We start from the raw sequence: 279625 nt of genomic DNA, 5'->3' as shown, positions 1-279625 counted from the left end.
TCAGTGAATAATGAATGGCATCAACTAAGAAATTGCCAAATATTCAGGAAAATGTAACACATTACAACATAAAAAACTACAGATTAACTGAACACTAAGACAGTTATTGTAAATTAATTCCTTACATTCAGAAGGTTCCATAAGACCCCTAAAAGAAAAAAATAAAAAATTAGGCATGGTAGCACAAGTTTATAATCCCAACTACTCAGGACGCTGAAGCAGGATTGCAAGTTCAATTGTAGCCTGGGAAACTTAGCATGACCCTGTGTCAAAATAAAATACAAAGATCTAGGTTACAGTGCTTTCTTTTTTCTTTTTTTTTTTTAAAGAGAGAGATTTTTTTTAATATTTATTTTTTAGTTTTCGGCAGACACAACATCTTTGTATGTGGTGCTGAGGATGGAACCTGGGTCGCAGGCATGCCAGGTGAGAGCGCTACCGCTTGAGCCACATCCCCAGCCCGGTTACAGTGCTTTCTTATCATGCATGAGGCCCTGGCTTTGATCCCTAGTATCAAAAAAATAAACAAATAAATAAATAAGAGAGGGTTCATAAAAGTTCACAATCAAACTTCCAAAGATGAAAGTATCAGAGATGTGATGTGGGAATTAAGGTAGAGAGGAGGAGCCCTACATAGCCTAGAAGCTACACTGGAGAATAAAAGATATATGAGTTTAAAGACAAAAAAGAAATAGAACTTTTCAAAATGACACAAATCAATTCTTACAATATATTTTTGGGTTTTTAACATATTCAGATATGTGTTTTAACAGCACAAAAAGAAAAGGAAATACAGTTATACAGAATAGAATTTTCATATCTCACTGAAATTATGTTAGTACAAATCCGAAATACTTTCTGGGACAATAAGTCCTAGAGCAACCACTAAAAAACTACAGTGAAAAACTTTTAAGGGAATTTCCATTACAATAGAAAATTTGGAATGCTTTATTCACCACAGGCCACAACTTCCTCAGAGTAAAAGGGCAAGACTACCTCCAGCTAAAACTCAAAGCGGGAGACCCCACTGTCATTTCAACAGGCCAGACTTGTTGCTATCTGGAGCCTGGGTGTAGGGCTACCCAGCTGAGCCTTGGGGACAAGCTGCTTCCCCAATGGTTTCAGAAGGTGGGACCACCTCCCCAGTGCCCCTGGAGGACAGAGCATCAAACTGAAGAGAATTATTCTTTTTTTTTTTTTTTTTTTTTTTAGTTGTGGATGGATTTTTTTTTAATTTTAATATTTTTATTTTTTAGTTCTCGGCGGACACAACATCTTCGTTTGTATGTGGTGCTGAGGATCGAACCTGGGCTGCACGCATGCCAGGCAAGCGCGCTACCTCTTGAGCCACATCCCCAGCCCTCGATGGATCTTTATTTTATTTATTTTATTTATTTGTATGTGGTGCTAAGAATCAAACCCAGTGCCTCACGCATGCTAGGCAAGCGCTCTACCACTGAGCCACAACCCCAGCCTGAGAATTATTGAGAATTAAAACTAGTAGAATTTGCCCGGCTAGGTTTTGAACGTGCTTGGACCCATCACCCCTCTCTTCTTTGCAGCTTCTTCCCTTTGAGTAGGAATGTCTATCCTGTACCATTTCACCACTGTATGTGGGAAACATATATAACTTATCTGGTTTCACAGGATCACAGCTGGAGAGGAATTTGCTTCAGGATGAATTGTACCATATCTGACCTATATCTAATTTAAATAACGTTTAGAAGAGACTATGAACATAAAACATAGAAATGATGCTGGAATGGATTAAGATTTGGGGGGTATTGGATAGATGAATGTATTCTGCATGCAACAAGGGCCTGGGGGAGGACAGAATGCTTGCACAACCCCTGCCTCCCACCAATGAAAATTTATTTGTTAACGTTCTTACCCCCAATATAACTGTGTTTGGAGATTGGATCTTTAATAGATGATTGAGGCTAAATAAGAGAGGAAAGGAGGAAAGATAGAAAGGGAGAAAACAACAACAACAACAAAAATGATGGAGTCAAAAACCAGTAAAACTGGTGCCCTATAAGATTAGTAAAAAAGATCTTCCTCTTCCTTCTTTTCCTTCTGCTTCTCCTTCTCCTCTCTCTCTGCATAACCCTATACAAAAAAGGCCAGATTGAGAATTGAACAACAGCAGATGAGGTAGAGAGGGAAGACGGGAGGGGAGGGGAGGGGAGGGGGGATAGTAGGGGATAGGAAAGGTAGCAGAATACAACAGTCACTAATATGGCATTATGTAAAAATGTGAATGTGTAACCGATGTGATCCTGCAATTTGTATTTGGGGTAAAAATGGGAGTCCATAACCCACTTGAATCAAATGTATGAAAGATGATATGTCATGAGCTTTGTAATGTTTTGAACAACCAATAAAAAAAAAAAAAAAAGCCAGATTGATACCAGGCAGCACAATATCCTGCCCTGGGAAGAAGAGATTATCAGGCAGTTCTGATACCACCTGGGAGGAAAGAAACCAGACCATAATGCTCTCTGCTCCAGAAAATGCTGAAGTGTTGCCCCCCAAACTTCATCTAATTCAAAATCGGAAGGTGTTTTAGTCAGCTTTGAGTCACTGTAAACAAAAAAAGAACAACATAAAGGAGAAAAAGTTTATTTGTGTTTTGAGGTTTCAGAGGTCTCAGTCCACAGACGGCCAACTCCATTGCTCTGGGCTTGAGGTGAGACAGAATATCAGAGCAAAAGGGTGTAGAGGAGAAAAGCAGCTCAGGACATAGCAATCAGGAAGAGAGAGAGACAGAGAGAGAAACAGAGACAGAGACAGGACAAAAGCACTCCACTCACCTAGGACAAAATACACATCCTAAAGGCACATGCCTCCAGTTACCTACCTCCTCCACCCATACCCTAATTGACTACACTTACCACCTAGTTAATTCCTATCAGTGAATTAATCCACTGATTAAGGTCACAACTCTCATAATCTAACCATTTTACCTCTGAACATTCTTGCATTGCCACATCATGAGCTTTTAGGGAATACCTCATATCTAAATCATAACAGTAGAAAAATAGGATTTATTCAAATCCAGCTTTGAAGGAAGAGGGATGAAATATAATTGTTTCAAAAGTTCCATGTCAGAAAAGTCCTGGGACAAGGAAAGCTTCTAAAAGTGGGAGAGTTCATTAGGAAGAAAGACAGAAACTTCACAGGTTTTATCTCCTTAGGAGTCACTGCGGCCCAAAGAAATTTTACAGGTTTTGCCTATTTCAAGTCCCTGAAGCCTTCTCCTCATACCAAAAAGAGTCAGAACTTCCTGGGACCAGCATCTGTGCCTCACCATTGTAAATTAGGATTGTCAGGGTGCAGCTAGCTCTTCTCTTTAGTTCACAGGGTGAGCTTTCATGGACTGCATGTGGAAAGCTACATTGACATCAGTTCATTCAAGGAGCTTCACTGTAGCTGGACCTGATTCAGATGATGAGACTCTGGAGTTGACACTGGTTAGGTCATAAAATGAGTCTTTTGGAGGCCTTGGATGGAAAGCAGTTTATTGTACATGTGGAAGAAATAATAATTTGTGTCAGAAAGATGACCATGGTAGTTTTCTAATGACTACAAATTCCTTGATATTTAAGAATAGAAACTAGTTCCCCTCCCCGTGAATGTGGCTGGACTTAGTGAAGAGATAAAACAAAATTTATGGTGTGCAGCCACAGATAAAAAGACTGGTATGGGATGTGGAACACATGCCTGTAATCCCAGTGGGTCAGGAGACTGAGGCAGAGGATCACAAGTTCAAAGCTAGCCTCAGCAATTTAGTAAGGCCCTAAGCAACTTAGTGAGACCCTCTCTCAAAAATAAACATTAAAAATAAAAATTGTGTAGGGCTGGGGATGTGGCTCAAGCGGTATTTCGCTCGCCTGAATGCATGCAGCCTGGGTTCGATCCTCAGCACCACATACAAACAAAGATGTTGTGTCCGCCAAAAACTAAAAAATAAATATTAAAAAATTCTCTCTCTCTCTCTCTCTCTCTCTCTCTCTCTCTTTAAAAAAAATTAAAAAATAAAAAATAAATTGTAGCTCAGCGATAGAGCGATCGCTTCGCATGTGTAAGGCGCTGGTTTTGATCCTCAGCACCACATAAAAATAAATAAAATAAAGGTATAAAAATAATTTAAATAAATAAATAAATGATCTGGGGATATAGCCCCTAGTTTCAATCTCTGGTGATGGGGGGGGGGGGGGTGGGATATGACAATTATGATGACAGTAGGATTTCCTGCTTGCCCTGCTCTCTCTTGGAACATTCATTCCTGGCTCAGCCATCTCGACCAGACAGTCACCTAAAGGCAGTCCCCCTTGGCCCAGAACTGAGGGCTGTAGCCAAGAGCTACAGGAATGAGCTGTGAATAAGGTCCTTCCCTGTTCATCAGCCTTCCAGTTCTGACCTTGAACATTGCCTAGAGGAAAGGGGCAAATTAATAAACATTGGTAATTTTAAGTTGCTGTGTTTTGGAGTGATTGTTCTGAACCAGTAAGTAACAAATGCACAGAGAACAACTAGGCAATCAAGGGCTTTTTTCCTCTTTAGAAACAAACAAAGGAGTCCAGAAGAGATTGGAGTGGTGCATGGAAATAATTGGTAGAAAAAGACTGCCAAATGACTGTTTTTACTTAGCGCCTTACTTTTGCTGAGGGTTGCTTTGAACTCGCAATCCTCTTGCCTCAGCCTCCCGAGCTGCTGGGATTACAGGCATGCACCACTGCGCTTGGCCCAAATGACTTTATATCCACTGAAACTGTGCTTCAAAACTGACCTCTTAGTCAGGCACAGTGGTGCATGCCTGTAATTCCAGCAGCTGGGGAGGTTGAGGCAGGAGGATAGTAAGTTCAAAGCCAGCCCCAGCATCTTAGCAAGGCCCTAAGCAACTCAGTGAGACCCTGTCTCTAAATAAAACACAAGAAAGGCCTGGGAATGTGGCTCAGTGGTTGAGGGCCTCTGGATTCAATCCCCCTTAAGTCAAGAAAATGCTTGAATTACTTCATTTGTTTTTAGAATACCATTTTTATTTTCTTTCTAGCTTTATTTTTTTTTTGTACCACTTTCATGGGGGTTTTCCTTAGGATTACAGTGCTCACCTTAACTCTTTACACTACATCCAGTTAACAGTGTCTTAGTTCATATAAATATAGAAATCTTGCAACCATTCAGACTTCTAAACTGTAACCATTGTTATGTTATAGTTATCATGTTTAATATATGATAATTCAGGAAACAGAGCACTTAAGAAAAAGCTATATTTGTATTTATTAAGTAAGTGAAAAAGGTCAAACAGAAAGCAAGAGAGAGAGGGAGAGAGATCAAAGATAGTATTGAGCCAAACCATTTCTGATACTCTCACCTTTTCTAGGAGTCTGAGTTTTCCATAGTATCATTTGCCCCCAAACTGAAGAAATCCTTTACCATTTCATATAGTGTGGATCTATTGGTGATGAAATAAAATTTAACTTTCATCAGAAAATCTGTTTATTTTCTCTTCATTCTTGAAGGACACTTTTGCTAGATATTATGGATTGACTTTATTTTGCTCAGAACCTTAAAGATTTTGCCTTACTTTCTTCTTGTTATAAAGTCATTAGGCAGGGCTGAGGATGTGGCTCAAGCGGTAGCGCACTCGCCTGGCATGCGTGCAGCCCAGGTTCGATCCTCAGCACCACATACAAACAAAGATGTTGTGTCCACCGAAAACTGAAAAATAAATATTAAAAAACAACTCTCTCTCTCTCTCTCTCTCTCTCTCTCTCTCTCTCTCTCTCTCTCTCTCTTTTTAAAAAAAAATTTAAAAAAAATAAAGTCATTAGGCAGACAATGAGGTTATGGAGAACAAAAAACAAGAAAAGTAACTGAGTAGGCCCCAAACCTTTGATGTTAACAACTAAAACTAACCTTAGGAGTCACTCCTCCAATTAAAATGCTGATAGTTTGACTGGCAGTGGTGTGCTGTTTACAAGATATGCACTCATAGCATAAAGATGAAAGTGAAAGTAAATTATGGGAAAAGATATCCCATGCTAACAGGAAAGTGACCATGATACTATTAGAAAAACACATTTCAAAATAAAATGTGTTACTAGAGATAAAGAAGCATGCTTCCTGAGGATAAAAGGATCAACAGGAAAACATAGCACTCAGAAATGTACATGGTCCCTACAACACTGCTTTAAAATTCATGTGGAAAAAGAAACAGAATTACACAGAGAAATATACAACTCCAGAAATTACACAGAGAAATGTACAACACCAGAGACTTTTATACTCTTCCCGGCAATTTATACAACAATGAGAGAAAAAGAAAGCAAAGAGAGAGATGTGGAAAATACGAAAAGCAACCTAGACTTCATTAACATTAATAAACTGTATACAAATATCAACAACAGCATACATGTAAAGGGGGTCTGGCGAAACGTCGGAGGGAGAGACCACTCAAGAGACTGACTCCATGCAATTGGCAAAAGGGGATTTATTGAGGATCCATTCCAGCGCGCTGGGACTCTGTGCTCACTCAAGAAGGGAGAGCAGCCCAGAGCCCCGAGCAGAGTTCAACAGAGCTTAAGTACACTTTTTGGAGAGGGTGGGGGGCTTTGCATACATCAGAACAAATCATCATGAGGCACGGGAAAATTGAACAACAATCCTGAGTTAGGATTAGTGCATACATTGGCGGGAACAATCAGGGCAGGGGTGATTGGCTGTTTCTAAGCGGGGTACACATTTAAACTGATTGGTTTAGGTCCTGCAATGCCTACGTGCCAGGCAACTCAGAACCCTTAGCTATTAAACAACCAGAAAGTCAGTGGAAATATTTACTGGGCAGTTCCAGCATTGTCCTAACAACTTTACAGAGATTACAGGTTCCGGGGATAGCAGAAGAATTTTAACGATACCTAGTCTTTACTTTTTAGCCCAGGCCTTGCCATTTAGAAGCTTTACAATGCCCGGTCTTTTACACTTTAACTCAGACTTTTGCAGTTTAGAATCAGCTTAGAAATTTTACCTTTACATACATATTATTTCAAGTGCAAATGTACATCTGCCAGGCTAGACCTTTTGTGAACCATAAAACAATTCTCAACAAATCTGAAAATACTGTACCGATAACAGAGTATATTTTGTGACCATAATAAAGTTGAATTAGAAGCAAGTCTCAATGAGATAACCAGCACACCTTAAGTATTTGGAAGTTAAATAATAAGATTCTAAATAATCACTGGATCAAAGAAGAAATTGAGTAACATTTTAAACTGATTAAGGAAATGTAGCACATTAAAACATGTGGAATGGGCTGGAGATGTGGCTCAAGTGGTAGCGTGCTCGCCTGGCATGCGTGTGGCCCAGGTTCGATCCTCAGCACCACATACAAACAAAGATGTTGTGTCCACCGAAAAAACTAAAAAATAAATAAAATTCTCTCTCTCTCTCTCTTTAAAAAGTAAAATCCCTACTACATATTTCCTCTTCCAATCTTTAAAACAACAACAAAAAAAAATGTGTGGAATATCTCCAGTTAATAACTTCAACCTTATTAAAACACTATATACCCAAGGCAAGCAGAAAAAAGGAAATGAAAACAAATATGAAATTTAAAAAAAAATTTTAAAAATTGATAAACTAAAAAACTGGAATTTATTTTCTATCAAAGATATTATCTTATGAGCCTAGATTGATTTTATAGGAAAAAAGAAATTACCAGTGCTGAGAATGAAAGAAAGTATATCAGTGTGGATACTCCAGATGTAAGAATGATGATGTAGGAATATTAGTAAATTAATGATAACACATTTTGACAACCTAGAATAAATTAACAATTTCTTGTGAGACATTAAGAAAAAATGGAAAATAATAATAGGTAATATTCCAATCATACATTTTATTTTGTGATTGGAAACCTCTCCATAATTTAATATCCAGAAATTTTCATTGGTGATTTAAGTTAAACATATAGTTAAAATAGTATTAATTATACATATTTTCTTATAAATAAGAACATAAGGGCTGGGGATGTGGCTCAAGCGGTAGCGCGCTCGCCTGGCATGCGTGCGGCCTGGCTTTGATCCTCAGCACCACATACAAACAAAGATGTTGTGTCCACCAAAAACTAAAAACTAAAAATTAAAAATTAAAAAAAAGAACATAAAACACTTTCCTAATCACTTTATAAGAAAAATATTATCCTGATTCCAAAACCAGGCAAAGACATCACAAGAGAACAATACCTAAAATCCTTCATGAACCTAGACTCAAAAATCTGCAAAAAAAAAAAAAAAAGGTAGAAAATCAAATACAAAAAAATGTTTTAAAAAATCGGCATACATCTGTCCACACTTGTTTTATCATCTCATAGGAAATCAAGATTGGTGTAATATTCTAAAATAAAAACCCTTGTCATCACGTTAAGAGAATGAACTGAAGGGCTGGGGATATACATAGCTCCATTGGTAGAGTGCTTGCCTTGCATACCCAAGGCCCTGGGCTCAATCCCCAGCACCCAGGAGAGAGAATGAAGTTGAAAAGTCATAGGATGTAACATTAAAGTATTACGTGTGTGCACAGCTGCTGAATCTGGCAGGTTGGATCCAATTAACAATAAAGACACTCTCTTTATATAAAATAGTGTTTATTTTAGTAATAATTTAAGAGTAAAAACAAAACTGAAAAGGCAAAGGAGAAGAAAATATATCACCAGATGGGAGAGACACCAACACCTGAAGTCATGTAGCCAGGGAATCCCAGGGCAGCTTTTCAGGGTCCCAACTAAGAAGTTCTGGGTAGAGCATCCTCTCCATGGGTGAGACTCCAAAGCCTTATTCCTGGCGATGCTCCCTGAATACAAGTTAGGACAAAGAAGTCTCCCTTCTAACAATATGCATGATCTAGTGATCCCTCAAGGATTTTATCTTCCCAGGGACGGGAGGTTCAAATTTCAGAAAGAAGGGAGTGTTTACCTTGAAATAAGTGAACAACTCTAAGATTTCATGAGTGAACCAAACCCAATAAGTCAACATTTCTTCAGATGTTCAATCAAGGATATGCAAAGGTCATGGCAGGCATATAGACAGGAAAGATCTTTAATATTTTCCTTAGCCCTTTAAAGGAATGCAGGAAAGGCATTTGTCCAAATTGAACATCATTTCATTGTAAAATTTTTAGCAAACTAGGGATTGAAAGGAACTTTCTCAACAAGATTAGGGAGAGTAATAAAATTGTTTAGTTAGCATCTGTCTCAGTGATCAAAGGCTCAACACTTTTTTAATTTTTTTGGAATTCACAACAAAATAAGGTGTCAGATCTCACCATTTTTATTTACATTATTGAGGATGACATAGCCAGTACAACAGAAAAAAATGAAATAATTTCTTATAAATAGAAAGGAAAGAAGTAAACCTGTCCTTATTTGCAGGAAACACAAGCATTTGTATAGAAAAGTCTAAAGAACTCTCTAAAATTTCCTCAGCTAATCAATTAATTTAGCTAGGCCATAGCATACAGTCTCAATAAACCCAAATCAATTTTATTCTAGTATCTTAGGAATAAGCAATTAGGAAAGGATAATTTTATAAACTCCACTTTCAATAACATCAAACATACTTAGCTAAAGGAAATTCAATATTCTGAATTGGATCCTGGAACAGAAAAAAGAACCCATTAGCTTGAAAACTGACAAAATACAAATAGTAAAATAAACTAAAATAGTTTAGTCAGTTTTAATAAAACAATTTTTGTGTGTGGTGCTGGGGACTGAACCCAGGGCCTTGTGCAGGCAAGGAAAACACTCTACCAACTGAGCCATATCCCCAGTCCATAATTTCTTAATTATAATAAACATGAAATAATCAAGCTAGATTAAGGATAAATGGCAACTTCCTGTACTTCTTTGCAACTTTCTGTAAATCTAAAATGAGTATAAAACAAAAAAAAAATTAGGAGTGTAAAAGAATTCCTGAATATAAATTTCATTTAAAGGATGTGAGTGTTTTACTCTCAAAACTATTAATTATGAATGAAGGGAAATTGGACTCAGGGACTCTGGACCACTGAGTCACATCCCAGCCCTATGTTGTATTTTATTTAGAGACAGGGTCTCACTGAGTTGATTAGTTGAGGCTGGCTTTGAATTTGCAATCCTCCTGTCTCAGCCTCCTGAGCTAGAAATCTCAATATTCTTAAGGTGAAAATCCTCCCCAAAATCAATTGATTGGAGTTAATATAATCCAAAGAAATCAAAACAGGTTTAATTGACATGTTGCTTTTTTAAAATTGTTTTTATTTTTATTACATGAAGCAGAATGCATTACAATTCTTATTACACATACAGAGCACAATTTTTCATATCTCTGTTCATATATAAAGTATGTTCACACCAATTCATGTCTCCATACAGACTTGTTGCTTTTAAAATGTGTAGGTAAAAGTATAATACTCATGTTTGTCAATGTTCCATAATTGTGACTAAATGTCAGAGATAAAACAAACAACATATGAGGGGAGAAAGCTTTATTTGGCCTCAGAAGTTTTAACCCATGGTCAGTTGGCTCCATTGCTTTTGGACCTGTAGCACAGCAATACATCATGATGGGAACACATGAAGAAGGAAATCATTCAAATCATGCCAGCCAGGAATCCAATATAGAAACAAATAAGGGTTAGGTTCCCAATATCTCCTCCAAGGGCCCACCCCCTAGTGATCTAACTTCCTTCTATTAGGTCCATCTCCTAAATGTTCCAGCTCCTCCCAATAGAACCATGGATTGAGGATCAAGCCAACATGTCAGGGAAATTCACCATCCAAACTATAGCAACCTAGAAGAGCTAAATCATTTGAAAAACATGAACAAAGTTGGAAGGCTTAAAATATTTTATTTCAAAACTTAGGAAATTACAGTGTTATGATTTAGATATTAGGTGTCCCCCAAAAGCTTAGGTACAAGACAATGCAAAAAAGTTTAGAGATGTAATGATTGTGTTATGAGAGTCTTCACCTAATCAGTGCATTAATCCCCCTGATAGGGATGAACTGAGTGATAATTTTAGGTAGGCAGGGTGTGGCTGGAAGAGATGGGTCACTGAGGACTGGCTTTGGGGGTTTATATTTTCCTGTGGTGAGGGAAGTGCCCTCTCTCGCTCTCTCTCTCTGATTCCATGTTGCCATGTCCTGAGTTGCTTTCCTCTGCCACACCTTTCTACCATGATGTCCTGCTTTACCTCAAGCCCTAAATAACGGAGTGAGCCTTCTCTGGACTGAGGCCTCTGAAATCTTAAGCACCAAATAAACTTTTTGTCCTTTAAAATTGTTTTTGTCCAGCCTTCTAGTCATAGCAAAGAAAAGCTGATTAAAACATACAGTAATCAATAAAACATGGCATAGGTATAAGAATAGACACATAGATCACTCCTAACATAAGAGTCCAGCTATGGGACCACACTTTTATTATCAGTTTTTCTCCCTCTCTCTCTCTTTCCACATTTGATTTTTTTTTTTTTTTAATATTTTTATTTTTTAGTTCTTGGCGGACACAACATCTTTGTTGGTATGTGGTGCTGAGGATCGAACCCGGGCCGCACGCATGCCAGGAGAGCGCGCTACCGCTTGAGCCACATCCCCAGCCCTGATTTATTTTTTGACAAAAGTGCCAAGATAGGGGCTGGGGATGTGGCTCAGCGGTAGCGCGCTTGCCTGGCATGCGTGCGGCCCGGGTTTGATCCTCAGTACCACATACAAACAAAGATGTTGTATTCGCTGAAAACTAAAAAATAAATATTAAAAATTCTCTCTCTCTTCTCTCTCTCTTTAAAAAAAAAAGTGCCAAGATAATTTGTTGGAGAAAACACAGAGTTTCAACACATATTACTGGAACACCTTGAATGAAATCCATATGGGAAAAGGAAATGGAGCTCAATCCTTACCTCCCATCAAAATCAAGAGTTAAATCACAATATAGCTAATGCAAAAAAGTTATTAAACACATCTTTTTACAAACCCAGGAGAAAATTTATTGAAATTAGATTAACAAAAAAATTTTGACTGCGTGAAGTGTAAAGCAAAAAGCATAAAATATAAAACAAAAATATAATGGATTTAACCCTGCTTTAAAACATACCTTTTAATAATCATGGCAAAGAAAATTAAAACATGAGCCACAGAAAAGGAGAGAAATTTTGCAGGAAATATATTTGTCATATAGCCAATATCCAGAATATATGAAAAATATTTACAATTCAATGAGACAATAACCCTTACCTTCATGGACAAAAGACGTGGAGAACAGTTCACAGGCTAAGACATGCAAGTCCCTAATAAGCGTTTTTTTTTCCCCTTTTTTGGTACCAGGGATTAAATCTAGGGGCGCTTAGCCACTGAGCCACATCCCCAGCCCTCAAGCTCTTGTCGAGTTGATTAGGGCCTCGCTAAGTTACCAAGGCTGGCTTTGAACTCATGATCCTTCTGCCTCAGGTTCCCAAGCCAGTGGGATTACAGTTATGCACCATGTGCCCAGCCCTAATAAGTATTGAAAAGATGCTCACCATCAGTAGTCACCAAAGATATACAAAACCACAATGAGATGCTACCTCACCTCAACTAGAATATATAACATTAAAAACACTTGTGACAATACTGCATATCAACAGCATATAGAACACATTACTGTTAGAAATGTGAAAAAATTACAACCCATTTGTAAAACAGTATCACAAATTCTGATATCATTAAACCTTGTGACCGAACAATTCCAGTCTTAGGCATTTATCTAAAAGGCTGGAAAACCTACCTATACAGACAGACTATACTCATATGTTCATAGTGGCTTTACTTTAACAGACCCACACTGGCAATAACCCACCTGTTTAACATATTTTCAGTAGGAAATCCAATGGATAAATTAGTATTTCAATAATACCCAGTATTAAAAATGAATGAAATATTGCCAGGTGCAGCAGTGCATTCCTATAATCCTAGCAGCTCAGGAGGCTAAGACAGGAGAGTCACAAGTTCAAAGCCAGCCTCAGCAATGATGAGGCACTAAGCAACTCAGTGAGACCCTGTCTCTAAATATAATACAAAATAGCGCTGGGGATGTGGCTCAGTAGTTGAGTGCCCCTGAGTTCAATCCCTAGTACCAAAAAAAAAAAAAAAAAAAAGAAAAGAAATATTAAAACACACACAACAAAGCAACATAGCACAACAGAGCTTAAAAATAACTATATTAGGGCTGGGGATGTGGCTCAAGCGGTAGCGCTCTCGCCTGGCATGCATGCGGCCCGGGTTCGATCCTCAGCACTACATACAAACAAAGATGTTGTGTCCGCCGAGAACTAAAAAATAAATATTAAAAAATTCTCTCTCTCTCTCTCTCTCTCTCTCCCACTCTCTCTTTTAAAAAAATAACTATATTATAACAAAATTATATAATCTATGGTTGTATGTACATGAAATTCTAGAATATTTAAAATTATAATCAAAAAGGAGATTGGTGGTCATCTAGAGCTGGGGTGGAGGAGAGGATCAAGCAGGAAGGTAGATGAGGACAGTTTAGGGCAAAGGTAGCTAAGAGCATATCCTGGTCATAGCAGTGGTTAATGATTCTGAACAATTACCAATACTCCTCTAGCTTTACACCTCAAATTAGTGAATTTTATTTTACATAAATCTCTTAATAGACAAAAAGGGGGGAAACAAGGCAAAATCAAGTATCTGGTAAACAAAAATGGACCAGATTCCTTACTAGAAGTCCTTCAGCACAAGTAATTTGAAATGCAGAAAAACCTAAAGTGTAATGATGTTAGATGATAACTTATACAGAAAGGAATAACTAACAACAGAAACACTACATATACTTTTTTAACTTTACATATATAATTCTTTAAAATTTTTAATGCCTCTACTAGCTATTAGTTGTATATATATTTGCATTCATTTCTCACCGTGGTTGAGAAATTGAAATCTGCATCTTTAACATTTCACAATCTACTTAAGGTAACCTTGAACTACATCCAATAAAATACGAAAAACTTACAACATCATATTTTCAGTTAACTACCCTTCTGGTATTATCACCATGTATACTACACCAATATTCATTGTAAACTAATCAGATAATGTAATTCGCAAAGTCACCATGCCCAGTGGCACACAACTGTAATTCCAGTAACTCAGGAGGCTGAGGCAGGAGGATTGCAAGTTCAAAGCCAACCTCAGCAAATTAGCAAGGCCCTTAGCCAGACCCTGTCTCAAAATTAAAAAAAATAAATAAATAAAATGAAATAAAAAGGGCTGGGGATGTGGTTCGATGTCGATGAACCATTGGGGACACTCAAACCACATCTAAGCCATAAAATTCTGTCCCTGTTCCCTAAGGGTTCATGTCCATCTCACAATGCAAAATGTATTCATTTCATCCTTAAGAGTTCCAAAATCTTTTTTTTTTTAAAGAACTGAAAGTGGAGACTCAAGAGATATTTTAAATTTTTTTTTTTTAAAGAGAGAGAGACAGAGAGAGAGAGAGAGAGAATTTTAATATTTATTTTTTAGTTATCGGCAGTCACAACGTCTTTGTTTGTATGTGGTGCTGAGGATCGAACCCTGGCCGCACGCATGCCAGGCGAGCACGCTACCGCTTGAGCCACATCCCCAGCCCAAGAGTTCCAAAATCTTAACTGTTCCAATATCAGTGTAAAGTTCAAGATCAAAGTCTGAGAGTCCAGGAAAACTTTCAGCTGTGGGTCCCTATAAAAATAAAAACAAAAGCAAACAAACAAAAGAAAATTGATTTACATATTTCTGAGATACAATCACGGGACAAGCACTGGGTAAATATTCCAAAGAGAAGTGTAAGATTTGTCTTGTTTTCTGTCAAAGTTAAGCCTGTAATGAAACACAGGAATGTTTACTGTAACTTAAGTTTCACGTGTATAATGGAACCATCCTAAGTTAGGAAACCATGTGGTCAGGATGGAGCCATTTAAAAATTTCCCTAACAAGTATCCAATCGTACCCCCAATCTCTTCTTATCAGGAGCAAAGGGCAGTGCTTCCTTAGGGATAAATATTGGCAGACTACCCTCCCAGGGGTGCTTGTTTACCATATTCCCTTTGGGGGTACACCCTTCTGCAGAAGTACAAATTTGCCTTGCTGACCCACTTCTGAGCACATATTGAATTTCTTCAGCACCTCGGTATTAAAAATACCAAGGAATAAGCAAACAGAAAGAAGAAATTGGCCAAAACAAGACTGAAACCCAGCAGAGCAAATATTAAATTCTAAAGCTCCAAGCTCAGCATCCAGAACATACTGTGGCAGAAGATGGGCCCCCAGAGCTTTGGGCAGGTAACATGACTGTTCTCTGAGGCTGCATGTGGACGTCTATAGCTCTCCAATGCTGAAGTGGCACACTCCTAGTTGCTGTATGTTCTTGCAATCTCCTGTCCTATAGCTCCACTAGACCTCACTCCATTGGGCGCTTCCCTGAAGGACTACAGTCCAGGTTTCCAGGCTTTCCTTTGAAATCTTGGTGAAAGCTTCATGACCCCACAACTCTTGCAAAACCAGCCTAATGTGGAAAATACCAAGGTCTGCAGCCATCATATGCTGCATCTAGACCCACTGTGTAGCTACAGCAGCCACAGTGTATCTCAGATATAAGAGAATTCCAAGTCTGGGCCACAGGAATCTTTCCTGAAACAATTTTGCCCTGGAAGGTCTCTGAAACAAATTTGCACTTCTAGGCTTCTAATTGGGCCTGCAAAGAGAAGAATGGCCTGAAGCTTTCTTTCCTATTATATGAATGACTTGCATTTCTGCTAATCTCTTTGGCAAGAGGTTGCTCAACTGCCATACTTTGCTGTCCCAAACAAACTTTTTTACTCCATCCCTGGCCAGGCTGCAAATTTTTCAAATCTTTCACTCTGCTTTTCTTTGGTCACTATAAATTTGACTAAAAGAAGCCAGTAATACTCATGGCTTCAGCCTGAATGTTTTGCTGTTTTGAAACCTCAGCCAATAAACTATCATTCTTGATTTTGACCTTCCACAAAATTCAAGTTCTTTGCCATGTTGAAACAAGAGTCATTTTTTTCTCCAATTCCCAGTAGAATTCTCTTACCATCTGAGACCTCACAGCATGGTCTTTACTACCCATATTCTTATTGTTACATATCTGGGGTCTTCTGGAAAATTGAGGCAGCCCAAAGACCTCCCTATAAACCCTATTCTTGTGATCAAGTCAGAAAGATTTCAGACAAATTGCTCAGTTATAGGCATGAGTTTACTAGAAGGGATAGAAAAAGAGAAAGGGGACACTCTCAAGAAAGAGAGTGGGTCCTCTCAGAGAGGAGAGAAACACAGTGCCTCTCCTGTCCTCCAGTTTTTTCGGTGGTTCCAGGAAGTTCCCAGAGAGTTCCACCCAGTTCTACCTCTTGACCTTTCTTTTGGCACTGGGGATTGAACTCAAGGGCACTCAACCACTGAGCCACATCCCAAGCCCTATTTTGTATTTCATTTAGAGACAGGGTCTCACTGAGTTGCTTAGCACCTCTCCATTGCTGAGGGTGGCTTTAAAGTTGCCATCCTCCTATCTCAGCCTCCTGAGACACTGGGATTACAGGCATGTGTGTGCCACCATGCCCAGCCCACCTCTTGACTTCTGACTGACAGCAGGATGACAAGTTTCCAATAGCCATGACAACTCTCGGTCACAATTAGAACCATGCTGACTGGTTCTAATTGAAAACTGTTCTTATAGATTTTATGGTTAGGGGGAATTATCTTTATCTCTCTGAGTTCTGGGATCTGGTCTGTGTAAGGATCACAAAAATACCGGCTTTAGGGTAACTTGTATTCTCCTTATTGGAATTTCAGGCCCACATTTTTCCTGCGGACAACAGGCAGTTTGCTGAGGAACGTGCAAATCTTGTCCACTTAAGCCATGCAAAGCTACAAGTAAATTGCTTCTTGGAAAAGAAAGCATGGGGGTCAGAACAGTGGGCCTATCTTATCAAATTATTCCCTTAACATCATGTTCCCACCACTCACATATTTCTGTCACCTATCACCATCAGCATTCTGGTCTTCTGAGCCCTCACCAGAATTATCTGTAATGCTCCCTTTAGAGCATTCTAAGCTTTTTCTAACCTGCTCCTCCAAATTCCTTTAACCTACTCCTATTAAACAATTCCAAAGGCTCCTCCACATCTTCAGATATAGTTGTGGTAATGACCCCACTCTCAGTATTGCATGTGTGTGTGCTTACACAAAAACAGCTTACTTCAAATCAGAAACAACAGAGGAGCAGAGGCAGAAGCAAATTCAAATCACAGGAAATTTATTTTAAAAAAACACCTGTCAATCAATTTCTATATCAAGCACAACTCCCCTTCAAAGCCTAAGGCAAAATGAAGACATTCCCAGATAAATAAAGACTGAAAAGACATATTTCTAGCAAATATGTTATATGATATATATTAAAGTAAGTTCATCAGGATGAAAAGAAATGACACCAGAAAGTAAAACCAATCTGATGAAGAAATTTTAAAAAACAAGACGACATATATGTAGATCATTATTTTTAAAATACCACACATTTTAATCTTCTCTTAACTAATATAAAGTCAATTACATGAGCCAGGCACGGTGGCGCACACCTGTAATCCCTGCAGCTCTGGAAGCTGAGACAGGAGGATTGTGAGTTTGAAGCCAGACTCAGTAATGGGGAGGTGCTAAGCTACTCAGTGAGACTTTGTCTCTAATAAAATACAAAATTTTATTTTGTATTTTTGGGCTGGGGATGTGGCTTAGTAGTTGAGTGCCCGGAATTTAATCCCTGGTATCCCCCCCAACAAATAAATGAAAATAAATTACATAAAATAATAACTGTAAAATTATAGTTTGGGACTTGTGGCATCAAAATATGATACATGTGTACATACACATTCACACAAACACATATGAGAAAAATAGCAAAGAGAATGGGAAGAGGGGATAAAGCTATAGTAGAATGAGGTAGTGATATGAAGCAGTAACTCCAATCTACAAGAAGAAATGAAGAGTGTCAGGAAATAGTAAGTAATTTTAATATAAAAGAATTAATTAAATGTGTCTTACTCCTTTCATCTCTGAACTCCTTTTTCTTTTTTTTTTCTTAGTACCAGGGATTGAATTCAGGGCACTCTTCCACTGAGCCACACACCCCCCCCCCGCCCTATTTTGTAGTTTAGAAACAGGGTCTCACTGAATTGCTTAGTGCCTCACTTTTGCTGAGTCTGGCTTTGACCTCGCAATTCTCCTTCCTCAGCCTCCAGAGCCACTGGGATTACAGGCTACTGCACTCGACCTCAATTCCTTTTTGAAGGCATAAAATTATATAAAGCAATATATAAGTTGCTACATTTTTGGGTGTGTAACATATGGGTGTGATATGTATAACAGTAGCACAAAGGGGAAGAGCAGTAACAAAACCATAAAGAAACAAGATGACTGTGCTTACTGGAATTAAATTAGAATTTATCAAAGAAAAATGTGACAACTTAAGGGGCAGGCTGTAACTTTTAGCAAAACCACCATAAAAGTTAGCCAAACTATAGACAAAAATGAAGAAAATGACATGGAGCTTACTATAAAGTATCTATTTAAAAATCCTAATATTATGTTTAACTCAAAGGAACTAATTTAAAAAAAATTTAAAGATTTGCTAGAAAGCATAAAAAAAATGAATGAAAGAACACATATGCAAAAAAATATACTTAATATTTCTTTAAATAAAATTTAAAAACAGGCAAAATGATCGATAGCCTGAACACTGTCATAAACAGTATCTGAGCAGAGGAATGAAAGAGTGTAACAGGAGTGGGTTGAACCTTGAAAGTACATGCCCCACCCCCTCTTTTTTTTTTTTTTTTTTTTTGATACCAGGTATTGAACAGAGGGGCACTTACCCTCTGAGCCACATCCTCAGCCCCTTTTATTTTTTATTTTGAGACAGGGTCTTGCTAAGTTGCTTAGGGCCTCCCTAAATTGCTGAGACTGGCCTCAAACTTGCACTCCTCTGGCCTCAGCCTCCCAAGTTGCTAAAATTAAGCTGAGGGCCACCACACTCATTAAGCACATGCTGTCTTTAGAGGCAGTGATATAGGATGAGGTTGGATACCCAAGGAATTTTCAGGAAGCAGGTTTATTTAAGCTGCAGTGGTCCAGAGGGACTAATGCCTAAAAGTCTCTGGACCCTGAATCTGGAAATTCTTTGAACTTTTATACTCTTGGGAATTTTCATAATAGTGGGTGGTACTTAAAAGTTACTCTTTTTTTTTTTCATATTTTAGGCTAGACAGAGGTTTTACACATTTTTACCAAGAAAACAGAGACAGTATCTTTTGTACAGTAACAAGGTTGATTGCAGACTTAGCTTCTACAGGAAAGAGAAACCTAGCCTTCCAACCATATTGACCTCTCTGCAGAAATCCTGCTAAAATTCTTTGTAAAAATCTTTCAGACAAGAAGAGAAGCTTAATTGTGGGGGTGGGGGTGGGGTCCCTGGAGAAAGTTAATTATTACAATTATGGTTTTGGGGGGGGTACCTGGTCTGCTTCAGCAGCAGAGTCACAGTGGAAATCTGCACATTTGGAAACAGTGTTGTTAGATATTATACTTTTTCCCAAGAGATGTCACAAATCTAAAGTTTTATATAAAAAGAACTGGTTTGTAAATTTTAACTATTACCTTAGTTGTTTGCTAAGAGTGTGAAAACATATATGCATACAAACTCTAGATAACTTGAGGGACACAAATTTGTGACCTCTTTTAAACAATTAGAAGATTAAATCTCTATGGAAAAAAATTCAAAAAACTATTTAATAAAAAAAGAAGCAACAGAAGACAAATATATATATATATATATATATATATATATATATATATATATATATATATATGACAAACAGCAAACATAAACCCAACAGTTACAGTCAAATGGAAAGCCAAAGGTCCAAGTCTCAGTTCTTGTGTCCCGACAAGAGAAACTTCAGAGACAGATATAAAAAATCAAAAAAGAGAATCTTATTACAAGTGAAAGTAAGGCTCAGGCAAAGAACACACTTGAGAGAGTGAGCTTGAGAGAGTGAGTTGAGTACAAGCAGAGAAAGGAAACATAATGCTACTTCCAAATTTATTACTGTTTGATGTTTTCTAGAACTGGGGTCCACCTTCTGCAGCCTTCACCAATCCAGTGTTTAACTCCTCCTTCACATTGGGCAGGGGAGTTTCTGACCCTAGTTGGTCCTTTCTAAAACTGTCTTGGCAACCCTCCCATTCAGGGGGGTTTCATTCCCCAGGTCAGTCCTATGTTAATGCAGGTGCCAAGGTCCAGGACCAGGCTAACTTCATCTTAGTGTGTCTGGCTAAGTAATATTTCTTCTGAAATATATTGAGGAACCCCTTGGAGCAGACCAGGAACCCCCACTAAATTGACGCCCCTAGGGGCTCGGGATGTGGCTCAAGCGGTAGCGCGCTCGCCGGGCACGCGTGCGGCCCGGGTTCAATCGTCAGTACCACGTACAAACAAAAGATATTGTGTCTGCCAATAACTAAGAAATAAATATTAAAAATTCTCTCTTTCTCTCTCTCTCTCTCTCTCTCTCTCTCTCTCTCTCTCTCTCTCTCTCTCAATAAAATTTAAAAAAATAAATAAATTGACCCCCTACCTATATTTGTAACATATAAGCTTCTTCCCCCTCATCACAATTGAGCTTCTCTTCTTGTCAGAAAAATTTTTACTCTGGATATCAGCAAAAACTTCTGCAGAGGGTATTTGGTTTATGGCTTCACCTTTTTTGTAAATACCAGCTTTGCAGGAAAAAAGAAAAAAAAAACACCTTGTGAAACCTCTGTCTAGCCTAAAAAATGAAACAAAAAGTACTTTTCAGGTAAACCTTCAAACCTCTCCTCCTAATGGGTATAAAGTTCAAAGAATTTTCAGACTCATGGTCCAGAGAATTTTAGGCAATAGCCCACTCTGGACTGCTGTAGCTAATAAAGCTGCTTCCTGAAAATTCCTCGCGTGTCCAGCCTCTTCTGTCCTACATCATTCTGACCATTAATTCTAGCTTTACAATGATCTTCAGTTGACCCTATCAGAAGTTAGTCCCATTGATCTTGCCTCCTTATTTCTTAATTATTTATTATTTTCAATGACTATCAGTTATTTCTTAGCTGGCTTTCTTTGTTTCCACATGTTTATTCTCAGGGTTAGTATACCTATTGTTCTCCTACAAGTTACTTGATTATTCATTAGTCTTAAAGGCAATTTAAAGAAACCTGTGAACCAACTACGTTATTGGATTGCATTCCATGGATGGAGTACTATTTCACAAAACAACAATTTGAAAAATAACATTAAACGTGAATGGACTGCACATACTGATCAACAGGCAGAGATTTTATGACTCAATTAATTTTTAAAAAAACTAGATCCTCTGGGCTGGGATTTGGCTCAGAGGTAGAGCGCTCACCTAGCATGTGTGAGGCACTGGGTTCAATCCTCAGCACCACATAAAAATAAAACAAAGGTATTGTGTCCATCTACAACTAAAAAATAAATATTAAAAAGAAAACCAAACTAGATCCTCTGATATGTGGTTGCTAACACATGATAAGGTGAAGAAGGGGAAGAATAGAAGTTCAGTGGATTAGACAAAGGGGAATGAAAAGAAGGAGGGGGCAGAAACAGGAAAGACAGTAGAATGAATCTGACATAACTTTCCTATGTTCATATATGAATACATAACCAGTGAAACTCCACTTCATGTACAACCACAAGAATGGGATCCTAATGAGAATAGGATATACTCCATGTTTGTATTAATATGTCAAAATATACTGTCATGTATAACTAAAAAGAACAAATTAAAAAAACTAGATCCAACTATAGGCTCTCCATAAGAGACACTTCAGATTCATATACAATAGATGAAAGTTTTTTAAAAAATGGAAAAAGATATACCATGTAAATTGTAATCATAAGAAAGCTCAAGTAGCTGGGCATGATGGTAACCGCCTGTAATCCCAGGGGCTTGGAAGGCAGGAGGATTAAGAGTTCAAAGCCAGCCTCAGCAATTTAGCAAGGCCCTAAGCAATTCAGCAAGGCCCTGTCTCTAAATAAAATGTTAAAAAGGCAGGGGATGTGGTTAAAGACCTCTGAGTTCAATCCTGGTACAAAAAAAAAAAAAAAAAAAAAAAAATCTCAAGTAGCTATACTAATATTGGACAAAATAGATTTAAGATGAAAAATGTTACTAGAGAAAATTAGGGACACAGTAATATAATAAAAGGGTCAATTCATCAGGAAGGTAAAATGATTATAAACATATAACTATCTGAAACAAAACGGATAGAATTGAAGGAAGAAATAGTTCAATATTAATAGTTGGACTAAATACCCTAATCTCAATATAGAACACCTAGCTAGAGAATTCTTTTTTTTTTTTTAAAGAGAGAGAGAGGGCTGGGGATGTGGCTCAAGCGGTAGCGCGCTCGCCTGGCATGCGTGCGGCCCGGGTTCGATCCTCAGCACCACATACCAACAAAGATGTTGTGTCTGCCGAGAACTAAAAAAAAAAAAAATTAAATAAATATTAAAAATTAAAAAAAAAATTTGAAAAAAAAAAAATAAAGAGAGAGAGAGAGGAGGGAGAGAGAGAGAATTTTTAATATTTATTATTTTTTAGTTTTCAGCAGACACAACATCTTTGTTTGTATGTGGTGCTGAGGATCGAACCCGGGCCACACGCATGCCAGGTGAGCACGCAACCGCTTGAGCCACATCCCCAGCCCTAGAGAATTCTTAAGGGTCATCAAATATGTAGAAGGCTAAATAGTGAAAACTGACTTAACCTGACATCTATAGAACATCTCATCCACCAATAAATAATATATATTCTTGCCGAGCACACCAACACATTCTCTAGGATAGGTCATAACCTCAGAAATGAAGTTTTGAAAGATGTAAAATGTCTGAAATCATACAAAGTGCATTCTCCAACTTCAATGAATTAATAAAAATCAACAATAAAAGAAAATTTTGAAAACCCAGAATTATTTGGAAATTGAATGCCACAGTTCTAAATTATCAACAAGTCAAAAGAGAAAGGGGAAAATGAATATATTTTGAGCTGAGTAAGCAAAAATGATAATATAGGAAAGTATATGGAATATAGCTAGTATCATGCTTCGAGGGATATTCATAACAGTAAATGTCTACATTGGAAAAGTACTATTTAAAATTAATAACCTGGGCCGGGGCTGTAGCTCAGCAGTAGAGACTTTTGACTAGCGTGCGGGAGTTCCTCAGTTCCATCCCTAGCACTGCAAAGTAAAATAAAATGAAAAAAATAAACTTCCACATTCCAAAACTAGAAAAGGATGATCAAGTTAAAACCAAAGCAATAGAAAGAAGGAAGGAGTAAAAATAAGATTGGGAATTAATGAAATAAAAATCAGAAAGACAACGAGGAAGATCAATGAAAGTAACAGTAAGTTCTGGGAAAAGATTAGCAATATTGATTGATAAAGCTTTAGCTAGACTGACCAAAAGAGAAAACACACACACACACACACACACACACACACACACACAGCCAAAGTCCCAAAGTCAGGATGGAAAGATCAATAATGTCCTCACTGAAATTTAAAAGATAAGAAAGGGAACACTATGAACAACTATGAACAAAATAAAAAACAAAATAGAGGACATTATCACTGACCTTGCAGAAATGAAGTTTAAGAGAATATTCTGGGGTTGGGGTTGTGACTCAGTGGTAGAGCACTTGCCTAGGCCCTGGGTTCAATCCTCAGTATCACATATAAATAAATAAAATAAAGGTATTGTGTCCGCCTACAACTAAAAAAAAATTTTAAGAGGAGAGAATGTATGAACAACTGTATGCCAACAAATTAGGTAGCTTAGTTGAAAAGATCAAATATCTGGAAAGTCACAAACTGCTGAAATCAACTAAAGAAGAAACAAAATCTTAATAGTCTTTGCTATGGTTTGAGAACTTTTCAACGTGTTCCCCAAAGATTCAAGTTTGGAAGCTTGGTTCTGAGTGTGTAGACATTAAGATGTTGTGGGACCTTTAATAGGTGGGGCCTAGTGGCAGGCTGTTAGAGCCTGGGACCCTGCCTTCCAAAGAGATTAAAGTAGTTATCGGGGACTCTGTGAATTCTAACATGGGGGAGAAAGGGGAAAAGCAAGGCAGGCTGCTCTCTGGATTCCTATCTTAAGGGTTTGAACTCCTGGGCAAGTTGTTTACTACGGAGTTGGCTGCAGTTGGGTGACCAGGGCGGACTTTTTTTTTTTTTTTTTCCACTTCACTTTTTTTTTTTCCACTTTTAATTTTTTTTTTAATATTTATTTTTTAGTTCTCGGCAAACACAACATCTTTGTTGGTATGTGGTGCTGAGGATCGAACCCGGGCCGCACGCATGCCAGGCGAGCGCGCTACCGCTTGAGCCACATCCCCAGCCCTTTTTTTTTTTTTTTCACTTCTTGCAACTACATCCTTCTCGTTCCTCTTTGCAAGAAAAGTGCGGCCGCCTGAAAACAGAGGAGCTAGACGCAGAATATGTTTGTGCTCATATGCTAAAGGTTCATATTCCACAGTAATCAGAGGAGTGCAAATTGCAAATTTAAAATTACTCTGCCCCGGCTGGGATTGTGGCTCAGCGATAGAGCGCTCCCCTAGCACGGGCAGGACCGGAGTTCGATCCTCAGCACTACATAAAATAAAGGCATTGTGTTGTGTCCATCTACACTTAAGAAATAAATATTTTTAAAAAATAAAATAAAATTACTTGGTCAGAGAGAAATGTAAATAATTAGTTGAGAACATTTAATAATCCCGCTCACTTGAGTCCACACACTAAACCGCGCTGAAATCTTCTTGGCCTCCCTAGAGTTGGGAGAAATAATGATCCTAAGCGTTCTTGGTTCTGAGTTTCTGCAGTTGTTGGTTGTGGGTTTTTTGTGGGTTGTGGGTTTTTTGTGGGTGTCCCTTTTTCTTCTCGTACTGGAGTAAATACCAGCCCCACCCCACCCACTGCTTAGCAAGCGCTCTTCCACTGAGGAACACCCCCAGCCCATAATTGAGTTATTTTAATGAAAAGAAAATAATTTTGTGGGTTGCTGAGACTAAGCAAGCACTCTACCAGCTAAGCCCCAGACCGTAACTGAAGACTGTAAAACGAAAGTTGATATGTTCCAATTAAAAGCAGGATATCATCCAAATTCAGAACACCAAAGCAGAATCTTATTTCTGTGTATTTTCAGGCTTCCCCCCCCCCCCCCGTAACGTTTGTTGTTAACCTAGGCATCATTTGATCTTCATGTTTAATATTTTCCCCTCATTAAACATTCATATCTACAATTTTCCAAAAGTCCCTGGTTTTTTCCTAGGTAGGTGTAATGACATTTGCATTTGGTGAGGAAGAAGCCATAGCTCAAGGTTTCATCGTTTCTGAAACCACCCTATGTAAACCTCTTCTCTACACACCCCACCCACAGCTTCTATCTGACTGATCCTCTTAACTCTCGTTTCTCTCAGAGCGCCTCCCTCCACTTCGAGCTTATGGCGGAACTGAGTTTCGCAGTGTGGGTCTGGACTCCCGGGTGGCGTGGTCAATCAACAGCACAGCTGAGAAAATGCTATCGACTTTTGTCCTCTTGCATGTGTTCCTGAGCTTCCTGAAGGGCACCCGCGCCCGTGAGTGGAACAGCAGGGGCGACAGGGGCGGCGGGCTGTCAAGAATTGTGGGAGAAACTCAAAGGGGAGAGAGAAAGACCGTAGCCCGAAAACTTCAGGGCATTTTGCAATCCCTGAGTAACTTTCCAAAATCTTAGCGATGGTTGCAGGTCCTTACTCGCCAGCCTACAGCGTCTGGGAAACAAGGGCTCTGGCAAAGCAGGGCGGGCGGTGCAGACTAGTAGGAAGCTGGCGCACCTCTGAATGCTGCACCCTGTGTGCTCAACATTGACGGTTTTGGAGCTTTAAAGCTACGTAGAAGGGCTGGGACTGGGGCTCAGTGGTAGTGCACGTGCCTGGCACGTGTGAGGCACTGGGTTCAAGTCTCAGCACCGCATATAAACAAATAAAATAAAGGTCTATCAACAACTTAAAAAAAAAAAGCTACCTAGAAAAGAGAGTCACTTGGTAGAGTGCTTGCCGCGCATGAATAAGGCCCTGGGTTCAATCCCCAGCACCACACACCCACACATACACACAAGAACAAAGAAGAGGGGCTTAAGGAGGCTGATTCATAGTGGGAAGATTAGATCAACTCTAGCTAGGGAAAAGGGGAGGGAGGGGGAAGGAGGGGGAGGAAGGAAGAGGGAGGGAGAGAGGAAGGGAGGGGGAGGGAAGGGAGGGGGAAAGGAGAAGGGGAGGGGAGGGGGAGGGGGAAAGGAGAAGGGGAGGGGAGGGAGGGGGAGGGGAGGGAGGGGGAGGGGAGGGGAGGGAGGGGGAGGGGAAAGCAGAAGAAGAGAGGAAGGGAGGGGAAAGCAGAAGGAGGGGGAAAGGAGAAGGGGAGGGGAGGGGGAGGGGGAAAGGAGAAGGGGAGGGGAGGGAGGGGGAGGGGAGGGGGAGGGGAGGGGAGGGAGGGGGAGGGGAGGGGAAAGCAGAAGGAGGGGGAGGGGGGAGGAGAAGGGGGAGGGGAGGAAGCTCTATATATGTAATATAAATTGTAATGTATTATTCTGACATATGTAACAAATTAGAATAAAAAAATTTAAAAAAGAGCCCAGAAACTGGGTGTCTGAACCCACCATCTCCTGCCAATGTTTTCAAAGTATCTTCCTTACTCTATTTTTTCTTCCTTACTTTAAAAATATTTATGTATTTATGAAATAAGTGTACATCAATACATTGGCACATTATGAAATATTTAAAAATAGAAATCCAAGCTGGGCACGGTGGAGCACAGCCTGTAATCCCAGCAATTCAGGAGACTAAGGCAGGAGAATCCTAAATTTAGAACCTGTCTCAAAACCAAAAAGGCTGGCAATGCCATTTAGTGGTAAAGCACCCATGGTTCAATCCCAGTACCAAAAATAGATATTCAAAAGGATGGGATAAAAATAAAATAATTTAAATAACAGCTTTTTTAAAAAACCTCATAAAATTATTAATTATAATATTTTCAAGTGACAGCAATGTAACTATGCTTAATTATTTTTGAAAAGTATACTTTAGGGGCTGAGGTTGTGGCTCAGCAATAAAGCGCTTGCCTATCATGTGTGAGGCTCTGGGTTCGATCCTCAGCACCATATAAAAATAAGTAAATAAAATAAAGATATTGCATCCAACTACAATATATATATATAATTTTTTTTTTTTTAAGAAGAGCTTTAGTTGAGTGTGGTGGCACAGGCCTGTAATTCATGCTACTTGGGAAGCTGAGGCAGGAGTATGGCAAGTCCCAGGGCCAGACCGGGCAACTTAGTGAGATCTTGTCCCAAAATAAAATAAGAAAGGCTGGGGATGTAGCTCAATAGTAGTGTACTTGCCTAGCATAGGCCAGGTCCAGGGTTCAATTCCCAGCACTAGAAGGAAAAAGGAGAGAGAGAAAGTTATGCTTTAACAATTTGTGATACTGGGGCTGAGGATATAACTCAGTTGGTAGAATGCTTGCCTTGCATGCTCAAGGCCCTGGGTTAGAACCTCAACACCAAAAAACAAAACAAACAAACAATTTGTGATACAGGTATTTGACAATGGTTCTGAGTTCATTTTGATCCTTGGTTTTAAGGGTAGTTAGAACTGAAAGAGATTCACTCACACACACTCACACACACACACACACACACACAAACAATATATTCACGTGGAAATGCATCATTAATGTACTCACTTGATTGTGTCTTATCCAGGAAAATTCTATCACTAAATTTATATAAAAGTTTTTTTCCCCTTAGCTACTACTTTGCCATTCTCCCTTAAACAAACTAATGAGAAGCTATTGTCCCAAGCCTGGGACAATGCAGATTTTTAGTCAACCATTATTCCAGATGTTTCTGTAAGGGTATTTGGATGAGTTTTATATTTAATATTTAAGTCAGTGGATTTTGAGTAAAACAGATTGCTTTCCATAATTGTGGTTGGGCCTTACCCAGTCAGTTGAAGACTTTAAGAGAAAAAGGCCCCTGGGGAAGAGGAAATTTTGCCTCCACAGTGACTTCAGACTTGAGCTGCAACATCAGATTTTTGTCACCAGCCTGTCTCCCCTGCAGATTTTGAATTTTCCCCCACCTCCACTGCATGAAACAATCCTCACTTGTTCTTAGAACTGCATGAGGCAGTTCCTTCATCCTAACTTTTTTTTTTTCCCTCTAGTTTTCTTTCTCTGGTGCTAACTAATACAGTAGTTATAGGAACTAAGAATACAATGAGTAACAAGAAAGAAAAGTTGCTATTTCTGTGGGATTTGTTGGTAAGCTGAAAGTGAGTCCATAATCATGTGATGTCCCTTGATCCTGGAGGCAAAGTAGCAGAAAAAGCTCACCTTGCCAGCAGTGAGAGGTGGGGAGTGAGGTGGATTCTCCCAGAGGAAGTGACATTTCGGCAAAAACCTGAAGAGGGCAAGACCAAAGGTAGCCAGTAGAGATTCCAGATGAGGGACAATAAAGGATCCAAAGTTTGGGGAACAGAAGCCAGACCCAGGAGCTGGGAGAAGTAAGGCTAAAGACTGTCTGTTGTCCACTTTTTCTATAAATAAGCTGAACTATAAGAAAGAAAGTGGCCTACAGTGAGGGAAAAATGGTCTAGGGAAACACTTGCAAGACCAGCACTGGTGCCTAAACCGGAAGAGGGGGGAGGGGCCTGTGCCTCTGCGGTTGAACTGTTGTGGCACTATAGCAGGGACCTAGAGGAGAAGTCTATTTCAGGCTTTGTCATTCCCCGCCCTTGGGGCTATTTTTTTTTTTTTTAACTTTTTTTTTTTTTTTAATATTTATTTTCTTAGTTCTCGGCGGACACAACATCTTTGTTGGTATGTGGTGCTGAGGATCGAACCCGGGCCGCACGCATGCCAGGCGAGCACGCTACCGCTTGAGCCACATCCCCAGCCCCCTTGGGGCTATTTTTAAACCTCCCGGTACTCCAGATCCTTCTTCCCAAGCCCTGATCAAGAATTTCTTAATAAAAACTTTTTATTGAGATCTTGCACTTAACATTTCTTTGTTAATTCTTTGAATTCTCTCTGAGTATAGAATGTGGAATTTGAATGCACTTGTGCTGGTGGGTTCTTCTGCACCATTATTTCCATTGTTTTATGCAATATGTCCTGTCTCTTCTATTACACACACACACACACACACACACACACACACACTCATCCCTCACATACTGTGAGCTAGATCCTCAACCAATACCAAAGCTTACCTGAATCCGTGATCTCTGCCTCAGGAACGCACTCTCTGGAGTATTTCTACTCAGCTGTGTCTGAATCACGCCCAGGCGTCCCCAAGTTTACTGCCTCTGGCTTCGTGGACAACCAACTCTTTATTCACTTTGACAGCGAGGGGATGAAGGCAGATCCTTGTGTTGACTGGTTGAAGGAAAAGCCAGAATACTTTGATGATGAGACTAAGATCTTCAAGACTCGGATGAAGATTTTCCAGTTAAGTCTGAGAAATGTGCAACAGTACTACAACAGCAGCATGAATGGGAGTCAGAGCAAAGAGCTCCCAGGTATGTGCCCAGGAGAAAGCAGGGCAAGCAGCCTCACCCCACCTCCACAGGCCGGAGGCCCTCAGCAAGTATTTTGACAAGTTCTCACTTGAGAATAAAAGCTAGCCCAGTTTGGTCCCTGGGGACAAGGTCTATGGACATTCTTAGTTCAGTATTCAGCAGACTCACTGGCTTGCAGATATATACCTAGCATTTATCTTTCAGTGCTGGAGGGGGACAACCAGAAAACATGACCAAGTGTTTGTCCTCAAAGCACTTACAATTACCATGGGGAGGCACCCATAGGGCTGGAAACATGTTACTGACACTATAAGGCATACCAAAAGATGTCAAAAGCCAGTAGCTCCTTAAATGCCAAATGAGAAGCAGAAAAATAGTTTAATGAAGTAGACAGACAAGACATCCAGTGGTCAGGGAGAGTTTCATGAATGAGATGGAACTTTGGATAGAACCTATGGAATGTGTATGGTTTGGGCTAGGAAGATAAATACATTTCATGCAGCCAGAAGTTAGGGCACAGCCAAGGGTGGGCTGGGATTGGGCAGAGTGCATTCAGGGAACAGAATGTAGCTTACTGGTCTCTAGTGTCTCCTGACTGCTTGGGATTATTGAAATAAGTTTGTAAAGGGCCTTTAAATCAGTGAGAGGTATAATGAAAGCTGAAGACTGAAGCTTTTTACCAGTTGATACTGGTAGGAGAATGTGTTCCACAGGGTTTGCCAGATCACTGGGACAGATACCAGTGTAGTCACAACCTGCAAAGGGCTCATGACATGGAAGGGGAGAGACAATGCACAAAGTTTGGTATACTTTGTGAGTGTTGGTTTAGAAGCTTGATCCTGTGGACTGTAGACCCCAAGGGAGGGCACAATTAATCCAAGCTGGGGCAGTCTGAGTTATTTATATTTGACTTTGAAATTCATTATGTTTTCAGCAGAAGTTGGTGCTTGTTAATGCTAAGTTTGCCTTCTCTGGAACCTCAAGGAATTAATACTGAGCACAGAGGTGTATCCTCTGACATTAATGCTGTGTACAGTGATCCTGTTTTCAGAAAGCTGGAAATGATATGATTGGAATCTGATATGATTGGAATCTGATACAATTAACACAGAAGGAAATCTATGTGGTCATGCTCTAACCTTTCCATGTACAAAAGATAGAGAGCTATGGAGGTTGAATAATTTGTCCAATTGACAAATTCATGGCAATGCCATATCTTTTTCAAGACATCCTGGAACCCAGCATAGACCGCTCACTGCTGCAGAGCTAATGGCAAATAAAAGAGACCAGTATCAGGGACCAAACTAAGTTGTCCAAAGTGTGAACTTCACATAAGGAGAAGCCAAGGGATCAGTTGTGGAGGGAGCAGGGACCATGATGGGGTACATCTGCCCTTACTGACATGCCTGTCTGGGGGATGGGTAGGCCTGCACACCCTTCAGTTCACCTATGGCTGCGAGCTGCAGGAAAACAACAACGTCTGGGGGCATTGGCAGTATGGCTATGATGGCAGTGACTACCTGATCTTGGATTTGGACACTCTTCAATACACTGCAGTCTCTTCAGTTGCTCGCCACACCAAGCAGAAGTGGGAGGACAATAGATATTTGGTAGAAAAAGACAAGAGCTATTTGGAAAAGGAATGCATCTTGTGGCTGCGGAGATATTTGAAGCTTGGAGGGAAGAGCTTGAACCGAACTGGTAATGACCTCCCTCAGCCCACCCATTCGGTTCTTTCTTCAGAGTTGATGCAAAGCTCCCCAGGACTACCTGGGCATAGGGATATGGGCTCTCTTGTGTAGGTGAGGAGGGCCACTGTACTGAAGGGGGCTTCCACATAGCAGGAGCTATGGATTTGAGCAAGTCTCCTGGAAAATGCTGTCTGCCCCTTTTCTAAGTCCTCCCTGGGGCAAAACTGCTCTCATGACCTCTGGTCATGTTCCTAGGCTGGGGGGGGGACAGGGGTTACACTTCTGCCCCTTTTCCACTAGAGATATGGCAGCTCTGAGCACCTATCAACATTTATCTGGAAACACTGACCAGTGGCTTGATGAGAAGATGGAGAGTCTTGACATGGCTCTTGCTCTAAAAAAGAATGTTGGGACTGAACTCTTAGGACAGTTCCTTGGATCCCAGTTTAGCATAGTACTTAGTCCACACCTGCCTAGCTGACACCCCCTGCCTTGCCCTGGTTGGTAGCCAAACCATCATGAGTTGCATTTTCTTTGTTATCAGAGTAGCTACTACAATAAGTCTTTGCATGGGTCCTCCCTGCTTTATCCACAGAGCCTCCCTCTACACGTGTGACCTACCATCCCTTCCCTGACCAAAATGAAGTCACCTTGAGGTGCTGGGCCATGGGCTTCTACCCTGCTGAGATCTCCCTGACCTGGCAGCGGGATGGGGAAGATCAGAGTCAGGACATGGAGGTAGTGGAGACCAGGCCTGCAGGGGATGGAAACTTCCAGAAATGGGCAGCTGTGGTGGTGCCTGCTGGAGAGGAGCAGAGATACACCTGCCATGTGCATCATGAGGGGCTGCCTGAGCCCCTCACCCTGAGATTTGGTAAGGAGGAGTTGAAGGTACAGGACTTGTTTATTGGGGAAAGCAGGGGGCATTCCAGAAACCTTCAGCCAAGTCAGGGCTGAAAACTGGTGGTAAGAGTTGCTCACCTTCTCTTTTCAGATCCACTTTCTCAGCCCAACGAACACACCAGTGAGAAATATAAAGCTGTAGTCACGGTAACTTTGATTGCTATGATACCTCTGCTCATCATGGGAATTGTGTACTGGAGAAGACGTCAAGTGATGACGAGGTCAGGCTTTCCACATACTGGTGTCCTAACAGTGCCTCACCCCAAAGGGTTGAGGTTAATGTGGTAACATCCTGTGGTGTAGCAGAGCCTGGGAGGGACCTCGCTGGAGGGAGCACAGGCTGAGAAGCTGCTGGTAAAGAGAAATGCTAGAGACTCTTGCAGGCCCTAAGACTGTGCCCCAGTTCAGAGGCTGTCCAAGTCCCATGGCTGCCTCTGAACTCCACAGTCTTGATCTGATGGACCTCCTGCTTCTCTAGGAGGGTTCTAGGAGCAGGGATACATAAGGCCCAGAAAGTCCCACAGTGCATGGGAAGTGAGTCTACTTCACATGGGACAAAATTTCTCTGGTCCTTCTCCCTCAGGTGCCTAAGTTTCCTAAAGAACATTGAGTGAGAATAGATCAGACCCCAAGGCTGAGTTGGCAGATCTGAAGGGTGTATGTAATGGGCTTGTCTGTGTACATGCATATGCATGAATATTAATAAGCAACTGTATGTATGTGGATTTGTGTGAATGTGTGTGTATAAGCATGTATGGTTTTTTGTGCACATTTATGGACATACGTGTGTTTGTGTGTATGTGTGTGTGTTACTTTAGGACTTCCTCATACTGGTTGTTCCACCAGGTTTAAAAACAAAAAAACTGTTCTCCATTTTCAGGGCACCAGGATAAATGTTGGAGAGAAGAGATTCTTTGCTGTACTTAGAATAATAATGGCTCTGCTTTAATAAAACACATAATAAGGGGCAGAGGAAATAGAATTGGATTAGACAAAGGGGATGAAGGGAAGGGAAGGGAGATGGGAATAGGAAAGACAGAATAAATCATATATGCAGCTCAATTCACAATAGCCAAGCTATGGAACCAAGCCAGGTGCCCTCAACAAAGGAATGGATAAAGAAAATGTGGGAGTTTCCTGGTGTGCTTCAGGCCTGCCAAATGGGAGGGGGAGACACAGATACGGCAGCCCCAAACTCCAGCTCCAGCCGCCCACTGTTCAGTTGCCCAACCTGGGCAGGTAAACCCCCACCTGCTTTACATCTGGATGTAGTCAAAGGAGACAAATTAATTGAGAAACTCATTATTGGTGAGAAAAAATTTTACTTATTTGGGAGAAAACTTGATTTGTGTGACTTTACCATTGACCACCAGTCTTGCTCTCAGGTTCATGCTGCATCAGTCTACCATAAGAATCTGAAGAGGGGCTGGGGATGTGGCTCAAGCGGTAGCGCGCTCGCCTGGCATGCGTGCAGCCTGGGTTCGATCCTCAGCACCACATGCCAACAAAGATGTTGTGTCCGCCAAGAACTAAAAAATAAATATTAAAAATTCTCTCTCTCTCTCCTCTCTCACTCTCTCTTTAAAAAAAAATTAAAAAATAAAAAAAAATTCTCTCTCTCTCTCTCTCTCTCTCTCTCTCTCTCACTCTCTCTCTTTAAAAAAAAAGAGAGTCTTATCAGCTTTGCAAGTTTGGCCACACAGGATGTAGCACTTAACAGTACACATGCCGAGGGGTAGGGGTAGGGGGGCTCTGGGGTTGTGGCTCTGCAGTAGAGTTCTCTCCTCCCAAGTGCAAGGTCCTGGGTTTATTTATTTATAAGTAAGTAAAATAAAGGTTTTGTGTCCAACTACCACTAAATATATATATATATATATATATATATATATATATAAAAATAAAAAACAGTACACATGGCATTTTCTTAGGTCACACTCAATTGTAACTCACAAGCCACAACAAATTCCACGGTCTCATTTGGCACTTCCACAAGGGCACACACTGCACAAGAAACCTCAGACATTGCCATCAGCTGTGAAAGGAGAGGAAAAGATGAATGAAGATTATGAACTCAGGACCCATTGGGACTTCCAGAGAAAGAAACTGAGCTTGATAACCTGACAGAGCTCAACACTGTCCACAAGAAGTGGATTTCTATCCTCACATTAAGGAAGGAAATATGGACATTCAGAGACCAGAGCAGAAAAGGAAGAACTCATGGGTGACTTTCAGTGAGATGATAAGATCATCAACTCAGATGATGTGGATCCCTCAGTTGGGCAATTCCGGAACATGGTGCAAACTGCAGTAGTCCCAGTGAAGAAAAAGTGAGTGGAGGGCCCTGGATCCCTGGCCTGGAGGAATGAGGGAGCAGGCACATGCAGAATTTTGCCTTTAGTGGGGGATTCTATGGGGGATTTCCCCCAACACAGTGAAGCAGGCTCCCAGCCGCATGGCATTCGCTGGACAGCACTTGTGGGTGGCTTGCCCATGTCATACCTGATGTGGACTTGACTCCCATCGTGCCATCAGCAGTGAAAATGAACCACGCACCAAATCCTGCAGTCTATAACCCTGAAGCTGTTCATGAGCCCCAGAAGAAAAAATATGCAGAGGGACTTGGCTGAGCAAGAAGCCCACACCTTTCTTATGCAGAGAAAGGTTTCATAGTCATTTTAAATAAACTGCCTTGGCTCTTTCCCTGGCCTTTTATTGCCTCCTTCTTCCTTCTCCTTTCTAAGATCATGTTTTATGTGAGGTCACATACCCCAGGTTGAATCCAGAGTTGTGGAGGTAGCAGTAGCCTCACCAGTCTCAGGGTCCCCACAGTTTCATTTATATTCACTGTCTTTGCAAGTCCCAGGTAGCAAAAGGGTTGCCATGAATCCCAGTGTTATAAAAAATGTTTAGCATTCTTTCATTAAGCTAAGATTTAAACTCAGAAGTGTTTCCTCAGGTCTTAAGTTTTGAGATCCAGGGCTGGAGATGTGGCTCAGCGGTAGCGCGCTCGCCTGGCATGCGTGCGGCCCGGGTTCGATCCTCAGCACCACATACCAACAAAGATGTTGTGTCCGCCAAGAACTAAAAAATAAATATTAAAAATTCTCTCTCTAGGGGCTGGGGATGTGGCTCAAGCGGTAGAGCGCTCGCCTGGCATGCGTGCGGCCTGGGTTCGATCCTCAGCACCACATACCAACAAAGATGTTGTGTCCGCCGAGAACTAAAAAATAAATATTAAAAAAAAAATTCTCACTCTCTCTTTAAAAAAAAAAAAAAAATTCTCTCTCTCTCTCTCTCCTCTCTCTCGTCTCTCACTCTCTCTTTAAAAAAAAAAAAGTTTTGAGATCCAATTTGTCAAAAAAGAAAAGAAAATGTGGTATGTATACACAATGGAATATTACTCAGCTCTAAAGAAGAATGAAATTTTGGCATTTGCCAGTAAATAGATGGAACTGGAGCCTATCATGCTAAGTGAAATAAGCCAGTCCCCCCAAACCAAAGGTTGAATGTTCTCTCTGACATGTGGATGCTAACCCACAACAAGGGAGGGTAGGGAGAGGAAGTGCAGAAGTTCATTGGGTTAGACAAAGAAGAATGAAGGAAAGAGAAGGGATGGGAATAGGAAAGGCAGTGGAGTGAATTGGACATAACTTTTCTATGCTCACATATGAATACACAACCAGTGTAACACCACATCTTGTACAATCACAAAAATTATATTCAGCTTTATATATTATACATACCCCATGTATGTATAATATATCAAAATACATTCTCTATCACGTATAACTAAAAAAGAATAAATAAAAAAATTAAATGTTATATGCTTTAAATTTTCATATGCTCTAAAAGATTTGCATGAATTAATCAATTGAACTTCATAAGAGCCCTTTGGGACTGAGAGCTATCAATCCCATTTTACAGATAAGGAAACAATCCACTGAAGTTGACTCTCAGGGAACCAGGACTCTAGGGAAACTCTAGCCCAAATACCACCCTGTTATGATGATTCCTGTACCTGTCCACCTGCCCTATTCCAAGTCACCTCTTGCTGTGGCTCTGCCCAATTTCCCTTTCCCTACCAGACACCAATACCAGATGGAATCTATTGCATTTCTCACCATTCTTACAGTTGGTTGTCTAGTGTGAAATGACACATAAGCTGATGGAATGTGCTTGCTGGAAGAGGTGACATTGGCACTGACATCGGAATCAATGGCATTTACATCAGGATGTGTGAGGCGGACTGTCTGGAATGTTGAAGGAGAAAGACCAGCAGTGGCCAAGTAGATGAGTCATCACTGCTTTATTTCACAGCCCCAAAGCCCAGCTTCACATGGATCCAAGAAACATTAAGTGCCCCTTCCAATCCCTGCTGCGTTCTAGGATGGACCGGAAGGAGCAGCCTAACCACACCTTTGCCCACCTGCATGGCTTCAATCAGAGTGTCAGCCACAGCTGGGGTCTTACCCAATGGATGAAATGTAAGAGGATCCACTTCTAAGCTCAGGTGATTGTTGGTAGAATTCAGTTCTTATGCATTGTTAGGCTCACAGCCTCACTTAGTTGTTGGCTGGTGACCAGACATGGAACTCAGTTCATTGCCATGTGGACACGGAACTCAGTTCAGTGCCATGTGGACCTTTCCATTTCAGCAGACCTTGCAAGCAGAGAAGGCAGAAAACAACATCAATTACCAGGAGTGGTGATGCATGTCAGTAGTCCCAGCTACCTAGGAGGCTGAGGCAGGAGGATTGCAAGTTTGAAGCCAGCCTGGGCAATTTAGCCAGATCCTGTCTCAAAACAAAACAAAACAAAACAAACAAACAGAAAAAAAAAAAAACAGAAAGAAAAAAGGGCTGGGGATGTTGCTTAACATGATAGAGTGCTTAACTAGCATATGCAAGGATCTGGGTGGGGAGAGGGGTAAGCATCACCTGGCAAGACAGAAGTCACAACCTCACATGATCATGACACTTTTGCCATAATTCTATTGCTTAAAAGCAAGTCATTGGTCCCACACACTCCCAACATGAGGCGATTTCACAAGGGCATGAAAACCAGGAGGAAGTTCACTGGGCAGCATCTTACAGTTTGTTTGCATCAGGAGGTTCTTGGTGAGAGACAACAGGAACAGGAGGTAGTGAGGCTCAGGACAGGTTTGCTCACCTTAGTCCCACAATAGATTCTGAAATGTAATCCCAGTGATTCAGGAGGTTGAGGAGGAGGATCACAAGTTCAAGACCAAACTTAACAACTTATTATCAAGACCCTCAGCAACTTGGAGACCTTATCTTAAAATAAAAAGGGCAGGGGATGTGGCTCAGTTGTAAAGCATCCCTAGGTTCAAACCCCAGTATCAAAATCATACACAATGGCCCTGTAACTCAGCTGCAGCCTCTGCTGGGTGTGGTCTGAGAGCAGTGTAAGATATTTGGCCCATCTTATTTTTGTATCTGAGAAACACAGGTGGAATACAAATAGACAAAAATTTCCAACCTTGTGGAATATATATTTTATTGGGTAGAAACAAGACTTTATACTACAAACTTAGTGTATTCGTTCCTTTTGCTGATATAAAAACATCACCACAGGGCTGGGGATGTGGCTCAAGCAGTAGCGCGCTCGCCTGGCATGCGTGCGGCCCGGGTTCGATCCTCAGCACCACATACAAACAAAGATGTTGTGTCTGCCAAAAACTGAAAAATAAAAGTTAAAAATTCTCTTCTCTCTCTCTCTCTTTAAAAAACAAAAACAAAAACAAAAAACAAAACATCACCACAAGTTTAGTAGCTTAAGCACACACACACACACACACACACACACACACACACACACAAATTTATTCTCTTACAGCTAGCCCCAGAGGTCAGAAGTTTAAAAGTGTCCACAGGCTTCCTTAGTGCATTGATACCAGAGATTCTGGAGGAGAATCCCTTTTCCTTGTCATTTCCGGCTTCTGGAGCCTGCCCACATTCCTTGGCTGGAGATCCCTTCCTCCATCTTCAAAGCCAGCAGCACAGAATCTTTTCTCCCCTTTGAACCTCTAGTTCCAACTTTTCCTCTTTTTTTTTTTTTTTTTTTTGAAACTTTGACTTGCCTGCCTCCTCTTTTTTAAATTTATTTTTTAAGTTTTAGGTGGACATAATATCTTTATTTTATATTTATGTGGTGCTGAGGATCGAACCCAGTGCCTCATGCATGCTAGGCGAGCATTCTACCACTGAGCCACATCCCCAGCCCCACTGCCTCCTTTTATACAGACTTTATGATTACATTTTATACTACAAACTTAGTGTATTCGTTTATGATTACCTAGCTAATCTAGGAAAACTTCTCCATATCCATATCCATAACTACTACATCTGCAAATTCCCTTTTGTCATATGAGGTAATATATTCATAACTACCAGGGATTAGGATGTGGACGTCTTTAGGAGCTATTATTTTGCCTATCAAACATACTTTAAAAATTCAAGTTTTATATTAGAAGCTGATAAGAACTAGAGGAAAAAATATAGCAGAGAACATGATCCAGGGTGTGGGTTTATGGCGAGAGAGAAGATGGCTCTTTTATTAGAATGACCAGTATGGAACTCATTTAGGAGGTGACTGGTTTGTAAATGGAATCCTTAAGGATCATTCCAGCACAACTATGTAAATTACTCAGAGAGCCATATGAAATTGAAGGAGTCATCGAGTAATTCATAGATTCTAGGAAAGACAGGCATGGCACACCAACAGAAGACCATGGGAGGAGCTCCCAGAGAGCAGGTGGGAAGTGAGAACGAGAACCCAGAGTAAGTGCCCCTCCTGGGATTCAGGGTGAAGTACACAGCAAAATGAATGAGGGGATTTTGCTGGTTTATTTGAATGTTTTCAGGTCATGATTAAGGGAGACTAGCTGAGGAACTTGTGGCAGGGACCAGCCTTATCACACTGGTGCACATGGTTCCCTGGGTGGGGGTGTTCATAGTCTGTTTGTGGTGAGGTTAAATCATCAATAAAATAAGAACTCTTAAAATTTTATGATATAGTGACCACTGAGGAAAGATTCAAAGAGCATGAAGAATCATCCCTGGTGTCAATGCACTAAGGAAGAAGCATGCTTGTGTGTTTCCAGAAGAGCAAGGAGGCCTGGATGGCTGAAACAGAGAGCAAGAAAGATAAGTTCAGAGCTACAGTCAGAACATGTAGGCCTTGAGTGAGTTTCTCTGAGTACACAGAGAAGTTAGAAGACAGTTTTGAGAGCCAGGCAAGGTGGCACACACCCATAATCCCAGAAGTTTAGCTGGCTGAGGCAGGACAATTGCAAGTTCAAGGCCAGCCTCAGCAACTTAGGGAGACCCTATGCAACTAGAGTTGAGACCTTATTTCAAAGTAAAACATAGAAAGGGCTGGGGATGAGGCTCAGTGGTAAATCGCCCCATGTTAAATCCCCAGTACCAAAAAATAAAATTAAAAATCAATGAAATTGACAGAACTTCAGTTAGATTGACTAAGATTTAAAAAAGGGAAGACAAAATAACTAAAATCAGAAATGAAAGTGAGAGAATTATTACCAATTCTAAATGTAAAAAGGATTATCAGATAACAAGTATTATGAAAAGATGGTATACCAACAAATTGGATAACCTAGATGAAACTGACAAATTCCTAGAAGCACAACCTACTGAGAACCATGAAGAAATAGAAAACTTGAATAGACCTAAACTAGTAGGAATATCAAATCAGTAATCAAAAGCATCCCAAAAAAGAAAATCCCAGAACTATATGGCCTCATTGGAGCATTTAAAAAATAATTAATATCTATTCTTTCAATTTTTTCCCAAAAATTGAAAAGGAAGGAATACTTCCTAATTATTCTATGAGTCCAGCAATTCCATGATTCTAAAGCCTGACAAATATACTCCAAGAAAACTACAGATTAGTATCCCTTATGAGCACTGAACTATACACAAAGGGGCTGTGGTTGTAGCTCAGTGGTAGAGTGCTTGCCTAAGCATGTTTGAGGCACTGGGATTGATTCTCAGCACCACATAAAAAATAAACAAATAAATAAAGGTAAAACATTTAAAAATTATAAAGAAAAAAGAAATATATACAACAAATACATTACTGTGAGTAATGGACACAGTGGCACACACTTGTAATTCCAGCAACTTGGGAGTCTGAAGCAGGAGGATCACAAGTTTGAAGCTAGGTTCAGCAAAATAAAACAAAAAACAGGGTTTGGGATGTAGCTCAGAAGTAGAGCACCCCTTGGTTAAATTCCTATTACCTTAAAAAATCAAACTGAGGGGCTAGGGTTGTGACTCATTGGTAGAGTGCTCCCCTACCACGGGTGAGGCCCTAGGTTCAATCCTCAACACCATATAAAAATATATAAATAAAGGTATTGTGATCATCTGTGGGAGGCCAACCTTTCGGGTGACTGAGTTACACTCCCCAGCTGGGTGCTAAGGCGCTCAGTCACAGAAATGGGTGTGTCTTGCTACAGCCCCATGGGTGAAACTATGCTCACCTGTTCCTTTGTAATATAACCCCTTGCCCTGTTTAGAATAGAATCTTCCATGGAAGTGCCTTGTGTGTGTCCCCTCCTCTTACTGTGCCCTTGGGTGTGGCCTACCCAGGTGTCAATCAACCTGCTGACAGTGGACATCATGAAGATAAACTCAGCCCCCAGACACCTGACCCATTGCCAAATTTGAATAGCTTCTCCTCAATAAAAGGGGTCAGCACGTGCTCTCGCTCTCTCTTTCTGCAGACCCTTAAGGTCAGAGGAGCCGTCACAGCGACCCCAAAGAAAAAGGTATTTGTGTCTCTTGTGTGGTTATTTCGTGCAGCCCAGTTAGCCCAGTTTAACTAGAGTGACCCCTGAGCCTTTTAGTCTCGAGAACAGAAACCTGGCAATCATCTACAACTAAAAATATTTTTAAAAAAAATCACACTGAACTCAGTAGCATATTAAAAGATTTGTGCAACACAACCAAAGGGTATTTACTCATGGAATGCTACGATGTTTCAACATACAAAAATTGATCAGTGTGGGCTGGGGGTGTAGCTCAGTGGCAGAGCACTTGCCTGGTATGCAGGCAAGGCCCTGGGTTCAATCCCCAGCACTACAAAAATAAAATAACACATTTTATTTTTAGCACATGATTATCTGAATTAATACAGAGAAAGCATGTGACAAAATTCAATACCCTTCCATGATACACAATACACACACTCAAAAAACTAGGAATAAGGACACTTCCTCAATATAATAAAGGTCATATATTCAAAATCTACAGCTAAGATCATAATAAATGGTAAAAAAACTAAAAGATTTTCCTTTAAGATCTGGAAAAAGGGCTGGGGTTGTGGCTCAGTGGTAGAGCAATTGCCTCAGCATCACATAAAAATAAATGAATGAAATAAAGGTATTGTGTCCAACTACTAAATTAAAAAAAAAAAATCTGGAAAAAGACAAGGAGGCCTGCTTTTACCACTTCTATTCAATATAGGATTGGAAGTTCTGGCCAGTACAGTCATGCAAGAAAAGGAATAAACATCATCCAAACTAGAAAGGAAGAAGCGACCCCCAGGTGCTGGTGAGCACTCTGAGAATGTCACTTAGGTTATGCTGGCTGATACTGCTGCTCAAGTCTTCTGTATTCTTCCTGATCATTTGTGTTATTTATTCTATCAGTTCTGGCAAGGTATGTTAAAATGTACAACCATGAGCTATGAAAAAAAAAAAAAAGCAAAATTATCTCCTTTTGCAGATGACATGTAGAAACCCCTAAAGCTTCCCAAAGAAATAATTGTTAGAGATAATGAGTTCAGTAAAATTGGAGAACACAAAATCAATACACAAAAACCAGTTGCCTTTCAATGCACTAACAATAATACAAAAAAGAAAATGAAGAAAACAGTCCCAGTTATAATACCATAAAAATGGTAAAATACTTCAGCATTAGATTAATCAAGAAAATAAATGAATTATACAATGAAAACCATAGAGCATTACTGAAAGAAATTTTAAAAGACACAAATAAACAGATATCTTGTGTTCCTGAATTTGAAGACATAAATGTTGTTAAGATGCCAACACTACCTGTGTTAGCTTTTCATTGTTGTAAAATACCTGACACAAACAACTTAAAAGGAGAATTTATTTATCTTGGCTTTTGGTTTCGGAGGTTTCAGTTCATGATCAGCTGACTCTATTGTTTTTAAACCCGAGAGAAGCAGAACATCATGCAAAACTACTTAGTTCATAGCAGTCAGGAGGCAGAGGGAAAGAGGAAACTGCTCAGAACAAAATATTCCCGGGTCACAGCGCCTCTCCCCAAGCTACTTCCTCTAACTAGGCCCCACTTCCTACAGCTTCTACCAGCTCCTTATGATAATCCATTCAATTTGTTAATCTATCAAATGAGTCCATTAATGAGGTTACAGACCTCATGATCCAGTCATTTCCTAAAAGCTCCACCTGTGAACATTGCTGCATTGAGGATCAAGTCTTCAAGTATATGAGTCTTTGGGAGACATCCCAGATCCAAACCATAATACTACCTAAAGTGATCTGCAGTTTCAATGCAGTCCTTGTAAAAATCTCAGTGACATTTTTTTTTTTTTTGGCAAAAATAGAAAATGCCTTCTAAAATTCACATGTAATCTCAAGGTATCACAAATAGTCAAAATAATCTTGAAAAAGAAGAATAAAGTTGAGTGATTTCAAAACTCATTATAAAGCTACTGTAATGAACATTAGGGACAGGCAAGGCAAATCTGTATTCAGAATATGTGTCTACCCTTGTGAAGACAAATTTAATGATGCAACGAGTCTAATCAACCTGCCACTAGGTGACTTGTTGATTTTTCCAGGAATTCTGGACAAATTGGAGACTCAACCTCATCCTTCACGATTGACTGGTTAGGTGCTAAACAGTGATGGAGCATGACCTATTTTAGTGAGGGGAAGTCTATGTTCAGGAGCTCATGTTAGTCTCTGTTCTTGGAGCCATGCTTTCTTTGAATAATCCCTAGAGGAGCTGGGTGAAGAGGCTGATATCTCCTGGATAGATTCCTTTCCGCTGACTGTTGAGTCTTCTACTCACAGAATGCCTTCTAGTGGGCATTCAGGAGAATCAATATCTTTGTACCCTTGGCAGTCCAAACTTCTTTATCATCAATCTTACAATCTTTATCTTTTCAAGTCCCATGACTACTCACTCAGTCAACACATTTGTGTCTTAATGAATCAGTACAAATCTGTACTCGATTATCTCTTCTTCTATTTGAAGTCGACAAGCAGATATCCTGCTTAAAGTTCTGCCTGTTTGGAAGATTTTCCTTCACCAGCGTCTCCTGGCACCACAGCTGAGAATAGCTATAAAGCAACAGTTGTCCACTTTCAGTTGATGTCAGAGTATCATGCAGGAAAAACCCATAGAAACTACCGTGAATTCAAAGAGATTACATTTATAACCTTAATAAGTCCTCACTCAGGGCTGGGGTTGTGGCTCAGTGGTAGAGCACTCACTCAGCACATGCGAGGCCCTGGGTTTGATTCTCAGCCCCACATAAAAATAAGTAAACAAAATAAAGGTATTGTGTCCAACTACAACTAAAAAGTAAATATTAAAAAAAAAAAATAAGCCCCTACTCAGAAAATAAATGGTCCAAGATAGCCATATTGGGTTTCTAAATGATACATCATTTCTGAGATAGGATTCTAAAAAATCCCACAAAGTCTGAGTATTTTCATTTTTTATTGTACAGTTGCTCTCAGGGAAAAGCTTGAAGTGAGAGTCATAGTGAAACATGCCCCCATTACAGTTTTCTAGTTCAAAAAGACTGCCCATCAATCTAGAAGTTATGAATCAGCTGGTTCTGGTTATGAATCAGCTTAATTAGGGAACTAGATGAGAGTTTGTAAATTCTCAACCTGGTGACTCATCAAATTTATGCCCATCAAACCTAGAACACTTCCTGGGTGGGGGTTGTGGCTCAGTGGTAGAGCACTCGCCCAGCACCTGCAAGGCCTTGGGTTCCATCCTCAGCACCACGTAAAAATACATAAATAAAATAAAGGTATATTGTGTCCAACTAAAAAAAAAAAAAAAAAAACCTAGAACAATTCCACCTATATATATCAAGCAGAACCTTAGTAAACTGTCCATCTAATTTATTTTTATTTCCTAGGGACCATGATTAACTGTCTCCACAGAACCTCACGTGATTACCACCACTCTAATCTGAGGCTTGTTATGGTGACTATATCTCTCTTTCACTGGATGATAAATGCCATACCCTGGCTTCTGCCACTCTGAGATCCCCTAGGGTTTCCATTAATATTAGGGAACCCAGCTGCATTCCTGCATGCCTTGATGAAAAGAGTGAGGCTATAAACATAGGTCGTAACTAAGCAGATTGCATATAATAGATGATTTCTCACATCTCCCTCTCCTCAAGCTTCTCTGTTATGCTGCAGAAATTCTGGTATTTCAACCTCACTGACCTGTCAAACGCAGACTTTAATTAACCAATTCAGCAGACAGGTGCTCAAGGTAACGCATTACATTTTATGTCTAGGATGAGGGCACCCATAGTGACAAATTCAACTTGACCTAGTCTTATATTTTGTCCTTAATTAACACCCTGGAAATCACTCCTCTACATGTTTCTAAGACTGTGTCCATTCAAATTAGTGACATCCTACTACTCTTTGGTGTAGGGCTGTCTCCTGATAGAGCAGGCCTGTCCTTCTATGTCTGAGAAGTACAGTAATCTACCTTTCATTACAAGCTTAGAGGTAATGAGAGATGATGAGGGGGATTCCTGAAGAGAATCAGATCCTCTTATGAAGCAAGATGTTATTGAACATTTAATATGCAGGGAAAGGGTGTTTTCTTGAGAAAGGAAAGGAAAGAGGGATAGGAAGTTTCAGAGTTCTTCCTCAGTGTCTTTAGCTTGGCATATTGACATATGGGGTTTCATATTTAACTGGTACTGTGACACCACCATTGTTAGACTGAGAAAGGGGGTTTGGTTCTCAGCTGTATAACCTTTGTACCTACAGAAGGCATGAAAAGTTTTCAATTTATTCTTGTCACTCGATCCTCTTTGGAAGTAGTTATTCCATACCACACTATTTGTAATCACAGTACCGAAAGCTACAGCTGCATGATCTTGAAGTATCTTGCACTTCATTCCAAACCATTACTGTTGAATACCAAACAAAAATGTTATCTGGGCACTTTTCCAATATGTGTTATGCTGAGATTGCAATAAATCACTGAGTCCATCTTAAAGCAAGAGGTAGAACCATTTTTATTCACCAGCTATCGGCCAAGGGACAGGCTACAAGTTTATACCCTTCAACCTCCCCTAGGGGTTAGAGTACACCTTTTATACCACAAGGAAAGCATGTCAGTACATTAGTCATAAATGGCTGTTGCTATGATTCAAAACCATGAACAAACATCATGAGATTTAAAATCATAAGCAGAAGTGGGTCAAAATAACCCTCGTTGAGTACAAGTTAAAGAATGGTTACTAGTCCGGACAGTCATTCTCTGACAGGGTACATTATCCAAGAAAAATGGGAACCAAAAAGAGAACAAATTTACATTGTGTAAGAAGTGCAGAAACATTTGCATTTCTAAGCAGAGTGTGCTAAGCAGGATCAGGATGACAGAGGCAAAATTTTCTCATGGGAAAAGAAAAGCATGTTTTACATGACATGGAGTCTCAGGGTAAAACGGAGTCTGTTTGTGTGTGTGTGTGTGTGTATATATATATATATATATATATATATATATATATATATATATATATTAGCAACCCAATCCTAGACTTCCATTAAACATCTGTTCCCCTGGGGCCACCCTGATACAAAGTACTGTTAGTAGTCAGTGTATCTGCAGGAGGTAAATAATACATTCAAGTAGGGAAACTAAGAAGAATCTAATGAAATTACTATTTACAATGGTGTGAGCAGTGTTAAGGAACACAAACAAAAAGATCCTGAGGCACCCTGGGAGAAGCCAATGCCTTACCATCCTCAGACCTGAAGGGGAAAGAGGAGGGAACTGTTACCAGACCTTGACACAGAGGGGTAACCTGATAGGAGGGCAGAACCAGAGACTGCAAGCTCTGACTGAGGAATTTCACAGTCTAGCAGGCTGGTATGTTATGCTCTCTTAGTCTCCAACCTCTTGCCCATGCCTCCCATTGGCCAAATCCCTTGGGCAAAGGAAATTTGGTATAATCTGTAAAGTCCTGCCTAAATAGCATGGAGAAGAATGATCTGGAAGAGCAAATCATGTAGCCAACACAGAGGACCGGCTTGACATGATTTCCAAACTCTTTTTCTGTAGGAGAAATATAAGCTGCTGAGAAATCCATCCACTCTAATGTTATTTCTTCAATTCCAAGCTCTTTAGATATATTATTAAATTTTCTATGCTTAAATACATAGTAATTCATTTATGAACAAATAATTTAAAATAATTTACACAATCTTAAATTTATATCCTCAATCGCATGTTTTAATTTGGAGAATTAGATAGTTCCAATTTAAAACATTTAGAGCTGGGCATGGTGACACATACCTGTAACCCCAGCAACTCAGGAGAATGAGGCAAAATAATTACAAATTCAAGGCAAGCCTCAGCAACTTAGTGAGACCCTAAGCAACTTAGCAAGACCCCATCTCAAAAAGTAAAAAGGGGTCAGGCACAGCAGCACACGCCTATAATTCCAGTGGCTCAGGAGGCTGAAGCAGGAGGATTGTGAGTTCAAAGTTAGCCTCAGCAAAAAAGGCGCTAAGCAACTCAGATCCTGTCTCTAAATAAAATACAAAAAAGGGCTAGGGATGTGGCTCAATGGTCAAGTGCCCTGGTACCAAAAAAAAAAAAAAAGTAAAAAGGGCTGGGATTTAACTCAATGTTTAAATGCCCCTGGATTCAAAAAAAAAAAAAAAAAAAAAAAGCTAAGGACCCATGATAGGGCTGAGCGTGTAGGCAGTGACAGAGATCACTTGCCTAGCATGCCCCAAGTCCTGAGTTCAGTCCCCAGTACCACAAAAAAAAAAAAAAAAAAAAAACTAAATAAAACCAATCAAGTATACACAATAAAGTGGGCTATATTATTTCAGATACTGTTTCTTCTACTTTCAATAGATCAAACAAAAGCAATCATTAAAGTATTTTCAAGGTTCTGCATCTTATGTACGTTACTAAAACACTTGTAAGTAAAATACCTGAAGTTTCATTGATAATGGTTAACTTATAATCTTTTTTAAACAAAAATTTCCTCATTTCAGTAGACACAGGTACTCAACAAGTTATTATTTGATTTATTGATATATATATTCATTTTTTAGAGAGAGAGAGAATTTTAATATTTATTTTTTAGTTTTCAGCAGACACAACATCTTTGTTTGTATGTGGTGCTGAGGATCGAATCCGGGCTGCATGCATGCCAGGCAGTGTGCTACCGCTTGAGCCACATCCCCAGCCCTGATTTATTGATTTTTTTTGCTCAGTTTGAACTATATAGGCGTGTGTGTTTATATACATGTGCATGTGTGTGTATATACATAATACATACATATATTTTTATTTTATTTATTTACTTTTGCAGTATTGGGTATAGAACAGGGCCTTACACATGGTAGTTCATCATTTTACATGCCCAACTCTTGAGCTATACTTTAAATGGTGTTTAAATTCTGCTACTAAGGCTGGGGATATAGCTCAGTTGGTAGAGTGCTTGCCATGCATGCACAAGGCCCTGGGTTCAATCCCCAGCAGCATTCCCCCCTCCCCCCCAAAAAAATCTGCTAGTACCGACTTCTGCTTACAGGTAGGATATATGTGACTATATGAACAGTTATAGAAAAGCTGAATTGATTGCAGAAAATAAAAATCACATCTTTAAAGATGACAGAGAGAGGGAGCAGGGCATGGTGGTGCATGCCTGTAGTCCAGGTACTCAGGAGCCTTCTGCAGGAGGATCACAAGTTCGAGGCCAGCCTGTGCAAGTGAACAAGACCCTATCTCAAAATGAAATAAAAAGGAAAAATAAAATAAAAAGGGAGTAAGAAAGACCAGGGTGAAAAAGGCAGAAACGAGGAAACCAGGCAGCGAGAGGGAGTAGCATCTCCTGCTAGGTCCTAGAGCAGGTTTTGGTTCCCGCACATAAACCCAGGGTCATGTAGTTCCTTGAAAGCCTCTGCCCTTCCCTTGGCCTCCTGGACAGAATAGCATGGGCCGGGCACGCTGGGGGTGCTAGAGCTGGCCATGGTCCTGAAGGTCTGTGGGCACTGCCAAAGGTCTGCGGGAGCGCGCGGCTTATACCTGCTGCTGGACTGGCGCTTCTTCAAGTTCAACCCTGGACACATTGCCGGCTCCGTCAACTTATGTGGCTCGACATCTAGTGTGGCGCCAGGCCAAGGGCGCCTTGGAGCTCGTCGTGCCCAACGCTGAGCTGCGCTGCCACCTACTGGCCAACACCTACTACGCCGTGGTGCAGCCGGACCAGCGCAGCGTCGCCCTAAACAACGCCAAGAGCCACTGCACAGTGGCCCTGGCCCATCGCAAGGCGCGGGCTGCATAAATCCTCCTCAAAGGAGGATATGAAGTTTTTTCAGCTTCCTGCCCAGAATGGTGCTGTAAACAGTCCACCTCCATGGGGCTTAGCCTTCCCCTGAGTACTAGTGTCCCTGACAGTGCAGAATACGGATGCAGTTCCTGCAGCACCCTGCTCTAAGATCAGAGTGTCCCAGTGGAGATCTTGCCCTTCTTGTACCCGGGCAATGCCTACCGTGCTTCCCATGAGGACATGCTAGATGCCTTGGGCATCACTACCTTGATCAATGTCTCAGCCAATTGCCTTAACCATTTTGAAGGACACTGGCAGTAGAAGAGCATTCTTGTGGGAAACAATCACAAAGCAGGTCTCACAATTCCTGATACAATGAGGCAATTGACTTCATAGATTCCATCAAGAATGTGGGAAAAGGGTGATGGTTCATGTCAGGGGGGCATTTTCTAGTCAACCACCATCTATCTCACTAACCTCATGAGGACTAACCAGAAAAAAAAAAAAAAAAAAAACTAGAAAAGGCTGTGTTTGTGAAATAGAGAAGAAGCTAGATTTCCCCAAACTTCAGCTTCATGGCCCTACACCACCAGGTGCATGGTCCTGCCATGCCTGTGCTTGGTCAAGGCGCCTTCACCACCACCATCTTCAACTCCCACTCCTCCATCCCTGCCCACTCTGTGAACAGTGCCCTCAGCTACTTTCAGAACCCTATCATTACCTCCCCCAGGTGCAGAAAGGCCATGGAGGTGAGGACCTTCACATCCCACCAAGGACTGCAGACTCTTCCTTCAGAAAAGGAAATGCATTCACACCAGGGAGAGGTTCATGAAGTCAGATCCTTATTTAATTTCACCAGAATTCCACTGGATTCTAATCAGTTATAATGCTAACATATCATCAAGACATTTGCTGAACTCAGCATGCTTTGGGGACCAATATATAGTGGGTACATCAAGTCCCTCTGACAAGACAGAAGAGAAAGGACTTGGCATGTGAGCCAATTTTTGTGTTTGAGTACTGTACTATCTTATAAATAAATCCTAAGCAGGTATGTTTTCAGCATTAATGAAAAACACCAATGTTCGTTTATTTTTTAGATGTCAACAGTTGTATGTTTGCTGATTATTTATGACCTAAATAATATATTACTTCTAAGAATAAATTTTGTTACTTAAGGATGACTTTTTAATACAGCAGAATAAACAATGGCATTTCTATTAAAGAAAATATGAAATGGCTAGGGATGTTGATCAGTGGTAGATGCCCCAAGTTTCAATCCCCAGCACCACAAAAATAAAATAAAGACAGCAGAGAGTTGCAGAGGTAACCAGACTAAATGAACTAAAATTCTAAGGAGGAAAGAGTTCCCAGATAAGCTATGGAAACTGGTCAATTTTTCCTGAGGCAATTTGCTGATTCTAACACAAGTTATGGATTAAGATTGGCCTAGAATCTAATTTAGAAAATTAAAACAAAATACAAAGGGAGAAAGGAACAAGTTAAATGACATCATAGAAACAATGACACAAATCCAAAATGTAGAGCATTCTTATAAGACACTGACCTAGTCTCTTCAAATAGTCAATTCCAAGAAGAAAAAAGACTGGAATATTCTAGATTAAAGAGAAAAGGGGAGAGGACAGTTTAAATAACACAGTGTGTGGAATTTGAAAATCTTATATCTCAAAACATATTGAGTGCTGTTAAGAATTTTGTCAATTATACTTTTAATAAAGCTCAAAAAAATTGAAACCTAATAAAATCAGAAAAAATAAAAAATTTTTAGAAATGCATTTAAGTTCATAAACTGTTAGACTTAGGAATTAATTCATTAGACATAATTGTACTGATTGTGTGAGAGGTATATATGAAGTTATTTAGATATGAATGATCATGATGTCTGCAACTTGCTTTCAAATGTTCAGAAAAGAGTAAATAGGCAGGTGAAGAGTAAGATGGGTAGAGGTTAGTGAGGCAAAATGGCAAAATGGCAGGGCTCACTGAATCTTTATGTTATGAGTTTAGGTATTTTTTTTAGCGGGGGGGAACATCCTTCAACATTTATTTATTTTAGTTTTCGGTGGACACAACATCTTCATTTTTATGTGGTCCTGAGGATGGAAGCCAGCACCCTGCGGACACCAGGTGAGCACGCCACCGCTTGAGCCACATCCTCAGCCGGTGTTTAGGTATTTATTGTCCTTTTTCACTGTGTGTTAGGAGATGTTCAAAATAAAAAGCCAGAAAGAATTTCCAAACTATTTGTGGATTTTTTCATAACAGAAGACATTCCAGGCTGCAGCTCATTAACGTGATTTCTTTTTTGATCTTCTGAGGAACAAAAATATTCTCATTTATAATATTTCAAAAGGCACATTAAGAAACATATCCAAACTTTGTTGTCTCTTTGTTCAATTTCGGCTTTAATATTTTATTAAAAATTCTTGAATTTGTAAATATTAAAACACTGAAACTTGCTACTGGCACAAGAATGACAATGTACTAGCAACAAAATCAAGAAAGAAACTAAATTGTTTAGAAGCAGTAGCAGCTCCACAGTTCAAAGGTAATTTAAAACAGGCAGTTTTAGTGTTTCATAAAGAAAGTGCAAAGCAATCTCTCAGCCTGCAGTGATGCTGCCGCACTGGCAGATGGCGCTGCAAAGCTTCTCAGGTGCAGCGGGAAGCCCACTTACGAATTATTTTTACTGCTTATTGCAGTTACTCTTACACTACTTACTAACTGGTACAGAAGTGTTTTAATAACTGGTTGAGCGGTACCAGTGCAAGACGGCTGAATGTCAGCGCTGTTTCCTCCTCTTATGACAGAAGCTACCCAGCTCCTGCCTGAGGCTACTCCTGCACTGGGATTCCAGGACCACCCTGCCTCTCTCGGAGGCTTGTTCCATTACCAATCCCCACCTTCTTGAATTTTCAACTTTTCTCTTCCACTGTGCTTTCTGCCTAAAAGTTTAAACACTCCAAACTCAATGTTCTGTTTCCCTATTTTTTTTCATCGCCATCACAAATTTCTTGAAATTTATATCCCCACTTCCAAAGCCTCAACTTTCCTTCTCCAACGGAACTTAACTCATCCTTTGCTGCCAGTGAAAGCTCTTCATTCTTTGTGTCATCACCATCAGCATTCTGTGCCCAATCTTTGTTCTTCCCTTGGTTTCATGGCTCTCCACTTAATATGTTTCTTTGGTCTCACTGGATCCTCTCCCACCCACACCCACCCCCCACCCTGCCCTTTCATACATTATGCACTTTCTTCCTCATGCTACACTCTCTCTGTACATGACCTGTTACTCTCCTCCCACCTACACCTTGATGATGCCTAGATCTCTGCCCGCAAATATGACCTCTCCAAGCTCCACTTACACGAACCCTGTCTCAGGAATCAGCCTACCCATCCAGTTGCTAAATCCGAAACAGAATGTGCACTCTTGACTTACCCGCCTCCTTCCCCACACACAAAACTATCCCAACACCCGTCAATTCTGCCTCCCAAGCATTTCATAAACTATCTTCTTTCCATCTGCCACTACCTTGTTTCTGGCTTCCATTCTCTCCTCCTGAAATGGCTGCAAAAGCTTCTGATCTCTCCTCGTTTCCAAACCAGTTATCACACTGCACCCAGTGAGCTAAGGCACAATTAACTCTCTCCTTTTTAATCTTAGGGTTAAAGTTCTTGAATGTTCCTCTAGGTAGTATACATTTTAAACATGGCTGGAAAGGCTCCACAGAGTTGAACCAAACCTTTCACTCCATCTTCACTTTCCCCCACTTCTCCAGGCACACTCTGCCCCAGCCATGTTGAACATATTAGCCTCCCCAAGTTGTTACGTTCCTCAACCTTTGCTGTCTCCTCAGCCTGGAATATTTGTCTCTCCACATCAGCCTAAGTCTTGCCCAATCTTCAGGGCTCAACTTGGAGCTCTCTGTCCCTGCAGGTGGCTTCCTCTGACTCACCAAGACTGGCTAATCTGCTCCTATGGTGGTTCTCATAGAGCTTTTTTTTCAGTCTTATGAAGACACCACTATCCCAAGGGATCTTATACCACCCGTCTCACATCCCTTTTTTAAAATTGTCTAATTTTCTCCCACATTAAAATTGTCTATTTGTCTTTATTTTCCAATAAATTGTGAGTGCCACAAAAGATTCCTTCTACCCACTTACCAGTAACTGGCAAACAGTAATTGCTCAAAAAATGGTCAGTGGGTCAATGAATCCTTGGGGTGATTAATTATCCATTATGTCAACTATATGACAGTACAATGGATACATGACAAGTAACACTTTCATATCTTATACAGTGCTATAAAGTTATTTTACTATTTAGTGTCTGGCAGTTCAACTCCTTCAGGGTAGAGTCAATACTTTGTTCAATTTTTTCTTTTGTCCCAGAACTCAGCATGTCTGACAAGACTGTTCTCAACCAGTTTTTGACTGTATGAGTTTAAGAAATGAAGAAACAAGAGGCTCAGATAATTGAACCTCCCTGGCCCACACACATACTTGTTTCAGAATCAAGACAGAATCCAATCTGGAAGAAGGAAAGATTGGGAAAAAGTTTACATCTAAATGAAATTCCAGCATGGATGAGAGAAGCCCTGGTTTTCTCCAAGAGACTGGCCAGCTGTGGGTATTGCCAGAGCTTCAGATCTCTATGGTCAAGTAATCCACTTAGTGGACATGACCCAGGCAAGAGGGGTATAAGGACAGGGGTTCTAGGAAGGTCAGCATAGAAGGGAGACTGGACCCTGGTTTCCTTTGTCCTTTGAATAAGTTTTAACCTCAGTCTTAGACACTAACATTGGAGCACTATCTATCCTTCTCCCTGTCCTGTTTGTCCCTAATGTAACTACCTTTTCCTGGTGCTACTTTCCTGTGGAGTGAGTCACTGACAGAGGCTCAGGAAATCACATAGTGGAGCCCTTGGGTATATAAGGGTTGCCTCCTGCCAGGTCCTCAACATAAACATCCTCCTCCACAGTTCCCCAAGCCCAGCCAGCTCCTGATCACAATTCTTTGTGTCATCACCATCAGCATTCTGTGCCCAATCTTTGTCCCAGATGCTCCTGGTGAAACTTATGAGATGGCAAAAGACCAAGACAAGTAAAATTAATTCAATGTCTCACCACATCTCCTGAAGCACTGAAGTTGCCTCACTATCTCTGTATATCATGAACTCAGTTAAGCTAGAATCACCTTTCCTTCATTAAAAGACCTATTTATGAGGCTGAGCCCCTAGATAAGACAGGTGGATTGTTCTTTCAAATAGGACTTTTTCCTCTTTTCTAGCACATCCTGAGTAGCCTTCAAGCACATTCATATGCTGGTTTTATTTAAATTTTGTACTAGAATGCAAATTTCAGGACTTTTGTTCTCACTGGACTAAAGGAGCCTGTCAGAATGTGTGGCCCAAACACCTTGGCCTCTTCTCAATGTAGTTTCCTACATTGATGGTCTCTGCTGGCATTAAAGAAACTGCTCCATGACCCAGCACCTCAATGAGATGCTTCTGAGTTAAGAGGATCTGATCCTTCCATTTCTCCTCACCCCTGCACTGAGTGGTTAACTCATAAAACTACACTTTTTTGCTACCACCCAACCCAGAGGACACTGTGGCAGTCAATAAAACACAGCCTAGTTTCCCTTTTCTCCAGGAATTCAAACTAAGAGTCTAACTGCTTGCTTTAGCAAGGGTGAATCCCAGCAAGGCCTAAGTACCCCTGACTCACAAAAGAGCAAATCTCTGCTGAAATGCAGAAACGACACCCTAAGATGGCTCTGGCCACCTGCTAACTTCTATCTCAGACCCTGACTGGGTCATCTTTGGTAAATGGACTACAAAGGCTGTTTCTGTGCCCTCCCCTATGTGGCTTGTACACTGTTAGCTGCCAAGCTTTTAAATAATGAAACTTAACATTGTACTTTAAGGGCTGTTCTGCTCAAATCATAAATGTGCACATCAGTTTTTTGGCAGTAATTCTCTACTCGTACACATTTAATCAATGTTTTCACAAGCATTTTGTCTTAACTAAAAATCTATATCAATAGAAAGTCCTAGAATTATACTGTGTGAGCCCCCAGGATTATATAACATGCTTAATCCAAAAACTTGGGTGCCCAATGGGGTCTTGATTGTACCCAGGCTTCAAATTTAGACCAGGCACTGCTTGTGCATCTTTATATGATCAGTGGTTAGTACATGTCCAGATTCATGGTAAATCCTCAATAAATATTTGTGGACTCTTGAAAAATCCCTGTAAAAACCTCACTTGGAGATGATAGCTTATGACACCTCTTACTGCTTCTTCTCCCAGAAGCTCCCGGTATAACCCAGGACTGGCAGCAGGGGGCGCACAGGGCTGCAGCTCAAATCAGGTTGAATGGCACAAACTCCAAAGGAGGTTTGAATTTAGACCTCTTTTCTCCATGAGGAAAATGGATTCTTAAGGTGCAAAGAGGGAAAGTGGGCAAAGGGCCTAAGAACCCACTGAACTAATTCCTAAGAGAACTTTCCTTTGCAAAGGGAATGCATGAGAATAGAGGGGAGGAGATAAATCTCCCACAGCTGTCAGCCCATAACTACCGCTCTCACCTCAGTTCACTTGGGGAAGGGGCTACAAAGCAGACAATCTTTATTCACAATTGGGGTGGCAAAGGGGAGATGCCTCCAGGTCAGTCCAAAAGCAAAGATAATGGGAAGTTGATACTAGGCGGGGACTCAGCACTCGTCCTCACCCAGTAGGGCATAAGGGTTTCGGGCAGCCAGACAGGACCCTGGAGCTGAGGTTGGGGTGTCCTCATCCCCTTCTCCCTCCTCATCTGCATCCCGGTCCTCCTCTCCCTCCTCCTCACAGGAGCTGCTCAGCTCTTCCTCTTCCTCCTCCTCCTCGTCACCTGATGGTCCCACCCTGCCCTGCAAAACCACCAGCTCCATGGTTTCTGGATGAGACTCCCAGGTGCCTGGGGAACCAAAACAAGAAAAAAAATGTAGAAGAATTTGCACAAGGAACTAAAGCCAGAGAAAGATGGGGAAGAGGCAAAGACCAGGAATAACAATAATTCTTATAGCTGCTGGAACCCATTCATTCATTCAACCTCCCACATACAGATCCCTGAGCAGACACTCGGGCATATCAATTTCAATCTTCACAACCATCTTGCTTGAGGGTGATTGTTATTCTCATTTGCAAAAGAGAAAATTGCCTCAGAGATGTTAAAGAGTACAAAGTTGGCCAACAGGTACAGAACCAGGTCTGATCCCCTGGCCACTTTTGCCCACCCCAAAACAGGAGCTAGGGAAGAATATCTGGGTTCTGACCTTTCTGTTCATTGTAGCCTGGTGGATGGAAACACAGGCTGAGGCGGCCATCCACTGCCAGCCGCAGGAGGCTGTTGGCAGCTCTGTACACATCATTCCGAGCTGCCTTGGCTGTCTTGTAACCACGTTTCTCTGCCCAGGCTGGAGGGATAAAAGAGCAATAAGAAGGGAAGCCTGTGTATCAGGTACCAGTCACCCACCACCCAAAACATTCCAGGCCAGAGATCTTGGTAGTCCTGTCCAAAACCCTAAGAATGAGTGGACAGCCACTTCACCCTGGCAAAATCTAAGGAGAGGACAGCAAGGTAAAGGGAGAGAGGAGGAGACAGCAGGCAAGGGAGGACAGCTGTACCCAGGCATGAAATTCACCTTCACAGATGTCCCAGGCACACCAGGGGTGCTCTGCTGAGGGATCCTCAGCTTCTGGGTGGCGCAGGTGAAGCAGGGCCTGTACAGGGATCCGGGAGGCCAGGTAGCCCACAGCAGTGTAGGGCTCCTGAATCTGGGCGATGGGGTAGATGCCAGCCAGAACCTGCAGGAACAGCACTCAGGATCTTCCTCAGCATCCTGCCTTCCATACCCCCCCCACCCTTGGCCCTCATACCTGCAACTGCCTGGGCAGCAGGGAGGGGAAGATGAGGCCTGGGCAGTCACAGAGCTTCACAGAGGGGGTTAGAAAGTAGGTCTGAAAGTATCGGGTGTGACCTGGGGTTCTGGAGACACTCACAACCTTCCGTCCCACAAGTCCATTGATCAGTGAGGACTTCCCCACATTGGGAAAACCTGAGGGAGGCAAGGAAAGTGAATGTCTACTAGGCCCTTGCTCAGTGGCAGGCAGGACTCAGTGACTACAGATGAAAGGGGAACTAGGGCTCAGAATTTAAGGAAGTGGTATAACACTACAAACTATAAATCAGGCCCTGGGCTGCCAGCTGTGAATCCTAGCCTCCCCACTTATGGCTCTGTGACCTCAAGGCAATTTACTCAACTTTCTGAGCCTTTTTCTTCATTTTATAGGACAGATAGCTCCTACCTCAGAGTGGATCTGGGTAACATTGACAACAGATACAACTGCACAGGTCTAGGCCTACAACAAAGTACTCAACACAGGTGAGATTTGCATTTAATAATACCTATCATGACTTGTCCAAGAAGACGACTGGCAGCCCTTGGGCTCACTGCCCCTCTCTTCACAACCACCACCACCCTCTTTCTGGTCAAGTCCACTTTCTACACAGATCTCTTGTCCAGAACTCTGATTCCTCAATGCCTGAATCTCACTCTCAAAGTTTGTTTCCTTCACTCTACCTCAGCTACCCACACCCAAGGTCACACTAGGCCCTGTCACTTTATACCTCCAAAGTCTCAATTCCCCAAGTACTCCTCATCCCATGTTTCAAGCTAACTTATTCTGGCTCCTCCATCCCAATAGTTCTTTGCCCCTAACTCTATCAGGGTAACACTACACAACACTGATTCATCACCTCACTTTCTTTCATATCTACCTCAAAGTCCATGATCCAATTCTGCACCTATACATCTTGAGTTCCCAGGTCCCACCTCTTCCCCCCTATTTTACACTCCAGGCAAAACCCCAACTCTGTAAAATGCAATTGTCTGCCCATGTAACACCTGCTGCTGGGCGGTTAGTTGACAGTGGCTGGGAAAAGCCACACTGACAAACAGACTGAGCTTCTCAATAAAATGAAGTATCTTCTTTTTTTTTTTTTCCAATATTTATTTATTTATTTAGTTAGTTAGTTATAGGTGGATATAATATATTTATTTATTTTTATTTTTTTAGAGAACAAGTTTTATTTAAAGGATAGAACAGAAAGAGACTTCTCTCATCACAACATCATACATGTATTCCGTATAATGATGAGGGTCTCCTTCTATCTTCCGTACAACTCCCCTTCTCCCTCTTTTTCCCTCCCACCTCTCTTCCCTATTTAGTGGTAGTCTTCTTCTCATGCTCTTCCTCCTTATCCCATTTTGAGTCACCCCCCCTTATATCAGAGAAGGCATTCGGCATTTGTTTTTTAGGGATTGGCTAACTTTACTTAGCATAATCTGTTCTAATGCCATCCATTTCCCTGCAAATGCCATGATCTTGTTATTTTTTAGTGCTGAGTAATATTCCATTGTATATAAATGCCACATTTTTAATCCATTCATCTATTGAAGGGTATCTAGGTTGGTTCCACTTTATTATTTTTATGTGGGGCTAAGAATCGAACCCAGTGCCTTATGCATTCTAGACAAGCGCTCTACCTCTGAGCCATAACCCCAGCCTCTGAAGTATCTTCTTTTGAAAGGAGAGAAAAAACAATTCTTTGACAAGCCCATTTCCCTGTCTTTCAACCTTAACTCCTTAAAAGACTTACTATTTCTTATTACCACTTTATATAACTTCTTTGTGAGTATAAACTTTAACATACAAAAAACCCCACACAGAACATGGATGTGCAGCCCAAGGAGCTCCATAGCACCCAGCCATGAGCCCAGAGTGTGACATATTTGCTCAAAGGCCCCATGTGTCCCTCTCCATTATAACCCCTTCTCTCTTATCCTGACTTTTAAGGGATTCCACTTCTTACATTTCTTGTTAATTTATGACCTGTGCATTTCTGGACAATGTGATTTAATTTTGTAGTCTTTGAACTTATGCAGATGGAATTGTGCAGCATGCATACTGCTGTGTCTGGTGCCAACCACACATTACATGAGTTTCCCCATGTTGTTGCAATTGGGGAATCTCACATATTCTTCCTTCTCCTCCAAACCACTGAACACATCACCACACCTACTGAACAAGACTGCTTCTCCTCTCACTCCTCCTATTAGCCATATTTGACACAGCAGAACCCTCCTTTCTGTTTCAAGCACTCTTTATTTCACTTCCAGACATTTCCTTGGTTTTCTTTCCTCTCACTCTCCTTTGCTGGTTCCGCCTCCTTTTTCCAACCTCTAAGTGCAGGCTTGCCCTACAACTTAGTCATTAGCCTCCTCTTCTTTCACATAACTTCTCCACTGTATTTCATCTAATCCCATGGCTTTAAATACCATCTATATACACCAGTGGCTCCCTAAATTTAAAGACCACTCAAATTCAAATTTCAATTCCTCTTCTTTCCTTTAAGATCCAGATTCCTATACCCATGGCCTAGTCAACATCTCTGCATGAGATATTTCAAAACAATCTCAAATTTAATTTCTGATTCTTTATGATTCCTCTCTCTCTCCTCATCAGTCCTCCAAACCTGTTCTCTCCAGTCTTCCCAGCTCAGTATTTCCAGCTGCTTAGGACAAAAACATGGAAGTCCTTCTTTATTCCTTGCTTTCTCTTATGTACCAAATGCAAGGCATCAGCAGTCTCATTTTCTCTGCCTTTAAAATATATCCTGTTTCTGTCTCTGTCTCATCACCACCCCTTTCTTCCTCTTTCCTCCCTTCTCTCTCTAAGCAATTCTTATTTTTCTCCTAAGACTAATGGAGTAGCCACTGATTGCTTTCTTTGCTTCCTTTCTTATCCACCTTGTACCATTCATCTACTCAAAGGTAGAACTTCTAAAAAAGGATACCAAATCCTGTCGTTCCTGCTCAAAACCCACCACTAGCTTCTCATTAAGACTGAGAATAAAATTCAAAATGCACTTCATAGCCATAACACCCTACATGATGTGGTGCCTGGCAATCCTGCCTTCCTCCTTATCTTCCCTGGCTCTCATATTGCAATCTCCCTGACAGTCTTGCTGGTCCCAGTATCACCAAACCCATTCTTACCTCAAGACCCTCTCACTCACTAACACTTCTGGCTCCCAAGCCCCTTTCCCCAGAACTCTGAATGGCTTACTTCCTTTTCTTACCCAACTCTTTCTCACCTAAGTCCTCTCACCTGAGAACCTTCCAGAGGACCTTTCCTCTCCCAGAACTCTCTATCTGAGAGTTCTGGGAGAGGAAATAATATGATTTCAGATCTCTAATACATTTACTCACAAAAAAACAAGCTCCATGAGTTTTAGATGCTTTCTTTTATCTTCACATCAGTATTCCCATCCCTAGAACAGTACCTGGCATTTGGTAGGTGCTCAGTAAATATTTGTTGAATGGATGAATGAATGAAAACCAATAGATATACCCACACCCAGCAAAACCTCTCACTATCATACCACCCTAAAAACAAGTTAGTGCAGAGGCTACTGAGAGGAAAAAGGGCCCCTGAAAGGGAAAGAAGTCAGTGCAGGGAAAGAGGAGTAATCACTCAACAGTCAAGCATGTTTTTCACAAACACAACGGACACTGAGAGATAAGTCAGGTGTTCTTTCTATCTATCTACTAGCCACTTCATGTTCCTAGATTTATGGGCTAGGTCCTTTATGGTTCCAATGGTATCTCAAATACAACTTTGCCAAGGTCTCTTCTCACCCAAGATGAACCCAAGATGAAAGGGGCCCTAGAACCTAATCATATATCCATTTTCCCCCACTAGGATCTGAGACAAAGCTCTAATCAAGAAGAGACTCCCCCCATCACAGACTTAAAGAGTTAAAAGGAAGGAGAAAACTAACACTGTGACCTGCTATGATTTAATGATCCCTGTATTAGAGGCTAATAACAGCTGAACAATGACTTTGTATAAATCACTCAAACAATGCCTGGCACACAGTAAAAGCCACACAAATGCTAACATTTAATAATAATCACTGCAATTGCTAATGTTACTATTGCCAGACACCACTGAACTCTTTCAACACTACTCCTTTATATTCCTCACATTCATTCTTTGAACTGGGTATAAACATCCTCATTTTTAAAATCAAAGTAACTGAGACTCAAAGAACTTGCTCAAAATCATACAGCTGAGAAGAGATGAAGTTTACATCCACACTAGCAGATGGCCTCCTCTGCCTTGCCTAAGACCACTGGCAGAAGTCACCCCTCAAAGACCCTGGGGCCTAATAAGGACAGATCATCCTTCCTTTCCAAATACTGAAACTCAGCACTTCTGGGGCCTTTGTGAGCAGATCGCTGCTTCCTTACCCACACAGCCGATGGTCACCACCCCATCCTTGTAGTGTTCCCGTGTTGGGCCAGCTGGCTCCATTGCTGAGTCAGTCTGCTGTTCCACCAGGACTACAGGCCCATCCTCTTCTTCCTCCTCCTCCCCAGAGCCATTGCCCCAGGTGGCCCCAGCCACATCTCGAGCAATCTTCTCCCGCCAGCTGCTCAAGTCCACTGTTCAGAAAAAAGATAAAGAAGGTTTCCTGGGGCCTCTGTGTATGATGGCATAGCTGCATAGCTGGTGTCACTAGAATATTCTGGAGTCTCACAGTGACAACCTGCACAACTGCAGTCCACAATCTCCCCAGACTTCACTTTATCCCACCCTTGAGCCATATGCATTTTTCAGAGTTTCTGAAAAGTACCAGAAAAACTGAAAGCAGCAATCCACTAAGGATTCTGCCTATCTCCTGCCTCTCTTGTCCCACCAAGCCAGTCTGTTCTTTATTCTATCCCCCTTGTGCCCATCCATAATAGAGGGTAACAAAATGATTCTGGATCTTAGATCTCCCCTATGACCTCCAAGGATCACACACCTTTACCCACAGTGATGGCTTCACAGGCTCTCAGCAACTGTTCTGGCCCCAGGGCCCGAGTCCATCCTCTCCCCCGCCTCCGACTCTTCTTCAAGACTAGGATCAGAATGCACAGAGCAGTTATGCTTAGGCTTTTATATCTCATCTCTCCCACCACCCTCAGGCCCCCAGTTAGGTACCACCTTGCCAACAAGCCTCTCTTGTTTTTCCCTTTGCCCCCTGTCAACCATCTCTCCCATGCTGTCCTCCTCAAAGCCCACTCACCACTAGAGTCCTGTGGAGTGCGGGGGTCCCGAGGGAAAGAGGTAAAAAGGACAATGTGGAGTTGAGGATAGTGTTGGTGGAAATAATGCTTCCAGGCAACCACAAGAGCTGGTGGAGCTAGATCCACCTTATTCAAGACCAGCACGAGGGCCAGACCAAGTTCTCCAGTCACATACTCATAAAGCGCTGGTGGAAAATTCACAACCTGGGATAGAAGAATGAGAGGTCATCCCAGAGTTCTCTGTCTCCAGCTCCCCTCTCACGAAGCACATTCAGAGACAAAACCCTGGCAGTAGCAAATTCTGGGGTGAAAACAGTAAATCAGCCAAACTGAACAAGAAGGACAAAGCAGGGGTTAGTGATACCTGTGCAAGTCTCAGGGGGCTTCTGACAGGTCATGATTAGCATTTGAAGTGAACCAAAAATAAGATAAGGAAATAGCAACACCTTACATACTGAAGTAAAGACTAGAATCAGGAATAGAAATGAGGGTCAGGGTAGAAATTATTATGTATTGTGTGCACATAACTGTACAAGTGTATACACATGCATATGAGCATGCATCCAAGTATATGCTTATAGATGCAAGTTTATGTGTTGAGTATGTATGACTACAAACATGAGTATGTGTAAATGTGCCTCTGTGTATGAATATACACATGCATACATGTATTTGTGAATATGTGTATACACATTCGTTAAGGACTTCCAACCTAAATGTCCCCACAGACCTCCCTTTCTCCACTGGAGGACCACAATGAAGTGGCAGAATCAGGAATCACAGGGCAGTCCAGCAGCACAGCCTACAGCCTTAACTACTACCCTAACATTCCAGGTAGTTTCTGCAGCAACCGAGGTAGACAAGCTAGAGAAATGAAATAAGGAAGAAAACGCATCTTTGGGCTGGGCAGGAGGAAGCCCCCAGTTGCCTTCATTAGAATCCCTGGAGCTTCACACTGGAATTTTTTTTCCCATAACACTTTTATTTTATTTATTTTTATGCAGTGCTAAGGACCAAACCCAGTGCCTCACATGTGCTAGGCAAGCACTCTGCTACTGAGCCACAACCCAGCCCCACACAGTGGGATTTTCTATTGGTCTAGCTCTGGTGATGCTGTAAGACAAGACATGCAGCTTCTCATTAAAGGACATAAAAAGGAGTCAGCTAACCAGGATAGAAGCAACAGACTATGGCAAGACACAAACAGAAAAATTAGTTCCTGACTGCAGATATCAGCACACAGTAGATAGGGTAAAAAGAAAGGAAGGACAGCTCTCTGTTTTTCAAATTCTACCTCTGACTTTTACCCATAAGAACCTGACCCTCTTCCCCCTTGCCCACCCTCATCCCAAGTACTCACTGGATGACGAATATCAGTGATGAGCAAGACAATATCAGACATCTCTAACACTCGCCATAGCTGCCTCCATGTCTGAAAAGACAAGATCAGAAGAGAATCTGAACCCAGAATTCCTTTCCAGCCTCATTCCAGAAAAATTTACCAATGGATCACACTACCCCATTCCTGTCCCCATTCTATTGTCACCTCTAGATTGTGCTCAAAGTAGCTGAGTTTCTCTGAAGTATAAGCCCCGTGTATCTTCCCAAGATACTCCTGAAAGCTTCGTTCCTCCTGGTTCATTAGCTGCTCCTTGGACATCTCATAGCTCCAAGGAGGACGCCGGGGAAAGTCCAGGACTGAGAAAACAGTAAGAAGTGCAAGTACAAGGATGTTTTCAGTATTAAAGTGTGCATCCCAGACCCCTCCTTCCTCACAGTCAACCCTTACCCTTCCAAACTCTCCAAGCCCCTTGCATGGGAAACACCAGTCTTGTCTTGTCCTCACTCACCTGAACCAGGCTGATAGACCTCCCGTATGTCCAGTTCCAACACCTCAGCACTGAGGGGCTGTAGCACTTGCTCCCGGGCTGCTCTCTTTCTCCTCTCCACCTCCTCCCGACTGTCCCGCTCAAAATGAAGCCGGTATCTAAGGGAAGAAGTATCATACATCTAGCAAGACCACAACCCCTACCCCTACCCCATCCCCCACAGAAAACAAAGTTTCTTCTCTTCAATTGTTCAAATTTCCTTTCAGTCAAGTCCCCCTTTCATAGAAGACAGGGCCAACCCCTTCTAAAAGCCAAACTCTCGGGTTGCTCTGGAAGGGAGAATTATGGCCTGCTCCGGGAGAACAGTGGCATTCCGGCCTCACCCTCTACACTTTCAAATGTCCACCAACAGCAGCTAGCTTTCCCTCAACACTCCCACTTTCAAGAAGGCGGGCAAGCCCGGGCCAGAGCCCCACTCCCTCCCTCACCCCTCCCTCACCGATTTGGATCATAAACTCGTGGACCCAGGCCCTGGGAAGGCTGCTGGTTGAGCCTGCGGATTTGATGGGTCACAGATTCCCCATCAGAGGTATCGGTCTGCTCCTCCCGCCGTTCCCGGCTCCCGCTGCGGCTGTTGGAACTGGAGCGCAGCCCATCTTGAAGCCCTGCACAGAGGGAAGAGTGACGCCAGTGCAGGCTAGCTCTCAGGGGCCAAAAGACCCCCCTACCTGGACCTCCTGACTCTCCTTCAGCCCATCCAACTACTTTTGAAGCTCAGTCCTCGGGGCCTCCCTCTCCAGGACCCTCCGGGTGTGCGTGGGGGTAGTCACTCTTCCAGGGAATTGCTGGGATGGCGCCCCGTTTGAGCTGGAGGGACTCCCCTCCCCCAACTCTTCATCCTTTCCCATCCCTTCCAGACAAGGGGGGGCGCGCTGGAATGGGGGAATCCCCTCCGCGGTTGCCCACGCAGATCCGCGCGAGCCCACTCCCCCTCCCACGCCCCCCAGAGGTGCGGCAGGCACACCCCTCCTTCCAGATGTGTGGGAGCCCGAGTCCCGCCCCCTCCTCCGCTCCCGCACTGACCTCGCTTCCGCTCCCGTTTGTCCTGCAACTGCTTCTTCTTCTGCTTCACGCTGAAGGGCTTCTTCCTCGGCATGGCCCGGACCAGTCACCTGGCCCGCCCTTCGCCGAGCTACAGCCGCCTCAACTGACTCCCCCCCGGTAGTCCCCGCCGCAAGGGCCCGGGACCCTTGAGGAGGCGGAGCTATCAGGTGACGTCAGCGGAGGGCACCACCGACTTGCCGCGGCGGTCGGGATGGAAAGCGCACGGGGGAAACAGTCACTTCCCTCTAGAAGTGAGGCGAGAGGGTGATGCGGGGTGGGCTACGGACACATGAGAGCCAGTGGCACCGAGAAGGCGCAGCGGCGGCGAGGAAGGAGGCGCGCGTGGGAGGATCGAACTAACTCCGTCACGGATTCTACCAACGAGCGCCCGGTGAAGGGGGGACGCGTGTCATCACTACCTTGCGCTCGGGGGAGAAGCTACCACTCACCTGGAGGGGGCGGCGGAGAGGAGGAGGGCGGGTCCTACTACCCTGGGGAAAGGGAGGCGTGGACACGTTGAAGCTACACTACCAACCCGGGAACTTGACCTTAGTGGAAAGCAGAGACTGTGCGTCCAAGGAATAAAACCAGGTTGCTGTGTTACACTGGGGGCACGGTCAGAGGTCTTGAGGGACGGGTAGAGGTTCTGGGTGCCGACCTGCTGGGACCCAAATTCCCTGTGGGAACGACGAGAAGAAGCAGGCTTATAGATCCTAAGTGCAAGCGCAGGCCAGAAGAGAAATCCAGTTGGGACAGGACTTTTGGAAACGGATCCGAGAGCACGAAGTTGTGCCTGCAGTCGTTACCATAGTAACCGCGGGCCGGATGTGGCGATTTGAACACGCGACAGGCCTTTCCTCTCAGGCTTTCTGGCCCGAAAGCTTGCCGACTCTGTGGCACTGTGAAAGCTACTTTTCACCGTGGAGAGAGTTTTTTTAAGCACTTGTAGAAACGCGGCAAAGAGAAGAGTTAGTGTTTTCGCCCTGCCTGGCAGAGATATAAGGAGGCGGTTTACATGAGAATGCAGCCACAGCAAAAAGTTCTCAGCTGCCTTCCGGAAGTGGAGTGGCGGGAACCTTGGCCTCAGTGCCCACCGCCCCCCGGAAGCGGAAACAGAATCTCAGCGTGCCCCTTCCTCACTGCCCTCCAAATCCCGCTGCAGCCATTGCCGCAGCCACGATGCCGAAACGAAAGAAGCAGAATCAGCAACAGCAGCCGCCGCCGCCACAGCAGCCACCACTGCCCGAGCGGGAAGAGACTGGAGATGAGGAGGATGAGAGTCCCATAGGTGAGGGGCCTGGGAAGGGTGTGCACATGCTTGTCAGCCATTCCAGACCAGGGACTAGGACTGCTAAAGTGCGGGGGAGGGGGCTCTAACGGAAGGAGGAAGGGCGCACGCGCGGGGGTGGGGCAGAGGAGGCCTGTTGATGGTAGAACCTTGAATGAGGAGTTCTCCTACTTGAACCCTCAAGCTCAATCCCAGGCCCAAACCTTTCTGGACCAGGCGGAGGAGGAGAGGGCAAAGAGCCCGTTTGCGCAGCCGCCGAATGGCAGGGGAGAGGGGCAGTAAAGATATCACATTGCGATGACAGGGTTGACAATTTGTGACCACATTTCACAGGGAAGGTAGAAGTACAGCCTTCTGTAAACCGCTCCCCTGAGGAAAGGTCTCATTGGCCAGCAACTAAAGGTTGAACCTTTGGATTATCTCTGAAATCACCTGGGATGTTATGGATAGTTGCAGTATAAGGCAAAGATAAATTGTCAGTGCCCTTTGATTGAGTCTCCACTTTTTGCCAAACCTGAAGCAGCTTTACAAAGGGCAGATGGACGAGGTGAGAATTTGCAACACCGTTGAGAACATAATTGATCTTACAGAATGAATTGAGAAATGAGTAATAGAACAAAAACACATAAAGGAACATCAGTTCTTTAATCTGCTTTGATGACCATATTTTCGTGTCTACTCTTAGGACCACCCAGCCTTCTGGGCCCTCCTCCCATGGCCAATGGAAAGCCTGGTGACCCCAAGTCAGGTGAGGAGGAAGGGCCCTGATTCTTGTTTGAGGCCCAGAGGAAGGGAGCAGGGGAGGGAGTAAAACTCATCAAAGTTGAGGATTCTGTATCTGATGAATGGAGAAAAGTTGTGTATGCACGTCTTTGAAAACTCAATGTTGTAAAAGTTGTCATTTCCTCCTAAAGTAATCTCTAGATTCACTGCATTTCCTCTCAGAATCCCTGTCATGTTTTTGTGGAAATAAATATTTGACATTATTATATGAAAATGCAGAGGATATGGGTGAGAGACCACCAAGACATTCTTAAAGTAGGAGGTCTTACTATGAAAACCAAGACTTACAGTAAAGCTCCAGTAGTTATAAAAATGTGATTTGGGCACAATAATGGATATATAAGTCAATAGAACAGTTTAGCATCCAATAATAGGCCCACAGATCTAGGAACACTTCGTTTATGTAAAGGTAGAACTGAAGAAGTAGTATTTTCAATAAATGAAGCTGAACTGATTGGACATTCATGTGGAAAAAATGAAATCTGACTTCTTCAGATTTCAGTGATCAGATGCAAACGTCAGTCCAAATGAACTGAAGTGTGAAAAGTGAAAATCATTCTTTTAGAAAGTAAATTTGAGAAAAGCTAAGAGTTTTTAAACATGTGTACTAATCATAAAAAAAGATTGATAAATTTAACATCAGATAAGCATGTGTTAATCATGGCATCATTAAGAAATTAACAGAAAGCCTTAGAGTAGAAGATATTTGCAACAAATATAATCAATAAAGAGTTTATATATAAGATATATATAGGAACTCTTTCTGAGACAGTCTATTAGAAAAATTGACCAAAAGAAAAGAAAGGCACCTTATAAAAATGGAGATCTAAATACAAGAATGTGTGAACATGTACTTAATATCCTTAATTATCAAATAAATGCAAGATTAAAACATACTACTTTGAAATTAGAACTTCTGCATTGAGGGGATTGTAAGATGGTACAACCATCTTTCATAAACAGTATGGAAATTCCTCACAAAGTTAAAAATAAAGCTACTATATGATCTAACACTCCTATTTCTGGATTTTTTATGCAAAAGAATTAAAAGGAGGGTCTTGAAGAAATATCTGTATTTTCATTCACTGTAGCACTATTCATAGTACCCGAGAGCCGGAAGCAACCCGAATATTCATTGTCAGAAAAGTGGATTAAAAAAAAAAGGTGTAAACAAAATGCTGTCATACACTATAGCTTGGATAAACCTTGAGAACATTATGCTAAGAAATAAGCTGGTCACAAAAGATGGTATGATCTTACTTCCATGAGTATCTAAAATCACATTCAAAGAAACAGAACTGGGTACTGTGGTATGCGCCTGTGATCCCAGCTACTCAGGAGGCTGAGGCAGGAGGAAGGTGTTTGAGACTAGCCTAAGCAACATGGCGAGATACCCATCTCAAAAAACAAAAAAGGAGGAGGAATAGAAAAAGAATTGGTGGGATGGTGGTTAGTAGTAGCCCAGGGGAGGGGCAGGGAGTTGTATAAAGTTTAAGTTTTGCAAAATAAAGTTCTGGGGAATTGTTTCACAACATATGAATATACTTAACACTACTAAACTATGCATTTAAAAATAGTTAAGATGGTAAACTTTTATATTATGTAGTTTTTACCACAAACAGTCTGCCACTTCTCACAACAGAAAGACAAAATAACAAGTGTTTTTGAGGCTATGGAACTACTCCTTGGAATGTAAATTGGTACCACTACTTTGAAACAAAGTTTGACAATATCTACTAAACTTGACTATCTGTTACACTTGAATGTGCATACGCTGTTTGACCCAGCAATTCCTCTGCTACCTACCTATATACTCAACAGAAATACATACGTATGTGTAACAAAGACATATATAAAAAATGTTCATAGCAACATTTCTTGTTATAGCCCCAAACTGGAAACCACCCACATGTCCATCATCAGTAGCATGGATAAATCAGTTGTTTGTATGCATGCAATGGGATACTACACTGCAATGAAAATGAATGAACTACTGCTACAGGCAACCTGGATGAATCTCACAAACATGTTGTGCGAAAGGAGCCAGACACAAAAGAATACAGACTGTATGATTTAATGTATGCAAAGTTCAAAAACAGGCAAAAACTAATTTGTGATGTTACAAGTCAATGGTGGTTACATTTGGGGAGGGGGAAGGGATACATGGGTGGGTCTTTTGAAGTGCCAATAAGGCTCTATCTCTTCACCTAGGTGGTGGAAACACAGGTGTGTTTCTTTTGTGATAATTGAGCTGTGCACTTAAAACTGGTTATCTTTGTCTATATGCTGTACTTCAGGGGAGGGATCAGGCTTCTGTGTCAGGATTAAGCTGCCCATTGGTCACCTTTCTGTGTCTTTCTTTGTCCAGCTCTTCACAGAGGTCCTCCAGGATCAAGGGGACTGATGATTCCACCACTGCTGAGTCTCCCACCTCCTCCCCGGGGCAGAGGCCCAATCCGGGGAGGCCTCGGCCCCAGGTCTGGCCCATATGGTCGTGGTTGGTGGGGGGTCAGTGCTGAACCCCCTTTTCTGGGGCCAGGCCATGGGGGTCCCTCCAGGGAAAGCTTTCACAAAGAGCAGAGAAACCCTCGAAGGCTCAAAAGCTGGTCTCTTATCAAGAATACCTGCCCGCCTAAGGATGGCCCCCAGGTTATGGAAGGTGAGGTCCACTTTGTTATGCCTGTGCATATTTCATACCCATTAAATCCCAGTGGCCTAATTCCCAGGATTCCCACGACTCCTCTCTTTGGGGCTGTATTTATTTATTTACTTACTTATTTTATTTTTTTCCCCCTTTTGTGATTCTGGGTATTGAATCTAGGGCCTCGGGCATGGCAGGTAAACACAATACCACTTAACTACACCCTCACCCCCTGGACCAACTTTTTTTTTTCCCCTCTAAGTACTGGGGATTGAACCTGGAGTGTTCTACCACTGAATTATACCCCCAGCCCTTTTTTATTTTTTAGAGACAGGGTCTCTTAGTTACCCAGGCTGGCCTCAAACTTGGCCTCCTGCCTCCGTCTTGAGTCACTGAGATTACAGGCATATATCTATACCTAGAAGAACTAGTCCTAAATATTCTTTCTCCCAGGAGAAAGACTACCATTTCAAAATCCTAGAGGGCTAGGAGTTTAGTTCAGTGGTAGAGTCTGCACGTAGCACACCCAAGGCTCCTGCTAAAAAAAAAGCCAAAGTACCTGTAAGTAGTAGAAGGTAGCAAATCTGGCTTTATCTCTGCTTTTCATGGCATTTGTTTTCTGTCTTACTCAGATTTAAATTTACCTATTTTTCACTTGTTCACAGACAAATCTGACCGCCCCGTCTGTCGACACTTTTCGAAAAAGGGCCACTGTAGATATGAAGACCTCTGTGCCTTCTACCACCCAGGCGTCAATGGACCTCCTCTGTGAGACTGTGCCTTCCCATCCAGGCTGGAAGGAGCCCTCTGTGACCCAGCGGCCATGTATTTCCCTGTGGCCCTGTGATGGCTACTGTGAGGCTCTTCCACCCAACACCCTCGGTCAATGACACGTCCACCCCCGTCCACCACCTCCCTGGTTTGGGGTCCAGAGTTGTGTTTCATCACTGGTTCGCAGCGCGCTCTGTATTCTGATCCAGCCTCCAGAGACATGCCTTCGGGACCCCTTGCTCCCTTCAACTGCCTCCTGGATCTTCTTCCCTTTCGCCAAATGACTGCTGAACAGGAAACCTCTTTGGTGCTGTTTCTTGTGCATCTGTCCACCTGTCCCCAGTACTGCCCTCAATTCCTGAGAGCCCTGGAGCGGTTTCCTACCCACTTTAGCTGCTTATTTTAAGTCCTTTTTATGTGACATCCCAGTGTTTTCAGCTGCTTGGGAAACTCACCAGGTTTTCTGACCTGGGGTCAAGTTTGGGTGACTGGTACAGAGTTGCTCCCTGAAAGGCAACTGCCCCTGCTTTTGGATTTCGTAGTTTCTCTGTCAGTAGCATGATCCCCACCGCTATGGTCTGTGATCACTGTGCTTTGTGAAACTGTGCATCCCCTCGTAGCCTCTCTCACTGTCCGTGGCATTTTTGTGATTTCCCAACACTAGAATAAGTTTTTCTGCCAAAATGAGTGAGGCTCTTGGTGCCCTCTAGACTTTCCCCACATCCCAACTTGGGAGAATCGTGAAACTCCACAAGACTGCCTCCCTGGTCCTCCCTGTACTTCTCCTGGTGTTGATTATTCTTGGTCTGACACTGACCAATGATGTCTTGTAAAGCCTCAGATGGGCCTCCCTACCCAGCTCCTTTTCAGCCTGTCTTAGTTAGACTATGTCATTGTGAAGCCACCAGCCCTTTCATTTGAATTCTGTGAATCTCCACCTGGCCTATCTATGGGTGGAACCTGGACAGTACTGTTGCTCTCTTCTGACACTCTTCCCTCACATCCCTGGCACTGGTTGTTTTCTGTGAAAACGGCAGTGAACAGGTTCAGTTTTGAGCTGGCCCTGAGGAAATGGGTCAGGAGTTGTGTGGGCAAGAGGGAGGGATGAGAGTGTTGGAGAACTGAGAATGATTTTTTTTCTTTTTAACATTTTTTTATATTAGTAATAAACGCAGTGGAAACCAGCATTTCCTTAATCCCTGTGTTCTAGTCATTCAGATGGTGGTGATGGAGAATGCAAGTCTCTTCCAGCCCAAGAGAATTTTGGGGGTCCCTTTCCAAGAGAATTTTGGGGGTCCCTTTAGCCAACAAGCATCAACCAAACCAGGCTACATTGTGGTCAAGGGCACAGAAGAAAGGAAAAACAGGTGGCTGGGGAGTAATTTTTATTTTATGTTTGTCAGTTTGTGTATATGAAGTAGAAATGATGAAGCAGTCAAATGCTCTATGACTGAGTTCCTGTGGGCAAGGCCATATACCAGACACTAAAGATAACAGCTAAAACCAGTGCATTTTAAATCTTCCAAGGAAACATGTTCATCAAAAATCACAAATAGCCAAGTACCACATGCTTGTATTCCCTTGCTACTCAGGAGACTTGAGGCTGGAAGATCACAAGTTCAAGGCCAGCTGGGCAGTTGAGTGAGACCCTGTCTCAGAAAGTAGAAAGGGGGCTGAGATTGTAGTTCAGTATTATATTGTTTGCCTAGCACATGTGAGATGCTGAGTTCAATCCTCAGTACTACATGCAAATAAAATAAAGGTACTGTCTCCCATCTACAACTAAAAATGTTTAAAAGAAAAGGCTGAGGGTATAGCTCAAGTGTTAGAAGTGTCTCTGGGTTTGATCCCTAGTGGTGAAAGGGGGACGCACAAATACCTGTGAAATTAGACAGTGAAAGGGGGGAGTATAATATGATAAAATCAGAAAGGGAAATGATACCCAAGATAAGTTCTGAAAGAAACAAAGAGGTGGGATGGGAGGGTAGTCCCAGTAAAGGTGTTTGATGGAGATGAAGGATGTGGTAAAGAAGGTAGAACAATGAGAAATTGACCACTCGGGGTTGCAGAACATAAGGATTTAGATCTTAAAGGAATTTTAAAGTTTTGCATACTGGTGAGGATCATGGATCCATTGGGTTTTTCCAAAACAGATCCATTTGTAGCTGGGTGCAGGGCACGCACCTATAATTCCAACAGCTTGGGAGGCTGAGAATCATGAGTTCAAAGCCAGCCTCAGCAATGGTGAAGCACTAAGCAACTCAGACCCTGCCTCTAAATAAAATACAAAATATGGCTGGGGGTGTGGCTCAGTGGCTGAGTGCCCCTGAGTTCAGTCCCCGGTTTTCAAAAGAAAAAAAAAAACTCCGTTTATATGGAAATGGCCTGGCTAGCAGGTTGCTTCAGTTAGTACAGATGAGCTGTGATGGTGGCGTAGATTTGGGTAGTCAAGTTGGAGTAAAGGAGACATTTGTGAATAACAGGTCAAAATGAACATACTTTTAGATTTTCTCCAGGTTATTCTGGCTTACATATCTCTGTTTAAAAAAAAAAAAAAAACTACTGGGAGAAAACAGGCAGCCACTAATTTTGGCTTGGTTAAGTTGTCTTATGACATCCAAGCATAGGTAAGTACTTGGATGAATATACAGGTTTTGATAGATTACTAGAAATATTGATATGTGTCATCTGCATATAGGTGATGGTTGAAGCCACAATCATGCATGTATTCTAAAGCACCTACCATGTCTCAGATAACCAGGCTTAAGTATTATAGTTGTAATGCCTTAAGTTAGTCTTAAGTAAACAGTTAATTTCTCTCACAAGAGATAGTCCAATGCATATGTGACAATCATGCCACCACAAGGCCCTTAGGTATTCAGAACACAGAGCTGCTGGACATGGTGATGCATATGTGTAATCCCAGCCACCACAAAACCTGAAGCAGGAGAATTGCAGGTTTGAAGATGGTCTCAGCAACTAAACGAGGCTGTAAGCAACCTACTGAGACTATCTCAAAAAGGGCGGGATGTGACTCAGTGGTTAAGCACCCTTGGGTTCAATCCCTGGTACAAAAAAAAAAAAAAACCCTCAGTTTTCAGTTCTATGGTCTACAAACTCATTCATAGTCCTAAGAAAGCTCTAGCTTCCTCATCCATGGGCAGACATGGCAGAAGCCTATAATCCCCGCAATTTAGGAGCAGAGGCAGAAAAATTGCAAGTTTGAGGCCAGCCTCAGAAATTTAGTGAGACCCTGTCTAAAAAATAAAAGGGAGAAGCCAGTGAGATGGAAAGCAGTTACCAACTACTAGCAAATGTTGCTGGGAAAGTGAGGAGGATGAAGTCAAAAGACTGGCCCCTGCCTGGAATAGTGATGCATGCCTAAAATCCCAGAGTCTTGGAAGGATGAGGCAGGAAGATGACAAGTTCAAAGCCAGCCTCAACAACATAGAGATACCCTCAGAAACAGACCCTGTCTCCAATTTTTTTTAAAAGCATTGAGGATGTAGCTCAGTGATAAAGCACCCCTGGGTTCAATCCCCAGTGCCAAAAGAAAAAGAAAAACTGGCCCCTGATCTTCAGGAGCTGACAAGGCTATACAATCAGTTTGCTCAAGCTCCCATACCTACTGTTTTGTTTTGTTGGAGTATTGGGGATTGAACCCAAGGGCACTTTACTACTGATCTAAATCCCCATTCCTCTTTTTTAGACTCTTTCTCAGTTGCCCAGGCAAGCCTCGGATTCTGCTACTCCTGCCTCAATCTCCAGAGGCACTGGGATTAGAGATGTGTGACACTGTGCACTGGGCCCTTCATCTATTAAACAGTAGTTTGAAATCAACCCGCAAATTAATTGTGGTGATGGTTTAAAGGGTGTATGGATGCCAAAATTTATCAGTGTACACTTTGCATTGGATGTCATTTTACTGTTTGTGCAGTTTATCGTAGCTGAATCAAACTCAGCAAAGTAATCATCTAGGGAAACAAAAATAGTGAGCTCAGGCTTGCTGCACTATGATTTATGTGCTGGAGTTCCTCTTTTACACCCGTACTTTTCGGGATTTTGTTACACATGTCAACAACACTGGACCGACAAGCCTATTTCTTAGTTGATGAACTCTACTGTCTTTTTTGCCCCTGATCAGTCATACGGAAATGTTAGAAGATAGCATTCACTTTTTAATAAAAAGTATGCCTCAACTACTTAATACTACCTAGAAATCCTTATGTAAATTCTTTGAGTCTGTCAGTGTCACGGGGACACTGGGTCAGGCTTCCCCGGCAGTCACAAACGCGTTGCCGACGCAAAGCCAGCTGGTGGACCACAGCCCCGCCCCGAAACTGCAGACCACGCCCACTAGGTGACGGGCGGCGCGCTAGTGGGCCGCCGGGGGCAGGGGCGGAGACGGTCGAGCCGGCCTGGAGAGCCCACCCCGTTCGGGGGAAATCCACGCCACCGGAAGCGGAAATAGCACAGGGCGCCGCCAGGGTAGCAGTAACTGCCACCGCAATGCCGAAGGGACCCAAGCAGCAACCACCGGAGCCCGAGTGGATCGGGGACGGAGACAGCACAAGTCCCTCAGGTGAGGATCGTATGTACGGAGGAAACGGGAGAAGAGAGAGGAGAAGGCGCATGCCTTAGGAGGGGTTACTAGGCGCTAGAGTCGTCAGGCCCGTGCACGGGGTCGTGCGCATGTGTGCTGTGGTGCTGGGAAGTGTTTGCCCCGGCAAGAGAGTGTTTGGATTGGGGAAAGGAAAAGTGCCAGAATATCGTTTGTGAGCTTACAAGGGACTAGGCACGGGACCAGGAGGAACATATGGTATCTAGGGAGATTTGGAGAGAAATGAGAAAGTCCTCCATTCTTTTATTCTGGACATCTTCTCCATCACTCTGTATAGCTCAGCAACATAGAAACTCCGCCTCGACCTCCCCTGCCCCAGCGCGCGAGCACACATCGCCTAAGTCCATATCCCTCTAGTTTTTCAGGAAAAGATGACTCCTTGTGTGCTTTTTCTCCTTCTGGGCTTTTTTTGTGACAGCTCCATCTAAATCAACTGGAGCAAGGCTATAGATTTTGGATGTTAGAATAGGGTTTAAGATTTACTTAAAGCAGAGAATGTGGAGCGCTTGTTTTCAGTTAGGTATGGTGTATACTGCTTTGGGAGTAGAAAGAAAAAAAAACATGAAGACATCATCGCAGACTTGAAGTCACTTCAAGGAGTAGATAAATGGACACAAATAACCACTATAGTTACACAATGAGTAATGTTACAAGCATTTATTGGATGCCTACTGTATACAGGTATTGTGCAGAATAACTGGGAATCTAGAGATTAAAAATAAGCTTTTTTTGCTGGAAGTAGTGATGCAGATGCATGTAGTCCCAGCTACTCAGGAGACTGAGGCAGAAGGATCACTTGAGACTAGTAGTTGGAGACCAGTCTGGGTAACATGGTGAGACCCTGTATCAAAAACAAAAGAAACACAAAAACATGCCTTTCCCTCAAGGGGCACCCGTCCAATAGAAGGGATAGAACTTTCACCCCAGTGACTGAGGAGTGTGATGAATGTGCCTGAGAAAGCAATGGGACTGTAGAGGAACATTTCAGACAGGTAAAGTAGGTATGTCAGCAAAGCCTCCTAAGAATATGAAGTAGCTGAGTTTATTCTTGAAAGATCAGTATAAGTTAGCAAGGGGAAAGAGCATTCCAAGTAGAAGTAGTTTGTGTAAAGACAGAAATGTAGGTGAGCATGACTGGCACCTTGTGACTGTTCTGAAGGGGTTGAGAAGATGTACAGGCGAAATATATGAAAGGTTTCAAGTGCTCTTTCAAGAAGTTTAATCCTAAAGGCATTAAGAAGGAAGTGAATTAAATAACTGAATGATAGAATCAAGTTTATCCTGATGACACTGATCAGTCGAGAATGGCTTTGAATTAGTTGATAGAGACAGGGAACCTATTTTGGAGGCTCTGGCAGTGATTCAGGTAAGAAGTGGTAAGAGAATGAACACTTCAAATAGTTACTAAGGAAGTGACATGGACCAGAACTAGGATGAAGGGTGAAAAATTAAAACTGGGCGTGGTGGCAAATGCCTATAATTCCAGCAACTTGGAAGGCTGAGGCAGGAAGATTGTAAATTCAAAGCCAGCCTCAGCAATTTAGTGAGGCCCTAGGTAACTTAGCGAGACACTGTCTCAAAAATTAAAAGGGCTGGAGATATGACTAAGTGATTAAGTGCCCCTGGATTCAATCCCTGGTTTAAAAAAAGGAAGGGCGTAGTTTGATTGTATTAGTCTTTGGAGGAAATTAGCATGTTGTCAGGGCAAGCTGATCACATCATTCCTTCTTATGTACTTGGGTGGGTCCTCCCTTTTAATGTATTTAGGATTGAATTCCTTGGGCTGGCATGTAAAGCCTTTTGTTATTGATTTTACTCATCTTTCCAATCCTATCACACTAGTGTCTAATACTGGGATCAGATTTTGAAATGTATTCTGGATGGGGGACAACAGAGTAAATGAAGATATAAGAATTTCAGGGCAGCAGAATAGAACAGACAATATGATTGGTGTATGTATATTCCATGTATGTATTATATATCAAAATGCATTCTACTGTCATGTATGACTAAAAATAAATAAATAAAAATTTAAAAAAAAATAATTTGGGGCTGGGGATGTGGCTCAAGCGGTAGTGCGCTCGCCTGGCATGCGTGCGGCCCGGGTTCGATCCTTAGCACCACATACAAAGATGCTGTGTCCGCTGAAAACTAAAAAAAAAAAATAAATATTAAAAAATTTTAAAAAAAAAGGAATTTCAGGGAGGTGGGGCTGGAATTGTGGCTCAGCAATGGAGCGCTCGCCTAGCACATTCGAGGCCCTGGGTTGGATCCTCAGCACCACAAAAAAATAAAGTAAAGATATTGTGTATCCAACTACAACTAAAAAATAAGTATTAAAAAAGAAGAATTTCAGGGAGGGCCGGGGTGGGTGGCTCAGTGGTAGAGTGCTTATCTAGCATGCATGAGGCACTGGGTTCAATCCCTGGCACCACATAAAAATAAATAAAATAAAGGTATTGTGTCCATCTACAACTAAAATATACATGTGTATGTATGTGTATGTAAAATTCAAGGGACTTCATCAGGGAGATGCCAATGTCCAGAGCATAGGTGGGAGTAGGAAACAGAAAGGATAGGAGACTGATTGCCCTTCCTTGTCTCTGGTTTTTTAGCAAAGTACATGTTCAGTAAAACTTTCCTAACTTAGCTTGGCTTGGTTTCATGTGTCTGTAATCCTATCAATTTAGGAAGTTGAGGCAGGAGAATTAGATGTTAGACGCTATCCTGAGCAACTTAGTGAGATCCTGTCTCAAAGAATAGAAAGGATTGGGGATGTAGTTCAGAGCTCTGGGTTCAATTCCCACTACAAAAAAAGAGAGATTTGGGCTGGGGATGTGGCTCAAGCGGTAGCGCGCTCGCCTGGCATGCATGTGGCCCGGGTCCGATCCTCAGCACCACATACAAACAAAGATGTTGTGTCCGCCAAAAACTAAAAATAAATATTTAAAAAAATTCTCTCTCTCTCTCCTTCTCTCTCTCTCACTCTCTCTTTGAAAAAAAAATTAAAAAAAAAAAGAGAGAGATTTCTGTGGAATTCCTGGAATTCTGGTTTTGAGAATTCAAGCCTAAGAATATTTAAGCTATTGTGGTTAGTTGCTTTGTTTGTCATTATTGTTGTTGTTTTTGTCTTGTTAAATGATTATAGGAATGCTTTAGATGAATATATGGTTTCTATGATAGTGGATAGACCTGGCATAAAGAGAAATCAAGAGGCTGGTAACTATCTCTCAATCTGATGGGTGGCAGGTATTAGACATAGTCCTCTACCTTCAGGGAAACAGATTGACTGAAGGGAGGAGCTGAAAGTAATCCAGTCAGCAAACTTTTTTTTTTTAACAGGTGATTGACTCAGGGACACTCAACCACTGAGCCACATCCCCAGCCCAATTTTTTTATTTTATTAGAGATAGGTTCTCACTAAGTTGCTTAATGCCTCGCCATTACGGAAGCTGGCTTTGAACTCGAGATTTTCCTATCTCAGCCTTCTGTGCCACTGGGATTACAGGTGTGCACAACCATGCCCACCAAGTCAGCAAACTTTTATTGACCTCCCACTTTGCTCCCTGTGAATACAAATTAAACTGTTCAGGTGGTTTTTTAGAATAAAAAACTAACAAACAGGTAAATATGACATTGTGATCTGTGTTGTTAATGTATGAGCAGAGCAGATGGGGCATGGACCCAGCTGTTTTACCAGATAACTATTTACATGGCCTACATACAACATATCATACACAGCATCCCAAACTGAATTCATGAAATCTTCTTATCATTCCCCGCATGGAAGTTGAAGTTGGGGGAAGGGATCTTTTCCACTGTCTCCTAAATTAGTGAATGGAACCTATAATCAATTAATTTTAGTAGCTAACAAGATAAGAATGGCTAGGTGTGGTGGCTCACGCCTGTAATCCCAGCAGCTCTGGAAGCTAAGGCAGGAAGATGGCAAGTTCAAAGCTAGTCTCAGCAACTTAGCAAGGCTCTAAGCAACTTACATCCTATCTCAAAAATAAAATATAAAAAGGGTTGGGGATGTGGCTCAGTGGTTGAGCGCCCTGGGTTCATCATTGGTACCAAAAAAATAAAGAAATATAGGAATGGTCTCTTGCATGCTTTCTCTTTTATTTTTAAAAATCTGTTTGTTCTAATTAGTTATACATGACAATAGAATGCACTTTGACCCATTTACATAAATGAATGTAACTTCTCATAATTCTGGTTGTACATGATGTAGGATTACACTGGTCGTGTAATTATGTATGCACATAGGGTCATACTGTTTTCACTTTTTTTTTAACACTGCCTCCATCCTATGAATTCTTTTTTTTTTTAGTTGCAAATGGACACAATACCTTTACTTTTATTTATTTATATGTGGTTGAGAATCGAACCCAGTGCCTCACACGTGCTAGGCGAGCACTCTACCACTAAGCCACAACCCCAGCCCCTGAATTCTTGTTTCTCTTTCTCCCCTTGCCACCACCCCCTTTTTTTTTTTAAAGAGAGATTGAGAGAAGAGAGAGAGAGAATTTTTAATATTTATTCTTTAGTTCTAGGCGGACACAACACCTTTGTTGGTATGTGGTGCTGAGGATCGAACCCGGGCCGCACGCATGCCAGGCGAATGCGCTACCGCTTGAGCCACATCCCCAGCCCTACCACCACCCTTAATCAAGCCACTGTTGTCTGTCTCCTGGACTGCTATGACGGACTCCCAACAGATTGCCCAGTACTCTTGTTCACTCCTGTCTTTGCTCCACTTGAAGCCAGAGCGGGACTTACAGGGACAAAAGTGACCATATACATAAAGGCCTCATTCATGATTATAAACGCCTATATATTCTCACTCATGATCATAAACCCTTACTCCAGCCTTACCTTTGCCATTCTACCCTTCAGCCTCTAAGCTTTAGCCATAGTAAGACTTTCTCTGTTGCCCAGTGGATATGCTTTCTTATAGCTGGACTTGTGTGTAGCACTGGAACCCCACCATGTGCCTACCAGCTACTCATGCTTCAGGTGTTAGCTTACAAGTGATGATGTTGAAAGCCACAGCCAAAGGGGCCCCAGCAAACTTCCAGCTGCCAGCAAACTTTCAGACTGCCAGCTGATGATTGGCTCACAGCAGCCCCAGCAAACATCTAGCTGATTGGCTCCTCTGCGGTGATGCTCATTGGGGGGACCTCTTTGGCTCCGCCCACGTGACCCAGCCAATGGCCTCAAGAACAGGAGGATTGTGGGAGGTGGTGAGGCTGGTGTTTGTGTGAGAGGCTTGTGGGAAGCTGGTGGTGGCAGTTGGGCTCTGAGGGTTTTTCCTGAGGAGCTGTTTTGTTTGGCATGTGTGGTTCTAAAAATAAAGTTCTTTTCTTTTGACAAGTGGCTCCTGAATTGTGCCCAGCCAGACTGCGGCATTTGATGGCAGGGCACCAGAGATGAGGACAGTGGGGTTGATCCCTCTGCATACTGCCAAGTAGGCTTTACCTTTTTAGTTTTTTGTTTTGTTTTGTTTTCGTACTGGGATTTGAGCCCAGGGTCCCAGGGTCACTTTACATCCCCAGACCTTTTTTTGTTTGTTTGTTTGTTTGTTTGTTTTTGCTTTGTTTTTGAGAGAGTCTCACAAAGTTTCCTCATTGAGTTGGCAATTCTGGCCTCAAACTTGTGATTCTCCTGCCTCAGCCTCCCGAGTTGCTGGGATTACAGGTGTACACCACTCTGCCAAGCTTGTAATTGCTTTTGAAAAGTCTCTCCCCCAAGCTGAGCACAGTGGTAAATGCCTATAGTCACAGTGGCTGGTGAGGCTGAGGCAGGAGGATCAAAATCAGCCTTAGCAACTTAGCCAGGCCCTAAGCAAATTAGTGAGACCCTGTCTCTAATAAAAATGTATAAAAAGAGTTGGGGATGTTGCTCAGAGATTAAGTCCCTTTGGGTTCAAATCCTGATACCAAGGCGGGGGGACAAAGAAATCTCTTCCCAAAGCCTACACACTCCAGAGGGAAGCACAGTTGTCTCATATGCTGCTTTGTTTGATGCATGGTAGCTGTTTAGTAAAGAGATACTTGTGGGGTGGGATAGGAATGCTAGGAATTGTGGGGCAGCACAAAGTCTAGGGAGTAATACTTGAGCTGAAAAATATCACAGGTATGAGGTGTGAGGGCCACTGTAAGTTTAGCAGGGGAGATCAGGCAGCTTTGGAATTTGTAGCTGAGCATTTATCATGTCTGCTTAACCTTCCAGACAAGGTGGTGAAGAAAGGGAAGAAGGACAAGAAGACCAAAAAGACGGTGAGAAAATGAGGGTTGAGGAAGAGCAATGACTGTGGGTGTTTCCAGGCAAAATAAATGGCCATACTGGGTGTGGTGGTGCACGCCTGTATATCCCAGCAACTTGAGAGGCTGAGGCAAGATACCATAAGTTCGAGGCTAGCTTCAGCAACTTAGCAAGGCTCTAAAGCAACCCAGCAGAACCCTGTCTTAAAATAAAAAATAAAGAGGGGCTGGGATGTGGCTCAGTGATTAAGTGTACCTGGATTCAGTCCCTAGTACCATAAATAAATAAATGGCTCTGTGAAGGTGGGTGAGAAGTCTGAGGGAAGGAAAAAACTTTTGTCAAGAGAGGGGCCAGAGCCGGGTACTTGTAGTACAGCTACTTGGAAGGCTGAGACAGGAGGCTTACTTGAGCCTAGGAGTTTGAGGCCAGCCTTGGGGCAGTACAGGTGAGATCCCCATCTCAAAACTACAACATTAAAAATAAGGTATCCTCTGTTATTTTTTGGATTTTTTGGGTTTGGTTTGTTTTTTTACATTATTTTTTTGTGTGTGTGGTAGGGAGGTGGCGTATTGGGATTGAACAAAGGGTGGTGGTGCACGCCTATAATCCCAGCAACTTGAGAGCATTTACCACTAATCTATGGGTGCTTTAACTTATTGGGGTGCTTTACCACTAACCTATACCCCCACTCCTTTCCCCCCAGTGTATGCCTTTTTTCCCTTCCTGCCCCCCAAACAGGGTCTTGTTAGTTGCCCAAGTTGGCTTTGAACTTGCAGTCCTCCTGCCTTAGCCTCCAAAGTTGATTGGGATCACAGGCATGCACCACTGTGCCAGGCCTTTTTTTTTTTTTTTTTTTTTTTTTTTAAGAAAATTGAGAAGGGGTGAAGGTAGGATGCAGGGCCTGATTGGTCTTGGAGCCACACTGAATCATATCTTAACCCCTTTATAGTTCTTTGAGGAGCTGGCAGTAGAAGATAAACAGGCTGGGGAAGAAGAGAAAGTGCTCAAGGAGAAGGAACAACAGCAGCAGCAGCAGCAACAGGTACAAGTGATAGGGGCCCCTAATCCTGGAGCATCTGGGGTCCACCTCCAGCCAACTCATCTGATGGGGAGCATTCCTTGGTGCAGAGAAATAGCAGGGGCCTTCATCCTCCCCTTTTTGTTTTCTTTCAGCAGCAAAAGAAGAAGCGAGACACTCGAAAAGGCCGGCGGAAGAAGGATGTGGATGATGATGGAGAGGAAAAAGAGCTTATGGAGCGCCTTAAGAAGCTTTCTGTACCTGCCAGTGACGAAGAGGAAGAGAGTAAGTGACCTGAGGGAAAGTAGGTACATGGATTCCTTGCGTGATGTGGAATGCCTCATGTTTTGATTGTGGATGTGGATAAAATGGAGGAGCCAAGCAGAATTCTCTTATCAACCTCATCTTTTCCCCTTGTCATTTCAGTACCTGCCCCAATACCCCGAGCAGGAAAGAAGACCAAGGTGAGCCATTGGTGTGGTAACCAAAGACCCTAAACATGCAACTGTGACCATCACATTGACTTTTGTGTCCCTTTTTTTAGGGTGGTAATGTTTTTGCAGCCCTGATTCAGGATCAGAGTGAAGAGGAGGAGGAGGAAGAAAAACATCCTCCTAAGGCTGCTAAGCCAGAGAAGAATCGGATCAATAAGGTGAAAGTGATGCAGTTACACCCCATTCTGGCCACAGTGTGGTAGTTTTCTGCTTTAAACTTAGCTGTACTAGATTTATCTTATTTAAACTATCAAAGTCATCTTTTAAAATACTCTTTGATCAACTGGCCTGGTGGAACATGCTTATAATCCCAGTGGCCCCGGAGGCTGAGGCAAGAGGATTACAAGTTCAAAGCCAGCCTCAGCAAAAAAGAGAGGCGCTAAGCAACTCAATGAGACCATGTCTCTAAGTAAAATACAAAAAAGGGCTGGGGATGTGGCTTAGTGGTTGAGTGCCCCCGAGTTCAATTCCTGGTACAAAAAAATACTCTATCATTTAACAATCTTCAGTGATTCTCTTGCCTTAAATTCAAAATCTAAAACAAGGGCCCTTGGCCCTTTCTTTTTCCACTTAGGACTCTTCCTTTTCCCATCAGCCTGACCACATGTTGGCATTCACTTTAACGATGTCAGTGTTGAAGCCTTTGTACTTCATGTTGCTTCTTTCCCTTCCCTGGAATCCTCCAAGCCCAACATCCAATACCTCTTCTCTAGATTCATCCTTCCAAGGAAGCCGTCCGTGCTGCATTGGTACCACCTACCCACTTTGTGCACTTGCCTGACTCAGAGTCCCTTAGCTTTACTGATGTTCTCTCACATGTGTTCTCTTCCATCCCCTACTTCCCCGAACCCAGGGGTGCTTTACCACTGATTACATTGCCAGCCATTTTTAATATTTTTTAATTTTTTTTTTTAACTGTAGATGGACACAGTGTCTTTATTTTATTTTTTTTAATGTGGTGCTGAGATTGAACCCAATGTCTCACACATGCTAGGCAAGTAGTCTACCACTGAGCTACAACTCCATCCCCTTTTTGAGACAAGGTTTTCCTAAATTGCTGAGGCTGATCTCAAAACTTGTGAGCCTCTTGCCTCATCCTCCTGAGTTGCTGGAATTGCAAGCATGTGCTGTCCTGCCCAGCTTTGCTGATGTTCTCAAGTTCTCTTTTTGGGGGCTTTTCTGGGTCTCATTTCTTGGGAGTAGTACTCAGTATTGTTAACTGGAATACAATAGGCTCCCTAAAAATGCTTGTACTCAGCAGCAGAGCAACAAACTAATTTCTGTGTATGCTTGTATCTCCTTCAGGCTGTATCTGAGGAGCAACAGCCTGGGCTCAAGGGCAAAAAGGGAAAGGAAGAAAAGTCGAAAGGGAAGGCCAAGGTGAGAGTGACTGACAGAAGGGGATACTGGGTCTCAAGAATTAGAGCATTTCACCATTCCTGTCTTTTCTCAATTAGCCTCAAAATAAATTTGCTGCTCTGGATAGTGAAGAGGAAGCTGAAGAAGATGAAATAACGAAAGAAAAGGAGCCTCCCAAACAAGGAAAAGAGAAGGCCAAAAAGTCAGAACAGGTATTTATCGTGCTTGGGGGAGGTTTGGGGAAGGACTGAGACTCTGTGGCCCTTCTGGGATAGTTGTGATGGGGGGCATTGTCACTACCAGAGCAGGAATCTGCAGACTTTTCTATAAACGGCCACATAGTAAATATTTTTGGCTTTATAGTTCACAAATGATCTCTGTTGCGTATTCTTCCTTTTTGGTTTTTGTTGGTTTTAATTTTTTTGTATGTTACTAGGGATTGATCCAGTGGTGCTCTATCATTGAGCTACATCCAACTACCATTTTTATCTCACAGGCCATATAGAAACAGGCATCAGGTCAGATTTGGCTCATGAACTGTAGCTTTTGGCTCCTGATCCAGAGAGGAAAGAGCCCTACAGTTTGTCTTAGTCAGGTCCAGATCTGCCATTCACTACCTGTGTGACCCTCCTACCTCTTGTTTTCTCAGTTTTTCCATCTGGGTGATGTACGGAATTCTAGTGTTAGAGTTCGTATAACTAATGGTTTATTTATTTTTGGTGGTGCTAGGGATTGAACACAGGGCCTCTCAGACATGCTAGGCAAGCACTTTTATCACTCTACTACACTCCCCTAACCCCGCTAAGTAATTTCTAGTTCTGAAGTTCTATATTCTTCACTGGTTGTACATTAGGGCTGCCTGATCCTTTCTTTGCATGTTAATGTATAAACTACAGAAATTTATTTGATACAAATGAATATCATTTAAAACTCATTTATTCCACCCTCAGTTATATTTTCTTAAAAATTGTATCTCTAGGTACCTAAACATTGTTACACTTCATATACTCATATTCATACCATCTGTGTTGTCCTATACTTAGTGGCAGAGACTAATAGACTACTGCATGGAGAGCAAGGGGTGGGAGTGAGAATAAGATAGGATCCCAAGACCTCTCAGGATTGTGGGTGAAGGAAGACAGAACCAGCTGTGGAACTGGGACCAGGTGGGAGGGGATATAAGGTGGGTATATATGATAGAAATTCAAGTTATAGAAGGGTCTTTATTTTTTTCCATCATCCACTGCTTTCCACAGGGTTCAGAGGAAGGAGAGGAGGAAGAGGGAGAGTCTAAGGCAGATGATCCCTATGCTCACCTTAGCAAAAAGGAGAAGAAAAAGCTCAAGAAACAGGTAAGTCATTGGTTCTTAGTGGTCAAAATAAAGGGTTTTTTTGTTGTTGTTTTTAATGATTTAACTAAGGCATATGTGAAGTTAGGGACAAGGCAGGAGAGCTTTGGGGACTACTTGAAGTAAAACAATTAGAGCAAGGAAAGACTTATGCTCTGAGCATCATCTTAATGCCTGATGACATGGGATTGTATCATGATAACAGGAAACTGGCAATGTTACAGATGACCTCCAATGTAGTTTTTCCTTCTCAGATGGATTATGAGCGCCAGGTGGCTTCATTAAAAGCAGCTAATGCTGCCGAAAATGACTTCTCTGTATCCCAGGCAGAGGTGTCCTCCCGACAGGCAATGTTAGAAAATGCATCTGATATCAAGGTGAGATCTGAGGAGTCCCTGTCCAACCTGATCACCTAGGAAGGAGTGGGTTCTCTCACCTGCCCTGAGTGGCTGTGGCAACCCTGGAAGTCGGGGTGTGAAAGGGCTGCTCCACCAGGAAGAAAATGGGGACGTATTTTCTGCATCTTGGGTTCTACCAACCTGAGCAAGGAGACAGAAAACACAGTGGAAGCAGAGGGGTCCACCTGGGGAGGGAAAAGAATAGGGTACACCAACCTGGCTAGAGATGGGAAGACTCCGATAAGAGGCAGTAGCCTGCTATGGTGAGAAAAGGGTGATTCTGCTGGAAGTAGGGGTTTGTTGATCTCCCCTGTGGGGCCAAAGCTGTAGCTCCTGTCCTAGAATGAGACTTCTTATGTTTTTGACCTTCCCCTTTGCCCCCTGTCCCAATGGCTGTAGCTGGAGAAGTTCAGTATCTCGGCCCACGGCAAGGAGTTGTTTGTGAATGCAGATCTATACATCGTAGCTGGACGCCGCTATGGGCTGGTGGGACCTAACGGGTGAGGAGATGGGACTGGAGGGGAAAGAAGGGATTTCTCCATGTTGGCCTGATCCTCATAGCTCTCATTCCCCAGCAAGGGCAAGACCACACTCCTCAAGCACATCGCCAACCGTGCCCTGAGCATCCCTCCTAACATTGATGTGCTGCTGTGTGAGCAGGGTGAGCCAGTGTGGAGAGGGAGACAGGGTGGGCAATTAGAGCAGAAGAGCCAGTCAAAAATAGAAGTTGTGGTTGTGGAGTTGGGAAGGACATGAAGGAGGCTGGGGCCTGGGAAAGGGTTGCTAGAAAGACAGGAGAGGAGGATAAATGAAAGATTTGAGAATATCTTATTTGGAATAAGTACAGAGTGCTGGGAGAGGTTAGGCAGACCAGCACTGGATCTAAAGGGAAGTGAAAAATAGGTTCTGTGGGCCCAGAAGTGACCTGAGTGTTGTCCCCCTGCCCTCCAGAGGTAGTAGCAGATGAAACACCAGCAGTGCAGGCTGTTCTTCGAGCTGACACCAAGCGATTGAAGCTGCTAGAAGAGGAACGACGACTTCAGAGGCAGTTGGAACAGGGGGATGACACTGCTGCTGAGAGGCTAGAGAAGGTAGAGGAGATGGCACAGGGGACATGGCTCAGACTTGGGGGGAGGGGCCTCTAGGCCCTCAGACATGAGTCCTCTTCTTCCTCCCAGGTATATGAGGAATTGCGAGCCACTGGGGCAGCAGCTGCAGAGGCCAAAGCACGCCGGATCCTGGCTGGTCTGGGCTTTGACCCTGAAATGCAGAATAGGCCCACACAGAAGTTCTCAGGCGGTTGGCGCATGCGTGTCTCTCTGGCCAGGTGGGCCATCTGCCTCACCATCTCCCTTCCAACCCCAAACTACTAGGACCTTCTCACTTTTTCCCACTCTTTCAAGGCCAGTAGGGAGTTCTGAGGTCAACTTCTCTCTTACTATGTACATTTTGAGACCTTGGAGTCTTTCTCCATTTCTCTCCCTACCTGATGATATGTTCTTGTCAACATCTTCTGCCCAAAACCATCTCTGAAGAGAGGTTAGGAGGGAGTGTTTGTTTTCATGGGCTCTGCCTCCGGGAGGCTTCTCTGGGGTTTGCCCTGACAGCACTGCCATTCTCTGCTCTAGGGCACTGTTCATGGAGCCTACACTGCTGATGTTGGATGAACCCACTAATCACCTGGACCTCAATGCTGTTATCTGGCTCAATAAGTGCGTTGCCCTGGGTTGTGGCCTTGGGTCATTGGTTTCCATTGTGTACTTTACCCCATCCCTCCCTGCCCTCATTCCCTCTAGTTGTTGTCTGCGATGCCCTTGACAGCTCCTGGTCCAGTCCTCTTTTCCCGTCCTCCTCATTGTCTGTTTGCTTTTCTGGACTTGTCTGTCCCTTCACCATTGTGACACTTCCCTACTTCTCTGAACCCAGCTATCTTCAGGGCTGGCGGAAAACACTGCTGATTGTCTCCCATGACCAGGGCTTTCTGGATGATGTGTGTACTGATATCATCCATCTCGATGCCCAGCGGCTCCACTACTATAGAGGCAATTATAGTAAGTAGGATTGTTTGTGAAGGGCAGAGGGAGAGATTGACCCTCAATAGGTGGCCTGGGTAGCAGGGCTGTAGGGGCATTGTGGTAACTGAATCTTTATAGATTTCTTAACAGTGATAGTCTTCCCCATCCTTGTCTATCCACAGTTGTCCCTCTGCTAGAGAGAGGGGCAACGTTGAAACTGCTCTCCCTTTTGCATGCTAGTGACCTTCAAGAAGATGTACCAGCAAAAGCAGAAAGAACTGCTGAAACAGTATGAGAAGCAGGAAAAAAAGCTGAAGGAGCTGAAGGCTGGTGGCAAGTCCACCAAGCAGGCGGTGAGTACCACTACCACTCTTCTCCTAACAGTGCAGGGGGTCTGTGGAACACCTTCCAAGAACAGTGTACTGGGTAGCATACAGATTTCTTTCTTTTCCCTCCAGGAAAAGCAAACAAAGGAGGCCCTGACTCGAAAACAGCAGAAATGCCGTCGGAAAAACCAAGATGAGGAATCCCAGGAAGCCCCTGAGCTCCTGAAGCGCCCGAAGGAGTACACTGTGCGCTTCACTTTCCCAAATCCCCCGCCACTCAGCCCTCCTGTGCTGGGTCTGCATGGTGAGTACTACCCACTGCCAACAGGAAGCACAAGTTTGTGCACCCAGACTCCAGCGATACAGGGACCTTTTTTTTTTTTTTTTCCAAACAGGTTTTTTAAAAAAATATCTTTATTGTTTAGTTGTAGATGGACAATACCTTTATTTATCTTTATGTGGTGTTGAGGCTCGAACCCAGTGCCTCACACATGCTAGGCAAGTGCTCTACCACTGAGCCACAGTCCCAGCCCCAGCAGGGACCTTTCTTTTCCTCTGAGGCCAGGACATTTAGGGTCACCTTTACAGTAACTGAAATGAGCATAAATTGCTTCATTTGCTGACTTTCAGGTGTGACATTTGGCTATGAGGGGCAGAAACCACTCTTTAAGAACCTGGATTTTGGCATCGACATGGACTCAAGGAGTGAGTTGGTATAGGGTGGTTTGGGTGTGGAACAGGAGTCACAGGGAGAGTTTTGGAGATCTCCTGGTTTGGTCATTTCTTTCTTTCAGTATGCATCGTGGGTCCTAATGGTGTGGGGAAAAGCACACTACTCCTGCTGCTAACAGGCAAGCTGACACCGGTGAGTCCTGGAGCCAAGAAGGGAGAGTATGAGAAGTGTGATGGCCTCCCTGTCCAATGGAGGCTAGAGTCAGGGAACCCCCTTGGTAGGGTGGGTTGAAAACCCCATCACAGATGATTCATCTCCCTAAGGAGTAATAGAGGAGGAGAGTGTAAATCAGTTTAGGGAAGGGAGAGAGGAAAGCCTGGGTTGCAGTGGGGGCACCTCTCCATGTTGAAGAAGCCAATTTTACATGTTACAAAAAATATATATATCGAGGCTGGGCATGGTGGCACATGCCTGTAATCCCAGTGGCTTAGAAGGCTGAGGCAGGAGGATTAGGAGTTCAAAGCCAGCGTCAGCAAAAACAAGATGCTGAGACCCTATAAAATACAAAGTAGGGCTGAGCATGTGGCTCAATGTTGAGCGCCCCTGAGTTTAATTCCCAGTACCAAAAAAAGAAAAAAAAAATACATAAGCTATGCATGGGTTTGGATTTATGCCGGGCCCGTCCCCTGGGCCTCTAGCATAGTATCCCGTGCCAGAGCATACTCCAACCCTAAACCATTGCCTGGCCTCTGTGCCTGTAGACTCCTAGTGTTGAAGCAGGTTGCACAGTGGCAAAAAAAGAATTGTTTGAGCCAAGAGGAAAGTACAGATATGATTGGTATTTCTGTTTTGTTGGATACCTTTCTCCTTTTTTTCCTTTGCAAAGATACATTATGTTTCTTATGAAGAGGGGTATCACATGAATTGTTATGAGCCTTCTCCAGATAACAATTAAGTGTTTCTGTATGCTATTTATTATATACTCATACGTTTAGTTTATATGGTCTACCATAGTTTATTTGGTAATAGGTATTTGCAGGACTTTTGCAGAGTATTGCCATATGGTGCTTTAAAAAGACAGTAGTCTTTTCTCCTCTCCCAGTGGAGGGAAGACACACAAAGTAGATCTTTAGAAAGGTATTTTTTAAGTCTTTCCAGCAGCTGTCTTAAATCCCCATTTAAGGTAGAGGCCTTACCCTGTGCTATTCGTAAGTCTCACCATATGGAAGTTTGTTGCAGTTAATCCCTTCCTGGTTGTCCTTTTTTTTCTTCTTTATTTTCCTTCTTACTCCTTTTGCCCCTTCTGATTTCCTGGGTGTGTGTTCATCCTGTTAGGATATGTGTGTGCACTTGTTCCCAGCCCAATTCTGGTGTTTTCTTTCAGAAAAGTTGGGATCTGGGGAGCCGGGGATATAGCTCAGTTAGTAGAGTGCTTGCCTCACATGTACAAGGCCCTGGGTTTAATCCCCAGCACCACAGAAAAAAGAAAAGTTGGGATCTGGAAGTGCAGCCCCTTTTGCCCTTTCCCTACCCTTACCACTTGCTTTTTCCTTGCAGACACATGGGGAAATGAGAAAGAACCACCGATTGGTAAGTTGACTTTGGAAATCAGGGACTGAAAATTGGGTAGAGGAAGCACCACTTTGATTGGTTACCTCCCTTTCCTCTTGGGCAGAAAATTGGCTTCTTCAACCAGCAATATGCAGAGCAGCTGCACATGGAGGAGACGCCCACTGAATATCTGCAACGGAGCTTCAACCTAGCCTACCAGGATGCACGCAAGTGCCTGGGCCGCTTTGGCCTTGAGAGTCATGCGCACACCATCCAGATCTGCAAACTCTCTGGTACCACTCCAGGGGCTGGGGAAGATGCCCTCCTCATCATGCATGTACACACTGTTCCTAGAGCAGAAAGGAGAAGGAACCAAGAATTGGGGAGCCTTAGGGCACACATGGGCACTCTTTGAGGGTTACCTTCAGCAGTGTAAGATGGTGGGAGATATGATAGACTTCCTTTTTCTTCTTTTTTTAATTTTTTTTAGTTGTAGATGGACACAATACCTTTATTTTATTTTATCTTTATGTGGTGCTCTACCACTGAGCCACAACTGCAGCCTTAGACCTCCTTTTTCTTTGTGACAGGTGGGCAGAAAGCCCGAGTTGTCTTTGCAGAGCTGGCCTGTCGGGAACCCGATGTCCTCATCTTGGTGAGAGAACTGAATGGGAATGGGAAAAGAGTTAACAGCAATGCAAGGTAGAAGTTGTAATGGCATTCTTCCTCCTCCATAGGACGAGCCAACCAATAACTTGGACATAGAATCTATCGATGCTCTGGGGGAGGCCATCAATGAGTACAAGGGTGGTAAGTCAGTTCTGAACATACCTTCCTTCTCCCATTGGGGACCAAGCTGTAGTGTCCTTTGGCTGGAACTCCCTTCTGTCCATGTTCTGATTTTTCTTTCTCCTTTCTCCCTGCCTTCTGTTCTCATCGTCTTTCTTCAAGCTGTGATTGTCGTCAGCCATGATGCCCGGCTCATCACAGAAACCAACTGCCAACTGTGGGTAGTGGAGGAGCAAAGTGTTAGCCAAATTGATGGGGACTTTGAAGACTACAAGCGGGAGGTGTTGGAGGCCCTGGGCGAAGTCATGGTCAACCGACCCCGAGAATGAGCTTTCCCTCTTGGAAATCTCCTGAGAGACAGGCTTATGTGGCCTAGAAGTACCCCATTGTCTCCCTCTCCTTGGAAGCCTGCTTCTGCCCTGCAGCTGACCCAGCAACCACTTGGGCACATGAAGATGGAGCTGTGACCAGGATCTGCTTTGATTGCTTCCTTTGAAAGATTTGTGTGTGCCACTTTTCTTCAGACAACCGAACTGACTTACCCTCAGCAGCCCTCTACACAAACAGAGGTGACCATCATTATCGTGGGGTTCCATCCAACCAAGCTTAGGTGGCCTCTTGTCTTGAGACTCATTCCTCAGAAGACTGCCTCTGATCTACCCTAAAGCTTCAGGCCTAGCTGCCCCCACGGGTTTTGAGTGGCGCTTTTCTTTTTTGATGGATTTAATGCTGACTTAACACAAATATCCATTTGGACCTCAGAATTGGAGGCAGGTGTCTGAGGCCTGTGCTATTATCCAGCCTAAGATTTGGTGCCTGTGGTCACTTGTCTGATTGGGGACCTGAGAGCAGGAAAGGAAAGCTGCAAAACTTGAATTTCCTTTTACACAGGGAAGAAATAAAGGAAAGGAGTTGCTGCTGCCTGTCACTGTTTGGAGATTCCTGGGTGTTGGAACTGTTTTTACTCAATGTTGATTTGCTTTATTTGGTTTTCTAAAAGTTTTTACTATCCCCCTTTCCCACTAAGACAGATGGCTCTATCTTGAGGTCTTTGTTCATTTTAGATAGAGTCTTACTGTTTCAGGATTCTCCCTCCCTCAACCACCCTCAGAAAAGACAAACTTTGCCAGGCATAATAGTGCATGTCTGTAATCTCAGCAACTAGAAACTGAGGCAGGAGGATCCCCTAAGTTCGAGGCTAGCCTGAGTAACTTAGAGATGGGAATGTAACTCAGCAATAGAGCACTTCTGGATTCAGTCCCTAGCACCAAAAGAAAAACAACAGTCTCTGCCTTTGTTGAACAGACTTGAAAAATAAATCATGGGCATATATAATATGATATGATAAATTGTCAAATGTATAATACTCTAGAGTCAAAATTGCTACATGTTCCAAGAAGAATAGAATTATCCAGGTATTATTTGGCAAAATCACTTGAGGGAGGGTGGACTTTTAAAAATAGTAAGGATTTGAATAATCTGAGAACAGGGAATCACTTTTCAAAAATAAGGAAAACAGAACAGATCTAAGACTTGAAGAAAACACTTTGGGAGTTGAGGGAGCAGAGCTGGTGTGGGCATTTTTTTGAGTTAAGTTGGAAGAGATTTAGAAAAAAAATATGTTGGTGGTGGTGTTAGATGGTAACATCTGCTGGGTATGGTGATGCACACCTATAATCCCAGCAATTCTGGAGGCTGAGGCAAGAGGAGCACAAGTTTAAAGCCCACCTCAGCGGTTCAGCGAGGTCTTGAGCAACTTTGTGAGACCTGGTCTCAAAATCAAAAAGGGCTAGAGATATAGTTTGCTGTTAAAATGCACCTGAGTTTAGCTCCCAGTATCAAAAAAAAAAAAAATGGTAATGTGTAAAGTGGGCTGTAGGAATTTATGAGGTAGACTTTGTGTGTGTGCTGCAGGATGAGGTGACATCTACACCAGCATAAGAGAGGGAAAGGACAAATGAAAATAACTAGATGTGGGGATTCTGGGGAGAGAAGAGAGTGTCAAATATTTGAAGAGATATATGGTTAAGACTTAGGGGACAGAGGAGCACCATTCTTTTTAACTTTTAAAAATTATTTTTAGGGCTGGGGATGTGGCTCAAGCGATAGCGCACTCGCCTGGCATGCGTGCGGCCCGGGTTCGATCCTCATCACCACATACCAACAAAGATGTTGTGTCCGCCGAGAACTAAAAAAAGATAATAATAAATAAATATTAAAAATTTTCTCTCTCTCTCTCTCTCTCCTCTCTCACTCTCTCTTTAAAAAAAATTATTTTTAGTTGTACATGGACACAATATCCATATTTTACTTATTTTTATATGGTGGTGAGGATCAAACTCAGTGCCTCACACATGCTCAGCAAGTGCTCTACTGCTGAGCCACAACACCTGCACCAGGAACACCACTCTTAAGGAATTTGAGGGAAAAATCAGGCACTTGGGTCAAGCAGCTGACATGCAGTTTCCACAGTTCTGTGAAGTGGAGTATCAGACTAGTGGAATCCAGGCTTCAGATTCATTTACTAATGGTGTGCCTTTGTTCAAACTGCTTGGCCTCTTGGTACCTATTTCCTCATGTATAAAATGAAGCTTATAGGGCTGAGATTGTGGGCTTAGTGATAGAGCACTTGCCTAACGTGTGAGACACTGGGTTCAATTCTCAGCACCACATATAAATAAACGAATGAATGAATGAAATGAAGCTGATAAATATCTGTCACAGGATTAATAGGGACCTAGATGTGTAATTACTTACATTAAGTGTTTAAGTTTTTCTTTCTTTATATATATTTCACATTACACTTTAAGTGTTATGTTTACACATTTTTTTCATGTGTATATTTTAGTTAACTAGATGAGATACTATATAAAATACATAGAAATATTATTTTTAGAGCAATATGAAAATTTTGCATTTGAAGGTTTTGTTTGTTTGTAGTTGACAACGTGCCTTTATTTTATTTATTTTTGTGTGGTGCTGAAGATCAAATCCAGTGCCTCACACATGCAAGGCAAGCGCTCTGCCACTTAGCTATACAGCCCCAACCCTGCATTTGAAGTTTTTGGGTTTTTAAAAAATTTTTTAGTTGTAGCTGGACACAATCCTTTTATTTATTTTTATGTGGTGCTGAAGATTGAACCCAGGACCCTGCATGTGCTAGGCGAGCACTCTACCACTGAGCCACAACCCCAGCCCCTGCATTTGAAGTTTTTATCACTGACTTCACTACAGGTACTCAAAATGCTCCTCAGTGATTTAGAAGCACAGATTTAGTTCTCTTTCTAATACTTTTATGGAGTTAGTGATTCTTCATCTAAATATGGACAAAAGTATGCCCTTCAAAAAAGTACAGCATAGGGACTGGGATTGTGGCTCAGTGGTAGAGCGCTCGCCTCGCACATGTAAGGCCCTGGATTCAATCCTCAGCAACACATAAAAGTTTAAAAAAAATAAGAATCAGCATAGAAATGGAACATACCAAAAGTTTACCTTGTAGTATATGCTTAAGTATAAGCCTAAATAACAGAATTATTTATTTATTTTTATACCAAGGATTGAACCCAGGGGTACTTAACCACAATGCCAGCCCTTTATTGTTTTTTATATTGAGACAGAGTCTTGCTAAGTTGCTGGGCTTTGAACTTGCAATCCTTCTACCTCAGCCTCTCAAACTGCTGGTATTACAGGTATGCATGCCCCTGTGCCCAGCCCCAGCCCTTTTTAATTTTTTTTTTTTTTTTATTTTGAGAAAGTCTCATTAATTTGCTGAGGCTGGCCTCAAACTTGTAATCCTTCTGCCTCAGCATTCAAGGTCGCTGGGATTACAGTGTGTCATCACACCTGATTAGAATTAATTCTTTTTATTCATAAACAATGTGTACTACTTACAAGTCATGCACAACTGCTGCACATAATGAGACTGCAGAAATATTTTTATTTTTTATTATTTTTGTTTTGTGGTACTAGGGACTCAACCTAGGGGTGCTGTACGCTGAGCCACATCTGTAGCCCTTTTTATTTTATTTTGAGGTGGGATCTTGTTAAGTTGCCCAGGGTGGCTTGGAACTTGCCATCCTCCAGCCTCCAGTTCCAGAGTTGCTAGGGTTAAAGTAGTGATTCTCCAAGCTCTCTACTAGTGAGGAAACAGGCTGAGCAATATGAAAATTTAGCCTGCCAAGATCACCTAGCCTGTAGATGGGTGGAGCTAGGACAGTGGCCCTTATTTATTCAACTCCAGTGTCTGGGTTTTCCTCACTACTCTGTAGAATATTGCAGGATGACCAAAGATGCATTCCAAAGGGGCACGAAGCCAGAACAGGACTGTTTAGGAACATACAAGAGGCATTATAGGGAAGATGAGTACCCTGAGAAAAAGAAAACCAGAAGTAGCCAGGCATGATGACATGCCTGTAATCTCAGCAACTTTAGAGACGGGAACATCACAACTTTAAAGCCAGCCTCAGCAATGTGGGGAGGCCCTAAGCAACTTTGTCAGACCCTGTCTCAAACATAAATGATAAAAATAATAATAAAAAGGGCTACTAATGTGGCTCAGTGGTAAAGGGCCCCTGGATTCGTTCAATCCCCAGTATCAAAATTTAAAAATGAGAAGGAACATGTAGCTATAAGGGAACATGTAGCCATTAGTGGGCCTGGGAATATAAGAAGTTGCCCTTGTGAGGCCAGTGATGAATGCAGCAAGTGAGACATTTAGAACTGGTTCTCAGGGGTTTTATACAGACAGCAGCAGCAGCACCTAGGAGTCTGTTAGACTCTGCACTCAAAGGTAGATCTCAGTGACTTGGGAGCCTAAGGCAGGAGGATTGAAAGTTCAAGGCCAGCCTCAACTCAATGAGGCCTTCAGCAACTTATTGAGAATCTGTCTCAAACTAAATAAAAAGTACCAGGGACTTAGCTCAGTGGTAAACCTCCCCTGAGTTCAATCCTCAGTACAAAAATAAAAAGGGGATGGGGTGTTGCTGAGTGATAGAGCACCCCTGGATTCAATTCCTAACATCAAAAAACAAAAAGGGCTAGAGATACAGCTTTGTGATAGAGCACCCCTGATGTTCAATTCCCCAGTGTCACACCTACCAAAAAAAAAAAAAAATCAAAAGATACAAATATGATGCTAGGAGGAGAGGACAAAGGGTGGAGGGGAGTTACTTTTCCATTAAGAATTGAGGGAGGGGCTGGGATTGTGGCTCAGCGGTAGAGCGCTCGCCTAGCACGGGCGGGACCCCGGTTCGATCCTCAGCACCACCTAAAAATAAAGGCATTATGTTGTGTCCATCTATCCCTAAAAAATAAATATTAAAAAAAAAATTGAGGGCTGGGGATGTGGCTCAAGCGGTAGCGCGCTCGCCTGGCATGTGTGCGGCCCAGGTTCGATCCTCAGCACCACATACAAACAAAGATGTTGTGTCTGCTGAAATTTAAAATAAATGTTAAAAAAAAAATTGAAGGAATGGGGCTGGGGTCGTGGCTCAGTGGTAGAGTGCTTGCCTCACAAGTGTGAGGCACTGGGTTTGATTCTCAGCACTGCATATAAATAAATGAATAAAATAAAGGTAGATCAACAACTAAAATATATATTTAAAAAAAAAAAACTGGGCACGGTGGTGCACACCTGTAATCTCAGCGGCTCCGGAGGCTGAGACAGGAGGCCAGCCTCAGCAAACAGTGAGGTGCTAAGCAACTCAGTGAGACCCTGTCTCTAAGTATAATACAATATAGGGCTGGGGATGTCATTCAATGGTCAAGTGCCCTTGATTTAAATCCCTGGTACCAAAAGCAAACAAACAGACTTGAGGGAAGGCTTTTTGGATGAAGTAACATTAAAACCAAAGCCTAAAAGTGGAGAAGGAAACAAGATGAGTAGGGGGAAAAGAAAAAGAGCCTTCAGGAGAACAGAATGTGCAAAGTCCCTGAGACTGGTGAGAGTTTAACATGATCAAAGAATGAGTTTGAGCTTAGATCTTGAGCAAGGGCCAGTACCCACAGGGCCTTGTGCTATGCCTTGACAGGGAGTTGGGGTGTGATGATAGGGGCATGGGAGTTCTCATTTTACAAAATTGCTCTGGCTCTTGGATAAAGGATGGTGAGGGTAGGGACAGAGAGAGGAAATGCTAAAAGATATTTTTTTCCTTACTTTGGAAAGGAGGAGATGCTCTTCCTTCAAGAAGGCAAGTATTTTTATATGAATAGGAGGGGAAATGGCACTCACATTGGATGGGACTTACTCTCTGCGGGTCTGGTGCCCCAAATCAAAAAAACTCAGAAGTTTGTCAAGCTACAGGAAGTGTTGAGCCAATGCTAATTATTTATACTGGACCAAGATGGTAGGGTTGTATGTTTTTTCAACATGAGGTTCACTGATGAACAACAGGATTGAGAGACAGTATGATGATTCAGAATTGGAGCTAGGCAGTCTGGTGCAGTGGTGCACACTTGTATTTCCAGAGACTTGGGAGGCTGAGAAAGGAGGAAAGCAAGTTTGAGGCCAGCTTAAACCACTTAGCAAGATCCTCCTCAAAAATTAAAAAGGTATTTCTTCAGGTCCCCAGCTTGGAGTGTCCTTCTAACCCATGGCCGGACATCTGGCTTCAAACTTTGCCTTCTGGCCCCCTCCTGGTGGTGGGGGTGATGGGCCAGGAGGGCCAGAGCAAGGCTGGATTGACCCTCAAACCTTGCTAAGCTTCCTACACCATCCTGATGGTCCAGAAATTGGGCCAGGTTTGGAGGTGTGAGGGATTCCCTCATGCCCTCCACCCTATGAGTTCTGTGGAGGGGTAGCATACTGTGGACCTCAGGTTGGAAAGGGCTTGATCCCCCATGGTGGCCTGGAGACCTCTCAGCCTGAGAGCGAGGTGGGAGCTGGGATGGAGAGCAACTCTGAGGGGGCCTCCCCTGAGCCCTGCATTGCTCACCCTGCTGTGGTGAAAGTGGAGGAAGAGAAGATGGATCAAAACCCCCAGGGAGTCCCAAGATATCCAGGCTCTGCAGAAAGAACTTTCCAAGCTACTGAAACAGAAGAGGATCCCCCTGGTATATAACCAGGATGATATGGGGCTCACCCTGGGGGTTCTCTTTGGGAAGGTGTTCAGCCAAACCACCATCTGCCGCGTTGAGGCTCTGCAGCTCAGTTTCAAGAACTTGTGCAAGCTGTGGCTCCTGCTGCAGAAGTGGGTGGAGGAAGCAGACAACAATGAGAACCTTGGGAGGTAAGGGTGGGAAGGGGCCTGCACTGGGGTCAGCTGAGATTGCTTCCCTCCCTGGCCTGCAGGGGCAGCAGTTCTCTCCCTCTCTTTTCTCTGCTAGGGATTGAATCCAGAGCCTGGCCCTCCTGTTCTACCATTGAGCTACAATTCCTTCCCCAGCCCAGGGCAGCATTCTCAATGGGATGGAGTATGATCCCTCAGTTCTGTTGGGGGATTTAACCCCCTCCTTCCAGTTTCCTCCTTTTTTTTGTTAATATTTTTGTTATGGATGGATGCAATATCTTTATTTTGTTTGTTCATTTTTATGTGGTGCTGAGGATCAAACCCAGTGCCTCACTTGTGCAAGGCAAGCACTCTGCCACTGAGCCTCAACCCCAGCTCAGTTTCCTCCTTTTTTATACCCTCTGGCTCTGGGGATAAATCCAGTCACTGTCTCCTTAGCAATGTGCTCTCAACTCACTGACCCCTCAATATGGTGCTGTTTTTCAGCAGGTCCAAAGCCTGACCTTGTCACCCCTTTCCCTACTTGCCTAGATATGCAAAGCAAAGATCCTCCTGCAGGCTCGGAAGAGAAAGTGAATGAGTATCTAGAACCAAGTGAGAGGCAACCTGGAGTACATGTTCCTGCAGTGAACCCACACTGCAGCAGATCAGCCACATTGCCCAACGCTAGGGGCAAGTGTGGTTCTGTAACCGGCACCAGAAAACACTGACTCTTCCCCATGAGAGGATTTTCAGGCTGCAGCTTCTCCTTTCTCAGGGGAATCTGTATCCTTTCCTCTGGCCCCAGGGCCCCATTTTGGTACCCCAGGTTACAGAAGCCCTCACTTCACCACGCTCTACTCCCAGGTCCCTTTCCTGAGGGAGAAGCCTTTCCCTCTGTCTCTGTCACCACTCTGGGCTCTCTCATACATTCAAACTGCCTGCCCTTCCCAGGTACGGGGGTAGAGGAAAGAGGAGCTAGGGAGAGGAACTGGAGTCTGGACCAGGGATTTTGGGATTAAGTTCTTCTTTTACTAAGGAAGGAATTGGAAGCTCAAAGGGTGGGGGTGGGGAGTTAGGGAACTGGTTGGAGGGAAGTCGAAGTTCAACGCTCTTGATTTTAATCCCCACATCACACATACTTTGTTCTTAAATAAAGAAGCCTGGAATACAGTAAAAAAGAAAAAAAATTAAAAAAAGAAAGAAAAAAGAAAAAGAAAAGGTCTGGGAATGTTGCTCAGTGGTAAAATGCCCCTGGATTCTCTCTCTCTCTCTCTCTCTCTCTCTCTCTCTCTCTCTCTCTCTCTCTCTCTCTCTCTCTCACACACACACACATTGGAGATAGCCTGGTGGGTTTAAGGAAGAGCTGACAAAAAGAGAATGTCTATCATTGGGAGGATGTTTTGGAGAGGAAAACTGAAGCAAGCAGAAAGAATAGTCTGCAACAGGGGAGGGAAAATGCCTGCAGGACTTCACAGGTCAGTGGGTATAGTGAAATGTAAGAGGTACTTAGCCTATCCCCTTGAAAAAAGAAAAAGAGGGACTGAGATTGTGGCTCAGTCGCAGAGCACTTGCCTTGCACATGTGAGGCACTGGGTTATTTTATTATAAAAATAAATAAAGTAAATATATGTGTCCACCTATAATTTTTAAAAATATATTTTAAAAAAGGAAAAAATCACACATGTTTACATAAGTAAACAGTAACAAGTCCTTTTTGATTTTCATGGAGAATTTTAAAGACAAATGGCTGAACTCATTTTTAAAATATAGAGAAAAAGTTAAGCTCTGTTTAAAAGTTCTTGTGGCCTGTCATAGGAGATAGGTGAGAAACAGGCAGTAGAGGGAACCACAAGGTAAGCTGAGGCCACTAGTTTAGGACAAGTTCATTTGATTTTTCACCTAAGCCATGTACTTTGGTATTTTACTTAAATTTGATCCTTAGACTATGACAGGTCCTTCCTTCTCTGCCAGTGGATTGAACAACAATAGACTGACCTGATCCCTCTCAAATCGGGAAGGGAACCCCAGCTGCCTTGGCCTTACTGAATGTCTTGAGACCTTTGAGATGTTGCCCTCATGTGGCCAGTGCCTGAAATAGCAGGACACTGTCCAGGGCTCTCAGAATTTTCCAGCATCAGCATCACCTGGGAATTTGTTAAAACTATGAAGTCTCAGGATCTACCCTAGATCTATAGAATCAGAAACATGGCTGTACTTCACCCTTTGTCTTCTGTCCGGCCGTTCAGATGAACACCAAGTCATTCAAAGACCATCATTCCCAAATGACCCACATCCCAGTAGCCCCATCTTCCCCATCTCTGTCCCACTCCTTGCAATATAATATACTCTAATTTCTGATTTCAAGAGTAGCCTACTTCTTATTTGAAGTTAATCCTATTCCTTCATGTCTGGTCTCTTTTTCGTAGAAATCTTATTCCATCAACCAGGCCCTCAGTCTAACATCTGTTTTGAAGAACTAAAAATCATTTTACCCTACATCTAGAAGCTGGCTTATTCCCTCTTGCAGAGCTTTCTGGGACAAGCAGTTTACAACACTTCCCCTCCACACCACCTTTTTAAAATCTTGGTACCAGAGATTGAACCTAGGGGTGCATAACTATTGAGCCATATCCCCAGCCCTTTTTTAAATATTTATTTTTCAGTTGTAGTTGGACACAATACCGTTATTTGATTTTATGTGGTAATGAGGATCGAACCCAGGGCCTCACGCTTGCTAGGTGAGTGCGCTGCCACTGAGCCACAACACCAGCCCCCATTTTTTAATTTTTTGATACAAGGTCATGCTAAATTGCTGAGACTGGCCTTGAATTTGCCATCCTCTGGCCTCAGCCTCCAAAATCACTGGGATTACAGGTGTGCACCATGGGTGCCCAGTACACTTTCACTTTTCTTGTCTTTTCCACTTTTTCCACTGAAACTGGCCTGTCAATAAGAGGTGCTCCTGTTGCTGATCTGGAAAATGCTGTAGGATGTTTTGGAGAGGAAAACTGAAGCAAGCAGAGAGAACAGTCTACAACAGGGGAGAGAAAATGCCTACAGGACTGGACAGTGTCCTGTTATTTCAGGCACCGGCCACATGAGGGCAACAACTTCTTATATCTTATTTCCCTCATTCCCCAGATTTTCCTGCCCCAGATACTCTCCACTTTCATTCCTTTCCTAAGCAGCTCCACAAGGCTGGTAGATTCAGCTGGAACTGACAGTCCCACAGTCAGTCTGTGAGGAGCTCTGGACTCCCAAAGATCTCACAAAGTGTTTCACATATATTTCAAAGTAGGGTTAACCCTCTGTATCCATGGTTCCACATCTAGATTCAAATATATATCAAAAGTATTTGTCCAAAAATAATTGCATTGTATGTTGTCATTATATATTTATGGATTTACATTGTATTAGGTATAATCTATAGGTTATCTCAAATACAGGGGGATATACATAGATTATACGCAACTATGCCATTTTGTGTGAGTTGAGCATGCTTGAATTTTGATGTATGTGGGGGTTAGGCAGGCAGGTCCTGGAATCACTCCCCTGCCTCCTGCAACAAGATATGGAAGGACAACTGTGTTCCTTCAATATTTGATACCAACTCTGTGACTTGAAGGTAGAACAATTGTTAGCTCCAAAGGACTGAAAAAGATTCCATAAATGCTTATAATAATGTACTTAAGGGGCCTGGGGTTGTGGCTCAGTGGTAGAGCGCTCACCTAGCACGTGTGAGGCCCTGGGTTCGATCCTTAGCAACACATAAAAATAAATAAATAAAGCTATTGAGTCCAACTACAAATAAAAATAAATATTAAAAAATATTTAAAAATCTATTTAAAAATAATGTATTTAATATTTCTAAAAAGGTATTATCTAGCTGTTTTAAGTACTTAAGGTAGGGGAGAATATGGCAGGTTAGAGACACTCAGTACCAACCTGCAGCTACATGAGATTAAACCAAATCATCAGGCCCACATCTGAGAAGCATGCAGCAGCAAAGTGCTGGACTGTAACTGCAATTGGCGACCAGGTGAAGTTCAGAAATACTGGTCCTTGCTGTTCTGGTGAAGCCAACAGGCAGATAAATGCCAAGTAACTCCAATCCACCATCTGTTTCTCACCCCCCCCCCCGCTTTTTTTTTTTTTTTTTTTAGTTATCGGCAGACACAACATCTTTGTATGTGGTGCTGAGGATTGAACCCGGGCTGCATGCATGCCAGGCGAGTGCACTACCACTTGAGCCACATCCCCAGCAACCCCCCCTTTTTTTTTAATGAACAGAGTCCAAACACAACAGGGGTTAAATAAGCTGCTTCTCTTTCCACTGTTTATTATTAATGTACAAAATATACAAAACCAAAAGAAAAAGAAATACTCATCCTCAAATCCATTGTGGCTCTAACCCAAGACCCTGCACAAAACCCAACCAATCCACTGTTTTCATAGAAAACAACTGATGCCAAGACAGGTGAAGGAAAGGACTGGGAAGGGGTAAAAATCATCTTACTGAATCCACCCAGGAAATCACCTGGTGGGGATTCATTCAGAGGTGGCTGACAGGGCAAGATTGTTGGAAGCCTCACACTGACAAGGTTCCAAGTGGGGTAAGGAGCAAGCAAACTCCCAAAGGCAGTGCATGTAGTGTGACTGTCAGGCCCAGCATAGTGGGCTTAAGTTGATGAAAAGCTGGTCTCACTGAAGTGTTTTATGAAGTCTCCAGAACAGCAGGTTGGCAGAGGCAGACCGACATCACCGGCCACACCTCTGCCAGATAAAACTTTCACTGGATGGATGCAGACATGAAGTTGCCATCATCGAACCTAGCAGACACATGATGCAAACTTGGGTGTAGAAACAAAAAGTTGGAAGTGTCTTGAGACAGAACTCTAAAGCCCAAGTTGGAACAGGAGCGGGGATGGTATATTCCAGAACTCAAATCCAGCTTGATTGAGCCCTCTCAGTGCAGTGGGATACATAATACCCCTACCATCACCCCACCCCATGAGGAATAATGAACTTGGCTGGGATGATTTCCTAAGTGCAGCGGATCCCATGTCTGAGTTCTGTGTGCATGTGGAGGACCCACAATAGGAGAGTAGAGGTGTTCTCCAGGATAACCAGCTTTAGGTTCTCAGGCATTAGGGGTAATACTGGAAAGGGGTTTGGGACACAGGGCAAATCTCCTCATAAAATGAAGCCAACTGGGTCTCCTCTTCAGCAGTCCAGGTTACAGAATGTGTCCAGTCTCTCTCCTCCCAGACTGGAGGAAAATATGTACATCAATGCGCACCAGTGATCAGAAAACCCCCAGGAACCCAAGCAGGTGGGAACTGAGGGGGCCGGCTCCTCATCAGCTGGGGAAAGGGGAAATTGGGCCTCACAGAAGCCATAACAGGGTGGAAGGAGCAAGGCTGCAGTCCACAGGGGGGCATGTGGGTAGGGTAGGCAGGTGGTCCCTAGGGCAGGGGGGGCCCATTGACACCCGGGTGATAGAAGGCACAGTTGTTCTCATAGCGGCAGTTGCCCTTCATCATGAAATGTCGACAGACAGGTCGGTTTGACATATCTGTAGGAAAATGATGGCAAAATGGTCAGATAGGAAATGCCTAAGAGGTCAATGCCACCCTCACTGCCCCAGTTCACAACATTCTAAGGATAATCTCAAAGAGACCACTATATCTTAAGCATTTGGGGGAAAGGGCAGAGGGTAGAAACTGCCATGCATACTGGGAGCCAGAGACAGGGAAACCTCATGTGTTCTGCCTCTCCCCTAACCACCACAAACATGTATGGAACACCAAAACCCACGTGGAGAGCAGAGTGTAATCCTTACCTCCTCCATGACTGTGGCCTCCATCGTGCCCTCGGTGGCCTCCTCCCCCGTGGCCAGGGCCATCATGGCCACGGTGCTCATGAGGAGGTGGCCCTCGATGGTCATGGCCTCGGTGACCAGGAACATCATGTGGCCGGTGGCCATGGGGTCCCCCGTGTCCAGGGCCTTCATGGGGACGATGTCCACCACTTCCACCCATGCTCCCACCAGGGCCTTCATGTGGGCGATGTCCACCACTGGTACCCATTCCTCCTCCAGGGCCTTCATGGGGGCGATGTCCACTGCCACCACCCATGCCACTGCCAGGGCCTTCATGAGGACGATGTCCACTGCCCATTCCTCCACCAGGGCCTTCATGGGGACGATGACTACTGCCCAATCCTCCACCAGGGCCTTCATGAGGACGATGTCCACTGCCACCACCCATGCCACTGCCAGGGCCTTCATGGGGACGATGGCCACTGCCACCACCCATGCCCCCACCAGGGCCTTCATGAGGACGATGTCCACTGCTGCTGCCCATGCTCCCACCGGGGCCTTCATGAGGACGATGCCCACCACCTCCAACCATACCCCCACCCGGGCCCCCTCGTCCATTTGGAGGTCCTCCTCCAGAGCGACCTCCTCTGGCCCCTCGGAACGGAAGTGGTGGTGGTGGTGGCTCATTTCCTCCTCGGCCACCTCGGCCTCTATGATATGGTCCAGGACCTGGTCCTGGACCCCCTCGCATTGGGCCACCCCGCATGGGGTCACCTGGACCATCCCAGAAGGGATCGCCACCCCTGGGAGGGGGTGGGGGACCCAGAAGACGTGGACCCACTGGTCCACCAGGGCCTCCATGGGGACCTGTTAAGGAAGAAAAAGAAGGGACAGAATATCAGCTAACTGTCAGTTAGGAACTATAATCTCCCAATCTAAACTACCTCTCACCTTCTAGTTACTCCTCTACTGTTAACCAGGGTGCAATTAAGCAGATAAGCCCACTTCAACCCCTCACTCACCACCTACCTGGCATAGGTCCCCCAGGCCCAGGGGGGAAGTGCTGCATGCCTTTGGGACCCCCAGGGCCTCCTGGTGGGAAACCATTGGCTATTGGACCAGGACCTAGAAGTCCGTGTGGCACTGTTAATTAAAAAAAAAAAAAAAAGAAAAGAAATAGTCAGCAAGAAGATGTCTACAAGAATGGCATGGCTTCCCATGTAGGTGTGCCCATCTGACCCTCTTAGACCAACCTGGCAGAGTAACACTCTCCGTCCAGTCTTCCCCTCCCATTTCTTGCCTAGTGGCAATAGCCCTGTGCTTTCAGTGTCTGTGAAACTCTGGGGGCTTCCTCCCCCAGACCCCTGGGGCTTGCCCTGAAGATTACCCAACATCTGCTTGATCTTGTCTGAATAGTCTGGCTGTTTTAGTAATTCCTCTGAAGGATGACTGTTTGGGCTGCCCTGTGAGGATTAAGAAGGCAAGAGGGAAAAGTCAATAAAATACAAGGGTAACCACTGGTAGAAAAAGAGCTAATATTTAGGAGGTTAAGGGGAAAGACTAGAAGACCTGGGGTAAAGAGAATGAGAGAATCAGAAAAAAAGACTTAGGAGGTTCCATAGGAATTTAAAAAGGAAGAGGGCTCATACCATGATGGAGGTAAGGATCTCCTGGACATTGATGCCTCCTCCTCCAGGCCCCTGGGGGCTCTTCCCAGCACCCATGCTTCCCATAAGATTGGCTAGAACAGGAGGTAGCTTGGAGCCTCCGGCCCCATCAGGTGAGCCACCTGACCCCCCGGGCTCCAGGGTTTCAACATATGGGGTCTCATCCATGGAACATTCCTAACAAGAGGAGAGGCAAAAAAATCATCACTGATGAGAAGGAATGCAGAGATATCCTTACATGGAAATCAATGACCATCACAACCTCTGTTGTCACCCACTATCATCATGTACCACTGGCACTTACCTCATCTAGTGGGATGAGTTTAGGAGGTATGGGCTCATAGGGCTCAGGATCAGGCTCATGAGGACTATCAGGAATACCGCAGGCAATGGAAGAGAAAAAAAGAATGATATTTATTTAGATTTTTGAAGTTCTTTCTAGCTTATAACCCCCCCCCCTTTTTTTTGGTCTCAGGAATTGAACCCAGGGACGTTTAACCACTGAGCCACATCCCCAGTCCTTTTGTGTTTTCTGTTTAGAGATAGGGCCTCACTAAGTTGCTGAGGCTGTCTGTGAACTCAAATCCTCCTGCCTAAGCCTCTTGAGCCACTGGGATTACAGGTATGTATCACTGCACCCAGCTCTACCACTTCTTAATTTCCCAGGTCATAGTCCCCTTAGCAGTGCAAGCACTCCACATCCCAGGACCTAAACCCCTCTGCTCACCTCTCCTTGTTCAGGAAGAGCTCCTGAAGGATCCCTTTCTCCCGCTCAGCCTGGATGTATCGCTCTTGGCTGTTGCTTCCAGGGGTGACAAGAGGTGAGGGCAGAACCAGGGGCCTAGGGCACACCCAGGGCACCTTCTCTTCCATGTTGTCATGGCTTAGACGGCGGGCCGTCTCAAATGCATGTCGGTCTGACAGTATCTCTCTTTTAGCTGCCTCACCAAAGTCCTTGATTTTGTTTACATTTACTATTGACAAGAGAAAAAAGAGGAGAAAAGTAAACACAACTGAGTCCTTGAAAACTTTCCTATACACATCTATTACACAGGAAACTTGGGGTCTTACCTCGTTCAGTTTCATCCAGTTCAAAATAGAAATATTCTCTCAGTTTGCCCTCCTCAGGCCATGTCACAGTTTTCCTTTTCCTTCCCTTCCGGGTCAGCTGGCTAGGATCTCCAGGGCTTTCTACTGGCTTTGCATCCAGAGCTCCTGGCTCTAAAGAGGCTGGAAGCAGGAGAGGTTTCAGATTCAAATCCTTCCTTTCAGAAAACCCTCAAGGTACTGGGGTTGTGGCTCAGTGGCTCACATGCCTCACACATGCGAGGCACTGGGTTCAATTCTCAGCACCACATATAAATAAATAAATAAAGGTCTATCAACAACTAAAAAAAAAGAAAGAAACCCCTCAAGCCCAAATCAGTTTCCAGATTACCTGTATCCATAAGCTCGGGGACTTCAACAGGTGGCACTGGGGTGCCTGGGCGGTCTATGTCCATTGTCTCAGCAGGGGGCGCTGGTTCTGGGGAAGAAGGTTTGGCTGCACTTGGTTCTGTGCTTGTTTTCCCTTCAAAGGGGCTGGGCTATTATGAAAGAAAAAAAAAAGTTAATAAACTGACAGGAAGCCAAGTTCAAGGCAAAGCAATTAGTCCAGGACCTGAGTAAGATGCCCAACAGTTGCTATAAAGGAACCTTCTGGCTTCTACAGTCCTACTCCCAAATCCTCCCCCAACAGCTCCTTGATGCTGTGCCCTTTCTTCCTCTGGATCTTGTGTACTCTGCCACAGAAACTCACTTCTTAGTGCCCATACCTTGGCAGCAGTAGGTGACAGCACCTTCTTCTTCTTTTTAATTTTGATGCCTGGAACAGGCGCTGAATTGAGAGCATCCAGAAATCCCAGGCCCTCCATTGCTATAAAACAAAAGAGCATAGAATGGAATCATCCTTCACAGTCCTATTCAAAGTTTAAGATGAAGATGGGCTGATGGAGACTTTGTGTACACTTAGGTCACAAAAGTTCAAGGTGATTTAGGAACACATGCAAGAGGGTTCACACAAAAAATTCCTGAGGTTATTTCATCTTTCTTTTGGAAGGTAAGGCATCGCTTTGTGCAGGAATTAGAGCACAGGAAACCATGAAATAAATTCCTGTGAACGTGTAAGATGTTACATGTAAGATGTAACAAAGTCATGCCTGTGACCAGTCACTAAATGGCAGCATCCCTACCTTATCTCTAACATTACTCCTAAATAACACTAAGAAAACAGAGTCCCAGAGGTGCAAACATTAAAGGACACTAAGAAATCAAAGGCAAGTAAAACAAAACAATAAAGGGGGAAAAAACAAAAAACCTTTCCCTCCTAGGACATTCATTCCCAAGAAAAGAGCACACTCCTAATTCCCAGTGCATTCCCTGTTTCAGACTCACGCTGTGGAGGAATGATCTTCACTTTGATCTCTTTGGTGGCATTGGGTGTTGTGTTGAGGGGCTTATACTTCTTCTCTGCAGGAGGGGCAGCATCTCCTGGAGCAGTCGTGGCGCTATGGGAAGAGGAGTAATCAATAACATTTGATTCACCCCTTCTTTCCACTGTGTGTCCACAGACCCAACTATTCAGAAACCTACAACAGGGTCCATACCTCTGGCGCTTGAGGGGTATGGGTTTGAGGTTGTACTTGTCGGAAACTACCACGGTGCTGGCGTTCTTCTTCACAGGTACCAAAGATGGTGTCTCCAGCTCTAGTCCTTGGGGAGATAAGTGTTGTTGTCAGTTCAACCCATCTCCTAACATTAACCAATTGTCCTACCCTTCTTCTTAACAATCTTCTCTCAAGTGTCTCCCAGATTCTCCAGTAGACTTCCCTCTTTCATATTACAAATGGAAGTATTTCATGAGATGACAGCTGTGCACATGCCCCCAGGCCCTCCCTGTGAAGCCAGTCAACATCTTACCAGTGGAACGGAACTTGGCATGACTTGGTGCTGTGGTTCGCAGAGATTTGGGTTTCTCCTTCTTCTTCTCTGGGGCCTCTTCAGCCCGTGTCTCAGCCTTCACCTCAGTCAAAGGTCGTTCAGGAGGAGTGGCTCGACTCTTGCTCTCTTCTTTACGTTTTTTCTTATCTTTCTCTGTCATGGATAAAAAAAAAAAAAGTAGAAAAGGATTTCATTTGGATTAAGGAAAGACTGTCAGAAGTGGAACTGACAAGAGACACCCAAAGGCCACATCCTAGTGGGAATGAAATTTAAAAAAAAGGAATAAAAGACTAAGCACTTACCAGCTGGTTGGGTACTGCTCTGGGAGCGGATGACAGCCATCCAGTCGCTGACAAGGACTGAGGCCAATTTTTGGAGCTCTGTAGATGAGTAATGTAAATAATTTAGTAATAATTCAGTAGTTTTCCTGGTTAACAGAAAATGCTATGTTTGAAAAACTACTGGGAAAATATGTGCAATAGAAAAAGTAATCCAGACTTTTAAGAACATGAGATGTCCCAAAAACCAAACTAACTTTTAAAAGATTTTCTAGGGCAAGCTTTTTTCCTAGAACAATTTTTTTTTTTTTAAGTTGTAGTTGGACATAATATCTTTATTTTATTTTTATGTGGTGCTGAGGATCGAACCCAGGGCCTCGCACGTGCTAGGCGAGCACTCTACCACTACTCTACCACTGAGCCACAGTTCCAGCCCCTCCTAGAATGATGTTAATGATAATGGCTTAAAAAAAAAAAATTCAACTTGGGCTAGGGGTGTGGCTTGATGGTGGTATAGCATTTACCTATCAGGTACAAGGACCTAGGTTTGATCTCCACCATGGGGAGTGAGGGGATGGAAAACTAGGGAATATTTCTTCACTTACACCATGTGATTTAAGAATTTTTTTTTTTTTTTAAGAGAGAGTGAGAGAGGAGAGAGAGAGAGAGAGAGAGAGAGAGAGAGAGAGAATTTTTAATATTTTTTTTAGTTCTCGGCGGACACAACATCTTTGTTGGTATGTGGTGCTGAGGATCGAACCCGGGTCGCACGCATACCAGGCGAGCGTGCTACCGCTTAAGCCACATCCCCAGCCCCACCATATGTGATTTAAAAGCAAACTGGAGGAGGGGGAAGCTGGGGTTGTGGCTCAGTAGCAGAGTGCTTGCCTAGCATATGTGAGGCACTAGGTTCAATTCTCAGCACCACATATGAATAAAATATGAAATGAATAAAAATAAAAATGAATAAAATAAAGATCAACATCTAAAAAAATTTTTTAAATTAAAAAAAAAAAAAAAAGAAAACAGCAAACTAGAACTTTGGAGAAGTGTTCACAGAGCTTTTTTTTTCTATAACTTAAGAACTTGAAACAGGCGTACATGCTCCCTTGACATCCAAGAGGCCAAAACCTCTTACCAGAGGACCTAGCAAAAAATTTCCTACAGACAAAGAGCAATCCTGGATTTTTACAAGAATAAGTACAAGAACTGATTACTGCTCTAATAAAATATTGCTCAGCTGGTGGGAAACTACTGATTTTGGGCCTGGGTAGAGATAACAGAAACAGAGATCTTGAAAGGGAGTGACTTTCTGGAGTCAAGCTTTGTCTTCAAGTCTAAACTATACAGTCCTTGCCATGAGCTCTGAAAAAGGAAAGAATCTGTCACTATCAGAACCATGATATATTATAAGAGTCAAGATTTTGCCCATGTTCTTTAGGAATATATTTTTATCATAACTAGTCTATCTATTATTAGGAAAACAGATGTTGAAGGTCCCAGTATACGCTATATTTATTTAGGAAAACATGAGTAAATGTGTACAATTCACTCTAGAATGACAATACTTACTCCAAGAATTTTTCTTTTTCCCTATATTAGGGATTGAACCCAAAGCTCATGCATGCTAGGCAAATGCTCTATTGCCAAGCTACACCTTCAGCCCTTATTTATTTTGAGACAGGGTCTCACTAGGTTTTCCAAGCTTGTCTCAAACGTATAATCCTCCTTTCTCTGGAGTAGCTGGAATTATAAGAGTGTGCCATCATCTCACTCTGCTTCCCCCAAGAATTTTAAGTGTATAAATTTTCTACCAAGTGAAAGAATCAGCTATATGTTGAAGTGTGGCATCTTATCTCATATCCAATAGTAGGGAAATGGATATTTTCATTTGGAATTGAAGATAACGAAGAGGGAGCAAGTTAGAATATTTAAATAATTCTTCTTTTTTTTTGGACTGGGGATTGAGCCCAGGGGCCCTTTATCACTGAGCTACATTCTCAGTCCTTTTAAAAAAATTTTTTATCATGAGACAGGGTCTCACTAAGTTGCTGAGGTTAGCCTCAAACTTGAAATCCTACTGCCTCCCGAGTTGTTGGGATTATAGCTGTGTGCCACTGCTCCTGGTGAGAAATTAAATTCTTGAAGGAAATAGCAAACTAAAGTAGAAAGTAGGCAGGAGTGAAAGACAATCTAAAGATAGGGAGAGAGATGAAAATAATCATATGGAAATAATGGAACAAAGTCCATGACAAGCACCCTACCTTCATCCTCACTTGACTTGCTTAACTGCTTCACCAGTTTGGCAGTGTTATTCTACAAGATATGGGAATAGCAAAAAGGTAAATGCAAGAAGGGAAATAAGTTCACTTAGAGCTAACACCCCTACAAACTTACAATCCCTCCATAGTCCCTTAACAGAGACTAATACTGACTTTGTACCTTTTACAAAAGCTTTATGGACGTATTCTTTCTTAATCCAGGACAACCAAGTGAGGTAGGTATGATTATTCCCATTTTATAGACAGATAAACTGAGGTTTAAAGTATCCCAAGCCACACACCTATCAAAGGAGATCAATTCAAACCAAGTCTTCCAATTCTGAACTATTTTTTTCTATCTCACAGGCCCCAACCAACAGCCAAATTAGAGTTGGTATGAGTTTTTCACCTGTCAGGGTAACCAAAAAAAAAAAACCAGGGTTAAGACCAAAGGTACCTGCTTCAGGTGGTCCACAGTGAGCGGTAGGTGCTGCAGGGTCAGCAGAATTTGCTGGAGGAGGGGAATGTTGTTGGTTGTCTTTGAATATGTCAGCCAATTGTTAAGAAGCTTGTAGCCACCAACATCAATAAACCTGCAGGCAGATAGGAATAGAATACAAGTACTTCCTGGGTTTTGGAACTACCACATCCTACAGTCCTGGTCCACCATCAATGACCCCAAGAACCACATGCCTCACCTCCCCTATCTTCTAACTACTTCTTCCCAGGCCAGCCACCCAGATTCCCACTTACTTGACCAGTATTTCTGATGAACGGGTCTGCAGGAGAATGTTCAAATAAGTGCATCGACTCACCATCTTCCGTGCTTCTTTCATCAGGCTGCAGGAAATGAGTTAAGAGTTAGAAAGGGAGCAAGGTCTATCAAAGAATCTAGCCAGTAGAGTGCCTAAATACTTGTGATAACCGAGTCTTGCTCCAGAGGTGGAGAGCCATACAGGCCTCTAGGAGGACTGGGTGAAAACAGGGTGACATGGAAACCCATGAAAGGATGAGGATGGAAAGATAATTCAGGAGGCACTGAATTCTCTGATCTGGGGAGGGGGACATCATTCCTTCCCTAACACACAGTATATATCTGATTCTGCTTCTAGGTGAAAAGTCCAGCCCTCAACAACCATCCCTTTGTGTCTGTCCAAAATGGTTTGTTATACGCTTTTCCCAAGAAAACATGAAAATCTCAAAGAAAATGATATTTAGGGTGGGTGAAAAATGACCCAAATCAATCAAGAATTCTATCACCAGGCCCCTCTGCTCTTCTAAAGCCATGTCTCCTCTGGGTCTATGGATGTCCAAATCTTGGGGGGCCATTATGGCCAGAAACAAAGGAATCATCTTTTCTAATCCTTTATCCTAAAATCACTGGATTTGAATCTTTTTTCACTTATTCTCCTGTCTTCTCTAGGACATTCATTTCTACTGCCTCAACTGTAGCCATAATACAATGCACAGTATCCTCTACTCATAATTAGTCCAAAGGACACAGACTCACCTGAAGATTTTGGAAATCCCATCCACACTCTTGACTTCCCCATCTCGATTCAGGAAGCTATCCAGGCCCTTAAGAAGCTCTTTGGGGTCTATGGGACCTGAACCCATGATTATGTTTTCTAGAGGAAAAAACAAACCCACAGAATAAATGGGTGGTAAGGACAGTTCCAATATGCCATCATTGTATTTGACAAAATACACTAATTACTTAATGGTCACTGAGAAAACTCTTGTCAAGTTAAGCATGGGGTTAATACATGATTGAATCAGAAGGCAATTAAAATGGAGGGCTGGGTAGCCCACCTGTCTTTCATTGTTACATCCTTGCTAACACAGCTGGATTTCACTTGATTAGAGGTAAGACTCCAATTCCTGTAACAAGATGCTTAACTTCACAAGGCTTTTATTTTTTGCTGTTAGGATACCTCCCTTAATGACAAAATTGGCCTGAAAGAACTCCAAAGCTTGAACTGGGTCAATCTCAGGTGTTTGGGGTAAATGTCTTGTAAGAGTCAATTCCTTTCTATCTCAACCCTTTAAGAGTCATAATCACCACAAGTGGCAGGATATGTGTCACCTGAAGTACAGGTGGTAGAGAAATAAAACATGGAAAGAGAACCCATTCCCCAGAAAATGTGACAGTAGCTCCCAGAATGTTCACAAATTGATGCATAGGATGTCAAGCAGGTCTTCCTAAACCTTGAATAATGTCACACATTGACCAAACACCTACACAGGTTTTTATTGTTTCCAAGAAAAACATGGCTTATAAAAGCAAAGATGCAAATCTGACCCTCTACTTTCAAAAACCACAACATTGTCCAGGATATTCAAGAAAGGCCTAACCTAAAACTAAAAATCATGGAACTATTAGGACTGCAACAAAGCTAAAGGCTGGAATAATGCTATTAAATTTTAAGCAGCTACTTTAGACCAGGATGAAAGAGTTAGATAAAAACTAAATGCTTATTATGGAAGGGACAGAAGTGTGAAGCAATTTCTAGGCAGAACCAAAGTTCCACAGACATAATTTAAAATCCATATGGTTCTGACTGGTAGTTTTATCATACTACCTCTACAAACACTCGATTCTGGTAGGAAGGGGAAAAGATGACTTTCTGCATCCAGCATCTAGCAGGGTTAACAGGCAACACCGTGGAAGAGTGAAAAGAAATAAATTATTTTACAAAGATGACTATATTTTGTGCAGTAAAGGGAACAGGTTTCTTGTAAGATAATGCAAATTAGTTCTGTTTGTTCTCAAACAATGAAAAAGCAGTACAACAATCTTTTAGTTTTCCCCCAGAAAATGGTCAATTTCTAAATGTGTAAGTCCTAACAACCTAGGAAAGCAGCAGCCACAGCAGCAATGAGGCAGCAGCCCAGAAAGGAAAGGGTAGTAGTACAATCTTGGTTCTGGAGATCATGACCTGTGGACTGAACACAGGGAAAGAACAAATTGTTAAGAAATGTTAAATGGGCAAAACTAGGTTAAATGTGCTGAAGCTGCTGCCCTGGAACCTCCACAAGAACAAGTGAAACCTGAGATCAGAGAAGAGAAAAAAAAAACATTCAAGTAGAATTTTGGAAGATTAGTAGAAGTTCTTAGTAGAAGCTAACTACATGGTAATTCTTACACAAAGAGAGAAGGAAATTTTTTCCATGTAATAAGATTATATGATAATAAATTAGAGATGAATAGATACAAGAAAGGAATACGAAAAAGGAATACATAAAAATAAATTTCCCATCTGTTGGGGACTGGAAAAGCTATGAATGGGCTCAGACTAATATCATATGCAAGAGACTAAGAAATTCTTAAAATATTATCTATACATACATACATGAACACCTACCATTAAATCCCAAACCAAAATATGTTCAATTTGATAAAATCTTGAATTAAACATCACTTCAAACCAGTGCCCCCTGAACACAGCTGACTCCACCAATTCAAAGCCAGAGCTGAGTATACATAAACCTTGGAGAACTCCTTTTTGCATATCCAACTACAAAGCTAAACCAATAGGCTTGCTACCCCTACTTTGTTCAGGAACTTAAAAAAAAAAAAAGTCACCTGAAATCAAATGTTCCTTCAATTAAGAGGAAGAGAGAATATTAATATTCATTCATAGAAAGAAAAATGGACCAATGAGTATAAAGCTAAACTGTGTTCAGTGCCTTCTGCTGGAAATGGGACCCAGATACTTTAAATTCCCATTGGTATAGAAAAGAATAAAAGATTTAACAGTGAAGGAAGCTAGGAGACAAGACAATGTTAGAATATCCATTTCCCACTATTGTATTTTGGAAAAATAACTAAAATTTTGAATTTTGTCTCATGAATATCAATCATGTGATAAAATGTTAAGTGGATTTTCTCATGGTGATTTTTTCTCAAGTAGTTTTTACTCAAAATTAAGGATTCCAAAGTGTCTTAAAATCTACTTCCCCTACTTGGAAGTCAGCACATTCTGGAAAATATGAAAAGCCCAATATTTCTGACAGTCATCCAGTCCAGAAGGTGACTTGAGGAAGGCAGGAGCAATGACCAAGTCATTCCAGATCTGGGCCTGGAATAGAGCTTGAAAATATGTCACTCCAGTTTTGGGCCTGGGTCTGTTTCTGGAGCCAGGAATAATCCAGAAAAGTCGTGTTTTTAATGAGCTGCTAAATTCCTTGAAGGTAACAGGTACATTATGAGTGGTTAGGTGCAGGAGGAAAACCCTCTGGCCTCTCTTTACCTTGTCCTAAGTTAGGCTTTCTTTATGGAGGATGTTTCAGGCAGAGGCATGTACTACTGATGCAAAGCACTAGGGAATTTTCTACTTATCAGAGATAAAATTCATGCACCTGCCTCCAAAATGAATCTCACTTCAGGATTATTATGATTAAGGTGAAAAAAAAATCCATTTTGGCTAAAGTTATTCCACACCCATCACCAACAAAACAGTACTGAATTGTTTTGGGAAAAAATTCTATGCAAGCCAGAGCACTATCATTTTTTAGTAAGAAGAGTCCCACATTTACATTATGGCCTTAGCACTTCTAGAAATGAAAATGCTGTTCCTTTTCTTTGTTGTTTAGGCATTTCCTAATGGACATCAGTGGACTGAATTATGTCCCTCAGGTGATTCTCGAGTTCCTTTCTTCTAAGTGGTAGGCCCCTAGCTCTGTCATTTTGAAAACCTGGTATGAGCTTATTTGCTTCTCAATAAAGATGTACAAAATCACATACACCATTTCCACCCACAGGAAAGGATTCCAGAATAGAATTCTGGCCACAAACTACAAGGATCAGGTTCTCCAAAGTTCTCTGGATGGATCTGATTTCCCTAGTAGGCCTTGCTTCCCATCTCCCATGTTAAGGAAGATCTTTATTAATCCCCTGCTCACTAGAGATCAGGAACCCCAATGGGTGTAATGTTCAGCTCCCAAGTAGGTATGCTGCAGAAGTACATGGCAAACTGCTTAAAAAAAAAAAAAAAAAAAAGACTGTGGTCAACAGACACATGGAAGAGTCCCTCCCATCCAAACCAGAAGTTAAATTTGAGAACCCGAGCCCAGCAAAAATTAGCCTTAGGTTTACCAGGATAATTGTATATTGTATAAAGTGGGTTTTCAATTCTGCCTAGAACCCCTACGTTTCATTACAGGACTTAAAAAAAAAAAAATGAAAGGTATATGGATAGTCTGCTGAAGATTTGACTGAAAAAGATGGGAAGAGATAAGAACTGGACACCCAATATCAGTCTCAGGTAGGGCATGGCTTTCAACATGCACCATTGCAACAGCAACTGCACAAGTTAAAAAAAAATGAAGAGGACATTATTTTTCTCATTAATACTTTTAAGGAATTTCTTTTTAGAAGGGAAGGAAAAAGAAATTCAAAAAGGTGGTTCTTTGGAAAAAAGAAATGAAGGTTGTGAAATGTAATACCAGAAATGTTTTGCTTACCAGAAACCGTAGCTTGATTCCCCCTGCCTTGAGTTTACAACTGCCGCCTCCTTTCCTAAAGATTCACTTCTCATCCTAGCACCAATGTACAGGAACTAAGCAACTGGAGAACGTGACACAGCACTGAATACAAAGAGTTTATCCCCGAACTGAGAGGTGGGAATAAGGGTGATTTAGAAGAAAAGTCCTGAAGTACTCACCCCCCCCCCCAGATTCTCATTACAGAGCAACCAAAAGAGGCCCAAGGACTGATTACTGAGCAAAAATGTCATTAGGCCCCAATTGTGTACTCGAGTTATAAGCCCTTTGTTTTTTCTCCCCAATCCCACACATATATACAAACACACAAGCTCACACACACAACCCCAAAAGCCTCCTAGTCTTAAAGTGCAGTTGAGGTTTGACTGTTTTTCCACTCCTGGAAACCGAAGTGGGGTAAGCTTCCAAGTAGTTGTGATGAACGGAGGAAAAAGTGAAAATAAAAAGCAAAGGGTTGGTTGTTAAAATATCAACTAGAGCTACCCAAGGAGATGGACAGCCTCAATATCTAATTCCTATAAGCTTTTATCAAAAGATTTTTATCTAAACAAGAAAATGTATCTCCCTAGCAGCAATGTGCACAGGAGTCCAGAAGGAATCTGCTCAGGGGTGGAGTTTTGAGAGGGTGGAGAGAGGAGGAAGCAAGCTGATTACATCACCTTTCAATGCTGCTCCTCCCACTAGAACAAGTTTCTAGGGCGGCCCTAAGCTCTGGATGGCAAAAGGAGAAGAAAAACAACAAAGGAGGGACGCCATTTTGTAATGGAGAAGAGGATTCAAAATTAAATTCACTCCAGCTCTGCCGGTAGCTATTACATTATAATACACTCTTAAGTAAAAAATAACAGAAGCCAACCCCCAATCCTGAATAATCTCTGACCTATTTTCAATCAGAAAGAGAATAGTGAAAATAAAAGCAATTAAATTATTTAAAAGAACAATTTTCTGCAAGGAAGAAATGAATCTGCTACCACCGGCCACCCCATCCTCCCTAATAAAGGAAAAGGGGGAGGACTTGGACCCCTCTCAACAAATTGGGTTGAGGTGGGAGGACAGGAGAAAAATGGGTCAAGACACAACCTGCAACGCCGCTTGGAAGACAAAAGGACAAGGAAAGTCGCCATATTGAAGCAGGGAAGAAAAAAAATTCCTTTTAACGACACAAATCTTTTAGAAAGCTAGCATTCAATTGCACTAAATGGCTCTTAAAATTATACTCCTGAATTCCACATTTCCCCACCTTTCCACCCTCTATTTTAACTGTATCGCCCCCCACCAAAAAGTATCAAGTTAAAATGTTAATCACTTTTTTGCTTTTAAATAACCTATGCAATCTGCAACAATTACAAGACATTTACCTCCCCAACTATTATTGTATGTACTGGTACTAAGATTATATTTTGCCCTGAATTAAGTGTCTTGCAATCTTTATTCATAGATTGCCACCTATCTTAGCCATACAATATACCCCAAGCAAATTACATTAAAATTGAGAGGATTTAACAATCATTTTAAGTCATAGCCAGCTATTATTTCTCTCTGCCCATCTCCTTACCCTGCAATCTTTATGTACAGATTGCTTATTAATCTGGCAAATTGAAAGGCGCCTGCTTGTCTCACACACAAAGAAGTGGGACTTTTGGGCCACAAGATCCACCATCTTTTGTATGTGAGCTCATTAACCCTTTTGAAGACTGCTAACCAGAGGAAGGTAAACATTCCTCCTTATAAAAAGCAAACACATGCTTTGGCAGTCTAGAAATTGACTGGATTATCAAGGGTTAACCATCAAAATCCTCACTTGCTGGCCCTCCCTCCACCCTCTCCTTGCCTGCAGCAGAGCAGGAAGAGGTAGGTGGTAGGGGAGAGAGAACAAGACTGTTTCAGACCCAAAGGCCCTTTTTAATGGAGATTAAATGACCAGATCGGTCCATCTCCAGCTCTCTATTTGTTCTATGGTCTCATTTCTTCCTCTCATTATTTTTGGTTTCACAACGGGAAACGTTGATTTCTTGTTGCAAGGCTGGTTTTTGAAAATTCGACACTTACTATCCAATTTTTTTGCGACGTCAGCACCTCGGGCTCAGGGGGGAGGGGGTAAAATTTTGGAGAAAAAAAAATAAAACAACCAACCAGGACCCAAAACTCAAATCATTTGGGGGGCCTCATTGGATCAAAAAGTCTCTTAAAAAATAAAGGCCAACTCAGTATTCACTCCCCCCCCACCCAACTCCATTTAGGGAGGGGGGTCGTAGAAAAAAATTCTGAGTGGAAATCAAAAAAGGAAACGCTGGATGAGTGAAATTGGGTAGGTTTGGGAAGGGAGGGTGGTTGATTATTTTTCAAGTTATGTGGTGACGGTCCTTCGGCCACAGATTTCAAGTCCCAAGCAGCGTGGGCTGGTGGGGTGGGCAAGATAGGTGGGTAGGGGCAGAAGACACAAGTGGTTGGGCTGGTGGCTGCTGTTTTCCCTTTCCCCCCTCTCAGGATCCTTTCAAGGGCTTAGATGTAGCTGCGGCTTGTTTCTGTTTTCCTCGTGGCAGGCCTGTCTTTCTCCGAGAAAATTCAAACCTGGGATAAAAGGAACACAAGGGAGAAAGATGTAATCAGTACGGATCGCTTTTAACACACTCCAAAGTAGCACTTTTGACGTCCCGAAACATTCTTCCACACCCCATACCAAACAGCCGCTTCGTATAGGCCGTGGTTCCCAACCGAACCCACTCCTTTTCCATAAACTACTCCACCGTACTCCGCAAAATTCTGCCCACTAAACGACAAGAAAACCAAACTTACCTCTAAACGAACCCCAGAATGGCGGCTGCCCGCTCGGGCGGAGTCTTTTATACCCGGACGCCGCCCAACGCGCCCAAACGTGCTAGTGAAACGCCCTTGTCGCGAGACATTGTGCGCGAGGCGTGAACGTATTGGTCAACCCTAAAGACAACTCGCCAGCTGATTGGCTATCCTTCCTTCGCCGACGGGCAGCCCCTTCCCTCTACTACCCTCTTCCGCCTCCTTCCAGTCCCCCAGTCTTGTACGCGTGACCAGGGAGCCTAGCACCACCCTTTCCTTTGCTTCTACCACTTCCGCCTTGGACAACATTTCTCACCCCGGGTTGGTAGAAACGAAGGTGCGCATGCGCAATGAAAGAATCCTGGTCAAAATCGACCTTAAAATTATTTAAAAGGCAAAGTCTAAGTATGGAATCTAATAGTTTTAATGATTGGTTCAGGAAAAAAATCTTTTTGAAGCCTAATTCGATTGTGACGCAGTTGAAATTAGCGTCTCTAATAAGCGCCCCTCTTACGCTTCCGTCCTGACGCAAACGCGCGCGGTTGCCTTCCGCACTGCGGGATCGCCCTTTGCCCTATCCGCGTCAGTTGTCTGGAGCATGCGCAGTTTCCTTCTCAGCCATTATACGTTGGGCGTACGTCAAAATGGCGGCCGCCGTACTGAACACGCTTGGGAGGCGGTTTCCTATCTTTTCCACTTTCCGAAATGCCAGAGGTGTTCAGGTAACTCCTCAGAGGATATTATGTACAATCCCAATTTAGTTATGCCTTCTCTAGGTGGAAGGTGCACTTCCGAGAATCCACGGGGGGAGACCCACGTTCTTATGTCTCTGCTGTGTAGGCAACACTTCAATTCCGGCACCTCCACCCCTTGCCCGGTATTGCCCGAATCCGGGGTTAAAACCTCCGGTCAGCTATCATTCTGTTCCCAAATACTATACTTCACCCAGGTGGTGGGACTGACCCTTGGTCGTGTACAATTAGGTATTAACTACGTAAGTAGTGTCTAAATCTGTGATGCTCTCGAGTGTCCTCTGATTGAGGGATCGTAATTTCCACCAGCCCGGCTATCTCCCAGTAAAGCCAGGATACATTCTCACGACATAGGGACCAGATTCTCAGCTGTTTATCTTAATAATTCAGTTTCTTATCGAAGCATGCATTCGACCTTAGTTCTGTCCTTGGGTTTGAGGTTTCCCTTCAGCCTCATGTACTTACCACCCTGGAGGTTCTTGATAGGGCAGGGCAGTTTCTTGGTGGGACAAGGTGAGAAGCAAGGCTTACCCCGCTGCCACTCCCTAGAGTGGGACTGAGGAATGTTGACAGGACTGAATTAATAGCAGGCCTGGTAGCTTTAAAGCTGGCGTTAGGACTCCAAGTTTGTTTTTGCCCTATGGAATGTTGAACTTCAACATTTTATAAAACTGGGAACTCTGTCTTGCTGTGAGATTGAGTTGAAGACTCAACTTATCCTGTGCATCCCCTTGCCACCACACATCTAACTTCCAAAAGACTGGATATACTCCTTTTTTCCCCCTTTAGACCCAACTAATTCCCCAGAAGCACAAAGACTTTTTATGTGCCATATTCTAAAATTGTTTTCTTGAATAAGATTGTTTCCTCCTATATTAGCCTCTCAGGATCCAGTTAGAGATAGGGAGAGTAATTGTTGATTTATGTCAGTTTAATCTCAACAAAATGTTTCCTTTCATATATATTCCTTTTAAATTACATTAACATGCATTTGTCCTCTTCCCAAAGTATGATAAAACAGGTGAGTTTTTTCTTGAACTCATTTTTTCATTCCTCCATTTATAGGTTACCCTCCAGACTGTTTGCACCAGCGCCCCCCCTGAAAAAGATTCATTGCCCTCAGTTCCCATTTCCCCTTATGAGAATGAACCCTGGAAATATCTGGACTCAGAAGGTATCCTTAAATGGGGAAAGAGTGGGTCAGGTGGGGCCTGAAGTAAATAGAGACACCCCTACACCCTTACTTAGGAATAACTTCTCTTTCATTTCAGAATACCAGAACCGCTATGGTAATCGCCCAGTCTGGGCTGACTACCGCCGCAACCACAAAGGTGGTATCCCACCCCAGCAAACTCGAAAGACCTGCATTGTGAGTTTCTGAGGGTGGTACCTAGGTGAGATGTGGTGTGAGGGTGGGGGCCATAGGGACCGTAGAAGCAGCCCTTTTTTTTTTTTTTGACAAGGTTGTGAACATCCTCCAGCTACCAGTTTCTTCTCTCTACAGCGTAAGAATAAAATTGCTGGGAATCCTTGTCCCATCTGCCGGGATCACAATTTGTATGTCGACTTTAGGGTAAGGAGAATATTTGGACTCTATTTGTAATGCTAAAGGTACACCACACTTCTTCATATTCTGGCACCCCTGCAGTATATGTTGCAGTGACTTTTGCAATATAAAATCATCCCTCTCCAGTTTTTTACCTCTATTATGAATTGGACTAAGAAGGTTTATTCCATGTCCATGAAATTTACAGTATAAATTGGCAGGCAAGAAAAAATGACCTTTTTTAAAACTTAAATTTATATCAGGGATTGAATCCAGTTGCACTTAACCATTGAAACACATCCCCTACCCTTTTTATTCTGTGACAGCTCTTGCTTTGTTGCTTAGGGCCTTGGTAAATTGCTGAGGCTGACCTCAAACTTCCAGTCCTCCTGCCTCAGTCTCCTGATTTGATGGGATTATAGGTGTATGCGACACCATACCTTATAGAAAGGCTTGTTTCTAATAGGAGAACCATGCCCCAAACTTTCTTTATATCTACTACAATTATTGATGACTATATTCACTTACCTTTTTCCTGTGGTTTTCTTCTTCTTTTTTTTTTTTTTTTTTAAAGAGAGAGGTGAGAGAGAGAGAGAATTTTTGATATTTATTTTTCAGTTTTTGGCGGACACAACATCTTTGTTTTGTATATGGTGCTGAGGATTGAACCCGGGGCTGCACACATGCCAGGCGAGCGCGCTACCGCTTGAGCCACATCCCCAGCCCGTGTGGTTTTCTTTATTTTGTTGTCATGTCAATGTTTAGTGGCATTCTGAGTCCTGGGGCTGGAAGACAGAGGTATGAAGAAATGTAAAGAGTCTAATAGACTATTTTTATTCAGAAAGCCTTCAACACTGAGCAGGACAGGACTTGCTCCTTCAAGAATTTGAAAATATTTTTAAGGAAAAAAAAAAAGAAAGAAAATATTTTAAGAATGATAACAGGAAAATGCTTTTCTGAGTTTGTAACGAAGATCTTAGAGCCTAAGATGTATGACTGGTTATTAATTATCAGGGGAGTTGGAGGGCATTTGTGTATCAGTCAGCAAATGGGGGAGTCCAGCTACTCTAATGACCCTTATGACACAGGTTATAGGGCAGTCCCATAATACCTTGCCAGTTTCAATCATATACAATAGTTTATAAAAAGAGGCATAAATAATTATATAACCAAGACTGAGATTATAGACGGTTCTGCCTACCTGCCATTCCCCAGATTACCTGATTTTTCCTTAAGAATCTAATTTCCTGTAATTGATTTGCTAGTTGTGAGTCATTCTGTGTAATTAAAACATAAATTGGGGCTGGGGTTTTGGCTCAGTGGTAGAGCACTTGCCTAATATGTGTGAAGCACTGGGTTCAACCTTAGTACCACATTGAAAAAAAAAAAAAAACTAAAAGTATTGTGTCCATCTACAACTAAAAGAAAAAAATTGTTCTTGTATGTATGTTATATTCAGTTAGTTTGTTGTTATATCTCTTAGTCATTTGTATATACTTATTATAGCAGCATTTTCTGGGTGATTTCTGGGACTTCCAATGAGTCTCCCCAAGTTTTTGCTTGAAGGCTACCTTTAGCAGTTAACTCTTGTAGCTAGGCATGGTGGCCTATAATCCCATAGTAATAACAACAAAACAATAATGTCAAAAATAGGAGTTTGACTTCTATATCAACCCAGTGACAATATAGGATGTGCATGTGAAACGGTTGAAAGACCAATGAATGGATGAAGCTAAAACTGTGATATGGATGAGGATAGTATCCAGAGAGACAGATAGGGGTCAAGGGCATTGGTATGGGTGTGTAAGGATTATGTTCTTTAGTCTTCCCTCTCATCTTCTCATTTGTTTCTTCCATTCTCCCCCACAGAATGTGAAGCTCTTGGAACAGTTTGTCTGTGCCCACACGGGTATCATCTTCCATGCTCCATATACAGGTTAGCCTGTCATCTCTACAACTACCAGAATAGTTTTTCCTTGGGACACTTCTTGTTCATGCAGTTAGACGAGGTATTTGTTTGATGTCTATTACTTCTGGCATACAAAGTATGCTTTTGGAAATCTTGGCTTAATGTGAATATAAGGTGCTAAAACAATTAATTACATGTGGGCAAAATACAGGTTAGGACCTCTGTGAGCAGACTTTATAAATGTGGTTCTTAAAAATTGTTGGGGGCCAGGCTGGGGTTGTAGCTCAGTGGTAGAACACTTGCCTAGCATGCATGAGGCACTGGGTTCCATCCTGGACACCACATAAAAATAAATAAAGGTTAAAAAAAAAAATGGGGGGGCTGGGGTCATGGTTCAGTGGTAGAGCACTTGCCTAGCATGTGTGAGGCACTGGGTTCAATCCCCAGTACCAAACAAAAAGTAAATGTTTGTGGTGTGTGTGGTGTCACATGCCTCCCATCTCAGAGACTCAAGTTTGAGGCTAATCTCAGCAACACCCTCAGCAATATAGTGAGACCCTGTTTCAAAATGAAAATAAAAAAAGAGATGTTGCTCAGTGGTAAAACACCCTTGGGTTCAGTCCCCACTCCCTAAATAAATAAATAAAAGGTGATTATTTCCTTTATGTAATGTCTCTTCCCAGAAGACTTTTCTCACCACTTGATTGTCACGTAAGTTCTTTTATATCATTGACAAATTAGATTTTCCAGATTTAAAATTATAAGGTTAACAATTTAGGATTATATCTGTTCTCTGACTACAGTTACAGACCAGATCTGGCCCACTACCATGTCCATTTATTTTCTATTATCTATGGTATAAAATCCTGTTTGCTCCCTAGCAACAGTGGCAGAATTGAGTAGCTGAGATGATGACCACAGGATTTGCAGAGCCTAAGATATTTACTGTGTGGTCCTACACCCCCCCCCTCCTAAAATTTGCCAATTCCTGCTTTCAAGCAAGATAAATTTGCAAAGAATAATCTGAACCCACCATTATTGGGGGGTGGCACCATGACCATGTTCAGTTTTCCACAGAGGTTTTTATTGCTGTAGAAAGCTAACGAGACAATTATTGCCACTCTCAAATGATCTTCCCCAGATCTGAAATCACTTCTTGCCTATTGACTCTGAGGATTTTCCAACTCAACCTTTTAACCACAGTTGTACATTGAATTATGTACTGTTCTGTGTCTTGCAGCCTTTATCATTAAATGGCTTCCCCGTGGTGTCTCGGTATCTTAATTTAGTATCCCAGCTCTCAGAGGGGTAGGATTCTTCCCATTAGGCATATGGGGAAACTGAGGCCCAAAGAAGGATTAGGAGAGTGGAGTCATCAGGCAAAACCATATCCTCCAAATCCAGAGCGCTCTATCACCATATAGAAGCAATATGTTCTTTTAGTTACTGTGTCTTATAGAATGAATACCAGGTTATTTTTCTTTTCATAGGAGTCTGTATGAAGCAGCATAAGAAGTTGACCCAGGCCATCCAGAAAGCCAGAGATCATGGTGAGTGTTAAAAGGGGGAACAAGGCAGGGCTGGGGTTGTGGCTCAGCGGTAGAGCTCACTTAGCATGTGCGAGACCCTGGGTTCAATCTTCAGCATCACATAAAAATAAATAAAATAAAGGTATTGTCTAACTAGAACTGAAAAATAAATATTAAAAAAAAAAAGGAGGGGGGAGACAAGGCAATTTTGTTAGGCAGAGGGAAGGTAATTTAGGCTTAGAGGGTGCGTGTAAGTATTCCTGCCTCTCCAGGAAGGGAGTATTCAACACGTTCTTCTCAAGAGAGTCTTGTTGGCTCTGCTGAATCTCTTAACCTTGTCATTTCCCTGTCCCCTTGTCCTTCATCTTTCCTTTCCCTTCCCTCTTATTGTTCAGTTGCTGGTCCTAATACCAGAACAAGACCATAGGATGATCTTTGTTTTTGCAATGCTGGGGATTGAACTCAGGGCTTTGCACAAATTAGGCAAGGAATCTACCCATGAGCTATAACCTCAACCCTCATAGGAGGATCTTTGTGTAAATTTCTGGCCATGGACTACATAGTGCTTTTGCCCAAAGTACTCCTCCCCTAGAGTGGATGCAGCTATATAATCCTGGTGTGGGGAAGTCTGCATAGCTTTGCAGTCAAATGCCCAGGCAGTATGTCATCCCTCCGTTGCCACCTTGGCCAGCTAATTTTGTGCAATATACAACATGTATAAATGTACCCAGTGACTAACAAGTTCCTCCCTAATTTTCTTTCTTTTTTTTAAATCCCTTAGGTCTCCTCAGTTACCACATTCCTCAGGTTGAACCCCGGGACCTTGACTTCAGTACATCTCATGGAGCTGTGACTTCTACACCACCAGCTCCTACCCTAGTTTCAGGTGACCCTTGGTACCCATGGTACACTTGGAAACAGCCACCAGAAAGAGAACTGTCCCGCCTTCGCCGGCTCTATCAGGGCAATCTCCTAGAAGAAAGTGGCCCCCCACCTGAATCAATGCCTGGGGTGCCCCTGAAACCACCAACTGAAGCCTCCTCCACTGAGCAGACCAGCCCCCATAGCATTCCATAGGATTTACAAACTGAGGAGGGAACCTGAGAGATTAGAAGCTAGTGCCTAGGGTTATGTGATGGTATGTTACCCTGTTTTGTGACCAGTGGCAGACCCAGGAGTTTTTGAAGGGGAGAAACCCATCTGAGGTTGAGGAAGGGCAGTACAGACTCAATGGGAAACCCCAGCCCCTATATGATGGGCTCAACTGTTGTGTTTTCAAACTTCTGCCAACTCAGTTTTTCCACAATAAAGCTTTATCTCTGTCTCTGTCTTGCTTTGTGCTGGGTTTGGGATGAATGCCATTGGGGGCAGGTTGGTCAAGTGGCTTTTATTTTTTATAAGAAATGGGATGCTGCTGTAGAAAGGGAAGTGGTCAAGTTTAGCTTAGCTCCATTGGGACCAGAAATGGCAGGGATAGGCATTCCAGCCATGCTGCTAGGATGGGCTTTGTGCCCCCCTCTCCTCACACATGGTGTTAACATCATTCCCAGCTGTTTACTAAGGGGATAAAGGGAGGTTGAGAGTGACAATTAAGCCAAGGACTAACGCGTTACCATGGCACTGCGAGGGTTGGGGAGTGGCGTTGCTAAGGGGACAGCTGGTGTAAGTGAAAAACGCCTGTATCCAGGAAGGCTGCCAGGACTTGGGGAGAGGGTGGGCCGACCCTGCCAGGGGACGGGTTCGGGCCCCACCCAGCGGCTACTGGAAATGGAAGACCCTGAGGGCGGTGCAGCAAAGGGGCGGAAGTGACGTTGTAAGGGGCGGGTCTGACCGCGCACAATGGGCCATGGAGTTCCCGTTCGATGTGGACGCGCTGCTCCCGGAGCGGATCACGGTGCTGGACCAGCACCTGCGGCCTCCGGCCCGCCGACCCGGAACCACAACGCCGGCCCGGTGACATTTGAAACCCGCCCTATGGCCCTTCTTTCCCGGTTCCTCTCCAAACCTGGTCCAGGAACCACGCCCCCTTCTTACTTACTAGTGGCCACTCCTTTTGATGTCCGGGCCCATCCTTTGGGTGACCTTTGACTCGCAACCTAATGGGTTAGATTAGCGCTTGGATCTGTGAACTTTCACCCCTTGGCCCAATGTAGCCCCTGTCAAAGGCTGTGGTAGACCCGCCCTTCCTGCTTTCCCTTAGTTACCTCAAGGGAGGAGAGAGTATCACCTTGAAAGGTGTGACAAAAGTTTGGATTCCAGAGGGGTTGGGTTGGAAACCAGATTGAAAGACATCCAGGCAAACGCAGAGATCCCTAAGTATTGAATCTGGGTTGGAATTGTGGTCCAGATTCCCAATAGTGACTGCTCAGGACCCTCTAATTCAGTGAGTATCTGACCCTTTTGTCTCCTCTCTCTGTAGTGTTGATCTGCAGCAGCAAATTATGACCATTGTAGATGAATTGGGCAAGGCATCTGCCAAGGTACTGGGGAGGCTTTTGATGGAATAAAGAGTAGACCTCAGTGGGGATGGTGACAAGGGAGGCCTGGGTCCCTTAAAAGGGACTTGTAGAAACTGTGTCTTCATTTTTTTGGCAGGCCCAGAATCTTCCTGCTCCTATTACTAGTGCATCAAGGATGCAGAGTAATCGCCATGTTATTTATGTGCTCAAAGACACATCAGCCCGACCGTGAGTGTCAAATTCTCCTACATTCTATACTTAATTCCTTCCTGCCTCAACCCTCCCCCCTTCTTTGACTCTACCACTTCCAGACAGCTGCTGGCTTGTTCATTATTTTCCTCATCCTACAGGGCTGGGAAAGGAGCCATTATTGGTTTTCTCAAAGTTGGATATAAGAAGCTCTTTGTACTGGTGAGTGTTATTGGAAACAGAGGATTTGTATGCCTTGTTTCCAGAGAACAAAAGTGCTGGTGGTTGCATGGGCAGCAAAGATGGCTGGATCTTAAAAGATATTTATTGTTCTTTACTTTGCAGGATGATCGTGAGGCTCACAATGAGGTAGAACCACTCTGCATCCTGGACTTCTACATTCACGAGTCAGTGCAACGTCATGGCCATGGACGAGAACTCTTCCAGCATATGTTGCAGGTATCATTCTGTGTGTGTGTGTGTGTGTGTGTGTTCATGTGTGGTACTGGGGACTGAACCCAGACGCGCTTTATCACTGGGTCACACATTCCCATATCTTTTTATTTTTTACTTTGAGACAGGGTCACGCTAAGTTGCTTAGGGCCTTGCTAAATTGGTGAGTCTGGCTTTGAACTTATGATTCTCCTGCTTCAGCCTTCCAAGTCTCTGGGATTAAAGGCTGTACTACAGCACCCAGTATCACTTTCTTTCTTTAGTTTTTTTTTTTAAAGAGAGAGAGAATTTTTTTAATATTTATTTTTTAGTTTTCGGCAGACACAACATCTTTGTTTGTATGTGGTGCTAAGGATCGAACCCGGGCCGCACGCATGCTAGGCGAGCTCGCTACCACTTGAGCCACATCCCCAGCCCCAGTATCACTTTCTTTACCACTCATCCAAAATAGAGATCAACTGTTTCTTTGCCCTGAGCCCTTCCAGAGGCCTTGCTGCTCTCCTTCACTGCAGTGTTCCCATATCCCCCTATTCCCTTATAAATCTCCTAAATTCCTGTTGGCTTGCTCTGCCCTTACACTCTCCTACCCTGAGTCTCCTATTCTCTGCAGAAGGAGCGAGTTGAACCACACCAACTGGCCATTGACCGACCTTCACAGAAGCTGTTGAAGTTCCTGAATAAGCACTACAACCTGGAGACTACTGTACCACAGGTTAGAGGTTTAGACTATAGATCCCTACTGAACAATTCCATTGTACTTATTATTTGGGGCAGAGAAGTGGCACTTCTAAGAGCTCCTTGTTCCCCATCATACAGGACTCATTTTATACAGCTTAACTCTTTCTTTTGCTACCATTGCTCATCCTGCAGTCATTTCATCCTCATGTATTTTTGATTATCAGGGATTGTTTCCTAAACCTCAGTTTCACTCCCAGCACAGCTCACTTCCACCTCCTTGGTTTCACACTGGCTAACTAAAATTTCAATTAAGGTTTAGCAAAGGTCCAGAATGATATATATTCTCTGTCATCAGGGAGCTTTGGTCAAACAAAGGAAAGGTGATCTTGTCTATAATAAGTTGTTGAAATAAGTTAATAGTGGTATCCATTCATTCAGCAAGTATTTATTGAGTGCTTGACTCTGCTGTGGGCAGTAGGAATATTCTACTCAGTGAAACAGACAAAAGTCCTTGTGGAGCCCTTATGGGGCTTATATTCTACTTAGGGAGACAGATAAACATAAATAAGTAAAATCTATACTGTGATTAATAATAAGTGCTCTGGAAAAATGAAGGCAAATAAGACTTGGGAGTGCCATGGGGAGGGGCTGTAGGAGATTACAGGTTCCAATGGGATAATCAGAGAAGACCTCAATGAGAAGTTATTGTTTGAGCAAAAACTTAAATACAATGGGTTTCTGAAGGGTCAACATTCCAAAACAGACAGAATGGCCAGCACAAAGACCATGAGTTGGGAATGTGCCTGAAAGAACAACATGGTGCTAGGCGTGGTGGTGCACGCCTGTAATCTCAGTGGCTTGGGAGGTTGAGACAAGAGAATCTTGAGTTCAAAGTCAGCCTCAGCAACAGTGAGGCACTAAGGAACTAGTGAGATCCTGTCTCTAAATAAAATACAAAATAGGGCTGGCAATGTGGCTTGGTGGTTAAGTGCCCCTGAATTCAATCCCCAGTACTCCTCCACGCCGGCAAAAAAAAAAAAGCATGAGTAAGGGCAAATATGGTAGGAGATGAGATCTGAGAGGTAATGGAGAAGGAAGGATATTTAGGGACTTATGAGTTACTGCAGATACTTTGATATTTACTCCAAGTGAAAAATAAAAGCATTTTGGCTGTGATTTTTTTTTTTTTTAAACAATGTCACATTGGTTGTTACAGGCAGTAGAGGAGCAAGGGTAGAAGCAAGTAGACAAGGATTGTTGTTAGGAAAGTAAGAATCTTGATGAAAAAATGGTAGTGGTTTAGACCAAGGTGGCAGCATTAGAGATGGTAAGGAGTGGTCAAAGTTTAGATATTTTGAAGGTAAAGCAAGTAAGATTTCCTGATAGACTGGATGCAGAGAAAATTGGGCATTGAGGTAGACTCCAAAGCCTGAGCAGTTGGAAAAATTATGTTGCATTAATGAGATGATAGGTAGATCATCTTTGGGGGAAATACTAGGAGTTTATTTATTTATTTATAGTTGTAGATGGACAGTACGCCTTTATTTGTTTAGTTTTTTTATGCAGTGCTAAGGGTATAACCCAGTGCCTCACACATGCTAATTGAGCCTCTGCCACTGAGCTACAGCCCTAGTCCTAGGAGTTTATTTTTAATATGTTAGTTGGAGATGTCTGTGATATGAGCAAACAGTTGGATACTTCCTTGGAGATGCCCTAGGGAAGAGGTTTGGGGTAGATAGTTTTCAGCATATATATATAGTTTCTAAAGCAATGAGACAGGATGAAACCACTAAAGAGAGAGTAAATGGATCAAGGATTTGAAAGCTCTTGGGTGCTCTTTAAGAAGTTAGGGAGAGGACCTGGGGATGTGGGTCAAGCGGTAGCGCACTCGCCTGGCATGCGTGCAGCCTGAGTTTGATCCTCAGCACCACATACAAACAAAGATGTTGTGTCCGCCAATAACTAAAAAATAAATATTAAAATTAAAAAAAAAAGAAGTTAGGGAGAAACTAGAAGTTAGAAACCTGGTGTGGTGGTGCACTCTTATAATCCCAGGAACTCAGGAGGCTGAAGCAGGAGGATCACAAGTTCGAGGCCAATCTGAGCAACTTAGAGAAGACTTGTCTCAAAAAATGAAAAGGACTTGGCATATAGCTCAGTGGTAGAATGCTTGCCTACATGGATGAGGCCCTAACCTCCAGTAAAACACACACACATACATACACACACACATACATACACACACACACACACACACACACACACGTAAGAGAGTAAGGATCAGAAGAAAGAACTAGCAGATGTAACCAAGAGACTAGTGAAGGAGATGAAAGCTTAAAAGTGGGATAACCTGAAAGGTTGATGAAGAGTGTTTCTGAAAGGAAGAAAAGGTTTTCTCAGTAAAATGCTAATGATCATTGAGCTAAGAAGAGGTCTGAGAAGTGATTGCTGGATTTAGCTGCCTTTGATCACTAGTGATACTGATGAGCTATTTATTGCAGTGGTAGGTAAAGGTTTAGATGGACAGGGTTTGGAGACAGAGAAGCTAGGAACTTGAGACAGCAAGAATAGGCCACTCTTAAATGCTACTTTAAGACCTGGGGATGTAGGTCAGTGGTAAGTGTTCGCCTAGAATGTGCAAGGCCCTGGCTCAATGCAAACATAAATCGTGCCACTTTAAGGAGAAAAGTAGAGCAAATAGCTAGAGGAGGAAGTGGATCAAAAGAGGGTTGATTCTTTTCAAATGGAAGAACTAACAGTATAAGAATGATTCAGTATAGAGAAAATTTGATGATGACACGAAAGTGGGAGGAATTGCTGAAGTAGTGATGGTGAGTGGGCAAAAGGGGCTGGGATTTGTTTGACAAGTTAGCCTTGGATAGGAGTGTGCAGCATTCATCCAAAATAATATAAATTGATAGACATGAGTAGAGACAAAGCATAAGGACACTGATAGTGAGTGCTATATTAGAGTAGAGGTTGAGTAAAGAAAAGCTTAATATGAGCTTTTTTTTTTTTTTTCCTGGTACTGAGACTGAATCCAGAGGTGCTTAACCAGTGAGATACATCCCCCAGCTCTTTTTATTTTTTTATTTTGAAGCAGGGATTCACTAAGTGGCTTAGAGCCTCACGAACTTGCTGAGCCTGGCTTTGAACTTGTTATCCTCCTGCCTCAGCTTCCCAAGTCTCTGGGTTTATAGGTTTTAAGCTTAATCTTAAAAGGCAAATGTTTGTCAGGTTAGAAAAGGAAGCAGGTTAAAGTGCATTCTATATAGAAGAACCAGCATGAGCAAAGGCAGAGAGGTATTAAACCACCTTGCAAGACAGTGCAAGCAAGCATTGTGGTGTGGTTGGAGTGCTAGGTGTGTGCTTGCTGGGGAGAAGATAAGGTTGAGTTGGTAAACACAACAGCAAGGTCAAGGCAAGAGATAGATAGGTTATACTTAGAAACTCCTCCTACAATGCTGGGGATATAGCTCAGTTGGTAGAGTGCTTGCCTTGAATGCACTAGGCCCTGGGTTCAATCCCTAGCACCAAACAAAAAAAAAAGAAGAAGAAAGAAAGAAAGAAATTCCTCCTACAGTGCATTTCTCCATTAAGAGGGAGTAGAGAGCAGTGGAAAGAGCACAGTATTTAACATCAAACACCTTAATCAGTTAACATGTAAGACCAAAGCAGTTGTAGAATATAAATAATAATAATTAACAATGCATGAGCTATATGTGAAAGCTTCCTGCATCATCCCAGTGGAACCTTTTATATCTCTTTGAGGTAGGTGCTCTGATTCTATTTTCCCTTTTTTTTTTTTTCAGGAGGGTATCCTTGGATTGAACTCAGGGGCACTCGACCACTAAGCCACATCCCCAGCATTATTTTGTATTTTATTTAGAGACAGGGTCTCACTGAGTTGCTTAGCACCTCATCATTGCTGAGGCTGGCTTTGAACTCACAATCTTCCTGCCTTAGCCTCTGAGCTGCTGGGATTACAGGCATGCACCACCAGGCCTGGCTCCGTTTTCATTTATACAAATCAGTGACTTGACCAAGTTCATATGGTTAATAAGTGGGAGAGGCCCAAATTTGAATCTATTCTTTTTTTTTTTTTTTTGAGAGAGGGTCTTGCTATGTTGCCTAGGGTGGTTCTAAACTCCAAGGCTACCGCCTGAGCAGCTGGGACTATAAGTATGTACCACTTAGCCTAGCTCCTCCATAGGCCACTATTTTGTTTTATTTTTTTCTTTATGTGGTTCTAGTGATTGAACCCAGAGTCTTGCACATATTAGGCAACTGTTCTACCACTGAACTACATTATTATTATTATTATTATTAATTTTGAGACAGGGTCTCACTAAGTTGTCCAGATTGGCCTTGAACTCGTGATTCTCCTACCTCAGCCTCTCAAGCACCTGGCATTACAGGTGTGTGCCACCACACCTAGCTCATAGTTCACTCTTAATCTCTGTACTGTATTCCTGGCTAAAACACCATAGCTAAAATCAGAAGTCTCAAGGTTAGGCCTTTCAATTTAGTTGTGTGATATTGAGTAAGCCATGTCTCCATCCCCACCCCCCTCCCCGCTTTTCTCTACTAATCACAATACTCAATAGTGATTCAAGGCTAATTGTAGTGGCCTGTGCCATAATCCTAGTACTCAGAGGTTGAGGCAGGAAGATCACAAGTTCAAGGGCAGCTTGGGCAACTTAGCAAGACCATATCTCAAAATAAAAATGAAAAGGACTCTGGATGTAGTAGCTTAATGGTAAAGTGCCTGTGAGTTCAATCCCCACTAACCCCCTAAACAAATTGAAACTAAAAATATTTAAAAGGACTAGGGGTTAACTCACTCAGTGGTAGACATTTGCCTAGTATGCACAAGGCTCTGAGTTCAAATCCAGTATGCTCAAAAAAGAAAAAAAAAACAGTGACTCCAAGTACTGTTGTGAAGGCCAAATTGAATGTGATAGTAAATAACTCTGAAATAAACAGCTACTAGTTGTCATATGGGCCCATGTCTTGCCTTAACTAGCTCTACCCATTTGAACTCTGCTGAATTCTTAATGTTTCTTAAGTGTTTGTGTACTTAGTTTTGTGCACTGTAACTCCATTAACCTTGTTCCTGGTAGACTTAAAAGCTGATTCTGGTTTTTTTTTTTTGTTTGTTTGTTTGTTTGATTTAGTTTGGTTTGGTTTGGTACCTGATATTGAACTCAGGGGGACTTAGCCACTGAGCCACATCCCCAGCCCTTTTATATTATACTTTATTTATTTATTTATTTATTTTATTATTTTTTTTTTTTTTAAGGGGGAGAGAGAGAGAGAGGAGAGAGGAGAAAGAGAACTTCAATGTTTATTTTTTAGTTTTCGGCGTACACAACATCTTTGTTGGTATGTGGTGCTGAGGTTCGAACTCGGGCCACACGCATGCCAGGCGAGCGTGCTACCGCTTGAGCCACATCCCCAGCCCCATATATTATACTTTATTTAGACATAGTCTCTCTAAGTTGCTTTAGGGCCTCGCTAAGTTGCTGAGGCTGGCTTTGAACTCTTGATCCTCCTGCCTCAGCCTCCCTAACCCCTGGGATTACAGGCATGCACCACTATGCCTGGCTTTTGTTTTGTTTTTGAGATAAATTTTACCATTTTAGCCATTTTAAAGTATAGGGTTGTTTTTGTTTTTAATAATGACAGTATTGGGGAATTATATCTACCGTCTATTTCCAGAACATTTTCATCCCTCAAAAAGAGACACTAGGCCAGGTGCAGTGGCACATAACTGTAAACCCAGGTACTGAGAGAAGACTGAGGCAGGAGGATCATAAGTTCAAGGCCAGCCTGAGCAACTCAGAAATCTGTCTCAAAAATTTTTTAATAAATCAATAAAAAGGACTGGGGAAGTTATCTCAGAGATTGTCGCCAAGCACAGCAAGCCCAATGAGTTCAATTTCCAACAACACAAAAATAAATATATTCTTTCTTTTTATTTGAAACGAAAGAATCCCCATCTTATTAAGCAGTTACCCCTATTCCCCTTCCTTCTGCCCTTGGCAACAACTAATCTATTGCTGTTGGGATTTGCTTATTTTGGATATTTCATATACAGAGAATCATATAATCATGATATGGCCTTTTCTTGTGTCTGGCTTCTTTCACTTAGCATAATGTTTTCAGAGTTCACCCATGTTGTAGTATGTAGCAGTACTTCATTCCTTCATATGGCTGAATAACATTCCATTGTATGGATAATGCCACACATTTTGTTTTTATTGTTTTGTTTTGCAGTGCTGAGGATTGAGCCCAAGACCTCACACGTGCAAGACAAAACATTTTGCCACTGATCTACCTCCCCAGCCCTTTTTCTCTCTATATATATGTGTGTGTATATATATATATATATATATATATATATTTTTTTTTTAGTTGTTGATGGACCTTTATTTTATTTTAATTTTTTCTTAGTTGTAGTTGGAAACAATACTTTTATTTTATTTACTTATTTTTATGTGGTGCTGAGGATCGAACCCAGTACCTTGCATGTGTGAGGCGAGCGTTCTACCACTGAGCCACAACCCCAGCCCCTATTTTATTTTATTTTTATGTGGTGCTAAGAATCAAACCCAGTGCCTCACATATGTTAGGCAAGTACTCTGCCACTGAACTACAATCCCAGCCCCTTCCCAGCTTTTTTTATATTCATTTTGAGAAAGGGTCTTACTAAGTTGTCCAGGCTGGCCTCAAACTTTTGGCTCAGCCTTTTGAGTATCTGGGACTATAGGTATGTGCTACCATACCCGGCAATGTACCACATTTTTTTTTTAATATTTATTTTTTGGTTGTAGTTGGACACAATACCTTTATTTTATTTATTCATTTTTATGCGGAGCTGAGGATTGAACCCAGGGCCTCACACATGCTAGGTGAGTGCTCTACCGCTGAGCCACAACCCCAGCCCCTGTACCACATTTTGTTTATTGTATTTATCAAGTGTTAGATGTATGACTACCTTTATTTTTTGTCTTTGAATAATATTGCTGTGAACATTCATGCACAAGATTTTGTTTGCACATATTTTTAGTCTTCTTGAATTGCTGTGACATATAGTAATTAACTTTTAAGAACTGACAAGCTGTTTTTCCACAGTGGCAGTATCATCTTTATCATCTTTATTGCATCCCCCAGCAATGTAGGAGTGTTCCAATTTGTCCACATTCTTGTCAACTTTTGTTATTTTTCTTTTTGTTGTTGTTGTTGTTTTTTTTAATTGTAGATGGAGACAACATCTTTATTTATTTATTTATTTATTATGTGGTGTTGAGGATTGAACTCAGTGCCTCACACTCCCTAGACAAGCACTCTACCACTGAGCCCCAGCCCCAGCCCCTGTTGTTTCCTTTAAATAGCAGCCGTTCCGGTGGGTATGAAGTGTGGTATCTTTTTGTGGGCTGCTTGGGGGGTTTTATTTATTTATTTATTTTTGGTGGTAGTAGAAATTGAACTGTGGGCCTTTTGCATGTTAGGCAAGTATTCTACCACTGAGCCACCATCCCTAGCCCTTTTTAGTTTTTGAGACAGGGTCTCACTACGTTCTAGGCTGGCCTTGAGTTTGTGATCCTCCTACTTCAGCCTTCTGAGAAGCTGGAATTACAGGCATGTGTCACTAAGCCTGGCCTCTGGTTTTGATTTGTATTTCTCTAATGACTACTGACTGATGTTAAACACTTATTTATTTATTCTTGAGCAATTTTTTTTTGGGGGGGGGGTACTGAGGATTGAATCCAGGAGTGCTTAACCACTGAGCCACATTCTCCAGCATTCTTTTTTATTTATTTTATTGAGACAGGGTCTTGCTAAGTTGCTTAGGACCTTGCTAAATTGCTGAGGCTGGCCTTGAAATATCAACCCCTCATGCCATAGCCTCCGGAGTCCCTGGGATTACAGGCGTGTATGTGCCACCACGCCCAGCTTTACTAGCCATTCGTATATCTTTGGAGAAACATTTATGCAAATGTTTTATCCATTTTTAAATTATGTTTTTTTAAGAGAGAGAGAGAGAGAATTTTTTAATATTTATTTATTTTTTTTAGTTATTGGCAGACACAACATCTTTGTTTGTATGTGGTGCTGAGGATCGAACCCAGGCCGCACGCATGCCAGGCGAACGCGCTACCGTTTGAGCCACATCCCCAGCCCCACATTTTTAAATTATGTTGTCTGTTGTTAAGTTGTAAGAGTTCTTTAGGGCTGGGGAAGTGGCTCAAGCGGTAGCACGCTCGCCTGGCATGTGTGCGGCCCGGGTTCTATCCTCAGCACCACATACCAACAAAGATGTTGTGTCCGCCGAGAACTATAAAATAAATATTAAAAATTCTCTCTCTGTCTCTCTCCTCTCTCACTCTCTCTTTAAAAAAAAAAAGAGTTCTTTAAATATATTCTCAATATAACAATCTTATCAGTGTGTGGTTTTTCTCCCACTCTGGAGATTGTCTATTCCCTTTTTTTAAAAAATAATTTTTTGTTGTTGTCAAAGGACCTTTATTATTTTTTTATTTATTTATATGCGGTGCTGAGTATTGAACCCAGTGCCTCACACATGCTGGGCAAGCACTCTGCAACTGAGCTACAACCCCAGCCCTTTTTTGATAGTGAAGTATAACATTTTTAATTTTGTGAAATCAAATTTATCTGCTTTTTCTTTTGTTGTTTCTGATTTGGGTGTCATATTTAAGAAACTGTTGCCTGAGGTGGGCACAGTAACACATGCCTGAAATCCCAGTGACTGAGGAGATTGAGGCAGGAGGATCATAAATTTAGTGTAAGACCCTGTCTAAAAAAAATAAATAAAAAGGGCTGGGGATATTGCTCAGTGGAAGAATTCCTCCCAGTTCGATACCCTGTACTAATGATGGGGGTAGGGGACTGTTAGAAGAAACTCTTGCCTGGAGTTGAGAGTATAGCTCAGGGCACTGTGTGCTTAGTAAGTACAAGGGCTTGGCATGAATCCCTGGCATCAAAAAAATCAACCCTTGCTGGGCGTGGTGGTGCACGCTTGTAATCCCAGTGGCTCTGGAGGCTGAGGCAGGAGGATCGTGAGTTCAAAGTCAGCCTCAGCAAAAACGAGGTGCTAAGCAACTCAGTGAGACTCTGTCTCTAAATAAATACAAAATAGGACTGGGGATGTGGCTTAGTGGTCAAGTGCCCCTGAGTTCAATCCCTGGTACAAAAAAAAAAAAACTAAACTTTTAAAAAAACCTGTTCAATCCAAAGTATTAAAGATTTTTCTCCTGCTTCCTGCTTTCCTCTGAGTTTCGTAGTTTTGGGCTGGGATTGTAGCTCAGTGGTAGAGCGTTTGCCTAGCATGTGTGGGGTACTGGGTTTGATCTTCAGCACTACATAAAAATACATAAATAAAGGTATTGTGTTCCTCTATTACTGAAAAAAAAAAGTTTCATAGTTTAGCTTTCATTTTGCCATTGAGATATGGTGTCTTGTTGCTGTGCCAACCTTGAATTCAGGATTCTCCCACTCAGTCTCCTGAAGAGCTGTCTGGCAATAGTTTTATCTTTTACATTTGGTCTTTGACGCTGTTTGAGGTCAAAATGATATATGAGATAGAGGTCCAAATTTATAATCTTGAATGTGGGATGTTCAGTTGTTCAAGCATTAACTTTTTAAAAGACTGTTCATTCCCTGTAGAATGATTATGGCACTTTTGTTGAAAATTAGTTGACCCTAGACATATGAGTTTATTTCTGAACTCTCAATTCCATTCTTTTGATTGATTGGTTTGTCCTTGTGCCACACCTCACTGTTGTGTGTGTTTTTAGTACTCTTCTACCACTGGGTTTTTTGTTTGTTTGTACTTGGAATTCAACCCAGGGGTGCTTAACCACTCAGCTACATCCCAGCCTCTTTTATTTTTTATTCTGAGACAGGGTTTCAACTAAGTTGCTTAGGGCCTTGCTAAGTTGCTGATGCTGGCTTTGAACTTGTGATCCTCCTGCCTCAGCCTCCCGTGCCACTGAGAATACAGGTGTGCACTAATGCCTCTGGCACCATATTGTTTTGATTCCTATAGTTTTAAAGTTAAGCTTCCAGGTTTTTTTTTTTTTTTTTTTTTTGGGGGGGGGGCGGGTGCTGGGGATTAAACCCAGGAACAAGTGAGACACATCCTCAGCCCTGTTTGCTTAGCGCCTCACCATTGCTGAGGCTGGCTTTGAACTCGCTATCCTCCTGTCTCAGCCTCCCGAGCTGCTGGTATTACAGGAGTGCACCACCACACCTGGCAAGTCTTCTAGTTTTATCCTTCTTCAACAGTGTTTGGCTCTTGGAGGTTCTTTGCAGTTCCACATGAGCTTTAGGATCAGCTTGTTTGGGGTCTGAGTTTTTTGGTATACTGGATGTGTGTGTGGGGGGGTATTTGTTTAATCTTTTCTTGGGGGTCTAGGTTTTTGGTCTGTTACCAAGGATAAGAAATCTGGGTTTTGTTCTTCTACTGTGGTTTTTCTGGTACGGGCTCTGTAATGTGCTCAGTGGCTGAATGGACAAATATACTTTGCTTCATCTTCTAGGTGAACAACTTTGTGATCTTTGAAGGCTTCTTTGCCCATCAGCATCGTAAGTTTTCTCATCTTGTGTTGTCATGTAGTTGGGATGACGGAAGGAAAGAGGTGGGCTCTTGGTCCCACTGGCCCCCACTTAGGGGCACCACCACTTCCTTCCTCACAGGGCCCCCTGCTCCCTCTCCGAGGGCAACTCGACATTCTCGTGCTGCTGCAGCTGATCCCACGCCTGCTGGTAAAGCCTGCATCAAATGTGTGGAACTGTAGCACAGTGATGGCTAGTTATTCTAGAAGCCCCAGGAGGACAGTGTTTTCCATGGGCAATTTTTGAAAATTCTGAAGTAATCCATGTCTCCAGCACTCATTCTGTTTTCCTTTGTCCTCATGGGAGTTCAGTGCATTTTATATTTGACAAGTGTTTTTTTTTTTTTTTTTAATTTTTGATACTAGGGATTGAAACCAGGGCTTTGTGAATGCTAAGCATGAGCTCTACATGGACTACATATGCAGCACCATACTCGACAAGATTCATAACTAAGCAAGCCCATTCAGAGCCTGTTTGACAATTGAGATGAGTAGAGCCAATTGCTAGGTCAAATTCATCAAAATAGGCCAGGGTTATATTCCTTTGTTAACCCCTCACGCTTCTATAGGCCAGGGAAGGATAGGCAAGTGCAGCCATTTCTAAATGTAGAAGAGTAATATGAATGGTCCAAAGTTTAAACATTAGTTTTAGAAGGCAATGTCAAGAATTTATGGCATTTCCAGCTAAATAATGAAATAGAACTGGAGAAACCACACCTACAGTGCTGACCAGTTTTCTTGTCCCATCCTCATATACATACACATAGCCTATCAGTCTGAGCCCCATTCTTCCTCTCCCTCAGCATATCCTCAAGGAGAACAGTGTAGCTTTCGCTAGCTGTGCAGTACTTGCTAGTATAGACAGACGGGTCTTCTTCCTGGGCTGACCTTATGGCTAGCTCCTGCCTTGCTGTATGATCAGGAAAGGAAAGAATGGCCACCCAAAGAATAGTCTGTTGCCCATTATTAGCATCAGCCTGCATCAAACACTGATATGAGTGACTGGCTTTGGTTTACAAGGCTCCTCATTGCAGGGAGGGTGAGAATGAAGATCTCCAGAAGAGGGAGCTGTGGATAAAGCTTAAGTGGCTGTGTTTGATAGTCTTGGAGAACCTCTTAAGAAGCAGGAAGGGAGAGCTTTGGCCACTATTTCAGCTCCTACTTACTGATAGCTCCTTTTGGGTGCCTACATTTTCTCTTCATTTTTTTTTTTCTTTTTTAAACCTAATAAAACTTCAATCTCTCCACATCTTTTTGCACAGGAAGGGGAGGTCTTGTCCCACCCCCCTCTTCCTCGATCTCTCCAGAGCAATTCCCAATTAACCAAGGGCTTTGTCCATCTCATCTAGAGGAACCTAGGGTCCTCGCTGGCCCAGCTGGGACCATTCCACTGCCCCAGAACCCCAAGGGGGCCTGACAGCACCCATGGACAGTAAGAGCTTGCCTCCTCTTGGCCACCCTTTTCCCGCATCTCCCAGGCCCCCAGTCTCCCCTTGGGTTTTCTCCCTTAATTCTGTGTTCGGCCTACTCCTTCTGGCTCTCCCCAAAAGTGCTCCAGCATTCCCCCCCAAATTCCCTTTGGTGTGCTGGCTTTGCCATAGCACGGCTTCTGCGATGGCATTCTCAGGAGGAACTGTTGTATTAGGGAGTAGAGGTGTGGGGTTGTGGGGGTAGTGGTGGGGAGGAGGGTACAAAGTATATTTACTAATTCTTCCCTTACCTTTGTCCCCTCCACCACCAGCTCCAGCAAGGAAGCTGCCACCCAAGAGAGCAGAGGGAGATATTAAGCCATATTCCTCTAGTGACCGAGAATGTAAGAGGGGTTTGATAGGGTGTGGCTGGGCCTGGGGAGCTTAATGAGTAGAAAAAAAGGGTGCTCAGGACCCAGGGGAAGGATGGTGATCTCTATGGCTCTGATTTTTTTTTTAACCTAATCTTTACTAATCTTTTTAACCTAATCTTGACTCTTCTTTTTTTTGTTTGTTTTTCCCTTATCTCCTCCAGTTCTGAAGGTAGCTGTGGAGCCTCCTTGGCCTCTAAACAGGGCCCCTCGCCGCGCCACACCTCCAGCTCACCCACCACCCCGCTCCAGCAGCTTAGGAAACTCGCCAGAACGGGGCCCTCTCCGCCCCTTTGTGCCAGAGCAGGAACTACTACGTTCCCTGCGCCTCTGCCCACCCCATCCTACTGCTCGTCTTCTGCTGGCCACTGACCCTGGGGGCAGCCCAGCACAGCGTCGCCGCACCAGGTAATAGAACTTGGAGAGTTCTTGGTATGTGAAAGAGGAGCTTAGAAATGGCAAAGGATAACTTGAATCTGTCAGAGATGTGGATTAGGGTGTCCCAAAACCTATGGGTAGATAGAGGAGTCCCAAAACCTTTGAAGAAACGTATTGAAAAATATTTGTGGAAGTGATCTGGAAAAAAGTTTGAAAGAGCCTAGGGACCCTAGTTTTAATGTGAGAGTTAATGTGAGAAGGGTGGGAAAAATTTTAAGCCCTAGTTTTAATGTGAGAAGGGTGGGAAGAATTCAGAAATCCATTGGGTTGGCGGAAATCTTGGTTTGACACTTGCTAGAGATGAGCAGTATCACTTAACACATTTTATGAACCCCTGGGTCCCCAGGGTCAATGCCTTGTGTGCCAAGAACCCTTCCCAGCAAGCAGGTAGTGGGTATCTCCTTTATTTCTCTCATTAGCTTTCTTTTCACTTCTGACTTCTGTTTTTCTCTCTCCCCCATTTTTCCTTTCCCTTCTTCCTGTCCATAACATCTCTCCATAGCTCCCTTCCCCGCTCTGATGAGAGTCGATACTGACAGTCACCCTTTTCCCCCCCTGGGAGACCTGGGGTAGGCAGAGATTACTTTCCCTGAGAACCTCAGATTCACTCTTCCATTGCATCCTCCAGGACCCAGTGGAACCTGACAGAGCCCATGGGATTCCCTCTTCCCCTTTCTTAGACATCTGGGTTGTCAGGGTCCCAAACAGCATACTACTTGTAGCTTTTCTTACTACAGAGGGCACCCCTGCTCTCCCAACTTGGCCTGAACATCCCCAGACAGCCAGACCCTTGAGTGGGTGGCTCATACTAATTAATTGAACTTTGTGTGTGTGTGGTGCTGGGGATTGAACCCAGGGCCTCACACATGCTAGGCAAGTACTCTACCAACTGAGCTTTATCCCCAGTTCATACTGATTACTTAGAGAAGCACATTCTTGCTTGCCATCAGACTCTAGACTACCATGGAAGGTCCAAGAGCCTCCTCTACCAGGGAAAACTGTTTAAGGAGTCCTGTCCATGGAATAATCCCATATTCCCTCCCCAGGGTCCAGTGGTGGTTCTAATACTGTTTATGCTGCCTACCACACTTGCCCTTTCAGCCTGTTCATTCTAGCCAGTGTTCAAGCTTGGCTTCAGAGCAGTCCAATTAGATAGGACAGGGACTCACCGGCTCCCCAATGGGGTTCAACTCAATGTTGCCAAACTCTTAATTTCCATGTTTTGTGTATGTATCAGGGAACCCCCAAACTGATGTTGCTTTGGGGTCTCTAAAGAAGATTCATTGATGCCACTGCTTCCTTCAGATCCAGATTTTGTTTCTGGGCAGTAGATCCCAGCAAGCACCCTGGGATCACTTTTAGTCATGTTTTGAAGATAATCTGGGTCTCAAGGATTTGTTTGATCCTGGAATCCCCTCTCCCATCTGTCCCTCCCTGGTAGCTATGCTGATAAACCTCTGTCTTGTGAGATTGTCTTGAAATAAGATGGAGGACCACTCTTCCACTGGCCTTCATCTCCTCTTCCCTCTTAGCAAGACCCTCCTTCCCTGCTCCATGCACGGGGTACAGCTAGATCCTTCCCCTTTCCACCCTCTGAATGTGTGGTAGATCAGATACTTCTACTGTGTTCCCTCAAAGCCTTGGGAGCAGGATCTCCCTCTCTCCCCACTCACTCCTCCCTTTTCTTCTCCCTCTGTGTTGTCTGAATAAAGCTGAGTTCCTCTGTGTTTTCTAAATTGACCTTTTCAATGAAAAAAAAAAAAAAACTACATAAGAAACAATTTAAGGTGTCAGCCTCATTTTTGTGTCACCCCTTATTTTTCTGGGGTCTCAAAACCTCTGTCCCTTTCATCTTCTTCACCTCTGAGATTGGCAGATCTTCCTCCAAGAAGTATCAGAGCTCCCCTTCTAGGATCTGGCATCTGTCCCTATGCATCTTCTTTGCTGATTTTTCTCCTTCCAAGCTTGTTTTCCCAGGCTGGGGATGTGGCTCAGTTGGTAGAGTGCTTGCCTAGCATGCACAAGGCCCTGGGTTCAATCCCCAGTATCACCAAAAAAAAAAAAAAAACCAAAAAACAAAAAACACCTAAGCTGTTTTTCCTCATGGAGTCATTAGATCCCCCTGTATGGGCTTCTATATCCACTCCCTGTTCCCTCCAGGTCTCCCCAGTGACTTCTGCCCTTGACTTTGGCCAGCCCTTACTGAGATGTCAAGATTTATCAATATCTTGAGATCCACTAATTACCTACCAACTGTTGTCTGGACTCTTACCATGCTGCGATTTCCTGTAAACCTGTGACCCACTAATTCCTTAAATTTCTTTCAAGTCAAGCTGTTACCTCCATTTAGAGTTCAAGAGAGTCTGTTATAGTGTTCCAAAGCTTCCTTCCTTTTCCTCCTAAATTTGGCCTTGTTACTCCCTATTTCCCTTTAATCTGAGGTGCCTTATATTTAAGGTAACCATATTTTTCAAGCCAAACATCAGGGTATGTGGTCCAGCAAATTATTTTTTGCTTATATATGAGCCTGCTCTTTTTTTTTTTTTTTTTAAACATTTTATTTTTATATGGTGCTGAGGATGGAACCCAGTGCCTAATACATGCCAGGCAAGCGCGCTACCACTTGAGCCACATCCCCAGTCCCTGTGAGCCTGCTCTTATGACATGATTTGGTCACTTTTGCCATACATTTCACACATAATATCAACTAGAAAGAAAACAGCAACAACTCAGGATTGATCCAGAAAACTGGGATGTAAAATGAGCTCCCTCTCCCTCTGGAGCACATCTTAGATTAAAACCCCTTAGGAATGATATTTAACCCCCTTCTCTTTGTTCTTGTGTTGTTCCTCTTATTCCTCTCCTCTGATCCCTCCATACTCACTCATCTTTCATCCTGTAGCCTGTTCCCCATCATCTCCCATTTCTTCTACAGGGGGACTCCCCCAGGGCTGGTAGCCCAAAGCTGCTGCTACAGCCGCCATGGGGGGCCTAATTCCTCATCCCCCAATACAGGTAAGTATTTGTTCCTTCTATCCTCAAATAAAGTAGGCCACATCCACTATCTGCCTCAGCCTTCCCATGCACATGCCTGATATTTTCACAGGCAAACAAGAATTGAAGTATGCAGAACAGGAAACAGAGATTAGGTGAGGTGTAAACCCCTCCCCTAACAGTTTCCACCATTTTCTGAAGATTTTTACTCAGCTATTTCCTTTTCCTAAATTTTGCTCCTATGAACTGGACATCAGCTCCTCCCACAAATCCTTCTTACTAACATCCTACAAGCCTGTTTCCTCAAAGGTTCAACTCTGTTGCTTCCCTTTAGTTTCTGAGGAGTTTTAAGTTGGATATAATTTTAATGGGTTCCATGTGTCCTCCTCTACATTAAAATCTGCCACCTATGAGACTTTAAAGAATCTGTATTTGTAATTCCCACTTAAGTGTCTCTATAACGCACTCTCCATCTCCTCACTCACCAGGTCTGCCAGTGAGGAGCAGGTCTTGTCACAAGATGGGTCTGGGGAGGAACCCACACACACAGTTCCTCAACAGGCCCAAGCTCCACCATCCCAGTCCTGGACAGTGGGTGGGGACATGTTCAACGCCAGGTTCATTCGAAACCTGCAGGAACGTCGCAGCACCAGGCCTTGGTGACCACAGCCCTTTTTCACACTTTCAAAGTCAGTATTATTTCTTCCTCATTACAGGAGACAGCCAGAGCTCAGCCCTCTTAATGGATGTTTTCATTCATTCATTCATTCAACAGGCTTTCCTATCAGCTCCAGATCATTTGTATCTTATTTTTAACCAAAGTAATAAAAGTATTTTTATAAATAAAAAAGCTATTAAAAAACTTGATCGTCATTATTTCTCTTAATCCAGAAAATTAAGATCCAAAGTGGTAGCAACACAAAGTATAGCAGAACTACAAATATGTACCACAAATACATTCTTCTCACCAATTGGTAATGTCATATCTCACCTCGGTTCAGCTTGGATTTTGTTTCTTTGTTCACTTTTGCAATTATAAGCAATCATACCTAGTTTGATCTAGTTTGGTTTCTGAGTCTTAAAATCCAATTTCCTGGTTACCTTGATGGTTCCTTCCAAGCTTTTTCTTCACACTGAATACTGCCCTGGCACATATGCCCTCTCTTCATAGTGGGTATCTTTTACGTGAACCCTTAAATCAAACTGGTGATTCAGCAGATTCAAGCCTCCCTCTTAAAGGTGCTCCTCTCCTTCTCTGTCCCCACTCTTCCCCTCTCACACGGTTCAGCCGCATCCTCGCCTAGGTTGCTGCGCAAGTGCCACAGGCACTTGTACAGTTCAGTGCCGCTAATTCGCTGCGCAAGCGCCATAAGGTAGCGTCGGTCTGGCGAGCGCAGGCGCACTTAACGGCGAACAGAGCGCAGCTGCTTCCCTGGAGCCTGCAGTGCGCAAGCGCGCAACATCTCCGTTTTCCTCCCCTCAGCCCCTTCCCCCCCCTCCTTTCCCCTTCACGAAGCCGGCTCTGGGGCACGCTCACCCCTGTAAGGAGGCCGGAGGCTGGAGGCTGAACTTGGGAGGCGCCCTCTCCATTCCCGGAAGATCATGTACCACCCCAGCCGGGGGGCAGCCCAGCGTCTCGGCCCCTGCCTTCGCGCCTACCAGGCTCGACCCCAGGTGAGAGCAGAGGAAAGACGGGAGGGGAGGAGAGGGGGCGGGGAGAGACCCTTCTCAGAGCCGGTGCGTGGGGCGGAGCGCGCGCCGGGTTCCGCGCAGGCGCAATGGCACCCCCTGCCCCTTCCCACCTGTATGGGTTGGCGTGTGGAGGGGTCTGGGGTCGCAGGCATGGGTAAGAGCCTCTGCGCGGCTGGTGCCGGGGCTTGTTAGCTCTGCCCTGAGAGCGGGAGAGCGTGGTCAACGTCCAGGCAGCCTGGAGCGACTCTGTTGCGCCCGAGACTCTTTGATTACCTGTGCGTGGAGGTGATTTGAAGGGCAGGGGCAGAGGCTCGAATCCCGGCTGCAGCGCCGCAGGGAGTTCGTCAGCCCGGACCAGGACCGCAGGCCGTGCTGTGCAGTCCGCACATCCTGCATCTGGAGAGTGGTCCCGGCAGGAAAACCGACCCAGTGGACCCAATTCAGACCCCTGTGCATGGGCGGGCAACATGGCCACGCCCCCAGCAGAGACGCGCCTCTGGGTCACTGTCTGGGGACTGAGGTACCCGCACGGCCCACCAGCCCTCCGGGAAGTGAAACTCCCAGGGGATTCCTTGGGAGCCGAGACTCGGTCAAACCTTAGTGGGTGACTTCCCATCTTCTCAGTTTCAACGTTAGTAAACCGGGAAATGAAGTTCATCCTTTAATAGTCTACTGGGATGTTTATGCCATTTAGTGGCATAAATAATAGTGGCACTGAAATAATAGCTTTCATTTACGTTCTATTTTATGGGTGACGAAGTTTTATTTACATTCATTAATATCTTATAAAACCTAATGAGGCTTCATCATCCTTATTTATAAGAAACTGAGGTATAGGGATGAAAGTGCACAATAAAATGGGAACTCGGATTCCTAGCTTCAGTCCTATGTTCTTTTCCCTGTGCTACATTTACCTGGCATATTAAATTATGGAGATGTCTTGTAGACTACATCATTTTCACTCAGAGCACAATCAAACCTATTATTCATTTACTAAATATCTATTCTCATATGATCCTTACTATAAGAGAGGTGAAACTAGCCCCTGGGACTTAGTATTGGTTGTTTTGTTTTTTGGTTTTTGGTGCTGGGGATTGAACCCAGGGCATTTGACTACTGAGCCACACCACATCCCCAGCCCTTTTTTGTATTTTATTTAGAGACAGGGTTTTTGCTGAGTTGTTTAGGGCTTCGATAAATTGCTGAGGCTGGCTTTGAACTCACAAACCTCCTGCCTCAGTCTCCCAGACTGCTGGGATTACAGGAGTGCACCATGGCTCCCAGCCAATGTTGGAATATTTTTTTTTTAAAAAATGTCTTTTTGACAAAGTTTTTAATTTTAATGAAGTTCAACTTCTCAATCTTTTCTTTATGTTTAGTGTTTTTTTTTTTTTAAAGAGAGAGAGAGAGAGAATTTTTTAATATTTATTTTTTAGTTTTCGGCGGACACAACATCTTTGTTGGTATGTGGTGCTGAGGATTGAACCCGGGCCGCATGCATGGCAGGCAAGCGCGCTACCGCTTGAGCCACATCCCCAGCCCCCAATGTTGGAATATTAATGTAAAGGCATTTGCTATTAATTGAGGGAGTTACTAGTACCTGTGGCACATCAAACTATTTTCTCCCATTTTCAATAGAGATGGAAGTGAATCTGTACCTTTTTTTCTTCTAGCAAGTCTCAGCTCCTCTGTCAGTAGTAGTAGGTGGGATTGGAAGCCTGTTTATGAGGCAACTGGATTCTTACCTTTTTCTCTTGTTCTGTCTCCTTAGGACCAGATTTCTTCTCGGACTCTACCATTCCCACCCCTTTGGCCCCACTCCACAACCACCACTTCCCCATCTTCTCCTCTTCTGTGGTCCCCTCGACTCCCACATCCTCCCTCCCAGCCTGTCCCCAGGCCTTGTCTACTACCTCTCCCTCAGATCCAGGCCCTCAACTCACCGTGGGTAGTTCTCCCTCCAGGAAAGGGGGAGGAGGGACCAGGACCAGAGTTGCACAGCCGCTGCTTAGATGGACTTCGGAGCCTTTTTGAGGGACCTCCCTGCCCATATCCTGGGGCTTTGACACCTTTCCAAGCCCCTGGAACTGCCCATCCTTCCCCTACCACCCCATCAGGAGATCCTAGTATGGAGGAACACCTGGCTGTCATGTATGAGAGACTGAGACAAGAGGTAAGTCAGTTCAAGAGTGGTCTTCATCTGTAGTGGAAAAGAATATAAATAATCCTTAAAAATAGTTTAGTCAATTGGACTATCTTAGAACCATTAGGCAGGCATAGAACTGTGCTGTGAACATTTTCCCAAGGAAAAAGATGCTCTTTTATTGAGATTAAGGGAGGTCAAACGTAGAAAGAGATGACCTTTCACTCAGAGGGGATAAGGCGGCCCTAAAAATAGAAAACTGAGAAATTGGATCATCTTTATTTTCTACTGAGTTCATATCTCTTCTTCCACCTAGCTTCCCAACCTCTTCCTTCACTCCCATGACTATACTCTCTATTCATCTGATGTGGAATTTATCAATGAGATTCTGAGCATACGTACCAAGTAAGAATTGTCATGGGTAAGGCTGGGAAGGGAAAAGGACCCAATGCTATACACTTGACTCTTTTTTACTTCTTGGATTCTGGATAGCTTCTCACAAGTGTCTGCCATTCCTGTGACAGAAGCCAGTTTGTTTTTCTGATTCTGTCATTGTGGAGATTTCTTTCCCATCATTTTTTCATAGGGGCCGGACATGGTACATTCTGTCACTGACCCTCTGCCGCTTCTTGGCCTGGAACTATTTTGCACAACTTCGGTTGGAGGTTCTACAGCTGACCCGCCACCCTGAGAATTGGACCCTACAAGCCCGCTGGCGGCTCATAGGACTTCCCATTTACATGCTCTTTTTGCGTTTCTACAAGCGTGACAAAGAGGAACTTTACCGGTAAGAGAAATGGGAGAAGATCCAAACTATAATCAGTTCCTTATCTTACCTTTTAAGACTTTGACTATCTAGTCTCCAATCCGTGAGTTGCCCTCACTTGAGGGATCTGTTTTATTCTATAGCAAAAACAATAAGGATTTTGAATATATTAAGAAACCTCTGGGCCAGGCACAGTGGCACATGCCTGTAATCCCAGCAGCTCAGGAGGCTGAGGCAGGAGAATCCCGAGTTCAAAGCCAGCCTCAGCAACTTAGCAAGGTGCTAAGCAATTCAGTGAGACCCTGAATTTCAGTGAGAAACCTGAATTTCTATTTCTTCAGGTACCTTTACCTGGCCTATAGTATAGGTACTGACTTACTGAACATTGGAATCACCTAAGGATCTTTTGATATTGGTGCCAGACCGTTCAATTTAATTGCTCAAGGTGCAACCTCAGCTTTGCAATTTCTAAAAGTTCCCTCAGGTGATCTAATACATAATAAAACTTAATAACTCCTCATTTGAACAAATGCTTGAGTTAAGCTTAGGGACCAGGGACCTTCTCCCTAAGTAAGCCTCTCTCCCCCATCACCAGGACCTACGATGCCTATTCCACCTTCTACCTGAATTCCAGCGGTCTCATTTGTCGACATCGTCTAGACAAGGTGAGTCTTGGGGCTAAGATAAAAGGAACATTTGTGTGCCCCTCCCCAACTGGCATTAACCGCTCTTCCTGCAGCTGATGCCTTCACACTCACCCTCAACGCCTGTAAAGAAGCTGCTAATGGGAGCCTTGGTGGCCCTGGGGCTGTCAGAACCAGAACCCAACGTACACGTGTGTTCCAAGGCCTGAGCCAAGAACTGAGAGGGAAGCAGCACTGAAGACTTTGCTACGCACAAGAGAAGGAGGTGGAGGTGGCCAAGAATCTTGAGCCAGCTGCTTTTCCTTTTCTCTCCTTCCTCTCCATCTCATGCTGTGTAAAGCTGCTGTGTAATTTAACTTGTAAATAATAAAGTAACAATATGGGATGGATTTGATGTCACTTTCTCTGGACTTCAAAAGTTTCCACAAGATTTATTCCAAAAATAATTTTATTTAGTAGATATTAAATAATATATGGAAGGAAAAGGAGGAGCTGGTGTCAGGTTCCATCTGTGTCCTTTTCTCTACCCTAGTTCTTCTCGTGTCTTGCCTATTTTTTTGGGCATTTTCTTAGCATGAGGATCTTCTAGCTCTTTGGCCTTATAATAATGGGGAGCCACTTCCAGAAGCCAGCTGCTCTCAATCTCCAATACCTAGAATAAACAGAAAGTATCAGTAGTATTCCCTTCTGTCCAATTAGGAATTTTTTTAAAAGAAAAAAAAGAAGGCTGGTGTTGTAGCTCAGTGGTAGAGCACTTGCCTAGCACATGCAAGGCCCTGGGTTCGATCCTTAGCACCACATAAAAATTAATAAATAGGTTGGGGATGTGGCTCAAGCGGTAGCACGCTGGCCTGGCATGCGTGCGGCCCGGGTTCGATCTCCAGCACCACATACAAAACAAAGATGTTGTGTCCGCTGATAACTAAAATAAATAAATATTTTTTTAAAAAATTAATAAATAAACAAAATAAGGGTATTAAAAAAATTTTTTTTAGTTGTCAATGGGCCTTTATTTTGCTTATTTATATATGGTGCTGAGGATTGAACTTGGTGCCTCACACTTGCTAGGCAAGTGCTCTACCACTGAGCTTTAACCCCAGCCCCCAATCAGGAATCTTAAGTGTATGTGGTCAAACAAATGTTCTCTTTCTTTTTTTTTGCAGCGGGGAGGTGTTTTATAGTTATACATAGCAGTTGGGTTCATCCTAACTCATACATGCATGGAATTCAATTTCAGTTCATGATACTGTACCTCTTTCCCTTTTGACTGAAGAGCTAAAGGAAAAGGTACCTGGCTGTATACCCAAAAGGCAAACACACCTCTACATGTACTTAAGATATCAAGTAAGCTATCCCTAAGAAAAGCCTAGAACAAAGAGACTAAATAAAGTATATTCTGTGAGGACAGACTACGTCTGCTTTGTTTGCCATTATAGCCCAGTATCTTAAAACACTGAGACAGTGGGCAAATATTTATTTACACACACAGACACATACCGAGGATTGAAAATCAGGGGTACTTAACCACTGAAATATATCCCTAGCCCTTTTTATTTTTTGAGACAGGGTCTTACTAAGTTGCTAAGGCTGGCCTCGAACTTGTGATCCTCCTGAGTCACTGGGGTTACAGGTATATTCCAGTGTGCCCAGCTCACAAATACTGAATGAAGTATAGTTCTCAGATCTTGCAAGGCGCTGAGAAGCTATTAGAATGGCTTGATCCTACCTTAAACAATTTATTTTCCTGTTATTGTGCCAGTCCTAGCAACTTGAACCCGGGTTCTTACCTTGCCAGCACAATTTCCCCATACAATCTCTGGGATGGTCCCTTACCTGTCTCATGAACTCCTTGGTGGTCAAGACAAGTTCATGGTAGAGCAGCCAGCGTGGCTGTTGCTCGAAGAGGGAAGAGTTGGGATGAATGAACACTGTCTGCTGCTGTTTCACAGTGCGATAGCCACTACGTGTCAGCCGTGCTGTGTGGTAAAAGTAGCCAGCAGTGATAGCCTAAGGAGTAGTCCAGAAAGAAAATCAACTAGAAAGGCAGGCCTAGGGGACCCTTGGCACTCACCACCTTCCTAGTTCAGACTTTGGGAGAACTAGAAAGGTAAGAAATGTGTGAAGAACCCACTGAGAATAAACTAGTCTGAAGAAAAAGTTTTGGAGAATGTTTTGCATAAGGGGAAAAGCTCAGGCTGGGGAACTGCTGCACACCCCCCAGTAGGTTCTGAGTGGACAACACTGACCTTGCGTACACGGATATAGTCCCCTTGGCAGGAACTCAGACCGACTTCTACTCGCTCCAAGAGCCCCTCTAGCTGTTCCCGCACATCCCGGGCTCGGCGCATAGATCTGAACTGTACAAAGTTCTCATAACACCACTGGGAAGAGTAGCCACTCTCAGCCCACTGTGAAAAGGGTTCAAAAGAAAAGAGGTGTAGGAGGCATTAAGTATATAGTAGACTAGAACCCCCACTCCCACTTCTCCCTCATTCCCATTCACCCAAGACCAGTGACCTGTGTATACACGTTTAGCAGAACCAGGTGGTCCCCACCAGGGAGGAAGAAGTTGACTCGGGCATTGTCAGCATGGACAACCTTATCTTTGGGTCTGTAGAAGATGGAGTTGTTGACAGAGAGCATGGCAGCCACTGTCAGGATCTCCTCTGAACAGCTGTACCTGAGCAGGACCGAAAAGGACAAAAGGTCAAAGCAAAACACCTAGGAGGGGTGGGATTGTGGCTCAGTGGTAGAGCACTCATTTAGCATGTGTGAGGCCCTGGGTTCAATCCTCAGCACCACATAAAAATAAATAAATAAAATAAAGATATAAAAAAAAAATCAAGAAAAAAAAAAAAAACACCTAGGAACAGACACACAGGGGAAAACTGATTGCTGTGATGGGGAAGCCGTTAGGAGAGTAGCTATACATCAGACAGCAGATTCTAGCAGCAGCAGTAGCAGCAGGAGTCCAGGAGGGGGAGCCATAGGTGAAACAATTGCATAAAATGAAATGCATGGAGGCAGAGGCAGGAAGCACTGGGACTTCTGAGCAAGGTGTGCATCATGTGACTTGAGGAAATATTTCTGACCTCAACCACAACACAGGAATAGCATTTAAAGGTGGTCTCCCACAGCTATATCTAAATGTCTCAGTTTGAAATTTTAGGAATCAGCAAGTTCCAAAAGCAATCTCGATTAGCACATCTCATAGATGGAAATCTTCCACTTTTGTTCATACTCCTAGGTTTTCTCTGTCAATTTAATAAGAACAAGGACAGGACAGTGTTTTATATAAACCCCTATGGACCTCAAAAAGGACACTAAGACCTGAGCATGGTGGTGCACACCTGTAATCCCAGCAGCTCGGGAGGCTGAGGCAGGACAATCAAGAGTCCGAAGCCAGCCTCAGCAAAAGTGAGGCACTAAGCAACTCAGTGAGACTCTGTCTTTAAATAAAATACAAAATAGGGCTGGGGATGTGGCTCAGTGGCCGAGTGCCTGAGTTTAATCTCTGGTACCCCCCCCCACAAAAAAGGGGCACTAAGGAGCCAGGCATGGTGGCACACCTCTGTCATTCCAGCAATTCAGGAGGCTGAGGCAGGAGGATTATAAGTTCGAGGCCAGCCTCAGCAGGCTGGGAATGTAGCCCAGTGGTGAAGAATCCCTGGGTTCAACCCTCAGTACCTAGATAAATAAATAAATAAAGGGCTGGGGGTGCAGCTCAGTGATAGAGTGCTTGCCTAGTAGGTATGTCAAGGCCCTGGATTTCATCCTCAGTACCAAAACCAGAAAGTGGGTGGGTGGAAAGACAATCATAGTTCTCTAATAACTTATCTGTTATATAATATTATGACAGAAAAAAAGAGAAAGAGAAAAAGATATCCCCCAAAACAGGGGAGGTATGATTGATTTGTGTTTAGGGGCCAGAAAGGGTATGAGTGCTTACTTCTCAGAAGCCAAGATCATTTTTGATAACATGGGGTCCACTGGCAGCTCTGCCATCTTTCGTCCAGACTAAGGAGAGGAAAGAGAGTTTAGGCCAGAATTCCCTCAGATTTCCTTCCATCATGACAGGGATCCTTGGGGCACCCCAACCCCTTCCTTTGACCTGCCCCAGTCCATGCTGCCCTCCTCCTCACCGTGGTGAGCTCCCCCAGGTGATTGAGGGCTCCCAGAGCGTACAGCTGCTCCAAAGCTAGCAGTAGGGTCTCATATGGTGGAGGGTCCAGGAAATCAAAGTGCATTAGGTCATGGATCCCTAGAGAAATGTGTGAAGCATACAACAGAGTTCCCACACAGGAACCAGTGACTCTGGCTCCCCTCCCTCCCTCTTTCAGGAAGCCCAATCACCTAAGCTCTTGAGCAGCAGTACAACATTGCCCAGGCTAGTCCTCTGGATCTCAGGCACTGTGGTCTCCTCCAGCTCATGCTGATAGGCCCAGGCTGTATATAGGCGGAAGCACTTCCCTGCAGCAACCCTACCTGCCCGGCCAGCCCGCTGATTGGCTGAGGCCTAGAAAGAAGAGGCTAGCTGATGATTTGGTCAGGGAAAAGAGAAAAAGCAATATTTACACAAGTCATCTGGGAAAATACAAAATGCTTATTATCCCCCATTCTCTAAGCAGCTCCTGAGATGGACTTCCCCTGTGGGATAATTCCACCTTTCTCTACCCATGGAGACCCAGGCTGACCTTGCTGCAGGGTGTGACAGTGAGCGACTCCATGCCTGTGCGGGGATTGTAGCTCTTCTGCTTACAGAACCCTGGATCCAGCACATAAATGATGCCCTCAATGGTGAGTGAAGTCTCAGCAATGTTTGTTGCCACAACCACCTGAGTGAAAGGATGTGGTTATTTTACTCATGAAAAAAATTATCCTGGAAAACTAAGAGTAGAGAAGTAGATACAATGAGGAGCAGGAGCTGACAGAATTAGTGGTCAACATCAGAAGAGGGGGACAAGGACAGGAGAAGGGGAAAGAGAAGAAAGCAAGGAGAGTCAGCAAGGACACAATGCAGAAAGGAAATGGAAAAAGGATTTAGGGTTCCCCCTCCACCCTGAGGTTGGAGATGGGAGTGTCCAGGTTCTTTTCCCATCTTCCCCACCACCACTTTCATATTCATCTTCATACATCACTTTCTGTAACAGCCTCTAAACCAGTCTCCTACCCTCTATCATGTGGCATCCAGAATGGTCCTTTTAAAATATAAACCCATCATATTACTCCCTAATCCTTCCATGGCTTCCCATCCCATTCTAGAATTAAATCCAAGCCCCTTGAAGTCTGAGTCACAGAGCCTTTCACCATCTAGAGATTTGCATCAGCTGCTGCCTCTATGCAGCACTCTTCTCCCACAAGAAGCTTGGCTCTCTCCCTCCCCTCATTCAGCATCTGCTTCACCTTCACCGCACTGGAGGTTTCTCTACACCCAAGAAAAATAACTTCTTGCTATTTTCTCACCCTCACTCCCCAGAGTCACTTTCTGTCTTCCTATGCTGTTTTGTATCTCTTCATAACAATTCCCACAAGTTGACATATTATACCACTTGCTACAAACTGAAATTATGTATTTAAGGGTCCACTGTCTCCTCCCATTAAATTGAAGTTCTGGGAGGCTAGAGACTTTGTTTTGCTTATCACTGTATCCTCATCTCCTGGCACACAGGAAGAATGCATTTTTTTTTGGAGGGGGAGGGTCACTGGGGAAGGAATCCAGGGTCTTGAGCATATTAGGCAAGTGCTCTACCACTAAGCCACACATTCAGCCCCTCATTAAACATTTGTTGAATGAAATCTCTGTTCAAAATCTTTTGATTGCCACTCACCTGTCTAAAGTCCAACTCTTTTGCCTGCCATCAGAGGTCCTCCTTCATCATGGCCCACAGTTGATCTGGTCTTGGCTCTCTGCTGTACCACATGAACACCCCACTAAGTCTACTAATTCCACTCTGACATCAAATACATCTTGGGCCTTCCTCTATTTCCCCAGTCACAGTTTTTTGGGGGCAGGGCACTAAAGATGGAACCAGGGGTACTCTACTATTGAGTGACATCCTCAGCCCCCACTTTTAAAAATTTTGTTAGTTATGCACGACCACAATATCTTTATTTTGTCTATTTATTTATTTTATGTGGTGCTGAGGATCGAACCCAGGGTCTCAGACATGCGAGGCGAGCACTCTACTACTGAGCCACAACTCCAGCCCAGTCAGCCCTTTTTTACTTTTTATTTTAAGATAGCATCTTGCTAAGTTGTTGAGGCTAACTTCCAACTTTATATCCTCCTGCCTCAGTCTCCCAAGTACCGGGGATTACAGGCCTGAATGAACCACTGTGCCCAGTCCCCAATCATTTTTCTTAAAGGCCCATATCAAATTCTTCCTCTTGGCTCACCAAGAGCTTCCCTTCTCTTCTGAATCTCTATAGTATTTACTCCCTGAATCATGCACTTAGCTGTTTCTCGGTTCACATCATATTCATTCTCTCTCCAGCCCCAGAAGTAAGGGACTGGCTGCTCCTTAGTTTCTGTAGCAAAGCCCAGCACATGCCTTATATGGGGGATGTATAGACTCTGTTTCACTACACACTGTGTGAATTCTAGCATGGAAGAATGGAGGTTTCTTCAACTTACCTTTCGTGCCCCAGGTGGTGTGGGTTGAAAAATTCGAGCCTGCATGTCAGAGGGCAGGTTGGCATAAATGGGCAGCACCAGGAGCTCCCGAATTTTTGAGCCCAAGCGGCGGCAACGATCCTGGAGCATCTCACAGGCAGCCTCAATCTCCTCCTGGATTTGGGATGGGAGAGCAACAGGGGTCCTAGAGTCACAGAGGCCAATAGGCCGGCCCAGTCTTTCCCTGGTATACATCATCTCCTTTCTACCATGTCGCATACCTGTCCTGTCAGGAAGACCAGGATATCCCCAGGTGGCTGGGTCACATGGATCTGAAGTACAGATACAACACAGGCTTCTAGGTAGTCAGCCTCTGGAGCCTGGAAAGGGAGAAGACATGGTGTCACAGGATGGCCACTCGCTCAGACACACTTCTCCCAATTCATTATAACTTTATCCCAGTTCCCTTTAAACTTTCAATTGTACCCTTGCCTCCTTGGGATAACCTCCTCCAAAGGCCCCAGTTTCTTGCCTCAGACTCAAGCCCATCCTCCCCGAGGGGGCACCTTGGTATAGAAGATGTCAACTGGAAATCTGCGTCCAGGAATCCGGAAGACGGGGGCATCATCAAAGAATGTGGAAAAACGGGCAGTATCCAGTGTGGCAGAGGCTACCAAGACCTTGAGCTCAGGTCGGAAGCGAGCAACATCCTTGATTAACCCAAAGAGAATGTCTGTGTGTAGGGTCCGCTCATGAGCTTCATCAACCATGACCACACTGGGGGAGAAATAGGGGGAAAGTGAGGGAGGAAAGCTAGGCAATGCAGGTTTGGACACCAGGCCCCTGGAGGAAAGGGACGCCATGGAACTAAAAGACCCAAAAATGAATGCGGGGGCAGGGGTTCTAAGGAATAGCCAAGCCTCTCAGTTATGTAAGACCAGCAGAAGGTTAGGAAAGGCCTGGCACTGGTAGTGTACGAATTATCCCAGCATTGGCAGATAGAAGTGGCCAAGATGTGGCTGGGGCTGTAGCTCAGTGGCAGAGCACTTGCCTAGCATGTGTGAGGCACTGGGTTTGATCCTTAGCACCACATAAAAGTAAATAAATAAAATAAAGGCATGCTATCCATCTACAACTACAAAAAAATAAAAAACAAAAAGATTTTTAAAAAGTGGCCATAATGTAAAGGCTAGAGGTAGAGGCTGTGACAAGTCAGACATTTCTGAATCAGAGTCAAGAGTTTCCTTAGATGTCTGGCACAGTGGCACACCCCTGTAATCTCAGCTTCTCAGGAGACTTGAGGCAGAGGCAGAAGGAGTTCTGCCTCAAGTTCAAGACCAGTCTGGCAAGTTAGTGAGTCCCTATTTCAAAATTTAAAAATACCAAAAAGGCCTGGGGTATGTACCTGATGGGAAACTATCCTTGGGTTCAATCCTTGGTACCACAAAAACAAACAAAAAAGAGTCTGCTTAGTGCCAGCAGCTGCCCTTACTGGAGAAAGCAGAAGTAAGGATATACTTGCTAGATAGAACAAAGGGGGGAGGGGCAAAGGGTGTAAAAAAAGATGGTGGAATGAGTTGGACATCATTTCCCTAAGCACATGTATGAAGACACAAATGGTGTGACTACACTTTGTGTACAACCAGAGATATGAAAAAATGTACTCTATATGTGTAATATGAACTGTAATGCATTCTGCTGTCATATATAACAAATTAGAATAAAAAATAAAATTAAAAAAAAAACTGAGGGCAGGACTCTTTTCAACAAGGGAGGCTAGAGATGAACACAAAGACCTGAGCTGCCAGGACATAAACATCCTAGCAACTCCCAGGGACCCGTGGGGTGACTGCTGCTCCTTCTCTAGAAGGAGAATGTTTCTACCCTAGATTTCAGAGGACTGCACAGATGCCTTGGTTTTTGCCTGAATTATTTGTATTACACCTTTTTTGGTTTTCTGGGTGGCAGCCAAGACCACAGGAGCTCACCTCCCCCAATCCCCACTATTCTGTGCCTAGCCCTGACTGAATGTAAAGTCTCAGCCATTTCATAAAGTAGGCTGGCTCCATGGGGAAACCCCACACCCTAGACAGTCTTGCAATACCTGGTCTCCCATAGGTTCCCAGAGATTTTTGCAAAACCTGTGAAGGATCAAATCATAACTGTATTAAGTTCTCCACTGTGATTCTCCAAGATCTGAAAGTCCACCCACTGAAAAGGTGCAAATGCACATACTGCTTGACCAGCTCACCCCACATACCCCTCTCATCCAAGAATACCTTCTCCCCTTCATTCAACCCTTGCTTGGCCATCTCCAGGATTAAGAGCTCAGTGGTGACAGACCAAGCCACCTTGAGATGTGGGCTAAGGACCTAGAGCCAGGGTCCAGGCACTCTGACAACCCCTATAATCTCTGCCCTTATGAGGGTTACATGGCTCTTGATATTGAGCTGATCTATCTCCCTGTATCCACCCCATGGTTCCAAGTGGTGACCTCTGGTGTAATGTAAAACAAGCGTAATCCTTCTTAACCATGTAACAGCCCTTCACATATTTTGAAAAAACCAGCATATGTCCTAAGCTTTTTTCCTCCAATCTGAACATCCTGGGTGTCTTCAAATGGTCGACTCATACAATTCAAGTCCCCATAGCACCACTCCACCATCCTGATTTCGTGAACTCTGGAAATGAATAGGCAATGGGGCAGGTTTTCTCTGCAATCTATTCTTTTCTCCAGCCCCAACTCCATGGACCTGCAGGTCAGCTCTAGGACCATTGGAACCACACAGATTCAAGACATGGTGGGTTAATCAGAACTCAATGGCCAAATTAGCCAGATGGAAAGAAAGAGATTAAATGATACAGGAAGTCACTGAGGGGGAGCGGGCAGCAGGACACAGGGAAGAGAAGACAGGTGGCTCTCCTCAGAGGGGCAAGAGCCTGTATGATGTACCTGTAACTTGCCAGGTCAGGCTCAGAAAGGAACTCCCGGAGAAGCATCCCATCTGTCATGTAGCGGAGAACTGTTCGCTCTGATGTGCAATCCTCAAATCGGATGCTGTAGCCAACCTGGTTAAGGGGCCATTGGTGACCAAGAGGGGGCTGGAATTCCCCTTGGGGAACTCAGGGACAGAGGAAGAAGGACCAATACCCAGACCTATGATATAAGGAAAGTGTGGACTGAATCCCAGATCCTAGGGGTTCCCCTCACCCATGAGTCCCCAGAGTCTCACCTCATTCCCAAGCTTCACACCCATCTCCCGAGCCACTCGGGCAGCTACACTCATGGCTGCAACTCTCCGGGGCTGAGTGCAGGCAATTTTCATACCCTTCTTTGTGTAACCCTGAATGACAAGGAAGAAAGAAGGTTCCAATAGCTCTGTGGTAGAAGGTTTTCCTTTGCTAAATATGGCCCCTGAGGCCCAATCACAATTCAGAGAAAGAAGTTATAAAAGCCAGGTGGGGCAGGAGGAAAGGAAACAGTGGACAGAAGATGAAAATCAGAAAAGAAGGACAAACAGATAGGATGACAAACAGAAGGTTCTCTAAGGAGGTGCTCAGCCAGCCCTGTAGTCCTACTCTTTAGGTTACCAAGGACAGGGCACCACACCACACTCCATCTATCTGTCTATACATCCTTCCAATCTGAACATCTCCAAGGCATAAATTACACAGCAGAAAATAAGAATAGAAATGCAAAAAGGATCTGCTGTTTATTCTCAAGATCCTCATGATTTAACAGGAAAAGCCAGGGAAATAAGACTTAAATATCATGTAAAGGAGCTCAATGATGAGTATTATGCTCATCAATGCCCTGGGCCTGGGACCTGGAGAGTCTGATGACCATACCTCTTCAAAAAGGTACTGTGGGATTTGGGTGGTCTTCCCAGAGCCTGTCTCGCCTTCAATGATGAGGACTTGATGATTTGCAATGGCAGCCAGGAGTTCCTCTCGAAACGGGAACACAGGGAGGCTTCGGCGGACAGCCTGGATAGACTCCTTCTGCTGAGCCTGGGCTGAAGAGGGTGGAGCTGACGGCTCCTAAGGAAAAAGAGGGTGGGCTGTGAGCCCCACAGCCAGTTCAGGGCCTCCTCAGAATGTCTCAAAGCTCTCCCTCTCACCTCATCACCCTGAAGCTGAGTGGCACGGACAAACTCAATGGTCTCCTCCTCCTCCAGCACCAGTTGATATTTGGGTTCCTGGGAGGCAGCATCTCGGGCTCCAAACTTCAAAGATGCTGCCCCTAGACGGGCCTCCTCCCATCGCCGCTGCTCCTCCCCAGGAGCACCTGATTCTTCCTCCACTAGGTCCACAGCACGAGCTGGCTACAAAGAGGAGATGTATGAGGACATGAAAACAGGGGATGCCCTCTCTGCCTAGTCCCCACCTCCCTCTTCATTATCTCCACCCACTGCAAAAAGCAAGAGAAGTAAAGAGCCAGGCAAGGTGTTGCCCCTCCAAAGTTTCACCTCACCACCGCACCTGTCCTCGGGTCTCCTTGGGCATATGGTAGCGGTTGGTGGCCTCCAGCTTCTCCTGCTCACCAGCTGCCCGGTACTCCCGGGCTAGATCCCGCACTCGCCGTTTGTATTTGAGCTCCCTGCGCTCATGTCGGCTGAGCTCCACATCCCCAAAGAGGAACTCCTCATCAGCCAGCTCTGCCTCCAGATCCTCCAACTTCTCTCGCTCCCGCTTTGCCAAGTATTCTCGGCGGGATTTTTTTCGTAGTTCAGGGACCTGGTTCAGGAAGGAATAGTCAAATAAATCCTCATCTCACTAGAGCAGCAACACCTTTCCCTAGCTACCTCTCAATATGAAAAATTCCCAGACAACAGGTGTAAGAATCTAAAGACAGACCCTTCACACTCCCTTGCAAACAAAAGATTTGCCCAAAACTGTACTTTTTTTTTTTTTCTTTCCAGTACAGAACCCAAGGTCACTCTCCCACTGAGCTATATCCCCAGCCTTTTCTATTTTTTATTTTGAGACAAGATCTCACTAAGTTTCTCCGGCTGGTTTCTAACTTACATTACTCCTCCCTCAGCTTCCTGAAAAGCTAGGATTATAGATGTGGTCACCACACCTGGCTAAAGGGGTTTCTTTGGAATGCCACATGCTGACCCCACAAATTGCCTTCTAGCAGCTGAATCTAGTTGGAAGCACCTTCTGGTCAGTGTCACACTCTTTGTCAAAATAGATACATCACAGCAATTATTTGAATACTTGATTCTGTTTTACTAAAGTAAGTGGAAAGGGTGAAAACAAAAAGAATGATCCAGTATTTAGAAGCATAGATCTCAAACTGAAAATGAGAAACAAAGATGGAAACTACTGGGGGTGCCAACTGTGGGCAATCTTCAGCCCTAATTTATATGCTCTGATCTTAAACTCAAAGAGAAGGGATTAAAAACCAGTCAGGTGGGCCAGGCATGGTGGCGCATAGCTGTAATCCCAGGTGGCACATGCCTGTAATCCCAGCTCCTCAGGAGCTTGAGACAGGAGAATCGTGAGTTCAAAGCCAGCCTCAGCAATGCATCTCAGTGCGACCCTATCTCTAAACAAAACACAAAATAGGGCTGGGGATGTAGCTCAGTGGTCAAGTGTCCCTGAGTTCAATATCTAGTACCAAAAAAAAAAGCAAACAAAAAAAAAAACCCAGTCAGGCAGGGCTGGGGATGTAGCTCAGTGGTAGAGCGCTTGCCTCGCACAGGTGAGGCACTGAGTTTGAGCCTCAGTACCATATAAAAATAAATAAATAAAATAATAAAGGTATTGTGTCCATCTACAACTAAAAAATATTTAAAAAAAAAAGATCATGTATAGAAATTGAGACTATAGCACAAGAGAGTATTTCTAGAAGGCAAAATATAATCAGGGACACTTAGCTCTCTAGGACTAACCTTTCCCCCTACAATGTGGCTTCTAATGGTTACCTGTGACACAGGCTTTTTAGGACCAATGATAAGAGAGAACTGGCAATATCGGAACATAAAAAAGAATAATGATAGGAGATTATAAAGTATTAAAAAATAATAATTCACGAGACCAGAAAACAAAAAAAATGAGAAAAATAATTTTCATCATCAGTGAAATAACTATTACACAAAACTTCTTATGTGAAAATTGGTAATTAAAAGGAAATAAAAATATATCCTTTTTTTTTTAATATTCTTTACTTGTCGATGGTTTTTTTTTTTTTTTTTTTTTTTTTTTTTTAATGTGGTGCTGAGGAACGAACCCAGTGCCTCACACATGCTAGGCAAGTGCTTTTCCACTGAGCTACAGCCCCAGTTCTTACCTCACCTTTTAAGAAAGAATTATAGCCGGGCAAGGTGGCACATGCCTGTAATACCAGTGGCCCAGGAGGCTGAGACAGGAGGATGGCGATTCAAAGCCAGCCTCAGCAAAAGCAAGCCACTAAGTAACTCATGAGTCCTGAATGTATTCTGGTTTGAAAAAGTAGTTATTAAAGACATTGGAGCCAGGCACAGTGGCATACGCCTGTAACCCCCAGGACTCTATTTCTGAATAAAATACAAAATAGGGCTGGGGATGTGGCTCAGTAGTGGAGTGTCCCTGAGTTTAATCCCCATCAGCCACAACTGTTTTGAGTCCATGTAAGATTTAGGCCCAATTTCCACTTTCAAGGAAGTATAGGGTTTAGAAAAACTTAACACCACAAGGATCAGACAGATACAAAATGCAGAAAAATGTATAAGATAAAAGGGAGAAAACACAAAACAAACTTAGGGGCCCTAACAACCAAATGCAACACATGAGTCCTGAATGTATTCTGGTTTGGAAAAGTAGTTATTAAAGACATTGGAGCCAGGCACAGTGGCATATGCCTGTAACCCCAGGGACTCAAGAGGCTGAGGCAGGGGAATCACAAATTCAAAGCCAGCCTCTGCAATTTAGCAAAGCCCTAAGCAACTTAGTGAGACACTGTCTCAAAATGAAAAAGGACTGAGGATATAGCTCTGTGATATAGTGCCCCAGGATTCAATTCCTAGAGGGAGGGAGGGAGGAAGGAGAAAAGAAAAGGTATTTGGAGATGCAGAGATGTGCCTGGACAGTGAGACAGCATCCTGAACCTGCCCTCTAGCCACCCCCTCAACAACATTCCAGCTGCCTTATGTCTCACTAAGTCATAGGAAAAGGGAGAGCTAATGTTTCACTCAATTATATACAGTGTGATTTGATTCTAAAGAGTCAAGGAGGATTTAAGCCGGGCGTGGTGGCACATGCCTTGTAATTACAGCAGCTCAGAAGGCTGAGAAAGGAGAATCACGAGTTCAAAGTCAGCCTCAGCCAAAGTGAGACGCTCAGCAACTCAGCGAGACCCTGTCTCTAAATAAAATACAAAATAGAGCTGGGCTTGTGGCTCAGGTTGAGTGCTCCTTCAGTACCCCAAAAAAAGAAAGCATAAAGGAGGATTTGTGGTGGATTCCTTCTCTGTACGACTTAAGTCCATCTTTATGAGTTCCTAGCAACCAAGCCTCCTCATCTAGAGACTTAATCACCCCTATCAACATTCTCACTGCACTTCCTTTGTTTAACTTTTTTTTTTTTTTTTAAAGAGAGAGTGAGGAGAGAGAGAGAGAGAGAGAGAGAGAGAGAGAGAGAGAGAGAATTTTTAATATTTATTTTTTAGTTCTCAGGGGACACAACATTTTTGTTGGTATGTGGTGCTGAGGATCGAACCTGGGCCGCACGCATACCAGGCGAGCGAGCTACCGCTTGAGCCACATCCCCAGCCCCTGTTTAACTTTTTCCTATGGCTAACTACTCCATCACAAAGTCCTTTTGTCCCCTGATCTTGGCTTCTTGGACCCTGGGACTTACCATGGCTTTCCGGTCTTCCTCGGCCATCTTGAGGCGCTTCTGAGCCTCTTCATAAGCCTAGAAGAAACCAATAGTGTCAGAGATGAGGTCAAAAAGTGCTCACACCCATGATCACTTCCGTTTGAAATCATGAGAATCATTCAGATGTACCCTCTGAATGGGTACAAGGAATGTTCCCTTTCGGTAAGGAATCTCTGGCTTTCTATGTACAACAGAGTTGCCTTAGACAGAAAACTCACAGTGGTCCTGTAACCACAGAGAGGAATACATCACTGGAGAGAGCTCTTTGTCTTTCTAAAGATCATAATCTCTGTAATTATAGCTAATTTCAAGATTTCACCTAAGGTCCTAGGGGATTTATAGAATATACTACTTCTCCACACCTTCTTGTCTGACCTCTCCAGGACATTGCGAGTCCGATCCTTGTCTCGCTGCCGGACCCGCTCAGCAAAAGCATCACGTTCTTCCAGATCCTGAAGGCGCTCCCGTTCTGTCCGTTCCCACTCATCCTCTGACTCTGGCTTCTCAGTCTGCTGTTTGCTTGCCCTGTACCTCGCCCAGGGCATCAAATAAGACATTCAGAAGGCTTATCATTCCCCTGTCCACTCACTCCACCCTCTCTGCCCTTGCTTCTGACTTACCCTGTCTTGTTCTTCCCTGTCTCAGGAATCTCTTCTTCCTCTTCTTCCTCCTCCTCCTGGTGTTTCTTCCTAAGGTGTTTCCGTTTCTTACGCTTCTTATGTAGGCTGCTCCCAGTTCTACCCACAGTTTCCTCACTACTTTCCTCACTGTCTTCCAGCAACTTGTATGATCGGTTCTTCTCCAGTAGGGCTCGGGCCTCTCGCTCCGCTGCCCGAGCTGGCTTTTCTACCACCACCTTCCTTGGAACCTGTCAGCAGAGGATGAAACAAAGGTGTGTGAGAAGCTTTTTTTTGGTACCAGGAATTGAACCCAGGGGTACTTAACCACTGAGCCACATTCCCAGACCTTTTTAATATTTTATTTAGAGACAGGGTCTCACTGAGTTGCTAAGTGCCTCACTTATCCGCTGAGGCTGGCTTTGAAATTGCCATCCTCCTGCCTCAGCCTCCCAAATTACTAGGTGTACAGGTATGTACCACCACACCCAGCTAGAAATTACTTGATCTTAATCTGACCTTTAATCTCCCTCTTTCACATGGCTTTACCCCATGTTCATTAACTTGAAAAGGGCCCTTCAGCTGATGAATTTCCTTTCAGTCACCATTTAACAAACATTTATTGAAACCTGTGCCGTGTATCAGGTACATGCTAAGTACTAGGGATACGGGAATAAACAAGAGACAAAAATGTCTGCCCTCATGGAGCTTACATTCTCAAACCCAATTCTCAATTGCCTTTCTCATAGCTATATTATTAACAATGATTAAGGCATTCCTATAAAAGGACTAACATACTTCAAGGGGTATTTTGCAACTTTTGACAGTGCCTGTCACGTGCCTGAGTACTAGACTCCAGGGATTCACTGGTGAATAGTACATCATCATGGAACTTACTTTTTCTTTTCTTTCTCTCTCTCCCCATTTTATGGCAATAGAATGCAGGACTTCCTGCATCCTATACAAGTGCTCTACCACTGTACAGCCTGAGAGGTTTCCATTTCCTACACTTTTTCTGAAGGCTGCTCCCAGTCCTACCCATAGTCTCCTTGCTACTCTCCTCACTGTCTCCCAGAAACTTGTAAGATAGATTCTTCTCCAGCAGAGCTCAGGCCTCTAGCTCTGTTGCCCCAGCTGGCTACCCCCGAGCCCAGTCTTACATTCTAACCTCATTTCTCATCAAACACTATATGGGACAGCCATTCTCTGAACACTTTCACTTTTTTTTAATTTATTTTAGTTGTAGATGGACTCAATACCTTCATTTTTAAAAATTTATTTTTATGTGATGCTGAGGATTGAACCCACTGCCTCACACATGCTAGGCAAGCGCTCTACCTCAGAGCTGCAACCCCAGTCCCACTTTCACTCCTTATATACACTTACTTAGCACCTGTTCTGTAAGGCAGAAAACTGTTAGGTAGGAAGAATACAAGACAAGAAATGCACAGTCCTGTCCACCAGTTCACTTTTACATATACTCTTACTCTTTCCCATTCTCGACCTGACAAATTCCAGGGAATCTTTGGGCCTGCTTTTTCTGATCACGTCTCCCCTCTCTCCAACCTCCCACAGCACTTCCTACACACCTCTTATAACCTCGCTATGCAAAGTGTAGTTCCTGACCGTCAGATCACCTGGAACTTGTTAGAAATGCACAAGACTGCTACCTAATCTGCATTTTGGCAAAGGTCCTGGACGAATCATATGTAGGTTAAAGCTCCAGAAACAATTCTCTATAGTATTTAACCCTACACTTAAACCTTCCATCTTCTCCACTGAGCTGGATAATCAGCACCTGGCTCAGTGCCTAGGCGACAACGGACAATAGACAAATGTTTGTGAATTGAACTTACTTAACTCCTCGGATGACCAACTTCCCTAGTGCAGGTAAAAGCGCCCTCCCCTGTTCCACCTCCTCTACCTCGGCTCCCACGCCAGGCCCCACCCACCCCACCCCGCCCCGCCCGCTCGACACCTTGTTCCAGAGTTTCAGGGCGAAATCCCGGGCCGGCCCGCTGAGGTCCAGGGTATCGGTGTCTCGTAGGCGCTGCACAAAATCCTCGGCGGAGGCACAGCGCTGCGCTGTACCAATCAGGAATTGCGCGACGTGCCGCTCGCTGAGCCCCAGCACCGAGTGCAGCTCCTCCTGAACCCAGCGCTCCAGCCCTGCAGGCGTCGCCATGGCGACCCACGCTCCCTGCTAGAGCCCCGACACGTCCAGACCAGCCGCACTGATAGCCCAGAGTGTCAAAGCCCTGGAACCCTAGGCCAGAGCCTCAGCCCCACGAGGGAGGTGCCTTAGTACTTGTGTTCAATTTTCGGCAGCTCAAAGCCGTCTTTCCGTACTGCGGCGCCCGGAAGGGGCTGCGCTTTTCCGGCCTAAGCCCTATGGTGGCCGAGCGAGTTCAAATTTCGCAGAACCGTTCCCTAAGGTGGGGGTAATAAGCTTTCATTTCCATCTTTATTCAATTTCTCTGTCGCCCCCTGAAGGTCAGTATGCAAGTGCTCTGCTCACTCATTGACTAAAAGCAACCAATTTATTAAACGCCTAATGGGTGCTAGGCCTTTTAAGTAGCTGGAACTAAAGCGTAGAGCAAATCGGACAACAATCCCATAAGGAATATGCATTCAGGGTTCAAGGAACCAAGATACATAATAATTAAGTAAAATATATAAGCTCTATGGAGCCAAAAATAATGCAGGATAAGAAGAGGTTAGGTTCTATTTCAAATGGGAAGATCAGCAAATACATACTTATATCAAAGATTAGGGGCTGAGATTGTGGCTCAGCAGTAAAGCTTTTGCCTAGCACGTAGAAGGCCCTGGGTTTGATCTTCAGCGTCACATAAAAATAAATAAATTAATAATAATAATAATAATAATAATAATAATAAATAAAAATTAAGGGCTGAAGTTGTGGCTCAGAAGTAGAGCTCTCGCTTAGCACGTGGGAGGCCCTGGGTTCACGCGCGAGGCCCTGGGTTTGATTGTCAGCACCACATAAAAATAAATAAATAAAATAAAGATATTACGCACAACTACTAAATATATATATATATATATATATATATATTTTTTTTTTTTTTTTTTTTTTTTTAAATAAAGCAGGGGCCTGGGGTTGTGGCTCAGTGGTAGAGTGCTCGCCTAGCATGCACAAGGCACTGAGTTCGATCCTCAGCACCACATAGATGTAAAACAAAGATATTGTATCCACCTAAAAACTTAAGAATAAATATTTAAAAATAAATACATAAATAAATAAATAAAACATTTTAAAAAAATTAGTCTGCACTGATTAGAAGTGACCTTTTCTAAGACTGGTAACTGCAACAGGAGTGAATACACGTTAAGCATAAGGGAGGACTTCCAAGCAAGAGGAAACTTGGGAATTGGCGAAAGCTGTTCAAGGGGAAGAAAAATCTGCAAACTAAAGAATGGACTAATTGTTTTGCTGACAGCTTAAGAAATCACTGGCAGCTGCTTATTTAAAAATAAGCAGTGGGCTGGGGTTGTGGCTCATCGGTAGAATGCTCACCTAGCATGTGCAAGTCCTGGGTTCGATACTTAGCACCATATAAAAATAAATAAATGAAGGTATTGTGTCCAACTACAACTAAAAATAAATATTTAAATAAATAAATAAATAAAAATTAAAATTAGCAGTACCAATAGGGGCATGGTAAAGAGGTTGTAGTCCCCTGTTGTTGGGAGGCTGAGACAGGAGGATTACTTGAGCCCAGAAGTTGGAAATAGTCAGGGTGATGTAGGAAGATCCTATTTTTTAAAAAATTTTCTTTTAGTTGTTAATGGACCTTTATTTTATTCATTTATTTATATGTGGTGCTGAGAATCAAACCCAGTGCTTCACACATGTGAGGCAAGAACTCTACCACTGAGCCACTATCCCAGCCCCAGGAAGACCCCAATCCTAATCAATCAATCAATCAATAAGAATAATCTGTTATTTACTTTACAGCAGTCTGATCTTTGTGGCCCTTCTTTAGACTTTTTTTTTTTTTTTTTTTTTTAGTACCCAGAATTGAACCAATGGCACTTACCCACCGAACCACATCCCAGGCCTTTTTTTTATATATATATTTTATTTAGAGACAAGGTCCCATTGAGTTGCTAAGAGCCTCAATAAATTGCTGAGGCTGCCTTTGAACTCTCCTTCCTCAGCCTCCCAAGCCTTTGGGATTACAGGCACAGCCTGGCCCTTTCTATTTTTGAGACAGCTTCTTCCTTAGTTGCTGAGGCTGGCCTCAAACTTGTGATCCTCTTGCCTCAGCCTCAAAAATATCTGAAATTACAGGCTTACACCTGGATACACTTTTATGGGCACCTGGATACAATTTTATGATTAATTGGATATGCCAGACACTATAGTTAGGAAATAAAAATTACTATTCTAGTGAAAAGCCACAGGTGAATCCATACTTTTTATTTTTTTGGACACATCATTTACTATTTCTAAGATGTACTATGGCACCTCTGGGGTCTCAGAGCTTCCTGTGTCTCTTTTCCTGGGTCACAACTGATTAGGATCTTTATCTAATTAAATACTATTTTTTTTTTCTACACCCTCATCTTCTCTACTCACTCTTAAAACCTTGCTTATTTCCTTGCTGGTAAATTTAAGAACTTTGACATATGCTTAAGGTCAATTTGTCTAGTACATTTTGGGTTTGGGTAAAGAAAGGGTCTCTGACTAGTCTCACAGAAACAGCTACTCCTGAGGCTGAGGCAGGAGGAATATTTGAGCCCAGGAGTTTGAGACCAGTCTGGGCAACTTAGTGAGACCATCTAAAAATAAAAATAAAACTGGAATTGGGGTTGTGGCTCAGTGGTAAAGTGCTTGCAGAGCTTATATGAGGCACTGGGTTCAATTCTTAGCACCTTTAAATAAATAAAAAATAAAGGTCCATTAACCATTAACATCATATATGCGTGTGTGTGTGTGTGTGTGTGTGTGTGTGTGTGTGTATGTGTGTGTGTGTGTGTGTGTGTTTATTTAACACTTCAACTCAGAGTAACTTCTGCTTCCAATTGTTTCTTTTCATCTATTCATTCATTTGGTCATTTATTCTAAAAGTAACTTTGTGTCTACTAGGCTCCAGGTATGGGGATACTGCAGTGAACTTAAATGTCATCATATATATATAAAACTGATGAGTCAAATAAAATGATTCACATTTGTAAAAAATTGAAATTCTTTGAAATGGGAGAATCAACTATATTTGGGCAGCAAAGCTATAAATTACTGATGGTTGTTAAATCTTTAGGAATAAAAAAATCCATCGTCTATCAGAAGAAAACTTTTTCCAGGACCCTGCACTTCTGGATCCACTAAATTTTGCAAGTTTCGGGAGATTTACTATTCATAGTCCCAACTCTTTGAGTAACTGTCCCTAGAGCTTGTGTGTCATAAACAAGCTGCTGACTACTTGACTACCTGACTGCTTGCATTGAAGCCAGCTTTGAAATACTGGAACACTTCAACTCAGAGTAACCTCTGCTTCCAATTGTTTCTTTTCATCTATTCATTCATTTGGTCATTTATTCTAAAAGTGTCTACTAGGCTCCAGGTATGGGGATATTGCAATGAACTCAAATGTCATAATCTGTCTTCACCACGCTTTTTCAACAGCCCTTACCTATGACTTCTGCTTGTCCTCTGTGAAACCCGCATACAGCTCCTGAGACACCCACCCCCCCTTTTTTTCTGTTTGGACTAGGAATTGAACTCAGAGGCACTCTACCACTGGGATACATCCCAGTGCTTTTTTTTTTTTTTTAATTTTTTTGAGACAATGTCTCATTAAGTAGCTGAGGCTGGCCTACAACTTGCAATCTCCTGCCTCAGCGTCCAGAGTCATTGGGATTACAGGTGTATATAGCCGCGTTTGACTTCCAGACTACTTTCTATGTCAATGCCAGGTTCCTGGTTCATCCCCCTTCATTTTCCCCTCCCACATCCACTAAATCTTCCCTTACATTAACTTTTTTTTTCCCCCAAAGAAGCAGCAGAAGAGTCAGAGAAAGCTCCATTTTATTATAGAAAGTTAAAAAATGAACACAACAAAATTGAAGGAGCAATGGGAGAGGGGAAGTGAGTTGCCTCCTTAGTCACTCCACACCACTGCAATTCAAATCAATTGTGAATCATTAGAAGGGACAGAATTAAATATCTTTCAAAGGGTACAGAGTTAAGATTCCTTGTCTTCCCTCCTGTGGGAAACTGAAACACAGTAATACTGAGCAAAGGTGGAAGAAGCCACACCCCCAGGTCATTCCCCATGAAAGGAATGACGGGGACAGGGGACAAAACTCCACCTGGACATGGCAAGTAGGTGTGGCTTGTAAACCTGGGACTTTACCAGGTGGGTCTTGGAGCTGGTAGGATTTGTAAACTAGGATATGGTCATGAGAAGAAGCAGGTAGCTGCAAACAAAGGGGGAACACGTGCCTGTGAATTCAGTGGGGTTTAGTCTCCCAGGGAAATGAGTTCTTAAATCCTGAAGACTCTCTGCAGTTTGTTAAGAGTCAAGGAAAGCTGTGGGAAGACTGTATCCTCTCATGGAGATGAGAGTTGCTCCATCTCCACACCCCAGGGAGTTCTATGCTCCTCTCAGGACCTGGTGGTTACTCTTGGGTCACCTAAGATGCTCCAGCCCATTGACCTCACCCATACTAGGGCACATCAGGGATTCTGGGTTAGGGTGGAAATTGGGCACTTGGCTTTGCCCCTAGAAACAGGATGGGGAAAGCAAGTCAGAAGATGTTGGTTGCCTGTCCCTGCCAGGCTCATTTTCAGCGTCCTCTGCTTTGAATCATTAGGCTCCAGGATCTTCAGTTCTGGGAAGGAGGGAGGTATGTCCCCTAGTTGAAAGATGGTCACCGCCGGCAGGACTCATCTGTGGGAGAGGTGGTAATAAGGATAGAGAATGAGGGCTTCTGTGAATGAGGGCATCTGCCTCTGTTCTCCCCACCCCTTACCCAACTGAAGGGCAGCTCACATGTTGGAAGTCCTGTATCTTCCATGTCTTGGGTACTTGTTGCCACCAGTAACAAACCATCCCTTAGCTTGGATTCTGTGCTAGGCATTCCCCTACACTCTTTTCAGTACTGCAGATTGAACCCAGTACTGTGCTATATCCCCAGCCCTTTTATTTTTTATTTGATGGTGCTGTGGATTGAACCTAGGGCCTTATGCATATGAGGCAAGCACTCTATCAACTGAGCTATATCCCCAGCACTTATTTTTTATTTTGAGACACTGTCTCACTAAGTTTCCCAGAGTAGCCTTGAATTTGGGATTCTCCTGCCTCAGCCTCCAGAATAGATGGGATTACAAGCATGTTGACACCACACCTGGCTATGTTAGGTCTTTTTTGTGTGTGGGACGGGGAAGGAGGATGCTGGGGATTGAATCCAGGGACACTTAACCACTAAGCCACATCCCCAGTTCCTATATATATATATATATATATATATATACATATATATACACATTTTTAAAAAATTTTTATTTTGTATCTATTTATTTTTTATGTGGTGCCAAGGATCAAATTCAATGCCTCACATATGCTAGGCAATGGGCTGGGATGTAGCTCAGTGGCAAAGCGTCTGCCTTGCATTCGCAAAGCCCTGGGTTCGACCCCCAGTTCCAAAAAAGACAAAAAAAAAAAAAAAAAAAAAAGAACCCCACATATGCTAGGCAAGTGCTCTACCACTGAGCCACAGCCACAGTCCATTTTTTTATATTTTATTTAGAGAAAGGGTCTTGTTGAGTTGCTTAGGGCCTCACTAATTTGCTGAGGCTGGCTTTGAACTTATGATTTTCCTGTCTCAGCTTCCAGAGCTGCTGGGATTACAGGCCTGTGCCACTGCGCCCAGCTAGGCATTCTTTCTTTACCTTGTCTAAACTCACAATAATCCCAGAATAAATAATTTAATATATAACTACTGGCCTAGGTGCTTCAAAAATTATTCAGTTCTTTCAAATTGCAGAGGGTACTTATTGTTGTTATTTTTGCAGTACTGGGGATTGAACTCCAGCCCTCCAATGTGCTAGGCAAGTATTCTACCACTGAGCTACACTCTCAGCCCCAGGAAGTGGTTATTATTTTTTTTTTTTAAGAGAGAGAGAGAGAGAGAGAGAGAGAGAGAGAGAGAGAGAGAGGAATTTTAATATTTATTTTTTAGTTTTCGGCAGACACAACATCTTTGTTTGTATGTGGTGCTGAGGATCGAACCCGGGCTACACGCATGCCAGGCAAGGCGCTACCACTTGAGCCACATCCCCAGCCCAGAGGAGGTGGTTATTATTAACTTCATTTCATAAATGATAAACTGAGGCCAGAGGTCAGAGAGTTTCTCTGAGTTCAGATCACAAGGAAGAGAACAGGCTGAAATTCAAACTCAGCCTCTCTGACCCAATCCTTGTTTTTACCCAGACTGAAGAGCTCAGAAGGAGCCCCAGTTTTGAAATATCTAGAGTCAATGTGCGCTTCACTTCCCAGGACTTCAATTTTCCCATCTGTTAAAGGACAGCGTTGGGGCGGTGTGTGTGGGGGTGCTGGTCATGTAGCTCAGTGGTACAACGCTTGCCCAGGCCTTGAGTTCGATCCCCAGTACTGTAACAAGAAAACAAACGCATTGGGCTACTGGCCCAACGGAGCAACTTCCAACCCTCCCATTCCCTCCTGGACCGCGGTGTCCGCTCCAACACAAGGGGGCGCCCCGGGGTCGGCCGCGCCTCCTCCGCTTACCCACGATCAGGGCCTTGGTGCGCAGCCCGCCCTGGAGCTCAGGCTGCAGCAGCAGCTCCTCCTCGTCCTCCTCGTCGTCTGGCTGGGCCATTGGAGGACTGGAAGCACTGGGGACCTCGGGCTCCGGGCCTAGCTCCTCCAGTACCGAACTCTCAGAGGGGTATTGATATGTAGTCTCCAGGGCTGTCTCGCTGAAGGAGATCTTAAGCTGCAGGTGGGATGGAAAGGGGAAGGAGGCAGGCTCAGAATCCACAGCCCAGGGAAGCCCACAGGAGGAGGTGGAAGGAGAGTGAGGGCTGGAATGAGGTACTCCATTGACTTTCTCCCTGACCATTCTGGGATTCAGTTTTCTTACAGCTCCCCAATCCTTCCCCTCTTTAATCACATAATTCAAAAAGGTCAAACTTTTGGCCTGTGCTTTGGCACGTGCCTGAGAGGCAGAAATGAATAACACAGGACTAAAGTCCCCTGCCCTTAGTACTGCAGATTGAACCCAGTACTGTTCAATGGGAGGCAGAGGTGTAAAAAGAAATTGAAATAAAAGATTAAATTAAATCCCTCTGATCAGAACTGAGCCTTTGGTCTGACTGGGGCAATCAGGTAGGCTTCCCAAAGGAGATGACATTTGAGCTGGCTAGACAGGAAAAAGCTGGCTGGGGATGGAGTCCCAGGTAAAATCAAGGACAGTTACCTTGAGTTCCATACCCTTAACATTTGCTATACCCTGGGAAAACCCTGAACACCTTCCCCTTCCCACTCCTCTCCTATAGCTGGAGTAGACCCACTGCAGGGGGCCTAGGCCTGGGAAGGGACAGGAGACCAACAGCCAAGAGTTTCCTCAACACAAAGGGGAGAAGATGAGCCCCTGAATCCCTGAAAGGTGCAACTGGGAGAAGTGATAAGGGCAGAGAGGTAGGGGTGCAGAGAGCACCAGAGGGATGGGCAGAGACAGAGGCAAAAGACCATAAAGGGGATAGAAAGCCCTTCATAAACAGGCCATCCCAACTGCAGGTGAGCCCAGCTGTTCTTACTGCTTTTCTACCCATCCCCTTTGCCCTCTTAAGAAGCTCAACGGGAAGGGGATGGTAGGATTAACTCTGGGAGCCAAAGGGATTAGGGAGACAAACAGGAGGATTCCATGTGAACTACTTGGAAAGGTCTAGATGACTACTCAGGCTGTCCCTGGCATCTGTTTGGGAAGACTTAGGGCTGGGGCCCTGCATCCCCGAGTCTCTATGTGAGCTGTGATGTGAGAAGGGTGGCTGGGGAAGAGGTTGCTGAGGTTGCTAAGGTTGTATGGGATGTGATACATGGGTCCCTATGGGAAGCTAAAACTTAGGGATTGTATGTGTCGCTCCTTTGCTTCAAACCCTGCAATGGCTCCCCTTTTCACTTGACGCAGAACTAGAGCCACCCCAGCCACTTGGGAGGCTGAGGCAGGAGGCCTTTGAGGCCAACCTGAGCAACTTAGTGAGATAGGGTCTCACTAACAAAGAATTAAAAGTGATGGGGATACAGTTTAGTAATTGAGTGTCCCTGGGTTCAATCCCCAGTACTTTAAAAAAAAAAAAAAAAAAGCTAGAGTCTAATCAATATCAATGTGCCAGTCCCCCTCCCTGACATTCTCCCCAACTCTAGTCACAGTGGCCTGGTTTCTTCCAAGTCCACCAATGTACCAAGAGGTACATTCTGACCTCATGCCCTTTGTACTGAGGGAACACTCTCCCCCCTCAAGACTCTCTCCCTTCCTCTCACCCTATTCTGAAACTGCTACATCCACTCCCCCCATTTCCTGACCCTCCAAGTTATAATTACCCAGTTCTGATTTTTTTCCATAATCACCTACTTGCTTCTAACTTACTAGAGGATATATAGTCATCCTACATATCTGTGAAGGACCCCTTTGTTTGGATACCAAAATACTCACTCAAGTCCCTCATATAAATGGTGTAATACTTCATGTAACCTACATAAATTCTGCATATTTTAAATAATCTCTAGATAACTTATTTTGGGGGGGAGGCAACACCAGGGATAGAACCCAGGGGCACTTAATCACTGAGCCACATCCCCTTTTTAAAATTTTTTTTAGAGATAGGGTCTCACTAAGTGGCTTAGGGCCTCACTAACTTGCTGAGGCTGACTTTGAACTTGTGATCCTCCTGCCTCAGCCCTGGAGCCCCTGGGATTACAGGCAGGCATGCGCCTGCGCACCTGGCTTCTAGATAACTTTTAACACCTGATACAATGTAAATACTCTGTAAATAGTTGTTACATTTTCTAGGGAATAATGACAAGAAAAAAAAAGTCCCTACATGCTTAGTACAGATGTAATTTTTTTCTGAATATTTCTTTTTTTAAAATATTTTTTTTAGTTGTTGGATGGATTTTATTGTCTTTATTCTTTTTTTTTTAATTTTTTAGTTGTAGTTGGACACAATACCTTTACTTCACTTATTTATTTTTATGTGGTGCTGAGGATCAAACCCAGGGTCTTGCACGCTGTGCCGCTGAGCCACAACCCCAGCCCAATTGTCTTTATGCTTATGTGGTGCTAAGGGTTGAACCAGTGCCTCATGCATGCTAGGCGAGCACACTACCACTGAGCCACAACCCCAACCCATTTTCTGAATATTTCTGATCCACACTTGGTTGAACCCAGGGATGTGGAACCCTTAGAGACAGAGGGACGGCTGTACTTATTTATTATACTTGTGTTTGATGTTGAAAGCAACTTGGAAATTATTTCAATGCAAAAGGGTTTGTTCAGACCTCAGATGAGGCTCCAACAGACCAAACTATGGGGTGGACAACATTGGGGATAGTCCATCTGTACACACTTGACCCCCAGTCCACATCTATGGAAATGCTGGTAGAATCAAGTGACAGCAGCCAGACTGCTTACATCCAAACTACTCAAAAGGGATCCTTTCAGATTTTGTTACTGTTATCAAAATTTCTGGGAACCCATTTTCCATTTTAGGATAACAATCTCTGTAGTTTATTATCCACTCTGCAAGAGGATTCATTTGATTTGCTCAGCTTGTTTGTCCCCTCCTGCCTTGCTTCTAACCGCCCCCACCACCACCACTACCAATCTTCTGACAGGGCTTCTCAGGAATGCACAGCCTGCAAGGGGGGGGGGGGACGGACAGGGTGGGAGGTGACTCATTCACTCCTCTCCCATCAGCTATATAAGGTCACAAGGGGGGCAGGGAGGGAGGGGCAGGTCTCTCAGCCAGAGGGGCCTCTGGGAAAGGGGACCAGTCACAGCCCATCCCTTGGGCTCAGCAGCAGGGCTGGGATTTCTCTCCTGATGGCAGAGATGTTTGATGGAAGTTGCCAGCAAACATGAGTTATTTAGGGAAAGTGGGGGTGGGGATGGGTCCTCCTATCCCTGAGCCAGTGGGTTGGGACAGTGAGCAGGGACGGGCACACCAGTCCTTGAGAAGCAGGGCCCTGAGAGAGGGGAGAAGGTCTGAAAGAGGACAGAGGGTGAGGTGACTGGGTGTAGGGAACTCTGCTGCTTCTTCCCCACCCCCAACGAAACACGGCTGGACTGCTTCCTTATTCTCTCACCACATCCTGAGCACAGTTCTGGCAGGCCCATGGCCTAGAGTTCCCCACTCAGCCCCACCAGCCTTCCGGCCCCCACCCCAGGCTTCCTGTTTGGGCGATCTACTTCCGGCCCCCTACTCCCTGACCTAGGTATGGTCACCATCACTGGTCCTGCTCTGCACTGGGTTCCTGGTTCTCTTCAGATAGTCCCTGAGCTTCAGGGTCCAAAGCTTCATGCCTCCCTCTGTTCATTCCCCAAAGGCACAAGCCTCCTCCTGGAAGCACTAGCCAACCTCAGTAGGAAGTGACTTTTCTGAACACCTCAGCCTAGGAGAATTTCCTGTCCTCCCTCCTTTGTATCTGCTCATCACTGAAGAGTGTCAGAGGTCTCAGGTAGATTCCCAGGTACCAGGGCTCAGGGATGGGAGTTTCAGTTTCTGTGAAGATGAACTCGGATCCAGTGCCTCCCCCTAGAGCTTCACCTAGATCTTTAGTCCTCGTGGTTTCTCACTGACATTAAGGATTAAAAAAAAAAAAAAAAGGTGTTAACACATGGGATAAGGATGAGATGAGTTTTCCCAAACTCTGGGGAGATTCATGTTAGAAGGATAGACTTTTAGCTCTGAGACCTCTGATTGAGACCTCCTAGAGATTTTCAAGCTATAAACTAATTGATGTGTACAGGGATGGAGTTGAGCCAGGACCAGAAGTCAGCCTGGCTGCTCACATTTCCCTGCATGTCCTTGTTCAAGTCTAACCTCTGATCTATTAGCCTCAGTCCCCGCCCTGTCCTCAACTCCCACTGTACCCCAGCCAGTCCAAGCTCGGGGCCTTGAAAGCACTTCTCTCTTTTTCTACCCCAAGGGGAGGGAGAGGGCAGGGTGTCAGGAAGAAAGGGGAAAACCATGGCTGAGCCAGTTCTGGGAGGGAGGGAAAGCCCAGGGAGGAAGGACAGAGGAGTGGGGGGTGGGGGCATTTGGGAAGAGGAGAAGGCTTTTCTTGTCCCAAGAGAGAAGGGAGCACTGTCTGAAGCAGTGGCCCAGCTGGGGGTATGCAACCCCGAGGTCACCCTGTTCAAATGGCCTCTGTGTGTGCCTTTCCCATGGGGCAGACTTGGGGTTCAAAAGCCTTCTCTCTGCTTTTTAGCCAGCCCTTCCCATCATCCCTCCTCCTCTATCCTAGGATGTCCCCACTCAGCTCTGCTTTCCTCTTCCTAGGGCTGTGAGACCTTCCCCCCACTCAATGCTTCCTGCCTTTTCTCTGTAGAGCCCAGACCCCTATCTTCCACCTCCCAAGCCTGCTGCCTCTACATTCTCTCCTCTCCAAAGCTGAGCTTTCACCCTGGCAAACTGCCCTCTTTTCCCACCACATGGGCCTGGGTGGGTCACAAACTCAGAGGAAAGGAAAGAAAGGTGTATGGTGGTGGTGGGGACACAACCCAGAGCCTGAGGGTAGGGAGAATGAGCAGCCTGGGCACACCCTGAAAATGACACACCCGGGGAACAGTGGTTGATTGCTGGGCAGGCTCTTGGGGCTCCAAAATGAATGGCAAAGGAGGGCTACCAGAGGAAGGGTGTGTGTGCAGAGGGAGGAAGGGAGGTGGCAGGAATTAACAAGAATAGAGGAAGACAAGAATACAGGGTATAAAAAAGCAAGAAAGATCAGAGTCCAGAGAGAATTGGCAAGTGGATTTCTAAGAAGTCTGGCTTGGCTGCTCCCCTACCTGTTTGTGATGTCTTTCAGGGGACCCCTTGACAAGGCAGCTGCGGCTGAGACGAAGGTAGCCCCCAAGAACCAAGATCTCCTCAGCAGTCGGGTACCGCTTCTTCCCAGCCCCAGGAACTGCAGCATCACCTGTGGCTGGGGCAGCTGGAGTGGCTGGGCTTGCAGTGGGCATAGAGCGCCTGGGGTTGACTGTGAAGGTGTGTCCACTGCGGCGGGGGGCCCCCACCCCTGGCCCTGCCTTCACCCCATAAAACAGACGGCTCATGAGGGGATCCCCAGGAGGCTGGGGAGCACTTGGGGCTAGGGGTGGGGGAGACAGAGGGGCTGATGGTGGGGGCCTGAGTTCCACTGCTTCCTCTTCCTGCTGTCTAGAGCCTCCTCCGGTCCCAGCGTCCTCTGGTGGGAGGGGGGAGGGGACAGAACAGTGGTTCTGCAGGGCTCTCAGAGGCCTGCTCTGAGCCCCCGACTCCTCCTTCTCAGCCTCCCCTTCTCCTGCCTCTATACTAGGAGGCCCCAGATGCCTTTCAACAGACTCTGGAGATTCTGATTTCTGAGTTTGAGTCTCTATATATGTGGGTGTCCACTCTCGAGACTTCCCAGAGTTCAGGGTCCATTTCCACCCTTCAGTTGTCTTCAAACCCCTCTCACCATCCTCCACAGGGCTGGGCCTCTGTTCTGCTGTCTCCACTCTTCTGGAGATGTTGTCATGAGCCTCCCTTGTTAGGGTCTCTGATAACTCTGTAATCTCTTCTGGGGTCATCCCTTGAATTGTCCTCTCTTCTTTTCTCTTACATTGATCCAAACAGTCTTTTCTGTCTTCTGAGCTCAGTCTCCACTCGAATGCCTCCAGTTGTGCTAAATTCTGTTCCTGAGACTCTCTGGAGTCAGGCCTCCATTTATGGGCCTCTGTCAGGCCCAACTTCTGGTTGCCAGACTCCCCTGGGCTCAGTCTACTTTCCATCACCTCTTTTCTCCTGGGACTTTGTTCTCCAGGCTCTGCTAGCCTTGTACTCCGTTCTGGAGTTTCTCCAGGACTTAGCTTCCATTTTCGTGCTTCTGACAGCCTTGAGCTTCTGTCTACCACCTCTCCTGGGCTTTGCCTCCAGTCTCTAGTCTCCAAAGGCCTGGGACTTGACTCTTGGGCTCCTCCTATCCCGAGCCTCCTCTCTCTGACTTCCCTGGGACTTAGCCTCTCTTCTCTTGACTCTCTTCCCTTGGGGCTCTGATCCCTTGAATTCCCAGGGCTGGGTCTCCGATCTCGGGCCTCCAGAGACCCAGCCTTTCTCTCAGCCAGCAGCTCTTCATTCCGCTGCTGCTGCTGCTGCTGCTGCTGCTGCTGCTGCTGTTGCCGCTCCTGCCGAATGAATCGGTTCTGGTGCACTGGCCCAATGGCCTCCAGAAGAACAGCGGACTCGTCTGGGTCTGGAGGTCCAGCCTCTGAAGTCCCAGACATAGGGCTAGGCTCCCCAGGAGACAGGCTAAGCTTGGCCCGGCGGCGCTCCAGAAGTCCCCGTTTCCAGGCTGGCATCTGGGACAGGCGATCCAGCTCTGCCTTCTCCCGGCCACGAACTGCTGCCTCCTCCTGCCGACGCCGGGCTAGCAGCTGTAGCTTCCAGTCTGGGATAGTGGCCATGGTCTCCGGGAGGTGAGGGTAGGGAACGTAGGGAACGCTGGGGGCAGACAACAGGAAGAGAGGCTTCAGAGAGGCCCAAGGGGTGAGACTGGGTTGCGGGGAGGAAATGAAGGATTGAGGTGGGATACAGAGAAGGGTAGAGGAGCTGGGGATGAGGTCAGAGGGAAAGGGATAAGAAGGAGGGCAGAAAAGTGGGGACGAGAAGCTGTTCAACCAAGTTGAGGGGAGGTGATGTGAAAGGAAGTCAAAATTTAAAGGCAGGAGCCAGATTGGATAGTAAAGGGTTAATGAGTATTAAAGACAGTTTCAATAATGTAAGGAGAGAAAAGGGCTAAAAGAGAGCTGGGGTGAAAGAGATGAGAGAAAAGAATGGCTGGGGTTTAGAGGGGACCGGGTACAGGAGAGGCTGCCTCAACGACACTGGCGGGAGGTGAGAATGGGAAGGAAAGACGGGGAATCCCGCCAGAGAGGGATAGACGGGATCTGAGGGGATTCGGGAAGGTAAGGAAAAGTGGAGAGTGAAAAGGTTTAGGGGAGAAGGGGAATTCAGGGGCAATGGTTAAGGGAGCGCCGCGGCAGCAGGCAGCGGGTCTCAGCGCGGGCCCCAAAGATCCCGGCTCCTTTCGCGGCTAGGTTCGGGCCCCGCCTCTCGGGCCCTCCAGCCCCCACCCCTCCGCCGTGCACTCCGCCCCCAAGGCGGGTCAGGGGAAATACCCTCCCTGGGGGACTTTTGGAACACGGGCGACTGCGTTGCCATCACGTTCCCAGAACCCTGGCGTCCACCCCCATCCAGTCCGATCACTACCGTCAGCCTCCCCCACCGGCTGAGCCCCGGGACTCAGGCATGCTGAAGACCGGATCCACGCCTCTTCGGTCCTGAGCCTGCAAGTCCGTGGCTGGCTCCCTGCTCTCATGGAACCCTGACATAGCAAGCCATCCCCACCCGGCGCGGTCAGCAGACAATCTCGGCACAAAGAGAAGACAGCCCAAGGTCCGGGACTCGGACGGGAGCGGGGACGGGAGCAAGAAGACACCCTGTCCTCAAGTCAGTCCCTCAGTCAACTCACACGTTCCCGGGGGAGGGGATGCGAGGAGCCAGGCGTCCGGAGAGAGGAGAGAGGAAGAGGAGGAGAGAGGTAGCGAGGGAGATCCGGAGACTAGAGGGAGGGGTGAAGGGAGGGAGAGGAGGAGGCAAAGAGGAGGAGGGACAGAGACAGAGACCAGGGGGCCGGGCGGGGGGCGGCGACAGCTTTGTCTAAGGACAATGCCGAGAGGAAAGGGGGCGCAGGGCGGAGCCCGAGGAGGGGGCGGGGCCTCACTTCCATCCACCGCGCGTGGGACTCTGCCCTGGGACTCCCCTGTTTCTGTGGCAATCACGGGTTCTTGGTTCTCAGACCCCAGGGCCCCTCAACAGCTTCCCGCCCTGTAGTTCCGGAGAACCTTGGTGTCCAGACCCCCGCCCCCACCCAGCTCCCCAACCCAGGGCGGCGGCCCGTGAGTCAGGCCCCTCTAGGGACTCTGGAGGAAGCGCCAGCTGCTGCGAACGGGGCCCGCCCTTCCCATCTCTGGCCGCTCCTCCCCACGCTTTTGCCTTCCCGGGCCAGCCTTTGTTGCTGTGGGTTGAGGGCCGTCTCCAGACAAGAGGAGGTCTGTAGGGAAGGAGGCTGCAGGAGCAGTGCTCAGAAGCAAATGGCTTTGGAAGCTCTCATCCCTTCCAGAGCTGCGGTCCCCTCCGTTTTTAGTTTCACCCTGTCTCCTTTGCGTCTCCGGTTCTGCAGAGGGAAAACTGGGGAATTTGGAAGAAGCAGGACTGGGCAGCTTGGAGGTGGGGGTGAGCCCATGGAGCTTGGCTGCAGCCCAGAGGGTAGCCAGTGGATGAGGTGGCTCCCAAACTCGAGCTTGGTGCTCCCAGGCTCTGGCTAGCCTTCCCAAACTCAGCCCTGTATATTGAGACATCGCAGAGTAAAGAATACCACATGTAGAAAAACGAGGCTTTTATTTTCCTGCAGCAAGTGTTACTCCGGAGAGCAGGGAACCCCAAGTCACCCAAGTTAAGAGCAGGAGAATCCGCTCCACTAGGTTGCCGAGGCGGTTGCAGGGGAGAGGGGGGTAGTGGGATTCAGCCCTGGGGCCGAGCCTTGGGAGGTGGAGAGACTAGGGTAGGAGTGGAGAGCATGACTGGAGTCTAGACCCGCTGGCCACTACTGGCAAACTTGCAGACAGATTCTGGCCCAGGAGTGGAAGCTAGAGATGGAGAAGGGGATCCCTGAGGCACAGAGATGAATAAGAGTGCCAGGGAAGCAGTCAGGGCAGACCCATTTCCTTGTTGAGGAGGCAGGTCAGGCCCTAAACTGTGAGGAGGGGAATGAAGTCTACACCCTCTGTTCCTGGCTGGTGAGAACTGGACCTTGGAATCTAGTGGCCAAAACTCAGAATTTAGGGTATGGAGCTGGACTGGAGGAATGAAGTCTCAAGCAGTAGAAGGGACAGCTCTTTCAGTCCATGGCATCGAGCCTCAGGTCTGAAGCAACCAGGGCCTGGGATGTTAAGGATTTGAATTTGAGGAGTAGAGAAAGTACAGGGCTTGGAATCAGAGTTAACTCCTCATTCTGTCTCCCCATCTTGGGGCCGGGAGAGCAGGTGAAGTTTTCTTTGTAGCTGAGCCCGGAGGTAGCGGAGGTCTTGCTGGTCAAGCCCATGAGCTAGGCCCAGATAGAGGGTAAGAAGGAGAGCAAGGAGGAGGCGGTCAGTGCCCAGAGTGGGTACCACCCACAGCACAGTCAGCAGCTCCACACACACTGGGTGGCGCAGGTGGGAAAAGAGCCTCAGAGCTCGTGGAGACTTCAGTGCCAGAGGCTCACCCAGGCCCAGCACATGGTAGTAGACCTAAGAGAAGGAGAATGGCTTAGAAATGGAGTCAAACCCTTTTTCCAATTTAGCTGTTTCTTTCTCTTTCTTCCAGGCACCACCCTCCTGGAAATCAGGCCCAAGAACCTCATTCTGAGGCTCCACCCCCTGACCCTGATCTCTGCTTCATGTGACTTCCCCAGACCCAGGATACCCATGGATGCTGGCCTTTGAGGAGCCACTCTTTTTTTTTTTTTTTTTTAAAGAGTGAGAGAGGATAGAGGGAGAGAGAGAGAGAGAGAGAGAGAGAGAGAGAATTTTTAATATTTATTTCTTTTTCTAGTTCTCGGCGGACACAACATCCCTGCTGGTATATGGTGCTGAGGATCGAACCCGGGCCGCACGCATGCCAGGCGAGCGCGCCACCGCTTGAGCCACATCCCCAGCCCCGAGGAGCCACTCTTATAAGAAGAGAGGGACTGGGGATATAGCTCAGCTGGTAGAATGCTTGCCTTGCATGCACAAGGAAGGCCCTGGGTTTGATCCCCAGCACCACAAAAAGAAAAGAAAAAAAAAAGATCCCTCGCACCACAAAAAAGAAAAAAGAAAAAGAAAAAAGAAAGAAAGAGAGAGAGGAGAGAATAAAAAGCAAGGGAGAAAGTAGAATAGCAGGGGGGCAGGCAGGTAGAAGAGGAAAATCTTTTTTTTTAGAGAGAGAGAGAGAGAGAGAGAGAGAGAGAGAGAGAGAGAGAGAGAATTCCTTGTATGTGGTGCTGAGGATCGAACCTGGGCCGCACGCATGCCAGGCAAGCTCGCTACCGCTTGAGCCACATCCCCTGCCCGAAGAGGAAAATCTTTGGAAAGAATTCTAAATGGGGTCAGAGGTCTTAGGTAGGGATTTGGAAGCCTCACCTGTTTGAGGCCCATGAGCTCAGCGTAGTCAAAGACGAGAAGAATGCTGAAGATGAGGAGCCAGGAAATGACGTGGAGCACAAAGCAGAGGAGGGGCACCCAGGTGGCCCATGGCTCTGCCCGAGCCTCCCACAACACTGGGCCTCTGGGTACAGGTTCCCAGTACCGCATCACCAACTGGAGAAGGATGAGGAACTAAGTATCCCAGCAGCCAACCTGCCTACTTTTAAGAAACCCAGACCCAGAGCCTGTTCCCCTTTCCCACTTATGAGGGTGCTGAGTAAGCTCCCATGAAAGTGAGGATGACCTGTATCCACACTGAGGATTTACAGAATGGATAGGGATTTACAGAATGGATGGGGATGACCTGATAGGTGCCTGATAGTACTAGGCACCCAAAGAGAAGATAGGTAACTGCTAAATGAAAAGCAAGCTTTCTCTTGAAACCTAGGGAGGTGGTTTGAAAGAAATGGAGGACTGAAAAGGAATTAAGGAGGGGATTTCAAGCAGGATAATGTGAACAAAGTTGCAAAGGTGAGAATGCACATCTTGTGCTTAGGGAATGACAAGTACACCCTTCTTGATAAAAAGTAGGATATGTGCCATGAAGGAATAGAAGCTAAGATTAGTATCCTCAGTTCTCTTCTCAAAAATCATAGTTTGCCCCTCCAGTCTAGGGGGTGCCTCCCATAGATTGTCTCCCTTGGGGACTCAGCTGCCATGTCCTCATACCTGCAAGGCCAGAGCAGTGCATGCCACATACAGTGACCTCTGAAGGACCCCAAAGTACTGGGATGTCCATGCCTTCACTGTCTCAGTCGCCATGAGGCTGTGCTGCCCAATAAAGAGTAGCAGGAGCCCCAGATCCCAAGCCAGGGAGGCAAGTACACTGCGGTCCTTCAGGGCAGCCAGCCATCCCTGGCGGGCATCTGGAGGAGTTGAGGGAGAAAGGGACAAAACATCAAGAAGATAAATAGAAAATCTCCCCTTACCCTCATTTCCCTTTGGGGTCCCAGACCATGTCCCTTAATGGTTTCAAAGCGTTAGTGTTTTCCATCTAGGCTGGCCCCATCCCTTGTATTTCCCCCTCTTCCCTAGGCCTCCGTCAGACCTGGGAAAGAGAATTCATAGAAAAATGCATGTTGGATTGTCACTAAAAGCATGGCTGGAGAGGATTCTCTGGATCGCCCCTTTGTAACACTTCTCTCTCCGCAGTTTTCTCTACAAAATACTTTTCTTAGAATATTGTCTACAGCCCTTTCCCTCCCGCTCAGTCTTTAGTCTCGCGGTTCGCCAAACCGTTCCTATGGTCCCTCTACCCTGCAGCTTTTGAGCAGCTTTCGCGATTCCAGTTCCCTCGCTCAGACTTCCACTGTCATTTGTCTCCAAGCTCCGCCCTCGCACCCTCTTCTCCGGCTCCACCTCCCTGTTTCAAAGCTAGTACTCGATTCCTCCCGCTCACCCGGACTACCGGAATCCGGGATCCCTCCGAGAAGTGGTCGAAGGGAGGTAAAACGCACGAACTCCACTCCAGTGCCAAAGGCCAGGATGAAAGAAGCAAGGGCAGCTGGCACCAGCAGTAGTGCAGGGGCCATGGCGAGAAATGGAGGGGTGGGGAAAGGGGCGGGTTTGGGATTCCCGCGGCAGCAGGCCCCGCCCCCCGCCCGGGGACACGCCTAGGAGGGCGGGGCTCCTGCACGCAGACACCGGGTTTCCGGCTCGCCCACGCGCGCGGCTTTCCCCGCCCGAAGGCAGTGCAGAAGCTGGGGTTTGTTTCCCGAGCTTGCGATGTCCGCGTCACAGAAGGGAATGTTAGAACCCCCAGGGAAGTGGTAAGGACAGCAGTTCTGCAGCCACTCACATGGATTGACTCCCAGTTGGGCTAGTTTTCCCATCGAAAAAAATGAAGACAGTTCCTCTCTGGCAGTTGTGGAAACAGAACTTTAGGAGCCCCCTTTTCGGCTGGGCGCGGTGGCTTGTCCTGTAATTCCCGCGACATGAGAGGTTGAGGCTAGAGGATCGCAAATTCGAGGCCAGCCATGGCACTTTAGTGAGACAGGATATAGCTCAGTGGTATAGCGCCCTGGGTTCTATCCCCAGTTCAGCATAAACAAAAAAACTCTTTAGCCGTGACTGGAAAACAATGGGGGATAACATTACAAATCCTCAGTTGAGACTTCAATAATGAACGGCGAGAGAACGGATTTTGACCCAGGGTGAAAACCTCAAGCTCTGAATCACCTATTACATCTTGTAAGATTGGTTTGTTTGGGGTACTAGGGATTGAACCCAGGGGCGCATCAACACTGAGCTACATCCCTAACCCATTTTTTTTTTTTTTGAGACGGGGCCTTGCCAAGTTGCTTAGGATTTTGCTAAACTGCTGAGGCTTACTTTGAATTTTCAATTCTTCTGCCTCAGTCTCCCAAACTGCTGGGATTACAGACAGGCCTGCACCACAACACCTGGCAGTTTGTTTTTTGATACTGGGGATTGAACTCAGGGGCACACAACCACTGAGCCACATCCTCAGCCCTATTTTATATTTTATTTAGAGACATGGCCTCACGGTGTTGCTTAACACCTTGCTTTTGCTGAGGCTGTTTTTGAACTCGCGATCATCCTGCCTCAGTCTCTCAAGCTGCTGAGATTACGGTGCACCACCGCGCCTGGCTATTTTGTTACTAATTATTTATTTTGCGATGCTGGGGATGAACTCTGGCTCCCACAAGAAGGGCAAAAGCTCAATCTCTAAGCTACATTATCAGCCTCTAATAAGTGGCAAAGATTGTAACCATGGTAGTAAAACTGTTAAAATATTTGTGGTGCAAAACTATTAATTTATTACAGTTGTAAACTAAGTAATTTTATACAAGCTTGTAATAATTGACACTGACTTTATTCTGCAACTTCATTAGTTTGACTCCACTAAGGTCTTTTAACATTTCCTATAGACTGCTTATAATTACCTACAGATTAATATTAATATCTAAAAAGCAAATTACAAGTAAACTTCATCAGGGGTTGTGGTTGTAGCTCAGTGTTAGAGCACTTGCCTAGCACTTCTGAGGCACTGGGTTTGATCCTCAGCACCACATAAACATAAATAAAGTGATATATATAAAGTAAAGTTCATCAGAATTAAAGATCATATAGTAAGTAACTATGTACATATATGGACCTTAGTTATCATTAAGCTTACTCCCTATGCAGGGTGAGGTGGCCAATGCCTGTAATCCCAGTGATTTGGGAGGCTGTGACAGCTCCCAAATTGGAGGCCAGCCTCCGCAATTTAACAAGGCCCTAAGCAACTTAGCAAGAGACCCTGTCTCAAAAACAAGTGAACGAATAAACCAACAAACTCACTCCCTCAACTTTTATTGCACAAGATGAGAGTTAAAGAAAGCTGTTAATCTTGTGGGTAAAGGGATGTGAAAACTGCTAGAGCACTAAGGAACCTCCCACAGGCTCTGCATTCCTCCTTCCCTCTCAAGAGATCAGTATTCCCATATTCCTCTGCATCGATGCCATCATATATATTGCACCAAACAGACTCACTCTCCACCCTGCTTTCTGCATAGGAAAGTGGTCCTGAATTGGACTACACCAATGAAAGTCACAATATTTATTCAGGAAGTCCTTCCTCTCACATAACTGCTCTCATCTTTTGAGTTCAGGCTATAGCAGAGCTGTGGACACTGCAATATTGTTTAAGATTTCCCTAAACCCTATTTACTTCTTTGAATTATAAACACTTCCCCCAAATTTTCTAATAAATTGTACCATCGATTTCCTACTAGGATTGAGACAAATAGATATTATATAGAGCAATGTGCTAAAGTATGGGATTCATTGAAAGTGTAAGAAAAGATTCCTATCCCTATTCTCTAGAAGTTTAAATTGACCAATTAGAAAGAAGTACAACCCCCCCCCCCTTTTTTTTGGTATCAGGGATTGGACTCAGTTTAACTCAGCTGAGTCACATCCCCAGCCCTTTTTATATTTTATATAGACAGGGTCTCACTAAATTGCTCAGGTCCTTGCTGAGTTGCCAAGGCTGGTTTTGAATTTGCAATCATCCTGCCTAAGCCTCCCAAGTCACTGGGATTTACAGGCGTGTTCCAAGGTGCCTGACTACCTGAATGTTAAATGCCTCTAGAGACAGTAGGTATTATATGGAATCCTGTAAGCCTCAGGGATATGGAACAGTAGGACCAGTATTTAGGTCCTACTGTGTGCCACACACACAATGGCTATGTTCAGTATATAAGATGAGTAGTAGTTTAAAAACCAGTCTGGGCATGGTGGTGCAACCCTTGATCCCAGCAACTTGGGAGGCTGAGGCAGGAAGATTGCAAGTTTAAGACCAGCCTCAGCAAATTAAAAATGCCCTAAACAACTCAGTGAGACCCTGTCTCAAAATAAAAAATAAAAATAAAAAAAGCACCCTGGATTCAATCTCCAGTTCCAAAAAATAAATTAAAATTTTTTGAAAAGGCAGCACAGTACTGGAATATATTCAGTGATAAAATGCTTGCCTAGCATGCAAAAGGCCCTGAATTAGATTCCCAGATCTTAACAAAAAAAAGAAAAAAGTAAAGAAAAAAGTTAACAGTGTTTTGGCAAAGCTTGCATTATTTCTACTACACCATTTTTCCAAGCTTAAGCATACTTTACATGCAGAAAAAGTATACAAATAAATTTATTTTTTATTGAAGTGAAATTCACAGAAAATAAAACTAGTTCCTTTAAAGAGAATACAATGGCTTTTAGTAACATTTGCAAATGGGCATAACTACCACTTCTATTTAATTCCAAAATATAACTCCAGACCCATGAAGCAGTGACTACCCATTGTTTCCTCTCTCCAGCCTCTGGCAACCACCAATATTGCTTAGTCTCTACAGTTTTACCATTCTAGATGTTTCATGGAAGTGTAATCATATAATATGTGTCCTTTTGTGTCTGGCTTCTTTTACTTAGCAAAATGTTTTTAAGGCTAATCCTTAAAATATTGCAGCACTTTTCAGTACTGCATCCCTTTTTATGGTTGAATAATATTCCACGTATGCATATGTCATTTTTCTATCCATTCATCCTTGTTGAACATTTGTATTATATCCATCTTTTGGCTATTATGGAAAATGCTGATATTAACATTCATGTATAAATATTTTTTAAAACATGTTTTCATTTTTTGGGGTATATACTTAGGAGCAAAATTGCTGAGTCACATGGTAATTTCTAATGTTTAACTTCTTAAGGAACTGTCAACTGTTACTATTTTCCTTAGAGGCCAAACCATTTTACATTCCTATCACCAATATGTAAGTGTTCCAATTTCTCTACATCCTTGTAATTGACCAACTTTTAATATTACATAATTTGTCCTAAATAGAAAATAACAGTAAATTAAATACAGTTTCCTAACTATTTTTTAAAAAGGGTGTCTCAAAACCAGACATTTAAAAACAAACAAAAAGAAAACTGCACCACACCATAAGGCACAGAGTGAATATTTATTGATCACAGAGATCAGGCCGAAGGTCTAATTTTATAAATACTGAAAAAGCAGGCCAGAAAAGTGCAGAGAATTGCTCAAAGATAAAGCTAAGGATGCTCCTAAGCACGTGGGATGGGAGAGAGAAAAATATTTTAGTATTATTCCACAATTCCACCTCATATTTACTCACTCCAAGTATCCCTTCAAGTGCCTAATGCCAAAGTTGTATTCACTATTTTTCGAGGACAAGTAAGAACTCCAGAAAGAAAAGAAGAGAGATGGCTTCCAAGTTGGAGGCAGGAGAGTGTGCCATAGAGTAATAATTACATCAGTCTGGCTAAAGACAAGCATCCATTAAGATATATCAGCAAGGGATTAGTCAATTTTTGTTGTTTTGGGGTAGTGCTGGGGCTCAAACCCAGGGCCTCATGCATGCTAGGCAAGTGCTCTACCACTGAGCTACACTCCTATTCCAGGATTGGCTGATTTTAAAATGGCCATTTCAGAAAATCTGTGGGTCCAAATCTCCCCGTTTTCCCATAAACCTTCTGGTCCCAACCATTTCCATCATAAGTCATATCAATACACCCCCGTGTTTTCTAAAGTCCTGAGTTTTTTTTTTTTTTCCCCCAATTGTTTTCTAGAAAACTTTACTGTCTGGTAGGGAAAAGGGTGCTGGAATTTTCAGGTGGAACGCATTTCCAAAGTGGAGAGGACAAAGGCCTCTGGCTTGGCTTCCTGCTTCAGCACTCCTGTCAGTAGGAACTCAGGAGAGAGGAGGGGCAGCCCAACCCGAGATGGAATGGAGCATCGTGGGAAGTCCTGGGGGCATGTGATCACAACTCTTTGAGGCTGGGGAAGAGAGAGCAAAGAAAGAAGTCAGGGGGGATAAACAGTTCTAGAAATAGATTCAGGACCCATTAATCAGGGCTAGCATCACTGAAGTAGTACCTCCTGATATGAAGCTCATTGTACTTATTGTCTATAAAATATTCTTTTTCTTTTTAGTGGTGTTGTGATTGAACCCACTTGCTAGGCAAGTGCTATACCACTGAGCCACATCCCCAGTCCTTTTTATTTTGAAACAAGGTCTTGCTAAATTGTTCCAGGAAGGCTTCTGATTTTTTTCGTCTTCGCCTCCCAAGTAGCTGGCTATCTGTGAAGCATTCTTGCCAGAAAGGCTGCTCTTGAATTCATCCTAACTCTTAAAATTAGCCAGGGCCTTGTGCATGCTAGGCAAGCACTCTACCACTGAGCTACATCCCCAACCCTTCTTGTTTTTTTTTGTTTTATTTTTAAGAGATGGGTGTCAGCTGGGTGTAATGGCACATGCCTATAGTCCCCAGCTACTTGGGAGACTGAGGCGGGGGATCCCAAGTTTGAGGCATGCCTGGGAATCCTAGTGAGATCCTGTCTCAAAATAAAACGTAAAAAGTGCTGGGGATGTAGCTCAGTGGTAGAATACCCTGGGTTAAATACTAAGTACTGACAAAAAAGAGAGAAAAAAGGGAATGTACATATTTCTTGGAGATATATACTTAAGTATACAGAAGAAAGTAATACATTTGCAGTTTGCTTTAAAATACTTCAGCAAAGCTAAGCATGGTGGTGCATGCCTGTAATCCCAGTGATTCAGGAGGCTGAGGCAGAAGAATTGCAAGTTCAAAGCCAGCCTCAGCATCGTAGTGAGGCCCTGAGAAACTTAGCGTGACCCTGTCTCAAAATAAAAAATAGAAAGGACTGGGGGCCCAGGGTTGTGTCTCAGTGGTAGGGCACTTGTCTGGCATGTGTGAGGGACTGGGTTTGATTCTCAGCACTGCATATAAATGAATGAATGAATGAATGAATGAATAAATAAATAAGAAAGGTTCATCAACAACTAAAAAAAAGGGGGGGGGGATGGGGATGTAGCTCAGTCATAAAGTGCCCCTAGGTTTAATCCCTAGTACCAACTTCCCTCCCCCTCAAAAAAAACACTTCAGTAAAGCTCGTTATAGTAGCATATGCCTATAGTCCCAGCTACTCAGAAGGCTGAAGTAGTAGGGGGGACTCACTTAAGCCTAAAAGTTAAAATCCAGCCTGGGTAATAATAGTAAAACACATCTCAAAAAAAAAAAAAAAAAAAAGTAGGGGAAGGGTAAATAAAAAAAAAGTTTTTCAGCAGAGTAAATGAAACAAAAGAACAAGGGATAGATAATAAATGTAGCATATGCTGAAAATGTATAAATACAAAATGAAACTAAGTCCATTTGGTGTCAGCAGATCTGTTCCCTCATCCCTACCCTTTCCCATCTATACTTTTATATTTCCTCCAAATGTTCCCATTCCCACTACCTCTTCTGTTTATTTGTTTTTGTAGTGCTGGAGATTAAACACAGGGCTTTGTGCATTGAGGCAAGCACTCTTCCAACTGAGCTATATCCCCAGCCCATCCTGCAACCTCTTTTAGTTACTCCTTCAGAAGACCCAGAACTCACCAACCATACCTTATAGGTCCGGGGCATGCTGGATAGGACAGTGCCTCCACAGCAGCTGATGATCTCTCCCATCTGAGATGGTGGTGGCTGGACTCCAGGGGTCACGTGAATTTCATAGCCCTAAGAGAGAAAAATGGTGACAGTAGATATCTGCAACTGAAAGGCTGTGAGGCACTGTGAAACCTGTGCAAGGCAGAAGACAGGACAGAAGATAGCCTCTCACCTCCAGTAGCCTTCGCTCCCGAGACCGGTGCAGGGCATCCCGAAGATTGAAGCCAAAATTCTTCTCTTGCTCAGGATCAGACACCACATATTGATCTGGAGGCAAGAAGCAACCAGCCTTGCGGGACTAAGGGAGGTAGCAATCAGCATCAGATCTCAGCCACACCCCACCTAGCACTCCTGCCTAGCAGCTGGTGACAGCACGTGAAATGTTTTTTGTATGAATCACTAAAGCCCCATTTCTCAGTCTCCTCTTTCCTCCCATTTTCCTACAGAGCTATGTAAGCAGTCTTCTCCTGTCACTCTTGCTATTGGTCTGTCATCATCTCCTGACCTCTCACCTGATGTAGCCAGTCCAGGGACAGGATGGGGATTCCCTTCCCTAGGGCACACAGGAACTTGACTGTCCGGCGGATTCGATCAGTAACCAAGTGGGAGGCCTCTGCCACGGAGCTAGCCAGACTCCCCCCCAATGCCAGCACTGTCCGCTCCCCACGAGCATCCACAACTCCTGTGAAGAGAACCTGTTGGGGGATTAGACTGGGCTGATCAGAGCAAGCTATGCCAGGAGTGACCATCTCTCAAACCAGCTACCACCCTCCCTTTGTAACCCCAGTTCCCTTCTCTCCTACTTTAGGGGCTGCTGATTCTTGGTTAGATTTGGTCCGTCGAAGGCTTCGGCTTGGTATTCCCTTGGGCTCCTCCTCTGTCTGGTCTCTCCTTCTCTTGTCTGGAATCACTATGTCCTGGGATTGAAAAATACCTTGGTGGGAGAGCCTGAGCCCTGAAGCTCTTCCTCCCAGCCCTTTGGAGTCTCCAGCCCTTTCCTCACCTCTTCCTTCACTGGTATCTCCTCAGGATCTTCTTCCTCCTCCTTGGGGAACATTGTCTCCTGGGAGACATCCCCTCTTTGGGGACGTTTTTGAAGAGGGGGTGAATCTATGGTAGTGGAAGGTCTCTTGCGGCTTCGAGAGGCCTTAGGTGGGGGCTCTGGGACGAACCCAGATGTACCTGCTGCTTCTACCTTTTGGATCTGGGAAGCATGAATGGGTGCCTCAGGAAGCTGGGGAAAGGAAGGCTCAGGAACGGTCCCAAGGCATTCAGCTGCTCTCTGTGCCCTTGGTCTTTGGTTCCTTGAGGATCGGCATTTAGGTTCAGGGGGTGCAGAGCTAGGTTTGTGGACAATGAGAGCTGTAAGGGAGCCATGCTTCCCAGCAGCTCTCTGTCTCCTGGTACAACTGGTTTGAGTGGGCTCAAAGGGAACAGGCTGGTCTGTGGTAACAGAAGGATGGAATTCAGGAGTGACAGGAAGTGTGGCAGCACTTAGTGTTGAAGACTCTAGTGCTCCACTCTGACATACTGCCTTAGAAGCGACAGGCTGGTCTGTGGAGTTGGGAAGCTCAAGATCACAGGCTGATGGTTCAACTGGTTCAGGAGTCTCAACAGACTTACGTGTTCTGCCCCGACTGATTCTAGATGTGGGCTTGTGGGTGATAGGATGGTTTATGGAGGTGGAAGGCTGGAGTTCAGGGGCTGTGGTGACAACTACTTCAGGGGTCTTGACAGAAGACCTATGTGTCCTACCCCGAGTGGGCCAAGATGTGGATTTAGGGGTGACAGGTTGCTCTGCAGAGGTGGAGGGCTGGAGCTCAGGGGCTGTAGGTACAATTGGTTCAGGGGTCTTGACAGAGGACCTAAGTGTCCTGCCCCGAGTGACTCTGGATGTGAGCTGGGGGGCAACAGGCTGGTGGTCTGTGGAGGTAGAAGGCTGGACTTTGGGGCCTGTGAGTAAGATTGGTTCAGGGGTCTTGACAGAAGTTCTGTGTGTCCTGCCCCGAGTGACTCGGGATGTGGGTTTGGGAATGACAGGCTGGTCTGTGGAAGCAAAAGACTGGAGTTCAGGGGCTATAGGCAATACTGGTTCAGGTGTGTTGACAGAGGACCTAAGTGTCCTGCCCCGAGTAACTCGGGATGTGAGCTTAGGAGTGTCTGGCTGGTCTGTGGAGGTGGAAGGCTGGAGTTCAGGGGCTGTGTGGACAACTGATTCAGGGGTCTTGACAGAGGACCTATTTGTCTTGACCCGAGGGACTCGAGATGTAGGTGTGGGGGTAATGGGCTGCTCTGTGGGAGCGAAAGGCTGAAGTTCGGGGGTCTTGTCAGAGGACTTGTGTGTCCTTCCCTTAGTGGCACGAGATGTGGACTTAGGGGCGGCAGGCTGGGCTGTGGGGGCAATAGAGGAGAGTTCAAGGGCAGTGGAAGAAAGTGGAGAGGGTGTCATCCTGGAGGAGCGACGGGGCCTAACACTGGGCTTTGGGGGGAAAGGTTCCAGCTCTGAAGATAGGGGAGGCTCTGGAGTTTCCTGACTCCTTTTGTACCTGGTCCTAGGAATGGGTGGCTCAGAAGATGAAAGAGGAGAAAGAAGGGACTGAAGTTCAGGATGTTTTTGGCTCTGAGAGCTAAAGGAGTTGAGGGGTAAGGCTAAGGCTTCAGGCATTGTAGCAGGCAGGCAAGCATCTGGGGATTCTGGATCACCCTGGGGAAAAACAGAAACAAGGCAGGAGGGTAATGAGAAAGAGAAATTGGGACACTGTTCCTGATCCTTGTTTATGGTGGAAGTGTGTCCTCTGGCATTTCTCTTCCTGTATGTGACCTCTCTTCCGTTAGACTGGGACCTCCCTGGGAGGAAGCAGTCCTCTTCCCTACAAAGCTCTCCTCATAGTGTTCTCCACATGTGGGTGGTGGTACATGAAGAGGATGGTTGGGGCAAAGAAGGACAAAACATGAAAGGGACTACCTTTCTGAGTCAGAGGGAGATACTACTTGGGGAACAGGTATGGAAAACAGTGGGTACCAAGGGCAAAGCGATGGATGCCAACTAAGAAGGGATAATGATGGGAAAAAAGTGAGAATATGGGGAAAGGATTAGCTTAAAGCATGGCCAGGAGAAGGGCACTGGTGGGATACAGGGATGACTTGTGGAATAGGAAGAAATCAAGAAAGTAACTCTCACCATGGAAGTTGTCTCAGCAGGTAGCATCTTGTAATTCAAGTGGCCTGGACAGAAAGTAACAAAAGGGTAGTTGAGTTCTAAGTAGTTGGTTGCTCAGGGATTGATTATCATGAGGGTTGCATACCACCTTGTGTTCCTTTCTGCCTTCACTTACCTCTCTGCTGCCTCGTGGGGCTCACTGGGGCTCCCCTTCCTCCACCTGACTGGTTCCCAGAAACTACAGGGGCTGAAGCAAGTCCCTGAAGTTCCTCTGCCCTGACTCCAGGCTCTGGTGTTGGACTAGTAGCCTGTCCTTTCTGGTCTTGGTTTCCTCCCTCTGTCTCCCCTCTCTCCAAGTTCACTTCTAACTCAGTGGCTTCACACATTCTCTCTGGAACTGGTTTTTCTACTACTTTCTCAAATACTTCTCTTGTGAGGGTCTGCTTCTCTATCTCTGTCTCTTCTGTTTCCTCAGATATCTCCATTTCTACCTTCGAGTTCTCCCTATACCTTTCAGGACTCTTGCTTTTCGCCTTTTTGCCAGACTCTTGAGTGTCTTCAGCTAATGCCTGTTTTTGCTCTCTGTCCTGTATCCCTCTAGTTTTTTCTTCCTCCTCCATCACATCTTTTCTCTCTCCTTCTGGTGGCCCTTCCCTGATTTCCCTCTCCAGTGGCCCTTTCTCAGGGGTCACCCTCTCTGTTTCTTTTTGTGTACCCATGTCTTTCTCCACAGTCTGTATCTCTCTGCCTTGAATCCCCAACGGCTCTGTGTGAACTGGGCTCTCTGGATGTTGGTCTTGTGGTGTTGCCCTAGGTGGAGACAGGCAAGATCCATTAGCCTCAAGGTGGGTGGCTATGAGCTGAGGTTCAGTGGCCTCAGACTCTCTCGGACAGAATGGCTGTGTAGCCAAGACTTCCCATGGTTCATCCAAAGCACCTAAAAGTAAGGAGTCAGAGAAACAGAAAGAAAAGAGAAGTAGATAAAAAATGTTAAGGTTAAGAAGCAAATAAGATAAACTCATGGATAATAAATATAATATTAAAGAAAAGCTGGGATAAGGGTGATAGCTAAAATATTTAATGTTATAAAAAGACCATACATGGGGCTGGGATATAGTTCAGTGGTAAGGCATTTGCCTCATGTACCCAAATCTGTGGGTTCATTCCTAATGCCAAAACAAAAATGAAAACAAAAACTGACCATACAGGGGCTAGGATTATGGCTCAGGGGTAGAGTGTTTGCCTCACATGCATGAGGCACTGAGTTCGATCCTCAGCACCACATAAAAATAAATAAATAAAGGTATTGTGTCCATCTACAACTTTAAAAAATATTAAAACAAACAAACAAAATGACCATACATATATCCTCATAGGAAAGCTTCCTCAGTGGTCTCTCCCTCTCTCTTTTTTTTTTTTTGGTACTAAGGATTGAACCCAGGAGCACTTAACCACTGAGTCACACCCCCGGTCCTTCTTATATTTTATTTTGAGACAGGGTCTCACTAAGTTGCTTAGGGCCTTGCTAAGTTGCTGATATTGTCTTTGAACTTGTGCTCCTCCTGCATTGCTGGGATTACAGGTGTGTGCCACCACAATTGTCTCTTTAAAATTAATCAATTAAAGTCTGACATAACATGGTGCGTTTTCTTTCTTTCTCTCTCTCTCTCTCTCTCTCTCTCTCTCTCTCTCTCTCTCTCTCTTTCTTTCTTTCTTTTTAAATGCCTTTATTTATTTTTATGTGGTATTGGGGATTGAACCCAGGGCCTTGCCCATGCTAAGCAAGCACTCTACCTCTGAGCCACAACCCTAGCCCAACATGGTGCGTTTTTCTGATGAAATGGAGAAACATCGCACAATACTCAAAGACTATGAAAGAAACGTGTAGAGAAAGAAAACAAAAAAGGATGAAAAGTTAGGGGTACAGAGAAGAGAGCTTCTTGTACCTGGGGTCTAAAAACTGCAACAGGAAGAGCCAAGCTCTTGGGGCAGAGTAAACAGGAAGGTTTGGGTGGGTAAATCTTCCAAGTTTTGAACTGCTGCATGAGAATAGATGGCCTAAACACAGCTCTTCCACAGAACTTCAGGGTCCCATGCCCAGTCTCCTGCCCTATACCCACCAATCTTCACACCCTTCAAAGACTACTAGTCTATCTCCCAGTTCCCACTGGCACTGGAATCCAAATAATACAAATGTTCTCACCGTCCAGATTCTGACTCTCCCTCTCCACAAAGCACTGGGTAGCTTGAAGGTCCAGATCTTCAGAATCTGGTGGGAAGTATAGGACCAATAATAAAAAAATCATATCTAACACTCAACACTTTACTTTTACCCTATTATTCTCTCCCCACTCCTTTTAACCACTGTTTATTTCAAGAGCAAAGGAAGAAGAAAGGTTAGCACTTACCATCATGGCTGTCTTTGGAGTCCTTGGCCTCACTCATATGCGGTTTTTTCTCCTTTCCTGTAAGGGGATATCCCTCTGTCTGTGGTTGGAGGGGTTCCCCTGAAGCACCTGTGTGCACCACCATCTGCTGTACTTGTGATCCACCATAGGCCCCCACCTTGAGAGTGCCCTCTGACTCAAGTACAGCTGTAGCCCTCTCTGTCTCAGCATCCCCTTCTCCCAGAAGCTGGCTCTTTCTTACATCTGCCACTTCTGAAGACATGCCCACTTCCATATCTGTTTCACCATCCTCATCAGAAGACTGGACTGCTTCTAGAGGCATTATGGGCAGCTTTGCTGATTCCTGCTTCGCTTCCTTATCTGTTTGATTTGTCCCCTTCACAAGCACTTGATACTTTCCCCAACATATAACAGCTGGCCCTGATGGAACTTCCTGTTTCACTTCTATCTTGATGTCCCCTGTGGTGGAGGCAGCTTGGCTTCTCTCCAGAAGGACCCCTGGTGAACTCATATCTGCTTCCTCACCTACATCATTGTCTCTAAGGGGAGTTTGTCCGTTTTCTGAATTTGCTATAACAAGGGTTTCTTCCTTGTCTGTATGACCATTGAGGACAGTTTCTCTCTTTTCAACTGGGAGCCCCTCCTCCATGTCAGTGTCACTATCTCTCTCAGAGGTGGTTAGGCTTTTCTCCTGAAGGAGCACAGGTTGGACTCTGTCCTTTTCAATATCAGCATTTCTGTTCCATAAAACAGCTCCGCTCTCTTTCAGACGTGCTAAAGTGAGTGCTGCTGAGACTTCTTCTTCATCATCTGTATCACTATCAATCACCATAGAGGTTTGGCTTCTTTCCAGAGGGACAGCCAATGGGGCCTCACCCTCCTCCATGTCTGTATCACTACCAGCTGGGCTCTCCTGAAGATGTGCCAATCCAAGTGTTCCAGGACTTCTTGTACCAACTCCATGAAAGACTTGCCTCTTCTTCATAGGCACTACAGCTGGGGTTGCAGGGATCCCCTCTTCTTCCACATCAGTATCACTATCCAAGAAGCCAGAAGGCTGGACCCTTTCCAAGTGGGCCTCAGCTGTCTTTCCAGGAGGCCGGTTCTCTTCATCCACATCTGTGTCACTGTTGTCCCCAGGAAGCTGACTTCTTTCCAAAATCAGCCCAACTGGTACCACCCTATTCCCTGTATCCCTTTTGACTTTTGTGTCCTTATCGATCTCTCCTGGAGGCTGAACTTTTCCTAGCCACGTTTCAGTTGTAATTCCACTGGCTTCAGGCTGCTCTGCCTCTGCTACAGCACATTTTCTAGCAGCTGAAGAGGCCTCCCTGGCTGCTGGTTGCTGACCTTCTTCCTCATCTGTGTCACTGTCCAAGTTGAAGGCAAAAGAGTCACCTGGGGCCAGGGAAGGTCCTTCTTCATCACTGTGAAACAGAAAAGAGTCTAAAGAATTTCTTGGAAAGGGATACCCCACTTAACTATGAGTTGTAGACACAGGTAGTATTTGCTCTTCTATCTCCAGCTTGGTTCATCTAGGTGCTCCATAAAAAATAAGCTGAGTGAATGAATATATACAAACCCACAGCCTCAACTTTCAACGTGATCATCTCTATTAGAGACTGATCCTCCAGACCCTGGTTCTTCCTATTTGAAGACTCACATATCTAGCCCTGTGGTACTTACCTTTCTGGAACTACTGTTGCCAAAGAGGAGGATGTGGTCCTTGATTCTTTCACCATACACCCTTTTGAGAAATCTGGCAAGAACAAAAAGGAGTAACTTGACAATATCACACTCATCATCCCTGTCTCTTCATCCACACTGCCAATACACAAACTTACCTTCTTCCTCCTCTGAGTCCTCAGCCAAGGGAAGTCTGGAGGGCTGAGTTTCTTCCTGTACCCTGGGGGTCGCCTCTACAGTTAGGGGACCCCGGGAAACACAGGGTGGGCGGACATCCAGGCGATGGTACTGGCAGGGTAAATCGGCAAAGAGAATCAATTCCTGATCCCTGAGACGGTGACTCAAACCAGGGCTCAGGACCTTAGGAGGCCTCAAGATTTGAGTACCATTAAGGCTCCCACAATCCTGGAGGACAGGTGCCTTGTTCCAAGCTGAGATTTCAATCACTGCATGTTGTTTGGAGATGGATGGAAAGGGCAGGGTCACAGAGCAGTCAGGCAGTCGGCCTATCACATTCTTCCCGAGGAATAGTGGAAAATCTAAAAATGAGAGAGGTAGACAGGTTCCAAGGCCAGAGTCCTGGCCTGTCATTAGGAAAATCTTCTAGTTAAATACCCTACTACTTTCTCAAAGCTCCCAAAAGCATTAGAAAAATAAAAACTCCTAGAACATCCAGGTGCAGTGGTTCATGCCTATAAATCCTATAACTTGGGAGACTAAGACAAGAGGATCTCAAGTTCAAAGCCAGGCTCAGCAACTTAGTGAGTTCCTAAGCAATTTAGCAAGAACTTGTCTCAAAATAAAATACAAAACCAGCTGGGAATGTGGCTCAGTAGGTAAGAGCCTTTGGGTTCAATCTCTGGTATCCTGCCCCCCCCCCCAAATTCCTAGAAAATCTAGGAATTGAAGAATATATGCGGGCTGGGATTATGGCTCAGCGGTAGAGCGCTTGCCTAGCACAGGCAGGACCTGGGTTAATTCTCAGTACCACATAAAAATAAAGGCATTGTGTTGTGTCCCTCTACACCTAAAATAAAGAAAGAAAAAAATATATATATGCAATGCATTATTCATATGCAACCCATCTACATGGGGATTTTTTCATTATATAAAATATACATAATATAAATTTACCTTTTTAGTCATTTAAAGCATGCAGTTCAATAGTATTAAGAACACACTGTTGGGGCTGGGGCTGTAGCTCAACGGTAGAGCATGTGCCCAGCATGTGTGAGGCACAAGTTTGATCCTCAGTACCACATAACAACAAATAAATAAACAAAGGTATTGTGTCCATCCACAACTAAAAAAAAAAAAAAGAGCACATTGTTGTGCAATCATTACTACCTCACTACCGTCCATTTCCAGACCACAGTAGGTTTTTGGTATTTTTATTTTTTTGTTTTTGGTACTGAGGATTAAACCTAGGGGCATTTAACCACTGAGTTACATCCCCAACCCTTTTGCTGAGGCTGGCTTTGAATTCATGATCTTCCTGCCTCAACCTCCCGAGCCTCTGGGATTACAGTCGTGTGCCACCACGCCAGCCACAGTAGATTTTTATTTGATCTTCTTCATCTTCTCCTATCAATGTAAAATAACTCCTAGAGTGTCCAGGGCTGTAGCCCAGAACAATCATCTGTCAGTCCCCTTTTATCCAACCTAGTAAAACAGTTTTTCATATTTCCTTGAAACAAATGTAAACTTGTAACTCTCCAACCAAGAAAAATAAAAGACCTATATCCATACTTCAGCACTCAATACCCTCTGACCTTTTTCTGGTCCGTGGGCACCACTGAAGATATGCAGTCGTCCTATAGGCTCCAAGATATATCCTGAGGATTCATTAGATTGCTCTGTCTCTTCCTCTTCTTCAACATCCCAGTCAACGGCCTGGGTGTCTTCCATGGTCTGGGAAGGAAACACATTATCATCATCCCCATTACTTGTTCATACACAGCATCAGAGAGAATGATAAGTAGGGATAAACCTGGATAGTAAAAGTAATTGATGCTTCTCTTCCCACCAATCACTCTATTTCTATCCTTCTGAAGCATTTAAAAAAAAAAAATTCTGGGGTGGCTATATGTGTTAACTCAATGGTACAGCATTTGCCTAGCAAGTGCAAGACCCTGATTTCAGTCCCCTGCATTATTGATTTTATCTTTTAAGTTGGGTGCAGCAGCAAATGCCTATAATCCCAGCTACTCAGGAGGCTGAGGCAGTAGGATTTCAAGTGCCATACCAGCCTGGACAACTAAGCAAGACCATGTCCTTAAAAAAATAAAAAGGGCTGAGGATAATGCTCAGTGGTAGAATGATCTAGCATGCATGGGACTCTGGGTTCAATTTCCAATACTGGGTATTGAACCAGTACTGGGATTTGTGGTACTGGGGATTGAACCCAGGGGCACTTATCACTGAGCTACATCTCTAGCCCCTTTTATTACTTTTTTTGGTTCCAAAAATTGAACCCAGGGATATTTAACCATTGAACCACATCCCCAGTCCTTTTTATATTTTATTTTGAGACAGGATCTTGCTAAATTGTTCAGGGTCTTGACAGTTACTGAGATTGGTCTTAACTTGTAATCCTCATGCCTCAGCCTCCTGATTCACTGGGTTTATAGGTGTATGTCACCATGCTTGGCTAAAATAACTTATTATTTATTTATTGTTACAAAAATTGAACCCAAGGGTGCTTTACCACTGAGCTACATCTCCAAGCCCTTTTTGTCTTATCCCTTAGGGTCTCACTAAGTTGCTTATGGCCTCAATAAATTGCTAAAGCTGGCCCTGAACTTTCAATCCTCCTGTCTCAGCCTCCTGAGTTGTTGGGATTACAGGTATGCACCCTTACCCCTGAAATTTTTTTTTTTTTAACTATGACACAAAGTAAGAAATATCACAATGTTCAAAGTACAAACTATATACAAATATGTGCTTTTCAAATATAAAATAAAACTGAAAACTGGGCATGATGCAGCAGGAGAATCACTGAAGCCCAATAGCCTAGATCTAATAGCCTTGATACCTTAGCAAGGGTCCACCTCAAGAAAGTTTTGAGAACTGGATGTGGTGATGAATACTTGTATTCCCAGTGACTTGGGAGGCTGAGGATTGAATCCAGGGGCACTCTACCACTGATCTTTCTTATTTAATTTTTAGACAGGGCCTTGCTAAGCTGCCAAGGCTTATGATTCTTCTGCCTGACTCTTGAGTCACTGGGATTACAGGCCTATATTTACATGCCCAATTCACTATAGTTTTTAAATGCTGATTTCAACCCACTAAATTGATTTCACCATCCACTACTGGAGTGCAACTCACAGTTTGAAAAACCATTTAGCTAACATGTGCCAAGCATGTGTTGGGTATTATATTGCCAGGCACAGTAGTCAGCTAATGCTAAAACATTAAATAACTTGCTCAAGATAACACAGCAGATAGGTGGGCAGACAGAAATAAATATGTTTCTGATTGCAAAGCCCACTTTTTACACTGTATCAAACAGCCTCAGTGTAATCAGACTGAAGTGTAAAGAACATAACAGCTGGTGTACACAAGAGGATTCTATGTGTCAAGCACTGTTCTAAATAGTTTATACTGCCTCATCTACTGTTCCCTGTAAAGTAGGTATTATTATTCTCCTTTTTCCCAGATAAAGAAACTTCAACATAGATGGGTTAAGGGACTTGCCCAAGATCTCCCAAATAATCTCTCTCCCTGTATAATAGTCTCTTGATGGCTTTCAATGCCCATAGCATAAAATAAAACCTAAACTTTTTAGCAAGGACTCTATGATGTAAACCTTATAACCTTCACACTACTTCCAGGACTGGATCAGTGAACTGTGTCTTTTCCCTAGGGTCCATCATTCATATTTATGGTTATGGTGCACCTGGCACAGTTGGAGGTATTCAGGATACATCCTGAACCAAACATAAACATGAATCCTACCCTATGGAAAAGACATCATCGAGCCTATGATGAAAGAAGAAATAAAATAAGGTAGAAACTCAAAATAGCATGAGTGGAATTTACCTAGAAAGATGCCACCCTAGAGGAAAACTGTTGCTAGGAAAAAGGTAGGACGCCCCCATGGAGAAAGTGTTAATTCCGTCCTTTGACGCGCCAATTCAGCGATGCCCACGACCCCTGGCTCCAATTCCAAGGGCCAAGATCTTTGATCCCCCACACCCCAATGGGTTCCCTCGTAGCCCAACGTCTTTCTGTGTGCTCATACCCGGCTCAGGGCTCCAGACAAGGATGAGTATTACAATCTAAGAAGCAAATTTCTAAATTACCTCCACCCAGTCGCACCCAAGGCACGCCCCTCCCGCCCTCCGGAGGAATCAAGATGGTACCCGGGAGCCGAGGGCGAGGCCCCCAGAATTTACCTACTTTGAGTCGCCGCGCGCGCCACCAGTAACGGCCGTGACCTGGGTGGCGCGAGTGCGTGTCCGGAAGGAACTTGAACCGCTGATTGGCTCCTGTAGCTGTCTTTCACATGCTGCAGTGCGCTGATTGATGAAGCTCCCAGAGCACAGGCACTTTCGAAGGTCCGCCCTTTCCCCGCCCCCTCACGGCTCAAACGGGAGGCTGCTCGCAGGGGACTGGTAGTTAAGGTAGACTATAATCCGAGGCCGCCAGGAGTTTACGGAATAACGCACCACGATTGGGCAGCTCCAAGGGACAACCCATTACCGCCCACTTCCCGCGCAGATTTCCAAACCGCGACCAGAGAGTCTGGCGCCAGAGAGTGCTGGCAGCAGATAGAAAGGCTCTACCATAGACGTCTACCGAATCCTGCATCCAGAGCGCCCTTCCGCGGTCCTCCCAGACATGGAGTCCGCTGACTCAGGAGAAATGAAAATAGGTTGCGGTTGCAGTCGTGGCTCGAGGCTGCAGTTTGGAGAATAGCCCGTAGGCGTGGCGCTTGAGGACTCCTCATGGCAGCGGAATTTAATTTCCTTTCAATTTGTTTAGTAGAAATCATGTCATTTGTTCATGGGAATATATCCCTGACGGACATTTTGAGATTATTTTCCTAAATGGAAGAACCTAAAGCAAACGTTTCTAGGCAAACAGAGAATGCTGTTTTGTTAACATCTTAAAAAGTCTGTGCTTCCCTTTCAAGATTCGAGGAAAGAATGAAAAAGTCATTTACTTCATTTCATAAGACATGAAGAGAATAGTGAGAATTTGACACGTGCATAATCTAGTAAGATCTGTATCTTAATTGTGTCTATAACAAATATACTAAAATTGACTTCATAAACGAAGCATTGAAGCTCTGTGAAGTTAAATAACGTGCTTAGGTTCCTTAAGACTAATTGAATCAAATTCTCTATAATTTTGAATTCTGAATCTCTTTCCTCTAACGCTGTAACTGCTTTCATTGCAAGCACACCCTAGACATTTAAAACATTATGTTTTAAAAGAGTAGAGGGGCCTTATATAATTTGATGTTCCTTTATTTATTAAGTGACTTAGAAAGGGGTATTGATCTGTGTATTGGTCAAATGTGAATGAATGATCTTATTCATTTATTTGTTACTTTTAGATGGACATAATGCCTTTATTTTTTTATATTTATGTAGTGTTGGGGATCGAACCCAGTGCCTCATGCATACTAGGCTACCACTGAGCCTGAGCCTGAGCCATAACCTCAGCCCCCTCCCCCCAATTAATGATCTTGATACCACATTACTGTTACACCACCTTCTTGTTAATACACTTCTCAAGATTCTGTGGGTCAAAGAACTAATCCTTAAACATTTTTGTATCCATAGTATCCTGCTTTGGTGGATACTTGGTATCTATCAAATGAATGACTCACTTGGAAGAAGCTGAGAGGTTCATACTTGAGCCCATCCCATTTTCCCTCCTCCCCACCTTTTAAATCCTGAGGCTTTGCTATAGCCACACCTAGTCACTGAAATTAGAAAACTGAAAAATTACTGACTTCATCTCAGAGTCTAATAAAGGCAGGCTGGGAACACACTGAAATTCTATCAGGAACCTCACCCCATAGTTCCCTTTGACAAGATGACCAAGGTGTCCTCAAACTCTACCTTAAAGCCCTGATCCCCTCATGGACCAAGAGAGACTTCTAGCTCCACAAATCCCAGATCTCAGCTTCATTAAACTATTCAATTTATTCTTTCAACATTCCTTCCAGACAACCTCTCTATTTTGAAAAGCTCTTGCTACAATTTTATTTCTTTTTTAAGATTAATTAAGAAGGATGGTTATGGGATCATTTGCACTCTCCATCCTTAACCAAGCTTTGCCTTCTTACTCAAAAGTCCCAAAGAAAGAAGAGGATAATCCCTTTCTTATTCCTCTGAGGTGTCTGGGGGAACGGGGTTTTTACTGAAGTTCATGCCTAAGGTCACCAAAGGACTAGATGTATGTAGCAGAAGAGGGTACCACAGTTCTTCCAGTTTTCGCTGAGCTAAGCAGTCCTGTCTCCCCCCCCCACCCCCCAGCTACCGCAGTGGGCAGCTTTCAGGGCGTGCCTACCCCACCTCCTAGCTCCTGGAACCCCAGATTCCCACATACCAAGAAAGATTTCATTTTTTCACAAACAAAAAAACCCCACAAAAACCTCTGACATAGAAAGAATCTTGTGCAAGGTCATTTTTCATTAAAAAAATAAGAAAACCACAAAAAGCAAAATACCAAGTACCCACCCATTCGTAACTTCATTTTGCAGCGTGGACAACAATAGAGGACTACGACTCCCAGAGAGAACTGCGCTAGTCCACTGGCGTAGAAACCAATGGCCGTTTGGTACATGATCAGCATCGACTAATCAGCGGCAGGCTGGAGAAGGCTTTGTCTCCCCGCCGCCCAGCGGGTGCCGTTCTCCCGCCTCCCATCCCTGGCGCACGCGCGCCCCGCCCTGCCCGCCTTCCCTCCTTCGCCCTCCCTGCTTTTCTGCCTCTCAGAATCTTCCTGCCGTCGCGTTCGGATCTCGCTGCTCCATCCTCCCGGGCACGTTCCTTCTTTCAGCTCGCGACCAGCACAGAAAACGATTTACATATTTCCTTGCCCCGAACATACACTGAGGCGAGCAAAAATAAATTAAAATAAATTGTAGCCATGAGGGAAATCGTGCACATCCAGGCCGGTCAGTGTGGCAACCAGATCGGTGCCAAGGTAAGAATTTTAAGCCTCTCCTTTTAATTATATTTCTTAGAAGAAAAATCCCGATTAATTTACGAAGGATGGTTATGGGGTCATTTGCACTCTCCATCCTTAACCAAGCTTTGCCTTCCAAAAGTTTTTTACTTGTAAGGATACACATTTGTAGTAGCATTTGATTTTGAAAAGATGGGCAACTTATTTTGGCAGGCACATTTTTGGGGGAGTGCTACTAAAAGGACCTTTCAGGTTTGGGAGCCTGGAAGACCCAGGATCTGTAAGGGTTTTCTTAAAGGAGATTTTTCTAACGGTCCAAGGACCAGGGAGGAGTGATGCGGAAACGGTCCGAGACAAAGCGAGGCGAGGTTTTCCCCATGTGGATCCCGCCTCCCCCCGCTTGGCGGGGATTTGTAGAGCAAAACTGGCGGGGGAAGGGTTGAGGCTGGGCGGGCAGCTGCCGAAAGTCCCAGTGCAAAGGTGGGGAACACTGCACCAGGGTGGGCTACACTACGCGCAACCTTCACAAAGGATCGGAGACATCGGTGTTTCTGCGATCCCCGAGGGGCGTTCCCGTCTTTTTATGTGGATGGAGAATAATATATATAGGGGCTTCCTTTAACTTTCATTGCCTCTAAGACCTTTTAGGGCGTCAACACATTCTTAGAGGGAGAAGGTGGAAGGGGTGCTTCCATTAAGTAATTCCCTCTGTACCAAATATTGGAGAAAGAATAAAGCAAGTTGGGGGAAAAGGGAAAAAACTGGCCAGAGAATAAAATTCCGAGGCCTTAGGGGGATTTTTTTTTTCTTTTTCTTTTTTTTTTTTTACGCGCGGTTACAGTGTAGCGGGGGAGGGGCAGAGAGGAAGTGCGGCTGCTACGTTGTAGCCGAAGGGCGGGGCCCAGGCGCCCCCGGCGCGCGGGGACAATGCAGCCCTGCCCGCTGGCGGGGACGCGCTAGCTGGAGCGCAGTCCCGCCCCTAAGCGCGCGGAATTTGCCTTGAGCCGCGCCCGCGCGCTACATCTCCTTTTGTCGGATTCTTTAAGTGCGCGTGCGCTGCCATCACGTGGAGGGAGGGGGTGGTCGACTGCAAAAGCCCTAGGTGGCTCAGACACGGCCCTTTTAGTACGGCATGCAGGGGCGGTTCCTACAAGGGGAACGGGTAGCCCTTCCATGCGTTCACTCCCACTTAGCGAACGCCAGGCCTTCCAGCAGTATATCATTTTAACATCCCGAGCAACGAAAGCTGCCGCTTTCCTGAGTGTGCAAGTGTCTAGGGCAAAGGTGTGGCAGGCAGATAACGGAATGCCAAGCCTTAGAACAGGACTTACCACCAACCCATCTGGAATGTAGATCCCGTGAAGAGGTATATTTGCGTGGGATTTGCACTACTTAAGGCTCATTGCTTTTCCTTGGCAGTTCTGGGAGGTGATCAGTGATGAACACGGCATCGATCCCACCGGTACCTACCATGGGGACAGTGACCTGCAGCTGGACCGCATCTCCGTGTATTACAATGAAGCCACAGGTGAGGGCAGGAGCCCAGGAAAGTCGGGTTTCATTTCTTTAACACTTCTATAGGATCTCATTCTATTTGTTCTTTTTTAATTAATTTAATAAATTTATGGTACCAGGGATTGGACCCAGGGGCTCTTAAATGTTTTATTTTTGAGGTAGGATCTCGCCTCCCAAGCCTCTTGAGTTTAAAGGTGCCACCACGCCCAGCTATTTTTTAATTGTATTTTGAGACACTGTCTTACCTAAGTTGCCCTAAGCTGCTCTCTAACTAGTGAGAGCAGCGTAGGCTCAGTCTCCCAAGCAGCTGGGATTACAGACATGAGCCAGTGCTTCCGCTGTTTCCATTCTTGGGGGCCCATTGTCCCCTTTGGATGAATCCATCATTTTCTTCTTTAGACACCCACCATAAAGGGGCCAAAGACTAGCTCTGCTGCCACCTGGTGGCTGGGCTTGGCATGACAACTTTAAATATGAGGCTGTTTCCTAACAGCAATTGCTTAACCTTCCCCACTGCCAGCTCTCAGACATCTACCTGATTCCCTCTAGGTGGCAAATATGTTCCTCGTGCTATCCTGGTGGATCTAGAACCTGGGACTATGGACTCTGTTCGCTCAGGTCCTTTTGGCCAGATCTTCAGACCAGACAACTTTGTTTTTGGTGAGTTATGCAGATGTTTTTAGTGATATTCTTATATTTAGGTGCAAGAAAGAGCAAAAGTTAGATGATTATTGCACTGGAGAGTTACAGGAAATCTGAAATGGGAGGGTGGAGGCAAATGACTATTTGGGATATTATGAAAATATATCACAGGTGAAAGAGAAAGGAGCTACCTCTAAGGGAATTTTCCTAAAAGTTGAAAGGTAGAAACGTGTACATTCCAAACCTTAAATAATTAATTAAGCTTTCTCTCTAACCCATTACAGGTCAGTCTGGGGCAGGTAACAACTGGGCCAAGGGTCACTATACAGAAGGGGCTGAGCTGGTTGACTCAGTCCTGGATGTGGTACGGAAGGAGGCAGAGAGCTGTGACTGCCTGCAGGGCTTCCAGCTGACCCACTCACTGGGAGGGGGCACAGGCTCCGGAATGGGCACCCTGCTCATTAGCAAGATCCGGGAAGAGTATCCTGACCGCATCATGAACACCTTCAGTGTAGTACCCTCACCCAAAGTGTCTGATACTGTGGTTGAGCCCTACAATGCCACCCTCTCCGTCCATCAGTTGGTAGAGAACACTGATGAGACCTACTGCATTGACAACGAGGCCCTTTATGACATCTGCTTCCGTACCCTCAAGCTGACCACACCAACCTACGGAGACCTGAACCACCTCGTCTCAGCCACCATGAGTGGTGTCACTACCTGCCTCCGCTTCCCTGGCCAGCTCAATGCTGACCTCCGCAAGTTGGCAGTCAACATGGTGCCCTTCCCACGTCTCCACTTCTTCATGCCTGGCTTTGCCCCTCTTACCAGCCGTGGAAGCCAGCAGTATCGGGCCCTCACTGTGCCTGAACTCACCCAACAGGTCTTTGATGCGAAGAATATGATGGCTGCCTGTGACCCCCGCCATGGTCGGTACCTCACCGTGGCTGCAGTCTTCCGTGGACGGATGTCCATGAAGGAGGTAGATGAGCAGATGCTGAATGTGCAGAACAAGAATAGCAGCTACTTTGTGGAATGGATCCCCAACAATGTCAAGACAGCTGTCTGTGACATCCCACCTCGTGGCCTCAAGATGGCAGTTACCTTCATTGGCAACAGCACAGCCATCCAGGAGCTCTTCAAGCGCATCTCAGAGCAGTTCACTGCCATGTTCCGCCGAAAGGCCTTCCTCCACTGGTACACAGGTGAAGGCATGGACGAGATGGAGTTCACCGAGGCTGAGAGCAACATGAATGACCTTGTCTCCGAGTACCAGCAGTACCAGGATGCCACCGCAGAAGAGGAAGAGGATTTCGGTGAGGAGGCTGAAGAGGAGGCCTAAGGCGGCTCCCCCATCACCTCAGGCTTCTCAGTTCCCCAGCCTTCTGCTGCCCCTTTCTTCAGAATTTGTGTTAACTGCCTTTTCTTTTTTCCTTTTTTATTTCCTTTTGGGAGGCATGTAGAACAGTGCCTGCCCATATTAGGCGCTCAATAAATATTTGTTTCTTGAATGTCTCCTCTTTCCACTCTGGCAAACTTAAATTTCTTCCATTCTGGATTACCCTGCATTTCTTTCTGGTACCTACTTTTCACATCTGTCCATTTAATATCTTCTGTTTCCAAAATGATTCTCCCAAGAAGCTGGTTCTTGTCCAGATCCCATTTAGAACTAGCCAGGTGCTTTTAGTGGCCACCATCCTAAGGCAAAATAGTACAAGGTAGAAGGTAGCAGCAGGTAGAAATCACTTGTGATGGGGATGGGATTTTTCATTTTAGGACAGTTTTTTAAAGAGGGGAACTATGCTTTTATAGTCATTTTTAGGCACTTCCATGCTCCATCTCTCAGCTTCAGGAGAGGTGTTAACAGTATTATTTCCATTTGCAGTTTCCCTCTCAGCTGTCCCCTGTTGTGCTCTCCCTTTAGAGGAATCTGCCCCACTCTGAGAGGTGTGAATCCTTCCTCTTTCTGCTCTACCTCTCAGTGCATTTCAAAAAAGAAGGCAAGCCTTGGTCCCTAAGCTTCCAGAATTGTCCTCCCCAACCCCCACCTTTTCACCCCCCTCAAAAGAGTAATATGTCTGATATGTGGAAAGGTATGTACTACCACCTAAATGTGAGTCACTTCCAGAGGAGGGGCAACAAAACCCTTTTTTAAAGAACATCTCATTTCTTTTGCTATTGCTTTTTCCTTACTACTGTTGATTTTGTCCTATCCTACACTTCAGATTTCTAATTTGTGTTGAACTTGCTGCTTTTTTTCATATTGAAAAGATGACATTGCCCCAAGAGCCAAAAATAAATGGGAATTGGAAAAAAGAAAGTTGCCAGATGTGTGCTCATTTAGGGAAGATTGCCAGTGGAAGAATGGAGTCCAAAGTTTACTTACATTCTGCTCTCCTTAAACTGATGAGAATATCACATTTAATTGTCTTTGTTTCCTGTCCTCTCCCCACTCCAGATCCAAAACATTAGAGGTTTACTTATGAAAGCAGACATATATTCAAGGATAAAAGCAGATACATATTCAAGGGAAAATGGGCTGTCTTAAGGCCTCTGGGGATAAAGCAAGGAATACACATAAGGGAGACTGCCATCTAATAATGCTTTTGAATAAACTAGTTTTAAAAATCTACCCTATAGGGGCTGGGGTGGTGGCTCAGTGATAGTGTTTGCCTAGCATGTGTGAGGCACTGGATTAAATCCCCAGCACTACATAAAAATGAAATACACTGTCCACCCACAACTAAAAGAAGCTATCCTAGCAGCTCTTTAGCCCAGACTCAACAACCTCAGATTGAAAATATATCAAATATAAGACTTTCTTGTCTTTCCCCTGAGCAATATAGATCAACTCTTTAAAGGGAAAAAATATGTATATTTGTAGTTGGGGTGGACACAATACCTTTATTATGTGGTGCTGGGGATGGAACCCAGTGCCTCATGCATGCTAGGTGAGTGCTCTACCTCTTGAGCCAAGACCCCAGCCCCCAGATGAACTCTTTACATAACATTCACTTTTTAAAAAATTTTTTAGTTTTAGGTGGACACAATTTTTTTTTAAAATATTTTATTTTTTAGTTTTTTGGCAAACACAACATCTTTGTTTATATGTGGTGCTGAGGATCAAACCCAGGCCGCACGCATGCCAGGCGAGCGTGCTACCACTTGAGCCACATCCCCAGCCCCGACACAATATTTTTATGTGGTACTGAGAATCAAACCCAGTGCCTCACGCATGCTAGGCGAGTGTGTTACCACTTGAGCCACATTCCCCAGCCCCATTCACATAGCATTAGATATTACTAGTAATCAAGATTTAAAGTATGCATGAGAATATGTGTGTTACATGCAAATACTGCATTTTTGTATAAGGAATTTAGCATCCATGAATTTTGGTATTGGGGCGGGGGATGATCCTGAAACTAATCCCCTTTGGAGACACAGCAAGGGCTGTTTTATTTTCCTCAGCCATAATTTCAGTAATTCTAAGAAGTAAAGCAATTTTTTTGTGTGTATGGTGCTAGGGATTGAAACCAGGGCCTTGTGTATGGCAGGCAAGCACTCTACCTATTGAGCGAAAACCCCTGCACCTAAAGCAATTATTACAATGATTGAACCTAGGATCACTTTACCATTGGACTTCATTCCCAGTTCTCCCCCACCCCTTTTGGTACTGGGGATTTTGGTACCAGGAGCAATTTACCCCTGAGCTCTTTTTAATTTTTAGACAGGGTCTCAGTTGCTTACAGCCTTGCTAAATTACTGAGGCTGACATTGAATTTGTGATCCTGTCTCAGCCTCCAAAGCTGCTAGAATTACAGGTGTGCACCCAGCATGCCCAGATCCTTAGTGTGCTTTTCTGGCTACAACCAACATGTTGGGGAAGAAATTAACTACAACTCTTAATAGTATACAAACAACTTTATTTTCTTCCAGCCTGGAAAGCTATTAAATGCAAGGGAGCAAGCTACATTCTAGCATCCATTTTGAACTGGTTCTATTAATTGTTCATACTTAACTAAGCATTTATTTGGTAAGAACCTCCAAGACCATTCCTCAATCTTTGTCAGGAACAAGTTCTAGACAACAGGCTCAGACAATTTTATTTAAGGAAGTTAAATAAGTTGGGATAGGGTGGAGTGGGATCATGAAAGGCTGGCAAGGGACCTCTGGGGTACTGAGAGTCATGGCAGACTGAATTTGGGAAGGGGAGCAACCCCCTTCAAGGCAAGGCACAGGCTATTGGCAAGATGTAGGAACCCCACTGTCAAAAGATACTCAGGGAGGTCAGCTGGGATGCATGCATCAGAACCATTCAGGCAACTTGGAGGCTGGGTACAGGCAGGGGCTGAGGGTTCAGGCTGTTCGCAAAGGTTTGTGGTTCACCTGGTAAAAAGACAAGAATTGATGGCACTTGCAAACCAGGTACCCTGATCTCCCAGGACCCCACTCAGATAAATGGGCTGTAGGGAGGACACGTAAGTCCAAGAATCTTTCTGTAGTGCACTGCCAAGCAAAGTCATTCAGACCCATGTATAAAATGTCACTGAAGAGGGTAGAACTACCCTTGGCCCTTTATCTTGTACTGTAGACCTCATGAAGGCTCCAAGGAACCCAGCTTGAAAGTCACTGGTATGATCCAATGCTTTCATCTGTACACATACTTTTTTATTTAACAAACAGTGCTTACTATGTGCCAGGCATGTTTCTGATCACTGAAAGTATTTCTTTAACAGTTCAAAGCTTTTTTTTTTTGGGGGGGGCGGGAGGAGTGGAGTGGGGGTGGTGTAGACTCCAGGGTCTTGTGAGTGCTGGGCACACTTACCATTCAGCTATCCATCCAGTTCCTTCTTAACAATTCAACAGGGTAGTTTCTATTATTAACTCGTTTTTAAGGTAAGGATACAGATACAGAGGGGTTAAGCTAGCAGGCATTGGAGCCAGAATTCACACAAACACAGTGTTCCAGGGCCTGTTATCTGACCTCTTCCATAATCCATGGATGAGTAAACTGAGGCACCAAGGAAAACAGCGATAATTATGGCTTGGAATTAATTCATTATCAACAGGCTGCAACTACTTCCCTGTACTAGTGAAACAATAACACAGGCCCAGCTTCACCAGCTATGAGTGGGCTGTTACTTTACACGTCAGAAGTAGTGTTCTTCACTTTGTAAAAATACTACATACCCTAAAAGTAGTTTAAAACAAAACAAACAAACTAACAACAACAACAACAAAGCCATCTAGGTAGAAGCGCATCAGTGTATCTGACACACAGAAAGCAGTTAATGTCTGGATTCCCAGGTGTCCTGGGTGCCGGTGAAATACTAGGCCTACTCCATCACGTGACACAGAAACTCAGAAATTTTTCATCCCAGAGACCCTCACCTGGGAGATGCTGACACCTGTGAGTCTCTCCACACTCTCTGGCAGGCGGCTTAGGATGTCCAGTACCTCCCCAGTCACTTTGGCTGCCCCCATGGTCCCACTTCCACTGGACACCAGTGTAATCTTATTGGCTGAGGTCAAGGGACCACTGATTTCCTCTGCCACCTGGTGGGTGAGACAAGCCTTGTGAGTGCCCATGATCTGGCCTCATCTCTCATCAAACAACTTAAAGACCCTTATTCTACTTCATGCTTTCTCACTTTTCTCCCTGGCTTTTAATTCCCACTCCTAAGTTAATGGCCCCTAGCTTGGTTCTCCCCAACCTCCTCATTTCATCTCACCCCTCAATCCCTGCTTGTGAATTCTCTCCCAGAGCCCATACTACCCCCAGACCTGGGGCAGTTTCTCTAGCAGCATGTCCAGCTGGGCAGCCTCCTGGTACAGCTGGAACGCTTCTGCCTTCTTGGCCATCTGCTCAGCCTCTGCACGGGCTCGGGCCCCTATGGCAAAGGCTTCGGCTTCCCCGCGCATCTGACCAAGGTACAGAATACTTGTAATGGAATTAATGGGAGTAATTAAGAACAAGAAACCCAAGGCCATACAGGAACCCACAAACCACTCCTTCCATAAGCCAGCAAGGAGCCACATCCTAACTCACCCGAACAGATTCGGCTTCTGCCTCTGCCTGCATAATCAGTTGGGACCTAGCGACAGAAAGGAAGTGGAGGGAGGAGCAGAGGTGGGGTCCTTGCTCCCAGGAGAAACACCCAGCACTGGAGAGACACCCCCCCCACCCCCACCCAAGCTCCTTAGGAGTCCGGGTGGGGAAGGCTTCAGCTCTCCATCTGCAGATAAGCTTGGCAGAAGAGTCAAAAGGGAACCAAGGAGGGCTGGGACTGTGTGAGGCACGGGGTTCGATCCTCAGCACCATATTAAAAAATAGATAAATAACGATATTGTGTCCATCTACAATTAAAAAAAAAAAAGTAACCAATGAGGGAGCATTTACCTCTCCGCCTCGGCGAGCCGCTCCAGCTTGTAGCGCTCAGCCTCCGCCGGCTTTCTCACGCGGGCCTCCAGCTCCTTCTCTCGGCGTGCGATCTCTTGCTCCTGCACCGCCACCTGCTGGGCCCGCTCCACCACCTGCACCTGCACCCGCTGCTCCTCGATCTGCTGCTTAGTCTTGGCCACCTGGGAATGAGGGGGCCCCTCAAAGTCAGAGCTAAAAAGCCATGTACCCGGGAGGAACCAGAGAGACCAGGGCACCAGGATGAAGTATCAAAATAGGATTAGGTCCATGAAATCGGTTCCCAGTCTCCTCAGCCTGTTCAGTGGAGTCCCTTCCCATACTGATCCAAGGCAGGGCCCTGGGGCAGCCTCATGCTCTTCTTCAGATCCAGGAAAAAAGATGAGGGATCTAGCCAATTAGAGATCGCATGACTGTAAACCCAGCACTTAGGAGGCTGAAGCCGGAGGATTATAAATTCCAGCCTAGCCTCAGCAACTTAGTGAGATGCCGTCTCAAAATAAAAAATAATAAAGGGCTGTGGATGTGGCTCTGCGGTAGTGCATTCCTGAGTTCAATTCCCAGTACTAAAAGAAAAAAAAAAAATGGGATCTGAAGATTTAGCTTCAGAGCTAGATGGGGCCAGGACCTGCTCCCTCTTCTCCCTCAGGCAGGGGGTTAAGTGTCCCTCTGAGCTTACATATTAATCTGTTGCACCACTGTCTCCTTCTACAGTACAAATACCTTGAGGATGCTGAGCACTTGGTGATCTTCTACCTTCACATTTTCATTCAAATCCATCCACCTCTCTCCATCTTTTTTTTCCCATACTTTTTTTAGTTGTCCATGACCCTTTATTTTATTTAAATGCAGTGCTGAGAATTGAACCCAGTGCCTCACACATGCTAAGCAAGAACTCTACCACTGAGCTACAACCCCAGCCTTGCCTTTCTCCATCTTTGCTGCCTTAATTTAGTGTGGGCCACCATCAACTCCAGCCCCAACTAATGCAACAGACTGCTGACTTTTTTCTTTTTTTGCCAAGTCGGTGGATATCTTGGATAAAAATGGTTTTCATTTTTACTTTTAACATACAGCACAAGTTCAAAAGAAAAAAGTAGATGATATGCAGTAACGCTTCCTCTCATCTCTTTCCCCAAACTACCTAGGAAGCAACCACTGTGACCAGCCCTCCCATCTCCATAATGAGGCTTGAACCCAGGGTCTTGTGCATGCTAAACAAACTCTCTACCACTGAGCTATATCCCAGCCCATTCTATTTTTTTTTTATTTTTAAATTGGTGCTTGGGATGTAGATCAGTGGTCAAACACTTAGCAAATGCAAGACCCTGGATTCAATCCTCAGTACTGGGGGTGGGAATTATTTTGAGACAGGGTCTAAGTTGCTGAGGCTAGCTTCAAACTTGCAATCCTCCTGCCTTGGCCTCCCAAAGCAGCTAGGATTACAAGTATGTGCCACCATACCCAGAAGACTGTGTGTGTATATACAGAATTCCTCTTATTTAAGCAGATTTTTCTTATTCCTGTAGTGCACAGGGATCAAAAGGCTCTTACCAAGATGCTGATGAGGAGTACCAGGAAAGGAATACCCTTCTCCATAGTTCTATTACTCAAGCTCAGCCACAAACCATCAGACCTATAGGTCTCATCAGTACAAATGATGGTTCATTTGCTTTCTTCTTCTTCTTCTTCTTTTTTTTTTTGGTACTGAGGAGTGAACCCAAAGGTGCTAAACCACTGAGCCACATCCCTAGCCCTTTTATATATTTTATTTAGAGACAGTCTCACTGAGTTGCTAAGTACCTTGATAAGTTGCTGAGGCTGGCTTTGTACTCGAGATCCTCCTGCCTCAGCCTCCTGAGCCATTGGGATTACAGGCCTGCACCACCGTGCCCAATCATTTGCCTTCTTTTGGACCCAGCTCTTAATTCTGGATATGGTGTCTTATATTGTCTTTGACCCTTAATTTTCAAAACTATTCCAAACTGGACTGGTTGCCCTCTACACCAGTGTGCAGATCACCTATCTCCTATACTGGAGTCCCTGTATCCTGTCACCAACTCCGCCCCCCCCCCAATTCTTATTTCTGTCCACATTTTGGTGGAACTCAACCTCTAGTAGCTCCTTCAGAATATGAAGACAAAATTTTATTTACAGATCTTACTTCTCTGAGTATTTTATTTTACCCTTCTATTTGAACAATTAAGCTGAGAACAGTTTCTATGTTGGAACAAATTTCCCATCAGAATTTTGAAGTCACTGCTCCACTGTCTTCCATCTTAAGAAAATTTAAGTTATTTTTGTTACTGTAAGGTTTTATTATTTTTGTCACTGGGGATTGAACCCAGGGATGCTCTGCCACTGAGCTATATCTCTAACTCTTTTTATTTATTCTGAGATAGGGTCTTGATAAGTTGCTGAGGGTTTCACTAAATTGACGAAGCTGGTCTTAAATTTTCGATCTTGCATTAGTTTCCCAAGTCCCTGGAATTCTAAATGTGGGCTACTGTGCTGGGTTGTTTTTAGTTTTTTGCTGCCTAGCCCTTTGTTTGAGATCTGTTCTTTTTCTCTGGGAGCTTTTAGCTCTCTCTCTCTCTGTCATAAGTGTTCTTTCATATTAATTATTTTGATATAGATATTTTCCATTCATTGTGTCAGACATTTGGTGGACAATTTCTTTTTCTTTCTTTCTTAATTTATTTATTTTGGTACCAGGGATTGAACTCAGGGGCACTCAACCACTGAGCCACACCTCAGCCCTATTTTGTATTTTATTTAGAGACAGGGACTCACAGAGTTCCTAAGTGCCTTGCCATTGCTGAAGCTGGCTTTGAACTCAGGATCCTCCTATCTCAGCATCCTGAGCTGCTGGGATTACAGGTATGGGCCACCACACTGGCTGGTGGACCATTTCTTACCAAATCTGCCTAAATAAAAGGAATTCTGCCCTTCAGTGCAAATATACATTTCTGAGTTAATCCATTGGTGATTTCCTATTTTCTTTGTTCTGCTGAAGCTCCTGGACTGGTCTGTAATATTCTTATCCTTACTAATAGTTCCAACTGTTTCTTTCCTTTGGGAAGTTTACTAGAATTTTCTTCTGTTTTTTTTTTTTCTTTTAATTTTTGCCACCTTATTAGTTTCTTTTCTTTTTTTTTTTTTTTTTTAAAGAAATGTTTTTTTGGGCTGGGGATGTGGCTCAAGTGGTAGCGCGCTCGCCTGGCATGCGTGCGGCCCGGGTTCGATCCTCAGCACCACATACAAACAAAGATGTTGTGTCCATCGAGAACTAAAAAATAAATATTAAAAATTCTCTCTCTCCAAAAAAAAAAAAAAAAAAGATTTTTTTAAAAAGAGAGAGAGAGAGAGAGAGAGAGAGAATTTTTTAATGTTTATTTATTTACTTTTAGTTTTCGGCGGACACAACATCTTTGTTTGTATGTGGTGCTGAGGATCGAACCCGGGCTGCATGCCAGAGGAGCACGCTACCGCTTGAGCCACATCCCCAGCCCCCACCTTATTAGTTTCTATGTGCTCTTTTTTGTTTGTTTGTTTTCTGTTCTATGTCCTGATTTCCTGACCCTGGGCTTTCCTCTTATCTCACAGAAGACATTTTGTTTTTGTCTTTGTTTTGGTGCTGAGCATTGAACCCAAGCCTCACACATGCTAATAAGCACATGCTCTGCCATTAAGCAGCTATTCTTTCAAGCCTTCTTCTCTCTGGATATTACACATCCTTCAAATAATTTTTGCTCTTTTGTCTTCCACAATGGAGGATATCCTCATTGATCAGGTAATTCCTAGTTGTCTCTTCTGGGTAAAGAGTGTCTAAACACTGAAAAGAGGCTCTGAGTGCATGGGTGAGCCTTGTTGGCTTTGACTTTTTTTTTTCCCCCCTTTGGGGTGATCTGAGCAGACCATGTACTAGAGAAGTCTCCAATTCAGGACCTTGAAGTCTTTCTTCTTGAATTGGTCATGTTTCCCAGAGCAGTGTTCCCATCTCTTTTTTGGAAAATGGAGCGTTGGGAGTTGTGTGGGGTTGAAGGGGCTGGCTGCCAGCACTTAGCATTCAAAAGGCTAACCATCATTTCATGCCCCTCTTATTTTTTTAAACTTTATTTAATTTATTTATATGTCGTGCTGAGGATCGAACCCAGGGCCTTGCATGTGCAAGGCGAGTGCTCTACCGCTGAGCCACAACCCTAGTCCCTCATGCCCCTCTTATTGGTAAAGTAGTCTAGCCCTCACCTGTGCCAGGACAGCCTCCATCACATCCCCTTGCTTTACTTTCTTCTAACAATAAATGCTGCTGCGGCAGGGGAGAAGCCATTACCTAGAGTAGGAGGCCAGCAAAGGGCACTAGTCATAAGTTACTTTTCTCCTATTCCTTCTATTTCACCAGCATTTATTATAGCTCCAAGGGCACCTGGTGCTGCTAGCTCCTGAACTTTAGATCCTTCACTGTCTTCCTCCCTGTAGATGTCAAGCTCAGCACTCTCAGACCAGCTTGGTCAACTACCACTGATCTCCAGCTTTCAAAACAATGCTGTGGTGTCTGTTCCTATTTTCTCCATCTATACTTTTTTTTAGTTTTAGTTGGGCACAATATCTTTATTTATTTATTTTTATGTGGTGTTGAGGATTGAACCCAGGGCCTCATGTATGCAAGGCAAGCGCTCTACCACTGAGCTACAATCCCTCATCTATACCTTTTTTTAAAAAAACAAATCATCCTGCAGTTTTGGTGAGATTTTTAGAAATTATAATTTAGCTGCATTTGCTCAACACATCTTTTTTTTTTTTTTTTTTTTTGGTACTGACGAATGAACCCAGAGAGTCCTTTACCACTGACCTACATCCCTAGACCTTTTCATATTTTTTAAAATTTATTTTTTAGTTTTAGGTGGACACAATATCTTTATTTTATTTTTATGTGGTGCTGAGGATCAAACCCAGTGTCTCCTGCATGCTAGGTGAGAACTCTACCACTGGGCCACAACCCCAGCCCCAGCCTTTTCATTTAAAAAAAAAAAAAAATTATAGTTGTAGATAGACAGCATGTCTTTATTTGTTTAGTTTTTTACGCAGTGCTACGATGGAACCCAGTGCCTCAGACATGCTAGGCAAGCACTCTGTCACTGAGCTACAGCCCTAGCCCAACCTTTTCATTTTTAATTTTGAGACAGGGTTCTAATTAAGTTGCTGAGGCTGGCCTCAAAATTGTGATCCTCTGCTTCAGACTCCCTAGTGGCTGGGATCATAGGCATTCACCACCATCTTTGAAAAAGATTCCAATTCATCTCCTGCTTCCTCTCCCTCTCTCTCTTTTAACTTTTTTTAGTTGTAGTTGGACACAATATCTTTATTTTATTTATTTATTTTTATGTGGTGGTGAGGATCAAACCCAGCACATGCCAGGTGAGTACTCTACTGCTGAGCCCCAGCCCCAGCCTCCCTCTTACTTTTTAAAGATGGGATCTTGCTCTGTTGCTCAGGCTGCCCTCAAAGTGATCCTTTTGCCTCAGCCTCCCAAGTAGCTGGCACTCCAACCCACCTTATCTTTTTCTTTTGATAATTCATTCTCTGCAAGGCAATAGGACTGATCCTTAAAATATATAAATGTAAACAGCTGGGGATGTAGATTAGCAAAACAAACACACACAAACACCACACCCCCACCTGCTGCAAAGTGAACTAGACCATAGCGTCTCCCTGAGTAATGTTCTCTAATAGCTTTTTCCACTGTGCTTTGAATTATCTTCTGTCTCAATCCAAATCCTATGTCTGTTTCGGGTCCTGCCTGCTGCTTCTTCTCACACTCAGAATACCAACCACATCAGATCAGGTATCTTCTGTTCCTCAGACATACCAAGCTCAAGCTCAGGGTCTTTGTACTTATTGGTCCTTTTACCTAGTCATTAAGGACACATGATTGGTTTTGTTTTGGTAGTACTATATATAGATAAACCCAGGGCTTCATCCATGCTAGAAAAGCACTATCACTGAGCTACATTCCAAGTTCTTTTTTATTTTGAGAGAGGGTCTCTTTAAGTTGCTATGGCTGACCTCAAACTTGCTACCTTCCTGCCTCAGTCTTCCAGGTAGCTGGGATCACAGGCATGTGCCACTGTGTATGGCTACATGACTATTTTTTTGCAGTACTGGGCTTGAACACAGGGGCGCTCTCTCACTGAGCCATATCCCCAATCTTTTTAATTTCTTGAGTCAGGATCTTGCTAAATTGCTCAGGCTGGCCTTGAACTCTCGATCCTCCTGCCTCAGATTCCTGAGTATTGGGATTATAGGCATGTGCCTCTGAGCCCAGTCACATGTCTATTTAATCAGAACTAACCTAGAATGTTCTAGACCTGAAACTCCTCCCTTAGATACCTCTTTCTTATTTTCAGGTTTTATCTCAAATATCACCTCCTCATAGACACTTTCTCTGTCCACCCCTAACCTGATATAGTCTTCCCTACAGTTTTCACATTACCCTATTTATTTCCTTCACAGCACTTAGGTAAGATAACTATAAGGACTGGGGATGTAGCTTTGTGGTAGAACTTAGCATGCATAAGATCCTGGGTTTGATTCCTAGCACTGCAAAAAAAAAAAAGGGGGGGGAGGGAGGGGGATCCAAATAATTATAGCCTGAGAAGGTCATGTATTTGTTTATTAGTAGTTTCCTCTGTTATAACCCAAGCTTCCTGAGAATGAGAATCTTTTCTGTCTTATTCATACATTCATCCTCATTTTCAAAATAATCTCTATCCTGGGCACAGTGGTACACGCCTGTAATCCCAGTGATTCAGGAGGCTGAGGCAGGAGGATCACAAGTTTGACGCCTGCTTCAGCAATTCGGCAAGATCCTGGGCAACTCAGTGAGACCCTTTCTCAAAACAAAAAATATAAAAGACTGAGGATGTAGCTCAGTGGTAAAGCGCCTCTGGATTAAATCCCCAGTATTCCCCTTCCCCTACATAGAAATCTGTCACATATAGACACTAAATAGGTTGTTTGCTAAATGAATATTTACTTTTTGAGTACCTAGCACAGTGTCTGGCACATAAGAAACTGATAAGAGTTAAACGGAGCCCATCCAGCATGCCTGAGACAAGGAAAGCCTTTTAAAAAGGTTAGGAACTGTAATGGTTTGGATAAGTGTCCTCCAAAGGCCTAAGTGCTAAAGGCTTGGTGATACTTCTGGGAGGTGGTAAACCTTTAGGAGTTGGGGCCTTGTGGGCCATTATGTCATGGCCATGAGGTGAATGGTTTTGTTCCACAACATACTCCCTCCACGATGGTACCTTGCTACAAGCCCAATCATGGACTGAAACCTCCAAAACTGTGAACTAAAATAAATCTTTTCTCTTCATAGTTTATTATTTCAAATATTTTCTTATAGAAACAGAAATGAGACTAATACAAAAATCTTACCAGCCAGGCCTGGTATGATTATATAATTATATAAGATTATTATACACCTATAATCTCAGAAACCCAGGAGGTGGAAAAAAGGGCTGGGAATGTAGCTCATTGAAAGAGCTGGGTTCAATCCAGGAAGGAAAAAAAAAAAAAATCATATCTACAGCCTCACCGTAAGCTAGTAGTTTTTATTATGTGATATTTTTCAACACCAATGTACATGCAAATCACCTTGGGATTTTGTTAAAAATACTGATTCTGATTCTGATTTAGTCAGTCTAGACTGGAGCCTGAGATTTTGTATTTCCACTAACCTTCTCAGTGTTCCTGGTGCTTCTAGATGGACCATACTTTGAGTAATAAAGCAGTATGGTACTGCCAATAATCTGTCAAACCATGCTGAAATTCTACATCATAATTAAAGATGTTTTGTACCTCAACTTACTTTCAGCTAGTACCAAGTCTTGGCAAAAACAAAATTCTCAATGTAGCTATCCTTCAGATAAAGTCTCAAAGGTAACGTTGACTCTCATTACTTACCCTAGTTTTGTTTTGTAAAATAGCCGTGAACACTGAATTAGCTAATACTTATTTTGTTCCTAGGAGAAATATGGGTCAGATTCCTGTGAGCCTCTGATCAAAACTTATTTTTTTGGTAATAGGGACTGAACTGAGGGTCATTTTTTTGTTTTTTACTTTGTAACAGAATCTTACTAAACTGCTTAGGGTCTTACTAAGTTGCCCAGGCTGGTCCTGAATTTGCAATCTTCCTGCCTTAGTCTCCCAAATTGCTGGGATTATAAGTGTGTGCCACTGTGCCTGGCTAATCATAACATTTTTATCAACCAATCAATACATAAGCTTGTTTTATGTGTTTCTGTTTAAAGACACTTTATATATTATTATAGTTGGTTCAGTAACACAGACTTCATGTCTAACAATATGTCAATTCTTGCCTGAACAAAGCTTATGTAACATATATTTTCTCTATAAGGCACATCAGAGCCTCTTGTGTTAAGAGATTCCAGATAGCAATTCAGCACTATGTTTGGGGTACCAGCATTGAACCCAGGGGCACTTAATCACTAAGCCATATACCCACAACTTTTTTATTTTGAGACAGAGTCTCATTAAGTTGCTTAGGGCCTCACTAAATTGGTGAGGCTGACCTCATCCTTGCGATCTTCCTGCCTCAGCTTCCCAACCCACTGGGATTACAAGCATGTACCACCATGCCTGGCCTATGATTTTATTATTTATTTATTTTTGTGATGCTGAAGAATCAAAACCAGAGATTCATGCATTTTAGGCAAGCAATCAACACTGAGCAACATTCCCAGCCCCAGGGACCATTTGAAAAGCAAGATCACCAACAAAAAGCACAAAAAAATGCAAAAAGTGTGGCAGTAAATATGCCATGAAAATGACTCTGTTTATGGTGTGAAAGCTGAAACAAGAAGGCAGAGCATCTTCTTGTTTGACCTTGTCTACAAGCTATGCGTCAGGCAACTAGGATTTTGCACTACTCTGCTCAATACAGGCCAATGACCATGAAAGTGCTGCAAGTACTAATTTTGGGGTTACTAATAAATTTTAGTGAATAGGCAAATTTTCAGATATGGGATCCATGAATAATAGGAATCAGTTATACCTCCTTGCAATATTAAGGGATGCCCATAGATCAATTTGCAGGACTCAATGTCCATGTCCATGTTTTCCTTCCTCATACTCTGTCTTGATCATCAGGGCTGCTATTAGCCTATTGTGTGCTCTTTTACAAATCAGAAAAAGGTGACTTCCTCTCTGTGGATGCAGACCCATGCCACAGTGTACAGCCTGGCAAGTGGTACATGGGCTGCATCTTTTATCTGGCTCACATCCTTTCATGCCTTTCCTTTGCTTTTCAGCTCAAGTTTGAGTATTTTGAGTCCCTCTTCACGTGGGGGGAGGTAGATCAGAAAAGGAGATCCAGAAGAAGATCAAAGTTAGAATGATAAATAGTGGTGTGCTGGAATGGAGAGCACAGGAGGAAGTAGGAAGGGGCAATAAGCAGCTTGGCCATCTGCTTAGTGTGGCAGCTCTCACCTGAAGCTGATAGGCCAGATCAGCTTGTGCTCGGCGAGTATTGACCTCAATGTCATATGCAGCCTTCTTCAGTTCATAGTCCCTCTGTGCCTTGGCCATCTCGATCTCACTCAGGTACTGAGCAGAAACCTTTTCTTGCTTGGCTTTAGCCTCCTGTCCAAACACAGATCAGGTAGGAAAAGTCAGGGCAGAATGAGGAAGGCCATGGATGAGAGCCTACCCCTCACCAGGCTTCACTGCCTTTACCCCAGGCCTCATTTTTTCCCCTGCTAACTCACTTCTTACAATTCTCAAACAGGGCCATGCATGCTAGGCAAGTCCTCTGCCACTGGTTACAACCGCCAACTTTTTTTTTTTTTTGATCCTCTTGCCTCAGTCTCCCAGCGTAGGTGGGGTTACCGGCATGAATACACAGCCACACCTAGCTTCCTGCCAACCCAGTACTATAGTTTCATTAGCTCTGCCCCTTCTACCCATTTTTCACTGTGTGTCCTATAAGCCTATGGTGACAGAGCAACTCCCATCTCTCTCACCCGGATCCCAGCATCTCTCTTGGCTTCTGCTTCCCCAATTCGGGCATCTTTTTGGACTTGTGCTGTTCGAGCCTTCCCCAAAGAGTGCAAATAGTCCTATGGGAGAGGTGCAGAAACCAGAGTTGTCATGAGGTTTTGAGATGGAAGCAAGGAAGTAGGGAAGAAATAGCTGCCTAGTTTCACCTGGTCATCGTGAATGTCCTTCAGAGTGTAGCTAACAACGCTGATGCCCATGTTGACCAGGTCCGAGGAGGCTACTTTGAAAACTTGCTCTGAAAATTTCTGTCTATCCTTATAGATCTCCTAAGACAAAAGAATGGTAGGAATTTAAGCTCTCAGATCCACCATGTCTCACAGATTAGCTGAGTCCTTAGGCTCCATTCAGTATGGCATCTCTACTGGATGCTTCCTTGTCCCCAAGCCCACCTCCACAGTCATGTGGGCCATTATAGCCCTCTGGTGACCCTCCAGCGTCTCCAGGGCAATGTGAGCAATCTCAGCCTCTGTCTTTCCCAGGAACATCTGGCAGGCAGCCGCCAACATTTCCTTGTTCTGCCCCTGTATTTTCACCTGCAGCCAGAGTAGGGATGGGGAGGGATGTCATTAGGTATCATGAAGCCAAGGAAGAAGCAGGGAGGGAAGGGAAAGCCTCTAAGAGCAGTTTCTTCTATCTCAGGGAGAAAGAGGAGGAGGAGCCAAGTGCCTTGGGTGGCTGTAGTAGGACAATAGCAGAGACATTTTTTTTTTTGAGGCAAATATTGAGAAGGCCATGGTCAGAAAATCCTTAATGTGTGGGACAGAGAGACTGGGAAGTGGACTTTGGTGGGGAAAGGCTTTGAAAGCCTCACCTGGGCAATGCCCGTGACTGAGATGGGGACCCCATGGCGAGTATAAACCTTTTCACTCTTGACATTGAGGGTCAGTGTGTTGAGAGAAATCCTACGGGGGGAAAAAGAAGGGGTTGACAGTAAGAAAAAGAGTAGAGTGAAAACTGAGGTTCCCCTTCCTTGGTTCTCTTCCTACTTACCTCTGAATTTGCTGAATGCAAGGCAGTACAAAGACTCTTCCTCCAGCCACCATGACTGGGGGGCTTCGGCAGAAACCTGCAAAGTGAAGGCATTATGCAGCCACGATACAGCTAGGATGTGTTGGAATGAAGAACTTGAGGGTAGGAACAACCCACAGGAGAGGATATGGGAGCTTTTGGGGAAGGCAGACTGGGCCTTGGAGTTGGGAGTTCCTAACTCAAGCAGGTAGCTTGAGGTCATGAGGGGGCAGAAGCTTGGGGTCTGGGGTCGGGAGCTGGTAGGGGGAGGAAGGGGCAGAGACCGGACTTATAGGGGTTCGGGGTTCACTTGTGGGAAAGAGAATACTTACCCGAGACCACCATGGCCTCATTTGGGCCACAAGTGAAAAACATGGTTCAAATCGGAGCTGGAGGAGAGGAAGAAGAAGCTTTTGCAGATGGGAAAGGAGCGCTGTGGCGGCCAAGGGAGGGAACCCTTTCCCTTCCGACAGACCCACCCAGTCTGCACCCGCTACCGCTCAATTCCTTCGGTGCCCAGAGGTCCGCTAAGTCTCTTCTCTGTGAAATTCCTAAGATTCCCAAGGACCCTTTCCTACGCGTGCACGCTCTTTCCCCTTTATCGGATGAAGCCCTCCCGCGCCTGAGGGCCCCAGACCTTTCCCCACCAGGCACATCCTCTGCAGCCCCAGGCTTCATCTCCCCTCCCCCACTCACCTTCCCGGAAGCGGGAGGCGGCGGGGCTGGGGTCTCGGGAAGGGCAGGGGCGTGCAGAGCTGGGAGACCAGCAGGAACGCGGCGGTCCCACCTTCCTGGAAGCTGGGCCCACACGCGCGCCCCCAAACCGGCCGCGCCCTGTTGCTGCGGCAGACGCGACCCCGCCCCCGCCGCGGACCAACCCCTCGGCCCTGCGCGATCGTTCCGCCCCTTTCCCGGCAGGCCCCGCTTGGGTCTGCAGCCCGCCAGCTCCCCCGGGCTGCCAGTCGAGCCCCGGGTGGGGCTCACTGGCCGCTGCCCGGTCATCTGCCAGAGCCCAGGGCCCCGCCTAGGCCCTGCACGCTCCGCCCCGCGGCGCGGGCCGCAGGCTTTCCTGAGTAAGAAAGGTTGCCACATCTCGGGTTTGCCGCGGACTAACTGGTAAAACCGCAGTATGAGCCCCATACGACTGCATTCAGAGGCCGGATCTGTCCCGTGACTCCCGGGGAAAATGGGTTTCGTGGCCCGGGGAGAGGTACAGACTGGCGATGTGGCCACAGTTCCTCCCGCCCGTCATTGGGGCGTGAAGATGGGTAATGGGGACTCGCCGCGGACAAAGATACACTCGGAGGACTGCTTTCAGTAAATCAAGTTTATTTTGTTCACAGAACATACTGGGCGACCTCCGGCTGCCGCCTCCTGACGGCCCATAGACGTCCAACCCCGCTGTCCCTAAGGGGAAACTTCCGAGATTGAAGGCCATGGACTTTATTCCCAACGGTCTGCCTAAATCTCAGACAATAGACCGGTAGAGTTGAGGTGCTGGAGAACGGAGTATCACCCTCTAAACCTAAGACCCACCACCATGCCCGATTCCCAGTTCGGGCGTCATCCCACCCATCCCTTCCACTACCTTTTCCCACTCTGCCTCAGTTCTAGGAGCCCTCCCTCCACCAATCTCACAAGGCTCAATAAATACCAAAAGATCTGCATTTACAGCAGGGGAAGCATATCTTGCACCCTTGCATAAGTTAAAATAAATATTACATACATCCCTCCATCACCTAGGAGGACATACATAAATACATATAAATATTAATTAGGCGTAGTGACAAATAAATTAACGCCGCTCTCCTTCCCCTCTGGGCTTAGCCTGGACGTGTCTGTCTCGGTCTCGCCCCAAGCACCGGTCGGCCTGGTCTTGGCTGTAGTGTTCTGAGTTCTAGTTGTCTTGAAAGTCCCAGTTTGGGATACACTCTCGGGCACCAGATACGCCTGGTGTTTCTTGGGTTTTTCAGGTTCTTTGTTAGAAGGCAGCTGGGTGTTGCTGGAGAAAGGTGCTTACGTCCAGATAGTAGTCCGAGGGGTCCGAAGTTAGATTCAGGTGCTCGAGGACTGGGGGAGCCGGGATGGGCACAGGGGACGCGGAGCTGGGGACGTCCTCCGGCGTCAGGGGTGCCGACACACCCTCTTCAGCCATTAGGATCTGGCAGAAGATGATGGCGAGAAGAATAAAGAGGAACCTTTTGGCAAGGTTAGGTTCCTCGGCTGGCAATTGACGCCGGACCTTAGAAGAGACAAAAAAAAAAAAAAAAAAAAAAAAAATGGACAGATCAGGTCAAGGTCTCGGAGTCCAGTCGTTCCCCAGGGAACATGGGCGGCGTGTCCCCCGGCCGCCCCACTTTCGAGACACTCACCACTCGAGGATAAAGGACCCTGCGGCTGCGCTTACGGTGCCCGCGAGAGGCGCCAAGGCGTGTGGCCGAGGCTACCGTCCTCTCCGGGAGAGGATCGAAGGTGAAGATCTCAGGGCCGGAGCCCCGCCGGAGTCCCGGGCCGGTGGAGGGGGCGGGGGACGATGGGGCCCTCAGGCCGGTCATGGTGGGGAGCGAGCTTCGAGAGTGACACATCTGTGCTGAGGAGAGTTTAGCTAAGAGCTGACCTACCGCCAGGCAGAGCTGTTTAAGTACACCAGAGAATTGGGCGGGTTCTTGTAACTCCTCCTCTCGCAGCAGGGGAGCATTTGGCTGGAGCCCGGCTGGAAATTCCAACAGTTAAGCAAAGGGAGTGGGTGGAGACTTGGACTGTGCATCTCTAGTTGCCCGAGTGCACGCTGTGCGTGCGAGTCGTGAATGCTGGTGGGTGAAATCCCAGGGGGCAGACACATGTCGAGGCATGGTGGCAGCTGGAACATGGCCCACTACGGTTTAGAAGATGATTCAGCCACCAACGTGGGGAGGCTGGGGGTCTTAGAAAAAGAGATATGGCCATTATGCAACAATACTGACCCTTCAAGGTCAAGGAACCGCAGTTAGAACACACATTCACACACCAAGGGCACGTGGATAGCACACACTCCTGGCTCCCTAGGACATAACGGTACATGCCTGTATAATCCCTGTGTGGAGAACCACAAGTTCCACGCTTGCTTGGGCAACTTAGTAGAGCCCTAAGCAACTTAGCAAGACCCTGCCTCTAAATAAGTATGTAAATAAGTAAATAAGGGTTTGGGGTTGTAGCTGTGTTAAAGTGCTCCTGGTGTCAACCCCCAGTACCAAAAAGACAATTTTTTAAAAATAAGAAAACACATACAAACAGAAGAAAGCACAAACAGACATAGCCCTGCCTATCTTAGCACACATGAAAACCCACAAGTACATTACACATTCCCATGCTATATGCACGTGACACAACACAAAGTAAAGACTGCACAGAGACAACAAAATTACTCTTAGGTGTATACAGTATACAGAAATATTCACATATAGGCTGGTGCAGAGAACCACAAAATACAAAGGCAAGAGGTTAGCAACCGCCCACATTTCCCCCCAGTAGTATGGGTCGAATAACAAAATTTATGTGAAGAACTTCTTGAATTGTGAGACATTATTCAAATATTGTAGAAGTGATAATTAGTCAACACACTATGGACACATTTCCATACTGCCTTAGAGACCACTCGTGAACATGGAATTTAACATTTTTTGAGTATTCACCTGTGGCAGGAGCTCTGTTAAAACTACCACTAAAGCAGAGTGTGGTGGCACATACCTGTAGTCCTTGCTATTCAGGAGGCTGAGGCAGGAGGAAGGACCACTTGACCCCTGGAGTTTGGGGCCAGCCTGAGTAACACAGTCAAGACCCCCATATCAAAAACAAAACCAAAAAGAAAAAGTACTGTTGAGAATTCTGAAGTCAGTTTCAATGTCTGTGCTGCTAAATGAAGCAAATCCAATAAAGCTGCCAGTTTGGCCCCAAGGGCCTTACCCTCTGGCATGGGGAGAGGACCAGGACCACAAGAACTCTCCTGAGGGTCCTAAGAAAACTAATTGTTGAAGGGAACCCCAAAGAATGAGTATTCATATTTGAGTGATCAATCAGGGGAGACTTCATGGAAGAGTGCCATTTGAGATGACTTTAGACAGTGTGTGGGATATGACAAATTCAGATGTAAAGGATGACTATGAAAAAGAGAATGGAATCAGAAAGACCTTGAGCTGGAAAAGTACAGGATGTGTTTGGGGAATCACAATAAAAACAATCTCAGAGTAAGTTTCCTGTAAAGGAGTAGTGGGAAATAAAAACGTCTGGAAAGAAGTTTGGCAGGGTGGGGAAATCTTAGCTGGCAGGCCAGGGGCCTGGGTTTGACTTTCCACCATGAAGCTCGTGGTTCAAACTGGAAACTGACTGTGATGAACAATATTGCCTAGAGGATGAGAGGCTGGGGCAGGCGACAGGAGGCTACTGCAAGGGCTCAGATCAAGGGTAACATGGGCCTGAAAATGTGATTATAAGAGATATTCCTAGAATGAGATTACCAGAATTTGGTAAAGACACGGTTATCTTTAGAGGAAGGGAACCTAAGGGGCTTGATGACAGCAAGAGGATGAAAAGACCAGAGCTGACCCTTGGACTTGAAATGCATCTAACTGGTTCAGATCTTTACACCATCCTATTCAGCATGGTGAAGAAGGTGATACACATATGACCTCTTCCATTAGAATCGGCTACACATGTCTTTGTGTCCTCCATAGACCCAGCATGATGCAGAGCTATAAATGTGCACATATAGCGTTCACACACTAGATCCCTCCAGGATTTTTTTTTTTTTTTTAATTCTACCACTGAGCTACAATCCCAGTCCTTTTTATTTTTGAGACAGGGCCTCACTAAATTGCTAAGGCTGACCTCAAGCTTGTGCCTCCCCTGTTGCTGGGATTAATAGGCCTGCCCCACCACTCCCAGCCCCTCTTAGCTTTTATAACATGGATACACTCCTCCAAATCCCCCAAACAAATGTACAGGGTCTTAAGAAAAGCTGGGATAACTCTTGACACATTCGTCAAGCAGGAAATACCAAAGGGCATTTTTCACCAAAGACATGTAGGAAGGCAAATAAGTCCCTAAATAGATATACTGTTACTGTATATTCAGTTGCCTCCTGACACTATATGTGCTGCATTTTACACCTACTCTTCTTGTCTAAACAATGAAAGTCCCCTCCAGTATGACATACCTCTTCCTGGCAGGCATAAAACACACCTCCTCTGCAAGGATATCTTTTTCCCACATCTGCCTTTCACACCTGCCACCACCCTTACATTTATACCTGAGCACAGTGCACCTGCACACATGTCTGGATCCTTGTTCCAAGGTAACACACACAACCCAGTGACTAACATACATGACATGGGGGGGGGGGTAGACAGACCCTCATGCACAGATGTAAGTTAGGGTGGAGGGGGGAAAGAGTGATGATGGAAGAAAACTTTGGTGGGGGACAGGGGGAGGCACCCAGAGTCAGGAATGCATAACTTGTTTATGATGGAAATTTTCTGCAGGGTATTAGGCAGGGAGGGGAAATGAAAGGGATGTCAGGATCTTGTTTCACCACCACCTCCTACATCTGGAATCTGGGCCTCCAGTCCAGCCTAGTTATTCTCACTGTCCTCTTGCCACAGAGAGACTTCTTTTCTTGTGGCAGAACCAGAGTGAGACAAAGAGAAGACCCAGAGAACCCAGACTGTTCATCATTTTTTCTCACCCGATCTCATTCCCATTCTGGCTACCCAGGGCTCTGCTCCTGCTCCTCCCTGACACCCAGGAAATTAGGGAAAGGTTGACAATGAATCACTAAGCTAAAGAGGGAGTGTGGGGGTGAGAGTGGGGAGATGAGATAAGTTCAGGAAGTGCCAGTTGCTAAGACCATGTGCTGGATCTGTTCCCAATGTCCATATCCTAGAGAAACAGGCCTTTAGTCTCTGGCATTTTTAACTCTCCTCCTGTCTCTTTCCATATTCCAAAGATCATCATGTTTCTTCATTTCCTTCCTTTGATTGGTGTCTTGACCCCCCACCCTCCCAAATTCGTAGCCTGTTGTTTGTTTTCTTCATAGCAATTGAGGAATCATGTTTGTATTTGTTTACTTTTGGGGGGGAGAATACTGGGAACTGAACCCAAGGGCACATGCATGCTAAGTAAGTGCTCTATCAGTGAGCTACATCTCTGGCCTGTCTTTGTTTACTTTTTGCTGTTATCCCCCCCCACCACCACCATCATAAACACACTCGAATATAATTCCCAGAGTCTCTAGAGCCACATCTGCCCTTTTTCAATAGATCTTTGTGGTAGCATCAGCATATGACCTGGCTGATCTGCCACTGAATCAGGAACAACTGCTGGTGATGAAGCCCTAGGAGTGCATTGCTGACCTTAGGTCCAGAATGGAGGCGAGCAAGATGCTGAGAAAGGGTGGAAGCAGACTGGACAGTGAAAGGGAGACAGATATTTGAAAGTGGGAGCTTCTGAGAAAGGGAAGCAGGAATGGAACCCAGGAGTTGGAGACAGGAAATGACAATTTGAAAACTCCTAGCTATATCTGATACATAGTAGATAATAACTACTTGTTAACTTGAGATAGGTTTGAGGTTGAATGGAAACAAGGGGTAACAAAAAGAACATTATAATCTAGTGATGTTGGAGGAAATCCAGCTGTTACTTATTAACTATTTAATATTGAACCCGTTGCTTCTGTAAAAGCCTGTTTCCTCAATTAACACCTGGGCAAATTGACCTTTAGGTGATTGCAAAGATTAAGAACATAAGTGTTCTGATCCCAGGCAGTAGTAGGGACTTTCCTTGTGGTACCCTTTAGTGTAAAGGGGCTGCTTCAGAGCAGGGGCAAGCACAGTGGGCTAGCCCTGGAACAAGAGACCAGGATGAGAAAACAGCCTCCCAGTGCTAAGATCACCAGGAGAGGCCATTTATCTTTTCATCTCCCCTTCCCTCCCTTTCCATCTCAGGCAGGCTTTGTGGTTCTTTGTTTATTCCAGAGGAGCAGAGACTTCTGCATTCATAGTTCTTGTTCATCCAATGCAGATGATTTTAGACACCCTTCCCCTGTCACCCTCTTTGTACGCAGTTTAGCTAGAACAATCTTGGCCAGAGGCACGGAGGTAGGGTGGGGTGGTGAGTTTTAGGCAGCAAGTTAATAAATGACCCCTAAAGACATTTGTTTAGCTCCCAGGAGCTAAAGACCAGGTCAAGACCAGGTCCTGGCAGCTTCCCCTGACGCAAAGGCAAGTCAAGAGTGCCTAAGCATCAAGGCAAGGTCATAGAAGTAACACTGCCACCTACACTGGGATGTAGCTCAGCCGGGTACAGCCCAATGCAGCCTAGCTGCACAGGGAGGCCATAGAGAACAGGGAGCTGGGGAAAGGACACAGCACCCCTGCTCTCCTGCCAGCACCAGCTTCATACACTAGCTTCCAGGACCCAAGGTTGTGGCTCCTTCCTCTGGCTTGTTTCCTTCTCAGATTATAATTCTACGAGAGCAGAACTTTATTCATCTTGTTTGGTGCCATTTCCAGTGCCTAGATCAATACAGCCTGTCTGAAACACAGGACTCTTTAGTTAGAGCTGATCAAAGGGAAGGCAGCTTGTAGCTCTCTGTACTTGACTCCAGTGTAGGCATTGGAGAGGATGACTGCAATTCAAGTCAAAAAACATAATCATACCAGGCAATTTAGCAAGACCCTGTCTCAAAATAAAAAAATTGACTCGGTGGTAGAGTGCTACCTAGTGTGCTCAAGACCCTAAGTTCCATCCTCAGCACAGTATTCCCCAAAAAATAAATAAATAAAAAGAAAAGAAAGAAAAAGAAAATTTTTAAAAAGACATATGACTATGGGTGGGGTACAACAAACAAAGTATTTCCCTTTTGTCCTGCCTTTTCAGACACCCTGTATTTACTGTTGACTTGATCTATAAAGTGAAGGGCTTAGACCAAAGTCTCTCTGGTGGCTCTTTCTCCTCTGAAACCCCATGATTCAGCAGCATCTCTCATCTGTACCTGAAAGTTAAGTATGCCTCCTTCCTCCTTTCAAAGAAGCTGCTGTTATAGACCCTTTTCTTTTAAGGTTGGGATTTTTTTTTTTTTTTTCCCCAGAGAGGCCTCTGGAACAGAGAAGGGTGCTGGGGGTGGCCCGCCTACAGCTCCCTGTCCCTGGTCAGTGGGGATCGCGTGTTAGACTGGGGTTTGATCTGCTGCCAAGGGTGAGCCCTGCGGTGGTTTTCTGGGAAGGGTAGATGCCATGTGTGACTCAGAACCAAGTTAGGGAAAAACAAGCTCACTCAATTGCTGGCATCCTCCCGGCTTTGACCATGAGCTCATAAAAGAGGAAGCTGGGTTGGGCAGACAGTAGTAGCTCTGCTTTCCCTCAGCTTTTCTCTCCACCACCTCATGGATTCCCTAGAGTGTCTGGGCCTTAGGCTGCCGTCACCTTGGCTCCTAGTCAGCTCTAGCCCTTTTATGACACTTTCTCTTCCCAGACAATTGGTCAGTTATTTCCCTGAGTTGGAAATCCCACCCAGCACAGAAGACTGATTGTTCACAAGGGGAGATTGAGAATGACTTGTGCTCTTGGCTCTTTTGAGCTCTTTTCCTGGACCATGACCATCTTATTTCCAAAATAAGCGCTGCTAACCCTAGAAGGTTGAATGAAGGGCTTGCTTGATTGCTAGGATTCCGCAGTTCAGGAAAGAAACAGGGAGTCCCTAATTACTGGGCAGCTCAGCTACTACCCTCTGGCTGCTGCATCCCATTTGGGACTAACTTACCCAATACTTTCGGAATTCAGAGCAGTTCATTACTAGAAAGGCACAATTTATTTTAGCAGAAATTATAACAGTCATGGGCCACAAAGAACCTAACTAACTCTAATCCCTATACTCCACCTTTTCTACCCTCAGAACTTTCTTGTTAAAACACAGAATTGACCATGTCAATGGCTGCTTTAGTCATTTAAGTGGCTCCAAGCTCTCTGGTGGCATGTATGCTGGTCTCTCAAACTAAATCTAGGTAACTTCACAGGCTTTCTCTCTCTACAATCCCATTGTCTCCCCATCTGTGCCCCTCTCACACACGTCAACCCCCCCCCCCATAGTAGAGGTTGAACCCAGAGGTACTCTACTGCTGAGCTATATCCCCAGCTCTTTTTCATTTCTATATTTTGAGAAGGGTCTCACTAAGTTGCCAAGGCTGGACTGGAATTTGTGATCCTTTTATCTCAGCCTCCTAAGCTGCTGGAATTACAGGTATTTGCCACCATGCCTAGTTTCACGCATGCTAAACTCTCTAAATTAGTCCATCTACATTGTACATGAATCTCTTGATGTATCAAACACACTGTATTATAGTAATTTGTGTAGTTTTATCTTTCTGATTGCCTGGGGATGCATGTATCATTGTGACATAGTTCCTTTAATGCTGAGAATCTTTTGACAAGGCCTATGAAGATTCTTAAATTATCACCATTTTAGGGGCTGTGAGTATAGCTCAGTAGCAGTTTGCCCATTATGTGCAAGGCACAGGTTTCAATTTCCAGTACTGGGGAAGAAAAATGTCAGCATTAAGAAAAAAAAAATCAGTAGATGAATAATCAAGATATTCTCACTTCATCCCTGTGGATTGAGCTCATCTGCGCTCTGATTCTAACCTTTTTATAATTTGGTCATCATGGTTGGTGATATTGCATATTTTTAAAGTTAGACATATTGAAACATAATTTAAGTGCAGTAAAATGTGTCCTTTTCAGGAATATGATTTAATTAAGTTTTTTTTTTTTTTTTGTGTGTGTGTATATGTGCTGGGGATCAAACTCAGGGTTGTATACATGCTAGGGCAAGCATTCTACCACTGAGCTATACCCTCAGCCCCTAGTTGGATGAGGTTTCCCTCCGTCCCTGGAATGGAGATTAAAACCAGGGGTGCTTATCACTGAACTATACCCCCAGTTCTTTGGATTTTTTATTTTGAGACAGGATCTCACTAAGTTGTCTAGGTTGGCCTGGAACTTGTGATCCTCTATCCTCAACCTTCTGAGTAGCTGGGATTATAGGCATGTGCTACCATGGTTGGCCCCTATTTGGATGAGTTTTGATAAATGCATATATTATTTAAATGCCACATTTCCAGAACCTTAGAGAGTTCCTCATGCCCCTTTGTAATCAGTTCCCCCTTGAACACATGTACTCCCAGCCTCTGGCAACCACTTATCTGATTTCCGTCTTGTAGTTTTGCCTATTCTAAGATGTCATCTCAGTGGAACCATAGTAGGCACTCTGTGTCTAGATTCTTTTGCTCAGTACAATATTTTTGCAAGTCATCCATGTTATTGCATGAGTCAGTAATTCTTTTGATTTGTGAATAATATCCCATTGTGTAAATAGACTACATTTGGTTTATTCATCCTCTATTGATAGGTATTTATGATTTTTTTTCTTGTTTTGAGGGGTTTTTGTTTGTTTGTTTTTTTGGTACTGAGAGCTTAGGGGCCTTTAACCACTGAGCCACATCCCCAGCCCTTTTTATATTTTATTTAGAGACAGGCTTTCACTGAGTTGCTTCTGGCCTTGCTAAATTGCAGAGGTTGGCTTTGAAGTTGTGATCCTCCTGCCCCCGCCTCCTGAGTCACTGAGATTACAGGCATGTGGCCACTGCGACTGGCTTATTTTGAGCTACTATGAATAAAACTGGTATAAACACTCATTTACAAGTCTTTGTGGATGTGTATTCTCATATCTCTTCAATATCCAGAAGTAGTATAACTGAGTATGTTTTTAACTTGAGAAGAAATCACCATGCTGCTTTTGTACTCTGACAGGACTGTTTTAAGGAGGCTGCATGGAAATGTCCCTCTTGTAAAGTCTTATTTTAACTTTGTAAGATCAAAACATTTTGTCAGGGAATAACTTCTCACTCTAGTTACTTTAGGGGACGGAGGTGGGCTGGTATGCAGCCACCTCAGCAGCCAACAGCCTAGACTGGCAAACTCCAGAGACCACAGCAGCTTCAAAAAGCAGCAGTAGCCTCAAGGGCACAGTCTCTCTTGACCCAAGATTAACCTGGGCTCAGAGTCAGCCTGCCAGGCACTCTCCTGGCTCTGTTTTTGCTGCCTGGCTCTATGGTGTAGTATGAAATAACACCAGCCCAAGCTTCCAAGCATGTGCAGTGTCTTGACCACACTGTTCCAAGTGCTATCCATGAATCAACTCACGAAACCTTCATAACCCTCCATTATTCCCCATACCCCTTTTTCACAGATGCCACAAATTAGGCAACTCACTTTCTCAAAATTCCATAACCAGGGCTGGGGATGTGGCTCAAGCGTAGCGCGCTGGCCTGGCATGCGTGCGACCCAGGTTCGATCCTCAGCACCACATACAAACAAAGATGTTGTGTCCGCCGAGAACTAAAAAATATTAAAAATTCTCTCTCTCTCTCTCTCTCTCTCTCTCTCTCTCTCTCTCTCTCCTCTCTCACTCTCTTAAAAAAAAAATTCTCTCTCTCTTTAAAAAAAATTCTATCACCATGCACTAATGGGAGTTCAATTTGAACCCAGTTTTCCCTCATTCCAAAGTCAATCAACATGGTGCATTGGTCAGAGTATGGCCACTGGAGCCAGTTCACCTTCGCTCACTTTTACTTTTTTTTTGGTAGTGCTAGGGATCAAACCCAGAGCCTCACACAAGCCAGGTAAGCACTTTACCACTGGGCCACATCTTCAGCCCACATTTTAATTTATTTAGTTTTCCTGGTAAGCCTCTGAGAGGAAGGTCAAGCTCATGCCTATTTTTCAGGTGAGGTGACCACATAGAGGCTCTGCAAAGCAGGGCAAGTGGCACAGTTGTGTTTGGCATTCAAGAATTCTGGCTCCAGAGAGAAAGCTGTCACCATCTACTTTCCTGCCTCTTTACAAGCCTCCTTATTCACATTATCCAGTTCACTGCCCTTGCTCTTTGTGACTTTGGGATTTTACACCTGCTTTGACGTTTGTGTCCCTGCTTTTGTTTTATGTTCAAACTCTGAAAGGGCTGTGTACACACTCCCAGGATAGACTGACCTTGTGGGGCAGCCCTGTGAAACATTCTTACCTCTTGCCAGCCCTTGGGAAGAGGCCAATGCCCATAACATGGCAGAGATCTTAATTTAGCAGGTGAGATCTGGGTGGTAAGGTTATGTCTAGGGTGACCAGACCTAAGGCTCTCCCCCAAACATCTTCTCCTGAGTAGTGGATGTAACCAGAAGACCCTTTAAGACATTGAGGTCATCTCAAAAGATCATTTCTAGCCGGGTGTGGTGGTGACCGCCTGCAATCCCAGTGGCTCAGGAAACTGAGGCAGGAGGACCTCAAGTTCAAAGCCAGTCTCAACACAGAGAGGTGCTAAGCATCTCAGTGAGACCCTGTCTCTAGATAAAATACAAAACAGGGCTGGGGATGTGGCTCAATGGTTGAGTGCCCCTGAGTTCGATCCCTTTTACCAAAAGGGAAAAAAAAAAAAAAAGATTATTTCTTTCCTCAGATGAATTGAGTTCTTTCTCTTTTTTTTTAAAGATAGAGTAAGAGAGAGAATTTTTTAATATTTATTTTTTAGTTTTTGGCAGACACAACATCTTTGTTTGTACGTGGTGCTGAGGATGGAACCCGGGCCGCACGCATGCCAGGCGAGGGCGCTACTGCTTGAGCCACATCCCCAGCCCCTGAGTTCTTTCTGATAAGAAGACTAATCATTAAATGCACTGATGCACTGTGCCTGGCATATACTATGTACTTAATGAATTTTAGTCAAATGATGAATGAATAAATAAAGAGGCCTAGATTCTCTTAATTTAGCTCTATCTTGTCTAACAGTAGCATATGACTATTTAAATTCAAATTAATGAAAATTAAATTATGTTTAAAATTCATTTTCTTTATTATGTATTAGCCACAGTTCAAGAACACCATGACCATCTATGGCTGGTGGTTATCATACTGGAAAGGGCAGATATGGAACATTCCCATACTTACAGAAAGATCTAGTACTAGGCTAGATGATGGGTGGGGTGAGAGAATGAAAAGTGCTTCCTTGAGAAAACAGTGTAGGCTGATGGGTTTAATAGGCTGTGGACTTTTGAGAACAATAAGATCAGCCAAGATCAATAGTGTATGCCTATAAACCAGTGACTTGGGAGAATGAGAATAGCAAGTTCTAGGCCAGCCTCAGCAACTTAAAGAGACCCTGTCTCTACATAAAAAATAAATATATTTGAATAGGGCTGAGAATGTAGCTCAGTGGTAAAGCGCCTCTGAGTTCAATCTCCAGTACTACAAAATAAATAAACAATAACTTAAGATCATTTGCTAGATGTGGTGGTACATGGCTATAATCCCAGTTGCTTAGAAGACTGAGCAGAATTGCAAGTCCAAGGCCAGCCTAGGCAACTTAGTGAGACCCTGTCTCAAAATATAAAATAAATAGATAAATAAAAAGGGTTGAGGGGTGTACAGTCCTAGCATGCACAAAGTCCTTGGTGTCCTTAGTTTGTTCCCTAGTACTAAAAAAAAAAAAAAAAGAAAAGAAAAGAAAAGAAAGAAAGAGGTAAGATCAATCCCCTCTCATTAGATTTTTTTCTCGTACTGCCAATTCAGGACTCCAGAAACCACTTCCTGAGAAATATTTTATTGAGAAAGGAAAGATCTTTCTGTTCACATCTACACTTCTAGGAAAAGGAAGTCAGGAGGTTGAAGGGGGAACTAAGGCGACTAAATTCCCTGTCATTGGCGACACAAAACTAACTATTCTACCGCGCTTTGTACCCATGATGTCATCCATTCTCAGGCAGCACTGTAAGGACACAGAAGAGTGGTGAGAATAAGAGGCCAAAGGTCATAGACTTATTAAACAGTGGAGGCTAGTCTCCACACTCAAAACATCAGTAGGAGCCAGGTGTGGTGAAACACGCCTGTAATCCAAGCTGCACAGGAGGCCAAGGCAGGAGGATCCTGATTTGAGGCCAACCTGGGTAACTTAGGGAGACTATGTCTCAATATATATATATATATATATATATATATATATATATATATATATACTTTTTTTTTTTTTAAAGGATAAGGGTGTAGCTCAGTGGTAGAGTGATTAGCTAATGGTAAAGTTCAAGGCCCTGAGTTCACTCCCTGATACCAAAAACAAGAACAAAAAACATTAGTAGGCTGACTTTCAAACGTTTTCCAACTAGGAGCTGTGGAAGGCAGAGAGATGTATAACATATGAGCTTTCAAGAATTTATAACCTAGTTAAAGAAAAATAAGGGACAGATGTGTAATAACTATGTAGCTACATATAACTATCTGTAGCTGTGTGTATATCTAATAACATAATAGCTGATATTTGCTTGAAACATTAGAGCTTAATAAGAACTTTTCCTTCTATGAAGACCTCACAGATGACCATGATGAATGTCAATGAATGGAATGCTGAGACAGAGGGCAAACATTCTGGGAATTCAGAGCAGGGTGAGATCACTGCAAAATGGGGGTTGGGGGAAAGTTTGGGTTGAAGTATAGAACCAGCAGGAATGTCAGATAGTCATGCAAACTTGATACAAGTCTTGGTTTACTAGAAACCATATACTCCATTGCTTGTAGTTTTTTTTTTTTTTAATATTTATTTTTCAGTTCTCCGCGGACACAACATCTTTGTCTGTATGTGGTGCTGAGGATCAAACCCCGGTCGCACGCATGCCAGGCGAGCGCGCTACCGCTTGAGCCATATCCCCAGCCCATTGCTTGTAGTTTTTAATGTGAAAAACTAGCCTCTACCTCAGAGCAAAGCCTGTCCAAGGAAGGGACATGACCTTTGTCCTTGGAAAGACCCACAGAGCACTCCTAGGCACATTCCCACCCTGCTAAGTGGTTTATCTACAAATAACAGGAGAGATCTGCTGCACCAGGTGTCCCTGACTCAGTCAGGCTAGGTGGGGATCCATAGCAACCCCCTAGCAGCCACCAATCAGCATGAGACAGGGAAATACCTGGGATGCCAGATGACCCTCCCAGTAGTTTATGGTGGTTGATAACGTGTTGGAAAACCAAGTAATTCAGCATGAACACCCCTCTTGGCTTAAACCAATCAGTTCAAATGAATCCCCCTCTTGTAGTAACCAATCACCCCTACCCAACTTGTTCCCACCAGTGAATGTGCTAATCATGTTTTAGAGTTGTTATTTGATTTTCCCGCAGTATGTAATGATTTGCTAAGAGATGCTATGATGTATGTGGGGGTCCCTGCCTTCTCCAAAGAGTGTATAAAACTGCTGCAAACCCTGGGCTCGAGGCCTCTCAGCGTCACCAGTTGCTGTGTGTGCGCGCGGAGGACCAAGCTAGCTTGCAATAAACACCTCTTTGCTGCTTACATCAATCTTGGGTCTCTGGTGGTCTTTTGGGGGTCCCGAATTCGGGCATAACATTTGGTGCATGTGTGCATGCATATGTGTGCGCATATGTCTGAGACAGGGTCTTGCTATTTTGCCCAGGCTGATCTGAAATTCAAGATTCTCCTGCCTCAGACTCCTGAGTCACTGGGACTACAGCTGGGCACCACTGCACCTGGATTCCTTTTATTTCCTAGAAGATAAAATGCTGACCAAAAGCCAGGCACAGTGGTGCATACCTGTAATCCCAGAAAGTTGGGAGGCTGAGGTAGAAGGTTACAATTTGGAGACCAGCCTAAGCAATTTAGTGAGACTCTGACTCAAAATAAAAAAAAAAAAAAAGAACTAAGGATGTAATTTAGTGGTACTACATACCCCTGGGTTCAATCCCAGTACTACCAAAAAAAAAAAAAAAAAAAAAGGTGACTAAGAGTACTTGGTCTATGTTCTCTCCAGTTTTCTACCCAAATACTCAAACAAAAAAACTCCTGCACATTTCACAGTGACTCTAGAAGTTTAAGTTGGATACTCTAAATGTAAAATGTTTTGATTTAATAATGCTGTGGTGAGCATCCTGTGGTGTATTTCAAACATTTTACCTAGCACTCGGGGTTATATAATATTAGTTCTGCTCATAATTTCTCTGGTATAGAACACACGAAAAGTCCAACCTTGCACTCTGACCAGGCTTGCCTAAATTCTCCTTACATAATTACAGCCACTTTCTTGCCACTAGCGATTTAGCAATGGTCTTCTAAAGTTCTATGCACTTTACTTCAACTTCCTTTAATTTTTCTAAAGCTTTTAGTTTTCTTCTTTAATATTTGAATTTCTTTGGCTTCAAGTTACAGAAACACATTGTGGCTCACTTAAACTGAAAAGCTGAATATTGGGAGGATGTCGGATGGTTTCTAGAATCAAAAGAAGACTAGAATACCAGCCTCAGGAAACAACAGGAACCAGGGTATTTCCAGAGGATTGGTAGTGAGAATCAACAGTCTTGCCTTGGTGGCTTGCTGAAGTGAATGGGCATCATTCACTTTTTCTTCTATCCTTTTCATTCCTGTTTATCATTCAAAGCCCCAACAGAGGAGTCTGATTAGCTTAGTTTAGGTAGAGAGTAGGATAAGCTGACAGTTCTTTGGTACTGCACAGAGAACCCAACAACTGTGATCAAAAGAGGAGAGTATAGATAAAAGATGATTAAATTCCAGAAATCTACTACATTCCCATTTTCTCCTCTTAACCTCTTTTCTCTTCTTTGTCTAATATCCATAATAGGGGTAACTAATGAATCTTCCAATGCTGTCAACAAAAAAAAGAGGTATGTAAAAATAAATCCTGGGGCTGTGATTGTGGCTCAGTGGCAGAGAGCTCTCCTGGCATGTGATGGGCGCTGGGTTCGGTCCTCAGCACCACATAAAAATATTGTGTCTAACTACAACTAAAACCTAATATTAAAAATAAATAAATAAATCCAGCTGTACTGGAATTTTCCCAAAAAAGAATGAATTGTGTTGAGGAAGTTTTGCTTTACCTGCCCCTGACTGTTGAACATAAGGACTAAAGGAGATAATGTATGCAAAATGTCTATTATCATGCTTGGCAACAGCAAGGTTCATTAAATGTCAGCCCCATTCCCAGCCCTTCTATTCATACATACTCAGTGGATTTTTGGAGCTAGTTCACATCAGCTCATGAGAACAGATCATTCTGTGAACCCACTGATATGATGCTGACAGGTTGTAGTTGACCTTGATGGGAGTATTTACACCAAAGAAACTGGAAATTATGCAAATCAGGTCTCTTCCACTCCCCCACCCCCAGGCAGTTGTTAAACATTTACTGACCCCTGGTTGGCATTCTTTCCTTTCCTTTCTTCACAAGATGTGAGCAGTTTGGAAATAGGTTCAGCTATGAGTGACAAACAAATGGAACATTGGCTTCCTAGCTGTAAGTTAATTTCTCTCTGGAAGAAACAAAGTTCAGATCAAGGCAGGGAGTTCAGGGCTTGGACATAAGCTCTACCTGGCTGCCTCACCAGCCTCAAAGACTAGCGGTTGCTTCATGATCTAAGATGGAGGCTCAAGCTCCACATTTCAGCCAGTAGCAAAGAGAAGGGAGAAGAAACACAGGCCTCTTCCTCTTATGGCCACCGACAGAAGTAACCCATAACACTTTCACTCACTTGAAATGAGTTAGAGTGAATTCCTCAGCCATGTCTAGCTGCAAGGGAGGCTTGGAGATGTGTTGGGTACTGCAGGCAGCCATATACCCTGTATGCAAGTGGGAGGAAGGGGAGGGTGGAACCTGAGAGAATGCTAAGAAAGCTGGCAGCCCCTCCCCCAAATGGACAGGATTTAGGAAATTGTAGGAGAAAGGGGAAACTGGTGTCGTGTAGTGGGAATAAGCATTGTTTATATCTGAAGGAGCTGACTGGAATAGAAAATTAGAAATACTGATAAATGAGGTTAAATAAATAAAGTGAAAGCCTCAGGTCCAGGAAAGCAGACAAAAGAATTTTTGTCTCATGCTGTGAGACACCAGAGGCACTGAACTCTTCAGTAGGGGAGCTATAAGATCAAAGGTATTTAAGCAATTTTAATCTGAAACTGACTTGGAGCATGTATTGGAGAAGTGAGGAAAAACAGGAAGCCGCAGTGGGGTGGGAAAGGAGATTGATTTCACAGTCCAAGTGGGAGGCCACTATGGGGGCAATGGGAGTGAGAAGCATGAAATAAAAGAAAGGGATTTGCTAGGAAATGGATTAGGATTGATGGTTGAACTCATAGGGAGCTTCAAGCTCGGGCCTTGGGACAAGGGCTCCCCACAGTAGGGTGAATGAGTAAAACTAGCTGATTGGGGTTTTAGACTGGGTTATTAGAAGCAGAACTTGGGACAGGGGTTTTGTTCAAGGGATTTAGTGGGGGAGGCTCTCAGGAGAAAGAGACTGAGGGAAATAGAATAGAATAGGAAAGGAGAAAGATCTAAGCAACCATGTGGGTTAGCTTCAGTATGAGCTAGTGGGGAAGCTCAGGGCTACAAACTATGCTCCTTCCAAGTCAACTACACCTGGAGGCAGGGCTGGTGTTTTGCAGCCCTGTCAGGTAGTCATTAGTTAAGGTCTGTTCAGCCTGTATGCAAGAGAGGATGGCCTGGCTTCCATTTGTCCCTCAGTGATGTTCTAGGGAGGGAACAGCTATGTGTGGTTATTGTGTGACATTTCCAGCAACCAGGGGATGAGTGCACCAGCTGGGTAAAAGGATCTTGGTCCCAACAGCATCCAGTACAATGGATCCATTTTAGTTAAAATTAATTTGAGGTGGAAAAGAAATAAGGATATTGTTGGTGATTAGTGAGAAATTGGCAATACAAGATAGGAGTCCATATGAAAGTATTGGATATGTGGATATGGGGGGAGGCACTTTAGCACAAAGGTGAGAATGTAAGCCACAAAAAATGAGTTATTGGAAGGCCATGGATAGACAAGAGGGGAACAACCCTTTGGAAAGTAAGTTGGTCACACCCTGATGGAAAGGTAGGTGGATCCTTCCACCTAATAAATGAAAAATGCAAAAAAGTGACTGGTAGAAAATCATGCTGGTGTGGGAATTGACCTCGAATTAGGACTGAAAGTCCAGGGAAGATGTTGAAGGGCAATGTATGAAGAAAAGGTAGAGGTGTTCATTTTTTGTCAATTTAGGGGATGTTGGTGGCCTCTGAAGGAATAATTTTCACAGCAGAATAGGGTAGAATGTCAATAGTGAGGGCTAGCAATGCTTTTCACATTTCATGCCATTCTGCTCTGACTACCTCTTAACTCCTCTAGGGCACTTTCTGTTGCAATTTACACGCTACTCATCCTGTCTTGACCTAAAGTTACCCTATGTTCTGGTTGCCTAATGATACCCAACAAATCTCCCAAGTCTTAGTGGCATAAGACAATCCTTTGTTATAGTCACCAATCCTGTGGGTGAGGTGTTTGGACAGAAGAGTGGGAATGGCTTGTGTCTGCTTCATGGTGTCTGGGGCTGAAGCTAGAAATCTAAAAGCTGGGCGATTGGAATCATCTACGGGCTCCTTCACTCCCATGTCTGGCAGAGGGTGCTGCCTACTGGCTTGAGGACCTCAGTTCTCTTCTCTGTAATCTAGTTTGAGTTTCTCTTGCATGGTAGCTGGGTTGCTGAGAGATGAGGCATGAACTGTATTTTTCTCCCCACAAACCTACTCTTAAGGTGCTGGAGATGGAACTCAGGGCCTTGTGCATGCTAGGCAAGTGCTCTGCCACAGAGCTATACCCCAGTCCCTTGTATTCTTTTTATGACCTCACCTTTTTATGATTTGTGTAACTTCTCTCATACCCCATTGGCCAGAATAGTCACAGCCCTTGTTCTCCCAGAGGGAGAGTACATGGCCTTAGCCTGGAATGTTAGTCATATGACAAGTAGATCTTGAATATATGGTTCAATCTTTGAAAAATACAGTAGTCCTCACGTACTGGAAGAGGATGCATTCCATGACTCCTAGAAAATGACTAAAACTGGGGATAGTGCCAAACTCTTATCTATGCTGTTTTCTCCTCTACATAGCTATGATGAAGTTCAACTTATAAATTAGGCACAGTAAGAGATAAACAATAATAACTATGATGAAATACAACAATTATAATAATACATTGTAATAAAAGTTATATGAATGTGGTCTTTCAAGATGTCTTACTGTACTGTACTCATCCATCTTGTGATGATTTGAGATGATATGTTGCCTGTGTGATGAGATGAGTTGAGTGAATGACACAGCATTGTGACATAAAATTAGGCTACTACTGACCTTCTGACGGTGTGTCAGAAGGAGGATCATCTACTATTGAGGATCCTGGATCATGGGGCCATGATGATGTTGGATGGGTAGTGTATATAGCATGGATACCCTGGACAAAGTGATGATTCACATCCTGGGCGTGATAGATAGAGCAGGACGACACGAGATTTCATCATGCTGCTCAGAACAGCACACAATTTAAAATGTAAATTGTTTACTTCTGGAATTTTCCATTTAATGTTTTGGGGAATAACTGAAATCCCCCCAAAAAATCAAAACCATGGACAGGGAGGACTACTGTAGATAACTGTGGAAGGAAAAAAAACTCCTTTGATCTATTATCTATTTTTTTCACATACAGTGCATCATTTGATCTTGAAGTAGCTATCATTACCATTTCAGGGTTAAAGAAACTAAGGCTTAGAGGGATAAATTGTCTGCCTCAAATAACTCCATTAGCAAGAACTCAGCTGTGACATGAACTCAGGTCTCTAGTTTGATGGTGCTTTTATTAAGAACTTGCTTTCTCCAAACAGCAGATAAAATTCCTGGGGGCTGTGTTGTTTCTTCAATAGCCTGGCTTCCTCCATCCTCAGAGTAGCACAGGGCCAACCACAGGGCTATGTCCAGAGGTCCTGTGCTGCTTACTGACTGGTCCTGCACTGATACACATGGAGATTTAATGTGAAGATCTTACATAATTAATTTTTTTATATTTTATTTATTTATTTATTTTGATACCAGGGATTGAACTCAGGGGTGTTCAACCACTGAGCTTTGTCCCTATCCTTTTTTTTTTTTTTTTTTTATCATGAGACAGGGTCTCCTTAAGTTGCTAAGGCTATCCTTGAACTTGTGATTCTCCTGCCTCAGCCTCCCACGTCAAGTTGCTGAGATTATAGGCCTGCACCACTGCATCTAACTTCATCTTTTTCATGGGAGCAGGTAAGGGCTAAGACACAGATCTTTATGTGGAATTCATCCTCTGGGATGGTAGAAGGCCAGGACAAAGTTGCTCCTCATTTTACTATCCAGGTGGTGAGCAGGAAGCTCTTAGGGAGGAATGGGCATTGAGTGGGAACTTCCCAGGAGAGTTCAGGTGAAGCAATCAGACCCCAATCTGCGCAGGGAAAGGGGAAAACCGAGAGAGAGAAGTGGCCCAGATTCTTCCTGTAGGTTCAGCTCAGAGTGGAGAGAGGAGCCAATTTCCACCCCACCCTCTTCAAGGCAAATCCCAGTCCTAGAAATGCTTCATTAGGTTCAGGGGGATATCCTGACAAAGGACAGCAGTTAGAGTGGGTGGGAGGGAGCTAATCACTATCAGGAGTGGGTGGTACAGATCTTAACACTTACATAGGCCTCAAATTTCCGAATCCTGCCTGGGCCTACTCCCCTGCACTCCTCTCCACCATTACCAATCTTTTGTCTTTATCTTTTTTAGAAACATCCCTAAGCTAACAGTTTATTTTGGAGATTGCAGATCAGGAAGGGACTCTCAAACCACAATTTCCACTTCTGTTGTAGGGGCAGGAAACATGGGGCTTTCTAACCCTTTGATGCCTGCAAAGTAATAAGGAGGGCTACTGCCTGTTCCAAGTCCACCCTCCTCCCCTGTTGTCCCACACCAGCCCAGCAGAGTCTTTTTAGATATTTTTTTATTCTGGTTTCTCCCCATCCTCCCTTCTGCTAAAATATGTCTCTCCCTGAATAGTCCCTCTGAAAGTAGCTCACTATGGCTTCTCATATCACCTTTGCCTCCCGGCCTCAGCTTCATGGATCTTGGTAGGCCAGCCTCAACTGTATCATGTGTGAGTCACCCTTGCTGTTGTTCCTGCCCCACCAATGTGCCTCTTGTCCCACCTCCCCACCCCCCTAGGAATTACTCATGGCTAGAGTCATCAATCCCTCGGGAATGCACCCTCTCCTCCAGGACACCCTTTCTTCCCACATCCTTTATTATTTTGTTTAAACTAATGTTCCCCCCACTGTGCATGTTTGTTGGGGAAACTTTGCTAAGTGCAAAGCATACACAAAATGAGAATGCCCATAATTCCACAATCCAAATAGAACTTCCGTTGCCTTTCTGGGGGACTTCTTTCTGTCTGCACAGGGTGCCCTGGTCCAGGCTTTCATGCATGCGTCTTGTTCCTTCTACATGAAAGTCTCTCTCACCCTCACCCCTTCACTTGTCCCTCCCTCATTGTGTGAGTAATCCATTCATCCTCATTGTCATAAAGGTCACTCTTTGAAAAAACTTTCCTATGCCCCTCAAGTTAGGTCTTCTGTTACACACTCATAATACCAGTTCTTTTCCTTGTAGTATTTGCCACATGTAGGAATTAACCATTATTTTTTAAAAACATGGAGTCATTTTTTAATACCTTTATTTTGTTTATTTTTTAATTTATTTGTTTTTTATGTGATGCTGGGGATCGAAACCAGTGCCTCATGCATGCTAGGCGAGCACTCTACCACTGAGCCACAACCCCAACCCTTAACCATCATTTTGGTCCTCATCTCTAATGTCTATCTTAGCCAATTGACTTGATGTAATGTCTATGACTGGCCTTGTTTGTTCTTTTGTTTGTTTCTGTATGTGAGACGTGGCCTCACTATGTCACCCAGGCTGATTTTGAACCCTTGGGCTCAAGTGATTGTCTTACTTCAGCCTCCTGAGTGCTGGGACCATACGTAGTGTCACTGTGCCTTGCATCTTATTGTTTATTCTAATGGCCCTAGCATCCACTCTAGCCATCTGTATGGAAGACCCAAACATATTGTACCAAGATGCCTTCTTGGAATAACCATGTACACTTAGTACTTTATTTATTTACTCAGGTCCTGGAGATGGATCCCAGGAGTGCTTTACCACTGAGTTATATCCCCAGTCTTTTTTATTTTTCATTTTGAGACACAGCCTCACTAAATTGCCCAGGCTGGCCTTGAAGTTATGATTCTCATGCTGTAGTCTCCTGAGTTGCTGGGATTAAGGGCGTTCACCGTTGCACCTGGCTTCTCTCCCTAAGGACTTAAAGAGCACCTAAGGGCTCTCTTATCCTTGGGCAATTTATTTTCCCTTTGGTGGTTTCATTCTGTCTGTATCATTGCTTTAAATACCATATATATGCTGAAAATTCTGTACCCCAAGCCTCTTTCCTGGGGCTTCTCCAAAGAAGTATCCAACTGTTTGCTCACTCTGACATACCACAGACATCTCCAACTAACATATTAAAAATAAACTCCTAGGGGCTGGGGCTGTGACTCAGTGGTGGAGCGCTTGCCTGGCACATGTGAAGAACTAGGTTTTTATCCACAGCACCACATAAAAATAAAATAAAGATATTGTGTTCACCTACAACTAAAAAATATAGTAAAAAATTAAAAAAAAATAAAGTCCTAGTATTTCCCCCGGAAGATGATCTACTTATTTTATTAAGGTAACTGAATTCTTTCAACTGTTCAGGCTTTGGGAGTCTACCTCAATGCCCCATTTTCTCTGCATCCAGTCTATCAGGAAATCTTACTTGCTTTACCTTCAAAATATCTAAACTTTGACCACTCCTTACCATCTCTAATGCTGCCACCTTGGTCTAAGCCACTGCCACTTTTCATCAGGATTCCTACTTTCCTAACAACAATCCCGGTCTACTTGCTTCTACCCTTGCTCCTTTACTGTCTGTTTGTAGCAACCAATGTGACATTGTTAAAAACAAAACAAACAAACAAAAATAAATTAAAAAAAATAAAACAAACAAACAAACCCACAGCCAAAATACTCTTGTTTACAACATGGAGTGAATACTAAATTATCGGAAGTAACTGGAAAAAGCCAGCTATCTTTCCTCCTCCATTAGCTCTCAGATCTCATTTCCTCCCACATCCCTCTCACTCATGCTGTCCTTTCAGGCACATTCCCACCTCATGACGTTTGGGCTGACCATCCTCTCTGTATTGAATGTTGACCCTCCAGATTCCCATTTTCTTTAAATTATTGCTCAACTGAATAACTTCTCATTGAGGTCTTCTCTGATTATCCCCTTTAAACCTGCAATCCCCACATTCCCTCTCCCCACCATGGAATACCTAAGCCTTCTTTTCTGTCTCTCTTTCTTTCTTTCTTTTCTTTTTTCTTTTTTTGGATCTGGGGAAGAAACCTGGGCCTTGTATATGTGAGGCAAGTATTCTACCTCTGAGCTATTCTCCAGTCCTCGAATTCATTTCTTGAATTCCCTTTGCCTTTTAAGGCAATAAATTCAGCTTTCTCCTCTGTCCCCCACCAACATCTTCTACCCCATTCAAACATCTTTGTGTTGGGGTTGTCACTTTTGAGTGTCAGTTTAAATATCAGTTTCTAAGGACAGTCTTCACTGATACCCCATCCTGTGTTAAGTCCAGTGCCTTTATTCTTATGTCCTCTTATATACTCCTATAACCCCTGTTTGTTAACAGTCATGACTTCATTCTGAGCTCCACAGGGCAGGCAGCATCTCTAGTTGGTTGCAGTAACTGCAGGGCTGGTTCAGTGCTGAGCACATAGTAAGTGATCAGTAAATATTAGCTTGTATTGGTAGATTCTCAGTAAGTTTCTTTTGATCTGAGTTGTCCTCAAATAGTTTCTCAGATAGTACATGTATTTGTTGTCTAATTTGAGTTGAAATTGTTCAGAAAGATACTCTATGTTCCTTTCTTTAAATCCCCAACAGCATGAGTTTCTTCATCCAAGAAAATTTTCACAAATGATTATTAACTGATCTTCCCATAAAAACATACCCAACAGGCATCACAGCTAAAGTAACAATCTCTAATATGATGAATATTTTTTTTGGTATTTATCTGCAGTTCCTGGATCTCACCCCATAGCTCTAGTTCTCTCTCTCTCAAAAAAAAAAAAAAAAAAAAGATTCACACCCAAATCCTTGCACTCCTTTCCTTCCTTCTGCTATGTCTTGCTATATTGACCTGACCTTGAATTTGGTAATCCACCTGCCTCAGCCTCCCAAGTAGCTGGGACTATGGGCATGTGCCATCATGCCTTGCTTCATTCATTGCTAATTAAAAGAGTTTGGTGGGTTTTTTTCTTGTTTGTTTGTTTTTTGGTACTGGGGATTGAACTCAGGGCCACTCAACCACTTAGCCACATCCCCAGCCCTATTTTGTGTTTTATTTAAAGACAGGATCTCACTGAATTGCTTAGTGCCTCATTAAGTTGCTGAGGCTGGCTTTGAACTCGAAATCCTCCTGCCTCAGCCTCCCGAGCTGCTGGGATTACAGGCATGCACCACCACGCCCAGTATTAAAGAGTTTTTGTACTTCTAAATTTCTGAAACTTTCTTAAGTTCCAAAAGCTCTTTGTTACAAGAAGACATATTTTCTCCAAGTTTCATTTGCTGGCACTCCCTGTGTCATAACAGTTATTCCAAAAATAAAAATAAAAAGGGTTGAATATGCTCAGTGGTAAAGTATCCCTGGGTTCAATCCCCAGTACCAAAGTGGGGTGGGGGAGAAGGGAATAGGTTGTTATGAAGGGCAATTTATTATTAATTTAATGTTAACCACAATCTACTGAGAATTAAGGAGAGATAAAAGTGTTCTTTCCCTCTTCTGACTAGGCAGGACTTTGTTTTCTTGAAGTTGTGTTTCCTAATCCCTGAAGGATTAGATTTGTACGTTTTAGAAGAAGGAAGAAGAATCACTCTGGGTGGGGCTCTAAGGCAACTCACCTTAAGTAAGACTTGTTTTTGGAAGGTTCTGGATAGTCTCTGAGGGAAAAACACGGGGCAGGAGTTCACCCCATTGTTGACTCCTGGACCTCTGAGGACTCAGAAAAAAGAGGCAGGGTGTAGTTTCTTCAGGGTATAAAGAGACCTGAGCCTGCTCCAAAGCAGCCCTGCAGATGACTGGCTGCCAGGGGGTGTGAGAACTGGGCTGGAGGCTCACCAGGCACTTTGAGAGCCTCAGCCAAGGCTCCCCCAGCCAGATCAAGACTATAGAGAAGTGCTAAAAATATGATGCCCAGTCAATGCCCAGAGTAATATAAAAAACAAAAGCAAAACCCCCACAACTACATGACCAAAGCAGTTAGGGTCAGGCTACAGACTTGTGACTTCTCCTAGAAGCATGACTACTTTGGTGGTTTCCTCCTCCTCCTCTTCCTCTTTTTCTTCTCCCCTGCCTCCCCCTTCTCCTCCTCATTCTCTTCCTCCTCCTCCTCCTCAAATTTTAAATTATTTGCAGAGTTAAATTTTTTTTTTTTGTCTATTTATCTCCTGATTTTGCTGACCCCTTACATTGGTGATCAGAAACTTCCAGAGTGGCCTGAGATCAAGGGACCCCACAGGTCTGGGCAGAGAGGAGGCAGTTACCAGATTGTTGTTTCTTCAGCACTGCGTATGACTGGGCATCTTGTATGACCAAGGAGATTAGCTAAAAACTGTCAGACACTGGAGTTCCAATGATGGTCAGAGCTGAAGCCAGAATGGATGAGTGAAACAGGACATTAATTGTAGTTCAAGGGCTGTGGAGCAATCATACTGATAAGAGATATAGGTATATGTGCTTATGTACACATTTATATTTCTATTTTTTTTTTGTATTTGGTGCTGAGGATCGAACCCGGGCCGCATGCATGCCAGGCGAGCACGCTACCGCTTGAGCCACATCCCCAGCCCCACATTTATATTTCTAGATAGAGAAGGAACTAGGAATAATATGGCCCCTGGAAAGTAGGGCTGGGCCTGCTTTTTTTTAAATTTTATTTTTAGACTCTTTGAGTTCTTTTTTTTCCCCAACCATTGAACAGATGTTATTTGTACGATAAGAATTAAAATGACAGCAATAATAAACACTCAGATTGCTAAATTCTTTAAGCAACAGGATAGCTAGAGACTGCTTTCCAGGAGGGGTGAGCTTGTGACCCACGCCTGGCCCACGCCTGGCCCATGACAGTGAGGGGCAGGGATGCCTTCCAGCTGTGGTGTGTCCTCATATCCTGGGGGCAGCTGGAGAGGAGGCTTAACACAGAGTAGGGTGTGCAGCGTACCCAGATGAACAGGCCTGTTGCTAAGAAGTTCCTTCATTTGGAGCAGCCACTTGATGCTGGGAGTCTAAGAGTGAGCAAAACAGACTGAATTCCTTGATTCCCCTATCTAGAGTCTAGGGGAGGCATGTCTGGATCCCCCGGCCCCGGAAAACAGGGGAGGGCTAGGCATAGAGGGCTGAGGACAATCCCAGGCCCTGTGTGGGTGCAGGGCGTCTTTTCAGCGATTCCAGTTCCTTTAAGATTCCTTTAAGGAACTGGTCTCTGCTGTTTGAAGGGCTGGAAGGATTTTGGTTGTTCCTTTGTTTGTGGTACTGGGGATTGAACCTAGGTCACTCTGTCATACCCTGGGCCCTTTTTATTTCTCATTTTAAGACAGGATCTCTCTAAATTACCAAGGCTGGCCTTGAATTGATATTCCTTTTGCCTTAGCCTCCCAAGTATTGGGAGGATTGCAAGGGTGTGCCACCTTACCTAGCTAAATATATTATTTTATTTATTTACTTGGTACCAAGGATTGAACTCAGGGGCACTGGACCACTAAGCCACATCCCCAGCCCTATTTTGTATTTAGAGACAGGGTCACACTGAGTTGCTAAGCACCTCACTGTTGCAGAAGCTGGCTTTGAACTCAGGATCTTCTTGCCTCAGCCTCCCAAGCCACTGGGATTATAGGTGTGTGTACCACCGCACTGGACTAAATATATTATTTTAATTTAAAAAAATTATTTACTTAGAGAGGCCCTTAAGCAACTTAGTGGGACCCTGTCTCTAAACAACAAAAAAGGGGTAAGGATGTGGTTCAGTGGTTAAGCGCCATTGCTGGGTTCAATCTCTGGTAATAAATCAGTAAACAGATAAAAAATAAAAATTATATCTAAAAAGTAACATATAGTAAAATTAACTTTATTTAATGTACAATGCCATGAATGTAACACATGTGAAGATTCATGTAATCACACCCACACTCAAGATATAGAATCAGGGCTGGGGATATAGCTCAGTTGGTAGGGTGCTTGCCTCCCATGCACAAGGTCCTGGGTTCAATCCCCAGCAACACACACACACACACACAGAGACACACACACATACATACACCAAAAAACAAAACAAAACACACAAAAAAGAACCAATCCAGTTTCCCCCAAAACTCTCTTGGTAGTCACATCCTTCTTCCTACTCCCTGTGAATCCCTTAATCAATTCTCTCTCACTCTAGTTTTGTCTTTCAAAATTTCACATAAATGGAATTTTATATAGTAGTGTATAACCTTCAATGTATTGTATATATCAATAATTTGTGTTTTCTTCTTATTCCCTTCCTCCTCTTCCTCTTCCTCCTCCTTTTCATCCTCCTCCTCTTCTTCCTCCTCCTCCTCCTCCTCCTCCTCCTCCTCCTCCTCCTCTCATCTCCCTTCTGTGAGATAGAGACTTACTATGATGCTCAGGCTGCTCTTGAACTCATGGACTCAAATGATCTCCTCACTTCAGCCTCCCAAGCAGCTGAGGTTACAGGTGCATGCCAGATCTGAGTTTCCTTTTATTGTTGGATAGTATTCCATGGTATGGGCATTCCAAGTTATCCATTTACCCATTTTTTGGTATTTACACAAAGTTGCCATGAACACTTAGTGTTTGGGTTTTTACATGAACACAATTGTATTTACCTCAGGTGAATTCCTAGAGGATTAAGTCTTATGAAACCTATATGTTTAACTTTATTAATTGCCAACCTGTGTTCCTAAAGGCTGTACCATCTTGCCTTTTACCAGTAATGTGCGAGAGCTCTAGTTGCTCTTCATCATCATCAATAGTGTGGTCAATACTTTTCATTTATTTATTTATTTTTGGTACTGGGAATCAAACCCAGGAGGGGTGCTTAGCCATTGAGCCACATCCACAGCCCTTTTTATATTTTATTTTGAAATGGAGTTTTGCTAAGTTGCTTAGTGCCTTGTTAACTTGCTGAGGCTAGCTTTGAGCTGGCCATCCTCCCAATTCAGCCTCCTGAGTCGCTGGGATCATAAGTGTGTGCCACTGCACAGAGCCAAAATTTTTTATTTTATCCATCGTAATAAATCTGTAGTGGTAATTCATCATGGTTTTAATTTGTATTTTCCTAATAGCTAATAATGTTGAGCATCTTTTAATATATTTATTTGCCTTTCTTTTATCCTTTTTGGTAAATTGTCTATTCAAGTCTTTTTTTTTTTTTTTAAGAGAGAGAGAGAGAGAATTTTTAATATTTATTTTTTAGTTCTTGGCGGACACAACATCTTTGTTGGTATGTGGTGCTGAGGATCGAACCTGGGCCGCACGCATGCCAGGCGAGCGCGCTACCGCTTGAGCCACATCCCAGCCCATATTCAAGTCTTTCCCTACCTCTCAAGATCTAGGGTCTCACTATGTTGCCAAGCTTAGACTTAAACTCCTGGGCTCCAGCAATCCTTCTGCCTCACCTCCCAAGTAACTGGAACTATGGCCTAGCTTCTGTGCCCAGCTTTAACCTATTTTTAAATCATGTTGTTTGCTTTCTTGCTGTTGTGAGAGTTGTGAGAGTTCTTTATATATACTGGATACACATCCTTTGTTGAATATGTGGTTTGCAAATATTTTCTCCCACTTGTCTTTCCATTGTCTTAAGAGGATCTTTTGCATGGTGAATATTTTTATTTTGATGAAGGTTCCTTTTTATTATTGATTTTTATTGAGATATAACAGCTGCACAGCAAAGTATGTAACTTAATGCTTTGACTATATTCCTTGTTGCTTTGAAACTTACAAGATTTCTTTTCCCTAACCTTCTTTTCCCTTTCTCCTCCCTGATCTTTTCCCTAATCTTCTCCTTCTTGATCTCTCCTCCCTACTCTCATTTTCTCTGAATCACTTCTTTAAAAGCCTCTTGTAGTGGGGCATGATGACACATCTGTAATCCCAGTGTCTTGGGAAGCTGAGGCAGGAGTTCAAAGCCAGCCTCAGCAATGGCGAGGTACTAAGCAACTCAGTGAGACCCTGTCTCTAAATAAAATACAAAATAGGGCTGGGGATGTGGTTCAGTGATCGAATGCCACTGAGTTCAATTCCTTGTATTCCCACCACCACCACCACTACACACAAAAAGCCTCCTGTTCCTGCTGATGGGAAGAATCATAGCCTTTAGGACAGGAGTCCCCTGTGTTTCTCCTTTGCTAGCAAAGCAATAAACCTTCTTTTTCATTTTTCTTAAAACCATGTCCTCATTATTGGATTGGCATCGGAATGAAGACCAAGCTTTCAGCAATATTACCATAGATTGGTTTTTCCTAGAAAGTCTTTAATGACAGTGTTCTAATTTTATGACCTATCTGTTTTTGTCTTGGAAATTGGAAGCCTTCCAATCTCTTGGAGAGACATTCTGATGCCCCTTAAAGATGCTGGTAAACAAAGGCTAGCAAGGCAAGACTCACAGCAGACTCCAAAAAGTGAGTAGAAAATGGCAGCAAAGGCCTAGATACCCTAAAAATCCAGAGAAGTGGGAAGGACTTTGGGTTAGTGTCTTTCTTTGACATTTACTGCATGTTTGTTAACAAAGCACATGAGCTTCTTGGCCCTCTGACACCTCATCTTAGAACAATAATATCCACCATGAGCCAGATGTGGTGGCATGCACTTTTTGTGTCAGCTATTCAGAAGGCTGAGGTGGGAGGATCACTTGAGCCCAGGAATTTGAGGCCAGCCTAGGCAACATAGTAAAACCCCTTTCAGGGCTGGGAATGTTGCTTAGTGGTTGAACACTTGCCTAGCATGCACAAGGCCCTGGGTTCAATTCCCAGAATAACAACAACAACAAAACCACTCAAAATAATAATAATTAGCAGCTCAGGAGACTGAGGCAGGAAGATTGCAAGTTTAAAGCCAGCCTCAGCTACTCAGTGAGGCCCTAAGCAACTTAGCAAGACACTTTCTCAAAATTAAAAAAAAAAAAAAAAGTTTGGGGATGTGACTTAGTGGTAATGTTACTGAAAGCTCAGTCTTTGCTCCTAATGCCAATCTAAAATGAGGACACAATTGTAAGAAAAAGGAAAAAGAAGGTTTGTTGCTTTGCTAGCAAAGGAGAAGCACAGGGAACTCCTGTTCCAGAGGCTGTCATTCTGCCCATCAACAGGAACAGGGGGGTTTTAAAGAGGTGGTTCAAAGGTGACAATCTCTCTCTGGAGTTGTAATTTACTTGTTAATTTGGGAGAGTCATTTCTGAGATCTTCCAGTGCCACCCCCAAGTCTGAATTACTTCATTCCTGTGGTGGGTGTGTGCTCAAGAACAGATAATTCTGTCTGTCTAGGGGAAGAAAAGTAATCCTGTTTCCCCTGAGATTAGGGAGGGGAGGACATTAGGGAAAAGGCAGGTTTGGGAAGAGGAAGAGAAAGAAACAGGTCCTTTAAAAAATAAGTCTCCGTGGCAGAGCAGCAAGGGCTATATTCAAAGTACAAGGTATTACATTTCCCCACTGTCAATTTCTACGTTCCATTTCTGTGGGAAAATGGGTAACAACATCTCTAAACTACTTCCTGCTGAGAGAAAAGGAAGTTGTTGGGGGATGTCATTCTATTTAAATCTTACCAATTAACCTAAGCATAGCTGTGTCTTATTTTGGCCAATTAAAATATGTTCTTCTATGTAAATAGTCTTTTTTTTTTTTTTTTAAACTGGGAATCTAACCCAGGGACAATTTACCTCTGAGCTACATCTGCAGTCCTTTTTGTTTTTTGAGACAGGGTCTCATTAGGTTGCTTAGGGCCTTGCTAAATTGCTGAGGATAGCCTTGAACTTGCAATTCCGGTATTTCTTTTTTTCTTTCTTTCTTTTTTTTTTTTTTTTTTTTTTGTGGTGCTGAGGATTGAACCCAGGGCCTTGTGCATGCAAGGCAAGAACTCTACCAACTGAACTACATCCCCAGCCCTTGAACTTGCAATTCTGTCTCAGCCTCCAAAGCTGCTGGGAGTACAGGTATGCATTACTTTGTCTGACTCTATATGGAAGTCTTAAATGCTAGTGGGTGCTTTTCCACATCCTTTCCTTCTTCTACTGTAGTAACTGAATAGTTGTATCTAGATAGCAGATACTCTCCACCCTGGTCCTGGAGTTAGAACAGTGACAGCTCAGAGCAAAACCTCAGTGAACCCATCATGTACATATGGCAGGAACATAAAATAGATCTTTGTTGCTTAAAGTCATTGGGAACTGGGAAATATTTGTTACTGAAGTATAACCTAGCCTTTAATGATGTACTATATTACAGATTTATTATAAAACAAGGCTTGATTTTTTTTCTTCCTTTCAAACTCTCCCTTTTAAGGAGTCATGAGCCCAGGGTTATTCCTACCCAATCTAGAGTCCTGCTTGAGAAGCGAGATATCAGGCAATCACTCGTTCACAAAAAAGAGAAGGGGAAAGGATACAAAGCAAAAAAGGGTACAGAAATAGACAAAGCCAGGAAGAGAAACAAAGTGTTAAAGAAGGAGAGACAAAATATAAGAAGAGAGAAGTACAGAGGATGCCTCCATCTAGACCCTAACTCTAAGAAAAAACCAACAGCTAAGGCAAACAGAAACTGTATCTGTTTGTTTATCCCAACCCCAGGCAAACATCTTTATTATGTTAGGGTTACAAACTAGCTTGACTCTCAGCTCCTGGTTGTCCATTTATCAGTCTTTGCTCACAGTTGGCCTGACCAATGATGGACAGCCACAAGGAATAAAGGGAAAAGAGGAACCAGGCCCTGCATCAAGGAGTTAAAGAGGGTTTTCGGACAACATGAATGTGTTCGAGTCTTGAAGGATAGCTGGGAGTTAGCAAGGGCAAGATTCACAAATGGAAAGAGAAAGACATGCAGGGCAGAAGGGCAGGAGCCAGGTAGAGGGCATGAGGAGCTACAGTTTAGGGTTGCTGCTGTCTTTTTTTTTTTTTTTTAAGATAGAGAGAGAGGAGAGAGAGAGAATTTTTTTTCAATATTTATTTTTTAGTTTTCGGCGGACACAACATCTTTGTTTGTATGTGGTGCTGAGGATCGAACCCGGGCAGCACGCATGCCAGGCGAGTGCCCTACCGCTTGAGCCACATCCCCAGCCCGCTGCTGTCTTGATGAGAGGCAGTGGACAGCAGGAGACAAGGCTGGAGAGAGACTTAGGGGCCTATCACAGAGACTCAAATATCAAGATTAGATGTTAGTCCTTCCTTGGACAGGCTAGGGGAGATTTGGGCTATTAAACAAGGAAGTGACAGATTTAGCTTCTGCTAAATTGCTCTGCTCTCTGGGTAAATAGTAGGTTGGGACTGCATCTCTTTGCATGAGGTCTCTTGGGATTAGGCTGAATGCCCAGCCTAGAAGAGGCAGGTGGACAAGATAGTCCCAGGAGAACATCCTAGTCAATGCTGAGAGAGTGGAATAGTTTTATAGGCTCCATCTACAGCATGTCATCCTCCCCACAATCTGTGGCTTAGATATTTTTCTTTCTTTCTTTCCTTTTCTCTTTCTTTATTGTGAAAACATTAACAATCTTTTCTTTTAGCTCTTTTTTGATATTTATTTATTTATTTATTTATTTATTTTTGTAATAGAGATTGAAGTCAGGGGTGCTTTACCACTGAGCTATATTCCTGGCCCTTTTTATTTTTTTAGACAGGGCCTTGCTGAGTTGCTGAGGCTGGTCTCAGACTTGTGATCCTCCTGTCTCAGTCTCCCAAGTAGCTGGGATTATAGGCATGTGTCACCACACCCGACTCTTAGCTCGTTGAAATACATGATGCATTACTGTTAACTATAGTCAACCTACTACTGTATAGTAACACACTACATCTTCTTAGTACTCATTGATCAAACTTACCCTATCCCACTCTTCCCATTTAGTCTCCACAGACTCTTATATTTACCATCTCAATTTCAATTTTTTAAGATTTCATATATAAGGTAGGCTGGTGATACACACTTGAGATCTCAGAGGCTCAGGAGGTTGAGGCAGGAGGATTGCAAGTTCAAAGCAAGCCTCTGCAACTGAGCAAGGCCCTAAGTAATATAGAGATCCTGTCTCCAAACTAAAAAAAAAAAAAAAATTAAAAGGGCTAGGGGATGTAGTTCAGTGACAAAGCACCCCTGGGTTCAATCCCCAGTTTGAAAAAAAAAATTCACATATAGATGAAATGATACAATATATTTTTTTTTAATTTGGCCTACATTTATTTATTTATTTATTTATTTATTTATTTATTTTTCAAAGTGGTGCTCAGGATTGAACCCAGTACCTCACCCAGGCTAGGCAAGCACTCTATCACTGAGCTACAATTCCAGCCCGGACAATATTTTGATACGATACTTGTCTTTCTGTGTTTGGCTTAATTCACTGAATGTAGTTATCTCCAGTTCTATCTATGTCTCAAATGACAGGAGTTCATTCTTTTTATGGGTGAATAGTATTCCATGGTGAATGTTTACTACATTTTCTTTATCTATTCATCAGTTGATGGACACTTCAGTTGTTTCTGTTTCTTGGCTATTTTTCAATAGTGCTGTAAAAACACTCGAATGCCGATGCTTCAACAAATAATTTCATTTCTTTGGCTATATGCCCAGAAGTGGGATTGCTGGATTATATAGTAGCTTTATGTTTGTACTTGGGACTGAACTCAGGGGCACTCAACCGCTGAGCCACATCCCCAGCCCTATTTTGTATTTTAATTAGGTACAGGGTCTCACTGAGTTGCTTAACACCTCGATGAAGCTGGCTTTTGAACTCACAATTCTCCTGTATCAGCCTCCAGAGCTGCTGGGATTACAGGTGTGTGCCACCATGCTGGGTTTATGTAGTAGCTTTAAAAGAAAAAAAAATTCTTTTTTGAGAAAGCTTCATAGTGTTTTCCAAAATAAATGCAGTAGTCTGAAATGGTGGCTCACACTTGTAGTCCTGGCTATTCTGAAGATTGAGAGGATCATTTGAGCCCATGAGTTCAAGACCAGCCTGGATGACCAAAATAACCACTAATTTACATACCCACCAATAGGGTGCAAATGTTCCTTTTGGTCCACATCCTTGCCAGCAATTGTTATCTTCATTGTGTGTGTGTGTGTGTGTGTGTGTGTGTGTGTGTGTGATAATAGCCATTATTATCAGAATGAGGTGATATCTCTTGTGTTTTTTTTTTTTTTTTTTAATCAGGAATTGAACTCAGGGGCACTGGACCACTGAGCCACACCCCCAGCCCTATTTTGTATTTTATTTAGATACAGGGTCTCACTGAGTTGCTTAGCGCCTCATTTTTGCTGAGGCTGGCTTTGAACTCTCAATCTTCCTGTCTCAGCCTCCAGAGCTGCTGGGATTACAGGTGTGCACTACCGTGCCCAGCTTCTTTGTGGTTTTGAGTGCATTTCCCTGATTTTAGAGATGCTGAGCATTTTTTCATGTACTTGTTAGCTATTCATGGATCTTTTGAAAAGAAATGTCTATTTAGGTCTGTTAGTCATTTTGCAATTTAATTTTTTGTTTGTTTGTTTTTTGCTGTTGAGTTCCTTATATATTCTGGATATTAACCTTTGTCAGATGTATAGTTTGCAGATATTTTTCTCTCATTCTGTACATTGAATTTCACTCCATGATTGCTTCCTTTGTTGTATAGATGGGATTTAGTTTGATCTAGTTTCATTGCTTATTTTTACTTTTGTTTCCTGTGCTTTTGGTGTTGGGTCAAAAGAAGAAAAGAAAAGAAAAATACTTTTTCATTTCAATGTCCTGAAGTAGTTCTCATGTTTTCTTCTAGTAGTTTCATGGCTTTAATTTATTTTGAGTTTATTTTTATAACTGGTGAGAGATAAGGGTCTAATTTCATTCTCCTCTATGTGGGTACCCAATTTCCTCAGCACCATTTATTGAAAAGACTGTCCTTTCACAACACCTGCATTTATTTATTTATTTATTTATTTGGTACCAGGGATTGAACCCATGGGTGCTTTGCCACTAAGCCTCATCCCCAGCTCTTTTTATACTTTTTATTTAGAGACAGGGTCTCACTAAGTTGCTTAAGGCCTCACTAATTTATTGATGCTGGTTTGAATTTGTGATCCTCCTGCCTCAGCCTCCTGAGCCGCTGGGATTACAGGTATGCACCACCACGCCTGGTCAACACCTGTATTTTTTTTTTTTTTTTTAAAGAGAGAGTGAGAGAGAGTGAGAGAGAGAGAGAGAGAGAGAGAGAATTTTAATATTTATTTATTTATTTTTAGTATTTGGCCGACACAACATCTTTATCTGTATGTGGTGCTGAGGGTCGAACCAGAGCTGCACGCATGCCAGGCGAGTGCACTACCGCTTGAGCCACATCCCCAGCCCCAACACCTGTATTTTTATCATCTGCATTTTGACTGTGAGGTAATCAGGCACAGAGAGGTTAAGCCATGCCTCCCAGCTGCAGAGCTAGCCATAGGCAGATCCACCCTCACACAGCCTGGCTCCAGGATCAGCCTGCAGACACTCTCATCAGGCCTCCCAGGATCTGCTCCTCTTGGGGAAGCCTCTCACAGACGTGGAATTTTGCACTGGCAACAGCTTCAAGTTTATGAAATCTCTCACATAGATGATTTCACAGTAGCCTTGCAACAATAGTTCCTGTGAGGTCATATTCATTATTCAGAGTTTTTAAAAAATCGCCTGAAGAAAATCCAAATGTCAGAGGTTAGGAGGCTGAACTCCTACTCAGACTTGCGTCTTCTGACTCTAAGTCCAGTGCTCAGGCCTCATGGTATTAGTCAGTTGACGCTAAGGCCAGCCTCATACTCCACACTTTTTCGGGGTTGAAGGCCAGGGCATTTCTTTCCACTACTACTCAGCTGCCTCCTGTCTAGGAAAATGCTTTTTTGGGCCCAGAGAGAAAATGTGTTGTTGGCATTGATTTCCTATTGTTGGGCAATGGTTTCCGCCATCTGGACCAGGTGACGTCAGTGGTCTGGATTTCAGCCAGTGTTCTTTGGCCCAGGAAACAGACTTCCGGCTGGGTGGGCTCTGAGCCATCTCTGACCTCCTGGAGGGAAGGTCTCTCAAGTTGCCAAGAGAGGAACTGAAAAATGAGATCTCAGGGAAGATTTTACTGCAGAAAATCAGGTAAACATGGGAAAGAGAAGTTCGGGGGACCCTGGGGAGGGGCGAGCAGGGAGCCCTCCATCGGGTCTGGGGCCTTTCTCAGGGCAAAAGAGGAGGATTCAATGATCACACTAGGAGGTTGAAAATCTTGTGACTAACAGACTCAAGTAAATAGAGGGTGGATGAGAGCAAAGGTAAGCAAAGCTAAGGAAATCTGGGAAAAGATACACAAAGCTAAAATGCAGAAGGTTAAACATAGGCCAAGAATAGAATGATGATCCCAGTCCTCCTGCACTTTTCTGTGGGCTCTAAATCCTGAACTAAGTGATAACACAGGAATATAAGCAGCATTTACCTTTTTTTTTTTTTTTTTTTTAGCATTTACCTTTTTGAATTACAAAAGTACACCAGTTTAAAAAAAATAAAAATAAATGAATTAAAGTAGAAAGTTAATCCCCCCCCCCCCATTCCCCACACCTCTTCCTGCCTGGTTCATAAATACTGTTACTCTTCTGGGCTCTTTCTTTCTTTCTTTCTTTTCTGAGCCACATCCCCAGCCCTTTATTGTATTTTGTTTGGAGATTAGGGTCTTACTGAGTTGCTTAGTGCCTGGCTTTTGCTGAGGCTGGCTTTGAACGTGTGATCCTTCTGCCTCAGCCTCTGCACCACAGCTCTGGCTCATCTGAGCCATTTCTTCTGCCAATATTCATATCCTTTAATCCTCACAATGACCCTGTGAGGTAAGTACTATATGCCTCCTTTTTGGGGTGATGGACATTGAACTGAGGAGTGCTCTATTACTGAGCTACACCCACAGTCCTTTTATTTTTTTATTCAGAGATAGGGTGTTGCTAAGTTGCTGAGGCCGACATTGAACTTGGAATCCTCCTTACTCATCCTCTAGAGTAGCTGGGATTATAGGTGTGTGCCACTGCACCTGGCATTATATCTCTATTTTTAAAAAACTGTGGTAAAGTATATATAAGATTTACCATTTTAACCATTTTTAAGTGTGCAGTTCACTGGCATGAAATTTTCCCATGTTGTTATGCAACCATCACCACATCCATCTCCTGAGTGTTTTCTTCTGTCCTATCTGATCTCTGTGCCCAGGAAGCAATATCTTCTCATTTCTCATGGGGCTCAGCTCCTGGCAACCACCATTCTACTTTCTGTCTCCTAGGTACCTCTCTTAAGTGGACTCATTCAAGTTTTATTTTTTCCTTATGTGACTGATTTTTTTAAAAAAAATTTTTTTTAAAGAGAGAGAGATAGAGAAATTTTAATATTTATTTTTTAGTTTCCAGCAGACACAACATCTTTTGTTTTTGTATGTGGTGTTGAGAATCGAACCCGGGCCGCACGCACGCCAGGCGAGTGCGCTACCGCTTGAGCCACATTCCCAGCCATATGTGACTGGTTTTTATTTCACCTAACTAATGTCTTCAAATTTCATAGCAAGTGTTAGAATTTTCTTTCCTTTTAAGAGTGGATAATTGTCCATTCTCTCTGTCTCTACCTCTTGCATGTTCTTTCTGTTTTGTTTTGCCATTCATCTATTAATGGGCACAGACTGCTTTTACTTTTGGGCAATTGTGAATAATCCTGCTATGAACATAGGTGTACAAGTATCTATTCAAGTTATGCCTTTATTTTGGTACTGGGGATTAAACATAGGGATGCTTTATCACAGAGCAACAACCCCAGTCCTTTTATTTTAAATTTTGAGATAGTTTCTGGGGCTGGCCTCTAACTTGAGATCCTCCTGCCTCAGCCTCCCCCGGTTGATTACAGGTATACACTACTTCACCTGGCTATGACTTTTTTTTTTTTTTTTTTTGGTACCAGGGATTGAACTCAGGGGCACTTGACTACTGAGTCACATCCCCAGCCCTATTTTGTATTTTATTTAGAGAAAGAGTCTCACTGAGTTGCTTAGAGCCTCACTTTTGCTGAGGCTGGCTTTTTCTTTTTAATTTTTTTTTTTTTTTTAGTTATTGAACTTTTTTTTTTTTTTTTTTTTTTTTAAAGAGAGAGTGAGAGAGGGGAGACAGAGAGAGAGAAATTTTAATATTTATTTTTTAGTTCTCGGCGGACACAACATCTTTGTTGGTATGTGGTGCTGAGGATCGAACCCGGGCCGCACGCATGCCAGGCGAGCGCGCTACCGCTGAGCCACATCTCCAGCCCCTTTTTTTTTTTTTTTTAATGTGATGCTGAGAACCCAGTGCCTCACCCATGTGAGGCAAGCACTGTTCCACTGAGCCACAACTCCAGCCCCTTGAGGCTGGCTTTGAACTCTGGATCCTCCTGCCTCAGACTCCTGAGCCACTGGGATTATAGGCATGCATCACTGTGCCCAGCTGACTTTATTTGTAATAGCAGTTTTATAGAGATATAATTTGCATATTATACAATTCACCTTTTAAAATGTTCTATGAAATGTGTTTATTTTATTCACATTGTGGTGCAACCATCACCACAATCAATTGTTAGAGCATATTCATCAGCCCCAAAAGACCTCATACCCATTAGAGTCACTTCCAATTTCTCCACAGATCTCTCCCACCCTAGGCACAGCAAACATAATCTACTTTCATCTCTATATATTTGTTTATTCTGGACACTTTTTCTTTTTTCCTTCCTTCCTTCATTTTCTTTTGGTGTGTGTGTGGGGGAGGTGCTGGGTACTACATTACATTCCCAACCCTTCTTTTTAATTTTGGGACAGAGTCTCACTAGATTGCTGAAGCTGGCTCAAGCTTGCAATCTTCCTGCCTCAGCCTCCCAAGTAGCAAGGATTACAGGCCTGTGCCACCACACCCAGCTTGAGACAATTTTTGTCTGGGTTGTGATGTGGGGGTCCGATATCCTTTTTGCATGTGTACATCCATCTGTCCCAGCATTAATATGCTCTTTTTTTTAAATAGATGAATAAATAATAAGTTATATCAGAAAAGGCCTGGTTTTGTTGACCATTATCTCCTTGGGATTCACTTAGCACCATGCAGGACAAATACAAGATGCCCAATAAATACAGGCTGAATGAATGAATATATGCGTGACCGAGACTCAGAGAAGTTAATAAGTTACATAGGTCAGTCAGCTGGAAAGTGGCCAAACAAGGTACACACCCAAATCTTTGCATTCCCTTCCTTTCTTCTGCCTGGGTCTTGCTATGTGGCCCAGACCTGGCCTTGAACTTGGTGATCCTCCTGCCTCAGCCTCCCAAGTAGCTGGGACTATGGGCATGCACCATCATGCCTTAATTCATTAATTGCTCATTTGTACTTCTAAATTTCCTAAACTTTCTTAAGTTACCAAAAGTTCTTTGCCACAAGAAACCAGATTTCCTCCAAATTCCATTTGCTGCAGCTCTCTGTGTTATAACAATTATTCCACTTCGAACAATCAAACTTCTCAAATATGATGTTTTGTTTCCCTCTTCCCTGTGGCTCCTCTCCTACCCCAGCCACAAAGATTCCGCTTCCTTCTATGGTGGTTTAGTAGCTGGAAAGTTCTAGATATCTGACCAAGCCTCCTGCTGTACAATTGTGCCATTAATCTTTATGAGTGTTTGTGTAACAATTTGTACAGGAGCTGGTGTGCTGTGGGAGGCATTTGGGGTATGCAGGAAGCTTTGTGCGCTCTGCCCTGTGTGAAGTGCAGCCTTGGGAAGCCAGATGTCCTTGCTATAGGCTTGATATGCTCCCTTTTGGGGCCTTAGTTTCTGATTCTGGGTATTGCTGCTATTTTGGAGGAAAATGAAGCCAGGTGACATAAACCCCAGCTATAGAAAAATGTGTTGAATTCACCTCTTGGAATCAGGACCAGGGATAAATTTGAAGGGAGGAAGAAACTTGAAGGGAGGGGTCTAAAGTTAAGCAGAAGCTGGGGTAAATTGGATTGATTTACCTGCCCCCACCTCAATAGTGTTAAGTTTGGGCTCCCCCCATTGGAATCTTTAGAAAAATCTTTTAACTATAGGAAAATTAGGAAGAGGCAGGAGAAAAAAAAAAAAAGAATATTTATTTATTTATGGTACTGGGGATTTAAACCAGAACGCTGAACACTCTACTACTGAGCTATACCCCCAGTCCTTTTTTTCTTTTCTTTTTTTTTGAAACAGATTCTCACTAAATTGCTGAGGCTGGCCTCAAACTTGTGATCCTCCTGCCTCAGCCTCCAAGTCACCAGGATTTGCTAGCATAGTGGGCAAGAAAGAATATTTATTGATAGCTTGCTCAGAGTATATTTATGTAGCTCATATTATCCTCAAAGTAATCCTATAGGTAGGTATGATCAATCCTATCTTGCAAGCTGGATGCTGAAACTTGCCCAAATTCACACAATGATTTAAGCCTGGAGCTTTCCTGACTCCTCCAAGTCCATACTCTTTCCAATACCCTGAGCCAAAGTAGCCAGCATGCAGAAACAGCTCTGAGGTCCCCTCCCTTCTTCCCTCCAAGGGATCTATTACTCATTTCGTCAAGACATCTTGGAACCTAGGGAAGCTCTTGTGATTTGTCTGAACCAGTGGGTGTTCTGGAGCTGGCTCCGGCCAGCTGGTGAGAGTGGTTGTTAAACCTTCAGGAATTTGGAAGCTGCTTATTCCACTGTTAGTGGTTGGAAATCTGTCATGGGAGGGCTGTCTCCATCATTTTATACCATAAAAATTGGTAACTGGTATAAATTGGGGACCCCCACCTCCCCCCACAGGCTGATTTATCAGCATATCACTATCCTGGACTTTTCTCTGAGGTCATAAATACCCCTAAGAGCATTAACCTTAGGACAGGGCCTTTCCCCACTGGTCACAACCTGTCAGCTGCAGGCCAAGGAACCAAGGAAGTATGGACACATCTGCTAGGGAATGAGGAAGTGTGTGCACAGGCGAGAGAGAAGAGGCTATAGAACATTCGTTATTTATACATCAACAAATTACCAATGTTTTTATTCATGGGGATTTCTTGGGGGAGGGGTTTATGGTTGTAATTAGAGCATAAAAGGGGGAGATCTAATTCATGAGGAAACTAGAGATGTGCCCCATGGGGGTGGAGCTGCGTGACACGGGGAGAGGGTGCCTCCTCTTTTGTGGAAGGATGGTGGACCTTGAGCTTGGGGTCCTGTAGTGGGAGGCAGTTTGTAGACCATATTCCCCACCAACTACAGTTGGGATCTTTTTGCCTGCCTGGTGGTGCCCTGTGTCTGACAGGGCTCCCAGATGACCAGGGGCTACAGGGGCCTGCGGAGAGCAGAAAACTTTGAGCACTAGGAGAATAAAGTTCCAGATCTCACTCTAACTCTGCTTTGGGTCATCTCCATCTGAAGACTAGAGTCAGAGGCTGTAGATCCTGCTTTAGATGCTGCAAAGAAGCAGTGACCTCCCATAATAAAAGAATCCTTCGTGGTGAGCTGTGGAAGGGAGCATCTCCATGAGAGGAAGCCATGACCAAAGAGGTTTCCCTGTCCTTTTTTTTGGTGGTGGGGGGCGGGTACAGGGGGGATCAGGGATTGAACCCAGAGGTGATTTACTACCTAACTGCCTCCTCTTCCCTTTTGACTTTTTACTTTGAGACAGTCTTGCAAAATTTCTTTGGGCTCCACTAAGTTCCTAAGGCTGGCTGTAAACCTGCAATCCTCCTGCCTCAGCCTCCTGAGCTGCTAGGATTACAGGTATGTGCCACTGTACCAAGCTCCTTGTCACTTTAAGTTTAAGAGCAAGCACAGCTACACTGCAGGGACCTGGAATAATTGAATAGGATTTTCCCAAATGCCTAGGGCTAAGAAAAGTCAAAGAGAAGCATTGTTCAGCAGGTATCCAGATAATCTCATTCTCAGCCCACAGGCAGCAACAATAATGCCCCTTCCTTGCTCCTGGCTGGCTGCCTCCTTCCAAAGATGCCCTGATTCTGACCACAGTGGTGAGCTCCAGGCTCCCTGGAATTGGTGAAATATTCACCTCCCTATGTCTGCCTGGTGCCATAAAGTCCATCTCAGAGACCTTTATTATTTCCAAGTGTATGATCTTATCCTACCTGGAACGGAAAACTGTGGCCTCCAGGTAACCAAGCCCTATACAATGAGAGATAGAGTGGGGGTTTTGTCATTTGTTCCAGGGGTTGTTGACTCTCTTCTGATTGTGATCAAAGGGCCCCCTGAATTGGATGGGTGTGCCCAGAGCAAGACCTGTGAGACTCATGTGACATTTGGGATTCCTTAGGCTCTTCTGTAGGGCAGGCTCCCACCTGTCAGTACAGTCTCCAGGTGGAGGCTGGCCTAGGCAGACCCCACGGGCAGGGCGGGCAGGCAGACAAAGAAAGGTGTGTGCAGTGGGAGGGAGCCTTGAATTCGAAGGCTGCAGTTGTCTGCAGGCAGAGGTTAGTCAGTGCTCCAGTGGCACAGAGACAGGTGATCAGCCTGTGATAAAATAATACGGGCTGGGCCCCAATCCTGCACCAACCTGGTGCTTGTTCATATCCATTCATTCAACCAAGGTTTACTAAGTGTCTCAGCTGCCAGGTTCGATAGAAGACACTGGATGCAGCAGGGAACAGGACACCCCATTTTGCTTCCCTGGAGATCACAGAACAATGGAAAAAAAGACATCTAGTAATTGAAGGGTAATGAGTGTAATAAAAGAAGTACAGGGTGTATAAGGTGGTATCTACTTTAGTCTGGGGTGACGAGGAATGCCTGGTGAAGAAGATATCAGTTAAGACATACCCAAGCAATTAGCAGGTATGAATTACAAGCTCCAAAAGAATAGGGACCATGGCTGTCTTGTTTACTAGAGCCAATAATAGCTGGCATGCAGCAGGCACTAGGACATTTTGTTAAAAGGATCAGGGAATCTACCCAAATAAAGGGTGTGTGTGTGTGTGTGTGTGTGTGTGTGTGTAGTTTTTCTTTCCCTTAAGCTCACTAAGTAGTCAGCCTTTGTAAAAGTGCTGAAGCTGTATCTAACTAATAATAGATGAGAGAGTTATATAATGTGATGTACATTATTAGAGGTAACGTACTAATAAAACCAGCCCTGCCATAGGTTTCCTTCCTACTTGGGTCTAAACCATGAGTCTACCACATACTAGCTATGAAAGCTTTAGTGATTTGCCTCCTTTTCCCTGTATCTCTGTTTTCTGTGAATTCCATTTCCAGTATTATGAAGATAAAATCCAATGTCTATAAATTATTTGGAGTATTATTATAGTCAATATTTGATAGCCACAATTATTTATGTACACCAAGTTTACTATCAACTATCAATTATCAAGAGGACTTTGATATTTACAAAAAAATACATAAATATGATCTACCTGGATATCATTAAGCAAGAGGCAAATGATAAATCAAGTTGGAAGTGAAGGGAGGGTGTGTATATAGCATTAGATAATATCTGTATATAAAGAGGATGAGCTCTAGGAAGATGAATCTGGAGCCTTTGTTCTTGGTTAGGGGCTCCGGGCTTGGCATGGTTACCGCTCCCTCATGCCCATCTTGCTTACTAACAAAACAGTCTTGTTCCAGGAATTCAGAATCTTCCAGCCCCGGAAACCCATTCTGGATGATGGATCCTGAAATGAAAGGGTGGTTGATGTGTACGCTCCTTTGGCCATATTTGCAGGAGGAAGAGCAGAACTTTGTATGACCTTTAACAAAAAGCACTGGAGATCTTTATGAATCTTCAGAAACAAATCCCCAGGTTTTCTCCAGGTTTTCTGGGGTTTTCTCAATTGTGTTTATACCGAGAGGCTGCTGCTTCCTGTTTGCGTTCTCTTACCACAAGTTAATGGCTGTTCCTACTTTCACTTAAGTTTCTATCTTGTTCTGTGAGAAATGTTTGAGCTGGCTGGGTGCCAGTCTGGCTGCAAACACTTCCTGAAACAACTTCTTAAATCTCTCTCCAAATACCTGCATTTATTGTGAATTAGTAAAATTGAGCTATCATCAAGATCAAAATGCTAGTCTTTAAATTACCCCAATTTAAAAATGCCTAAAAACCTATCACTTTCTCAGAATTCTCCCATTAATTCCATTACTTCTATTCGAAACGTGTTAGCAGTGACTTTCTTTTTGGACAGTTTCACAAAGAAACAAAGTCTTAAAAAAAAAAAAGTTGTATCTGGTAGGTTCCAGCCCAGGGGACCACCCATTAAGAAACACACAGCTGCTCTGGGGATCTGGGTGGTCTCATCCCCCCAGTCACACATAGCCAAGCAGCACAATTCTTGCCTGTGCCTCAGCAAACCTGGTGCTCCCACTTATCCTGGGAGCTTCACGGACAATCTAAGCAAACCAGAAAGGTCAAATTGGCAGATGCCACACGCACTGTGCTGAATATCCATAGCAAGGAGATGAGAACCAGTAATAAAGCTATGCACGCCATTATTGCTTCATTGATCCACTGAATAATTCTAGATATGATTGGTTGTAGCAACAGAAGTAATGTCCATTGTGCATTATATGGGTATTTTAGTGTGTGTGTATTTTATCCAAATTAATGGAAACAGATCAAATGTTGCTTCTTCACTGGTGACAGACAGAACACATATAGTTTGCTTCTTTACCTCCCAAGTAAATTCCTCTACTTTGTCACTGTCATTATGTCATTATTTTTTTTGGAGGGGGGGAGTTATAGGCAATAGAACTCCAGGGCACACAACCACTGAGCCACATCCCCAGCCTTTTTTTTTTTGTATTTTATTTAGAGACAGGGTCTCATTGATTTGCTTAGCACCTTGATGTTGCTGAGGCTGGCTTTGAACTTGCAATCCTCTTGCCTCAGCCACCCTACAGCCGCTGGGATTACAGAGTGCACCACCACACCTGGCTTCATTATGTCATTGAATCTTTTTTTTTCTTTTCTTTGCGGTGCTGCGGTTGAACCCAGGGCCCTGTACATGGAGGCAAGCACTCTACCCACTGAGCTATACCAGCCCCATGTCATTGAATCTTGAAGGCATGATCCTTGTTAGGAATTGAGGGAGAAAATATATTTGCTCTATAATCACCAATGATATTGTGACTTCTCCTAAACAAATTCACCCGATTTTCAGTCTTATTCATTTATTATAAAATTTAAAAGGTAGAACAAGCCTTTGCTTAGAGAAATGGTTCATGTGTTGCTTGCTGGAGTTCCTGCAAAGAAAGACCCAAGGTAGTAGATGGCCAGAGGAGACACTGGGAAGGGAGCAGTGGCTGGTCATGGGTCATAGCAAGTACAAAGCTATGACTGGAGAGGTTTGGCATCTTCTGAATGTATTTTGCAAAGATGACAAATTCCTTTAGCTAGGCCTCTGCCTAAAGGTGAACTGGAAGAACATGTCCTCTTTGTGTTAAGGAACTCCTTGGTCTTCCAGTGACCTCTGACTCCCACATCAGACTGGGACTGTCTCTCAGCATCTTTGCAACACATTGCATGAAACTTTGGTTATTACATATAACTGCCAAGTACTTGAAATAGGAAATAGATAAGAGACATGTACCCAAGAAGAGGAAGTGAGGTTGCCCTGAAGAAAAGGAAGTCAGGGGCTGTTACCCCTTAGATTCTTGAAGGTATGCAGGATGATGCTTACAAAGGACTTAGCCCTGAATCTGGCACAGAGTAAGAACTCAATAAATATTCAATTTTTATAATTATTATCTATTTACCAGCTTTAGTCTCCTTGGCTTCATGTGTCCAATGATATTTCTCCACTTGCCCATTCCTGCCTTTTCTTGAGTCATTAGGGTTTCTTAAATTCTTCTTCTTTTTTTTTATATTTATTTTTTAGTTTTCGGCGGACACAATATCTTTGTTTGTATGTGGTGCTGAGGATCGAACCCGGGCAGCACGCATGTCAGGCGAGCGCCCTACCACTTGAGCCACATCCCCAGCCCATTAAATTCTCTTTTCATATCATATCCAATAAAGTAAAAGAGCTCACGACAGCAAGGGACCTCAAGAGATCAAGTAGTCTGGCTCCTGGTCTTGGGTAGGTAAGGTATTATTATTCCTTCTTACAGAAGAAGCAATTGAACCTAGGAAAAGCTAAGTGATTTGAGACTATGGTAGGCATAGGTGGAGATAATGGCTGATTTCTGTGTTTTCTAACTTAAGCTGGGGACAGGGTTTACCTATTTTCAAAGTAGAGCCTTGGTGTGTGTGCCTGAAATCCCAGCTATTCAGGAAGTTGAAGCAGGAGGAGCACCAGGGGTACTCATTGCTACTGGACTAGTCATTTTTTTTTTTTTTTTTCTAGGACTTTCTAGTGGGAAGGAAATACAAACACATAGCCAGGCATGGAGGCACACATCTGCAATCCCAGCGGCCTGGGAGGCTGAGATAGGAGAATCATGGGTTCAAAGCTAGTCTCAGCGAGACCCTGTTTCTAAATAAAACCACTGAGGATGTGGTTCAGTGGTTGAGTGGCCCTGGGTTCAATTCCTGGTAGCAAAATCAAAAAACAAAAAACAAACATATATGTTTAAAAATAGTATCATCCTTTGTTTATGCCAATATTTTCAATGCAAAAAGAAGCTCTCAGCTGAGCCTGGTGACACATGTCTATATTCCCAGTGATCTGGAGGCTAAGGGAGGAGGATTGCAAGTTCAAGGCCAGCCTCAGCAATTTAGGGAGGCCCTAAGCAACTTACTAGATCCTGTCTCAAAATAAAAAAGTGAAAACACTGGGGGTGTAGTTCAGTGGTTAAGTGCCTCTAGGTTCAATCTCTGTTACCAAAAGTGAGTAAGTAAATATAAATAATTTGTTTTTAAAGAGGATTGTAGCACAGTGATACAAGCCTATAATTCTAGCTACTTGGGAGGCTGAGGCAGGAAGACACATACATGTTCAAGGCTAGCCTGGGTAACTTAGCAAGATCCTGTCTCAAAATAAAACTTAAAAAAGACTTAGGGTGTAGCTCAGTGGTAAAGCACTTGTCTAGTAAGTGCAAGGACCTTAGCTCAATTCCTAGTACCATTAAAAAAAGAAAGAAAGAAAGAAAGAAAGAGATGCTCAGTATATTTTTACGTAACTTCATATATCTTACATCTATTCTTGTTTCCAACCAAATAGTTCAGCTCCCAAACACACCCATATTTTCTTTATTCCTCAATAATTACACATAAATTTTTTTTTTTAAAGAGAGAGTGAGAGAGGAGAGAGAGAGAGAATTTTTAATATTTATTTTTAGTTCTCGGCGGACACAACATCTTTGTTGGTATGTGGTGCTGAGGATCGAACCCCGGCCGCACGCATGCCAGGTGAGCGCGCTACCGCTTGAGCCACATCCCCAGCCCCAATAAATATTTTTTTTAAATTATTTTATTTAGAAGACAAGATCTTGGGCTGGGGTTGTGGCTCAGCGGTAGAGCACTTGCCCACACATGGGAGGCCCTGGGTTTGATCCTCAGCTTCACATAAAAATAAATAAAGGTATTGTATCCAATTACAACTGAAAAAAAAAAAAAAAAGATAGGATCCTAACATGTTGTCCAGGTTTGGGTTTTTTTTGTGTTTTATTTTATTTTAGTACCAGGGATTGAACCTAGAGGTGCTTAACTCTGAGCAACGTCCCCTCCCCTCTGCCTTTTTATTTTTAGACAGGATCTGGATAAGTTGCTTAGGGCCTCACTAAATTGCTGAGACTGCTTTGAACTCCTGATCCTCCTGTCTCAGCCTCCTGATCTGCTGGTGTGCACCATCAGGCCGGCTCCAGGTTCGTTTTGAACTCCTAGGCTCAAGTGATTCTCCAGTCTTAACCTTCTGAGTAACTATAGGCATGTGCCACCATACCCAGCCCTTCCTTACTTCCTTTTTTCTCTTTTTCTTTCTCTCTCTCTTTTTAATGCTGGAGAGTGAACTGAAGAGCGCTTTATCACTGAAGTATGGCCCCCTTCCTTTTTTATTTTTTAATGTTGAGACAGGATCTCACTAAATTCTGAGGCTGGCCTTGAATTTGTGATCCTTCTGTCTCAGATTCCTGGGATTATAGGTGTGTGGCATTATGCCCAGCATTGCATCTTTCTTTTTTTTGCTTTATAATATATGCTGGCTTTCACTCCATGGCAGTGTACAGAGATTTTCTTTTCTTTCTTTCTTTTTTAAAAAAATATGTTTTAGTTGCAGATGGACACAACATCTTTTTTTAAATTTATTTTTTTTATGGTGCTGAAGATTGAACCCAGTGCCTCCTATGTGCCAGGTGAGCACTCTACCACTGAGTCACAACCCCAGGCCCCATAGAGATTTTCTTGATTCTGTTTTTATGCTCTGTGGTGCTTCATATTTAGTTTAACCAGTCCTTATTGTTAGATATTTGGGTTGTTTCTAGTCTTTTGCTATTAAATGGCTGCAATAAATTGTCTATGCAAATACTTTTTCACTTTTTTTTTTTTTTTTTTTTTGCGGTACTTGGGATTGAACCCAGGACCTTGCACATGCAAGGAAAGTGCTCTACCACTAAGCCACAGTCCCAGCCCATGTTTTCACATTTTTGCCAGAGATTTTCTGGTACTGATTTCTAGAAGTGGTATTGCCAGTTTGAAGAGGAAATACATATGTAACTTTGTTAAATATTGCCAACCAAATCCCTCTTCCTAGGAGTTGCTTCATTTTGCAACTTACTAGAGTACCTGTTTCCTTACAGCTTAGCCAACTAAGTGTGTTGACATTTTTTGGATTTTTGTCAATCTGATAGGTAAAACGTGAGTCTAATATTTTGCAGGTTTTAATTTTTGTTTTTGTGGTACCACAGATTAAACCCTGAGGTGCTTAACTACTGAGCCACATTTCTAGCCCTTTTATTTATTTATTTTTATTTCTAGATAGGGTCTCTAAGTTGCTTAGGGACTTGCTAAGTTGCTGAGGTTGGCTTTGAACTTGTGACCTTCTGCCTCAGTCTCCTAAGCTGCTAGGATTACAGGCATGCACTATTGAGCCCAGTTTAGTATGGTTTTGATTTGTTTTTTTCTTATTAGAAGTAAAGTTGAACCAGGCACGGTGCCAAGGGAGGAGGATTGCAAGTTCAAAGCCAGCCTCAGCAACTTACCGAGGCCCTAAGCAACTTTGACCCTGTCTCAAAACAAAAAATAAAAAAGACTGGGGATGAGGCCCAGTGGTTAAGCCCCCCTGGGTTCAGTTCCTGGTGCCAAAAAAAAGCAAGGTTGACATCTAATCTTTTTACATGTTATAAAGTCCTTCCCATTCCTTTTTTTTTTTTTTCTGAGAACTGTTTGTGTCTCTTGCACAATTTTTCAATTATGTTGGTTGTTTTCCTTTAGATTTAGAAGCTCTTTATTAAAAAGGAAACATTTGCCTGTGATGTTTGCTATTTGTCTTTTTACTTTGCTTAGGGTAATGTTTTTCCTACATTATTTTTTTTTTTAAACAGTGCTGGAGTTCTGGAGTTGGAATTCAGGGCCACACATGTGCTAAGCAAATGCTCTACCACTGAGAAATCACCCCTAGCCTCCACAAATTTTTGCTTTTAAGTTTTTACATAGTCCAATTTATCAATCTTTCCCTTCAACTGCAGCTGAACTTTTAGCCATAGTTATGAACGTCTTTTCTACTTCCAAGTTATAGAAGAATTGACCTCATTTCCCCTGATATTGTATAGTATAAAATGATAAAGGAATCAAAACTTATCTTTTCTTCTTCATAAGCTTGATATTGCTAGCTCTTTTTCTCCACCCGCTGCCTTCAAGTTGACTTTTCCGGGACATGTTATGTTTTTTTCCTGGCTTGGCCAAAACTGGACATGGATCAAAGTCAACATCTGTTCAACTCCCTGCATTTGGATCTAATGTTTTACTGCCTGTTTTTCTTTTCTGGACTCTGTGATTTCTGCGTAGTGTTTTTCCAACAGTTCAAAGGAGTTCTGACCTTTTGGGCTTGAGGAAGAATGCTCTGAAGACCTATCCTAAAGCTGATTAAACTAGAACAGATCCTGAAAAGATGCCCAGGGGAGCTCAGCTCTGCTTTTGGAGTGAGGGTGGGGTGGAGAAGAGCTGCTTGACAGGGGAACAGGTGCTCACATGTGTCAAGTGAGCTCAGTTTTTGTTGACAACCCATGTTTCCTGTACCTACCCATCTCCTGCTCTTGGTTTCTAGGTAGGAAGTGCCAGGTTTCTAACTGGAGATGACTGGTAGCAGTGGAGGGAGAGGAGTGGGCAGAGGAAGGAAGGGAGGAGTGAGGTAGAGACCGGAACTTTTCTCTCACTACGTTCAGAACACCTGGGGCAGATCCATGTAATTAACACCAGCTCCCATTAAGTGGCTTTTTTTTTTTTTTGAGTACTGGGGATGGAACCCAGCCAGGGTGCTTAACCACTGAACTACATCACATCCACAGCACTTTTTATATTTTGTTTTGAGACGGCATGAGCTAAGTTGCTTAGGGCCTCTCTAAATTGCCAAGGCTGACTTCAAACTTGCAATCCTCCTTCCTCAGCCTCTCAAGCCACTAGGATTACAGGCATGCACCACCGCTTCCTTCTTAGAGGGCTTAGAAGCTATTTTCTATAACTGGTGCCAAACAATGTGATAAGTGCTTTATATGGAGTAAATCATCTAATCTTGACCTATTAGTTAGCTAGGGTTTTTATTTCCAGAAAAGAACAGAGGCTCAGCCATAAGGTCACACATTGAGTAAGTAGTAAGTTTAGGTCTCTATGGTACCATATTCCTGGCTCAAAAGCCCTAAGTTGGAATGCTCCATGATAAAATGTTCAGAGTGGCCTGTATTTCTGTTCAGCTTTCCATCTAAAGATTTAACTTCACTTTACTTAACTGTCCACATCTGCTCAGCTCTGATGTGGGCAGTGGGGTTGTCTCTATAGTCACTATGTTGGGCTGCAAGGATCCTTGGTCCTGGAGGGACTCCAACTCGCCCATCTTTTATTCAGTTACCAACATGGGACCTGGTATACACGAGACCTCTTCAAATATCTGTTGGATGGTTGAATAGATGAAAAAGGAAGGGGATCTGGGTGTGGTG

General features: G+C 43.8%; 15 protein-coding genes, 3 non-coding genes and 2 pseudogenes across 33 annotated transcripts; 11 read left to right on the top strand and 9 right to left on the bottom strand.

Moving 5' to 3' along the window:
• The first annotated feature begins 25581 nt into the window (after window positions 1-25581).
• LOC113200769 (DLA class I histocompatibility antigen, A9/A9 alpha chain-like) lies at window positions 25582-35046 on the top strand. Of its 4 annotated transcripts, none has more exons than XM_026414312.2 (6): window positions 25582-25773; window positions 29470-29754; window positions 31180-31455; window positions 32041-32319; window positions 32440-32569; window positions 34277-35046. In XM_026414312.2, exons 1-6 carry the CDS (start codon window positions 25713-25715, stop codon window positions 34467-34469), a joined length of 1224 nt encoding a protein of 407 aa, XP_026270097.2. In that variant the 5' UTR covers window positions 25582-25712; the 3' UTR covers window positions 34470-35046. The 4 variants fall into 4 exon arrangements, with proteins under 4 accessions (XP_026270097.2, XP_077657783.1, XP_026270100.2 ...); XM_077801657.1 differs by lacking the exon at window positions 34277-35046 and adding an exon at window positions 34017-34080 and having other exon boundaries at window positions 25583-25773; XM_026414315.2 differs by lacking the exon at window positions 34277-35046 and adding an exon at window positions 33734-33884 and having other exon boundaries at window positions 25584-25773.
• Window positions 35047-48309: 13263 nt separating this feature from the next.
• On the top strand, window positions 48310-55297 carry LOC113200791 (dual specificity protein phosphatase 1 pseudogene; annotated as a pseudogene).
• Gnl1 (G protein nucleolar 1 (putative)) lies at window positions 50829-65831 on the bottom strand. Of its 3 annotated transcripts, none has more exons than XM_026414293.2 (13): window positions 65743-65831; window positions 65064-65329; window positions 64480-64645; window positions 64002-64138; window positions 63698-63849; window positions 63512-63583; window positions 62151-62355; window positions 61887-61982; window positions 61330-61524; window positions 56891-57069; window positions 56656-56818; window positions 56287-56427; window positions 50829-55928 (listed from the first exon to the last, which is right to left on the bottom strand). In XM_026414293.2, exons 2-13 carry the CDS (start codon window positions 65134-65136, stop codon window positions 55687-55689), a joined length of 1821 nt encoding a protein of 606 aa, XP_026270078.1. In that variant the 5' UTR covers window positions 65137-65329; window positions 65743-65831; the 3' UTR covers window positions 50829-55686. The 3 variants fall into 3 exon arrangements, with proteins under 3 accessions (XP_026270078.1, XP_026270077.1, XP_026270076.1); XM_026414292.2 differs by lacking the exon at window positions 65743-65831 and adding an exon at window positions 65534-65622; XM_026414291.2 differs by lacking the exon at window positions 65743-65831 and having other exon boundaries at window positions 65064-65527.
• A 328-nt stretch (window positions 65832-66159) lies between these two features.
• On the top strand, window positions 66160-71808 carry Prr3 (proline rich 3). The gene is made up of 4 exons (XM_026414294.2): window positions 66160-66372; window positions 67058-67120; window positions 69524-69814; window positions 70462-71808. Exons 1-4 carry the CDS (start codon window positions 66264-66266, stop codon window positions 70566-70568), a joined length of 570 nt encoding a protein of 189 aa, XP_026270079.1. The 5' UTR covers window positions 66160-66263; the 3' UTR covers window positions 70569-71808.
• A 3205-nt stretch (window positions 71809-75013) lies between these two features.
• Abcf1 (ATP binding cassette subfamily F member 1) lies at window positions 75014-92767 on the top strand. Of its 2 annotated transcripts, none has more exons than XM_026414310.2 (25): window positions 75014-75149; window positions 81423-81469; window positions 82405-82497; window positions 82632-82758; window positions 82900-82937; window positions 83018-83125; window positions 84273-84347; window positions 84425-84538; window positions 85583-85678; window positions 85930-86052; window positions 86473-86573; window positions 86649-86734; window positions 87025-87164; window positions 87252-87400; window positions 87702-87785; window positions 88000-88124; window positions 88329-88441; window positions 88547-88718; window positions 89045-89119; window positions 89209-89279; window positions 90645-90677; window positions 90763-90931; window positions 91229-91293; window positions 91376-91448; window positions 91590-92767. In XM_026414310.2, the coding sequence occupies exons 1-25, from the start codon at window positions 75077-75079 to the stop codon at window positions 91754-91756; spliced, it is 2517 nt and encodes an 838-aa protein (XP_026270095.2). In that variant the 5' UTR covers window positions 75014-75076; the 3' UTR covers window positions 91757-92767. The 2 variants fall into 2 exon arrangements, with proteins under 2 accessions (XP_026270095.2, XP_026270094.2); XM_026414309.2 differs by having other exon boundaries at window positions 82629-82758.
• Window positions 89742-89878, top strand: LOC113200800 (small nucleolar RNA SNORA42/SNORA80 family). Its single transcript, XR_003303083.1, has one exon. It is a non-coding gene; the product is annotated as a small nucleolar RNA SNORA42/SNORA80 family (small nucleolar RNA).
• A 5250-nt stretch (window positions 92768-98017) lies between the features above and the next one.
• LOC113200790 (POU domain, class 5, transcription factor 1-like) lies at window positions 98018-101138 on the top strand (annotated as a pseudogene).
• Window positions 101139-102949: 1811 nt separating this feature from the next.
• Ppp1r10 (protein phosphatase 1 regulatory subunit 10) lies at window positions 102950-119970 on the bottom strand. Its single transcript, XM_026414325.2, has 20 exons — window positions 119943-119970; window positions 119196-119717; window positions 113152-113269; window positions 112395-112481; window positions 112099-112234; window positions 111645-111696; window positions 109405-109482; window positions 109082-109255; window positions 108769-108874; window positions 108557-108669; window positions 107938-108038; window positions 107562-107709; window positions 107195-107353; window positions 106851-107097; window positions 106428-106491; window positions 106106-106300; window positions 105844-105919; window positions 105486-105599; window positions 104478-105323; window positions 102950-104210 (listed from the first exon to the last, which is right to left on the bottom strand). The coding sequence occupies exons 3-20, from the start codon at window positions 113256-113258 to the stop codon at window positions 104101-104103; spliced, it is 2913 nt and encodes a 970-aa protein (XP_026270110.1). The 5' UTR covers window positions 113259-113269; window positions 119196-119717; window positions 119943-119970; the 3' UTR covers window positions 102950-104100.
• Window positions 119971-120561: 591 nt separating this feature from the next.
• On the top strand, window positions 120562-127001 carry Mrps18b (mitochondrial ribosomal protein S18B). Its single transcript, XM_026414311.2, has 7 exons — window positions 120562-120664; window positions 121760-121868; window positions 121966-122063; window positions 122199-122267; window positions 124110-124176; window positions 125640-125699; window positions 126460-127001. The coding sequence occupies exons 1-7, from the start codon at window positions 120587-120589 to the stop codon at window positions 126753-126755; spliced, it is 777 nt and encodes a 258-aa protein (XP_026270096.1). The 5' UTR covers window positions 120562-120586; the 3' UTR covers window positions 126756-127001.
• Window positions 127002-127524: 523 nt separating this feature from the next.
• On the top strand, window positions 127525-146122 carry Atat1 (alpha tubulin acetyltransferase 1). Of its 4 annotated transcripts, XM_026414330.2 has the most exons (13): window positions 127525-127631; window positions 128098-128158; window positions 128274-128365; window positions 128488-128548; window positions 128672-128785; window positions 129390-129491; window positions 140023-140068; window positions 140180-140248; window positions 141839-141910; window positions 142102-142345; window positions 145311-145390; window positions 145482-145524; window positions 145858-146122. In XM_026414330.2, exons 1-13 carry the CDS (start codon window positions 127525-127527, stop codon window positions 146030-146032), a joined length of 1266 nt encoding a protein of 421 aa, XP_026270115.2. In that variant the 3' UTR covers window positions 146033-146122. The 4 variants fall into 4 exon arrangements, with proteins under 4 accessions (XP_026270115.2, XP_026270116.2, XP_026270117.2 ...); XM_026414331.2 differs by lacking the exon at window positions 140180-140248; XM_026414332.2 differs by lacking the exons at window positions 145311-145390; window positions 145482-145524; window positions 145858-146122 and adding an exon at window positions 142878-144091.
• Trnaa-agc (transfer RNA alanine (anticodon AGC)) lies at window positions 144356-144428 on the top strand. The gene has a single exon. It is a non-coding gene; the product is annotated as a tRNA-Ala (tRNA).
• Window positions 146123-146806: 684 nt separating the features above from the next.
• On the top strand, window positions 146807-151003 carry C8H6orf136 (chromosome 8 C6orf136 homolog). Of its 2 annotated transcripts, none has more exons than XM_026414305.2 (6): window positions 146807-147043; window positions 148833-149234; window positions 149521-149609; window positions 149791-149991; window positions 150566-150635; window positions 150710-151003. In XM_026414305.2, the coding sequence occupies exons 1-6, from the start codon at window positions 146972-146974 to the stop codon at window positions 150821-150823; spliced, it is 948 nt and encodes a 315-aa protein (XP_026270090.1). In that variant the 5' UTR covers window positions 146807-146971; the 3' UTR covers window positions 150824-151003. The 2 variants fall into 2 exon arrangements, with proteins under 2 accessions (XP_026270090.1, XP_077657958.1); XM_077801832.1 differs by lacking the exon at window positions 146807-147043 and adding an exon at window positions 147193-147581.
• Window positions 151004-151074: 71 nt separating this feature from the next.
• Dhx16 (DEAH-box helicase 16) lies at window positions 151075-168056 on the bottom strand. The gene is made up of 20 exons (XM_026414304.2): window positions 167689-168056; window positions 165714-165961; window positions 165456-165618; window positions 165073-165129; window positions 161710-161964; window positions 161349-161552; window positions 161077-161268; window positions 160461-160571; window positions 160181-160296; window positions 157794-158004; window positions 157509-157607; window positions 157249-157401; window positions 155309-155449; window positions 154968-155130; window positions 154757-154875; window positions 154564-154631; window positions 153132-153294; window positions 152861-153022; window positions 152448-152621; window positions 151075-151266 (listed from the first exon to the last, which is right to left on the bottom strand). The coding sequence occupies exons 1-20, from the start codon at window positions 167893-167895 to the stop codon at window positions 151138-151140; spliced, it is 3135 nt and encodes a 1044-aa protein (XP_026270089.1). The 5' UTR covers window positions 167896-168056; the 3' UTR covers window positions 151075-151137.
• Window positions 168057-171786: 3730 nt separating this feature from the next.
• Ppp1r18 (protein phosphatase 1 regulatory subunit 18) lies at window positions 171787-182595 on the bottom strand. 2 transcript variants are annotated; one of them, XM_026414326.2, is made up of 4 exons: window positions 182468-182595; window positions 179766-181437; window positions 174485-174692; window positions 171787-172627 (listed from the first exon to the last, which is right to left on the bottom strand). In XM_026414326.2, exons 2-4 carry the CDS (start codon window positions 181398-181400, stop codon window positions 172608-172610), a joined length of 1863 nt encoding a protein of 620 aa, XP_026270111.2. In that variant the 5' UTR covers window positions 181401-181437; window positions 182468-182595; the 3' UTR covers window positions 171787-172607. The 2 variants fall into 2 exon arrangements, with proteins under 2 accessions (XP_026270111.2, XP_077658073.1); XM_077801947.1 differs by lacking the exon at window positions 171787-172627 and adding an exon at window positions 173723-173807.
• An 803-nt stretch (window positions 182596-183398) lies between these two features.
• Nrm (nurim) lies at window positions 183399-186754 on the bottom strand. 3 transcript variants are annotated; one of them, XM_026414327.2, is made up of 4 exons: window positions 186622-186754; window positions 185892-186088; window positions 185160-185336; window positions 183399-184286 (listed from the first exon to the last, which is right to left on the bottom strand). In XM_026414327.2, the coding sequence occupies exons 1-4, from the start codon at window positions 186752-186754 to the stop codon at window positions 184005-184007; spliced, it is 789 nt and encodes a 262-aa protein (XP_026270112.1). In that variant the 3' UTR covers window positions 183399-184004. The 3 variants fall into 3 exon arrangements, with proteins under 3 accessions (XP_026270112.1, XP_026270113.1, XP_026270114.1); XM_026414328.2 differs by having other exon boundaries at window positions 186631-186754; XM_026414329.2 differs by lacking the exon at window positions 185160-185336.
• Window positions 186755-190659: 3905 nt separating this feature from the next.
• Window positions 190660-204898, bottom strand: Mdc1 (mediator of DNA damage checkpoint 1). Of its 2 annotated transcripts, XM_026414324.2 has the most exons (15): window positions 204849-204898; window positions 202217-202355; window positions 200603-200983; window positions 200445-200517; window positions 198759-200185; window positions 198554-198619; window positions 196526-197287; window positions 196372-196415; window positions 195737-195894; window positions 194194-194530; window positions 193994-194107; window positions 193703-193885; window positions 193363-193488; window positions 193149-193259; window positions 190660-191514 (listed from the first exon to the last, which is right to left on the bottom strand). In XM_026414324.2, the coding sequence occupies exons 2-15, from the start codon at window positions 202350-202352 to the stop codon at window positions 191347-191349; spliced, it is 4086 nt and encodes a 1361-aa protein (XP_026270109.2). In that variant the 5' UTR covers window positions 202353-202355; window positions 204849-204898; the 3' UTR covers window positions 190660-191346. The 2 variants fall into 2 exon arrangements, with proteins under 2 accessions (XP_026270109.2, XP_026270108.2); XM_026414323.2 differs by having other exon boundaries at window positions 194194-195894.
• Trnaa-agc (transfer RNA alanine (anticodon AGC)) lies at window positions 191060-191130 on the bottom strand. Its single transcript has one exon. It is a non-coding gene; the product is annotated as a tRNA-Ala (tRNA).
• A 2469-nt stretch (window positions 204899-207367) lies between the features above and the next one.
• Window positions 207368-211729, top strand: Tubb (tubulin beta class I). Its single transcript, XM_026414306.2, has 4 exons — window positions 207368-207611; window positions 209013-209121; window positions 209658-209768; window positions 210035-211729. Exons 1-4 carry the CDS (start codon window positions 207555-207557, stop codon window positions 211090-211092), a joined length of 1335 nt encoding a protein of 444 aa, XP_026270091.1. The 5' UTR covers window positions 207368-207554; the 3' UTR covers window positions 211093-211729.
• A 2106-nt stretch (window positions 211730-213835) lies between these two features.
• Window positions 213836-228043, bottom strand: Flot1 (flotillin 1). 2 transcript variants are annotated; one of them, XM_026414303.2, is made up of 13 exons: window positions 227953-228043; window positions 227589-227645; window positions 227239-227314; window positions 227060-227150; window positions 226638-226781; window positions 226395-226514; window positions 226212-226307; window positions 225679-225831; window positions 216151-216332; window positions 215800-215845; window positions 215535-215672; window positions 215142-215306; window positions 213836-214136 (listed from the first exon to the last, which is right to left on the bottom strand). In XM_026414303.2, the coding sequence occupies exons 2-13, from the start codon at window positions 227629-227631 to the stop codon at window positions 214107-214109; spliced, it is 1284 nt and encodes a 427-aa protein (XP_026270088.1). In that variant the 5' UTR covers window positions 227632-227645; window positions 227953-228043; the 3' UTR covers window positions 213836-214106. The 2 variants fall into 2 exon arrangements, with proteins under 2 accessions (XP_026270088.1, XP_077657784.1); XM_077801658.1 differs by having other exon boundaries at window positions 227235-227314; window positions 227953-228037.
• Window positions 228044-228578: 535 nt separating this feature from the next.
• Ier3 (immediate early response 3) lies at window positions 228579-229855 on the bottom strand. The gene is made up of 2 exons (XM_026414320.1): window positions 229629-229855; window positions 228579-229498 (listed from the first exon to the last, which is right to left on the bottom strand). The coding sequence occupies exons 1-2, from the start codon at window positions 229839-229841 to the stop codon at window positions 229238-229240; spliced, it is 474 nt and encodes a 157-aa protein (XP_026270105.1). The 5' UTR covers window positions 229842-229855; the 3' UTR covers window positions 228579-229237.
• Window positions 229856-279625: the final 49770 nt, after the last annotated feature.

The sequence above is a fragment of the Urocitellus parryii genome, chromosome 8 (assembly GCF_045843805.1).
Source record: "Urocitellus parryii isolate mUroPar1 chromosome 8, mUroPar1.hap1, whole genome shotgun sequence".
In the NCBI taxonomy this organism is placed as follows: Eukaryota; Metazoa; Chordata; class Mammalia; order Rodentia; family Sciuridae; genus Urocitellus; species Urocitellus parryii.
Note: the sequence above shows the minus strand (reverse complement) of the source record. Positions and strands in the feature narration are given on the sequence as shown.

What these genes read in the sequence shown, in the direction of transcription:
- LOC113200769 (XM_026414312.2), top strand. Translation starts at nt 25,713, where the DNA reads ATGCTATCGACTTTTGTCCTCTTGCATGTGTTCCTGAGCTTCCTGAAG. An exon ending in CCTGAAGGGCACCCGCGCCC is followed by an intron (nt 25,774 to 29,469) that starts GTGAGTGGAACA and finishes TCTCTGCCTCAG; the next exon opens with GAACGCACTCTCTGGAGTAT. An exon ending in AGACGTCAAGTGATGACGAG is followed by an intron (nt 32,570 to 34,276) that starts GTCAGGCTTTCC and finishes GCATTTTCTTAG; the next exon opens with GTCACACTCAATTGTAACTC.
- Gnl1 (XM_026414293.2), bottom strand. Translation starts at nt 65,136, where the DNA reads ATGCCGAGGAAGAAGCCCTTCAGCGTGAAGCAGAAGAAGAAGCAGTTG. An exon ending in CAAACGGGAGCGGAAGCGAG is followed by an intron (nt 64,646 to 65,063) that starts GTCAGTGCGGGA and finishes CCCTCTGTGCAG; the next exon opens with GGCTTCAAGATGGGCTGCGC. An exon ending in GGTGACCATCGGCTGTGTGG is followed by an intron (nt 57,070 to 61,329) that starts GTAAGGAAGCAG and finishes TGCCTCCCTCAG; the next exon opens with GTTTTCCCAATGTGGGGAAG.
- Prr3 (XM_026414294.2), top strand. Translation starts at nt 66,264, where the DNA reads ATGCCGAAACGAAAGAAGCAGAATCAGCAACAGCAGCCGCCGCCGCCA. An exon ending in GGAGGATGAGAGTCCCATAG is followed by an intron (nt 66,373 to 67,057) that starts GTGAGGGGCCTG and finishes GTCTACTCTTAG; the next exon opens with GACCACCCAGCCTTCTGGGC. An exon ending in GCCTGGTGACCCCAAGTCAG is followed by an intron (nt 67,121 to 69,523) that starts GTGAGGAGGAAG and finishes TTCTTTGTCCAG; the next exon opens with CTCTTCACAGAGGTCCTCCA.
- Abcf1 (XM_026414309.2), top strand. Translation starts at nt 75,077, where the DNA reads ATGCCGAAGGGACCCAAGCAGCAACCACCGGAGCCCGAGTGGATCGGG. An exon ending in CTACTATAGAGGCAATTATA is followed by an intron (nt 88,125 to 88,328) that starts GTAAGTAGGATT and finishes TTTGCATGCTAG; the next exon opens with TGACCTTCAAGAAGATGTAC. An exon ending in TCCTGTGCTGGGTCTGCATG is followed by an intron (nt 88,719 to 89,044) that starts GTGAGTACTACC and finishes GCTGACTTTCAG; the next exon opens with GTGTGACATTTGGCTATGAG.
- Ppp1r10 (XM_026414325.2), bottom strand. Translation starts at nt 113,258, where the DNA reads ATGGGTTCAGGTCCCATAGACCCCAAAGAGCTTCTTAAGGGCCTGGAT. An exon ending in ACTGGATGAAACTGAACGAG is followed by an intron (nt 107,098 to 107,194) that starts GTAAGACCCCAA and finishes TCTTGTCAATAG; the next exon opens with TAAATGTAAACAAAATCAAG. An exon ending in GCCTGGGGGACCTATGCCAG is followed by an intron (nt 105,324 to 105,485) that starts GTAGGTGGTGAG and finishes CTTCCTTAACAG; the next exon opens with GTCCCCATGGAGGCCCTGGT.
- Mrps18b (XM_026414311.2), top strand. Translation starts at nt 120,587, where the DNA reads ATGGCGGCCGCCGTACTGAACACGCTTGGGAGGCGGTTTCCTATCTTT. An exon ending in GAAATGCCAGAGGTGTTCAG is followed by an intron (nt 120,665 to 121,759) that starts GTAACTCCTCAG and finishes CTCCATTTATAG; the next exon opens with GTTACCCTCCAGACTGTTTG. An exon ending in AAACTCGAAAGACCTGCATT is followed by an intron (nt 122,064 to 122,198) that starts GTGAGTTTCTGA and finishes TTCTCTCTACAG; the next exon opens with CGTAAGAATAAAATTGCTGG.
- Atat1 (XM_026414330.2), top strand. Translation starts at nt 127,525, where the DNA reads ATGGAGTTCCCGTTCGATGTGGACGCGCTGCTCCCGGAGCGGATCACG. An exon ending in AAAGACACATCAGCCCGACC is followed by an intron (nt 128,366 to 128,487) that starts GTGAGTGTCAAA and finishes CTCATCCTACAG; the next exon opens with GGCTGGGAAAGGAGCCATTA. An exon ending in GAACAGGAAACAGAGATTAG is followed by an intron (nt 145,525 to 145,857) that starts GTGAGGTGTAAA and finishes CTCACTCACCAG; the next exon opens with GTCTGCCAGTGAGGAGCAGG.
- C8H6orf136 (XM_026414305.2), top strand. Translation starts at nt 146,972, where the DNA reads ATGTACCACCCCAGCCGGGGGGCAGCCCAGCGTCTCGGCCCCTGCCTT. An exon ending in ATTCTGAGCATACGTACCAA is followed by an intron (nt 149,610 to 149,790) that starts GTAAGAATTGTC and finishes ATTTTTTCATAG; the next exon opens with GGGCCGGACATGGTACATTC. An exon ending in GTCGACATCGTCTAGACAAG is followed by an intron (nt 150,636 to 150,709) that starts GTGAGTCTTGGG and finishes CTCTTCCTGCAG; the next exon opens with CTGATGCCTTCACACTCACC.
- Dhx16 (XM_026414304.2), bottom strand. Translation starts at nt 167,895, where the DNA reads ATGGCGACGCCTGCAGGGCTGGAGCGCTGGGTTCAGGAGGAGCTGCAC. An exon ending in CTCAGCTTCAGGGTGATGAG is followed by an intron (nt 161,269 to 161,348) that starts GTGAGAGGGAGA and finishes CTTTTTCCTTAG; the next exon opens with GAGCCGTCAGCTCCACCCTC. An exon ending in ATGATCTTGGCTTCTGAGAA is followed by an intron (nt 153,295 to 154,563) that starts GTAAGCACTCAT and finishes GGTCCTGCTCAG; the next exon opens with GTACAGCTGTTCAGAGGAGA.
- Ppp1r18 (XM_026414326.2), bottom strand. Translation starts at nt 181,400, where the DNA reads ATGGCCACTATCCCAGACTGGAAGCTACAGCTGCTAGCCCGGCGTCGG. An exon ending in CTGAAAGACATCACAAACAG is followed by an intron (nt 174,693 to 179,765) that starts GTAGGGGAGCAG and finishes TCCCACCTGCAG; the next exon opens with CTTAAGATCTCCTTCAGCGA. An exon ending in CACCAAGGCCCTGATCGTGG is followed by an intron (nt 172,628 to 174,484) that starts GTAAGCGGAGGA and finishes CCTCTCCCACAG; the next exon opens with ATGAGTCCTGCCGGCGGTGA.
- Nrm (XM_026414327.2), bottom strand. Translation starts at nt 186,754, where the DNA reads ATGGCCCCTGCACTACTGCTGGTGCCAGCTGCCCTTGCTTCTTTCATC. An exon ending in CCCGGATTCCGGTAGTCCGG is followed by an intron (nt 186,089 to 186,621) that starts GTGAGCGGGAGG and finishes CAACTCCTCCAG; the next exon opens with ATGCCCGCCAGGGATGGCTG. An exon ending in AGCTCATGGGCCTCAAACAG is followed by an intron (nt 184,287 to 185,159) that starts GTGAGGCTTCCA and finishes TCCTTCTCTTAG; the next exon opens with GTCTACTACCATGTGCTGGG.
- Mdc1 (XM_026414323.2), bottom strand. Translation starts at nt 202,352, where the DNA reads ATGGAAGACACCCAGGCCGTTGACTGGGATGTTGAAGAAGAGGAAGAG. An exon ending in CCCCACGAGGCAGCAGAGAG is followed by an intron (nt 196,416 to 196,525) that starts GTAAGTGAAGGC and finishes CTTTCTGTCCAG; the next exon opens with GCCACTTGAATTACAAGATG. An exon ending in AGATACCAGTGAAGGAAGAG is followed by an intron (nt 194,108 to 194,193) that starts GTGAGGAAAGGG and finishes TTTCAATCCCAG; the next exon opens with GACATAGTGATTCCAGACAA.
- Tubb (XM_026414306.2), top strand. Translation starts at nt 207,555, where the DNA reads ATGAGGGAAATCGTGCACATCCAGGCCGGTCAGTGTGGCAACCAGATC. An exon ending in GCAACCAGATCGGTGCCAAG is followed by an intron (nt 207,612 to 209,012) that starts GTAAGAATTTTA and finishes TTTCCTTGGCAG; the next exon opens with TTCTGGGAGGTGATCAGTGA. An exon ending in ACCAGACAACTTTGTTTTTG is followed by an intron (nt 209,769 to 210,034) that starts GTGAGTTATGCA and finishes AACCCATTACAG; the next exon opens with GTCAGTCTGGGGCAGGTAAC.
- Flot1 (XM_026414303.2), bottom strand. Translation starts at nt 227,631, where the DNA reads ATGTTTTTCACTTGTGGCCCAAATGAGGCCATGGTGGTCTCGG. An exon ending in TGAGGCCATGGTGGTCTCGG is followed by an intron (nt 227,315 to 227,588) that starts GTAAGTATTCTC and finishes TTCACTTTGCAG; the next exon opens with GTTTCTGCCGAAGCCCCCCA. An exon ending in ATCTGGCCTATCAGCTTCAG is followed by an intron (nt 216,333 to 225,678) that starts GTGAGAGCTGCC and finishes CCTCATTCCCAG; the next exon opens with GTGGCCAAGACTAAGCAGCA.
- Ier3 (XM_026414320.1), bottom strand. Translation starts at nt 229,841, where the DNA reads ATGTGTCACTCTCGAAGCTCGCTCCCCACCATGACCGGCCTGAGGGCC. An exon ending in GGGTCCTTTATCCTCGAGTG is followed by an intron (nt 229,499 to 229,628) that starts GTGAGTGTCTCG and finishes GTCTCTTCTAAG; the next exon opens with GTCCGGCGTCAATTGCCAGC.